General features: G+C 40.4%; 1 protein-coding gene across 2 annotated transcripts; it reads left to right on the plus strand.

The window, feature by feature from the left end:
* Window positions 1–6056: 6056 nt before the first annotated feature.
* GLIS3 (GLIS family zinc finger 3) lies at window positions 6057–188219 on the plus strand. Of its 2 annotated transcripts, XM_075410664.1 has the most exons (11): window positions 6057–6131; window positions 14345–14826; window positions 51066–51273; window positions 56883–58005; window positions 135210–135371; window positions 136812–136922; window positions 156457–156598; window positions 167008–167170; window positions 176787–176965; window positions 185799–185981; window positions 187182–188219. In XM_075410664.1, exons 2-11 carry the CDS (start codon window positions 14442–14444, stop codon window positions 187316–187318), a joined length of 2793 nt encoding a protein of 930 aa, XP_075266779.1. In that variant the 5' UTR covers window positions 6057–6131; window positions 14345–14441; the 3' UTR covers window positions 187319–188219. The 2 variants fall into 2 exon arrangements, with proteins under 2 accessions (XP_075266779.1, XP_075266780.1); XM_075410665.1 differs by lacking the exons at window positions 6057–6131; window positions 14345–14826 and adding an exon at window positions 45094–45136.
* Window positions 188220–233585: the final 45366 nt, after the last annotated feature.

Raw genomic sequence — 233585 nt, forward strand, 5'->3', positions numbered from 1 at the left:
GTAGTTCCACTTTATCGCAGCATTGTCTTCTAAGGTTTCTAGGTGGACTGTGAGAAAGTTCCTTCTTTGCTTCTTACTTCACCCTCCATTAGGGTCCTACCTATAATGCTATTTCTAGTAGTGTCCATTATCAGTAGATACTGGGGAATGGAATGGATATCATGCCAGCTCTTGATACTGAAATCTCTTATACTCTCTGAATGGAAATTAGGTGTGTTTGGCTTATTATAATTTGGTCCACCTCAAATTCAATTTGACTTCAAGTTCTGTTCAGGCATGAAAACTGAGGTTCCCATGCAAACGTGGTCCCTCTGTTTTCTTTTGTTAATGTACATGATGTCCACACCTTGTGGCCTGAACCCCGGAGTATGAAATATCTAGTGAAAAGTGTCAGTTAACTACTTATATCTGACTATGTTCGCTAAACTGCATGGCTGTTATTAAGACATCTCCCTGATCAAATTTTTATGAGAGTTGGAAAATTTATCCCACTCATCAGTCTGAGTTCGAGCTTCTTCAGGTGCACTGTGGAAACCTAGAACTCCCCTGCAATTAATTTTCATTTAATAATTTTAGTTTCTGACCTTAAACACTTACATGGTATCACCACATGCTGTTACACAAAGTGACTGCATTCTTCTGAAACAGTTCTGCACATATGTTCATACCATATATCACTGGTCTATATTCTAGTTAAATGAATCCTGTCTACCAGCACCAGTTCTGTCTGTATAAGGATAATGGAGAATCAAACTCTGTTTCTTTGAGGAGGTAAGCAGAATGCATATATTTTAAAATATTTATTTCACAAACAGCTTTCTCCTCATCTACCAGTTTACATTTAAAAATGTGAATAGAATGGTCTTTATACATCTCTTCACATCACAGCGCAGGGTGAGTTGCTGGAGCTGCAAGGAGAGGAAGTGATTTGTTGTAAGAATCTTTAGCTGTTAAGAGCTTCAGAAATCTTAGCAACATGCTCTTCATAGGGTTATTGTGAAAGGGAGGAGGAATATGTTGTCTTGTCTCCTGTGCAGCAAGTAAAACCCACTACAAAAGTATTATTTATGAAATCTGGATACAGAAATGGGAAATAGAATTATACAGAAAACAAAGCTCTGTGGCCTTACATGATGGTGACAGAGAACCCTCCTTGGCCTCACAGAAGGAGCAGGTAAACGCAGCCTGTGACTTGTGATGGAAAGACGGATAAAAAGGACCAGACCCCAGAACTCACACCCACAAAACCTGATTTGTTCCTCCAGACCTCTGATCGCCGGATCCCACCTGCTCTCCTGCAGCTTCATACTAAACAGAAAGAGGTATCACCCCTGAGATGCTTGACTATGGATGATGTGAAAGAGAGCACCCTTGCAGAGCTGCTCCTCACCAGGGAGTCTGTCTAAGCTGCGATGGGGGAGGTGCAAGACTTGCTTTTGCAGCTAAACCAGGAAAACCCAATGCTATATTTGAATATATTTGTGTCAGTACAAGATGCCTGTTATACAGTCTGTTATTCCAGATGCAATTCAGTGATTACTTTTTTTGTCATGTCACCTTAACTACTGAAACTATTGTTCTCAGGTACACGGTAACTATGAAAACAGAATAGATATGAAATGGAACATCTGAGGAAAAATAAAAGAATTAGACCAAAATGGTTAGTTAGCAACTTTTTTTTTTTTCAGTTGCCACAAAAACATCTTGAAAAGCTTCTGTGTATCTGTTTGTGTCTGAGAAATGCATGTTCAACTTAGGTTCGTTCTAGTCAGTATGTCTGAGGCATCAAGAGGCAAACCCTTCTAGTTCTGTTTGTTTTATCTAACCAAGTGTCATTGTATTCTAGCTGCTCTCTTGGATTCTCTTTATTTTCAAAGGTGATCTCATCCTCCAGTTAAACTGACTGCCACTGTTTCTAAGGTATTGGGGTCCAAAAAATTTGTTTTTGTTTTATAATCTTTCTACCTAGTTTTCTCTGCTAGCAACTCAGTACAACTGCTGCTGGTATACAGAAGAGAGAGGTGAGGAAAACAAAAACCAGCTGTATCCTCAGGTTGCCATGTTCCTTGTTCTCTATTCCCTGTGCTACAATGGCTTTCCTCTGGCCCCTGGAGGAAATCATTTGACTTTCCATAAATTATGCTTCACTTGCTCAAACAGTCATTCCCTTACTCAAAAAGCCCTCCAAAAATACCAGTAAAAAACCCATGTTCTCTCTCCCCACTGAATGAGCTCTTTTCAGACATCTTCCGCTGCTCACCATCTGCTTTCAGGGCTCACCCAGAAAGACGGTCTTCCTCTAGGACAAACGAGACAGGGATTCATAGAAGCAGGTGTCTTTCCCAGCATGCCGGGTAGTGACACTCTTTTGCACAACAAACGCAATGGCATAATGCAACCAGAATCAGGCTAGAAAGAGACTGGAGTGGAACTGTTGGAGACTCTGTTATTCCAGCAGCCTATGAGGGGCAGGGGGACAGAGAAAAAGAACAAGAGCACATTTTAAAAAAAGAATTCTCAAAATACTTTTTTTACCAAAAAAGTGTTTGGAAAAATGCTTCTGTGTTTGACAGTCCGTAAACTGAACGCTTAATCTAAAGGGTTACTGTACCCTCATACAGCACATAACTACATTTCCTCGAGAGAAAACTAAAAGATTTTACTGAACTAAGAACATTTAACTGACACTGAAATGACAAAAAACAATCTTTACCCTCAGGTCTTGGCTGGGTGACAAAGTTCAGAGATGTTGCTGTGGATTCTGACACAGTGAACCTTAATGTACCCTTTTCTGAGTCCACTACCTCCGTTAGATACATGCTTTTAGTTAGATGGAAGAAAATCTGCAACCGAGAAAAGCAAGTTGAATGTAACAAGGAGCAGTTTTCTGAAGGACTCAGGCATAGCTTTTTCATCATCAAGCTGGATGCTTTATGTGTGGAATGAGTACAGGATCATAGTAATGGGTATGACTATGCAGTGGTGTTACCCACTAAGAAAACTTAGGATATACTCACTTTTAATATACTTATTAGCCTTATCTGGTTTATTTAGCATAAACTTCACTTGCTTCTTCAGAATATCAAAAATTAAGGATGGTCTTTAGATTTGAGTTGTGGTGTCCAATGTTAACATCGGTAATATGAGAGTTGCATTTTCCTCTGCTCCCTGCCCAAGACACTTCTCAGTGAGCTTCAATCACAACAGCAGAACCTCTTATACTGTGTGTAAAGGCTTCCTTTGCCTTGTAGTCATTTCTCAAGGTGGTACACTGCTAGGATCCATCACTTTTTTCAGTTGAACTAAGGCAATTTGGTTCCCATACGTAAGAATGACTCAGTAAACAGATTTTTTTTAATGTCCATCAGATTTGGTTTCTGACAACATTGCTGTGTTTATTTAAACCAATTTGTTTAAAGAAAACTCATTGTTTATTTAGTTACTTTGGTAGATTTGAATTACAATGAGTATTTTGGCAATTTCATTTTTTTACTGAGCCTCTTCTGTTGGCTAAACCTGTATCACTCATTTGCCATGTGAGTCTACCACTATCATCACACTGTCTACCTTATCAGCCCAGGGATAATCCTTGAAATTTTTAGTGATGAGTTCCAGTTAAAATATAATTTCATAGAAAATTCTGGCATGTGGTACCAATAAAGAGACAGTAAACAAATGGAAATTTTAAGTCACTGAGGTCACAAGTAAATGCTGTGTTTTCACATGGTAAAGACCCCTTCTTCAGTTGTCAGTTCTTTTAATATGCCTTTTAAAGTGGGGCACAGCTTACAAATTCTTTTGTTTTAAATATGTTATATATAGTAATTTTATCTAGAAGTGACTCACTGCCTAAGCATCCATACACTTACAAACAAAAAGACTGGGAAGCAGAGTAACCTTACAAGAAAGTCTGAAGCCCCAACTTCTCCACTATGTTTTCTGGATATGTAAAGAACATACAATGCTGTCTTCTTCTCAACTTCACAGTCACATTAATTTGATGTACTATGAGTGAATGGCAAAGGAGCTTTAGCTCAGAAGAGCTTATTCAGCTAAGGAGATCAAGGCTGGCCTTGAGGAGCCCAGTGATCTGGGCACACCATGACATGTTCCCCCTCATCAACCCTTCACCTAAACGCTATCGCAGCGCAGCAGGGATACAGGCTCCCCTTCTCCTTTGAAGAAGCAACCAGGACAGCCACGGTGCCACTCGCATTCTTGGAGATCTGGGAGTCACATCTTTTCTAAGTGCTGGGCTGACCTTGCTTCGCACCAAGGGCCTGAGCCCACTGCACCCTTCCAGTGCCCACACATGCAGGTGGGCTCCCGCTCTTGGAGACTTCTCTGCTGGCACAGGGTGCCCTGCCAGGAGGTCTGCATGTTCACACAGATTCGAGTGATAGGGCAATTTGCTGCTCTCTGAGCCTGGCTTTTCAACTGCTTGTCTTCACCTCATTTACACTCTCAATTCCCCACTTACAGCAAAGCGGAAAAGAACCAGTGTGAACTGAAACAACCAGTATACTTCAATCACTGGGCCGTGGGCTACCTGCGCAGGAGACTGCTCCTGAGCTCTTGGTAGCACGTACCTCTGGGCTGCGACTGTTTCTGCAATAGGCTGATCGTCTGCCTGGGTGCCAGGTCTCCCTGGGCCTTTCTGGGTGAGAGGAGGGAGGCAGCAGATCTGCCTGAGTGTATTCCTTCCAAATTTTCTTAGCCCATTTCTAGTCCTCTGGTGCTTGCAAGCAGAATCCCCCCACACACACACCTTGTAATAGCGAAGGGCTCCTGCCCTCACACCGTGTTTCTAAGATACGCACAGGGAAGTGCCACCAGGCATCAAGCCCCTTCATCCTCTTTCCCTCACCCAGGGTACTGTGCCCCTTGTTTACATGCTCCTCTGCCCTACCATAGTTTCCCAAGCTTTTGGGCTTGTTTAGCCTGGAGAAGGCTGAGAGGGGACATTGGAAATGCTTATAAATATCTGAAGTGTGGGTGTCTGGAGCATGGGGCCAGACTCTTTTCAGTGGTGCCCAGTGACAGGACAAGGGGCAATGGGCACAAACTGAGGCACAGGAAGTTCCGTCTGAAGATGAGGAAGAACTTCTTCCCTCTGAGGGTGACGGAGCACTGGAACAGGCTGCCCAGGGAGGTTGTGGAGTCTCCTTCTCTGGAGATATTCAAGACCCGCCTGGACAAGGTCCTGTGCAGCCTGCTGTAGGTGACCCTGCTTCGGCAGGGGGTTGGACTAGATGACCCACAGAGGTCCCTTCCAACCCCAAACATTCTGTGATTCTGTGATTCCTGTACAGCCCACAAGCAGGTCCCATGCAGACCCCGGCACATCCCCTACGCAGTTCCTATAAAGCCGCTCGCAGCCCCAGGACTGCTCCTAAACATCCCCCATCCAGCCCCTCTGCAGCTCCCCCCGCCACCCCTGCAGGGTCTCCCGCGCAACCACCTCCGGAATCTGGGCAGCCCCCAGACCCCCATCCCCTACCGTCCCACACCCTCCGGCGCCTATGCGGGCCCTCCAGCTTCGCGCCCCGCCCCCCCCCCCCCCCCCCCCGGCATCTTCCAGCACCTACAGAGCCGCCCCATCAACACCCCCCCCCCCCCCCCCAGCCTCCAAGCCCCCCCAGCCGCAGGGAGCAAGGCAGCCCGAGGAAGCGGGCGGGGGAAGCGGGGAGGCGGCCCCGCTGCGGCGGGGGGGAACCCATCGCAGCCGCGGGGTCCGGCCGGCCGCGGCAAGGGTTAACGGCGGGGCCAGCGGCCACACGACAGCCGCGAGGCACGGGCCGGCCCGGCGCGGGGCTGCGCGGTGCCGGCGGCGGAAGGCGGGAGGTGAGCGCGGCCGGGGGCGTGCGGCGGCTCCGCGCCCCGTCCCGGCGGCCTGGGCGTCCGGGGGCGGGGGGGCAGCTGGGCCCCGCCGCTGCTCCGCTCCTGTCAGCTGCCCCGCGCCCCCCGCCGCCGGCCCGGGCGGGGGAGAGGGTGAGTCGGCGGCTCCCGGCCTCCGCGCCAGAGCGGGGACGGGGCGGGGGGGGAAGGAAAAGAGAAGAAAGCAAAACAAACCCTCTTGCGGCGAAGTTACTCCGCAGTTACTCACCTCGCCGACACAGCCCGCCGCGGAGGTGAGGGCGCAGCGCTGTCCGGAGGGACGGGACGGGCACCCGCCGGGGAGGTTTGTCATCCCGCCGGCGAGCGAGCGGAGACAGAGACCCGCAGGAGCAGGCTGCGGAGCGGGGAGCCCGCCGGCCCCCGCGGCGGAGGGAGCGGGGAGCGGCGCGGCGAGCGCGGGGCGGTGGACGGAGCGCGGAGGGAGCGGGGAGACCCGGGGGGGAGCCCGGGGCCGGCCGGAGGTGCCGGGCAGAGCGATGCTCGGCCCGCGGGGCTGCTCCGCGGTGTCTTGGCTGGGGCTTGCCGTCGTCCGGTCAGCGTCCCCGTGGGCAGAACAAGCGGACGCGTCGTGCCCAGGGAGGTGACAGCTCTGCCTCATCCGCGGACCCGCGTATTGCCGGCAACTCCAGCTTCTTAAACTTTAATAGACTTGAAATTCACGGCTTTCAGCCGTGCCCTCCGCTCCCGACACCCTGCTCGGGTTTTGGCCCTGGCTGGAGCTGCTGATGCTTCGGCTGCGAGGTCTGTGGGGTGAGCCGTGGCTGCGGTGAGGACAGCAGCAGGCATCTCCCGGGCCGTCTGCCCGGCAGCATGGGGTGGGTGCCGGCGCTGCCCCACAAGTGATGGTCACGGCGAGGGCACCGGGGCAGGGCAGGTGCCTGTGGCCCTGAGCCTCTGCCCCTCCGTTGCCACCAGCTCCCATGGGGACACTGTCGGTGGTGCCGAAGCTCGCACCGTTGCTGGCGCTGTGACGTTAGCAGTCGTGGCTGCAGTCTGGAAAGTCCAAAGTCATTACGGGCAGAGCTGGCAGAGGGGCACTGTGAGTAAAAGGTGCACAAGGGAGGGTTTGCAGGAGCCTTTGGTTGCCGGGTAAGGATGCGGCGGGTATTGACAGCGTGTCAGAAAGCATGGCTCCGACGCTGGTAGTCAGTGCTGCCAGATTCGTGTCGGGTTTTTCAAGCAGCTCGTCTGAAGTTCGTAGCTAGCCCTAACGGGAATGAGTTTGCTCCTGGAAAGCTCATGCTGTTCTGTGACAGCAACCGCTTGGAGTAGCACAGCGCTGATACTTGTGACAGAGAAAAAGCTTGGGAGATCTTAATTACCATAATAAAAACCTGGGAAGGTTTTTCTGGCAGAATGGTAAAAAATGCTTGGTCCCAACTACCATGGGATATACATCATCCTGTCCGCTGATAACAGCTGCCCTTTTGACGGCAGTTGCAGCGGTATCAGTGATTGTGCTCTGGTCTGTGTTTGTACAGTCCCTCGCACAAAGGCATTCCTTTCTGTGACTAATCTTCCTAGGAATCATAGTGATGCAAGTAATAGGTAATTAATATGTTTCATTACGCTAGCTCAGAGAAACTCGGTCATGTTTGGGAGCTGGTTGTCTCACAGTGCTGTAGAGGACCTCCCTTAACCTTCATTTGCCTTGCTCATTGATGTTGTATCAAAAAGGCATTCTGGCAATGTTTGAGAACCAGAAACTCTCAAATTTTGTGACCCTTTTCTAGTTTTCCTTGGCAGACCACCTGGGCCTAAGGAAAATGTGATATTATCAGAGTACTGCAGTTTGGAATGAAGCCCCCTGGTCAAGAAATGGATACAGATGACCAAAACAGTGGATGCTAATGCGAGGTATTTATTATTCTCAGTAGTGCATGACTTCTGAGGTGCTGGCTGGCATGGAGGGTGGGGAAGAGATTCTCAATGAGTTGAGTGGAAAGCTTATCTTGTAGTTTCACTTTTGAAGCCACATTTCCTTCCTTTATTGCAGCTGTGATTCTTAACGTACATGTTGTTCCAAGCTGAATTTCAAGCTCTCAGCTATTTTCCTAGTTAAATCTCTGTGTTGTTTGCCTTTCCAAGAAGAGTTTGTTACCATGCTTTGGTCTGTGAGCTACAGCCACATAACTGTACAAAAACTGTAATACCAGCACTTCCTATGTGTGCGTGTGCTGTTTAAAAAATGACTAGTTAAGTTGGTGGCTTACACTTATGTTGGGGTGTGTCCTTGTCTCAAGCAGTTCTGAGACACAAAAAAAACCTCGGGAGCCTCCAAGGCCCCATTTCTGTAGACACTGAGTGGTCAGTGAGGCTGAGGTGAGGCATCCCTAGAGCTTTTGGTGGCTGTCATTTCCCCTTCTCCATCCCAGTCCTCGAGTCCACCCAGATTGACTCATCAGGGGTGTGATGTCAGTGGAGGCAGTGGAGTATTTCACCGTGGTGCCACTGACAGGTGATGCTCCAAATACGGTGGCCATGCAAGGAAGGAAAGGCTGGCAGGGGAGAGCAGCCCAAGGGAGGGAGTTACAGTTCAAGTTTGCTTTCTGCAATGTGTGGTAGCTGTTGTAGAGTGAGATGTTTCCAGAGGAAGAATAGAAAGGAGGGACTGCTTGGTGCATTGTCTTTCAGCCTTCTCCTTTGGTTTGGGATAGTGCTTGCTACCCTATATGCGAAGTGCCAGTGTCTGATAAGTACTAGTGTGAAAGTATCTCCTGAACTGGATTTATTACAATTCCTTAAACTGATCTCTGCAGTGGAGTAATTCAGCTTTTATTGGAATTGAAATGTGTCTTGCCTCTTATTTCAGTGGATGAAGCAGTAAGCCAACTCTGATAACTTTTCAAAACTACACTGTTAAAGTAGACTATATGGCATACTGTGTTGCAGGGGCAGATTTGTGAATTCTTCTTTTGTTTTGCTTTCTGGAGGATTAGCGTTCGGATTTTCTAGGGCTTCAGCTTGAATTTAGATTTTACTACATGACTTTCTGAAAGTGAATTTGTGAATCATTGTTACAGATTTTGAGTAATTATGCTGTCATGCTGTTGTTGATAGATGCAGTCACAGAGCCTTGAGTAATGTCAGCTTAAAAAAAAGAGACTTTAGAAGCAGTGGACATAATTGCATTTCCTTTAACATCGGTGGGAGCATGAAAAGATCACTACAATATCTCACTGATGGACATAACAAAAGAATTTGTCAACACAGCCATTCAGTCTCAGGATAGTATTCTTTTCTGTGTTGTTTTTGTGTTTTAACTTGGTACATTTAGCTTCAACCCTACTCAGGATTTCTAAGCTAGTTTCTAAATAAGCTGTTGTACTTGATGCTGTATTCCTACAGTTTCCCAGATCACTTCAGTGAGAAATTTATTATATCTTTTTACTATTACAGATATCTATAATCAGGAGCTATTTATCGATCTGATGCAAATGTCAGTTAGACTTTTAGAATATAATTCATGTCCAATTGGCATTTAGGTAGTTATATACTCTTTAATGCACCTCCAGGTCATCCGTTGTTTTGGTTTGAATCAGTTTGGCCACTCTGACCTTGATATGAGAAAGTCCTGACGTCATGATGGAAGTTGACGCTGAAGAAATCTAATTAATGAAAAGCCACTTACGAACAAGTAAATACTGAAAATACCACAAAATAATAATTAAAAAAAAAATGGAAAAGTTACGCTCTCCAAGGTGCTTCAATATTTGAAAGACAGAAAGTGCTGATTTTCATGTTAATGTAATGTTATAAATATTCACAGTAGAATCAGGAAGGAGACTAGAGGAAGAAGTGTAAAGAAATTACTTAACTTGTTTCTGCTTTCATAAAAAAGTTTGTTTTGTTTGTACTTTCAGGTCGTTCGGTTCAAAATACAGCTTACTACCATAAGGAAAGAAATTACGGGCTCAGAGGCCTTTCTCCAAGTGTAAAAAAATCAGCCGTAGCCAATGATAAAGTTGAGACAACTATAGCATAGAACACTGTTACTTGTTGTGAGATGTAGTATTACCAGAGAAGAACAGCAAATGAGACCAGCCTATTAACAACACAAGTTGTGTATAGATCTGGATTTTATAGGGTTGGCAGTTGTGGGTAAGCTATGTAGAAATACTCTTCTGTGCTGTTGTGGAGTAAAGCTAATGCATTTGTTATGTATAATCTTTCCTTATTATATTAGTGCTTTTCTAATGTGGTTAAAATTGGAGACAAGAATTACAGGCAATAATGATTTTTAACTGTGGCAAATTTATAGGGACACCGTGTATAGCTTTGCCAGCAAAGTAACTCCCTTTGTTTGTACGTCCTTTCCTAACGATCTAGTCACCTGTGTTAGGGCAAGGTACATTCTGGTTTTAAAACAAACTCTGAGAATTTAAGAACATTCAGCTCTCCCTGTCCTTGGCTGAATTGCAGCGAGTGATTTATGCTTCAGCCAGGCATGGAAAAGAAATAATATTGCTTTTAATTACCATTCCCATAATATAAAAAATAACAATGAAAAATAGTATGTAGAATAAATCTTTTATGACCATTCAAGTGCAGTTAGGGCATATTTCTCATTAATGTCAGTAGGGATTTTGCTCTTGCCTTTGAATATAATATTCTTAGGCCTTTCATTATTGACGAGTTTTAACTGGAGAGTATGTGAATATCTATGTATATCTGTCTATGCAGACACTTGGATGGCTTTTACTCTAAGCTAGAAGTGTGCTATGAATGCAGTTTTGCAAAATAAAGAGAGATTTTTTTTTCATGTTTTTTGACGGTTTACACATGGAGAAAATTGAGACATTGCAGAATTGTGGTAAGCAAAGTGTTAAGTATGAAGGTTTTACATGAAATTGCAGGCGCAATCCAGGAGGTTCCTACAGAGCATCGATGATAACTTTCTGATGCAAGTGGTGGAGGAACCAACAAGGAAAGGCGCGCTGCTGGACCTTGTGTTAACAAACAAGGAGGGACTGGTGGAGGATGTGAAGGTCGGAGGTAGACTCGGCTGCAGTGACCATGAAATGGTGGAGTTCATGATCCTGCGTGGAGGAAGCAGGGCCATAAGCAGGATCAAAACGCTGGACCTCAGCAGGGCTGACTTTGCCCTCTTCAAGGAGCTACTGGGAGGAATCCCGTGGTCCAGGGCTCTCAAAGGCAGGGGGGTCCATGAGTGCTGGTCGCTCTTTAAATAACACTTCTTCCATGCACAGGAGCAATGCATCCCCCTGAGAAAGAAATCTAGCAAAGGAGGCAGGAGACCTGCATGGTTAAACAAGGAGCTTCTAGCAGAGATCAGGCAGAAGAGAAAGGTCCATGGAATGTGGAAAGAGGGGCAGGCCACTTGGGAAGAGTACAGAAACGTGGTGAGAGCATGCAGGGATGCGACGAGGAAGGCCAAGGCTCACCTGGAATTGAAGCTGGCAAGGGATGTCAAAAACAACAAGAAGGGCTTCTTCAACTCCATCAGCAGCAAAAGAAAGGCTAGGGACAATGTGTGGCCGCTGCTGAATGAGGCGGGTGTCCTGGTGACGGAGGATGCGGAGAAGGCAGAGCTACTGAATGCCTACTTTGCTTCAGTCTTCAGTGCTAAGACTGGCCCTCAGGAATCCCAGGCCCCGGAGGTAAGAGAAGAAGCCTATAAAGAGGACGACTTTCCCTTGGTCGAGGAGGACTGTGTGAGGGATCGCTTAAGTGATCTGGATGTCCACAAATCCATGGGCCCCGATGGAATGCACCCACAAGTGCTGAGGGGGCTGGCAGATGTCATTGCTGAGCCACTCTCCATCATCTTTGAGAGATCCTGGAGGACAGGAGAGGTGCCCGAGGACTGGAGAAAGGCCAATGTCACTCCAATCTTCAAAAAGGGCAAGAAGGAGGACCCAGGGAACTACAGGCCGGTCAGCCTCACCTCCATCCTGGGAAAGGTGATGGAGCAGCTTATCCTGGAGGCCATCATGAAGCAAGTGGAAGAAAAGAAGGTTATCAGGAGTAGTCAGCATGGATTCACCAAGGGGAAATCATGCCTGACCAATCTAATAGCTTTCTATGATGACATGACTGGCTGGGTAGACGAAGGGAGAGCCGTGGATGTTGTCTACCTGGACTTCAGCAAGGCTTTTGACACAGTCTCCCATGATATCCTCCTAGGGAAGCTGAGGAAGTGTGGGCTGGATGAGTGGTCGGTGAAGTGGATAGAGAACTGGCTGAATGGCAGAACTCAGAGGGTTGTCATCAGCGGCGCTGAGTCTAGTTGGAGGCTGGTAACAAGTGGTGTCCCCCAGGGGTCAGTACTGGGCCCAGTCTTGTTTAACTTCTTCATCAACGACCTGGATGAAGAGTTAGAATGTACCCTCAGCAAGTTTGCTGATGACACCAAACTGGGAGGTGTGGTAGATACACCAGAAGGCTGTGCTGCCATTCAGCGTGACCTGGATAGGCTGGAAAGCTGGACAGAGAGGAACCTGATGAGGTTCAACAAAGGCAAATGCAGGGTCCTGCACCTGGGGAGGAACAACCTCATGCACCAGTACAGGCTTGGGGTGGACCTGCTGGAGAGCAGCTCTGCGGAGAGGGACCTGGGAGTCCTGGTGGACGACAGGTTAACCATGAGCCAGCAGTGTGCCCTGGCTGCCAAGAAAGCCAATGGGATCCTGGGGTGCATCAAGAAGAGTGTGGCCAGCAGGACGAGGGAGGTTCTCCTTCCCCTCTACACTGCCCTGGTGAGGCCCCATCTGGAGTCCTGTGTCCAGTTCTGGGCTCCCCAGTTCAAGAAAGATGAGAAGCTACTGGAGAGAGTCCAGCGGAGGGCTACGAGGATGATGAGGGGACTGGAACATCTCCCATACGAGGAGAGGCTGAGGGAGCTGGGCTTGTTCAGCCTGAAGAAGAGAAGGCTGCGAGGGGACCTTATAAATGCTTACAAATATCTGAAGGGTGGGTGTCAGGAGGATGGGGCCAAGCTCTTTTCAGTGGTGCCCAGTGACAGGACAAGGGGCAATGGGCACAAACTGAGGCACAGGAAGTTCCGTCTGAAGATGAGGAAGAACTTCTTCCCTCTGAGGGTGACGGAGCACTGGAACAGGCTGCCCAGGGAGGTTGTGGAGTCTCCTTCTCTGGAGATATTCAAGACCTGCCTGGACAAGGTCCTGTGCAGCCTGCTGTAGGTGACCCTGCTTCAGCAGGAGGGTTGGACTAGATGACCCACAGAGGTCCCTTCCAACCCCTACTATTCTGTGATTCTGTGATTCTGTGAAATTCAATCAAGAATATACTGGTTATAATCTTTTTGGCTTCAGTTTGAAAACCTCATGTGCTGAAGGTAAAAGTTGCAGTTAAGACCTTAATGTACACATGAATGACAACCATAATTGAAGCCATACTTCAGTATTATTTCTGTCAACTTAGTTTGTCTGAAAAAGTTAGTTAGGCACTGAGTGTATGACTGAACAAACTACTTAAACATGTGCTTCGTGCTGAACCTAGTGGTGAAAGTTGGGCTTGTACTGTTCAGCTGAGCTAGGGCTGAAATTACGCCATCTGTGCGATATCTTAGCCCAGTGATCTACACTGACAAGTGCAGCTTTTGCCTACAAATCTTTTTTATGTCAGGAAATGTTTGGATCTGGTTGATTCTGCCTTGGGCTAGCTTGTGGCTGAGATGATCTCTCAAACCCCTTACTAGTCTTGTCTTCTACGATTTAAGTAACAGGAAAACATAAGCCATGAGAAGTCAGAGCTCAAAAGTTACTGGTATAGTTTGAAAGATGTCCCTGAAAATTTTCTGCTGTATGATTACCTTTAAATTATGGCATATCTGTTGGCTTACAGTAAGCATCCACTGTTGAAGGGATTGAATTTATGCGTATGAATACTTCTGAGCTGTGCTTTCTTGTGGTACTCTTCTATTGTGAGGTGCCACAGAGTTTGAAGGACCACAGAGGCATTTCTATGGTTTTGCTGTTCTGTCTTCATTTTGTTGTGTGCATATCTTGGGGATGTGAACTGGTATCTTTTTCCTGTCTGTATCTGAATAGTGCTGGCCTACTGTGTGTGCTTTTCAGCACCATTTTAATGAATAGGCTGAGGAGACAACAGGAAAAGGGGCAATAGCCATGTTCATCCTAATGACAACTCCCTATCAGAGTCTTTTCACTCCTGGCTGCCTTCTTGCACTTGGTCAGCATTCACTGAATTTCATGGCTGGTTTACCTAATGTGACGGCAACTGACCTTATTGCAAACTTCAGCTTTTGAAGAGGCAGATTTTCTCCCTGTTAGAGCTCTAAGTCATTGCTTGGCTTCGTTCTTTCTCTCTGACAGAGCACATAGTGCTTGTACTTTGTTTCTTGTACCCAGTAATGTCACAAAGTTTACAGTCATGTGTAATCCTCTTTCAGGTATTATTTACTACAATATAAATTATTTTTATTTATGTATTTTTTAAACAGGCATAATACACAATGGATTACTTACTGACTTTGGATTGATATCAGTCATAGCTGTGGGTCTGTAAAAACACACTCTGATTACATTAACTTCTTAAAAATGAATGCGAGGTCATACAGTATGAGCCATCGGACAACAGATATTCCTCATGGACCTAGGATGAGCAGTGGACAGCAGATCCCATCTATCAGAGTTCATGCAGAAACGCCCTGCCTGTCTTCAAGTAGCAGCACGCCAAGCCCAGCTATTGGAAACTTGTCTGCCAGCCCACACTTAAAGATGCCCCTTGGAGGAGGGGTAGCTCCTCAGAGCAACATCATTGACAGTACTCTTCACCTTCCTGCTCTCAGTCCCAGGAAACCAGTGGTTACAAATGGGAAGCCTTTATTACAAGTCCCACAGCCCCCAGGACTGCCAGCCCCACAGTCTTTAAAGCCAAAACCGCAAGAATTTGGAAATAGTTTCTCCCCATGCACAGGTGAAGGTAAGACTCCTTTTTCTGTTGCTATTGATAATAGCATTTCTTCTCCAATATCACGTACCCAAATGGTATTGGTTTTAGTAGATGGAATCCAGTCTCTTCTTTACTACTGTTTTATGCAAAGGAAGAGATACTGAACCAAAATGCTTTGCTGTTTTCCACAAAAGTAATTAATCATTTGATTATTCCCAGGGGCTTTGTGTTACACAGCAGTTGCTCAGAATCCCTGACTTGTCCTAAAAGTCTTTATAAACATTGTGGTTTGACTTTGCTTTGCTAACCTAACCTCTTGACTCAGCAAATCCAGATAGTCATTTTATGTTCTGTGGCACCAGAATTTTGTGAGTGCTGTCAGAAATACTCATTCTTGGATGCATGAACGCAGCTTTTCACTGGTGACTAACAGCTGCATACTGGTGAAAACAGCAGTGTAGTCATGCTTTTTAGAGTGCTTAGACTGGACAAGCTGTAAAGCACTTTGGAGGATGTCTTGACGGTATCTTTGCAATCCATTTTTTGGAACCACTGTTTATGCTGTACAAAATAATGATGCATAGTCGTCACGAAATTTGGAGGCTGGTCCTCTGTGATTTAGTGCTTGCGCATCAGAGATTTACCTATCTATGAGAAAGTCCTTGACTGTCTGCTCTTGGGTCTTTGAAGTCAACACAGAACTTTTAACTTTTCAGTACTTCTTGACTCTGGTCACGCTGGAGATGGGGATGCTCTTTTGGGGGAGTTTTGGTATCATACTTTTGAAACTGAATGTACATAGACATGAGAATTTAATGTACAGAAAAGAATTACATGGTTTAAAATACCAAGAAAATCTTGGTTTTGTATCTGAGTGAAAGTGCAGAAAAGGAGACAGAGATTTCCCATTTTATTCTAAGTGTGTTGCTTCTCTCCGTTTTCTGTTTTTCTTCGCTACTTCCCTTTGAAAACTTGGCAAGTCCATCATCCCTCTGCATCAAGGCTTGCAAGCTTGAAACCAGTATCACTTCAGAACAAGTTTAAAGTTAACTGCATGCTTGAGTGCTCTGCTGAGTCAGACCAGTGGTAATGCATGTACATATTCATTGGGTGACCTCTGAGATCACCTGTGTGGTGCTTGATGTGGTGGTGGTGGTGGTGGGTGTAATTCACAGCATATAGCTTTAAGCTTCTGCTACAGGAAAGAGAGGTGGGCTCGTCACATGATGCATAACAGCTGATCCACCTATAGTATCTTTCAGAGTAGAATCACAGGGTAAAGAGAGCGTCACCTGATTTACTGTCCTTGGTTTGGGGATTTTGGTCTGCTGTGCCTGCCCACTCTGTTTGTAGCTGCTGCCATTTCCATCTTTCTTGGCCGGATTAGCTCTCACGTATGTAAAGTAGTTTGTTATTTCGTGGGACAGTGAGCAGAGAATGCAGCTGCAGGCTGGCATTAGGGACACTTAGGTATAAGTAGTGCTGGTTAGTCAGGATACTGTGGACTTCAGACATGATGGACTTCAGATTCTGTATTTCTATGTATTTGGATTAGTAATTCCTCGTACTTTGAAGTTCTTGTTATTAGCAGGACCACTTACAGAACTGAAGATGATGTGCGCTGGGAATGTACCTACTACGGAAGAGCCAAGTCTCATTCACTTGATCATGTCCAGATGAGTTTCTATGACTGAACCTTGCTATGCTGTATAAAGCACAGCATGTATGTGAAGAAGACTGCAAACCTAGTGACACTATTCATGTAGTTTATGCTTGTGCAGCTCTTTCATATGTTGTCCATTTCTAGTGTGGGGGTACATGGAGGGAAATGTCTTTTGGTAGATACTTATTTGAGCCAGAAGACAACAGGTTTCCCTTTATAGTTGTCTCAGTATCAGTTATAGAGGTTTACACTATTCAAAGTTGTTTGTTGTGGTTTTTTTAGGTTTTGGGTTTTTTTTTTTTACTTTAAAACAGATGGGATAGTAAAAGCAGCAAGATACACAGCAAAATGACTTCTTGGTTGTTTTGGAATAGTTTCCCTGCATTCTTTCAATAATGGATAAAACAGCTTAAAAAACAACCCCAGGAGCTTGAGTTTGGGAATGGAGGAAAGAACAGAGTATTTTGGGGCAATCCAATTGTGTGCCCTGTTTTTTACAGGTTTGGGGTTTTTTTTGACAGGAGGTGGTGCTGAGTGCACAAAAAGAGCAGTAACAATCTACAGTAACCACAACATGCAGGGAGTCTTTACTTTGCATGAAGTCTCTCTTTATCTTGTATAAAGTTACAAAGCTTTGAAAGGAGATTATTTTTAGAAAGGATGCCACCTAAGTCACATTAAGAGAAAACATTACGCTTTTGTGCATGGTGAGAACCTGAAGCACATTGTGCTGTGTTACTGTATGGAGAATAAAAGCAAGTCTGAACATGCAGTGGTGCACATCTCTGACTTCAGTCACTTTACCTCCTGTGTGGTACTGATAGTATAAAATGCTTTGTAGTACTATGTTGTGCATATGAAAAAGAAAATAATATAATGGTGGATTTTTTTCAGTACAGAAAATTGTGCAAGTACAGTGTTTTGTGTTGGGTTTTTTGTGGTAGGAGTGTACACTTTTGTGAACCCATATTATATATTTTCACATAGAAATCAGATGCAAAATGCAGGCATAACAGTATACATACTTGGCACTGGAAATCTGCAGTCTCTCATTTTGTTTAATATGTGTATTTGACCACTTTTTGTCAGTAATCGATTTCTCACCTTTTAGATTTACTTGGTCATAGAAAGAGAGAAAGAGATCTTTGCTGACAGTATCTGCTGAGGTGAAAGTGAGCTAGAGAGATCTTAGGCAGGAATGAACAGAAGGAGGAAAAGGGTGAGAACAGTAAGGAAGACAGAAGACCATAACCTGGCCAGCACTGATCTTCTCTCATCAACACAGATCTTTTGACAGAAGTCTTACAATGCAAAATAGTACAATTTAAAAATCCAGCTTTCTAGTGAGTGTTCTATTAAGAAGGTAATATTTTTTTTTTAGAGTTTATAAATTTCACATAGTTCACACTTCGAACTGTGATCTAAATGTAGTGATGCCCAGAAGTTATTTATTCAAGGATTTATTACCAGTGACTTGCGGAAAAGATGAGACTCCACAATCCTCCGATTCTGAAGTAGGTATGTTTTATTCAGCACGGGGCGCACGGGGATTAGCACCACCAAAGACGTGCACGCAGATATCGCTAAGCCATCTATAACTTATATAGTTCTGTTTTTCATATTCATATACACCTATACATATGCATAACCTTTCCCGCTTCATATTACAATTAGTTCCAACAAGTTATTTCCATAAACTCCTCTCGACTGCGCTTGCGTGGTGACTCCTTGTGGTGGTTGTCGGGGGTCGTGGGGATGAAGATAGGTGACTCCTCTTCGTCACCGCTAGTAACCTTTTAACCGCGCAGGCTCAGTTATTGCTTGGCCTTTACCCAAACTACAGAACTGGCTATGGCTGGCTTTATGTGTAGACTTCTTGTTCTGTAACTCTTCTTTCCAGCCTTATCACTCAAACAGATACAAAATTCGCGGAGCTAAGGAATTTGTCAAGCAAAGGAATTTGCCGAGCTGAGCTAGACTAGCATTAAGCATTGTCTAAGCTTATTTATTTCTTTATTTCCCTTCATCACCAGCATATCTGCACTTTATACACATCTGAACAGTATTTTGTTTTCTAGAATACCTAGTAGCTATTCTTATTGCTTATTGTATTCCCTCCTCTGTGCAGACAATGGACTTGTGGGTGTGAACTGGACTACGTTCAGGCATATCCTGAGTGTTCTCATGTCCCATGTAGTAATAAAAATCCCAGTCTTTCTGAAAACACCACATATTTCCTGAAAGGACCACAATGTTCAACACCTGTACTGGTTTCTCTAACTTACAAAAACATGTTTTTGAAGTCCGTCGGAAGATACTGGTGATAAACATATCCCTGGTGGTGCAGGTAGTTCCGGAAGGTGGCAGTGGGGAGTAGTTCGGGGGGACTCTTTATATTTTTCCATCAGCATTATTCATAAGCACCACTGGGGTAGGGGTTCTGCTGGGGCAGTTGGATCCTTGGTCTGAATAGCTGTGATCGTACTTAACATGTTTGTGGCACTTCATTCGAAGTTTAGGAGTGGATTTTCCATTCCTCTAAGACAATATGTTGTAGTCTTAAGGCAGCTTGGATTTGGCTGATGGAGAATTTCCACTGCGACCAAAATTCCGTGCTGAGGTGCTGTTGGTGGAGGTGGTGCAGGTGCTGCGCCTCCAGCCACTGTGCTCGTAAGCTGGTGGAGAGGTCTGACATGGACATGGGGAGGGGAGAGGCAGCCTGTCAGCCTGCCTTTTGCTCTTCCTTATTGCGGTTGTGGTTTGAGCTGGTACGTCTGGCAAGACTTTCTAGAAATTGTGAGCAGCTCTCAGTCGTGACAACCGTAGCGATCTCCTTGTGTCCCCTGTTCTCCCTGGAAGCAGGTACACGTGTGGGTTATTTAAGCCTTGGAAACCAGTCTGGCCTTTTGTTCCACCGTGACTGCTCTACTAAAACCAGTGTAGTCAACAGGTGAGCATGTGAGTAGGACTGTGTGACAGTTGTGAAGGGTTGACGTGAAAATACTTGAGATGGGACTTGGAGAAGCAGAGCTGGACATTTGACAGTAAGAAATGCAGAAACTTGTGCAGATAGGCATGGACCCCTTTTGTTCTCCTTTCCAGGGCCACTGAAAAGACAGCTGTCAACTTCTATTTCTGTGGTTCCTGCAGTGCCAAGCTTTTTCCTTGACATGAGAAACCATTGTGTATTTTATTTACTATTTTCCTGCAAATGTGACTGTAAATTTTTTCTGGTAAAATGAGTTGGTTAACTCAAGTTCATGTGTAAGATGAGCATGTTTCCTGTTGGAGATCATTACGGCTCTTCCTTATCCTGGGAATAGCTGACAGGTATTAAATCTTGGGATTGAGATTCTTTTTTTTTTTCCCCCAGAGGCTCTGGAAGAACAAGCAGTTCCAATGCTGCTAAGCTGTGTGAGAACTGTGAACTTGGTCAGGGAGGATCGTTTGTCTCCAGTTGCCAAGAGAGCCTTGTTTCATTTCTGAACAATAACCGCACAAGTCTGTGAGGAGTGTTATATGCAGGAGTGTTAGTCAGTAAGCAGCTTGGGCCACACTTGAAATCTCTTTAACATACTTATTTTGCTCTCTAGTACTCTTGTTTTTATATGTCAGTTGGCACAGTCTGAAAAAAGATGTTCATCAGTATTCTGTGCAGTTCCTCATGCAGAAAGCTTGACTCAAGACTTACTTTCTTTTTCAGTTTTATATAATCAATTGTCAGCAGTTTTAAAGCCTGGTTATTGATGCTGTTTAGGTACAGCAAAGTGATTAAGTGATAATGATCTTAGTTTTATCCAGCATGACACATTTTCCAGCTTTGTATGTGCTTCAGTGTCCTTGAAATGCTTGAAAAACAACAGAAGATCCATCAAGGCAAGGAAGTCATTACTTGCAGCTCTGGCAATTGTTGGGCAAATCCATTCCAAAGACAGTAGGAATTGGTCTTGGTGGATCCTTTTGTCAGATCTAGGACCTTCCGAAAGGGCACAGCTGAGAACATGAGGCTCCCCGAGTTTAATTCTGCAACTAGTTTTGCTGGATGAGCAGTGATCCTGGTCAGGTTTGAGAAGGTTCACTGTGGTTCTTGGTATGCCTCTCATAGAATGTACAAGAGGTTTACTTCATTTTTACATAAAAGGTGGTGCACAGATTCCTGTTGCAAGGCATTCCTTTGGAGTGTTTATTTCAGGGGGTTTTGTTGTGGTTTTTTTTCCCCCCTGTCTGGCATGTTTCAGGCATGGTTCAACTCCTGAACGTAAAAGATGTTCAGGCAACTCTTGAACACAAATGATGGCAGGCAGTGATTTGCATCATTGACTTTGTACTTTTAGAGTCTTTATCTTAAGCATCCAGAATTTGATTTAGGGACAAAATGTTTAAGAAAATAAAAATAGCTGGTGATACCAAAATGCATGTTGGACTATGTGTTACAAAGGCCCCAGGCAACTTACAAAAATTCCCTGAAGAGTGTTAGACTTAATGCCAAAAATGATGTACTTTACACAAGAACTGTAAAATCCCTCAACAGTATTAGGCATATTGTCAACACTTACCCATTCTGTGTTAAGACTGTAATTTAACTTGTTATACCCAGTCTTATACCATTATGGTATAAGTCTTGTACCTTTATGGGCTTTGTGGGCCCGGACAGTGAGCTTTAAAATGAATTGCAGCTATCCAAAATACAGTATAGTGAAGGGGTAGATTGAAGTAAAGCTTATATTTTGTAATTTTCTTAGAACAAATATTTTTCTTTCAGACTGGGCCAAACCAGTTGAAGGTGATGGGGTGTGATTATCAATAGCTTTGTGGTGTTTTCACCATGATGACAGCTTGCTGTTGTCAGTAGCGTCCAAAGAGTATCTCCAGCTGGAAGGCGGCAAATAAAGCATTGGCAAGCTGGATGGGGGCGGCAACACCAAGCTCAGGACCCCATGGGCAGCCTCTACTGGAGATCTCAGTATACCTTTGAATGTCTTCCCCAACAAAGTTCCAAAAGGATAAAATCAAGGCAGATGTACCTTCCCGAGAGGGTGACTCTTCCAGCAATGTAGCATTTGCTCTGTTTTCCCCATTATCACTGATTAAAGGATGCTTATGAATATGCACTTCTGTAAAACTAAAGAAGGCTAATAAATTTTGTATCCTCCTTCAAGTTTGCAAAAAGGAAAATTTGATGCCTCAAGTCAAGCCATCATAAAAAAGCAAACCAAAACAGGCCAAACTATTTTATTTTCACTTTACTTTGTTTGAGAATATTCAGCTTAGTGCATGATTTTTCAGTTTTGTTTTATCACCAGGAGGTGGCACTCACAAAATCTGTTTTCGTACAGAGAGATGCATGTTTCAGCCACCTTTTTCTAGGGGAAATTTGTAATAAAAATCCAGTTGAAGTTTGAAAGTTGTGGAAGTTTGGTACCTGAAAATTCTTGAAAACTGCATTAAGGCTACTTCTTCCGCTGAGTGAAGTAAGATTTGAGTATTTTGGTGTGAATCTGGGAAAATCACTTAAATTTGCTGTGCTTTATTCTTTTCGTTGGCAAATTTTGGAGAAGTTATTTTTACATTTATACAGTGCTTTGAGATCTCCACCTGAAGTGCAATTTATTGATGTCAAACACGAAATTAATTTCAGGGCTGCATGTGCACCTACAGAGAGAACAGGTTGTGCCTTTGCGAGAAGGAACAGGAGCCTGGAAAAGGAGGGAAAAGCTGCCTGGTGCACAGTTAAGCATAAATATGTTTGAGTACTGAATTTTTCAGATGGATTTGGCTTTTTTACATATTACCATTGTGGTATTCTTGAACTATATTGCCTTTCCTAGAAGTGGTATAATGTGATCTTCACCATCCATTCGGTCCCCATTGCTGCAGACCGGTTTGATGATGGTGAACAGGAAGCATACCAACTGCTTGCTTTGTTTTAGCTGCTCTCTCCTACCCCTCACCCACGGAAAAAAATGAGAAGAGAAGCTGCTCTTCTGACGTCTATTCTGTACATAAAGTGCAAAAATGGTCTTTCATTTACTTTCAAGGTTCTCACACAGTTTTAAGTACATGGAATAGTCCTGCGAGGAGCAGGGAGTTGGACTCCGTGATCCTTATGGGTCCCTTCCAACTTGAGATATGCTGTGATTCTATGATTCTATAATTTTCCTGTGAATAAAAGTGGGAATTATCTGCACCAATGAGATTTTTTGCTTTTCTATTTTACTTACGGCTGGTCTTTCTGAAGCTGAATTTGATAATTAGTTCTGTTTCAGAGTTCAAGGAAGCTAGGGGAATTAGTACGACTTATTTTAAGGGACTATGCTTACATGTTTGACCTTTGGCTTAGCTTGGACAATAAACTGTCTTAAGATGTATCTGACTTGTTTCTAACTGGGTTATAGATAGCCTGCATGTGCTCCTTTGTCTGTAGTTCTGTACCACTTATCCCTTCCAAGGAAAATTTAGTCTCGGGCTGGTGAGGTGTTTGCAGGCATTGCATATTACCTTATACTTGAATTGGTGAAGCCTGTCCTTTACTGCTGGTTGTAAGAGTGTATATCATCTTTTCAGAAGACTTGAGATACCAGCTTGGTATGTGTTGGGTGCAGCAGATGGGGCACTGGGCAGGGAATGCAGAGATGCAAATATGAAAATGTGGCTCAGCTGATGTTGTTACCAAAACTTAGTATTCGCATCAGCACGGCAGAATTTTATTTTGGTCTCTGCTGTGGTACTTGCTGCTGGAGCTTCTTGAATTATTGTGTCCCATTTTAGCTCTATGTCACCCTGTTCTCACTCTGCAAATTTGTCTCTCTTACCTGTTTGACTTCATAGTGAAGAGTTTATTTATTTTATGTTTGCCCGTTGACAGACAGAACCGCTGCTGCAGTCTCTGGGTATTACTGCAACGCAAGTCACAATGACACTGATGAAAATATAATACATACTGATGGATGTGATACAAGTGTCTATAGTGAATAAGTAAATGAGGAGATCATTGTCTTATGAACAAACAAAAAAACGTTTTGATGTAGTGTTAACTATAAGCTACCAGAATAAATATACTGCCATGAAATGCTTGCTGTAGTGTTTTAAACTGTGTTAGTATGAACTGCAACAGCTAAGTGTGTTTTTTATCTTTTACCTCCCATAGTAAACTTGTTGGGTAAACAGAATTATGGCAAAATAGTCATTACTGCCTGCTGTGACTATCAGTGAAACTTTGATGGCAAAGTGGTACTACTTCAGTATTTCAGCAGAGAAACATCTTCAGTTCTGATGGCTCTAGGTGGGATTTTGTTCTGCTCATTTATCTGTGATAGTTGATGTTGCAAAAACAATAAACACTTTATTTTCATTGCCTTAGAATAAAAATCTACATTATTCAAAAGGGGGAAAAGTTTTGAGGCTGGGTGAACAGCTAGAGAAGTTTGTTATCTGCATTTAACCATCATATTTATGGGGCTAAGTCAAATATTGCTATTTTACACAGATGTGTGTGAAAGTCTGCAGGTGGCAAGCATGTCTTTCAGCTGTTGTGGTGGGTCCTTCTGGAGAGATTTAGTAGGTAGGACTAGGAGTGTTTGGGTGTTGCAGGGCCACATTTGCTGCTGAAGGTGACTAACTTTAATTGTTTCTAGAAGGTGGAAGTCAGCTCCATAGGCCCACCCTCCCAGAGTGGGAAGGGGGTATAAGAAATGTGTCTTACATCATGAAAGACAGGAGGGCCTGGTGCAGGAGCAGGGAATGAGCTTTTTCCTTCTCTGAGCCCTTTTCCTCAGTCTTGTGATACAGGATACAGCTGATATGCAGGCCCTTTTAGAAAAAAAACCCCAACCCAAAACGCACGTCCAGGCAGCATGTTCCAGTTTCAGCTCTAAATAGATGAAGTTGAACTTTTCCTTGTGATAAAAATCTCAGTTTATTTGGGGTTTTTTTTGGAAGCACAAGTGTAGAGTTCTGTAACATTTCACTTTAAAATTGGACATCTTCTTTAGGCCTCTATATGGGCAATTGAAGAGGGCTGGTGTGTGTGAGTAACGTACCATCAGTAAGTCACTGTAGCTCTGGATCTCTTGACAGGAGCAAATGTTTGTCATGAAAAAGCATACAAGCATGTGTAATACCAGTACTGATACTGGTTTAAGTGACTCACTGTATCTCTCTGGTATAGACCTGCCAACTTTTATCTTTCTATATAAGAGTGTTCAAATGATAATGAGAGGAGAGTCTGTCTGCAGTGGATTATTATGCTTTAATGAGCAGAGACCAGCATCTCTTCAGGTTTGCCAGTTTAACCATGAGTCTGATGTTTTCTCTGAGGACAGCACCGAGCTGAGAGGTCAGCAAAAGAGATGTGCTTTCCCCAGCTTTAGTTGTTACGACGAAGCAGTTGCTGGATAACATTTCCATTGTAAAAGCTCTGGAAAGAATTTTGGCGTGACAGGTTGCCCTGCAGGTGTTCACATGGCAGGCGGATAGTGTCCAAGGGGGCATCTCCAGGGCATAAGTCTCCTGTTGGTGCCTGGAGTGGGTGAACTTCAGCCAGTGAGAAGAACTGGTGTCCTGGCTGATCTGTAGTAGCGGGTGTGCAATGGTGAGGAAAAATTCTGTTTTCCTCACCATTCTTTCCCCTTGCAAATGCGTCCAAAAGCCTCATAAATTTAGTTCCCTGAAATTACACCAAATCTTGCTCCAGCCAAATTCATTCTTGGGCTCTTATAAGGGATTACTTTGTACATTGATGTAACTCTTATCTGCATGGTCAGAATTATTTTGCAGACCTTCCCGCTTCTTTGAGGGAGATCAACAGGGTAAAATGTTATTTTCATTCAGTCTTTTTTTGTGTTCAGGAAGGGCTGCTTTGACTGACTTTGCCTTAGCACTATTTATTTTTTAATGAAATGAAGCCTTATAAATTAAAGATTTTTATTGGAGATCAATATGAAGAAGAAAAAGTATTTAAACAATGATCAGTGGAGCAGTATAAGTACATAGTTTCCTATTTTCACTTCGTTGCAGTGTCTGCCTCTCTTTTTTCTTTAAAAAAAAAAAAAGAGAGAGAAGGTATTGAAGGTACTTGAACATTGCCATCTGGTCTGTATCTCATCTGCAGGGAAATAAGCTCCATCAGCCTAAAATCTGTCTCCCACTGAAGAAGCTATGTTTGGATCTCCAGCAGAGCGGTGGGATAATGCTCTTTCCCTACAGTCTGATGGGACTGCTATTGTTTCATCTGCAGGAGAATCCAGGCTCTTCTGCTTTTACAAAAAAATTTTGAGTGATTCCTACCTTGTATTGAGTAAAAGTCCTTCACAGAATTGAGACTTGAAAAATTAATTACTTAAATATTTAAAGGTAGATTAAAACTTGTAGGTTAAAAAAACCCCAGTAGATTAAAATTTGCAGTGTGGCTAAAAAAACCTGACAAGTATGAAGACTGGAAATGGCAAATGCCAATTGGAAGTTGCAAGCATTAAAGTCACTTTTCTCCCCAAATGTTCTTCGCTTTTCTTACTGGTCAAAGATCATACTAAAAATGTAAGTGATTGAATTTGGCAGATGTGATTTCTGAGTCTGTGGTCTGCAAGTGGTATAGCTCTGATGAATAGTCCCGAAAAGGTTTCAGGATCATGGTCTCTGTGCAATGTCTGATTCAGTTGCCCGGTTGTTAGTGGAGATAACAGCTGTTAATGCCTGTGACAGAGGATGCTGGTTGGCCATTATACAGTAGATATGCCAAGATTTAAGGTAAGTTTTCTGAATTAGCCATTATAAAAATAGGATAACAACTAGGGCTAACTTTGTAAAAAGACAAGAGTGAAAGTAGTCAGAGAAATCAAAATGTTTACTCATAAATCCCACAGGGTCTTACATGGAGTGCTTGCTGGCAATCAGTGCAGGGGCTTGGGTACGGTGGCAAGCCCTGCCTGGTCTTCTCCAGTCCTCTACAAAGTCTTTGTGTCTGTCTGCCCTGAGATATGACTGCCTGTCCACCCAGTGCCATCTCTTCAGCTCCATCCTGGCACCGTGCTGTACCCTGCAGTCTCTCCAGCTCTCTCTCCCTCCACTAGCCCTGCAGATCCCAAAAGACAGAAGGGTCTCTCTCCCCTGGGGTGACCATGGCCCTGACCCTTCTCACAGCAAGCACATGTGGCCAGGAGCGCACTGCTCAGGTCAGGCTGCCACAGCTTCATTGCATTTTCAGGAGCTGTGGGATTAAGACCTGCAAACTGCTCTAGGAGCTTCAAGGCAGAAGAAATGTTATCATGTCGTTTCCAAAAAGGGGTTCCATTCAAATGGAGAGTGAATTTTTAGGCCGGATCATGTTTTATTAACCTTATAATGTGTTCAGATTCTTTTGGTTATGAACACCAAGAGTGATGATTTTGTATGAGCAGCAATGAAATTGTACAGGTTCCTCTGTTTAGGTGGTATTCGGTGTCGACTGGACTGAAGACGGAGATACAGCAATTAAAATGTTCTCTCTCTGCTTTTCAGCATCTTTGAACCCTGGCGTTTTGTTAAAAACGTTTATTTCACCTGAATGGCTCTTTTCTTTATTTTGCCTCTTTCCTTTACTGTTACTTGAATGAGGAGTCTAAGGCTAAACAGTGTGCTTTTGAATAGTGTTGTATCCTGCCTTTTACACATAAAATTTAGCTTTACTTTACAGTTTAGGAATACAGTTTGTCTCAGTCTGTCTGTTTCTGAGACTTAAATGAGATTTGGCCACTGAAAAGGCTTTGTGTTTACCAAGAATTTTACAATGAATCATTTGGAAACATCCTAAATAAGTGTTTTAAGCACAGAAATTTAAAAAAAAAAAAAACCTCTGTATAGTTTAATAATTTTTACTTATAAAGGTAAAAAGAAAATAGGTACCCATACCAGAAAGGCACTTGAGAAAATCCAGAATAAATTTTAATATTTGCCTGAATTTATGATTCATGTTTTATTCAAGTATCAGTATAGTAGGACAGGCAGTCATCATCATTGCTGACATTATCAAGAGGAAGTTTACTCTGGCAGCTAAATATAGTTCTTAATTGCATAGCATACACTTTTCACATCCTTGTTCAGTCCTATTGAGATGTTTTCAATGGCTTATTTCAGAGGATAAGTCAAGAATTCAGCAGTAGTGCATTTGATGTAGGTTGAACTTACATTTGTTATATACTACTGTTTGAACATCTGTTAATAAATCTGCACTTGGCTTTCAAGTTCCAGCTAACCAAACTATAATTTGTCTGTCAATCAGCATTCCCAAATAAATGTTCTTCTGGAAAACTACTGACCCAGCATAGGTGTCAATTAATTAGTGAAAAGTATCTTATTACATAATGCATACAGTTTCTTGTGAATGTTTTGATGCTTTTGGCATTAAAAGAGGACTACTTGGATATTTATTTGCTTAAGTATGTAGCTAGAAAATGAGTTCGCTTTCAAGTAAGAGGGAATGTTTAAAAAAATCTTTTGTAATTTAAGAGAAATGCTGTTCATTTTGGGACCTCAAGGCCTGCTGGAAGACCACGTTTGATATCCTGTGTACCTTTCCTGCCTATCTCTTGAGCAGTGGGATGGTTAATGCTGCTGCCCGACTCTTCGTTGCTCATAGAGGTGCAAGGGTAGTGGGTTTTGCTGACTTAATCTATACTCTGATTCTTGCTAGCTTTCTTGCACCATCTAAAGTAGCTTTCTAATTTGACTTCTTGCTGCGTTGGCATCTTGCTGCGTTGGCATCTTCCCTATCTGGCATATACTTTTTCAACTACTTTCTTCATTGGTGTGAAATATGGTTACATGTCTTATTTGCAAGTGAAAAAACATTTATATTTGAATGCATCATGTGTGTTCATAAGAGAATAGGGAAATTTATGCCCTGAGTCATGAATATTTAACTCTGAAATTACTGGGGTTCACGCGGTGGGAATATTGTTTCTGGCATCTTGATCGGTTGTGGTGGAAGTGTTTGTTATTTACCTGCATTTGTTTTGGTGTGAAGGTGGGAGAAGGAGCAGAGAAGTTGTAATGAAAGATTTTTGGATCGTGGAATACATTTCAGAAATGCGCAGAGAAGGAGAAGAAATGAGGAAATTAATTTTACATAGATTTGTATATTCACATCCATTCATTCATTTGTGATCACACAGACTCTGGGCAGTATTCAAAACCCAGTGAAACTGTCAATTTTTGTTCAATCTGTTCATTTCTGTTGACTTGGGTGGGGATGGGAAGCATTTGTTTCATAAAATGGCTTTGTATAGTTCATAGTTAGATTGCTAACTCTGCTTAGAATCTTGTGTAAGACCAACACCATTAATTTTTTATGGTTTTTCCTGTGGCTGTTTTGAATTCCGTTCTCACAAATGAAAAACCGCTTTCTTGCTAAATATAGAAGCTGCTGAAGGCTTTGAAGCTGTAGCTGGCCTCCTGACAAGTCCTGTGCAGAAATTAAGTGGGTTTGATATCTCACTGGGATGTTTAACTTCCTGGGCGATTGAAAGGTAGAACAGCTTTGAGTCTGCCTCAGGAAATACTTGAAAAAAAATGAGACAGACCATGCGTCTAGTTAGCTTCTGGAAGACTTTTCACCCATGCCTGTTCCACATAGCCCCCTGACTAGTGGTTACCAAAGGCCACTGGTCCCCCACCAGCTGGGATGGTGGGTAAGTCCTGGTGTGCCCAGCATCACAATTCTGTCTCCTTTCCCTCCATGTCTACTCTGTCAGCAAGTCTTTCTAGAAACCAGCATGCTTGTGCAGGGTGTGCCTTGGAGCTTCATCCTGTACCTCAGATAACCCTGTCTTCTCACAGAATCACAGAATCACAGAATAGTAGGGGTTGGAAGGGACCTCTGTGGGTCATCTAGTCCAACCCCCCTGCCGAAGCAGGGTCACTTACAGTAGGCTGCACAGGATCTTGTCCAGGCGGGTCTTGAATATCTCCAGAGAAGGAGACTCCACAACCTCCCTGGGCAGCCTGTTCCAGTGCTCCGTCACCCTCAGAGGGACGAAGTTCTTCCTCATCTTCAGACGGAACTTCCTGTGCCTCAGTTTGTGCCCATTGCCCCTTGTCCTGTCACTGGGCACCACTGAAAAGAGCTTGGCCCCATCCTCCTGACACCCACCCTTCAGATATTTATAAGCATTTATTAGGTCCCCTCGCAGCCTTCTCTTCTTCAGGCTGAACAAGCCCAGTTCCCTCAACCTCTCCTCGTAGGGGAGATGCTCCAGTCCCCTCACCATCCTTGTAGCCCTCCGCTGGACTCTCTCCAGTAGCTCTTCATCTTTCTTGAACTGGGGAGCCCAGAACTGGACACAGTACTCCAGATGAGGCCTCACCAGGGCAGTGTAGAGGGGAAGGAGAACCTCCCTCGTCCTGCTGGCCACACTCTTCTTGATGCACCTCAGGATCCCATTGGCTTTCTTGGCAGCCAGGGCACACTGCTGGCTCATGGTTAACCTGTCGTCCACCAGGACACCCAGGTCCCTCTCAGCAGAGCTGCTCTCCAGCAGGTCCACCCCAAGCCTGTACTGGTGCATGAGGTTGTTCCTCCCCAGGTGCAGGACCCTGCATTTGCCCTTGTTGAACCTCATCAGGTTCCTCTCTGCCCAGCTTTCCAGCCTATCCAGGTCACGCTGAATGGCAGCACAGCCTTCTGGTGTATCTACCACACCTCCTAGTTTGGTGTCGTCAGCAAACTTGCTGAGGGTACATTCTAACTCTTCATCCAGGTCGTTGATGAAGAAGTTAAACAAGACTGGGCCCAGTACTGACCCCTGAGGGACACCACTTGTCACCAGCCTCCAACTAGACTCAGCGCCGCTGATGACAACCCTCTGAGTTCTGCCATTCAGCCAGTTCTCAGTCCACTTCACCGACCACTCATCCAGCCCACACTTCCTCAGCTTCCCTAGGAGGACATCATGGGAGACTGTGTCAAAAGCCTTGCTGAAGTCCAGGTAGACAACATCCACGGCTCTCCCTTCGTCTACCCAGCCAGTCATGTCATCGTAGAAAGCTATCAGATTGGTCAGGCATGATTTCCCCTTGGTGAATCCATGCTGACTACTCCTGATAACCTTCTTTTCTTCCACTTGCTTCATGATGGCCTCCAGGATAAGCTGCTCCATCACCTTACCCGGGATGGAGGTGAGGCTGACCGGCCTGTAGTTCCCTGGGTCCTCCTTCTTGCCCTTTTTGAAGATTGGAGTGACATTGGCCTTTCTCCAGTCCTCGGGCACCTCTCCTGTCCTCCAGGACCTCTCAAAGATGATGGAGAGTGGCTCAGCAATGACATCCGCCAGCTCCCTCAGCACTCGTGGGTGCATTCCATCGAGGCCCATGGATTTGTGGACATCCAGATCACTTAAGCGATCCCTCACACAGTCCTCCTCGACCAAGGGAAGGTCATCCTCTTTGTAGGCTGAAGCAGTTTGCGTTTTAGCCTTTGTGGACAAATCATAGAAGTTTTATTAAAAAACACTAGACTTTTGTAGACACTAATGGAAAACTATGTCTATACTGGATAATTCTGCAGAAGTGTTCACAGTGTAGGGAAAAACTTTATGTTAGATTTTAGAGGTTTAGACTGATTTATTTAGTTCATGCCAATTAAATTCCATAATATAGTATTCTTCATAGGAGAGTTTTTGTTGAAATTAACATGGTGAAAATAGTGTTGAAAGAAAGTTAATTTAGTTTGGGTTACAAACTGGCAAAGACGAGTCACTTACTAAGGAATAGTAGTAGCTTTGAAAGATAAGGGAGAAAGACTATATGGGATATTTTTTTGTCTAAGTGTTTTCTCTCTAAACTTTTCAAAAGCCTTGGATTATTTTATAACAGGAGAAACAAACTGTTAAAGAAATAATAACATGTCTAAGACTGGCAAAGAATCTGATTTTCCAACTGCAAACATTTTTAAATAGTACATTGAATTATTGAACGAAAAAACTTAGCATCAGTGTTTTCAGTTGTTCATACCTAATACTTGGTTGCAAAGGATGCAATCTGAAGTTCAGATGACTTCATTAGCAATTCAGTTATTTTACTCCTGATGCAGTATGGTAAGATTTAGGGTATGTTTGTTAGCCACTACTTTAGTCTATTTTTCTGGTGACTATTCTAATTGTTTACAGTATTTCTGCTTATTATCTGTTTACATAGTGATACATTCACACATCCTAAATTTATATGCTCATGAGTAATGCAACACAAATTCAAAATGCAAGAAGTAAGCCTACTTTATTCCTATGTACAAGTGAATCAAATAGTGTAGCTGTCTAACTTGTGACCAGAAAAATAACAGCCACTGATTACTGCTGGGTGTTTGTGATAATACTCTCGTCACCGAAGTGAAAAAACACATCAGCTGCTTTTTTGTATATCAGTAGGACATTATGCCAGATTTTCCGCCATATACTGGAATAAAACTCCCAAACAAAACCCACATTAAATGGCATATCTGTATTGTGTTCATGTCTGTTAGCTTTTGTGGAAAACTGCCATTTCTTTCCCTGGTCTCTAGTTTTGCTCCTTGCTCACTAGCAATTCCTCTGCTAGGTACTCTGATTCATTGCTAATACTGTGTCTGCTGAAATCTGCTGCTGTTACTGTGCAAAAAATGTACCACTGGAAATCACAAAAGTGTCTTAATGTCTGCACGGTGCCTGTGACCATACCTCTGAATTACCTGTCATATGCCTTCAGTATGTCTCTTTTTGTCTGAAATGTATCCAGTCTATGATTATGAATAAAAATTTTCCAGATGCTGCTGAGTGCTGTTCAAAATTTCACCACAAGATTCTTTGCATTAGGCTTGTAGTTGTATGTGGAGGGTGAATTCCTGTCAGGGATGAGTAGTAGCACCTCTAAATTAGTGCCCGTGGTGGGCGTGGTAACTCAGTAAAGACACAGGTTAGTTCTTGTCATTTCCCCAAGCTGGTTGCACATGTCAGAAGCTCCTTTGAGGAAGTGGTGCTTTGACAGATGCAGTGAAATCGAATGAGGTGGGAGGGCAGTGAGAAGTGTAACTCTTGCTCTTCATCTCTCAGTGAGTGTGTTCTTGCTTCCAGTCTTTCTCCCCCTGTCCTCACTGTGCTCTGGTTATTTCCCCATCATTGCGACCTTTTGGTTTTGGATTTTTCAAAGCACTGTTCAAATCTCCCCTCAGTCTCAGGTTCTTTAGAAAGTGATGAAGAGCTACTGTGACAGCACTCGCGATAAGCACCAATGTTCTGGTGTTAAAAATACGTACTTTACGTACAGCTACAGAAAGACAAAGATGCATAGCAGGTTCAGTTACAGTGTGGAACATCTGCCATGTAAATAATAATTGAAGTTGTCTTCTTGCACAAGAAGGTAATTTTTTTTTTCATGCAGATTTCTTTTATTACTTTTCCTCTTACTGCTGTTAAGACTGATACTGATTGAAATTCATTTGGGTGTTGGAGGTGAAAGTTTATGAAGGGATACCTGTGGGAGGAAGAGGGCGAACAAAGTGTACGTGCCCCATGTTTACTTAATCACAATATTATTCTTCCAGCTGGACAAAGGGAATGCGCGGCTAATTGCTCTGCTAGAAGCCAAAGGGAACACCAAGGACCAAATCTGTGTAAATGACGTTCAGGTTACTTGAGAAGTTTTGCAAATGTGTACTTCCTGAGGGAGAGACCTGGGAAGCACTATGCCTCAAAGTTCACAGGTTTCACCAGGATGATGCAGTTTTGCTTTACTTTCTTTTCCATACTTTGTTTTCTTTACTTTTACTTCACTGTTGTCTGCCTTTGTCTAGACCAAACCGTGCAGGGTCAGTCTTGTTGGACTGTTGGTTGTCCTATTGTTGGACTCTGAGAGGAGCATAGCTGTGTTAGTCTGCTACTGCCTGTTGTATCTTACCTTTGCTCCTCTGAAATACAAGTTGTGATTGTCTTATGGCCTTATACATGAAAGGGGAAGACAGACCACTGAAAGCAAAATTTCCAGACCAAGCTTACTGCACTCTGATCCTTCGTAGCCTTCAGAAAAGACAGATGACAGTCTCTGTATGGAAGCCAAGAGTCAAGGAAAGACAATGAAGCGGGCTATAATCTCTGCACTGCAAGAAAAAAAACAAAACCCTGCAGTTGGTTTATTCCTTTTAAACAGCATAAAGCACAACATACCATGCAGAAAAAAATCAGAGTGTTACCACGCACTGTATAATTGTTACTCTTACAGAGTATGGGCTCTAGAAGTACATAGAAAGTATTTGAATTTTTCTTGTGTTTTCACAAAAGCCTGTTAGGAAATGAAGTCTCAAAACACAGACTAGTGAGGATGAGCTTGAATTTGCTATAGCTGCTTGCAGATTTCATTGATGGGCTTTTTTAAAACCTTCAGCGATGGTCTCACTTTGATCCTGAGGTCCGAGTGTAGTGGAAGTGAATTAAATAACTTACTGGCGCTTTTTGAAAATCTCATTTGACATTTGCAGAAGTAGGGGTGAGGACTGAGTGCAGTACGGGTGCGAGACGAGTTCATACTCAAGTGCTGCTGAGAGTGGCTGTAGGCAGGGAGCTGAGCTGAGCAAGTTCCCTGCTGTTGCAGACAACACGTGTCTCTGGTGGTCACATTTAGTTGGTTTCTTGCACTATAGAGTGCAGCTGAGACACCCAGCTTGCATTGCTAGCTGCTAAACATGAGCAACTCTTGAAAAAAGAAATGGTATACATTAAAGCACTGTGCAAACATTAACTAATTATATAATTAGTTTGTATAATTTGATAGACAAAATGGTCCATTCTGCTATTGTTGGCACCATGCAAAACTGTGTAAAGGCACTGCACAGCCTTTTTGGTTTTTAAATATGTGATGATCAGTTGATTATGAGCTACCATGGAAAGAAGGTTTTGTGAATACCAGCTTTTCAGTTTTTAGGTAAAGAAGTTAGGAATAAACTCATCAAAACAAGGTTTGCAACTGTGGTAATTTTTTAGCAGGTTTCAGATTTTTGCTGTGACTGCAGGTGGCTTGACATACGTGCTTTCTCAGTCTAAACAATATTCTGAAGAACAGTGCTAACGGTTGCCTGAAAGAGCTAGAACCAAGGAAAAAGCTCTTTTTTCATTTAACTTAAGAAGCCTATTTTGTCCGCCAGTGACTTGTCCACAGTGGGCACCTGCAGATGTGCAGTGTGCTCTAGGGCTGCATGTCCCTGGGGAGTGTAGACCTGCTCTGTTCACACAAGTGGCTCACCATGCCGAGATGCCCCTCTGTTGTTTTGCCTCCTGACGGCAGGTAGGGTAAGAGCACGAGTAAGCTGGCAAATACCAAGTGACAATTCAAAATATACAGGACAGCATGCCTGGTGCTGAGGGTGGAGGGCAAGCAAAGTCTTCTCAGTACCCTTGCCAGTCCCTGGTAGCTTGACTGTGAAAAGAAAATGTGCGTGAGTTCATTTACAGACAGCTCTGTGGTTGAAAAATGTCGATAAACATCAAGTCATTAATACTATTTGAGGTATGCAATGCCTTCTGTCACTCCCTGTATATGTACTGAGTAACTCAGCAAAACCATCAAGAAGATGTGTGTGAAAATGTGTGTGTAGTTTTAGGAAAAAGACACATTTCTGACCTAATGTTTTACTGTGGGGAACAGTATGTGAAGTGTGATGTTTACCTGTTTTTTCTCTCAGTTCATGTTTGTAAAAAATGACTTTTGTTGAGAGGTGTTGATTTATAAACAGAATTGGGATGGTTTGAGAATACAAGAAAAATGTATGCCCATTCTTCATTAATAAAAGTTGTGTGCTAAGTGCTGTAGCAATTAGCCTAATTTTGTGCAGTCGTACATCAAACATTAGGACATGGATTCCATGCAAACAACAACAAAAAAATCACTATTAATCTTTCATTCTGCATGTCTTCTTACATTCAATTTTGGTGATTCTGGTTCAAAAAAGATTCTGAATTCCTCAGTCTCTAGGGAGACTTAAGAAACTTTCTAGTATGTTAAACCTGAAAGAACCAATCCATGTTGATTGGATTAAAAAAAAAAAAAAAGTTCTGCAAAACAAGAACAAATAGTCATGAGCAGATTCTTTCCACATGATTGCTCTTGTCGTGAATTCCTTCACTGTATACTAACCTATAAGTTCATTAATGGTCAAACTGAATGATTTGAATAGTTCTTTACCCACAGCTCACTAAAATGAGTCTTTAAATTAGATGCTGGAATCTTTTGCAAGGATTTGTTAAAACCAGACTTGAATATGATGATAATAATCTCATTTTTTCCTTTGTGACTACCTAGCATGTTCTAGCTAGACTAAGATTTCTTTCTTTTAAAAAATTCACAGACAAAGAAACTATTTTGTAAGAGTTGCAAACAAGAAACAATGGGCAAGGTTACAGTCCTAAAAAACATGCTCCCAATAAAGCATCTTTCATTGTTTCTGTAAAATAGAAAATTTGGGTGTGGCTATTGAAGTTTATTTAGTTGTTTAGGTTAATAAAATGTGTAGGTTTACTGTGATCGCAGCTATGATCCAGTCCCATAAGTACTCAAGGATTTACACACCTCTACTGATGTGAGATACCCTGTTCCAGAGGATTTACTTCACCGCATGTGGTCAAAGCTGTTGGGTTGTTCATCCATTTGGCCAATCACATTGTACCTTTTCAAACTAATATCAAAAGATTGCATGGTAGGTTCAATGAAGCACCCTACTTTAGCCCATTGATAACTTTAGAAATATGTATGTTTTTTTCCTGCCCCTCACTTGCAGCCTTTTGAAAAACATGGTGGCCATCTGCTTGAAAATTTTGTGGTGACCGTAACAGGATTAGAAGAGTAGAAAACAGAGAAAAACCAATAAGACATCCATGGTTATGAAACTAATGACTTTCTGGCCTGAAAATGCAAGCCTTGTGAAATCCTAAAACTACATTATTTGAACAGAAAACTGAATATTTAATACCTATCCAATGTTGAATTTTCCTTTTTCTCACAAATTTTCAAGTAAAATCACAATGGGAAAACATTCCTCTCTTCAAAATGGACTCTGATAATATTTTTAGAAGTAAATGAGAAGTCTGGAATGATGCCTGAAGTCCAGACATTCACTGTGCTTTCCCTCCCTACCCCGCTGAGACGCTTCTCCACATATTTGCCTTTCTCAGAGCAGTCTCCTGACATTTCTCTTCGTGTCTTCCATATCTAGTATGCTGGCTCTGGATGGATGGCATTAACTTTCTTCATAGCAGCCCATGTGGAGCTGTACTTTACATTTGTGACTAGACGGTGTTGATAATACACCAGTGTTTTGTCTCTTTGTGAGCAGTGCTTGCACAGTGTCAAGTCTTTCTCACCATCAAGTCTTTCTCACCACTACCCCACAAAAATCAGGCCAGTAAACCTGGTGGGGGTGGGCAAGAGGTTGGGAGGGGACACAGCCCAGACAACTAACCCGAACTCAGTGAAGGGTTATTCCGTACTGTATGATGTTATGCTCAGGAATAAAGAAAAGAAGGAAGGTGCAGGGACATTTGTGGTGATGACATTTGTCTTTCTGAGCAACTGCTACACATGCTGAGGCTCTGCTGCCCAGGAAGTGGCTGGACACCTGCCTGGTGGTGCGAAGTAGTGAATACATTTCTTATTTTGCTTTGCCTCTGCATGCAGCTTTTGCTTTTGTTATTAAACTGTCCTTATCTTGACCTAGGAGCTTTTCCATCTTATTTTCTTCCCCTGTGCTATTGAGAGGAGTGGAGTGAGAGACTGGCTGGGTGGGCATCTGTCAGCTGGCCCAGGTCAACCTACCACATCTAGGTGTTGAAAACTCTCCCAAACCCAGACTGCAAGCCCACACTCTTTCTTCATTAAGCCTGCCTGTGCAGACTTGATGCTTGAATGTTGATTGAAGAAGAGGAGCTAATCATAGAAGAGGAAGAATACTAAAACAGTTGTTCTGATTATTGTCTTTTCTTCAATTGTAAGCACTTTAACTCTTCTTTGTTGGCCTGGATGTTTTGGAAGTGGAATGGACTTTGTTTTGCACCTTTAGAATGCAGTGCACATCAGAAGTGCTTCAAAAGCAAACATGTTTTGTAAACATAAATTTTTACAAACTGTAGAATAGAGTGTGGCTTTCAGTAATAGTGAAATACAACCACAGCTGACTGTAAGAGGTGCTGATTTATATCCTATTCGTATTAACTTCAGGGAAGTGCAATTCCTGAATTGCAGGGAATCGAATCCTAGCAATTTAATGAAAATCACACCAGAGTACTGAACAAATACGCAACAAATTGTATAAAGAAGAATATGCGAACACCTGCGTGTGACACAAATTTGAAAAGTTACCTGAGCAGCTCATAAGGCCAGGTTCTGTTTCTAAAGATGACTTACGTTCCTGGGAATTTAACTTCACTGAAAGTCAATGGGATGAAGTCCTCAAAAACCGCATAAATGGTTGTGAACATTTTACTGCTACCTACATAGCACGTTCTTTCTGTCAAACTAGTGTAAAGGTGGGTGTTGCTTGATTTTTTTAGAGGTGTGGAGGAGAGATACACAGTTGGGATGACCAGCTTCTTAAAAAGATTTTAGTCTCTGTCAAGACATTTGTGTGGGTTTCTACCCTTTAGCAAAGGTACTTCAGCTCACCGGAGCACACATTTGCTTTTTTTATGCCTTTGTCCATGAACACTTCTTTCCACCCTTCAGACGGCCCTTGCAGACATGCACAAACACCACTGTGTTGGTACGCCAGTGTGGTTTCCTGTCTCTTCGCATCAGACCTTACTCAGTAGCCAACTTCGGATGCCAAACCCTGCCAACACAGCAGCCTCCTCTTCACAAAGTAATAGTTGTGGTTAAGATGTCGTCCTCTGTAAATCAATTTTGGCAAGGATGATGGCTGAGGGCAGGAGCTGGAATTGTCTTTATGGGGCCTAAGCCATTCAAGTAGCCTTAATCCTCCCTCTTACTATACCCTGGCTTTGTCAAAGGTAGATGGACTCACTTTAACAAGACTGAATGAGGTTTTTTTTTGTCTTTTCTTTTTCGTCACAACAACAAAAGACATGGGAAATTCTGATTAATTAGCACGCCTTGGGCTAGTGAAAGGATAAAATTGAAGGAAAAATGTGTATAGCTTTGAGAGAAGTGGAAGCATGTAGTGACAATACAGATTTTAAGTGCTTGTGGCGGTTTGTGTAATTTTCCCAGGGTTTGCCTCTCATTGACTTGAAGACATAAGAGTGGAAAGAGAAGTGGAGGGGTTTGTTCGGACCATGATGTAATAACATTTCAGCTTTTAAGGAATCTAAATAGGCTATAACATGAAGGATGCTGATAGTGGCCTCCTCTAAGAGGCGGTTTAAATAATAGCTGCTGTCATTTTATTATTGCAGTGCACCTTACTGACAATGTATTTCATAGAGCAAGATTGCGTATGAAGATAGTCGTAGGAATTCCCAGACAAGTTGTGGTAATCATGCAGGTGGACTTTTAAGGAGTAATTTCTCAGTCTGGAAAATGTTCTTCTAAAACTCCTCTGAGATAATCTTATATCCTGCATTGAGAAAATCCATATTCCCCATAAGTAAGTAAATCTTTATAGTAGCAAAAATGTTCGCTTAACAACAGAATTATCTTTTTATGAGGTGCGGTTGGTTTTTGGCCTCTGTATGTTTGCAACTGTTAGTTTCATTGATCTTTATGCTTCCTTAAGGACATGACTTTCTGATTTTCTGAACTTAAGGACTTTTGATAAAACAATCACAAATACTGAATCCAAGGTATGTTTGAGCTGATTGTGTTGTGAAGGTAGAACAACCAGAAATCAGTGTAACTTTTTTAAATGTTGAAAATTACATGTGTCAAAACCATTTTTTTTCTCTTGACAAAGTACTTTTGTTTCAGGCAAAAAAAATCTTTCCACTGTGTGTGGAATGAGATTTGCATAATGCTTTGAGCTACTGCTACTGTAGCAGTTCAGACTTCGATAGTGTCTGATAGGCATGCTTGAAATGTATGTATCAGTTAACAAGAATATCACTTGAAAAGACAATTGTATTTTTACTGAAAATTATTTTGAGGTGAGAAAATATATTGATACTTAGTGAAGCATGAAACTTTTAAATGAACCATGAAAGCAATAGTTAAACTAATTAACTGAGTATAAAGCCTCTTAGAATACAGAAGTTATGTGGGCTGTATGCTTGTTATTTCTGCCTGGTTAAACTGACAGCTAGGATAACATTCTCATATTATGTTTTAGGAGAAACAACATTAAACAGTATCTTGTTTTTAACGCAAGGAAAAAGAAAAAATTGTTTGTTTGCACTGCAGAGAAACTCAGGGACAGTGCCGCTTTAAAAATTACCCTTTAGCGTCCTAGATCAATGGACTTTATCTGGGAAACAAAAGCGTACTTAATGTGATTTCAAGTTACTTACATTCCTGGTTACATACTACGAGACCCAGTTGCTGCAGTTCTTCCCATGTTAACATTTGCCACCTGTTCTTAATTAGTATCACTATTCAGCAGGTTTATTCTTCTTTTCTCCCGGTAGTGCATTTCAGTCTCATAAAGGAGGAAAGATGCTCTTCTGAGAAGTACTAGTCAAATACCTTGGGTTATCTGTAAAGATTTAGAAAGAGAGCCTCACAGGAGATTACAGTTTAACATTGAACAAAGCCTTTATATCACATGCTTTTTTGCTGAGCAGATGTCTCTTGGTGTATCATGATATTGCAATGTGTTCTGGCACAGATGTGTTACAGTGCACAGACTGAGACCTGCCCATTGCTGAAGGCAGAAAGCAAGCTGCTTGCTCTTCTGTCCTCTGCTCAGGACTCCTGCACAGCTGGTGGCATGTTTTACTGGGGGGAATGTGTCAGATCATTGGAATCAAGGCACCCTAAACCTGCTGAGAGTCTGTCACCTTACTCTTGATGCTCTGCTGCACAGAGCTAGCATCCATGTGTCTAAGCGGGTAAAGGAGGCAAAAGATCTTCACTTTATCTGGGGCCTGAGGAAGGAAGGGGTCTGATTCTGTCTTCCCAACATTACCTACTACCCATGCAACCAGGCTGACATCAGAAGTGAGTGTGAGATGTGCACAAGGAAGGCTGCCTCCGTGTTAGACAGTAGTCTAATGAACACAGCAAGAAATCAGAAAAATTACTTTGTGAACAAGGGGTATTGCTATGCTGCCTTGCTTCAGTACATGGAATGATAAAGTCTTTTCAGTAATGGATCTGCATGTGCCCATGGTTACAGATAGCAAAGCTCCTACACGGTATTTTCTAAAAGACTGAGGATATTGAGAGAACGGGAATTATCTGATCTGAGTGTCTTTTAATTAAAATTGAGGAAAAAACTTCAGGAATTAGTGGAAAAAATGCAAAGTATGCATTTCTAGCATGAAGAAAAGCATAAATGTGCAGTGCAGGTTGAACAGTGCTAGAAATTGTTGTGGGAGATGAAGTGTTACGGAGTCCAGAGAATTATTTTTCTAAAGTGTTTACCTGTTGCCTCTCAGTAGTTGGCTGTTCTGCATTGCACTCAGGTGATATCAGCAAAGAAGTATTCCAACAACACTGCGGGAATCAATCGGCTTATTTGCAGCTAAGTGCAATGCTGTTTAATGGGCAAAGTGTTTCCCTATAGATTTCATTTGAGTCCTAACATTCATAATGTATGAGGAAGTTTTAACAATACTATTTTTTTGTTTGCCCCTCAAGTAATGCCACTTGCAAATCAGTTGAAATAACAGTCTGTGCTCTAACCCATACAGAGATGTATGCTCTGTGTTCCTTTAGGTCAGATTCAAACGATAATTTCCTGATGGCACTGGAACTGGAAGGTATTACAGAATCATAGAATAGTTGAGGTTGGAAGGGACTTTTAAATGTCATCTAGGCCAGCCCCCCTTCAGTGAGCAGGGACATCTTCAACTAGACCAGGTTGCTCAGAGCCCCGTCCAGCCTGACGTTGAATGCTTCCAGGGATGGGGCATCTACCACCTCTCTAGGCAACCTGTTCCAGTGTTTCACCACCCGCATCATAAATCGCTATTTCCAATACAATTCTCTTTTGTTCTGTCAAATATCTGTATATTTCCATTTTGATTATAACAATAATATTCTCTCTGTATTGTAATGGTATTTTAAGGAGCTGGCCAATACTGAAATTTATAACATGGTACTTGGTTTTTTTTCACATAATATTAGTGACCATTAGATTAATATACCAATAAAGTAATATATTACATTACTCGTAGAATTTCTCTTGATACATACCAGTTTTCTGAGAAGAATATGAGACTTGCATAATATATTACTATGTAACGTAATACTATAGAGAAATGGTAGCCTAAACCAAAGATGTAAATCTGTTTTCTGCAATAGAAGAACCCATACTAATAAGGACGAAAGCAGAAGTCATCTAATGTCACTGATAACAAATAAGGAGTTATCCATTGCAGCTAAAACATTTATATTTTAGTTCAGTTAAACATTCACTGGTCTGTGCAGTAGTTGACTGGTAACTTCTTACTTTTTATGCAAAATAATAAAACAAAGTAGCTCTCAAAATAGCTCTTTAATAAGTGGAAAGCCATTCTGATATAAAAAAAAAAATTATTCAATATTGATACGAGTTGTTATAAATATCTGCAGATCTAGCTGAAAATCTGTGGTTTACGGTGTGTGTTTTCTCCTGGAAGTTTTCTGAACCTGGCTGTTTCATAATATATTCTTAGTTTAGTCATTACAAGACCACTGTTTTCATTTGTTTAAATTTAGTGGTTAAAGTGTTCCAAAGAAGTAGGTGATCTCATTGCTGTCTGCTTTAAACCAGCCAAGTTAATCACCTGTGAGGTATTGTTTTCACCGGTCAGTTCTGGATAATTTTTTACCTTGGTTCCACTTGAAGGGAGACATTGTTTTTCATTGTGCTTTGTCAGGCTCTTTTGTCTCACAGTAGAGTTGCTGAAAGTACATGCTTGATTACTTCGTACAATGAATGGCAAATAACATTGGAAATTAGTGCAAGCTAATTTACCGAATGACTCTGATAGTGAAGAAACTGCCCTTCCAAGATTCAAAACAGGGAGAGCTTTTAAAGTGCATACAGAATATTTTCTCATAATACAATGTGGTCATATAATTCGGTTTAGTGTATTTCCTGCAGATTATTTTTCTTGATTGTGAAAATTAAGTCTCTGCAAACAGTTAAGAACATGGGAATTCCAATACTAGTTGGATTAATGGTCTGTCTAACTCGCTGTTCAGAGCGGACACTGCCAGAGGCTTTGGAGGAAATTTCGTACTAACAAGGCATTGCTAACTGTAATTGTTAAGAAAATCATGAGCTAAGATCATATCCATGAGGTTAAAACCAGTGAAGTTTTAGGATCTCAATTTCAGAATTTTCTCTCTAACTACAAAGCCTTGATTTTTTTAAATTTTCTTTTTTAAGAAAATAAAGGCCAAGAATCACTGTTTCACTTACACGTAGTGTCGTGTGGTGTGGTGTAGTTGACAAGCTACTATATTTCACAAGACTGCAATAAAATGAGGATTTGGCAACTTTTTGAGCCATAATTTAGTTTATTAGTTTAGTAATTTACTTGTACCCTGAAAAATTCCAGATTGCATGTCATACAAAGATTGCACATACCTAATGTTAGTTTGGATTAATTTTTGTGTCGTTCACCTACAAGCCTCAAGGTCTCCCAAAAAAGACTTGGTCTCAGAGGATGATACCAGTGTGAAGAAGCCCAGATTCCCAAACAGACAAAGACTTTGGCTGATCCTATGCTAACAGAGGCAAGTGGAAATCTCCTCCCTGTTCTGTCTCTTTGTTTTCCCCTTTGAAGCTCCAGTTTAACACACTTAAAGGAGGTTTCAAGGGGTCTGATATCCACTGCCCTGTGGCTGGCTGGCGTGTCTGTCTATGTATTTGGCATGCAATAGTGTCTCTTTGCTGGATGTAGAAACAATAGAAAAGTGGCCATTGTGTTTAAGAACAAAGGCACAAGTGCTAGCTCTCTAGTAGTCATTAGTAATACGACTAAAATTGGTGGAGGGGAAGCCTGAAAGGTTTGTGAGCCTCAAGGCGAGAGGGAATGGGGTATTTCCCATCTGGAAAGAAACCTTCCAAGCAAACCTTTGAGTTTGTTCAGTCGACAGCTACTACGAAGCCTCTCCAATCAGGGTGCCAACAACCCGACAGATACGGTAACACACAGTAGAGATGTACGTGGTAGCTGAGGACTGTAACATCCAGAAGATTCAACATATTGTGGAAAAAGACCAAATTTGGTTTGAAAAGGCGTTGGTGATTTATGTCTAATTTACATGAAGGATACATTGACACAGTCTTACTTATTGCTTTGGTGCCTGTCCTCCTGTCTTACAATATGCTTTTTTGCCTGTGTCCTTTTCTCCCCACTTTAGTGAATACAGAATTCACACAAACAGGACTGGAAGCCAGTTAGAAGGGAAACACTAAAACTGACCGTTTCCAAAGCTCTGAATTACTGTACGTCAACAGATAGAAAATCCCCTAGGGAAATTACCTTTTGTTCCTTTGTTGCAATGCTTTTATTTCTAGCTGTTATTCTAACAGTAACAACATGACAGATTTTCAGATAATTTTAATAGCTTTCTTTCATACTGATAATTTGCAGAATTTATTGATCTAAGAGATGATTGAATTTGATCTGGTGTTACGTATTTGGTATGTTGTGCGTATCAGAACACCAAACAATTAAAACTGGTTTTGCTTTTCTGCATTTTTGTTGTATTATCATTTATACATAGGAAACATAGTTTACAATTTCAAATGTTTGGTGAAGTATTTTCATTTTATGACCTGAGTTACTTGGCAGAATTAACAAGTTACTGCTGTTGACTTGGAGAGGCAGACAAAGAGATTGGTTGGGTTTCAATCAATATCTGGTAAAAGAAAATATGTTTACATGGAAATAATTTCATGTTGGACTCTGCCTCCAAAAAGTGAGAGTGATATAAACTAAAAGAATCTCATCTGGAATTCACTGTACCTAAATTGAAGCAGTTGTATGTTTCTGTATTATTTGAATGTTCTTCAGAAGACTGCAGTGAAATATTTTTGCATGCCAAGAATGAGTGAAGCTTAGCTATTAACCAACTATAGAGAATAAACAGGGAAAATAGGCAAGCTAATGAATGAGGAAGTGAATGGATTAAAATATTTCCATAAAATATTTTTACTGTTTATACTTGTTAACTATTACTGTTTATTATTGATAAAGAGCAGTTTTGATTTGTGTGTAATATGTTAATTTGGAATAAAGGACATGCTAATCGACCATAGCTCTTCCTGCGAGCCAGCTCAGGACTGATTCCACCTCCTCAACTATTGTTGCCTTTATTGGACTATCTTCTGATTTATTTCATAGTGTACAAGAAAAGAAATTGCTTCTCGTGTTCATTTAAGATATTAGGTCCATGTATTTTTCTAACAATCTACAGCCTCATTCAAAACCCACTGATGTCCTCCAGAGAGGTTCCCATTTATCTCAGCTGATGTGGATTCAGGACGCTAAGGAACTCCCGGTTGTCCTTTCACTGTCCTGAATTCTTCAGGTTTTGGGTCAATGATACAGCAAACCTGGACTGAGGGCTGCTCTTGCACTGTGGGTATATGATGCCAAATGCTGATGTGGGACATAGTAATTCTGCTAGTTCACATTTATTCAGTGCTTTTGAACACATTTTCTGACAGCTTGCTTTTTATCAGCAGGCTCATGGCAGGTCAGATGTCCATGCTGCACCCATTTAACTTTATGCTAGATCAGATGTGGTCTGTACTCCTGCAGCTAGCTCAAAGTCAGCAGAGCTTTCTATCTTGTGCTCTTAGCTCAACAGACATGTGATTGTGTGCTCATGCCTGTTTCAGATTAAATTAATGCTGCTCAGTGACCTGCAGGGCAAAGATGAGGTGTTAATGATGATCTTTTGGCACATTTACGCCTGTATGAAACAGTGGATAAAATGCTATGACTTTGCTTTTCATAGTAGTAGTCTTTTACTTTGCAGTGTCTTGCAATGGTGGGAGCTGCTAATAGATTCTTTCTTGATAATCTCTCTCCTGCCCTCTGGCCTTTTAAGTGGAAGAATCATCATTTTTCCCCATAACAGCAAGTATTTATCAGTGATAAAAAGAACAAAACCTTTTCCTTCCACTTCTGCATCAAAGAAATGCCCAGGCAAATATTTATCAGGACTGGAGTTTTGCATATGTTTGTCTGTCATCCCAGCAATACAATGTCTCCAAAATACTCCTTTTTGCATTTTTTCCTAGCAGTGACCAGGCCATCTTTGGCATTCATCCTTATCCTTACACAACAGATTTTCTTAGCTGTTCTTAGCATCGCGGAGGTGCTGTTTATGCAAGGATGATAAAAGCAGACCCTATAATTGAAAGGGAAACCAGCGTGTATTGAGAATGCAACATTCTGTATTTAATAGTACTGGTTTGACAGTATTGCCTTTTCTGGTTTTGCTTTGGGGATTTCTTTTTCCTGGCGTATAAGTTCCAAGCAGCTCAGGTTTACTCATGTATAAATAGCAATTTCACTGTATGGTTGCAGATTATTTGAACTGACACAGGGCCTGTCCCTAAATGAGAATCCTAGAAGTGCACAGCCCTTGATTTCCCGGATGCGATAAAACAGATGTTATTGTTACCATTGAAATTTGTTGAAAGTAGCTTATGAGTGAAGGGCATTTTGGTGTCATCCAGGGAAGAATCAGTATATATTTGGTACATTTGTGTGGTAGAACTGCTTTTCTCAGTGCTAAGTAATAGGTTTACATCATATTAAGGAGTTAATATATACAGGCTCTACAAGCATTACAGCTGTGTTTCAGTGTCAAAAGCAGTTGGATTTCTTATGTTATTATAGCACGCTTCCCTGTCTTTTATATAATGTGGTGCAGAAAGCCTTTAGTTCTGCTTACTAAAGACACCTTTCTAGGAAATAGCTGACTGAACATAAGTAACATACATAAACATATAGGCATATTGTGTAGTATTTATTATGTATTTTATACAATGTGATTGTGTCACGTAATTTTTTAACTTCACCCTACCCAGCCTTTAGTACTCCTACTAAAAGGAGTAGTGTTCATATTATTAATAGGCGCAACTTATGTTTTTGTGCTTTTTGCCTAATTTTTGCTGGCTAGTTCCATTTTAGCACTCTGTAACATTATAAAAACAACTGCTGACTAGGACACTGATTCAGCTTTAGTGAGTTCAAAATACAGGCTGCTTCACAGGAAAGAGTGTCTTCTCTTATTCTTTCCATTTAACTGGACAGTGTTAGTGAGAGCAGACAGTAATCCTGCAAAGCTTAAAAGCTTTTTTTCTAGTACCCACAGTGGAGTTCAATGCACTACAAGGAATTTTCCTTACATGTTTGTCCTCAGAGATTTCCAGTCCTTCTAGCTAAGTTTCAGGGTGGGTTATTAAATGTTCTCCTCTTCCCTTACCCTTGAGTTTTCAGCCAGATGCTATATTCTTCACTTACGTTTTGAAGCAGTAGTAATGAGTAAGTTGTTTTTTTTAAAGGTCTGCCATATTTCATCCCAAGAAGTACATTTTGGTGGTGGATCATGCAATCAACTTGTAACATCTGTACATGGATTACAAAGCACTTAGGATTCCAGCGGACAGAGAATCATGTATGTGCTCCTCACGTATATGTGAGATATTACTAATTAGTCATAGAATCATAGAATCACAGAATGGGAAGTGTTGGAAGGGACTTTTAAAGATCATCTAGTTCCAACCTCCCTGCCATGAGCAGGGACATCTTCCACTAGACCAGGTTGCTCAGAGCTCCATCCAACCTGGGCTTGAACACTGTCAGGGAGGGGGCAGCCACAGCTGCTCTGGGCAACCTGTTCCAGTGTTTCACCACCCTCATGGTGAAGAATTTCTTCCTAATATGTAATCTAAATCTGCCCTCTTTCAGTTTACAGCTGTTCCCCCTTTTCTTATCACTACTCATCCTTGTGAAAAGTCCCTCTCCATCCTTCCTGTAGGCCCCCTCCAGGTACTTTAAGACTGCTATAAGGTCACCCCGGAGCCTTGTCTTCTCCAGGCTGAACAGCCCCAACTGCCTCAGTCTGTCCTCACAGGAGAGGTGCTCCAGCCCTCTGATCATCTTCCTGGCCCTCCTCTGGACCCGGTCCAACACATGCATGTCCTTCTTATGTTGGGGGCTCCAGAGCTGGACGCAGTACTCCAGATGGGGTCTCATGAGGGCGGAGGAAAGGGGCAGAATCCCCTCCCTCAACCTGCTGGCCACACTTCTCTTGATGCAGCCCAGGATATGGTTGGCTTTCTGGGCTGCAAGTGCACACTGCTGGCTCACGTTGAGCTTCTCATCCACTGGTACCCCCAAGTCCTTCTCCTCAGGGCTGCTCTCGAGCCACTCTCCGCCCAGCCCGTACTTGTGTTTGGGGTTGACCTGACCCATGTGCAGGACCGTGCACTTGGCCTTGTTGAACTTCATGCTGTTCACGCAGGCCCACCTCTCCAGCCTGTCAGGGTCCCTCTGAATGGCATCCCTTCCCTCCAGCTTGTCAACCACACCACACAGCTTGGTGTGGTCGGCAAACTTTCTGAGGGTGTACTCAGTCCCACTGTCCATGTCACCGACAAAGATATTAAACAGCACCAGCCCCAGTACAGACCACTGAGGCACACCACTCATCACTCGTCTCCTCTTGGACATCGTCAAAGAGAAGAAGAAGAATGTGAAAAGAAGGCACAGACTTCTGAAACAGGAATAAACATACCTATTTGTTCTCATTTAAAAAAAAAGCTATAATTGGAAATTTCATTTGCAAATTTTTTAAGATATTCGTAGAATTATAGAATTGTTTGAGTTGGAGGAGACCTGCAAGATCATCAGGTCCAACCATTAACCTCACACTGTCAATTCCACTTCTAAACCATGTCCCTAAGCTCTGCATCCACACATCTTTCAAATACCTCCAGGGATGGTGACTCCACCACTTCCCTGGACAGCTTGTTCCAATGCCTGACCACTCTCTCAGTAAAGAAATTTTTTGTAATACCCAATCTAAACCTCCCCTGGTGCAACTTGAGGCCATTTCCTCTTGTCCTATTGCCTGTTGCTTGGGAGAACAGACCAACACCCACCTCGCTCCAGCCTCCTTTCAGTTAGTTATAGAGAGTGATAAGGTCTCCCCTCACCCTCCTCTTCTCTGGACTAAACAGCCCCAGTTACCTCAGCTGCTTCTCATAAGATTTGTTCTCTAGTCCCTTCACCAGCCTCATTATGTGAGTAGCACAAACAGTCAAAAGTAAGTTGTTTAAATTGAAGTGCTTTTTACTGTCTGTCCTGATGTTGCTATCCTGCTGTCATGGTTTAGCCTGGATGAATGCCAGGTGCCCACCAAAGCTGTTCTGTCACTCCCCCTCCTCTGCTGGACAGGGAAGAAAAAATATGATGAAAGGCTTTTGAGTTGAGATAAGGACAGGGAGAGATCGCTCGTCAATTACCGTCATGGGCAAAACAGATTGAACTTGAGGGAAAAAAGTTTTAATTGATCACCAATCAAATCAGAGTAGGAAAATGAGAAATAAAACTAAATCTTAAAAGCACCTTGCTCCCCGGTTCCAGCACCTGGAGCACCTCCTCCCCCTCCTTCTGCACTGACCTTGGTGTCTGCAGAGCTGTTTCTCTCACATCGTCTCACTCCTCTCCCCCAACTGCTGTCTCCACTATGGACTATAACTGTGTTATCCCAGAGGTGCTACCACTGTCGGTGATGGGCTCGGCCTTGCCCAGCGGCGGGTCCATCTTGGAGCCAGGTGGCACTGGCTCTTTCAGTCATGGAGGAAGCTTCTGGCAGCTTCTCACAGAAGCCTCCCCTGTACCCACCCCTGCTACCAAAAGCTTGCCATGCACACCCATACCAGCTGCTTTGGGGAGTAGTCTTGGTGCCCAAGCAAGCAGGCCTCGAAAGATCCCTGAAAGCCAGAGGGAAAGGATTTAACCCCTGGGGGGAAGCTGTGCTGCTGCTTTGTCTTCCCTCTCCCTATTGCTGCTTCAGCTGGGATAAGGGGCAGATGGTGCCCGTGAAGTCAGACCACTAAGAGGAGGACAGCGGAAGAACACAAGGAACTGGCAAGGACTAGCACGGCAGCCTTGAAGAGCCACAGTTGTGATTAAAGCAAGGTGCTAAGATAAGTACAAAATGAAGCAAAACTGCTGATAAAGACTACTTGAAGTATGAGTGAACTATCCTCATTAGTACGGTAAAAAACCCGCCCTCAAGTAGTGAAAGCCCGCTACCAAGAAGAGGCTCTTCTTCATGAACATGTGCAGCAGAAAGGGAGGATATTGTGACTTTCAGTAGAGAGGAGACATGTAAGGACCAGTGGGAAAGAGAGCGATGAAGTGTAGCTGTACAAGTACTGATAACTGCTTGCTCGAAGTGTATAAATGTTTACCTGGTGTTAGCCAAAGGGTGCCAGCTTTGTGGAGTTACCACCTAGCACCCATCGCTGCGCAGACAAGAAATAAACAAATATCTCGACTACGTGTGTTGATCAGCTGTTTGCACAGCAGGTAAGAGAACCCTGATTTTTGGGACAACAGTCTGAACGCAGGGAAGCAGCTAGAAACATGAATCATCTAATTATTAATTTCCAACTGTGGTGAGAATTTGCTAGCTATCCAACAAATTCCATATTCTGGCCTACATATCAACTTTTGCATCTTGATGTGTTTTAATGCAGGCGGTCTTGTAAACCACCATGTGTGACCTAAATCAGAACACAGAGTACACGGAGCATTTTGCAGATAGGTCCCACTTGACAGCTACCTCTGTAATCATCTCGTGCTACTGTGTTAACGTGCATCAGTTTGAGTCACGGAAGCAGTGATTAAGAGCACGTTGTGGCCTTTTAAAATCCAGAATGCTGCTCTGCTTGATCCAGCTCAAATTCAGCTGCCTAGACCTCTGAGGAATGCCAGGTTCCAGCTGTAGCTCTCTCCTGCTGGAGAAGCTATGCAGCCTGTGTGCTTCGCCACACCAAACCTATTGCAGGGGTTGCAATTTCCATGCATGCCTGCAGTCCCCTTGCTTGTTGGATGGCTAGTGGTAGGAGTGATGGAAGGGCTTGCAAGGGCTTGGAGTGGAGGGTTTGGCCTCGTTGGGTTCTCTCTTCCTTCCTTCTTCAGAGAAAGGTGCTGTTACGGCTTCACTGTCCCTCAGCTGAGGGCTGCTCTTTTAACCAGTCTTCCAGTGGTGTTTTTTTCAGATGTTTAACCACAATGCCTGGTCTTTGGTTTGTGTAATTCAGCAGATGTTTTAAACGTGCATAGTTTATTAATTCCCTTTTAGAAAATTGCTTTTTGTGTTTGGTGAAGTTTGCAAAATCCTTGTATTGGTCCGCTGTTTCGTACTCATCTAAAGATATACAGTTCCAGTTGCTTTTCCTGCTTTGTAAAGTGATGTGAGTTCTGTGGCCTCATCATGGGTTCATGGGAGATGAATACTAACCTGCCTTGTTTATTTTTAGGAGGTCTTGATTATGGACCCCAGTGCAAGTCCATTGGAAAAGGCAGCTGCGACAATGTAATAGTCACCAGCAGTCCCGTGACAGTTCAACAGCTGGGACCTCTTTCACCTCCTGCTAATCGGGTTTCAACAGCATGCAACCAGATCAGCCCTAGATTACAGAGGTCTATGGATGTTTCCAGCCTGAGCGTTTCTCCATCAGATACAAGGTCCTGAGTTACTTTTTTATGTTCAGTGCTTTAAAAAGAGGGTATCTTGATTTTTCTGTAATTTAAATGCAACCTTTCTGATTATTAAAATGGCCTAAATGATGCTCTGTTATGCCATGGGAATTTTAGTTCAATTCAATTAAACTCCTGTCAGCTATAATCATAGTGTTTGGATCATTCAAAACTTGCGTGAAATTTGGCCACACATTTTCTAAGTTTGATAGGGCTTTTTGTTAGATACAGATTTTTATAGTCACTTAACTATATTTTTGTACTAAGGTTGGGAAATGTTGCAGAGGATGAAAGCAGAAATAGTCCATGTTACATCTGCAGGGGCAGTGACCCATTTTAAGCTTACCACAGTGATCAGAGTGTTATGTTGGTGCCTGTCAAGTAACACTAATATCAGAAAAAAAAGTTAAATGCCCTGCTAAGGTTCCTCTCTCCTCATCAAAAACCTTTGCTTTCAAATTGTTCAATTGTTTACATAATTAAGTGAATCAGATCAATTGTTCCCAGTCTGCACTGAGCGAGCAGTTAACTTTATCTGTGTTAGACTTGCGTCCCTGAAAATTTGCCCATTTTCCTAGCTCTGGTGGGTCATTTAATAAAAACTGTGGCCTCTCCCTGCAAATGTTGCCTTTCTATATCACTAAACAATATATAAATATTTCTTAACTAATTTTTAAATGCTTAAATAACTTTTGAGATTAAGGCTAGGAGTATTGTTGACAAACATGAATGAAGGGAAAATAGTTATTTGACAACCTCTATGCAAACACAATAAGCACATCCCTGGGTAATAGTTAAACATACAGTAAGAAAACATTCTGGTGTGTTATTTCAGAAGCCACATTCCCACTCTTGAAGATGTGAGTCGTTCAACAGTTGCCTACTGAGTTGAAAAGTAACTGTTCTGATTTACAAAAGGCCACAAGAGTCTTTATTCTCAAAACAGTTTACATTTTAGTATATTACTTTATTACAAGCCAAGGAACAATCTTGAAATAATTAAAACTGGCATTATGTAACTGGAAGAAAACCTTGCTTTAGTCTATTCTAAGACAGTTTGTGACATTTCTGTTGCTTTGATTGTGAAGACTGAGTCCCCTGGTACAATTTAGAAAATTAACTATGCTTCGTATGTAAACATGTCAGGGAAAACCATTCAGTGCTACAGTGATGGCAAATGACAAATCCAGAGACATGCCTTTGAGACAGAACAAAACTGATGATATAAAAATATCATTAAGTAATTATTACTTACTTAATAAGTTTTGGGTGAGCCTGTGTGGTTTCAAACACTGTTGTTTTAATCTGAATGTGTGGTTGAGTGTACTGTGTCAGTACTGAGTTACACATTTTTGTTTTTATTTTAAAGAAACATTTACTAAGGGTGAACTGAAGTTGAAACTCTGGCAGAATCAAGGCTGTAGTGTCCCTAGAGTCTCTTTTAATGATTTATCAACAAAGATGTTATAAAATCAGTTTGTCACACAAAGAATGTCCATTTCAGCAATTTTGCCCAAAGTGAATATTTTGTAGGGCAAAACAAGTTTAAAGGCAGATTTTAATTCACAGATTATTGAAACACTTTTTTGTTGTTGTTGTTGTAATTGCTTCAGCAATAAACTGCATTTGCCTAAACTGGTTGGCTAAGCTGACTCCATAATCCTTCATGCGCTGAGTGCCTTTTCTGGATTGTATCTCTCAGGCGTCATGAACTGTGCTCTAGCAGTTCAATCCAAACCGGATTATTTGCTGAATTGACCCAAACCAAAACAACATGTCTTGATTTTTACTAATGGAAGAAAGAAAAAAGTTGGAAAAATTGGAGTTTTGCTGCAGTTGACATTAGATTTTGATATATAGACCATGAGGGATAAAACCTTCCCTATCTTTTTTGAGAGTTTCAGAGTCTTCGGTTATGCTTCTTGAAAACAGATGTAATACTGCTGTTTACTTTGATGCATATCAGAAAAGGACCTAGCAAAGGGCAAAGGAATCTTGGCTAGTAAAACAGAAGACCATGCAAAAAGAAAAGAAAACATAATTTTCACTATTCCATGTTTACGTTTAAGATTCTGGGTTATACTTGACACTGTGGCCTCTATACGCAGAGGGAGAATAGAAAGTAATTGCAGAAATCTCAAGCTGGTTTAGTTTACAATAAGCAGATGGGCCAATTAATACCATCTGAGAATCTGGCACAGTGGTATAGCTGGCCCTTCATTTTTGTATTAGGTATATTTATTTTCCCCCAGAAAACTACTTAATCACAGTGTTGGCTGGGTTTTAAAGACATTTTCTTTGCTTTGGGAGCTGGAATCTTTGTTACTTTTGAATTTAGAAGTGTAAGTGAGAACCCAGCTTTTTCAGATTAGCTGTCTCTTACTTATTGTATATTTGAAATTCTGATCCAAATTTCAATTTTTGTCCTGTTATAAGACTTCTAAAATGCAGTTTTTCTTCAGCTTCACTGATAGGTGTGTCCTTTTGTGTTAGGCAATAGTAGTTTTTTGATTGACACGGGTCCTACTATGCATCTGATTAAAATACTGGACATTATAAAAATCGACTTGTTTTATTGATGCAAGTTTTTTTTTAATTTGCTTATAAAAGAGAAAATAAAAGTTTAAATAATCAAGCAGGCACACTCCCTCCCCATCCCTTTCCCCTCCCCCCGCTTTATATTTTCCAGCTATAAATATATATAGCCTAGCACGGAAAAAACAAACCTTACTTACTTTTTGTGCTCTGTTGAAGACTGTGGATCAGTATTTGAGTTCACAGCATACTATCATGATTCGACTTCCATATAATGAACTGTGCTCTAACAAAGCCCATCGACACAGACCGAACAGCCTGAATCAATTTTTTTCACAAATAATTATCCCTTTAGATCTAAATCTAAACCTAATATAGCAATCCTATTTTTCTTATTTCTCTCAATGTAAATTGTAGTCAGGATGTTAACTGTGCTTTTCCTCAGTGCTCTGTTTTGAAAGTGCCATTTAAACCCTTATGGATTAACATAACATTACCCTGTACTGACATTCAATCTGAACAGGATGTCTCTTATTCTGACACAGCAATTCAACTATCCATTACAAAGCCCGTATCTTGAGCAAAGGAGCATTTACACTTCTATCCCATAGATGACCACAGCAAGACTGGGTGACACTTAAAGCTACATTTTTGCTGTTCGTGAGCTATCTCAGTGTGCAGACATAGCACCTGCAAACTGCTTCCTCTCTCCCTCAGCCTGTGCCAAGCATCCCATCTAGACACAAAGGGTTTGAGGGGGCAGCCACCGTGCCCTAAGCACCAGTTCCCCTCCTCCAGCTCTTCAGCAATGACTGGGCTGTGTTCTTGCAGCACGACCCAGCCCTTAAACAAAAGCCTCTGCAAACCAACTGTTCTCTCTTCATGTTGGTCTCAAGTACTGGAAAATGCTGTAATATTAGGTAGTAGGAAAAACCCCATCACTCAGGGAGTGCTTGTGTGGTGGGCAGAATAAGATAACAAAGACACTGTGATTTTTCAGCTTTATCCTTTGTGGCTGGAAGTGAATGTGGAAAGCTATGTACATTTCTCTTACCTAAATGTACAGTTTTCATATATTCATTCAACCTTGCTGATCTAATTGAAAGATAATCCACAGATCTCAAAGTGAAAAGTAGATTTACCAAGCAAAGTTATGGAAATTTTGTAAATATTGCCATATTCACTGGGAATATCGCCAGAGCCATTGTTTAGGGTCTGTTCTTGCTCTCTTGGGTTGACTGATGTTGTTGTAAATGGGATTCTGATCCCCAGTTTTAGCCTACCACCACTTCTTAAATTAAGTAGTTTCATGTATCTTCATGGAAGCTGCAGTCACTGCATCAGGGCTGTGGTGCAGACATAGGATGCAACTATGAGCCTTGACCGATCTGTCCCATGGATCCGTGTTTCCTAAGTAGTGTCTACAAGAAAATCTTGCAGAACTTGGAAGCAACTGCAATATTGCTTACCCTGAGTAGACATCAAAGCTTGTTTCCCAATCAAAAAAAAAGAAGCAAGTAAAATAGCTAGAAGTGTGTCCTCGGAGGTGCTTGCTGTAACTGTGTCTGCATCAAGAAAGAGATGATACTTGTTTTTATGAACTTTATTTATGGTGCATTCTTTCTCTTTTAGAAATTTGAAGTCTGTAGCAATATAAAACCATGGAGTAAAATAATTACCAATAACTGTAAGAATTTACCTTTGTAGATATGAATACATTATTGCTTGCCTACGTGACAGTTGCTTTGGATTATTGCATGTAAATATTTCGTATACAGTTTACTTAGAGATTTAGGAAACATTTTTCAACACCTGGTACCTATTAGCACTTATTAACTGTCTTTCTTTAAGTTAATTTGACCTCCTGAAGTCTTTGCATGATAGGAGGAACTATTGTGTATCTTGTTTTTATGTGAGAAGCTGAGAAGCAGTGATTGACTTGTCCACCTTAAAAAACAGATTTTAGATTTAGAAGAGAAACCAAATTTCCCATGTACTTCATCCACCACAGAAATTCTATGCTTCTTCAAAAGTCTATTGTGAAAATAGTAAACCCAGGAATTAAATCCAAAAACGTAGGATGCAGAGGCTTCTGTGTATGTGAGATCTCCAGGTTTATCTAGATACATACCTGGTTCTTCCTACTTCTAGAGCCCTTTAAAAATTGAAATTAATGTACTAATAGCACCACGGGCTGGCAGGAGATCGAAGTCTGCCAAGATGTGAACTGGAAAAATAAATACATAAATCCACTTGGCCTCTACCCAACAATTTGCAGCCATGAATCAGGGACCCTGATGTCCTTCGATTTCCTTTTTATATCTTTTATCGAAAACAATACAGTTAAGAGATTATGAGTTCTGTTTTTAAGCTACCCATAGCATATTTGCAGCATAAACAAGTTTCATAGTATTTCTGTGAAAAACCAATAATAACAGCAAGATTAGACTTTTGTGAAAGATTTTGATTGCTGACTTGGAGGCAGATACATCAACAAATCAAAACTAAATAAACCCCTTCAACCAGTTTTTCTACATTATTCATTTATTTTGTTTGTTTTGTAAAGTTAGATATTATCTGTATTTATAATCTTGAGCTATTTCTGTAGGGAATATGATTTGTATGCATTACAATTGGCAGAGTCATTCGGGTTAAATATTTGTTCTTTACTAATCAGTTTTCTTCCCATTCTTTGCCAGCAAAAATAATAGTCAAATCAACAGGAGTTTCATACAAGGCAGGAGCATAATGCTCTGGCTTCAGAAGCTCAAACCTATTTACACCACAGGTGATGAAAAAATTTGCATTGATTTCTGCACTGATTTACCAAGAACTTTTACAGCAACTTTTCTTCAAAATCTTGATGTTTTAAAGTTGGTTTCCTAAGTGATCTTGTTACATATGCATTGCCTGTGTATGCCTGCTGGTACATTAACTGAGTGCTGAAGTTGAGTACCTAAAATTAGGGAGAACTTTTCTCACATGTAGCCTTTCTTTAATTTTATGTGTGCGTGAGGATAGAAGAACTATTGCTTACTTACTTTATTGTGCCTTTATTCCAGGTCACTCTTGTCACGTGAGTCTCTGGCCTCTACAACGATAAGCTTGTCAGAAAGTCAGTCCACTCTGAGTGTTAAGCAAGAGTGGTCGCACGGGTACAGAACATTTTCTTCTGTTCCTCCTGACCAAGGTTTACAAAATGGCAGCGAGCTGGGGAACTTACTAAATTTTTCACCTGGAACATCTGTGTTAAGTAACTGTGTCTCTAACTTGTTGCCGTCCCACTTACATGGCATGGAAAATAAACATTCCCCTCACTCTAGTCCTCACCATTCCTCAGCCCGGTCTCAATCAGCCCGCTCCAAAAAGAGAGCACTCTCTCTATCTCCTCTCTCTGACGGCATTGGAATTGACTTCAATACAATCATCCGTACATCCCCAACCTCTCTGGTGGCCTACATCAACAGCTCCAGGACATCACCAACAAACGTCTCCCCACAGCCTGAGGTCTATGGACATTTTCTAGGAGTGAGAGGAAGCTGTATACCCCAAAATTGCTCTATTCCAGCTTCCCAGAAAGGCCTTCTCATGGCTAATGGCAACGTCACCTTCCCAGGGTGTGTGGAGAATGGGGCTGGTGAATATCAGCGGATGCAGCAGCTGGAGCAAGCCAGCTTGCAGATGGCCGCCACAAGTAACATGGTGATCCAGCAAGGCATGCTGCCTGCAGATAACCAGGCAGTGAGCCTCCTAAAAAATGAACGTCTGGATGACTTCTCAGGCCGTATGGTCAACATGCCTCCTCCATCCCTGCTGTCGCCACCTCCTCCACAAGGGCCACCCCCACCATACCATGCTCACCAGCACCGGCATCCACACAGCCTCCCCAGTCACATTCATCCTCTGCCTGTGCCTCCTGTCCCAAGGTCCCTGCTTGATGAAGATGGTGAGCTAGATGATTTCAATGGCAAGCACGGCTGTCGCTGGGTTGACTGCAGTGCGCTGTATGACCAGCAAGAGGAACTTGTGCGGCACATAGAGAAGATCCATATAGACCAGAGGAAAGGAGAGGACTTCACTTGCTTCTGGGCAGGGTGCCCAAGAAGGTACAAGCCATTTAATGCCCGTTATAAACTGCTGATTCACATGAGAGTCCACTCAGGAGAGAAGCCAAACAAATGCACAGTAAGTCTGAATTCTCTCTCTCTTACTGATACAAGTCTCTCTATTACTCATGAAAATACTGACAAGCTGTAATTCTGCCTTTGCTTTTCCTAGTTAATGATGTGCTTTTTAACTAGTCTGTTTGAATGAATGACTGCTCCATCTTTCCACATAGATAGAAAGGAAAGCTGTTCTTTAATTTGATAAGTACCAACAGATAGGATTATATGTAATTTTATTTTCTGAATTTATAAAATTTTACTGTAGGCTGAAAAAGTGACATGGTAGACCTTCATAAAGCAAAACTTAGGTAAGAACCTGCATGAAGGATACATGCAGCAAAAGTGCTGCAGAATAAGTGACACAGTTTATCCTGAAATATTCTGGCATTGTATTACTCCTTTTTGACTTGAGAAATTTTCAAAATCTTGCATAATATTACCATGAGAAACTGAGAAGAGTTGGATATTTTTTAAGGCAGTTGTTTGTTTCATTACTAACAGAAGCCAGACCCGCAGTCTAATTCCATGAATACAGTAGGAATAAAACACAACAATTTCTCTCTTCACAAATTCTAGCACTGAACATTAAACCCTCAAAGTCATGTTTTTCTTCCGGTTTTTCTTAGGGTCACTGCGAGTCAGACTCACACGTATGTAATCACATGGGATAACAATCTAATCAGTAAGCCCTAGAATCTCTTTATGTTTAGACTCCAGTGAACCATCTACAATCTCTGTAATTCAGATTCTTGACTAGCATTACATATAGTCTGTATTTTGGATGATGATTATCTTACCCTTACTAAGTGCTTATTTCATGTCAGCAGAAAGCAGCCTCACCAGTGCTGTTTCGAGTCCTCCACATAACCTAACAGAACAATGAATATGTAATTTCTAGGAATAGCTGCTGATTATTATTAACTTGAAAAAAAAACATATTTGTTTGTATGTTGTGAAATTCAAATTGATCCTAGGACTCTATTTCAATGTGTGCCTAGTTGAATAATTTTCTTACCATGATGTAGATGTTTACTTGTCCAGTAGATAAGAGGGAATTTTTTCCTTTCACTTTTTTTTACTTCTAAGGGCCACTATCCTTCAGGGAGAGCAGGTATCTTCCCAGATTTCTCTCCTGAATTTAAAGGACCAGGAAGGACACTGGAATACTCTTTATCCTTCCCTTTTGTCACACTAGAGCCTGAACTCCAGATACATTGTATCAGAGTTTACCATTAATTTCAGTTCCTCCGCAGGGATTTCTTGTTCAGTTTTGTGGTGAGAGAGAGAAGGAGAAAAAAAGAATTATTAGGAGTCAAGAAAGTAATTTTTCAAGGGAATAGCACATGAAAAAAAGAGATGGAGACAGGCATCAGGAGATGAATGAGGACGACAACAGTACAAAGAAAGAGGGCAGGAACAGTGAAAGACCACTGAAGAAGAGCAGTGCAAGTAGCCCGAGTTTTTCTAGTAGGAAAATTACGACAAGGGATCCCGTAAAACCGGGGAAAACACTGTGTTAGTAGCACTCTATACTCCCTGCCCTGCCTGTTTGGAAAGGATGTTTACAGTGACCTTCTCATGATTATGAGGCTTCTTTGAGTGTTGAAAGAATCATCATTCACTGATGATTAATATGTTAATGTTTAAGTCGGTAAAGTACTTCATATGGTAATGTTTTTGAGATTACTAAACCTAAACTAAAGCGTGTGCTAAGACATGCTGTGTCACAGAAAAATGAAAGGTGTCTATTTTAGCTTCTCGAAGAGTGATTGCTTTCAGAAACACTAAAAAGTGTGATTAATTTTACTGAACTTCAGTAAGTATTGCTGCATAGTGCCAAGACGTTTGCATATCAGAAGCAGCAGCCACATGTTCATCCTCCTTTCATGTTTAGAGGTGTAAGGAAATGTAGAAATATTCAGGGTGACATGATAACCCTCATAATGTGGGTGTAAATATGGAACATAGGCCCCCTTTCTTGGGACAAGCATGCAAAAGTGGCACTCTTTAGCAGGGTTGTGAAACAGCTTGCTGTTTTCTACCTTTACCGTTTCACAGATGGTGTGAATTGGGAAAAATGTATTTGGCTTTCTAATGCTGAGGGGGCATAGTCTGGATGTCTCTATACATTTAGTAGAATTATAGAATCATAGAATGGTAGGGTTTGGAAGGGACCTTAAAGATCATCTGGTTCCAACCCCCCTGCCATGAGCAGGGGCATCTTCTACCAGCCCAGGGTGCTCAGAGCTCCATCCAACCTGGGCTTGAACACTGCCAGGGAGGGGGCAGCCACAGCTGCTCTGGGCAACCTGCCCCAGTGTTTCACCACCCTCATGGTGAAGAATTTCTTCCTAGTGTGTAATCTAAATCTGCCCTCTTTCAGTTTACAGCCGTTCCCCCTTTTCTTATCACTACTCATCCTTGTGAAAAGTCCCTCTCCATCCTTCCTGTAGGCCCCCTCCAGGCACTTTAATACTGCTATAAGGTCACCCCGGAGCCTTGTCTTCTCCAGGCTGAACAGCCCCAACTGCCTCAGCCTGTCCTCACAGGAGAGCTACTCCAGCCCTCTGGTCGTCTTCATGGCCCTCCTCTGGACCCGCTTCAGTACTTCAGCCAGATTTCATACCTTTCTCACCAAACAGTGAAATTTACAATTGTATCAATACTATTTAAAGTTTTGAACTGAGATTCTAAGTGAGGTATTAGGGAGAACACTTTGGGCAAGGTGATCGTGAAGTATGATTTCTGTAATTAACAAAAAGATATGTGAAAGAAATTTGAAACTTTTCACCAAACCTGTATGAGTTTATGCCTTTAAGTGATAAATCAAAATAATCCATTCATAATCTTTATTTGTCCACCTGGGGTCCTTCTAGAATGTATCTTCTGATTCTGCGTGTTGGATGCCTCTTTTCTCTAAAATCAGTATAATGTAAAAGTCTACATCCACTGCAGTTTACATACTAATAAGAGGCAATCTAGTAGACCAAGCAGGGAAGGAAAAATGCCAAATACATATCTATTGTGTGGGCCAACCAGATTTACTACAGAGAATATAGTAGAAGTTATAGGTCTTTGGAAGGAACTACCTTCGTGTAACGTATCAAGACATCCTATAATCAGATGCAGCCAGTTACACTAGTCACCTTAGTGACATCACACACTAGTCATTGTGTGAGCATTGTATGTGTTGATGGTTCCTGACATTTCGCAAGGGACAATCTTCTCATTAAGCATATATTGCAGTGGGTCCTAGTCAGTATGTTTATCATGAAATACTTGTTTCTGCCCAGCTGAGTGCTGAAAGTATATTGTTCTATACTGCGTTGTATGTCCCAATGGATTGCTGTGATAGTTCAGCAAGCTTTGCAAAGTTTTAGTAATACAGGGTCAAGGTTACTTCTAGGTTGTATTACTGGAACGCTACTAGAGATAATGCGAAATCAGATGCACAACTAATTATAAGCTGAACTTCATAAAATTATTTTGTTCTTCTCTGTTAACGCTCTGTGATGATGAAATCATACATCTGAGAAGAGACTTGAAGAACAGCTAGGACTGCAGTACTTGATGTGCTTATAGTTAAAATCAGAGCGAAGTAGAATATTACTTTGACCTCAGCATTTCTTTTGCCACATCTGGACTAGTTCCTATTTATCTATGCAACAAAAATTTGAAGTGATAAACTATAGCTACAGGCAATGAGCAGCCTTCTTCGGTTCTTGAAGATAGAAGTGTTGTAGGGTGAGTATTAATCAAATAGTAGCCCATAAAAACATGTGACCATCATGATAATCAGATCCAAACTTAAAGTCCAGCATTCTTAAGGTCAGAAACTCACAGCATACTTGTCCCTCTGTACAAAGGTAACTAGGGTGGAGTGAAAAATAATTGCATATTGGTCCTGATACATATGGTTTGTGTTGTTGTTTTCCTGTGAATCAGGCTCTCTTTTTACAGCTTTAACTGAATTTTCTGCCAAAGCTGCATGTTCAGATTAAATCTTGGCAATTTGATCCAATATACTTTCTCTGTGTACTGAAAAATTGTGGTGTATTTTTCATTCCTGACCATTCTTAGAAGATTGGTTCTTGTTCTAAAAAATGCTCTTTAATTTTAAAAAGCATGAATTACATGGAGTCCTGCATTTCCTTTTATATGGGAAGCCAAAGTAGGTTACTGTGGTTGGCCTTGCTTTATTACAGGGAAATTCGTGAAGTTGAAGAGTACCTGCATGCAAGAGGCCTCACCTGAAGTTGACTTGTTTGGAATAGGAGTTCATTAAATAATTGTTAAAATGTGTTGGGCTCCCTTACAGTTCATGAAAGTATCCTTCAGATTCTATTCCAACTTACTGCATCTGGAATGCATTATTCTTTTCAGTGACCTGGTTTAAAGACTACAAAAAATTATTCATGACATGGTAATACATATTTAGTGTCTCTTCCGAAACTTCTTTATATGAAGTAGGTATGGCATGTTCAAATGTGTTGTATTTATTTATTAGTTTATGCATTAGCTGGTACTTTGTAGAAAAAAGTTAAAGTTGAATGAAAATTTGATGTTGAAATGCAAGCAGTCAGTATGCCAGTGGTTGAGATAAAATCTGTAATGTTTGCCAGCAGTTACCACACAATGGTATCTGAAGTTCCTTCAGATTTCCTCTGGTTTAGAAAAAAAGAGAATTCCCAGTAGCTGTGGAAACTCCACAGTAGCAATTGGCAAGTGCTGACCTTTTGCTCTTTGGCTGTACCTGTGAGCTTATTTTCTACTCGGTGTTCCTTCTTTTGTAGTGAATATTTTCATACTTTTAAAGTTCAGATGGAATAAGAGCTACTTTATTAACCTTATTGTCATGCTATGCAAACATTAAGCTTAATGTATTTATTCTGGTGTAAACAGCAACAGCATGTTGTTAGAGATAAATTTCGGGCTCTCTCTTTGCAGTTTCGTTCAGGTATACCAGGAGTGCTTCTGCTTGTGAAACTGAATTCAGTCTTTTCGCTTTCTGTAAGTTCTGAGCTATGCTTCAGCACAATGTTGTTGGTATTGTAAAGTATGGGATAGTAATACATATACTGCACTTCTTATCACATCTGCTTGATGTGATTTAAACCAATAAAATTGCTAGTATTTCTGTAAGATTTGAAGAAACATCCATTTAACATCTGCTAAATATCTGAAATTATCCAACACATTAGTCTATCAAGCATGTAAAACAGAAGGTATGATTAAAAAAAGAGTATACAACTTAAAACAGTTGTATAATGCTTTTCTGAGACACAAGTAAACATCTTTGAGTGAGCGTGAGTATTCAGATAGACGTGTGTGCGATATGTGAAGAACATGTGCTTGGAAGATGGTACTCAAGATGAAATTTTGATTAAAACCAGAAATGCGTTCTGTAACAATGACTGGGATTTTTTTTTCATCTTCAGGCTTTAGCAGTATGCCTTCATATGATGTGTTATGTGTGGCTTGTGCTGCATATTTTATGTATAGCACATGCTACTGTTTCTTCATGATAAAGAAAGACCATATAAAATCCTATATTGCACTGAAGTCTTGATAAAATGGAAACCATAAATATTTTTGAAATTGTTTTTGCTTACGTGCTTGCAGAAAAATTTTTCACTATGCTAAAGTAGCAATTGAGCAGCTAGTCTTAAATAATGTTAAAAGAACAGTAATTCACAGAATCACAGAATCACAGAATGGTAGGGGTTGGAAGGGACCTCTGTGGGTCATCTAGTCCAACCGTCCTGCCGAAGCAGGGTCACCTACAGCAGGCTGCACAGGACCTTGTCCAGGCGGGTCTTGGATATCTCCAGAGAAGGAGACTCCACCACCTCCCTGGGCAGCCTGTTCCAGTGCTCCGTCACCCTCAGAGGGAAGAAGTTCTTCCTCATCTTCAGACAGAACTTCCTGTGCCTCAGTTTGTGCCCATTGTCCCTTGTCCTGTCACTGGGCACCACTGAAAAGAGCTTGGCCCCATCTTCCTGACACCCACCCTTCAGATATTTGTAAGCATTTATTAGGTCCCCTCGCATCCTTCTCTTCTTCAGGCTGAACAAGCCCAGCTCCCTCAGCCTCTCCTCGTAGGGGAGATGTTCCAGTCCCCTCATCATCCTTGTAGCCCTCCGCTGGACTCTCTCCAGTAGCTCTTCATCTTTCTTGAACTGGGGAGCCCAGAACTGGACACAGTACTCCAGATGAGGCCTCACTAGGGCAGTGTAGAGGGGAAGGAGAACCTCCCTCGTCCTGCTGGCCACACTCTTCTTGATGCACCCCAGGATCCCATTGGCCTTCGTGGCAGCCAGGGCACACTGCTGGCTCATGGTTAACCTGTCGTCCACCAGGACACCCAGGACCCTCTCCACAGAGCTGCTCTCCAACAAGTCCACCCCAAGCCTGTACTGATGCATGGGGTTGTTCCTCCCCAGATGCAGGACCCTGCATTTGCCTTTGTTGAACCTCATCAGGTTCCTCTCTGCCCAATTTTCCAGCCTATCCAGGTCACGCTGAATGGCAGCACAGCCTTCTGGTGTATCTACCACTCCTCCCAGTTTGGTGTCATCAGAAAACTTGCTGAGTCAAGTTGCTGAAACTTAGAAAGGTTTATAGTTGCTTGTTGCCCATTTTTTTCACTAGTTCCGTAAGCTGACTGAAACTGAAATACCACGGAAAAGGAAGAGAAGTATGAGTAATTAGAGTGTATCATGGTGTGTAGACACAAAAAAGCTGAGTTTTAATTTGCAACCATAAAGCTAAGACTTCCGAAGTCTCACAAGTTTGTGCAGTTGTAGCAACCTACTAGTTTTGGTTATGATGTTTTAGCTGTGTAAAGGAAAAACAAATTATGGATTGTGGGTGTGCCTCCACAATCAGCTCAAACTCATGTGATCACATCAGATGGCATCTAGCCCAAGCTAATAAATCTTACCTCTCAGCAATGGTACTAATGCTTTATTGATATTTTTCTTTCAGCATGAAGTATATAACGCATCCGTCGTCCATAGTTCAGCATATAATGATACGTGCTTTTCCTGTGGCTGCTTAAGATGCACAACTTCCACTTGAGTTCAGTGAGCACCTGAAGGCTTATGGTATCCAAAGTACTGACCTTTAATATCAAAGCATCTCTTTCTGCATTCAAAAATGCAAAGCAAACTCCTTTCTACATGCAGATGTAGAACTAATGACAGTGAAAAATGATAGCCAGAGAACCATATTTTATATTACAGAATGAAATTTATGAAACCTCTAATTTTATTGTGCTGAGTTATTTTGTTTTCCTGTTAAGTATTTGAACCAGCCTTTCTTGCCTTTTGACTTACATATTTGGAAATTTTACACAGATTTTTATTGAACTTTTTTAAACAGGCATCTTTTTAGTTTCACTGTAATCCAGAACATGACTGTGAAGTATCCAAAAATAACAATGAACATTCCTAATTGCACAAATGCTTATGTTTGTGTGGAAAGGTTTCTAATTTATTACTTCTTTGTGCTTGTGTATAGGCACAAAAATTATATTTTATTTAGTTTTATTTCCCTGTGGCATGATTTTAATCGAACATTCTTGAGATTTTTTTCATTGCTTTACCAAACTATAAATAAATGGTAAACTAAAAAAATGAAGCACTCTTAAAAATTTCATCTACTTGAAATGTGAAATCCCAAATCAAACTTTGTATCTGCCAAAATTTCAGTTGCAGAAGATTTAGAGTTTAGTTTTGTTTTGGGCTTTGGGTGGGATTTTTTTTGTAATATTAGGGTTTAAAACTAGAAAATTATTTTAATTCAAAGCTGGGAGGCTAATGGAGCACATCTGTGTGAAGTATCTGGAAATTTGATTATAAGCCATAAAATATTTGAAGATAACTTCTGCTCTTTTCTGCAAATTTTACTTTGCATTTTTAGCATCCCTGTTTGGTTGAACCTGTATCAGGAACAGAGGGAGTAAATTGTGTAGCTTTCCATTTACTGATAGAAAAGCCTAATGATATCTGATGGGAAAACAGAAAATGCAAGTTATGATACAGTCACAGCAGAAACAGATAGAAACCATTCCCAGAAAACATGATTCTGTTTTAAAGAAAGGAAGAGAGAAGTAGAGGAAACTAATTAATGGATCATACTGTGCCTTGCAGTGTTACTTCTTCAAAAAGTTTTGAGCAAATCTAAACACACCGTTGGCTTTTATTGAGGTGATTGACACTGATTTCCTAAGGATTAGAGGTTTAATTAATGCTTCTGGCACTCTGTCGAGAGCTTCTCAGACATCTGAGTCTGATGGTTTGTATGTGAACATAGAGCTTAAAAGCAAATGTTGAGAATTAAGCATCATAGAACAGTCATTGGATTATTTGTACAGAGTAATTAAGAAATGGAAAAATGCCACACACCTTTTTGTGCACATATGATTGCACGAGTTGAAATACATTGCAAACCAAATGCAAATACGTTCTGAAGCATTTTGACATGCTAAGGTATTCTTTGACATTGTATTCAGCATTCAGATTTAGTTTAAGATATTTTTACTGACTTAACATTTAAAGGAACCAAGAGCAGGGTCTGGCCCTGTGAATTTTTAGAGGGTAGGTTGCACAGCAATAGTCTCATAGACTTTAGGGAGGTTCTTCCAGAAAGAATCCTGATGTCAGTGAGACACAACTCAGTGATTCTGTTGATTTCAATGGCATGTGCTGAACACAGGTTTATAGACATATTTACATAGAATCATAGAATCACTTCACTAGGAAAACACTTTGAGATCATTGAGTTCAACCGTTAACCTAACACTGCCAAGTCCGCCACTAAGCCATGTCCCTAAGCGCTGCATCTACACATCTTTTAAGTACCTCCAGGCATGGTGACACAATCACTTCCCCGGGCAGTCGGTTCCACTGCTTGACACCACTTTCAGTGGAGAAATTATTCCTAATATCCAATCCAAACCTCCCCTGGCACAACTTGAGGCCATTTCCTCTCATCCTATCACTTGCTACTTGGGAGAAGAGGCGATACCCACCTCGCTACAACCTCCTTTCAGGTAATTGCAGAGAGCAATAAGGTTTCCCCTCAGCTTCAGGTGCTGTAGCCCAAACACCGAGGAAGACAAGAATCAGTGTGATTTTCTCTGATCCCTGAAGCAATTCTGTTTCACTGCCATTGTAATCCCAGTTAGCTGAAGTGGCATTTAGCAGATGCTGAAAGCTTGTGTACTTTTAAAGATAAATATGTGCAGGGTAGGTTTCCAAAGGACTTGAACAGTATAGGGATTAAGCACTGTTCAGAACATGATTATAGTGAACTCTAGCTATAAGTGATTGACATAGACATCGGCTTCTTGGGCATGGGTATTGCCAATACAGCCAGTGCAGTGGAGTCTTCCATTACGGAAACACAGTTGCTGTTGGTCTTGCTCTGACAGGGCTTGAATAACTGCAGAACAAACCTTTCTGAACAAAGCTGCATGGAAACAGGGACCTCTTTTAAGAGGTAGCCACTGTGAAGGTGCAATCTGTGTCTGTGTAGAGTGCTCAACCGAGGAATGGAAATTCGGAAAGAGGAGCTAGTGAGGGTGCTGAGACTGTTTTGTCTAGAACTGCCATGGGACTCAGTTGGCTCTGTTCAATGCATCTGGGTTTCCTAAAAATTCATGTAGCCATAGGGGGGTTGTTTTTAGATGTCGCCTTTTCTACTCAGAGGGCCTGTTTCTCCTGTCTGTTGAAGACTGTTTTGATTTTGGTTTGATACTTTCTTACCATCATTTTTAAGGATACGTAGCAACTTTATTCCATGAGTACTCAGCTCTTGCAAATTAACACACATCATTACAAAGTTCAAGATCATAAGTGAATCATTTTAGAGACATACCACTGTGGTAAGAATTCTTTTTTGAGAGCTGTTTCTGCATGAAATGTTGAAGTGTAATGTTCCTGATCTGTCCATGAAGCAGTGTGCTTGATACAAAGAGTTGTTCTAAATAATTTCCTTCCCTCTCTTTTTTTCCTTCTTTGAATGCTTTCTATTGGTCATTAGCTGGCATAGGCTCAAGGAAAATATGACAGTGTGCCTTTGTGGGTACTCTTGGTACATTTCTATAAATGCATTCAAACAAAGTTAAATTGTTTTGGCTCTTTACTATATTCTTTACTGTTTAACATTTGCAGAATTGCCTCCAGGGTTAATCAGATGTAAACATCAAGCAATGCCACTGCTCTTCTTCAAGGTCTGTCATACTGCTGGTGGATGTATTTTCCTATTAACATTCAGATTTCTGTTTTAAGAAATTACAGCTCTGCAAACAAGCTTATCTGGGCCAACAGTAAAAAATCATTGATTATAATTAGGACTTGTCACATAGTGGAAAAAAACAAGGCTTCTTTTGTTCCATGAAAAGCCTGCTTTGCCTGCTTGCAAAAATGCATGGATTTCTTTCCAGTGGCTTTACATAATTAGTATGACAAAGTTTCAGTCCTGTGATCTTACGGTTTCCAAGTGATTCAGACACACTTGTCGAACCTTGTTTAAGGTATTTGATGGTAATCTGTTACAGAAATTGGTAGGTGGCATGAACATGAGGTCTGCTTTGTTTGTTTAAAGGAGTGGGCTATGCATAAACTGGATTAAGGAATATTTATGTTGAGAATGCTGAAATTATTGAAAGTCCTTTTTTAAAAATGAGCCAGTGTTGAGAAACAAGGCTGCTCAGCTCTAACTGACTCACAAGGACTTGGCTTTTGAATGTCTGGACGAATGTGGTCTGAATCCATTGTGTAAATTAACAATATGAGCTGCTAAGTTGTGACACTGATGTTATGTCTGCACCAGTGAAGCACAGAATCACAGAGTGTTCGGGGTTGGAAGGGACCTCTGTGGGTCATCTAGTCCAACCCCCCTGCAGAAGCAGGGTCACCTACAGCAGGCTGCACAGGACCTTGTCCAGGCAGGTCTTGAATATCTCCAGAGAAGGAGACTCCACCACCTCCCTGGGCAGCCTGTTCCAGTGCTTTATCACCCTCAGGGTGAAGAAGTTCTTCCTCATGTTCAGACGGAACTTCCTATGCTTCAGCAGGTCCTCAGCAGGTCCATTATCACATAACTTGTCAAGGAAAGAGACATACAAATTGAGCAAATACTGTAGAAATCATTATAATTGATAGCTGTGCAGGCAGAGTGATTGAAAATGTATGGCATATGACCAGTTAAATTCGGACTGTTAAACTCAGTTAAATGAATCTCTGTGAAGCCTGGGCTGGGAACGTGGCATTTCGGTGAATCAGTGGAAAATTTGGTTCCAAATTAAAAGCAAGCCATCTGCAAGATTGTTGATCTGCTTTAATTATGATCAGGTTCTCAAAAGTCTGCCTTGCGTATTTGTGAGAGCTGACATTTCCTCTGAAGACAGAGGTCTGCTACTTCTGCTTCTGGTTGTCAGGAGCTGCTGAAGGGGCCCTGAATGCAGTGCTAATCTGGAATACTGAGTCTGTATCATCGCACACTTTGGAAAATGATGATGGCCTCTTTGGATACTCATCTTTTCTCATCATTTAGCCACCCACAGTGAAAAGCTTTGTAGTTAATTTTTAAATTTCTTTTATGCTTGTACTGATAGGTACAAGATGCATAGTGGTCATATGTTGCAGATAGTCTTTGCAAGGCTTAGAAGACAGCAAAAATGAACTCATCATAGCAGGTTCTGTTTACTAACTTTAGTTCTTACACTTCTTTTATTGTACTGGTATCTGGATACTTTTATTTTTTTCCATTATGTAAGAAGAGATGGGTCACTGAACCCGTCACCATGGGTTTTTGCAGATAAACTGAGGCTAAAATGTTAGTATCCTTCTAGTTTGTGCTGTATTTTGCTGGTGTGACAGACCCTCTGTTACCATCAAGCAAAAGTGGTAGCTGGCCAGCAAGGAAACGGCGTACCTGGCCACCCTCTGAACCTGAGGGAGGCAGAGAAAACTAAAGTGAGACAAACAAGGAGAATTCTTGATTGCTTATAGGAAGGACTGTGTTCATCCAGTCTCTGGAGATTTCCATGACTTTGAAGTTTTGATGCAATTTTAGCTCAAAGATGTTAGGATTTTTTGAAAAGGAAAAAAAGATGCAAGTGAACTTCTTTGGTAAGGTTGAATAACTACGAGAAGCTATTGCGGTTAAAATGCAGTCTTCATAAAGAAAGGAGAGTGAGACAAAACTGTGTGCTATTTATATTCGCAGAAAATGAGAAAAGCTAACAGCTTATTTGTCTTTTAGGCCTTATCTTGAGATACTATTTTTTCCTTCAATAATATGTCACATAACTGGGAAGCATGAGGCATTTAATGGCTCAGAGCACTCAAGGCAAGGTTGCAGCAGGGTGAGGCATCTGCATGTTCCCTTTTAGATGTAATGAGGGAATCATGTCTCAAGTGTGGATACAGAGAGCATGTCCGTGTCTAGCACAGGGGTGTACAGGTGAAGGACATTTCTGTAACAGTCCATGCTTGTGGCAGAGACTGGAAACAGAGGCTGTGGTGTGTCTTCTTAAACAGCCTGCTGCCTGCATGGGGTGTTTCTTGCTGCTACTGCTTGTTTCTCTGGAGGATGGGGAGGAAGGCTGCATAGTAGGACTTTGACATGCTATCACAAGGAAGAGGAGAAAATCAGGCTAACAGGCTTTACGTCATGTGTGATGAGGGCAACATACCAGTTATTGTTTTATGCATACTTTCAATCTGCATTTTTTCTTCCAATTTTCAACTTTATAGACAGGATTCAGTCCATTTTGTATTAGTAGTGAATATTTCTCTTCAAAATCCTTGAGAAATTCTGTGCAGTGGGAGCTGTCCTCAACACTAATCGTCGATATGTGGTATTTGGATCTATTCTGGCATGTAGCCAGCAAGCTCAGAGTTTAGGCAGAGTTAGCTCACTTCTTACACTTCTTACACTTCTTACACAGGTAAGACCGTGTAGGTACAATCTGAGTGTTCCTGAGAGCCTCCTTCTGTGGACTAGTGACGTGAGCCATACAAACAACAAGGTCATTTTTTTTAAGTTCTGAAGAAAATCACAAACTGAGTTGTTCTGTTTTATCTCTAGAGTGACACTGAGGAAGATACAAAAAATGTTCAGTCAATTTTTTAGAATCTGACTCACTACTATCTATTGGTTTGGTATGTATACCCTGTAGTGCTATGTATTCTGCGAGTTTTCACTGTCATTGAAAGGCTTTTTTTTTTTTTAATAACTACTCTTTTTAATCCCTGTGTATGGTAAGAGTAAGCTGAATTAAATAGCTTGAACTCTTCCGATGTTTGAATAGTACTTAGGGTTCTTTGCATGGAGTCGTTCAGTATTTTGGCTTGCTTCATCAGATTTTCCAGAAACTGCGTGTTTTTCCTTCTGAAGTTGAAAGTTTACACAAAATGTAATTTCTCTTAGTGAACCGTGGACCTAATTTATTAACAGATAGACTTTTCTTTTTAAGTTGATTAAAATCTTTACAAAGAAAAATGTTTTGACTTGAGTCCCAGAAAAATAATTGTCTATCCTATAAATTTGCAGTATTTAAATTTTTCAAGGTCATGATCTGATAAAACATTGTGTCATTGCCATAACACCTTCCTCCCCAAATAGTCACCACTTCAAAAACAAATGCAGTTGAAGAAAAGAATTTAAACATGTTACTTAAATTTGCACAGCAAGCTCTGAAGTATTCGACCTGCGTAGAAAACACACATATGCTTTGGGAAAGCTAAAACAGTAAATGAAACACATATGTCCTGGGTAAGGGGCAGGCACAGTGAGTTGGTGTTGTATTTATTTATTTATTTGCTTTATTTATGTATGTTCTTTGAGTATTTTTATCTATATTAACCTGCGGTGTAAGATAAAATGCTCTGTTCTGAGGTTCTGTCTTCTGGTTCTGGTCAGGCAAAGCTGCTAGCAACATTTAGTCATCTAAGTTTCCCTGAGTGGTTGATATGAAGAGCTGATGAGCAGTTTCTCAAGTTAGGAAATAATACTGTTGTTTTCTTCATTTGCCTATATAATTACATACAACATTTCATAGTGTCAGAAGATGAGCTAATCTATGGATATGGGGTTAAATTTCAAATTATTGTATTACCAGAGCTTTCGATGTTACTGGCCACCTGCAAAGCCATAATAATTCATAATATCTGAACACTTAGTCTACTACTGCTTCTGAGGTCAGACATGTATTTTATTTTGCATTTGGAATAGACTGGTTATATGCATATGGTATACTACAGTTCAATAGATAGGTGGTAACTGGCAAAGTGTTAGTATCTTGATGGCTTGCAAGTATACCTGCTGGCAGCATATGAGAAGGAACTGTCAGTATCGTAAAACCTCCTGGGTGGTTTTCGATAAGCCTGATTTTTAAAATGTTTGACAATTTTTGTAGATTATCCCCATTTTTTGACAGGAAAATTCTGGAGCATCTTATAATTGCTAGAAAAAAACACCTGTTAAAAAGTGGTAGTTATTCTTAGCTAATCAAGACCTTGTAAAATTCTCTTGCATCTATTGAATTTATAGATTGGTTCCTGTGGTGCAAAAACTGAACCTTGCTATAAATCAACTGTTGATCATGGGTAAGAGCTTTGCAGCTGAGGTGAGAAATGAGATGGAAGAGTTAGGGAAGCAGCAGAGAGCTTTGTCACTGTCCTTGCACCAAAGATACCCAGGACGTTTCTGCTGTGTTTTTTGTAGGTCGATGAACACTTCCCAGTGGCATACCTGACTGTCCTTGAATGTGGCCCCCTGGGGAAAATGTCATTAGCACTTGGAACAACTTATTGGTGATCAGATGAATTTTATCATGCCATTATTTCATTATTCAAGAGAAGTTAATGAGATGTGTCCTGAATCTCGTTGGATGTAGTACAGGATGTAGCCCATGCCCCTGTCTCACAGGGGGTCCATCCCAGGAAATGTGAAGTTTAGCCTCTTGTGCTTTCCCCACAAGTGCATGTGTTAGAATCTGGAGCTAGTTATGTATCACATGCTTATTGTAAAGAAGCTGTTTAAAGCCTGTTTTGCTTAGTTTTGCTTCATAAGGTGTATGTAAACAGACATTCTCATTTTTGAGAACTGCAATTTCAGAAAGCTCTGTTTTTGTTTGTTATAAATATCTCTTCATAAAAAAAATCTCTTGTGTAAAACAGACTGGCTTCATTTGCTGCCTGTTAGAACAGCAAACAAAATATCTCAGTCTTGGCTACTTGACAAGTATATGGTCTTCTTGGTTAGTGGTAATAAAAATATGTTAGCCTTAGTGTGGCTGCCCTTTCGTTTAAGTGGTGATGTTTCAGAATACTCACGTGTTGAGGAGAATCACAAGTTTTTCTATCATCTGTTTGAGGAATTACACCATCTGGCATATGGATGGCAGAACATTAGATTGCTAGAGGTAAAAGTAACACAGGTTTAGGGCACTACAAATAGCCAAGTTGCTAGACACGGACTCTTTCACAGAAATAACAGATTTCTTTTGAGAAACTTGGATGATTCAGAAATACTTGAACAGAAATCAGGTCCCAAGTATCACCATACCTTCTAAGAATAACTAAAGCTGACTGTGCTAGAGCTGTAAACAAGACTTTCATCTTGCTAAACTTGTGTTGAAATTTCAACTGGCAACTGGATTTGTACATTTGAAATAAGGCCAAAATAACAGAACAGCATATACTGTCCTGTGATTTGACTTCTTCTAATAAAAATGGCTGTTATTGCTTAACAATGTCATTAGTTTTTTATACTAATCTCAGAGTATCTGCTTAACAACTCTTTGTTTAATTAACATATTAAACATATATTTTCCTTTTTTAGTATAAAACCTGCCATCACTTATATAAAAGCATTTTTAAACCTGGAAGCTTTTTCAGTGCTGCTGTACAAACCTGTCAAATGGTAGCCTTCTTTTAAAATCCGTTTTTCATTTAGTTGTAAGTAGAAGAAAATAACTGTGTTTCAAGGGCTGATAACCGCTCAATCACAGACTCACAGAATCACAGAATGGTAGGGGTTGGAAGGGACCTCTGTGGGTCCAAGTAGAGAACAAAACTGACTTCTCACTTTGGGAAGGAGACCATCAATGGCAATGACAGCAGCATGGATAAGTGGCTTTTCCTTACCTGCCAGTGTACAACAGTAACTACAAAATTCACCTGACAGTATTGGTTGCTGACTTTTTTGAAAAGCATGCCTGCATTGTGTTTTGTCTGTTGAAAGAAATGCAGTAAAGGCCTTAATTTGCAGTCAATTAATCTCCTACAATAATTTGTTTACCTGATTGTGTTGCCAGATGTACTATCCAGGTACAAGCCACTTTCTGTGATGGATAAAGAGACTTAGCTGATAAAGCAGTTTATTATGTTTCTCTGCTGTGAAGTACATTGATCTTGCTCACGGAAAATGTTAGTACTTTCTCCTTTGTTTGAACCGTACCTCTGTTTTTCCAGTAATTCTTTTCTGTGACTTAGATCTCATTAGGATTATGCCAAGGTCACTGAATGGCATGTCAGCTTAATTACAGTGGCTTTCAAGCTGAACAGTTCTGACTCACAAATAGGAATTCACAGTTAGGTAAATGAACAATCTGAAGTCTCTGAGCTGCATACCATGCGATGCTTAGCTCTTTGCAGTAAGATACTGAGTGAAGACAGTGTTCCTTGGCTCCAGTCAGCTGCAGCTGAAGTTCAAAAGCCTTTGACTTGCAACAGGACTGAGCCACCTGAAGGGCTGCAGTTTTTAATTGTTTGATTTTAAACAGTTTAGGAATGAACAGGCCTCTGTTATCCCAGTTGAAATGTTGTGTAACAGCGGTGGGAAGTGTGAGATGTCTGGTACCCTAAAGGAAAGGCATCTATTAACAACAGAGTGACTTGTCCATTGCAAACACTGGAGGATTAAATAGATCTAAGTGCTCCACAGGGGAAAAAAAAGGAAAAAAAAAAAAAAAAGATAATGGATAATGGGATAATGTCCAGCCATCAGGTTAAAAGTCCAGTTCTTAACGAAACGCATAAGCAGCCTGCACTCTTCTGGCCCAGAAGTTTCCATGTGTTGAAAACAACCTTATTATAATTATGTCAGGGCATGTATCATTGCATGTGTTGCTGCTCCAAAATCTTAGATCTTTCTGCAGCTGGAGGATTTGACCCACATAAGAATTGTGTTTGCAGTGAGAGGCAGCTCCCATTTTTAGCGGTCTCTGTTTCATTTTAAACTGTGTTTTATCAAACAGACATGCACATATCTTATACATCAGACTGCCATGTGCTTCTGTAATGCAGTTGGCTTTATTTTGCGCTTCAAAGGTCTTTTGCAGTGGTGCTTATCTACGCAAACATCAGATGGATCTAATAAAAAAAAGTCAGAATACAGAGGAAGACAGAATACAGGAAGAAACAGAATCTTTTTTCATGCATTCCCAAATAGATACATCAACAATATTTCTCATTTATGCTTATAGTCTTAGTGTTTATTCAGATTTGAGCAGAATAAACTCAGGTGGTTTTGAGTAGAGGAAGATGAGAAAAGTGCATTTTTGCAGTCGAAAGAAAAAAAACAAACAAGTGGAACTTTCATATTGTCCCTAAAGTTAAAACAACTGCAGTGTCTGGGAAATCTCTGTTGGCAATAGACATAGTCAGTTCTAGTGGTCAGACCTAGGCAACGGTCAAGGGTAGACATGGGTATTATGATCAGGTTAAGTTATGGTCCAGATCAAAGAAGCCAAGAAATGTACTGTTTCAAAAACCTTGTGAAGAGCATCTGGCATACAGTAGCTGAAACCATCAATCTGAGGAGCCATTGCTGCAAATTTGGATTTGGGCTGGAATGGAAACCTAAGCAGACCATGGGCAAATCATTAAAAAGCAGTAACTAGAACAGATAAGTAAAGACCAGTGATTCCTATCCAATGCAGATGAAGGCAGTTGCAGGGCAAGCGGGAATTAGGACTGAGCAGTGAATGAGTATCTCTACTGTATCCTAGGGACTGTATCCTACGAGCTGTGTCCTGGTTGTTCCAGGCCACTCTTGTCAGCTTCACAGGCTTGCTCTTCATCTCCTGGAATATTGACTTATGGGAGCACAACTGTGGCCAGCTGTATCTTGATTATTTTGTTTAGGTTGGATGATTCCTATTTAAAAAAGTGACCTTGCCATGTGGCATCATGTAATTGATTGTCTGGCTGGAGCAGATAAAATGCTGACAAAGAACTTCTTGAGAGGCTCCTAGGTTTACTGACAAAGCATAGCTTCCACCTTGGCCTCACTTTCTCAGTATGCCTGAGAATCGTGCTTTGCTGCAGTGGTTTGCAATCTGTTAAGTGCCTAGTCCAGGGAGAGAGAAGGAACTCTACAGGACATGTCCTTTACCTGTTTCTCAGGACTGTTTGCACAGGTTTGTGTATTCTCAGTGTCATGCATACAGTAACATGTTGGAGGTGCAAGAACAAATATAATAAAAATATTGAACCATTTTAATGGATAGAGAAAGAGAAGATGGGTAGGTTCAGGCTTTTTTAATATTCCATCTGTTTAATTAATTCTCAGTAATTAAACTCATGACTGTGGAATAGAAAAGAAAGTTTACAAAATAGAAGTATTGTGTCCTTTAACTTAAAATGCATGTGGCTGTTAACTCAGATTTTTAAAATACAGAAATTTTTCCAGTTAGTTTGAGGTGTGAATTCTGAGCTTCCCTCATGAAACCAGCAACAAAATGAACCACTAACATGCATTACTGTTTCTTTTATCAAGATACTATGACTTGATTTAATTTTCTGTGGAATTAGATTGGTAGATGAAAAGCTCACAATTACTTCAATACAAATTAAGTAGCTAAACTCCTAGTTAGCACATCATATATGAATGGTTATTACTGAGTGTATGTTGTTATGGTTGACTTGGCAATTGACAACAGCAGTGCTTACACATAGACTGATGATGGTAGACCCTAATCAGCTTGTACAGTTCATTGTGACCTGATGCTTCCTGGGACACTGATCAAAGTCCTGTGAATCTTTCTAATGCAAAGAGTTATTCATTATACTCCACAGCACATTCTTTGAAAGGATTGTCAGAAGATTTGGGATTTCTGTAATAAAACTGAAGCACGTGGAATAACCCCCAGTCAGAGGTGGTAACCTGATATCTCTGCATGATAGTTTTCTGCAGACTGGTGGCTGGTGTTCCACAGAGATTTGGAACATCTTCATTACTGTATGTAGCAGTCTGGATTTAAAACTTCTTTTCAAAACTTGATATCTCAGGAGTATCTTTCTGAGCAGTGCACTATGCAAAGGTGTTTTAAGAGGCAAGGAGAAGTATCTGACTGTGTTTGCAGGAAATTCATTGATGTTTTCCTGTTCAGTGTTTCTGACTGAGGGTTATGAAATACTAAAACAGAACAAACATTGGTTAAGACAAAAATCTGAGTTCTCTGAAATATTGTCATTACACCATTCAGTTGAGCGTGTTTAGCTCTATAATTTTCCATCTGCGTAAACAGAACAGTTTAGGACTTATTATGCAAATGAGTCAAAGAACAGGATGTATCATTTTCAGAATCTCTTTCAGAGTTTTAAAGTGCATGAATTGCCTGTACACTGAGTGGCAGCACCAGGTTATGTCACTTTCAGGGAGGGTTTACTGGACACCTCACATGACTGCAGAAGTTGAGTAAAATTAGATGAGTTTTTGGTGTACACCTTCCTCTCTGTCACTGTTAGAATTTTATATTCAGACTGAAAAGAATGGTGTCTCTCCTAGGAGACGAGGTAGGAAAGTCTGAGGTTTTATTCATATGGGCAAAAGCAATGACATTACAGCTGCATTGACATACTTGGTAGTTCAACCCTGCTGTCACAGCTGCTCCTTGGCAACAGACCATGCCTCAGAAGACAGCAGTCTTCCCCATGGAAAGACTTAGAAAAGAGGTCTGTGGTCCTCAGTAAACTCAGGGAAGTCTTGCGAGCGCAACTCCCTTGAATGAGATGTAAACAGTGCAAGATGTGCACGCAGGGGTCATAGTCTGTCTCTGCTACTGCTTAGTTCTCTGGGAGGGACTCTGTTCCCCAGTCTGTAGCAAGAGTCTGCTGTCTCCATTGATTTCTTCCGTGTACCTCACAACCAAAACAACAACAACAACAAAAATAGGTATGCTTTCTTTAAGGCTGAAAACTTACTTACATGCTTAAAAGAACTTGAAGACTATGTTAATAGTGCCATCTGGTGACGTTTCATGTAACCCTGTGCTATTTCTGAGGCAATGCTATATTTTAACATGTAGTTTTTTACCTGTGTATGTGAGGGTGTTTTCTGCCATATTAATAAAATAACTAATAGACTAGATCCTCAAGCATCTTTTACTCTTTAGTCTCATGAAGTGCTTTTGAAGCTGTTTTCTCAACTTGAAGGCAGTTCTTTAGACATGATGACAGGATGAAAGGTCTGCAATGTTGCCTTAGCTGGGGATTCCCTACTGTAGGAGGGTCTTACACAGTATCATATTGACAGATATTTTTTTTTTAAAAAAAAAAAGCTTCTTGTAACTATTGATTATGGTATTCTTGTCTTCTACTGATATCTGGTTAAGTGCTGTATCAGTTATGTGAGGAGAAAGCCAAGGTACACTTTACTCTAATGGGATACACCAGTGAAGATGTGTACGTTATCACACGCTCCCAAGAAGACCATACACAGCACTGGAAAATTTGCAATGCAAATTAAGTTGCAACATCAAATTAGAAACACATCAACTGAGAACCTGGGTGCTTTTAGCACATTTTTGCTAAGGTGCCTACTGTATATACCTGCCTGGTTTTAAAAGTCTCACTTAAAGCGGCAGCAGCTTTAAAATGAGTATCTGCAATTGTACTGCAGAGAGAAACCAGAAATGCCTGAACTCAGCAAAACAGAAGATGACTGTTGAATTGCATTCCTTAATGCTTAACATGTCTTTTTTTTTTTTTAAGGAGAACAGACTGAGTTACGTTTCCAGAATGCCTAGTGTTTAGCATACTCCAATGGTCTAAAAAATAAATACTTGACTATCTGAAGGCATAAGAGCATAACAACCTGAAAGTGTGGAGGGGGGTGGAAATTAAGCCCTGCGTTTATATGTCCCCAATATTTAAAATTCTTACTCACCTTGACTATGTAAGGAACAGTATAAACCTTTACCATGCCATGAACTGACCCATTCCTGTTAACGTTCAGTGAAATCTGGAAATGGTCCACAAACAAAGATTTTTAGTGAGATTAAGAGTTCAGCTGATGTGCAGGTGATATGTTCAGTAAGTTCTGAGTAAGTGCTGTCTCCATGATACAGTTGTGATTCACAGGTGTGAAGCAATACAGCAGATTCTGAAGCGAATGAGTAAAACTACAAGACCACAGGACAAAAGGGATGTATCTCTCTTTTTGGTGAGATGGACTTTATTTTAAGAGATTGTGTTAGTGGGACAGGGGTAAACTAAGAACAGTCTGTTACATAATCTGACCCAACCATCTAATGGGAACTTTTATAGTTTATGTAGTTAAACTTTGAACCAATAATTTATGGATAATTGAAATATCCCTTACAGAAAGAAGTTTAATCTTGAACACCTCAGCAAGGAGGAATCAGTAGTTATGCTGGTAACTCATTTGCACGGTTAATTAAAGTTAATGTTAAAAATGTGCCCTTTTCCTAATTTTTATTTGTATAGTTTCAGCTTTTGGACATTAGATTAATGCTTTTCTACTAAATCAATCAAATTAAGTACTAAATTAAATGTACTTTAAATAGCAAGTAAATACTTCCAAGAATTTAAGACCAAACTGTAAGCATTGTGTTACTAGTCCTGTATGATGTAGCTGAAGAAAAATATTTTTCAGTCTTGCTCAGAGATATAAAATAAATTTTCCTGAAGAAATTTAATTTTCAAGAAGTTAAAAACCTTCAATCAAATAAAATATGTGGGGTACAGTCTGTTATTAAAAAGAGTGTTTCAGTCGTTCAGGAGGGATAACAGTTTTCTGCAATCTGTCACTGCAGATGTTCATGTTTGATGTATTTACTTATAATAATGTTCCTCTGAAAATACTCTAACATCTGTCTAAGTGTCTTCTTTTGAAGCATAGTTCAACAAAGTTTTATGATTACCTAAAAGGTGAAGTGGCAAATCCATAATTTTAAAATGCTTTTAAAATTTTTTAAATGCTTTTTTAAAATTTAAAATGCGTTTGAAATAGATTTTAAATGTTCAAGAAAAACCTAAATGATCCCAAGGTGTACTTTTAAACTGTGTCAAAGATAACACAAGCTGTGTTAACAAGGGCTATTGGGTTTTTTTCCTTCAGTCATATAATTGACTGTTTAGCTTTTTGACGGCATGGAACCAAACTCTAAATGTTCCCTTTGAACCCATTGACTTCTATTACAGTTGCACAAGCTTGGGTGATGTACGGCTCTGATGTAACATTCTGAGTTCGGGTGGTTAAATTTACATTAAAGCTACCATACTATTTAAATCGGATGAGGTAAATGGTGGTGAAGCAGCGCATTGAAGGCAAGAATTTGGCCGCATGTTTACCAGGCAAACAAATTAAAATCATGTGATGTTTACATCCGGTATTTTTTGCATTTTTTTCTTGTTTGCTTTGTGATAGATTACATTCAGTTGCTTTAATCACATGGTTTCTGTGTAGGATGCATGATGACAATGTAGAGAGGTATACAAATCTTCAACTGATGTATACTCTATTGTCACATGATAGAACTTTATACAGACACAGTGGCCTTCCTTATTTCCTGACATGCTGGACAGAAGGTTTTCCTATCAAGACCTATTTTTAAGCATGATCACTAGATGTATATCTAACTGAAACTATAGTACATCATCATGATTATTCTTCTGTGCAATTTAACTGCCTGTGTTGTTGCAAAGTCCAGATATACTGAATAAATATAATTCACTGAAGGATGTGTTGCTTATTTGTTCTGCTCGCTGTCAGTAAATCGAAAATCTTGTATTGTTTTTGTATTTGCTGGAAAAAGAGTTTTCTCATAAGAGGCTGATATGGGGTATGTAGTTTAGTGAGACTTGCCACTAATTTAGGAATAAATGACTACAAAATCCTGACTTGAGAGGCTAAATACGTGGATTCTCATGGTCAAAACTCTAATAGCATGTTTGTTGTTCTTGTAGAAAGGTGGTGCTGTACCATGAGAGGAGATGGGATTTATCTGAAGGTGGACAAAGAGTCTTATTCTGTAAGCATCCTGTAAGTGATGTTAGTTCAGTTTCTGTAGAGATCTTGCCAGGGCAGGCTGCCCATAGGATGGCTGGATCAGCACAGGTCCTCATTGTCCATACTTGGCTTTATGGTTTCTTGATAATGTTACCTGTATCAGTCCTCTACTCTTTCTAAGGATATATGTTATATCCATTGAGCACCTTCCCTGAAATGTGTTGTAGCATTCGTTGTATTCTTCTCCACTGCTATTTCACTTGCCAACTAATCGATCTGCAGCTTCGACAGCATTTGCATCTGTAAGCACCACAAATGTTTTTGGTCCAGTAGTGTGATGGATATTTATGCATTTCAAACTCCTGTGCAACTGGTATCATGAAGCAGAGTGTAGGTGCATAGGTCTGTTCCTTTTGATGACCTCTTTGATTGTGAGAGCAGGACTCAAAGCCACCTTCTTTGTGTACCATTTGCAAGGCCAGTGACATTTTTCAGTGCCTACCTGCAAAGATGACAAAAATAACATCAGCAAACCCTGCTGTGGGAAATTGAGCTCTGACACTTTTAACATCTTTGCTGTGGCACACATCCAATGCTGTAAGTCAATATTAGGTAATAAATAACAAAAAATACACCATGAGGATTTCTACGTTTTTTAAAGTAGAGTTTATGCTTTCATTTTTGAAGTGAATGAATTTGGAAACCAAAGAGGGAAATTATTTATTTAAATGATTATTTAGATTAATTTCCCCTTTGATTTCCAACACCAGCACTGACCTTGGATGTCTTTTTAAAACATATTTTCTACTTAAATCATAAGGTAATGGACTATGTAAAGTTTATTCAGAAAGTGAGCTGAATAATTTCCTATACTCAAGAAATTACTGGTTGTGTATTGTGTTATTCAGAATGCCAGTTTAGACACAGGTGATGGTCCCATCATGCTTTAAAAATAGGAATTGCTTAACTGGATTTCAAATGGTGCTGTAAACTGTTTAAGCATTAATCTTTGCTTATGTCTGTTCACACATGCATGAAAGATGTTGGCTGGGTCAGAAAATTAACATTCAGAATACTAATATTTGAACGTTTATACCCGTGTGTATTACAAAAACATTCATGTAAAATACATAAACCTCAGTCATATTTTGGATACTGTAAAATGTTTGCACTGAGCACCAAAGTGTTTTGGGATTGCACATCTTCAGTTTGTTTCCTCATATGTGATGGAAAGTTCTGGCAGCACAAGGAAAGGAGAGTTTTAACATTACTGCATATTGAAGTATTCATTAAGAATAGATAAGATGACCACTTTCTGGCAACTTATCAGCAAACTAGGAAGCAAAATTACAAATGAATGGACAGTCTATTTTGCAGAGCACCTCAAGCTGCTAAATCAGTCTTTTAGCCATTGACTCCACAGAGCTGAGGTTTCAGCTTGGACCACTGTTTGGTATTTCTACCCTGTGCAGTCAGGAACGTTAACCTACCACGCACCCAGCCAGTTTTGCCACATCACTTCAGAAGTAAGATCATGCTAATAAACCCTGGTTCTCAAATTCAGGGGGCTGTGCTGCTTAGTACCTGCAACACTATCCCAGTGGTGCTGTTGAACTTGCTTTGCTGTCTTTGGGCCCCATGCTGGTCTCTGCACCAGCTGTGCTGTTCAGTTTGCTGCAGAAAGGTGTGCTCCTCATGGCTGCAGACTTCTTATTGCTGCAGATTACTTCTGGTCCTCAGAAGACAGATGTAGATTCCCAGAGAAAGCCAAACAGTTCTTCTGGTTGTGTGTAGAGCACCATGTAACACCCACAGGTACCTGAACTCCCAGGCACACTCCTGAAAGACAGAGACTGGGAAATAGGCTCCCAAAGAGCTGCCCTGTTTAAACATACTCCAATCTTGCGTTCTATTCCCAGCCAGCAAAGACTGTACTTACTATTTCCCATCAGTGCTCAACCTGCACTTCTTTGTTCACCTGAGTTACACTGTGCAATACGGATAAGTAGCTGTTTCGACCTGATGGACAAAGTGGTGTGATTTTTTAATTTCTGTGTGTACATGCATGCTGCCAGTCCCTCAGTTTTGAATTTTCCGACTGCACCTGCTGTCTCCCAAGAAGCTGAAGACACATTACTGTTATTCAGGCATGCTTCTTCTGCAGGATGTTTAACCAGGTCTGTGTATTGGAAATGCTAACATTTCTTCCACATCAGCAGTGAAAAATTTGCCTTTGATAGATTTGTCCATCAAATTTGGTGTTGTTACAGGTAAACTAGGAGATATTTTAGTTTTTTCCCATTTACAGAGCTTTCCAGACTCTCCTCGGCTGAAATTACTATTTTGTTTGTGTAAAAGCACTTTGCTCCTAACAGTGTTACCTCATTGAATGGGAAAGTAATGTTAATAGCACTAATCAATATATGTCAGAGACCTGCTGATACCGCACACAGTTGAACAAATAATAGGGAAAAAAAAATTAAACATTGTTTATACTGTCATTCCAAAAGCAGCTAACAATTTTCCAAGGCACTTTGTCCCTGACCCCTGTGTCGTGTGTGCTTTTGTATGGGAAGAGCATGAATACACTGCCTTTTTTTGTGTGCCCTGTTTAAAGGGCCAGCAGAGCTATAATCCCATAACAATACAGGCCTAGTGAGTGCAGAAAGAACACTTAAAAGTGTGGAGCAACAGATGTATTCTCTTTCTGGCTAAAAACACGGTAAGAGAATAGGATGCGCCGAGAGACAGTTCTCCCTTTGAAGTTTTCCAGGCCACATCTCTCTGTTCTTCCTACCCAGACCAGGATGCCGCAGTGTGCTGGTGTGCCCTGGGGTACAGCCTCAGCTGGTGTTTTTATGTTGGTGGTGCAGGAAGGACAAGTAATGCCTAATGGCTTGAGCTGCCTTGGCTTTTCAGTACCTAACTAGAGCCTCTGCTAAGAAGCTTTTCTATCGTAGGATTGTTCTTTTGCCTCCTGGAAATGGGAATAATTTGGGATCACTCAAGCTGGACACCAGAAATCAACAGTGGCTTTGGCAATATTGCATGATTTTCTGCACAGAAATACCTTTGTTCTAGCAGTACAAATAGCAATCACTGTGTTAATGTGGCATCTAGCATATTGTGTAGCCTGTCTAAACTACTGTTTTGTATGACCCTATCTTATAGTGAAGCACATCTCAACTGATTTTAGTTCAGTTTTCCTGCGTCCCATCTCATTCTTTGCTAGGTATGACCTCCTTTGTAGGACATTGCTCCTGCTCCCCAGCAGAAAAAAAACCCAGCTGCAGGTCAGACTGGTCTGTCTTGCATGACTGTAGATAATGCATACCAGCAACATTCATCCCTTTAATGTTTCTTTTGGGATTTTTAGAACTCTTTTGCTTGCATGAAAATAGAAGAAGGAGGAGCTGAAAAGGAGGAATGAACATGATTTACTCAACAACAAGACAAAGTTTTGTTACAGTAACTGAACTTTACTGACTTAAAGCCCTCTAGGAAACCAGTGTAGTCTTTTGGTTGATCAGATGGAACAGTTTTACAATCAAGTCTGATAGCAATGAATATACCAGAGAAGAGGTGACCCTCTTGGACTTTCCTCTGAAAGAAAGATAGTTCAAGCATGAGGAGACAATAAAATAAGCATGATAAAAATCATCAGTGATCAGAATATGGCCAATCTTGCGGAAAATACAGTCTTTTAGAGGCTTGGTTTCTGATTTTCCCTAAAGGGGTTTCTGTTTTCTGTAAGGATTTTTTTAGCATAAAATAAATTATTATTTTCCTCCTTGAGTGAGGAACAAGATGCTGGTACTTCACAATGTAACACCAACTAGTTGTCAGGAAATATTTCTTAAGTTACCTGTGCCATTAAAATAAACCTTTGTTGTTGAAGCTAAATGCCATATCTGTTCCTCAAGGCCAGGACTAAAGATATGAAAAAATGTGGTTCACCATGACAGTAAAATCAACAGCTCACAGAGTAGGAAAATATAGATTTGTAAAAAACTCAAAGGATGTCTCTTTTTTGTACTTTTTTTTCAAGACTGTTCAGTACAATGCTGCTGTGTTGATGAATGTACCCAAACAATTCATTCACTTCTACATTCCATCACTGTTTCCTTTGTAAATAGATGCTTCATGTAAGACATGAGTAAATGGCTGGGCATCACATTTTTCATCAGACGGTATCTCTTGTGTAACAATTTTTTTCCAGTTTTCTTAACTGTTTATTCAGTTGTAAGCCTCCACTGACTCTTGTGATTAGAGGTTTCCAGGAGTGTCAACAAAAGTAGTCTTTATTGCTTGGTAATGAGCTGTGTAACTCTCCTTTGAAGTTGAAAAGAAACAATCACAAAACGAATAATATTTATGGAATGTCAAAACTGGAAGATGAGTGCATGTTAATCACCTCAAAAGAAATTAGACTCACTCGTAATTGCATAATGAGAGATCACTTTATCTATATGATTTATTAAGTCTCACTTTCGTATTTGGAAAGCCTAGATCACTTCTCAGGGCTCTCCTTGAGTCCCACAGTCCTGTAGCTCCCATGATGCTCCAGCTGCCCTTGCTTTCAGCCAGGAATCTGAGCACCAGCAATTACAGGCTTCCACTTCCCCAGGCACCATAAAACATGGTTAGCGTCACTGGGAGGCAGACTGGATTTAGCAGGGACTAGTTAGCTGTCGGGCTCAGCAGTGGTAACCAGTCTGAGTGAGTGCACCAGGCTCCTGGTAAGTTAAAGTTGTGTCTTTCCATTGAAAGTGAAGCAGAATTTGTTCTGTTCTCAAGTGCACACACAGATGTACCAGCCTGTCAGCAGTAACTGAAACAAGTTTGCAAAATCAACTGCCTGTATGGAATGGACTGTAAAAGCCCAAAAGCCTGATTTCGCTTTCATTTTCTTGGGAGTGAGGGATTTCTGCACTAAATTTGGATTCTCAGCAGAGCCACTCAGCTGTTAGAAGAGGAAAGTTTGTCTATATACCTTTATTCTTGCTTAAAGTATACTTGAAACAATAAATAATAAAGAAAAGAGGGTTGCTTTTTTTAGTTTTCACTGAAGTCTAGATTATCAAAATTATATTACACTTTAAAGAGTGAAAGGAGGGTTTGTAAGGTACTAAATGTTAGTGGACTGAAACATTTGTGTCTCAGTGTGATTTGAAACTGAGACATAGGTTCTTCTACCATATTAGACTTTTCTTACTAGTTTATTTAAGTGTTAAACACTATTTCAAATTCTAATATATTCATAACGTATCAGGCAAACTTCAAATAAACTTAAAATAATACCTCTCAAAATATGTTCTGAATAGCAACGTCATGTGCAAATAGAAACAATACTGATATTCTTCCTAAGCTACAGAAATATGTGCACTTTGGCCTTTCTCCAAAGCAAGTAAAAAAATGTGGTGAGTGAATTTTGACAGTCCTTTTGGATCAGTGTTAGTAGATGAATCTTTTCTAGGAATAGCCTCAGTAGGTTGAATATGCTTTAAAACCTGCTTGTCGTTTTTATTTGCCCGTGTAACTTGCAATCTGTAGTTGTAGAGGAGAGGTTGAGGGAACTGGGCTTGTTCAGCCTGAAGAAGAGAAGGCTGCGAGGGGACCTTATAAATGCCTACAAATATCTGAAGGGTGGGTGTCAGGAGGATGGGGACAAGCTCTTTTCAGTGGTGCCCAGTGACAGGACAAGGGGCAATGGGCACAAACTGAGGCACAGGAAGTTCTGTCTGAACATGAGGAGGAACTTCTTCCCTCTGAGGGTGACGGAGCACTGGAACAGGCTGCCCAGGGAGGTTGTGGAGTCTCCTTCTCTGGAGATATTCAAGACCCGCCTGGACAAGGTCCTGTGCAGCCTGCTGTAGGTGACCCTGCTTCAGCAGGGGGGTTGGACTAGATGACCCACAGAGGTCCCTTCCAACCCCTACTATTCTGTGATTCTTTGATTCTGTTAGCAACCGGAGCTCTTGTATTACACAGCTGCCGGAGAAAGCCGCCGTGAGGATGTGGACTGTGTCATACAGCTCTTTGCATTTGTTCTTGCACTGTTGTGATTTCTGCTCTCCAGGGGTGGAATTTGTCTCTCCTCAGCAAGTTGTCTAGGCTCTCCAGTTCAATGGAGGGAGACAAGCAGGCAGACACAGACATTTCCGAAGGGGCAATTCACCTGATGCTAAACCAGTCATTGCTTGGGACATCTTGAGCTTTCTGCAGTGTCTCTGATAAATTTTTCCAGCAAATACGTGGGTAGAGGAGGTGCTGGCTGCCATAAACCGGTAGCTTTTTCAGGTCACCTGTTGCTATAGTTTTCTGGGAGCACGATACAAAAATAACTATCCCCAGGACACTGCTCCTACACTGCCCACAGGACTATTCAAACTCTTGTGACTACTTAATCTTACTATGGATGCTTCAGTGTTTTAGCAGAGAAATTGAACAACTAAAGGGAAAAGAGTCCTTAAAATGTGATTTCTTTATTCTAGATCCTGCTTCTAACAAAGTTCCCATCCAAGCTGGAATAAAAATACTCAGGCACAGATTTTCTCCGCATCTTTTCTTGTTCCTTGTTTACTGCTGGTGTGATGCAGCCATTATTAATTTGCTGCTGCTGCCAACTTCTGAAACTTGTTTTATACCAATTTAGCACAACAGATTGGAAGGCATGGACCAGCATTTATGCTTTCCTGCGGGCTGCCATCACTTGCAACAAGGGCTGATCTGGGGAACGCTGCAGCATAATGCAAGTCTTTACAGCTCGTCACAAAGCTCAGTTTTTTAATTCCGAATCGCTCTGTAGAGGGGGTCACAAAGGGAGCATGGAACCCATACTGACCAGTTGGTTTTGTACTTCTTAGTGATAACTTAATGGAGGCTTGTCTCACTAAAAGGCATGAGCTCCTGCAGAACTGGGTAAACATCCAGCTCTCCAAACTAAGGACTTGACAGGCCCATATCCATTCCAGTGCCGAAAAGGGATCAATAACTGCAGTGGGTCACAAAACACTTACTCTGGCTTATTTTACAGGAATGTTACTGACTTAAATTGTATTTCCTGTCTCAGAAATGTGGAAAGAGAAAAATTATCTTTAAATACTCATTAAGTTAAAATGCGAAATAGGAAGTGACATTAGATTCATTTGAAAATGGAAATTAACCTACAGTAATGAAGTCAACCTGTTGAGATTAAAATTTTGAAATAAAGAAAATTAAGATTTTTACACCCGAGACAGATCTTTTAAAAATAAATAAATGCTGAAACCAAATGGGGTTTTTAGAACATTAACTCATTTAGGAAAAAAAATCTTTTAAAATAGTTTTCAATTGTCCAATCAGTATTTCATAAGTAATTTTCCCATCTTGAAAAATTTCTCATGGTTTTGTTGCAAATTGTAATTTTTCATGTTATCTTGTTTAATGTTTGTCCCTTTTGCAAGTGTCTGTATGTGTTTGGGAGGAGTTATGGGTTCCCAAATGTTTAGTTCAGGTTTTTTCAGGGGCATTTCTGATAGGGTAACTGTAACAGAGTTTTTAATCACTGTAAAGAAGTAAAAGGTTTTCTCTACATGAAAACATCAAAAGCTTTTTTAAAGCTATGTGTAAGCTATTTTGTGCAATTCCTACTTCCCTTCTAAGCTGAGGGACATGATTATTGTTTTGAGCAGCTTCTGTAGTCTCCCATCATCCTGTACTTTTTCGTGTCCACCTGCATTTTTGATAGCTTGGGTGAAAGGACAGATTGTCATGGAAGGACCGATTTGGAGGAGGGTTTCTTGTAGAAGCAGATATTTTTACTTCAGGCAGAGACAGCTGAGAGCTCTGTAGTTGCTTGTAAGTGGGGGATCAGTGCAGTTACGTTCTTCTTGGTATCACTATGTGTAAGCATCATTTAATCTCTTACTGTTTGTGTGTGTAAACTAGCCAACATATGAAAGTTTTGGGGTTTTTATATGCTACTTGCCCTTTCTTTCTTTGTGTGGAAAAGGTTTGCCATTTTATTTATATATAAATTCTTCAATTCTAATGCAGTGATAATTAATACCTCATTCACAGGGCTGGGTTTGTTTTCTGCCTGTGTCTTGATTTCAGCTGGGATAGAGTTAATTTTCCTCCCACTAGCTGGCCCTGACCCAGTAAAAGAAACCCTGTCCCCCTGTTGGCGTCAGAGTCCTGAAAACCCTTGGTAAAGTGCTGCCTGTCTTTGGGCAGGTCCATAGGCATACAAATGCTTGACCTTGAAGTCCCAAGGACACCTGCATTTCTGGTTTAGGATGTGTGCAGGTATTTGGTGTTGACTGTGCAGGTATTTGGTGTTGACAAAGGTGGGTAACTCAGCCATGTTTTCATTCTTGACTCACAGTCAAGTCCAGAAAATAGATATTCTTCTGTCTGTTCCTTGAGGGCTCAACCAAGCTGGCATTTTTGGGGAATGCCAGTCATATCTTTGTATGAGTCTGACAGAAAATGGGATGGTTGCTGCTGCTTTGGCTCCCTTCTCTGCCCTGTGCATTGCATGCAACACGATAAGTCGAAAACTTAGCACTGAAATTGTTAAGGTATATATGTCCCTGGTTGGATTTAATACTAAGTGACTTGCTCAGTGTCCAGTAATATTTTATTTGCAAGGCTAGGATTGACAAGATTTTGACTTTTGAACTGTTCTCATGATATCTGATCTTGTTGTCTTGAACTGTTGGATTCAGCTAATGACTATTTCTGCTAAGGAAAGAAATGCTACGGAAGATCTGAGATGTGATTATTTTTGAAGGATTAAATGCAGTTGTGTGTCTTATATACAGTCTTTAGGGCAAAGGGTCATGTTATTGCAAGTAAAATGTATGAAAAATAATAGTCATTCAAAGACAGCACGATTCTTTATTGCCTAGGCAATTAGCGTAGGCTTATGTATTTCTCTCAGGCACACATACTCTTAGTACAAGAGTATGTGACTTTGAAACACTCAAAGAAAAACTCTTTGAACAGCGCAGTATTTTATTTCTTAAAGAGAGAGAAAAAGCTCTGGTCTGTATCCCTCTCAGTGCTCCAGACTAGATAACATGACCATGAGAGCAAGCTCATGTATGCTATTTCTTCAACAACAGAAGTGTTGCTTGTGGAGAATTGTAGCTGCAGATGATGTATCAGAAAACTTCCTGAGCTACATTGTCCACCATGGAGACCTCAATCAGTCTTTCCAGTGTTGAAGTGTTTCTGTGTGGTGGTGGTATTACGTGACCATCTGCCATCCAGTGATGGGATTGTAATGGCTTTTAACGACGGCATAGCTATGAAAAACCTCAAGAAACATGGCAAATAATGGGTGCCAGTATTCTGCAGTATTTCACTTAGAAGGAGAGAGTGATTTAGCACAGCCTTGTGTGGGAGTTTTAAACTATGTGCATAACCACATAACTCTCAGGAAGGACAGTCCGTGATTAAATTGGGGGCTGCAGTGTAGTGCTGCAAGCCCACATTGTAATCTTCTGCCTGGATTTTGCTGTCTTTTTGCAGAATACATAAGCAGTGATTTCTTTAGGAAGGCTTAATTTGGTCATCCAGCTACCCTGTGTTTAATCCCTTGAACACAGAAAAAATAGCAGTAACGAGATCTTTATTCCTTGTACTCTGTATCAGAAGGTAAAATGACAAGCTAATTAGAAGATTGTTTCCCTGAGTCTCAGGGTGAACAGTTACCCACGGATCTGCTAACAGAGTACCTGCTGTGTGAGGATTTGACCTACAAACAGCAGCACAGTCATATTCTGGCCTTACTGAGAAGGCCAGTATGAGAGGAGAGAGACTGTGCTGGAGCAACAGATAACAGTGGGCCAGGTGATAGCAACAGAGAAGGACGGAGGGAGTCCTTCCTAGCAAGACGCAAAGAAGATGCTGGAGACATCCTCTCCTGCAGCCGCCTGCTGTGCACAGGGATGCCGCAGGACGGGCTGAGGGCAGTGCGTATTAACACGGTAGTGAGCACAGGTGCTGGTGCACCGCTGCCTAAGCACAGCTCAGCAGTTTGATTGCTGCCCACCTGTGCCCTTTAGGGTAAATGGGAAATTATCCTTGTTCCCCATGAAGAACTGAGTACGATCCCAGAACATTTCTCGCAGCTGCACCTTGGGTTTTCCCATAAGGAAGGAGGGAGTGGTTGAAAGCAAGGCCTGGACAGCACAGAACTATTGATCTGAGGCCTGTATTCAGCTGTTCATGGGATAGGGTTTTATTTTTGTATTTTAGTTAGCTTTACAAATACATATGATCTGACTTAATTAATTTTGTATCATATGTGTGCTGAACCATAAGCCTTAGCAAGAAGTAAAAATCAGTAATTTACTACACACATGCAAGGAGTTGAACATTAGTTATTTAATAACAGAGATGTTTGTTAAGATCAAGATATATTGGTTAAAATTGGTTTAAAAGTCTGACTTGTAAGATGCTGTTGGAATTTAAATCCAAACCAAAACTTGGCTTCTCCTGCACATGTATAAATTGTGAGGACAGTGTATTAATTTTATCTCTTGCACCCTGTGTAGGATTCTGAAAAAGAATTCATAACTTTGTGTTATAACAGTATGTTCTAGAGGTTGAGTATTTCCTTATGTCTGTCAGGAGCATAACAAATTTTTGATCATCGTAACCCTGGTATATATATCTCTGGCCCATAAAGTAAATAGAGTAATGAAATTTGCAGGTTCAGACTTATTTGCCAGAACTGAAAAGAGCTCTGATGTAACATTAACATGCAGCAGCGCATTCCTTTTTTATATGGAATTTGTTTCCTCATCAGGATAGGACTGAAGATTTTTTACAGAGTTTTTTAGTGATGTTCTTTTCATGTAGGATGGAGCAGCGTCATGCAAACTTAGTGCATACTTACTTTTTCAGTCCGTGCTTGAGATTTGTATAGCACCTATTACTTAACCTATTTTGCAATCCAGTAAAGTCATCACTAGACTGCCAAGTGAGGGGAGCCTGGCATTTGCTTTTCCTTAGCTAAGTTTGCACAGGTGGAAAAAATGTTGTAAGTCTGGGCACAGCAGAGCAGCTGACGTCTTCTGAGCACTGGTCCTGGAAACTAGATTTGAGCAGAGAGATCTGGCTCAGGCTGTGGTTCTTACGTCCACATCTTTGCCAAGTATAGTCAGTGGTTAAGCTAGTGTTTTGGTCCACACCTATGTCGGGGTAAGGGCCTGTACTTAAGTCAGGGATGGGGGCTGGCTGACTGCTCTTTGATCCCTCCTGTTAACTTTCCAGGCCAGAACTGGCTTCTTAGTCATGTTCTCTGCCAGACATAACCTGTGGCAGGACAGTAGCTATGATTAGCCTACTCACAATTTGTGGCTGAAATGACAGAGCTTACACAGTTTAGCCAATATTATGTATGACCTGGAAATGTAGCTTAGAAGCCAAAAGTATGTATTTGTTAGACAAAGAATTCAGTACAAAACCCATTATGGTCTATATCAGACCATGATGGATTACGTGATTTTGCTGAACAGCTGCAACTAGAGCTTAGGTGAAACATTCAAAATTCAGTAAATTGAAATGGTTTTAAACTTTTAAACATGTCTTCTGGTATTCCCATTTACATGTATAATAATTCAATAGTAAATAGTTTCAAACTGAAAATGGAAAAATGCTGTGTGAGGCTATGGAAACAGCGTATATACAACTGGAAAAAAGATTTTTCCACGTAAGCATTTAGTCAAACCTGCTTATTCACATGAAGTTTCTGGTTTGGTGAGATGGCATTGTCTGGCGGGTTTTTTCTATAACATTTCTGACCAGCCTGGCTGAAGCACGAGCAATGTTCAAAACTTCCAGCCCAGACTGAGACCCAGCATGTAAGGCTGAAATACAAGAGAAAGAGTGTACTTGCTGAAATAGCTTTTTCTACTCTCCTGTCAGTGGTTGTTTTAAACTGAAATGCAACTGACTATAGCGAGGCCGTATTTTAGAGTCTGCTGCCTGAAGAAGTCACTCATCCACCCACCCACATGGTAGAAATTTTGCTCAGCCTAGACTTGAAGGCTATATTCAGATTCCTGCCGGGAAGTGTTGTTCAGAGAGGAGGCCGAGAGAGGCAGCCGTCCCGCTGCCTGCCCACCGCAGCTGGGGCAAGCCGGGCTGCTTCCTGAAGTGCCCCTGGGGCTTGTCATCGTTTCAGAGGACCCAGGCATGCCTTTGTCCTTCGCAGTCTCATTTGAGATTTCATTTAAGAAAAAAAAAAAAAGACAAAAACACCCAAAAAACAGAAATAGAAGCTGGGTATTTTGAACATCTGATTCACTTCGGGGAAACCAGCGCTCCTCTGCGTTGTGGCTGGGTTGCTGGAGAGGGACAGCAAGCCTGTAATCACAGGGACCACAGAGCCCAGGGCCCCTCCCGTGGCCGGCGCGTCGGGCTGGGGACGGCTGGTGCGGCCGTCGGGCACAGCAAGGCTTCCCCGGCGCTGCAGAGCGTGGTGTATGGCATATGGCACCTGCTTGAGGACTCCCTCTTTGTTCTGTACCTCTGCATTTGTGTATCGTGTTAAAACCTGCGGGCAAAATTTTGCAGGGTTGAATATGAGGTAACAGGTGCATTACTCTTTGCCAAGCTAACCTTACAGCCCATGTGGTAATGTAAGAAACACGTAAATATATATATCTACCTATATACATATATCTCAAAGTTTCACAAAATTACCAGGACAAATCCATAGGTGAGACTACATTACAGCGCAGATTTCAGGCAAGTAACGTGGCAGACTTTCTTTCAGCAGTACGAAGAACTCATGGGGTTTAGATAACGCAGTCAGGAACACACTGACGATTGCAAAAGCACAGTTAAACAGCCTGCAGATGTGTAGTACTGTTTGTAGGATTTCGATCCTTTGCTTGAACTGCTCTTTCCATGCCTGGGGTGTATAGGTAATTGTTACCGTAAGCAGTCTGTGCATTATGCTGTATCTGATGCTTTTGCTAGGCATTATTGCCTGTTCAAGATTTTGGTTATTTTTTTTCCCTTTGAGTGTGTGTTCATGTTAGTTGTGTTCAGTGTCTCTCCCTCCAGTAAAGAATGACAGAATTACAGATCAATGACTGCTTCAGTCATTCTTAAACATTTTCTCTTTTTTATGAACTTCCTTCTAGCGCTGTCAGTTTTCTAAGGTAACTTTATTTGCATTTGCTATAAGCTCTTTCTCTTGTATGCATTAGGCCTGGACTAGTCTGATAAGGTCATCTTGAAGATGTGCAGTTCTCTTCAATTGTTATTCCTTTGTCCATGGTCTACTATGATTCTGATTTCCACTGGCATTTTCGTTTAACCTTTGAGAAATCTTATATCTGAGCTTGGGCTCTCTTCTTAAATTAACATTGGTGCAAATAATTATTGAACTATCTAGAAATATACAGCCTACCTTCTTGGTCATTGAGTTACCCTTGTAATATATTTGAGGTTCTGCTGTTTAATATATGGGCCTCTTCATCCTTATGTATGTAATAATGACAGTTTATTTGAACCTCACAGTCAGATACAGATTTCCAACTCTTACACAGCAAATGAGTTCTCTCATGATGTGCCCATGCTTTGCAGAAGATCCTGTTTGGGTCTGTTGAATGTATGGATCCTTACTTCACTGAGTCATGATGTGCTGATTTCGGCTGTAAGCTGTTTGCCGTGAATGATAGGTCCTGCTGCTGCTCAGCAGTAGTCAACTGCAGGTTCAGTACCTTTTAACTTCTCATGGTGTGATTCACGATACATTGTCACATGTGATAAGTGCCTGATCAAGCCTCCTAATACCACAGTTACAGCCATACTCATGAAGTAGTCAGGAGCAAGACATTACTTCAGACATGGACTGCAGTGTACAAAATGGGGATTAAAACCTTGCAGTCAGTTGTGAACAGTGTCAGTGCTGGACTTCAGCTGCAGTCCATCTTCCTATGAGGCAGGACTTGCTGGAGGCACCTGCATTTGACCGGTGTGCACTGAAACTAAGGAAGATGAAAAATAATTTTGTTTTTACACTTTCGGTGCCTATGGTTTTAAAGCTTTAGCTAAACAAACAGACTCAAATCAAAAAACCCTGTATGTAAATTAATGCAGGTTTAAAACTATACATCATCACATTCACTTATGCTGAAACAATGACATCCATTCCAGTCTCTCAAACCATTGTCAGGGGCAATAGACATGGGCATATTTACCACAGAAATGTTAACTGGCCAATAAAACGACATTCTGCTGTCCACAGAAAGCTTTCTTTGACAGAGTGTCCTTGGCACATAGTGTTTGGTATTTCCAGTGGGTGTTCAGCATCTGAGTTTTTAATTTTAAAACTTCCTTCTTAAAAACAAAAAGAAATTTGCTGAAAATGTATGGGGTCCAAAAATAGGATAGGTATGCATTGACACCAAGGGAAAACAGGTTTAGAGAACTTGACTCATATACTTGGTCACTCCGTATTTACTCTGGCATTAAATGTTGAGGTAGGAAACAATCCTGATGGCATGAATAATGTGGTAGCAGACCAGACAGACAAGGGGGCAGTAGGGGTTATCACTACAGACATGTAAATACAGTTGAGCTGAGACTTCAGGCAAATACAGTGAGTAGCTCCATGGATGATGCCGACCGAGTCAGGCTGCATGATTCAAGTGATTCCTCCCTCCACAAATACCTCTGTCTGTGAGTCAGTGTGTGCAAATAAGGACTGCAGTCAGACAACTGAAGAAGTAATTTGGATTCTCTCAACTGAGCAGACATGTCCATGACATCATCCTTGTTCGCAAACATCTGCTCTATTATTAAAGACACAGCTTCATTCTAAAGAACAATTGTTTGTCATACTTGTTTTTTTTTCCCTAAGCGTAGCACCACTTATGAAAGGACACTTATGAGTTCATAGATGCTGTGACTGTTCTTTATGAAAGCTTTTGATGCTTGTGTGTGATACATGTTATAAGCGTTGGAAAAATGTAATCATAGAACTGTTGAAGGGTGAATGCCAAACAGGCTGAGTAATTCTCCAGAGGTACCCTGTCAGCAAACCCCGGTGATCTGTGTCAGAGAGAGGGATGTATCTTGAGTGGAGTTTCACAGTCATCTGTCATGTCTAGTCAGTAGTTTGCTTAGCAGTCTGATATGTTTATTCAGTTTTCAGATGAAGCTGGAAGACTGTGTGCATCTTGAAGGATTAGAATCAGAATACAAAGCTGTCTTGAAATATTTTTTTTAAATTGGTATTCAGTAAGAATAAATATAGGGGATTGCAATTAGGCAGGAATAATGAACCTTGTAGGGGCCCGGTAACATCTGGCTGTGTAACAGATTTTCACAGAAAAAAAAGGATATAATAAAGGTCCTCAAGCTGAATATCATTAAAGAATGCTGTTCTGCTGCAAATAAGGCCTGTAGGACACAGGGACTTAGAGGCAGAAATAAGATGTCTCTAAGATGTGGGATACCATCCTTAGCTTATTCTTGCTCCAGTGATAATTTGTCCAGTCTAACACAACAATTCAAGTAGATATGGACCAGTTGAAAATCCTCACCCCTGGAGTCGAGGAAGACCAGTGAGAATAAAAAAAAAACTAGACAACATGCAAGGGCTGTGTTAGCTTTAGTTAAGAACTGGTGGCCTGAAGAAAGTGGAAAGCAGGTATAAATTCTTTGAGTGTCTAAACTGTTAATGAAAAGGATCAATCCATTCTTCCTGTTCTGTCCCTCATGCATATAGAGACTTCTTTTCAAGAAGGGAGATTGTTAGGAAAACCTAGTATCAGTAAGAACAGTATTGCAGTGAATTTCTGGACTAGATTGCCAGCAGAAGCTATGCAATAGTAGATCTGGAGGCCTATGAAAAAAATTGCTAAATGCCAGTCAGCAGCACTTTCAGTGGAAGCTACAAGTTCATGTTCTCTGGTAGGGACATGAACTAAATGCTCACTGTAGACACCTTCCATAGTTCTTCTGCTGCCTGTTCTGTCATCCCCTGAAAAGGGTATGCTCCTTAAAGTAGCTTTTCCGGGCCAACTCTGGCTGAAGTATTCTAATGTGCCACTCATTATAGTCATACAGAGCTTGAACACGGCATGAAAGAAAATGCTTGTGAAATGCTGAACAGAGTTCTGAAAACGCGCCTTGGAGTGGAGAGAATGAGGCAGAGCATGTGACTTCTTCACAGTGAGAAAGGAGACTGGAAGAACACAGCTGGAAAGAATATTAAAATGTTGCAAGATCACATCCTGCAGTTATCCATACAAATAAATGTTTGGCATTACTCAGCAAGCAAAATTTAGCTGACAAAGTAAAAAACTCTTTTAGGCAAGTTGAACCTATAGAAGCTAACCTTAAATGAGTCATTAGTGTGACTATGAAGATAAAGATGTGATGAAATATTTTACCAATGAGCATTGTGACTTCCAAGAAATAGAGAGATTTTAAACCACAATCAGATAGCTTCGTAAAAGAAGTGTGTGTTTCTGTTCGTGATTGTCTGGGCTTCATACACAGGATGAAGATCTATAGACTGCAGGTAACGAAAATGGTTTAAAGATGTATGTAGCCTAAATACAGGAGAACAGATAGGTCTGATACATATAGAAAGTGAAGTTTCTGATGCATGTAAAACGTGAAGTTTCATGAATCTGAGAGCAGACTGAACTTCTGATCCTCACTCTGAACTTTTTTTTTTTTATTTCTGCTCTTCAGTAGAAGAAAAATTTCTTTATTCAGTTTCTGTCCATCGAGAGAAGGACCAGGGACGGCAGGGTCTGTTCTGAAGCACATGTGAAGTTCCTGTAGCTTATCTGGAAATTCGTGACTGCTTGTGTTAGAAGACCAAATTACTACTTCTGCCAAGGAAAAGGCAGTTATAAGGCATTCATTCAGACTGGTGGAGACACCCTGTCCAGTCAGTGCACTTTATTCCAACGTTGCTGTGCCACAGGTTGCCATTTGTCCCACCAGTGGTGAGGGGCAGGTCATGGGAGGGAGCTGGAGTTGCAAGAAGGGCTGAAGAGGTGAAGCAGGGTAGATAGGAGAGAACAGTGTGGTGATCACAGGCACATGAAATAACACCCAAATTGATTAGGAGATGAGGGAAAAAAAAAATCTGGGTGGAACATCTTGGGAATGAGGACACTTGTTTACAAAAGCATTCTACTGGACTGTCTGTATGGGCAATAAATTTTTGTGCTTTGCTGTTCACACCACATCCCATATTCCTGTGCTCAAACTGCATACTTGACTTTAGCACTGTAGCTATTCTGCTATAAATTATTATCCTGCATAAACTCTTACAAGGCCATGAGGAATTACTCCCTTTTCACATGAAATAATTTTCCTCAGATTTATAAGCTAAATACAAGCTACAGAATTTTAAATGAAATGATGATAAAATTGTACAAAATTATAATTCTAGGCTGAGATACGACAGCAGATACTTAGCACTAAGCTAAACTATAGAAATTTGTTGCATCATTCACTTTAGATCATAAATTATGCTCCTAATTTAAATACTTTTAAGCAGAGCATTACGTATTTGTAAGCCTTGCAGTTGCAAAACAAGTTAATTTTTTAACCGAAGAGACTAGACCTCACAACATCATTTTAGAAATGTTTTCTTTAGTTTTTCTCTTTTCTTTTTTTACAGTGAATAAAATGTTGATTTGTGTATTTGCAGCATGAAAAAAATTAAGCTGAAGAATACGGTTGATATTTTTAAATTTTAGAGACATTAAAAATATGGAACACAAGGGCACTCTCAGCGTAGGAGCTAGAAGAAAAAGCTATGCATTTCAGCTGATGGCACCGAAGCAGATTAGTGTTTGGACTAAAGCATGCTTAGCTATGCTTTTGGGTAGTGACTGGAGAGATTCTGGGGATGCTAACAGTATTGTGAATCCAAACCTGATGCCTACAGTACTTCAAACATGCATAAAATGTACATTCAGCAAAGTCTCCCCAGAAAAGAAATTCCTCAGCTGCTTGGAGCTTTTGTATGATTTATGTTTTTATTATTTCCTGAATCAGTTTTGTACTCTGAGTAGAAGGAGAGAGCTAGAGATAAAAGAAAAGATTGTCTCTATGCTGTGAATGGACACTAGAAAAGAATGCAATAAACCTATTAGTGTTAAAAAGCGTGTCAGCTTGCAAAGGTTCAAACATTTAACTGCAAGTACAAATGACAAAGTGAGATGCTTCTGGAAGTGGGTTGTAGTTCATACGCTAGCCTTTTCTTCTTTTTTTTGGTCCATCCAGATACTACAGTAAACATTCTTATTTTGTTATTTCTGCAGTTGTATTAAAATTCAGAGTAGTCTTACTACATGCTGTTAGAGGCAGAACAAATCATGGGAAAGAGTGCATTTTGGAATGTCATGTTCTTTTCTGTCTCTGCATTAGCAAGTAAATACAATAGTTCTGCAACAAAACAAAGGAAGTAAAGTGTGCTATTCTGTAAAGTCGTAATGAGCTCAGAGAGGACAATTCAGAATAACTTTTAAAAAAACCCCACAAACCAGTTGTATTGCAGTTGAAATAAATACTCAGTTTTTTGCATGAGCCCAGTATCACTGATTTAGAACAGCAGGGTGCTGGAACAAAACTCCTGAAATATTTAAAAGCTGAGGCTTGGTGGATACCAAGTGGAAAGCTGTTCTCACACATGGTATTTTGAGAATGACTAAATGCGGAGTCTGTTCTTGTAATCATTCCAGGGCTGATTCTGCTAAATCACAATGTCCAAATGTAGGATGTTTGTACCAAAGTTAGTCCTGTGTCACTGTGTTTTTCCATCCATGAAGACAGTACTCCATTCATGTGGACTGTTTGCACCCTAAATTGGGTTTATATTGAGCCTTTTTTTCCATGAGTGTTTCATAAATATGCCAAAAAGTAAAACCACAATGTTTCTCTTTCACTCTGTCTCAGTTATAATCTGAATTCTTCTAAAATGAAGAAGCATCCATGATGTAGGAACTCCTTATCCTATCATACTAATAACACAGGACATACACTGCAAGTCTGTGAAGCTTTTTTTACTGAGCATGACTTCAGAAGCTAGATGTGTTCAGCCTCTCAAGAAGTCTATATATCCTGATCAAAGAGTAAGAAAACTCTTCTCTTTTCCTCAAAGAACTCAGTACTTACATATGATACTGACATATAACAATAACACTTATCTTTATATCAAGTTTATCCAAAACATCCTAAAAAACAATTTTGGAGAATTTGCAGTAAAACCTTTACCATGAATTGATAAGGTCTCAATGATAAATTGCTTTTGCTAGCAGTTGTATACTTTGGACAGCACAGGGTTAACAAACCTGTTGATTTCATGTGCCATATGTTAGAAGAAAGAAAAACTGCAACTTAGAAAGTTGGTTTTAAAATTAGAAGAATCACAATAAGGAACGAATGACTGTTTCATGGCAGGCATACCTTAAAGAGCACTAATTTCTTCTGTTCAGGAGCGTCGGAGCTCTTTTTAAACAGTAATTGCAAGGGTGATATGGAATGTGCATAACAAAATGCTCATGAGCAGAGCATGTGAAAAAAAAGGTCCTGTAACGCCTTGGGTATTTATTTAGAGAAGCTGTTCAAAAATATGTTTTCATTCCAAGGAATAAATCAGAGGGGCATTGTTAGATTGTAATGCAAAGAAGAAAGAATTTTAAGGAGTAAGATCTTATTTGTTCAGCTCCAAAATGACTTGTATCTAGAACTTAGAAGTGTTGGAATTGGAGCCCTGGAAAGGGCCATGTGTGCTGACTGATTGAGAGGGTTCTTGTTGGTGTATTTTAAGGTTGTGGTTATTCACTACTCATACATATGCCCCTGCTAATGGCATCCAGAGTATCTAAGTATGATGCTTTCATAATATAGTAACATGAATGGCGCTTTAGCATTGATTCTTTGGAAGACCGCATACCAGTTTATTAGAAACTTGAGGATAATTTATCCTTAATTGTAGTAGGTTTTGTGTGTTTGTTTGATTGGTTTTTTAAGCTTCATAAATATGGCCAGGAATCTGAGCAAGACATTGAGAGTGGGACGTTTTTCTTGTCTTAATTATCCTATCTCCTTGAATTCCTGTTTTTCTGCTATTTTAATGATTTAGAGAACTGCACTCAAACAGTACTGTTGAACACCAAGTCACACCTAAAAACTGTAGGCAGCATGTCGAATTTGGTGTTTCTGTGATGGTACTTTATAAAAGGCATTGGATGTGACACCTCCCTGGGTGTGGAACTTAGAAATCCGTTATCAGGGGGCTGCAGAGTCTCCAGGTATGTCTTCTCTAAGACTTCCACCTCAGCATTGACCATTGGGAATAAACCATGACTCAGACAGGGTTTTTTTTGCCTCAGTTTTGTCATCTGAACTCAAGTCCTGCAGTGGACATAAATTGCCACTTTGGAGACACGAAGTTGGATAACAGATTTTCTGCAAATCCAAGTTAGAAAACAATTTAAACTAATCTAGTTCAGGAAGAAGTTGCTTTCAGATACTCAACCTGACAGAAGCATCTGCTGAAATCACTAAAAAATCTTTCCACAGGGTTTTTTCTGCCCTGCATAAACCAAAAGTTTCCTCCAGTCTTCCCTTCTTTACTTCCATTTACATTCTTCGCCTCCTCCTGTCACTGTTCTTTCTGTTTAGCTCATGCTTTCACTGAAACTTTTTCATTAAATGAAAATCATGACATTGACATCTTTGCAACAGTGCTATTTTTCATTCCATATGCCATACCCTTTCCTTTATTGCTTATTTTCTTTATTGCAAGTACTTGCAGGGACAATTAACTACCCTGTTCATACAGGATGTAGTATAATGCCAACCCATCTTTTACTTGATCAATAGGGAGTATATGCAGAAACACAGTGAACTTGCTTCAGCTGAACAGTGCGGAACTTGTTTTTTGGCTCAGCTAGGAGGCTGGCTAGAGTCCACAGAGTAATCACATAGCATTCATTGAAATTCACTGTCACCACTGTGGTATTTAATTAGCTGATTTTCTGGAAGCTGGTTACAGGGAAGTGAGAATAAAATTCTGAAAGAAAGCAAGCAAGAAACAGGAGAACAACAGAGCCAGACAGTCTGTACATATTCAGACAGAAGATAGGGTCAGTAGCACTTTTTCCATGATTTTCAATAGACTTGATTACAGAACATGAATTAAGAAATATTTCTTCTTGAACTGACACACACACACCTGCACAGATCTTTTACAGAACCCTTCTATTTTCTGATGCTAAGTACAAATCATGTTATGACCACAGGTCTAAATAACACAGATACTCTGTTCTGTTAAAACAATTGACCCTCATTTTTCAGTGATGGCTGAAGTGAACATCAAACTGCTGTTTAATAAGATGTCCCTTTTCATTTCCCTAGGCTTATGTGCATAATATATGCTAGAAGTCAAAAGCATATTGCGTTGGAGGTTTCTGGTTATAAACTTCAAGTATTTATCTTGCAAGACCACAAGAGGCCAAGATTATGTTCTCTTTTATAAGTGATATCTTGAAGAAAACTTTGCATAGTGGTATTCTTGAGGAATAGGGTAACCTGAACTCAGTTTAGCTCCATGCATTTAAAAATCACAGAGAGCTGCATACTCATAGATCTATGAAGTTCCCAGAAGATGAGAAAATGAAGGGTCTCTTTATTATTCACTGTTGTTCCCTGTAGAAGTCTGTGACATCTTATGTGTTTCCTAAATAGTTGTGTTTCGTTTAGTGTGCTTCTCAGCACATTTGTATATTTTATGAATTTCTGAGATGTTTAGTTGTGTGAATTCACGTTCAGTAAATTTTGCTGTGATTTGTATCTGATTCAAGTTATTTTGCTGGTTTTGACCTTAACTGAATTTTCCAATTTTTTTAGTCTATGTTTTGTGAATAACACTGTTTATTATTTTGAGCCTTTAGTTATTCACATGTATCATTTACGTTTGACTAATGGTAATTATCTAGGAATTTACATCTTCAACTCTGTGATGAAGTATGTGTAATTATTGATCAGATGCTGTGCCAAAGGGTCAAAGTCGTCATCATCAGAGTCGTTCTGATAATTAAAAAAATAGCAACTGTTAGTACGAATTCACCAAGATTTCTATGTTCTTACGTGTTAATGAGTTTGAATGAAACAAACAAATAGGCAATAATTTCTGAGAATGGAAGGGAAATTTCTCTAAGCAGTAAAACAGTGAAATAACTGAATGTAGTACTCACAGCAGAAAGCAGGGATATCAGCACCTTCATTCTGTTTGTTAGACTCCCCAAAAGCTGAGCTGTTTACAAAAGCATCCTTTGCTGCCAGTGTGTAGGCAGCAGCATCATAATGTGGAGCCAACAGATACAGGTTAGTCATGGGCATCCCCACGTTGTACACCATTTTTCCCTGGCAAAGGTGTGGTGGTGGTGGTGAGCTGTTTTGTCTCCTAATTCTCACAGCTGTCAAAAAGGAGACTTAAAACCTACAGAAAGCTGTGGGCTTGTTTGTTTCCTGAGGCTGCTAAGCTTCCACAGATGCTGTAAAACTTTCTTGAGATGTAAGCTCAATGTGTGAAGTTTTCAACAATGCCAAGGTTGTACTCATTCATGTGGAAAATACAAAGCATCCAGATCACGAAGCTTTTTGTTCCTAAAAACTATTGTTAATGTGGCTGCAAGCACCCTGTCTAGCCTGGGAGGAGATTTCCTGCCTTGCGGTAGGCTTTTTCTGCAACAGGTATGAAAATGGTGGTGTTATCAGCCTTATTCCATTCTGGTTTCTGATGATGGTCTTCCTTTTTATCAGCTGATGAATTGTTGTCCCTCCTCATTCTTGGGCATCTGCTCTTTGTCCTGTGAAGGCTCAGAGAGTTCACTTCAATTCTTTCTGTCATGAGAAAGGAGAAGTTGCAGTAATTAAAAAAGCAAGAACTAAATATAAAATCAAAAGTTTTAAAACTTTTTATAAGAAGTAAGTTAAAATAATTTAAAATAGGTTTCAGTAGCAGAAATACACTTTTGGGTTGTTGCTTTCATCATATTCAAGCTGAAGAACAACATTTGTTGTGTTTTAGCAAAATAAGAAACACATGTTCATACTTCTCTTCCAATCAGCCAAGAGAATTTTTAAAATCAAGACTAAAATTATGGGGTTTGATCCAGTCTGAACTAGTGGCTGATGTGGCCCTGGAACTAAGCACATCGTGTTATTTGACAGTGTCTTTGTTTTGGCTTTAATTGCAGGAGAATTTTATTTAGTGTTTGCTTTACCTTTCCCAGAAATACACCACCACTCTTTATAATTGGGAATTGTAGTAGAAATCCATCTCTGCTTGGAAAAAACCAGCAACCAAGTTTAACAAACCAAGTGAAATCCTACCATAGGCTATGCCAACATGGAAAAACAATAAGAGAGAAAATGTGGCCTCCAAAGTAGATTAGAAAGATCAATAAATTCTGTGTTGATATGAACTGTATTGGTACATATTTCTGTCCATGTTTCAGTGGACTTCCAAGAGGACACTGGAAAGGAGACCTTTTTCTGTGTTCTTGTTGCAGTTGGAACTGCTGCATTAAGTCTGAAAGGGTAACAGGGCATTGTAACATCGATCCTACTCTCTGAATTGCTTTACCTGTCACTCTAAGTTCTGATTATAAATTATTCTTCCTATTTTTTATTTCTAATTAACCTTCTTCACACAGGATATTTTGCAGCAATTAACAGGAGTGCTGTTTCTTTTTCCTCCCAGCAGTGCCGCATAAATTTAATTAGAGATTTCTCAGTTCACTTTTAAAGAAAAGTTTGCTTTTCTGGAGAAACTATCCAGCCAAATAAGGCTGAAAACTGAGACAGATTTTAAAAAACTCAGCCATCTGTTAATGACCTTAGTATCCACAGCCATAGACCATGGAAGAAGCTTTTTTCAGAAGCAAATTCTTAAAGTGTATCCATGAGGGATCAGTAAGGTAGTGTGGAACAAGGAAGACTGAGAAAATTATTTAGAGAAGCAAGACTACATGTTGTCCATTATCAGCACTACCTTGTTGAGATATAGCTCAATTTTGTCTGCAAAGTGCTATATTTTTTTCAGTATAGATTCATCCTTAAGGTAGTGATTTTATTAGCTGAAATATACCTGATGAACCATGCATAACCCTTTCCTGTTAGTGGGAGCCCCGCTTCAAGAAAATGCTCCGTTGCCTTCTAATTAGAGAGAAAACAGTGATTTGCAATCCAGCTGTACAGTCTAAATAGACATGATTAGAAAATTCTTCTGAGTCTTTATTCTCCCACTTCTTGCACAATGTAAATGGAGGAAAGCAAAATATTTGTAAGTTATTATAACCCAGTTTTTGAAATTTAATGTTGCTTGTTTTAGTCTTGATTTTCCAGCTGTCTTTTGACATTGAAAAGACTGGGAAAATACACACTTTATTCTGCAAGTAAAGAGACTGCAATTGATTTACCCTAGGGAAGGTGACATTGTTTCAGTAAACTACATTCTTTTGATATTGTGTTCTCGGGTTTGTTTACATCAGACATATTAAAATTGTGTAAACTGATATTCCAAGAACATTCACCTGCAGTTTGCACTGTAGCTTTCCATATGTGAAAAAATTCTGACTTGTTCTTTTAAGCCTTATAACAATCTTGCTCAAAATTCCATCTGAACTTTTTGACCTCTTCACTGCTGAAAAAAAATTTCTTTTCACAACGATGTGAATAATGCTGAATGATATTGTGAGAGTAGCATAAGCCAAATCTGTCTGCTAGTAATAAAAGAAATACCATTTTTCATTAAGTGTATCAGCTGCATCGACCGTAGCTATTAAATAAGAGTTTTCACTAGGATAGCATTCCTCTGAAATTCACTGTGTGTCAAAGGCAGCCCTTGTTAATGGTAAGAAGTGAATCAAAGACAACCTATCAGTTTCTGTTGAGTAGAACAGCAACATTGTTTATTATTTACATAATAAGAACAACTGAATTCCTAAATAATAAAGATTAACAAAAAAATCCGTGGTATTATTTTGGACTACATAAACACTAGAAATCAGTTTTTCCAAATCTGTTCTTGACTTGTAGTCAAACTCATACACTTTTATGCTTTCAAACAAACTGTAGAGAAGATTACGACATACATTCTCAAAAGAACTACAATTCTAATTAGAGACAATCACAATTACAACACGAGGCTTTCATTTTCATTAAATTATGTAATCTTTACAGCAAGCGTAGTCTCTTACTACCAATAAATGTTTGAAGACTGAATGTGGAAAACATTAACAGTTTTCTTTCTAGTTTTGGAATAGAAATAAGTACTACTTCTGAAATTACAAAGTTCCTGAGAGGTCAGTAATACTTGCATATTTTCTCCCTTTTCTACTGTCTTGTTATTAGAACACTTGTAGATGTGTGTCGTTTTCATTTCCAAGGAGTAAGCTGTTTGAAGAAAGTTTTATTCCTGGCTTCTGTGTACCTAAATATACCAACCTGCCAAAGCCTTAAAAGATACCAGTCAGGGAGTTTATGACCTCTTACCTGGTTGTGTTGACATACATGGATGAGCAATGAGCTTCTAGCGAAACTCAAGTGGAAGAGGAAGGTCTATGGAATGTGGAAAGAGGGACAGACCACTTGGGAGGAATACAGAAATATTGTCAGGGTATGCAGGCAGGCAGTGAGGAAGGCTGAGGCCCACCTGGAACTAAATCTGGCAAGGGATGTCAAAGACAACAAGAAGGGCTTCTTCAACTACATCAGTAGCAAACAGATGACTAGGGAAAATGTGAGGCCGCGGCTGAATGAGGTGGGTGCCCTGGTGATGGAGGATGTAGAGAAGGCAGAGTTACCAAACGCCTTCTTTGCTTCAGTCTTTACTGCTAAGGCCAGCCCTCAGGAATCCCAGTCCTGGAGGTAACAGAGGAAGCCTGGAGAAAGGAATACCTTCCCTTCGTTGAGGAGGATCAGGTTAGAGATCATTTAAGCAAACTGGACACCCACAAATCCGTGGGCCCGAGTGAGATGCACCCGTGAGTGCTGATGGAGCTGGCAGATGTCATTGCTAAGCAACTCTCCATCATCTTTCAAAGGTCCTGGAGAACAGAAGTGCCTGAGGACTGGAGAAAAGCCAGTGTCACTCCAGTCTTCATAAAGGGCAAGAAGGAGGACCCAGGGAACTACAGGCTGGCTGGCCTCACCTCCATCCCTGGAAAGGTGATGGAGCAGCTCATACTGCGTGTTATCTCTAAGCAAGTGGAGGAAAAGAAGGTTATCAGGAGTAGTCAGCATGGATTCACCAAGGGGAAATCATGCCTGACCAATCTGATAGCTTTCTACGATGGCATGACCGGCTGGGTAGATGAGGGGAGAGCAGTGGATGTTGTCTACCTCGACTTCAGCAAGGCTTTTGACACAGTCTCCCAGGACATCCTCCTAGGGAACTGTCAGCTGGATGAGTGGTCGGTGAGGTGGATTGAGAACCGTCTGAATGGCAGAACTCAGAGGGCTGTCATTGGTGGCGCAATGTCTAGCTCAAGGCCTGTAGCTAGTGATGTTCCCCAGGGGTCAGTGCTTGACCCAGTCTTGTTCAGCTTATGCATCAATGACCAGGATGAAGGGACAGGGTATACCCTCAGCAAGTTTGCTGATGACACAAAACTGGGAGGAGTGGTAGATACACTAGAAGGCTGTGCTGCTATTCAGTGAGACCTGGACAGGCTGGAGAGTTGGGCAGAGAGGAACCTGATGATTTTCAACAAGGGCAAGTGCAGGGTCCTGCACTGGGCGAGGAATAATCCCATGCATCAGCATAGTCTTGGGGATCACCTGCTGGAGAGCAGCTCTGTGGAGAGGAGCCTGGGAGTGCTGGTAGACAACAAGTTGACCATGAGCCAGCGGTGTGCCCTGGTTGCCAAGAAGGACAATGGTATGCTGGGGTGCATTAAGAAGAGTGTGGCCAGCAGGACGAGGGAAGTTATCCTCCCCCTCTGCTCTGCCCTAGTGAGGCCTCATCTGAAGTACTGTGTCCAATTCTGGGCTCCCCAGTTCAAGAAAGATGTGGAGCTACTGGAGAGAGTCCAGCGGAGGGCTACGAGGATGATGAGGGGACTGGAGCATCTCTCCTACGAGGAAAGGCTGAGGGAGCTGGGCTTGTTCAGCCTGAAGGAGAGAAGGCTGCGAGGGGACCTTATAAATGCTTATAAATATCTGCAGGGTGGGTGTCAGGAGGATGGGGCCAGACTCTTTTCAGTGGTGCCCAGTGACAGGACAAGGGGCAATGGGCACAAACTGAGGCACAGGAAGTTCTGTCTGAACATGAGGAAGAACTTCTTCGCTCTGAGGTTGACGGAGCACTGGAACAGGCTGCCCAGGGAGACTGTGGGGTCTCCTTCTCTGGAGATACTCAAGACCCGCCTGGACAAGGTCCTGTGCAGCCTGCTGTAGGTGACCCTGCTTCGGCAGGAGGATTGGACTAGATGACCCACAGAGGTCCCTTCCAACCCCGAACATTCTGTGATTCTACTATCCTGTGACCTCAGAATTTTGCATATTATGTTTGTCTTCAGCATTGCAATCCAGTGTTTGTAAATTCAACAGGCATGAATGATTTCATTTGTGGACAGGTCTTAGTTACAGATCTGAGGTAATATTTTTTTCTTTTTTCCTGCAAAGAGTGTTAAACCACAATAACAAAAACTGCACATTAAGGAAGCGTGCTTAGATATGGTGTAATCACATTCATAGAAATATAGTTGACACTTACATTGCTACAGTGTTCCAATATGCAACTGATGGTGACCTAAGGTTACATCAACCTACTACCTTTACAGAGCACGTATATACCAAGCTGATTACAATAATGGTTATCAAGTCCCCACTGATTGAGAAGAATAACTTGTTGATAGCAGAAATACAAAATCATAAATTTTCCTTATAAACTTGTGATATATCCCACTTAATAAGGAAATAAAGTGATACAAATGGAGGATTTAGAAGGGCATCTGCCTTCCATACATTTTATCAAATCACATGATTTAGTCTATCATCCAAGTCTCAGGCTATGGATGATAAAAAAATCAAAATGATGCCCCAGTTGTCATTTTCTTGAATATCATTATGTTTACATTGCATTATCATGTCAGCTCACCAGCATGATATTTAACTCAGTTAATGGTTAATAGCCCCCTTTAAAAACATTACAGAATACTTCTAATTTTACAAAATTGAGTAAGAAAACAAAATTACATTGTTCCAATATAAGTCCTGCGTATTTTTTGTGAGAAACCGTGATTTTGTCGTCCATCACAGGTGTTTAAAATAGATGCCAGGAACACCTAACTCTGATTCAAATTGTGGTTACACATTTGTTTCTCTTGTTCCAAGGAACCTACTTCGGGATCTTGTTTAGTTGTTTATTTCTGTTCTGAGCTTTACTGCAGATCACTACTGAATGATTTAATAATTCTGAAAATGCAGATTTGGATATACGTTCTGTTACACACCTAGATCTAAGTATAGAGCAGCTGGTAAGTGCATCCATATTTTTGTATTCATAGAACGTTCCTGTAGCACGTTATAGTCTCAGAGATATTTTGTAATATGGAATATTAGGTAGCATTTCTTACACATTTTTTCAGACTTGATTCTCAGTGTTCCTGCACTTGTATAGATATTTATATTTGGTTAAAATGAATGCAAAATGCTGCTTCTCTTACAGGTATTTTTTTTCTTACTCATTAATTTCTCACTGGTGTAATTCTCTGCATAACAGAGAGCAGCAGTGACTCACAACTCTTAACTAATCTCTGCATACTAATCCTAAGCTTTTTTACTGAGCCCTTTTCTCTAAATCTTTTTGACAGTATTCTGACTGGGTACACAAGCTGTGTTTTATTACTTAAAATTATTTATGTTCTTGTACGGACAGCATGAACACTTAGGAATATCCAGATAAAAGTTTGTTTTCCCTGAGCACTCATGTATGTCGCTGTGAAATCAGCTTTTCGTAAATCTTTGTGCTAAAGTATGTCGACTACCAGAATATTCAGATTGAATAGAGATGTGATTTAAACTTGACTACAAATACTACTGTAAAACCTAACTCTCAGTCTTTTTATGTAGCTGTACTGTGCTGTCTTTCACAGCTCTGCAGTTTTAGTCAGTTTCTGTCCATTCTGACATTTGTAAAGCATGGATTTCCTATAGTAGTCAGATCCACATACTAAGTAAGGGGATGGATTTGCAGGAATCTGTTAAGTTTAAAACTGAAAAATGTTCTATCCCAATATGAACAGAAAACGAGAGTGTTTTTACACTGCAGAATGTGAATTAGGTAATGGCCGCTTGACCTTGAGACTTAACTTCACAAGTCTGCTTCTGGGACGAATAGCTGGTCTGAAAAGCTACTATCAAGATACAATGTTTTCATTGCTGCTGTCCTCTGTGCCTTCAGGAGTCACGGGTCCCAGATTTCTGGTTAAAATTGTGACAGTAATCTGAACAATTCTAATTCCTTCCCATGGGATTCTGGAGCAGTTACATGTTCTGGGCAGATTAGGGGAGTTATGAGAAGATGACTGAAGGTTATGGCATGTAGGTGGTTTATTCTGCATCTTTTGCGTGATACATCTTTTCCTCTTCTTTCTCTCTGACACCTACTATCAGTCCCTGACATTTATTGATGGCATAAGGTAAAGGACACTTAGTATGGTAAGAATCTGCATTTAGTCTTTATTTTACAGAGAATAAAAACGGTATCAATTTCTGTCTTTTTGTTTTCCTCTCTGTGGGAATCCTTAAAAGAAAAAAATCCACTTTGCAGTTTAAGGAGCTGCTTTCCTGACTTGGAACCTTTGCAGAACAGTTCATGTGCACTTAGCCATTATTTTTGCATTGAACTTTGTCTGCTTTTGGCTGCTAATGGCCAATCATAAAAAATTCAGAATTTAGCTTCACTGATATAAACTAGGAATACTGGTTTTTGGATATATAACTGGACCCATTCAGACACATTGACTCTGTAAAATTTTGATGTACATTACACAAGAGCAACAGTTTGTCTGTCTGCCCGTGGATACTAGCCATTAAGTAAAACGAAAGGGTAATGAAATCTTTCCACTTTCTCCACACTTACCAACTCTTACTGTCCATGCTGTTCCATGAAATAAAATCATCAAGAACTAATGCAATTTTTTTTAAATGAGGAGTGTCTCCCTCTAGAACTGATTAGTAGTTAGGGACTGTGAAGACTCTCGTACCCATTTCTTTCTCTACTCTTACTTTCCCCCATTCTGACTGGTTCAGCCATGCCTGATTTTAAGAACAAAAGATGCTACTCAAAGAATGTGCATATTTTTAAAAGCTTTTGTTTGTGATGCTTGGCAAGTTGCAATATTTGGCAGTTCATACCGCTTGGTATTCATACCATTTGGTATTCATACCACTATGACCATTGCCATTGTTTATTTTTCTGCCAGTGAATGTAATAGACTTTTTGTAAGACCCTATCCAAAATATAAATTAAAAACAAGCTTAAAATAATTATGTTGCTTTTAAAGCATTTTTTTTTTTTAGTTGTGGCTACTCTCTAGGTCCAGGGGGGAGATACAGAGAAGACTAGAAGCAACTTAAGATTCACATCCAATCTTGGCTTCAAATACAAGGCTTTGTTAATATTGAATTTGGTTTCTTGCTGAAAGGAGGGAAAAAAATCTTCTTGTCACCAGAGATTAAATACTGCATGACATCATTAGGACTCAACAAAATCCTGCTATCCTGTGCAGCACTACTCTCCATTTCTTTATTCTTTGTCTCTTTTCGTTCTTTAGTTTTCCCTTCTTAAATGGGGACAGTGGTGCTTAAAGTCATTACATTGCTGATGAACTGTAAGTCACTCCGCCTTGTTTAAATAAGAGTAATTCACACAGATAAAAAACCCCCAAACCAGTCATTGTCTCGTAAGACTGGATCCTGTTTGCTGAGGTATATTGCATCTGTTTGTTTTCATTAACGAGGTACCTTTCCAAAGGCTTAGAAAAAGACAGCTTTACAAAAAGTACAGAGAAAAGATTATAGTATTTGAAGGCTTCTAGGGGCAGAACTGAACACCTCTTATTGTCACTGTATTTACAGAAGTTTTCTTGTACTGCAGGGTAGCATACAAGGCGGAAGATCCTGACACTGCAAAGGTTTGTTTATGGGATGAGCTTATGGGCAGTACAAGTCATCTTAACTGAACAAAGTAGGACCTCTCTGAGCACTGGGGATAAAGGCCTTTCCAGAACTGGTGCCTTGAATGGTTAGGAATGTGCTGAGAGAAAGTGTTCCTCTGAAACTTTTATTTTTGCAAGTTTATTCTCCTGCCAAATACTCTATCGCAACTGAGGACATGGTGCTAATTTCAAGTTACCCTGTTAAACAGAATATAATTGCAACGGTAAAGATCAGATTATTAATTATTTGTCACCAAAAGAATTTAGTGATATGGCTAATTGGAAGAGATTAACTCTGTTAGAAGACTGTATACTGTACCTTCAGTGAAATAAATTCTAGGTCTACACAGATCTTTCTGTGACAGATTTTACCCCACTGTAGTAAATGTGGACTGATACTAAGTACTTTGTGGCTAGTATTATATCGGATGAAGAAACTGCCACTGGCCTGATTCACATGTCACTTGAGTGGTCACGGATACACAGAAGATTACATAGTAATGATCTGCTGGATTGGGGTCAAAGTGCTCCACTGGCAGCTCTGTGTCTGAGCAACTTTCAAAAAATGTACTCTGGGTCAGCTGATAACTTCTTTCATACAGCTTTCTTTCTGAGTAAATTGCTTTCATTGTCTCTTTTTAATTAAAAAGAAAACAACACAAAACTTTATTATCATCATTTCAGGTCACATACTGCCTTTGAGTGTTCTTTCACTTTAGCTGTTTGAGGCTTTTTTTACTTGTTCTACAGAATGATTAGTAGTGTCGTTTGGTGACCCTGTGTCATTTAGCTGGTACTGTTTCCAGCTCTCGTGGGGTCAGAGGGCCAGACTGTGGCATACGGTCAGGACGCTTGGTGGGCTCTGATCAGTCATTTACTTTCTTCTAATGCAAAGGGCTGTTTAGTTTGACACTTGTGCTGCTGTCACAAGCAATGAGGGTCAGCAGTTGTGGTGACAAATTAGTTTTGACAAGCTTAATGACCCCAGTGAAGAAAAGTCTGCAGCCTTGATAACAACTGCAAAATAACTGGTTAGCTCAGCCAAACAGGGAACGTGTTAAAATCCAAAATCTGCTCTGGCAGGCCAATTACGCCATTCAGCAAAGGAGGTGGAAGATTGCCATCAGCTTCTGTAGTGATACAAAAGCATCAGCGGGCTGTATTTTAATCAATTCAGTTTTGTTTGGTGGGACATCAGGACACTGAAAGAAACAATCGAGCCTTTCAAGCAGTGTTTGTACTATAAATCGAAGCAGAAATCAAAGGGAGATCTTCATAAGAGCCCTTTAGACCTTTATTGACAATAGTAGCTTGCAGTGTTTCAGGTAAGTGTGTACATATGCGTATGTTGAATGAGCTGAATGCAAAAGACTTATTCAGGTTTTCCCCAGGTTTTCAGATGGCAGATCAAAGCAATCAAAGTCAAGTAATGTAGTGTAAGTGACAGAGTAACAGCTGGCACGCACTTAATGGAGAGTGTTTTCTGTTTGATCTATACATAGTTTTCTTAAAGAGAATATAATCACTATAGTGGTGTACCGTTACATCACGATCCTATAATGTATGTTGGTTGTGGAATTACAGTGTATGCTGTTAATAAGCATCAAAAGGTCACTGCTAGCAGAGCTAGCGAAGGTGAATGGATGTGGGGCCTTCTTATGCGCAAACACTAATGGAGGAAAAACAAAAACTCTAGCACCATCTTCTTGCCAGCAATACTGTCATTACCATCATCCTTCTTCATTGCTGGGCTGTGATTCCCCCTCTGACTAACTATGAAAATAGACATAAATAAATGAAACCCTCACTTTTTCTGTAAGTGGTCCGTTTTCTAGAGGAAATAAAAGTTACCAGTGCAGCACCCAGAAATTCCACTGAGCCCTCCTTGAGTCATCTCTGAGGTTTGAAACCCAGGTGATCTTCAAAGATAAACCACTCTGGGTTCAATGCTTTAGCGGTACTTAGGATGCGAAGGGAAGAATAGAATACAGATGTCACAGAGGTTTTTCATGGTGGTTTTGGTGTGACGGAAGTCAGTAAGTGCTTAGTCCGGCAGGATTGATCCTGAGATCGCCTATTAACTTCACGTTCTTGATTCTTCCATGTCTCTGAAACCATGCCAGTTTTCACCTCACTCATCATTCTCTCCTTCCCACACACTCTAGCATAGAAGTTGTTATCTGAAGATCACCAGGGCTCTGTACAAAGCTATCAATAACAAACGCCTATCAGATTTACCAGTCTGCCTTAAATTGTGATACAGATACCAGATTTGCTCACCCTGCATTTGGACATCTGTCCAGCCAGATGTTGACCTTTTCAAACGCAGTGTAAATATCAAGTTGTTTTGAAACAAACTCCAGATAGGTTAAGTGCAATACAGCACCATTCTGCTGTGGTTTTGACTAGTTTTGTGGCACACATCAACACGCACTTTTTAGCATTGCACTTGATGAGGAGGTGGACATAAGTCCAGGCTCAGAGTTAGTCTTCTGTTTCCGTTAGCTCATGTAAGCTTCATCTGCTGTTCATATTCAGTTAGTCTTTGTGTTGTGCAGTTCTCTGTATTTTTATTATCTGCCTTTGTCTTAGTGGTACAGAACATTGAAATAGAAAACAAAGTTTTTATTGTCAGTTAAAAAACCCAAGCACGATGGTTTTGGCCAACAGTGCAAAAACATCTCTAATATGTGTTGTAGCTTCTCTAAGACATCCTTTCACAGTGGAAAAAGATTCAGTTCAAGAACTATTGAATGCTGTAATGATTCACAGTGAATGAGGTAAATGTTAAGTTGCCAAGGGGAAATACATACTAAGAAGAATGCAATGTCCACCAAGGGGGGGAGAAAAAAAAACCCTTCACACACTGGTGGTACGTTCTAAGGATAGTTATTTACTGAGTCATCATTTTCTTTTTCTTTGGTGAAATTCAAAGCTTCTTATCCTTGCCCTCAGAAAGCTGTGCAGGTCATCCTCTACTTGTGCCTCTGAATCTGCAGGTATTCTGCGTTTTGTTCTCTTTGGCTATACCCATGATCAGTAAAAATGAGGTACAGTCATTAATTTGTTAGTATCTAAAATGTCCTCTAGGCATTCCACAACCTGTTGTGGTGTCAGACATACCACATCAATAAATAAAAGTCTTGTAACTCACCCATTGAACAAACACTTCACTTGAGGAATGGGTGTAGGTACTTATCTTGAGCAATATGCTATGCTTACCGATCTTCTTTTTCTTCCTGTCTCTGTTTTGTGCATCTCATTCTTCTGCCTGGTCTTGTCTGCTCTGGACTGGCTTCTCTCGTCCTAGCCTTGGATTTATTCCAAAATACTCTGCTTCTATAAAGTGTGCAAACCCCTCAAGGCTTTGCTTGAAAATGACATGTGTTGCATGTTAGGAACAAAATTATTAGATTCGTTGAGGCCTATGATTATTCCATTAACACATGAGATTTATTACTGAATTCCTCTGTTTCATCTTTCTTGCCTTTGCTCTATAATGATCATTTAAGGTTTATCCTAGCTTAAGCCCCAGTTGCATGGTGAGAACCATTCATGTGTAAGATGTGTAAGAGACTCGTCTACTTAGCACATTCAGGGGAAAGAAATGCATTGCTAGATGCATTGGGGGATCTGTTCTATAGAGCAGAGAAACATGTTTAGTCCCAAATTACTTAGTAATTCTCCTCTGCATTACTGCCATGCCACTTTTCTCAGGAGCCCCAGGGAGAGCAAAGGGTTCAGCACACGTTTAAGCTGTACCTGACATGAAAGAAGTGTGTGCTGGCTTTATTAAGCTATGTAGCTTTGTCTTTGGTATTTTAAAGGTTGGTTGTGGGATATAAATGTTGTATGAATGATTGACATTTTTAAAAAGCTGGAGAATAAAAAATAGTCAACATCACAGTATCTTTATTAGCATATTCCTCAACTGTTCCCGTAAAAAATTTTTCAGAGATAAGCAGCTTTTTCAGCTCACCCTGAGGAAACTCTTTTCCATTAATCCCTCATGGTCCCTGCACCACAGGCCTTTTGTCACAAGGATTTTGTTTGCGTAAGGTAGCATCTCAGTAGACAGGACCAAAAGCTCCTTTATGTGTGACTTAAAGAAGTGCAGCTTTTCAAGGGGATCCACATAGGTTTTGTTTTACCTTTCTTCTGGTTTCAGGAACTTGAACATTTTTGCACAGTCTGTATGGCAGGAGGAATGACAACCCTGTAGCATGTCAGAAAAGACTGTCTGTGGCTGTTGACGTTAGGTACAAGCTGTTAACTGCTGAGCTGTTTAGAAAAAAAAATACCGTGCCCCAACCATGGTTTTACAGCCAGCAGGTACGCACCAGCAGCTCTGCCAAGCTCTGTGCCTTGCCTGGTCCTTCAGCTCGTGTCCTATGTGCTCAGCCTTTGCTCTGAACCCCTAGTCCTTCTCCTAGTACCCAGGCACATTTATTGATTTAGCTGTTGTTCTGCCTGCTTCCAAACCAAGACACAGACGTAATTTTTGTTCTCCCACATTCTGCATCGCATTGCTATCTCAGGCATTAGCCCTAACTCACTAGTGACATCCTGAGTGCAGTGACTTCTATTTCTCCCAGCTACGGCCATGTCCTAACCCAGGCTCACAGTCATTAAGATTTCAGTTAACTCTGCTGCAGAGGAATAGTATATGGTAACCAACACATTACTTTTTCCAAACTCTTTCCTCTTCCACTGGTTTTCTCATCCCTAGCTAACTGATACCCATCAGTCAGATCCGTTGGTGATTTTGAAAATTATTTTTGTTCTGAGGCCACACACACTGAAGAACTGCATTGCCAGCACCATCAACAGCACCATTGCTCTTGTCACCATCTTCTCACAGTCGCGGCTTTCTTGCTTCACATCCATATGGCCTTCTGTCTTCCCCTTTTGAATCTGGAGAGCTTGCTGACCAGGTGGGTTCTGTAAGCTTTCCCAGCTCTCTGTTTAACTCACAGGCTTATAACATGTGGGAGTATTGTCTGAGTTGTCATGAATTTTGAGATTTAGTTCCAGATAGTCAAAAGCGTGTTTTTAGCTGAGGAAATCTAATGAAGCAAAAAAGCTTCTTTCTGCCATTATTCCTATGACACTTCCCAGCAGGGCAGAAGATTAAAGAATGCATACTCCAGATTCAAAAAGAATTTCTAATTTATGATCTTTCTCCATAAGATACAGAGCTTAATCCTTTCTTTAGAGGTTTTTTTTTTTTGCTTTTTTTGTTGTGTTTGTTTTTTTTTTAACTAAACAAACAGTACCTAATTGGAAAAAGCTGAGGCTGCTAAGCAGCCAAGAATAGAAAACATTTACTAGCTTGGAAGTGCTGTTATGAGTGTTGCTGGAAATTTGCATATGGTAAGAAAGAAGCATCCTCTGGCTGTTTGGTTTTGTGATGGGCTCCCACTGATTACAATGCAAGTACTTTTGCCTTGTTTTCCACAACTGTTCTTTTCTGCAGTCCATCCCTCTTAAACTGTGAGGTGAATATTCTCCTGTGCTTTGCCATGAAAGGAGAGCTGTCTAAGTTGCTCTGCTCAGAACAAGGGAAAGCTAGGATTTTAAATCCTGAGTTGTATTTTTGATTTCCCATGTGACAGGGCACCAGTGGGGAAGAAGAGGTAAGGCCACATTGCTAAACAGCTCAAAATGCATTTCACTCTAAACTTTTGGCTGCTTAGTTCAATTTACTTATTACAGATAAGAGTACGGAGGCAAGGTCCGGCTATGATTTTTACACCAAATCAGCAGAATCACACTGTTAATGCCCTAAAAGGTGCTTCAGAGCTGTTCAGCCAGCAATATTACGAGTTCAGGCACTATAATTATCATAGATTGTAGCCTAAGGATTAAGAAAGTATTTCTACATTTCTTGCATATCCAATATTTCCACTGACTTCAGTGGAAGTGGTGCATGTTCAAGGAATGCAGAATTGGGACATGGTTATTATGACAGAACTGTTATAGTATGGGCTGGCAGTAACACAGCCATGCTAAGGTTGTTTAAGAATTCCCTTTTACTATATTTTCATTTGCTTTTTTGCTGAATAGTAACTTTTGAGGAATTTTCTGTTCCATATTTTTTCAGTAGCTGTATAGATACTAATCTGAACACTTTTTAACAAAGCATTAATTAATCTGATTTAAAACTAGTGTGTTTATTTCTGATTTTTTTTCTTTAGAGGAAAACTATTTGGCAAGGGACATCCCACTTCAGTGTTTGTAAGAAATGTTGCTGTTTCTGAGCTAGTATTTTTGATTAATATTTATTTTTTGGGAAATGCAGCTAAGGGCTAGCAAAAGCAATAAACAGATTCATGTCAAAATCAGCAAACTGCCTCAGCTGAATTAGGAAGAAAAAACTGTGAAAAATCTAAACATGGTTTTTACACTTTCATTATAGAACTTTAATTTTTATTTTGAAATAGCATATTTGTTTTGAAAATTGTCAAATTTTACTTCAGAGTAGTTTTTAAAAGTTCTGAAATTCATAAAATGAACATTATGACCTTTTTTAAATTTCTCGTTACATAGTTTTGCAGTATGTGGGCTGGACTTTCAATACTACAGAGTTCTGGATACCTCAGACCATTCAAGTGAATGTGATACAACTGTAAACCCAAATTAACCACTTGAACTGTTAGATAATATTGCGTATTTACTGATTAACATGGCCATAAGTGTAACTTCCATATACTTTAGATGACTCCAAATAGTTAGAAATATTACAAAGTAACATACTCCAGGACAAGGGGCAATGGGCACAAACTGAAGCAGAGGAAGTTCCGTCTGAACATGAGGAAGAACTTCTTCCCTCTGAGGGTGACGGAGCCCTGGCCCAGGGAGGTTGTGGAGTCTCCTTCTCTGGAGATATTCAAGACCCACCTGGACAAGGTCCTGTGCAGCCTGTTGTAGGTGACCCTGCTTCGGCAGGAGGGTTGGACCAGATGACCCACAGAGGTCCCTTCCAACCCCGAACATTCAGTGATTCTGTGATTCTGTGATACTCTTGTTTGCTTTTTATGTATAATTCCCAGGATTAAAATTTCCTATTAAAAATCACTGAGATGGCATTATCATGGTAGAGAGCGAGTATTACAAAACAGAGGTAGAAAAAACTAGTATGTGTCATGTCTACTCCCCAAACAGATAGAAATCACAGAATCACAGAATCACAGAATCACAGAATGGTAGGGGTTGGAAGGGACCTCTGAGGGTCATCTAGTCCAACCCTCCTGCTGAAGCAGGGTCACCTACAGTAGGCTGTAGAGGACCTTGTCCAGGTGGGTCTTGAATATCTCCAGAGAAGGAGACTCCACAACCTCCCTGGGCAGCCTGTTCCAGGGCTCCGTCACCCTCAGAGGGAAGAAGTTCTTCCTCATGTTCAGACGGAACTTCCTGTGCTTCAGTTTGTGCCCATTGCCCCTTGTCCTGTTGCTGGGCACCACTGAAAAGAGCTTGGCCCCATCCTCCTGACACACACCCTTCAGATATTTGTAAGCATTTATTAGGTCCCCTCGCAGCCTTCTCTTCTTCAGGCTGAACAAGCCCACCTCCCTCAGCCTCTCCTTGTAGGAGAGATGCTCCAGTCCCCTCACCATCCTCGCAGCCCTCTGCTGGACTCTCTCCAGCAGCTCCACATCTTTCTTGAACTGGGGAGCCCAGAATTGGACACAGTACTCCAGATGAGGCCTCACTAGGGGAGAGTAGAGGGGAAGGAGAACCTCCCTTGACCTACTGGCCACACTCCTCCTAATGCACCCCAGAATGCCATTGGCCTTCTTGGCAGCCAGGGCACACTGCTGGCTCATGGTTAACCTGTCGTCCACCAGCACTCCCAGGACCCTCTCCACACAGCTGTTCTCCAGCAGGTCCACCCCAAGCCTGTACTGGTGCATGGGGTTGTTCCTCCCCAGGTGCAGGACCCTGCACTTGCCCTTGTTGAACCTCATCAGGTTCCTCTCTGCCCAACTTCCCAGCCTGTCCAGATCACGCTGAACGGCAGCACAGCCTGCTGGTGTATCCACCACTCCTCCCAGTTTGGTGTCATCAGCAAACTTGCTGAGGGTACATTCGAAGTTAATAGTACAGTTAGAGATCTTTTGCGTTTCCCTCTTGTCTCACATAGATGTTGGAGGGATTCATTGATATAATAATATTCAAAATGTTGCTTAAAAGGAAAATGCTGAGTACATTGAAAAAAGAAACTCTACATTTCATTTAATTATACATCAGAAGTTCCTGTGCTGAGATTGGTTACATGACACTCTCAATTTAAAAAGAGTACCTTTGACAATACAGGTGTAATTTCTTGTGGTTTATGATTCAGAAATCAATCTTTTTTGGAAAAAAAAAGTTGTGTGTGTGAACAGATTGTTTTAAAGGAAAGGTCTTTCCTCCAGCCCCCTACCTTCAACTGTGAAAAAGTACTATCTTCTATGAAATCCAATGTTACAACTGCATAATGATAGACTTTTCCTTAAAACAGCATTGTGGCTCTGACATTGCAGCCAAAATCCATTTTCTGTTTCATAGTGAAACACCTGAGTTACTCAATGAAGAAAATTAATTAAATACTCCAACAAAAGCAGAAGACATGCATCCAATGAAAAGGATGTATGTTTTCAAGTTTTCTTCATCCATCTGAAGAAACTAGCTGAAGAAGACTGGGAAGCACGTTCTTTGCAATTAATACTATGATAATATATTTCCTTTAAATTTAGAGAAGATATATTCTTTTTGTCAAAATACAGAACTGGAAATGAAAAAAAATCCTATTTATAGCCTTAATTTTTTCAAAGGTATGTGGCTTGATTCTGATTTTCTTTTTGTTTCTTCAGTATTTAGGTGAGATTGGTTGGTTCACAGATATGCTTTTATAAATTGTTAATAATATAGAGAAAAAAATAAAAAGAACTCCTCTGGAAGAGGTTTTTCCTGTCTTTTTGAATATTTCTTGGTTCTGCCAGAGTATAACACAAGCAGTCATTTCTACATTGTGAACTGATTGGACCATAAACACTTTACATAAACAAGCAACCAATTAAATTATGCCTTATGCTTTTGCTTTAATAAAACCTCTTTAACTAGGCCCTTTAATTGATGTCAGTGTCAATTTGTCAAAACTGGAGCCATTCAAACTTCTTTCCCCAGGATGACTTAAGCACATAATTTCTTTGGACACAAAGTTAGTGCACATGTTCTACTGTATTCCAGCATACTTTCTCTAGGCAAATGCTGTGCTCATAAAAAATCAAATGGATCTCTCACTGCCTATTTTGGCCTTGGCAGTAATCTATATGGCTTTTTTCAGTAAAAAATAATCTGTAAGAAAAATTAATTTTGGCTCTGTAAATAATAAATGGAGTTTACTAGGAGAGCCTGTGTCAAATAGCAGCTGGCCTTGTGTGCATGTGCTTGGGGCAGAAAGAACTTTATACCCAGGTCTGTAAAAAGCTGTGCTAAAAGTCTTACAGTGTCAGTGGTGAGCTATGTGCCATAGATGTGAGAGTTCACCACCCCTCTAGTCTAGAGGGTTGTCTCAGTGTTTTCCTGTCTCTAATAACATTGTGTCTGTGAAAAATGACATCCAAGTGATATATTTTCAAATAACTGTAAGAGGGAATACTTTGACAGCATTTGTAGAACAGCTTGCATGTTTGTTTGAATTTTTTAGTCCCAATTTGCATGCTTATAGATGGGATAGGACAGAACAGGACGGGACAGGACAGGATAGAACAGAAACGAATATTCCTATTTCTAGGTACAAGTATTTCTATTCTATTTATATAAAATAGTATGAGTCATGAATAATCTGAATTTGGACACAGATTTTGGCGAGGAAGAACTCTCTAAACTCATGCTTCTTTCCCATTTGGGCTATGATTTCAGAGGTTTGCTATCTTTTATTCCTTTTTTTCACCTAGTGTAATAGAGATCAAAGTTCAGTCCTCTGTGAAATCCACAAAGAGCGAAGTGCTCTAAAACAACAGAATCTTCCCAGTGAGAATGTGATTTACACGCCCTCATCTCCATGTTTGAAAGCCTATGGTCTCAATTTATAGCATGTCCCTGGCATGAGATGCTACAGAGATCCGACCTACAGAAATGAGATGTAGCTACGTGTTTGAATTTGTATTGGAGGGGAAGATAGCGTTCCTGCAGGTATTTTTTTAAGATACCTGCAAGGAAGTAACTGGGTTTTTACTTCATGAAAGGTGATAGAGGAAATTGTAAGAAACATGAAAATATAACAAAGAAGCCTTAATATTTTCTAGCTTTTAGTAGTCTTTATTATTGTAACTTGTATTTCTGCATGCATAGTGATCTAATGATGTAACTGTTACACTAATCCCTGTTTTCTTATGAAGGAATGTAGCAGAAGGACATAGGCACAACCTATCACTTAGTCATTAGACAAAATAATTAAGTGAAACAAAAGTGGTCTTAGTTCCCAGCAAATAATTGGGATAATTGTAGGTTAAAAGAGACTCCTAAATAATTCCACTCCAGACAGCTCGGCCTTGGGAGGGCAGATGTGCCAAGCTACAGAGATAAGGAGGCACCAAGAGGGCAACAAGACCAGAGCCAAACACCCTGAAGGACATGATATACGTGATCTTAGAACTGAGTTTGCACAGAAGCAAAGGTCAATCAGCGAACACCGTGATGAAGAGGATGTGCCTTCATCTTGGGACCCCCAAAGACCACCCAAAGATGCTAATAAGACATGGGTGAAAGATATTTACATATGCTCGTTAGTTCTCAGAAAACTAATGAATATGCTAAGTAGTTCTTAGAAATATAATTAATATTTACAAGTGTGATTGTATTTAACCTGAAATGACAGGGTGTCCGGCGTGCACGTTTGGAGGAGAGATCCCCCGTGTGCCCGGCACGGCAATAAGGAATACCTGCTTAACAGTATACATTGTACTGTTAGGTTCTTTTCTACCGGATCTTCGAATCAAAGGTTATTTAGTTCTTGCAAGTTTTCTACAAGGAAGAAGTACTCAAATATAGATGACTTTTCTGGGGTTTAGCAATAATAGTAGCTGCTTTAACAGTGAAGAATTTTAGAACCATGTCAGCTTTTAGTAGAGAAAGCTGTGTGAATACAGATGGTGACCTCAGTTACAAGAGGATCAAAGACAATCTTCTAGGAAACCCAAGAAGCAAGAGAGAGAAATGAGAAAAAAACAGAGGAAATCAGGAGTGCTGTATTCCAAAAGGAAGCAATGGAAGAATTCCCAAATTGTTCATTCTTCCTCTAATGGTTTCTATACCATATGGTTTTTGAATCAGTAGCAGCTGATGTGTTCAGTAATAGTTTCTTCTGAAGGGACTTGTCATAATATTTACCTTCTCTACAGCAACAGGAATAGCTTCCAAGGCTGAAATGGCCATGCTTACTAGAACTAATGAAAGCAAGAAACATTTCCATGGTGAATGAATCTCTTGACACTATTATTTCAGGGGTTAAATAACATTCAATGTACTGTGCTTCATTTCAGCTGAGATATTTGTGTCTTTAGGTCTGGAGTTACCTAGAAAGCAAGAGTATATGGTGTAGTGCAGATCTCTGTGTGAGAGGTATGAAGATCTCCAGAGTATGGAAACAAAAAGGAGAAATGAGCATGCTACGTTTATCAAGAACACATAAACAAAAAGAGCCATCTGTAAAGAGAGCTCTCACAGTAGAAGGGTATTGTGGGTGGGGACAGTTCCTTACTTGTTCTCCTCTTCCACCTTTACTACAATTTGGTGGCATCCTTCATGTACTATTCCTTCTTACCCTGTCAGAACCAACACCAGAGTGTTCTTTGTGAATACTCATCTCCTTGGAAAGGAGATTAAAATTAAATTTAACTGATAAACTGAAGTAATCTTTCTACATATGGAAATACTCAGCTAAGTGTGTACAGTGTGACTGATAAAGTGAGATTTTGTTCAAAGAGAATGCAAGAGACTAGCCTCCCTTGTGTGTGTATATATATATTTTACATATATTTGTATTTATATCTAAAAAGTGCCCATCAACATATTGATAAACATTCTTTGGAACCATTCTGCTGGAAGAGGTAAGAACATGAGTCAGCCTGTTAGTACCTCAGTACTTCTGTTTCCAACCAATTTAAAAAAAAAAAACAAACCAAAAAACAAAAAAACCCCCGACAAATCACAAGACTTTGCTGCCAACCTGCCTAGCTGGTGTTTAATACTGCTACTCCATCAGGGTTGGTGGGAGACCTGTTGTGAATGGCAATTCAATACAATTTCCCATATGCTAACCAATTCAATTTCCCATATGTTAACCATTGTGTAACTTTTTGCTCTGCCTTAGTATCTCCTTTTTTTCCCCATTGATTTTATTGCATTTTTCAGTTATAGAAGCAGTATGTAGCTCTTCTTACCTAAAATACACCCAAAGAGATGGATGTACTGGAAAACTGAAATCAGATCAGGATATAGTTTATTAATCTTGTTCTGTCCACACACACAGAGAAAATTAATTACGTGGTCCTTAGTCAAAAACTCTTAAAATATGATCTATATAGCCATAAGCACTGACTAGTCCCGTAAGTCTTACACCTGACTCATAATACGAACTTTCTTGTACATCCAGTGAGTATAATAAGCCGTTCAGCTTAAAGTAGGAAATACAAAGAAGATAAATAACAATTTACTTCAGGCTTTGTCATGGTCTGTAATTATCTTTTGTTTGCATTTATACTTATTTATGGAATGCTGGATTGTAAAATTCGAAAGGAATCTGCCAGAAATACCTGAAATGAGGATATTGCAGTGGAGGGAACCATCTTTTTTTAAGAGGGAAGAAAGAGAGTAATTGCCTATTGACTTCAATAAGCTTTGGACCAAATTGTCATTGAATGGTTGGGCAAACAAGGATTTACTATAATTGTATGCCACACCTATAAACATAGTCTGTCACTATTTACTGGAGCAAAGAATTCCAAGACATTGTATAATTTCATAAGCTTAATTATAAAAGCAGAAAATAAATCCCAGCCTTTGCATAGCTGTGAGGAAAATATAGCCTTATATAAGCACTGCACGTCTGCCAAAGCATTCAGTCACCATGTCACAAAATGTATTCTGCTCAGATAGAAATGGCTGCACTATAATGAAGTGCTGCTCCGAATGTTACCTTTTTTCCCCATTTAAACACTTCAAGGATTAAAAGCACAGCACTTTTTTTTACAGAAGATGATTCTGGGCTTTTACATCTTAGCTGTGACCTGATGTCAGCAGTTTGAATGATGTCTGACACTAATTATGTGTCATCCACAAGATTGCCAGGCAGGAGAGTCTGGGGGAATAAAAAGCTATTTAAAAGGTTTTCATATGAGGTCTTACTCTCAACTTTTTGAAAGCCCTTACATCTCCTGCAGAGCAGCACCCTGCTAATGCTGTTGAGGAAGGGAAGTGCTTTTTATAAGACTATTAGTGCTTGAAATGCATCGTTCTTGTTTGAAAGCCATATAAAGAACAGCTTTTACATCTGTTCATGTGATAAATGCAAAGCTGGTGAAAGATACTTTGTCCTTGTCATACCACCTGCCTTGGTGCTGACACAGAAGAACCTACCTGGTCAGCATATCAGAGCATTCAAAAGTAACTGATAGACGTAAACCATTGTTAAATAATTAATTTCCCCTTTATCTGCTAAAATATCTTTTAAAAATGCTACATGACTACTGTGCCATTCAAAAATTTGGTTTGGGGCCGTGTGTATATGCTACTACGGATTTATTTTTTCCTCTATAGTTTTTAGGGATACCATTCCCTTCATTTGCATATATGCATTCACATATCACAGCATTTTGTAAAATTCAGAAATGGCTTATATTTTCATTCAGAGAGCTTTCTCCAAAGTCTAGGATTTAGAATTTTTATTTGTCATGCTTCTGGTCAGCTTATGAATATTGCTAAATTAAGCAAGTCAAGCAGCTTGTCAAAGCAATCTCAGACAGTAACTTGCTGTTGTGAATGAGATCAGGTCAGTATCCAGACAGAATGTCTGCATGAGGCAGAGGCAACATTTTATACCGCCTTCGAGCGGACAGACTCATGCTAGTTTGGGTCTTTCAGCACATTATATCAAGTTGTCTCACTCTGTTTCCAGAGTCTCAGAAGGCTACATGAAACAACTTGGAGTCCTTCTATACCTTTGTAGAGTCCCATTTGTTTCATTTTCTTCTCCCATATCCATCAGCTCCTCAAGGGAGCATGTGTTATGAAGCTGTTACTTCTCCAGTCTGGGATGGAAGAAGGAAAAAGTAGAAAACTAGTACTGTGTTTCTGCATTTATTTTTTTTCTGAAAAACAAAAACCTAAATAAAATTGTCAATGATAAGCATAGAATATTTTAGCACAGACCTACTCTATTCATTAATAATTTATTAATAAATAGATCTTAAATGTGATTCAAATGTGGAATCATAAGCAGATAATGCTGTTTCCAAAGGAGGTCTTGCACTGAATTTTGTCCCAGTGCTGATGAGGATCGGTGTGGAATGGTATATAAAACACTGCTGGTGAGATGCCTGCAGTTCTCTTTTTGAAGAAGACAGTATATACACTATAATTGTTTTTTTCCAAGACTTTTCATGTTTGAACAACATGACATTTTTGAACCTCTGTGTGGAGGGAGATCTCTACAACTACCTGAAAGGTTGTAGCCTCCTTTCAGGTAGTAGAGGTGTTGGTCTCTTTTCCCAAGTAGCAAGCAATAGAATAAGAGGAAACAACCTCAAGTTGTGTCAGAGGAGGTTTAGATTGGGTATTAGGAAAAATTTCATCACTGAAAGGGTTATCAAGTACTGGAATGTGCTACTCAGGGAAGTGGTTGAGTCACCATCCCTGGAAGTATTTAAGAGACATGACGCTTAGGGACATGGTTTAGTGGTGTACTTGGCAGTGTTAGGTTAGTGGTTGGACTTGATGATCTTGAGGGTGTTTTCTGACCTAAATTATTCTAGGATTTTAAGTTTTTTGTATGAATTTCCATTAGTAGGGCACATATGACATAGAGTGCTTCACTTGTTCTCAAAATAGTGGTGCTAAGTAGGTAAACTTTCTAGGCACTAGTAGAGCCACAAATACTGAGGATATCACACAGCTACAGAAGATCTGATTGACTTTGTTGAATTATTGAGTTATAAAAAGATGCACTGTAAAACTGCCAAATGCAGAGCAATGCAAGCAGTAATGAGGACATATAGCTTATATTTATAGGATGAGAAATTCTGCCCAGTGAAAAATGGATCTGAGTGGAAATTTAGTATTACCAACTGTAGTGAAAACCCTCTGTAAAATGCTGTGACTTAAACAAGGCTGAAACAGTCCTTGAATGAGTGAGAAAGAAGGTTTGATTCAGAAAAGTCACATTACCTGAATGCCTAGCACACATAAGACTACTACTGAAGTACTGATCCTATGTTTCGCAACCCCGGGTGAATGTAGTAGTCAGAAGGGGAAATTTTTTGACAGAAATTATCAATAGAAAACCAAACCATGTTGTGTGAAGAGTGTTTAGAGTATGCATCTATGTGGTCACGTGCAGTCAGTCATGGATTAATGTGGATTAGCTGGCAAAGCAAGAGCTAGGTCTGAGCTTAACTGTACTTCAGTGAAGCTGCTGGTTTTCCTGCCTATGTGGATGTAGTGGGGAAGGTCCAGTCCCACACTGTTACGATGCCGTTTGTCCTTGGATCAGAAGTAGCAGCTGTTGTGCTGAATGAAGAAGAGGCATGGAAGGTTGATTATTTCCATATTTTTTCATGGAAGGTATGTGCCAGGGTAAATCTTCTCATCTTGTTGACCTTGTAAAGTCAGGGAGGAATTTCTCCCCTATGATACGTATCTTAGTTTCTGGGTGCACTTCTTTATTCTCTTTTTGCATCATCAGAGATTCACCATGGCTGAAGAGGTTGCTTAGCCAGATGAACTGGTGTTCTGCAACTGTATAGGAATATATTTGAAGCATCTGATTAGTATGTGCTGATGTGCACATAGGACTGGGTTGATTTCCTCCAACTGAGTTTGGCAGAGATCTGGACAGTTCTTCACCTTTTCATCAAACATAGGTCACAGCTAACTTTCTGAGACCATTTGGATGTATCTCATCCAACCATTTCCCTGTATCACAGCCTCTCAGTCTCTTCTGCTTCTTTCCTGAGGCTTGTACTCTGTATGACTGAAAAACAATATGTATTGTCACTGAAGTTTCTTGGTTTGTTATTAAGACTTTGTGTGGACATTGGCTAGCTCTTGATCCAAAGAAAGCCAGCTGTTGCAGTTCAGTGGTTATAGGAAAGTTGTTGTTTAGCAAAGACAAATTTAAAAAGAAAAAACTACCCCTCTCTCTGTAACCTTAGAGAGAGACCAGAATGGGAACATGTAATGAAATGTATTCGTTATAATAGCCCGTAAATATTTCACAGAATCACAGAATCACAGAATAGTAGGGGTTGGAAGGGACCTCTGTGGGTCATCTAGTCCAACCCTCCTGCCGAAGCAGGGTCACCTACAGCAGGCTGCACAGGACCTTGTCCAGGCGGGTCTTGAATATCTCCACAGAAGGACACTCCACAACCTCCCTGGGCAGCCTGTTCCAGTGCTCCGTCATTTCTCCACAGATGGCAACAGACTAGGGAAATGCTTATCCTTCACAGTTAAAAAATAAAAGATGATCCTCCCGCAAATGCAGTGATGCTGGAAGATATGTGAGGATCACTGTGTATAACTGATACAAATTAAAAAAAGATATTACAAGCTTAAACGTGGGAATAACAGGACAGGACAGCAACACAATATTGGAGGAAACATTATTGTAAAATCATATAGTGCTCAGGTGTCAATATTTCTAAGAGTATTTGGTTTTATTTGTTTTGGGTTTAGAATCAAAGTAGGTGTGAAAAAGCATTGTTTATAATGAGAAAGCAAATAATGATAAATTATTTTGGAAAAAGTTAAGTGACTTGATTAGAGAAGATACCTAGAATCAGAAGTTTTTTACATATCACATTAATATAGCAGAAAAAGACAACAGAAAATATACTGTTTAGATACTGAAGCAAAACAAATTCAGATAGGAAAAAATGAAGAATTTTGATACCACATAATATTAGGGGATAATTGAATTAAGAGGACATTGGGCTGTCTTTCACTGACTGTTAAAATCAAGACTACATGCTTTTATGTGAATGGATCAGATCTCAGACAAATGTTGTTTGCCAGAGCAAAGTCTTCAGTCTTTCTTACACTGGTGATCAACTGAGCTAATCAAAGCAGTTCCTTTTACAGTGAAAATATACTAATTTCTTAAAGCCACTGAATATCCGCTACTAAGTATTCACACAGGTATTACCATGCTTTTCCTACAGTGTATTTTGTAATGAATTTTGCTGTCTAATTCCAAACAGGTCTCAGAAGTGCATGGTGTATCCACCAGGGCTTTACATGCTGCACAGATTATTTTATGTAAGTCTCAGTCATTATATCATGATGAAGAGATAGAGTGTACCCTCAGCAAGTTTGCTGATGACACCAAACTGGGAGGAGTGGTAGATACACCAGAAGGCTGTGCTGCCGTTCAGTGAGACCTGGACAGGCTGGAAAGTTGGGCAGAGAGGAACCTGATGAGGTTCAACAAGGGCAAGTGCAGGCTCCTGCACCTGGGGAGGAACAACCCCATGCACCAGTACAGGCTTGGGGTGGACCTGCTGGAGAGCAGCTCTGTGGAGAGGGACCTGGGTGTCCTGGTGGACGACAGGTTAACCATGAGCCAGCAGTGTGCCCTGGCTGCCAAGAAGGCCAATGGCATTCTGGGGTGCATTAGGAGGAGTGTGGGCAGCAGGTCGAGGGAGGTTCTCCTTCCCCTCTACTCTCCCCTAGTGAGGCCTCATCTGGAGTACTGTGTCCAGTTCTGGGATCTCCAGTTCAAGAATGACGAGGAGCTGCTGGAGAGAGTCCAGCGGAGGGCTGCGAGGATGGTGAGGGGACTGGAACATCTCCCCTACGAGGAGAGGCTGAGGGAGGTGGGCTTGTTCAGCCTGAAGAAGAGAAGGCTGCGAGGGGACCTAATAAATGCTTACAAATATCTGAAGGGTGTGTGTCAGGAAGATGGGGCCAAGCTCTTTTCAGTGGTGCCCAGCAACAGGACAAGGGGCAATGGGCACAAACTGAAGCACAGGAAGTTCCGTCTGAACATGAGGAAGAACTTCTTCCCTCTGAGGGTGACGGAGCCCTGGAACAGGCTGCCCAGGGAGGTTGTGGAGTCTCCTTCTCTGGAGATATTCAAGACCCGCCTGGACAAGGTCCTGTGCAGCCTGCTGTAGGTGACCCTGCTTCGGCGGGGGGGTTGGACTAGATGACCCACAGAGGTCCCTTCCAACCCCTACCATTCTGTGATTCTGTGACTCTGTGATTCTGTAATTATACAGGGTGGTTGCCCGGTACACTGCACTTTATCTCTGTGTATGCAAGCATGAACAGCACACTCATGAGAATACGAGTGTTCTGAAGTCATAGCACTGCTTTTGCTTTTTATTGACATGCTTTACCTTTCACTGTAAATATAGTGTCTTGCTTTTGACAATTATCCTTACAAAAAGTTAAAGTAAACATGGATATGGACACTCCAATGAATATGTTGTAAGAAGAACTCCCAAATTTAGGAAGTGCAGAGAGGAAATTTTCAGTATGAGCTACTTAAGGGTTTCAAATTTGCATGAAATGGTAAAAATAAAAGCTCAGTAACTATGATTTCTGTACTGCAGTTTAGGATACCATGACACAATTCCACATGATACTTCCAAAACATTTGGTTCAGTCAAGAGTATGTTTAGGAGTGTCAAACAGCTTCACAATGCCAAATGGATGAAATGTACTTAAGTAACTAATTGCAATAAAGGTGTTATATCCTCCTTTTCTGCCACAGTTAATAACTTAGAAACTACAAAGAGTTCCATTTTGAAATACAACTACTACCATCGGCCTGACTTTACTCCTCCATAGGTAATCGTGTTCTCTGGAATACTGTGACTGAAATCTGGTTATCAGGAAAGAACGTGTATTCTGTGTTGTTGGAAGGAATATCTTCTCATTCCTTTTGTCTGAGGCATCAGAAATTCCCAAGGCTTCAATAAGTCTGTTTTTTAGAGTAACGTTAATTAACCGTTATGTAAAGATGGTGTTTCTGATAACATAGGCTTGTAGTTTCTGTGTTTTGGTAGAATGATCTTTTCTACAATGTACAACTATACATAGCCTTGTGAATATGACACATGATAGTTTAGGGCTGTGGAGGGGAGAGAGAACTTTAGACTATCTTCTCTGGTTCCAAGTTATGATAAGCAGTGCAGGAATCTTCAGAAGTCACAACGTTTTTAAGATAACATTCTCTAGTTCTGCTCAGCTAAATGTTTTTTTCCCCAGGTAAATTCAATGCTAATTTTGCAATCACATAAACAGTTATTTACACATGTTTAACTTTGTTTGCATGCTTGAAGATTCAAAGTTTAGTATCTTGTGAAATAAACAAAATGGAGGGCCTGCTTTTAGAACTTTTTCAGCGGTCTGATTTTTACTCTGTGAAATGGAAGGGTACCTGAGATACTACCATTTCTTGCATACTTATGTACAGCTTAGTTCTTGTGATTAGAAAGGATGGTTGTTCTTCTGTTAATTTAATAAGAAATAATAACTTTTCTGCATATCAATCACTGCGTTCCTTTGTTGTTGTAACATAGCTGCTCTTGAATTATTTTGCATTTTCAAGGCCATTTGCGTTATCAGTCTTTTAGCTCTCATGTTTTTTATGCTTTCTCCACTTTTTACTTTTTCCTAAAAATCTATGTTATTTTTATCCAGGCAAACGTAAGATATATCTGTCTACATTTTTTTAAATTTGTCCTGGAATATTTTCTAATAATAGCTTCCTAAAAATAAAAACATTTTTACGCTTGCAACAATGATTTGCTTGCGTACTAATCCTTCATAAACACACAGGCAACACTATATGTACAAGCATAAATTAGTGTTTAGTGATCAAAATTGGTAATCTGAAAAGCACTGTAGGTTTGCTTCGAATAAAGGGATGGGATATAATAAAAAGCTTCACTGGTTGAGAAATTTTCTGAAATTAATGTCTGTGAAAAATAAAATTGCAGTTAAGATATAGTGGGGGATGGTTCATCCCTTTTCTGAAGCTTTGATGTCTTAAGCCTAATTTTAATATTGATATTTTGTAGGTATGGTGTATTTTCTCCTATATATTGTGTTTTCCTGGCCAACATTCAGTCTATATTTTCTTCTGTTTCTAAAACCAAACAGAAGATGTTAGGGAGTGCTGCACAGAAATTCAGTTGCCTCAGTTTGTTTGGGCAGGCTGAAACTTTTTTTTCCTGTAGTTTCTCCCTACACTTTCTTCTTTGAAGCTGTAACTTGCTCTTACATTATTCCAAAAAACTGAAGTGCTTAAAATTAAGTGATGAAAATTTTATATCCTTTTTTTTCTGTTTTTTGAGGGTCTTCCAGATTTGCAAGAAAGGCAAGCTAATTATGATCAGAATTATGCCAGTGTTTTCCTACCTGTGCTTTTGTAAACATACATGCACTGAATAATATATTGTAAAATTTCTAACATCAGTGAAAAATGGCCCATTTCTTTTCAAGTGAGTAAAATAAATAGGAAGAGAAATGGTAGAAAATTTTGTGCTAGCATTAGAAACGTTTGACATCTCTGTTAATGCATTATTATTTTTGCAAGTATACAAGAACTACGAACTAGCATGTTACGCAGCAGATGCTTTAGATGTTGCACAGTGGAATATACATCAGTGGAAAATAGTAGGATTAATTGATCTTAACTGATAGAATTAAAAAAGCCTATACTTCTCACTAATATTCATAAATATTCAAGTATACTTGAAATCAAATGTACAAAAAAATGCTTGTATCAAATAGAACTGATGGGTTTTAGTTTCCCTGAGAACAAAGTATACTAAGGGAACATGATACATGAAGCACTGGTTTTCTGCTCGTATGGACACAGGTTTCTCTGCAGATGCCGTACTTGATTAGGTGTAGAAATACTGTGCCACACAATTATTGGTTGCTTGTATGGATTAAATCCTATTTTGATGGGCTTCCATTATCTTTAGTACCTCATACGTTTACTCATGGCAGAAAGGTAAAGAAATATTTCAACAAAATCATTTTAATTTTTGCATCATCATCAGCAAGGCAGAGCAGACTGACATTTGCCTGCATGATTTTGTTATTGTTCTGTAGGTTGGGTTGGCACTGAGAGATGCCTGTGTTCAGCTTAGTTGCTAACACCCAGACAAGTCCAGAGCTGAGATAAGGGTAGCTAGTGCAGGGCTTGGGAACCCCACAGTGACCATTTTGTTTTCTGGGTGCTATTGGGAGAGTCAGTTGAAGTTGTGTTTCCCAGACAGGCTGAGTGGTACTGTGCTCTGAGCTGACTTGTCTATTTGAGTCTCGATGTCCCATTTGTAAAATGGGAGCAGGACATAGTTTCCTAATTCAGCCATTACAGTCGAAACCTAATGTCTACCCTACAAGAGCATTTTTAGCAAGGGGTAGGCAAGAGGCTCAAATTAAATCATGTCAGCATCGCCAGGCAAAGAATAAGACCTGTTCCCATGTCATTGGGTACTGTTCCTCAGTGCAAGACACCAGGATTAAAAAACATAACCAACTTTGTGAATTATTGGTGAATGACGCCAAAGAGATTGACTGGATGGTATTCCAAGAGCCACTGCTGAAAGATGGAAAAAATGAATTATACAAACCGGACTTGCTATTTGTTAACAGAAACCAAGCCCTAGTAGCAGACATCATAGTGAGATATAACAGTAAATCAACATCTTTGACAGATGCAGCAGCAGAGAAAGTGAGAAAATATCAACATCTTAAAGATCAGGCTCAAGAGCTGACAAATGCCACGAGTATCAAACTTCTGGGATTCCTGCTTGGTGCACGTGGAAAGTGATATCAAGGCAATTACGAATTGTTAACTGATTTGGGTCTCTCAAGCTCTCAACAGGAAAAGGTCGCTCGTTGCCTGTCAAATTGGGCACTGTTTACCTCAGTGGGTACAGTACATATCTTTGCTAGTCAAGCTTGGACTATTTTAAGATTTTAGTTAATTATTATATTGTAATTTTTCTTATGATCTAATGAATTGTAAATAAACTGTTTATGTCTACTTTACCTAGTGTAGGCAGGACCCAGACCTCACTGTAGTGTCTGGGGCGACCACAGTGGTGGTATTTCATCGACACCCGGGGTGATGATACTATGTAGGGATAAAATCGGGCTCATGATCATGACATGTTACGTATCCTGCCAAAGACAATAATTACTGGTCTTTACTTAGGTGGGCAGGCCACCTTTATTCAACTGGAAAAGGAACATGTATAATTTTATATGTGTTCGATAAATAGCCATGTGCAGGAAGGTTAAATATATTCTTACGGTCTGTATGGTTCAGACCATGCAGCAACACCCACACTGAGAAGCCAGGCTTTCCTCAGCTCTGGAGTGGCATCCAGCTGTGGCAGGCTGGAGCTCTGTGCAAACCCTTTCACCCTCCTGCTCAGTTTTTGCTGCTGCAGTTTTCTGTGTGTGCTTTCCTGTCAAATAATTTCTTTCTCTTTTCTAGTTTGAGGGTTGCAAGAAAGCTTTTTCCAGACTAGAAAATCTCAAGATTCACTTAAGGAGCCATACGGGTGAAAAGCCGTATCTTTGTCAGCACCCTGGCTGCCAGAAAGCATTCAGCAACTCCAGCGACCGTGCCAAGCACCAGAGGACACACTTGGACACTGTAAGGAACCAGAAGTCCCATTGCAGTCCCCTGTACATCACAGTGTGTGCTCCTTTCCTCCAGCTTGGTGGCAGCAAGTAGCCCATAACCTTAGAGACAGGAGGGAGAAGTGTCTGATCAGGTTGTTAGAGCTGTTTCAGAAGTGAGTCCTAAGCATGGAGGTAGATGGGCCATGCTAGGTGATAAAAACGCCACAGCTCCATGGGCTTTTCTGTAGGTGGAGGCAGCAACTTTCTCCCACTTAGGTGACCTTTAGGGAACCTGAAGACACAAAAGCCATCTGCCATAATAACGGCTATTCTCTGACAAAAACTCTGTTAAAATTAAGGCTGGGGCATGTATCAAAAAGTCAAGAGAAGAAGAATAATTTTGTAAATCTGAAAATTTTTATGCCAGCAAATTGTTGCTTGTTGTCAGCTGAGATTCGTTTAAAGACTTTTATTTCATAACAAGATCATGTTTTGTCAGAAACAAGTAGTTGCCTAAGGGTAGAAGTTCAGAAAGAAAATGAGCACAATGCCATTTGAATTAAATGTCTTTCACAAAACTTAAATTATCCATTTTAAATAGTCAACAGTATGGCTAGTAAGTTAATCATTTGTACAAAGTGATTTTGGAAATGCTTTGTGAAAAGTTAACGACCCAATTGCGAAATAGCGAATTTCAGCAAACAGTTGGATCTAAGGTTCGTTTAATACTCTCTATGGTGGACCTACAAGTCTTCAGGGAAGACAGACAGGTTAGAACAGGCAGAAGAAGATATTTATGGAGATTTGTATTTACTTGGTGAGTTAAATTTATTGGACTTTCTTTTAAGAAAATTATAACAGTACTATAGGGCTGATATCTTTCCAAGATGACATGTGTTATTAGAAAATGTGACCTGAAGGAGTTTGTCTTGTACTTTGTATTAAAATGTGCATTTTTGTGTATAATGTTTTTGAAACTTCAGTATTCAATGCTTGCTTTGGTTTTTGCTTGCTCTCTTTGTAATGTAGTAAACTAACACTTTTTCATGTTCTCTTTTTCTGAAGCAGATTCTTCTATAATCCTAAACATTCTGTCTGGGCCTTTACTGCAGTTTCTTTACCTGATTCACTAAAGAATGTAATTTCTGATTAAGTTAAAGATTGCTCTGAGGGTGGAAGAATTGTGAGTATAATTAGCAATATTAATTGTATTGATTACAAAAAAAAAAAGTAACAATGAAAGGATGAAAGGTACCATAACGAAAGCTTTCCTTTTGTTTGTCTTCATTAGCCTTAGTTTCCTCCTTTCACTTTCTAGTAAATTACTGAGCATTCTGCTTATAGTAATGTACAACATATGTGTTCTGTGTAGTAATGTGGTTTGCAGCATCCCAAGGCTCAAAAGGGATTATCTTGAATTAAAATAATCCGTGATTTAACAGCTGCTTTATCCTTTTTTTTTTTGACTTAGAAACCTTACGCATGTCAGATTCCAGGATGCACCAAACGATACACAGATCCAAGTTCCCTAAGAAAGCATGTGAAAGCCCATTCTTCCAGAGATCAACAAGTCAGGAAAAAGGTAAATTTTCTACCATGTTGACTGGTGTAAAGCTTATGTGGAGACGTCAGTGTTCTAATATTAGATGTTTCAATGCATCTTCAAGTACCAGTGCTGATTTCAGACTGTTGATTAGAAGAACTGTTAATGGGAAATAATAGATACGGTTCTTATATAAATGATAATTTCATCTTTGACTTAATGAGACTGCCTGCTTTAATGCTTTTTATTTTCTGATGTGATGGTTAATCACTGAACATATATAATGAGGCAAATCAAAAATTATTTTTGAAAAGAGAAATTTTTGTTTCTAAAGTTCTGCCACTTGGTAAATGCGTAATAATACAAAATCCAGTTTATAAGGCCAACCTCAGATGGAAGGACGGATTTTGAGGGCAGACGGACAGTATGTGAGATTCAGCTCTAAATTGTATTTTCATATGCCAGACACTTCCAAATACCAAGACATTTCACAACGCCAGTTCCCTGTGGATGACAAGTCCATAAGTCAACAGTTGTTTATATGTATAAGCACATCTTTGAAGAGCTGAGTTGTGACCTAAGGGAATGACTTTTTTTTTCTGAGCATTTTTCATCACATCTCATCTAGTTTCAGCAGATTTATTAGATCGTTGAGGACAAAAAATCTAAGCTTTTTTTTTAAAGGAAACTGGTCCAGATAAAAGGGGAATGTGCATTAACTGATGTAGGCTTAGATAAACCTTTGAGATGTCAGCCCCATGTAAAACAAGTTATAGTTTAGAAGTTTTAAAACTAAGTTCACAGCCATTCATAGAAAGCAGCAAACATTGTACAGCATTGGAAGCACTAAGTGGCAGTCTTTAAAGCTGCCTTATACAAATTTGAGGATGAAGTTTTGATTCAGTGGTTTGTTGAAGCAGAACATGGCAGCAGAGACCTGCGTGTCAGCCTCTGAGGAACTGGCCTGTAGTATTCTTGAGGAATTTCCTTTAAACTTACGAGTGCCCACTCCTGTGTCAGAGAAGAAGTAACTGAGCATCTGTTTTCAGCTTAATAAGTAGTGCTTTGGTTCCCTCCCTCCTGTGCAGGCTGCCTACAGGCAGGACTGCCAAAGGACGTCTGTGAGCCCTGTCCTGCCTATTCCAGGAGGGCAACTCAACCACTCAGCCACTGTCTTGAACAAACATGTAAAGTAAATGCCAATCACAACATTGCATTCTGAGAACTTTCTGTGTGATGCCTCAACTAAAACTGGCGTAATGGACCTGAATACAGGTATTAAACTGCACTGTAACGATACTGTAATTGAAAGTGAAATAATGTATTATCTCCTCTCTGTCATTTTCTCAGATTGCAGTACTAGGTGGGATTTTCCTTCCTGCATTTCATTCACTCTTTCATTTTTCTCAATTTCCATTCCTTCTGTGTGCCAAACACTTTAGATCTGGCCCTTTTTACTGCTTGCTTGACTTTCTACAGGCAAATTCTAGACTTAAAATTGCTAATTTTTTCATCCCTGTTTCATAAGAATCACATGAGTTACGTTGATATATGGAAGGAGAAATAAACCAAACCTCCACAAAAAGAAAAGAAAAATTGTGGCGTCTGTCAAGCCAGATTCTTAAGATGGATAAAGGTTGCAACGTATAATGTTTACAAGGTACAGCATAGATACTGGACCTTTGAGAACTTACAATTGCTAACTAACATCATGTTTTGGTATTTGAAATATTTCCTGGCAGTAATAATAATAGAAAGTAAGAAACAATAAACCTTTTAATGCAGAATTAAGGTTGTTTATGGATTTAATTAAAAGTGAAAATTGGCTTAATGTCAAAAAAATCTTTACAAAAATGTGAATTCATCAAAAATAACCATAAAAATTCCAAGGTGATAAAGGCACAGCGGAGTAATAATTCCAGCCTTAGGGATCTATTCTGTTGAAAAGAATGAAACCCTTTGCTGTCACACCTCGTTAGTCATGGATTCATTTAATATATCATGCCTGACTGCTTTTAATCCTCCTTTTAACCTCCTCCTACACACCAAGTGACATTATTGTGGTGTCTTAAGTTGCTGGCTCTCCAACACTGTACCTGCAAATGTGTCTTTGATGTTGCATGGACTTAAAATAGCAAGATGCGGTACAGTCACAACAGCGGAATGAGCTACTTGCTGTGCCAAACATTACATCAAGTCTTCAGCCCAGATTTTACAGATCTGTCTTTGAAACAACTTTTCCCCTTTCCTTGGCCCTTTAAGATGGGGCCAGATTATGCAATGTGATATAGATAAATTTCTCTTTCTGAATAGTTTTAAGCAACTTTTGTTGTTTTATGTTTATGGCTTACCATGTAAGGCAAAAGTGACTTTTCTGCAAATCTTGTAAAGCAGCCACTGTTACTCTTCTCCTCCCAGTCCCCCACCTCCAGCCATCCACCAAATATATTTAACTGGGACTCTCTCCACATAGTGGGATGCAGTCCTGTAGACCAAGAAAATCCTGGCCCTAATATACTTAATGCAAGCAGTTTAGTGGATAGTACAGTAAACTTCCATTTACCTTTCAAAGGAAAGCAGAAGAGTGAAGAAAGTAAAAAATTCCTTATAAACATGAGGGCAAACATGTACACAAATACCACACAAACACCTGGGAACAGATGCTGAAAGTATCCTAACAAAACATTTTAGGTATAATCTCTATGTATCATATTATTCAGTCCATACTTTGAAAATATTTTGGTGGGATAAAAAGCATCCGATCTTATTCCTATCTTATTGGTATCCTATCTTAGTCCTACCTTATTTTAAAAAGTGAAAATTGCTGACTGTGTCTGGATTTCATCTTCCCTTGGGGAAGACGGATGGAGCTACTTCTAAACAGGGAAGTCAGTAACAGAAAACTAGACAGCATCCAAAAGGAGAGAATAAAGTGGTACGGAGAGGAATGCTAATGTACAGCATGCCCCTGGACTACAATTACTTTTAAAACCTGTCCTCTTCTTAGTCATCTCCTCCTTTCAACTTTGGAAGGATAACAAACTTAAAAGATGTTTTTTCTGTAAATTGAACAGTTACCATGTGGTGCTTGTTACTACAACATATAATGGAAGCTAAGAGCCATGTGGAATTCAAAGGGAACTGGATATTTCTCTGGGTAATGAGTCAGGGTTAAAAGCTAAACATGAGATTTTCAAGGGCTATCAGTGCTTCAAGATCATGCTTCTGGGCAGAAGTCAGCATCAAGCTAAATAGATTAGGGAGAAGCGTGGTTATTCTGTACCGCTTATTTGCAGTTTCTCACTCTTGTCTCATGAAAGGCCAACTGCTAGTGGACACAATGTATGTAACTTAAAGCAGTCTGGATGGATCTTGAGCCTGATCTGAAAGAATCCTTCTAAATTGATACTTTAAATAAAAGTCAGGCTGCCTAGCCTTGATTTATGTATTCTCCTGCTTTTTTCCTTCTCCCATTCCATTTTTATAATCCTTTTTTCTTTCCTTTCTTATTCTCTCTGCCACTTTTGTAGCTTTGGGACTTTAGGACATGCAACCTGAACATCTGTAGGTGGCTGAGGTGCATATGTCGTGGTAAGACCAGTCCCAGTACTTTCTTCTGCCCCAGATACTCCTATATTCTCTCATATTTCACCTGGTTTCTTTCCTTCATTTTTGCTATGTGCAGTGTTCAACTGAATCGTCAATTTAGAAAGTGTATTGGTACATACAGGCAAATGCCACTTAAAAATGCTGCGTGTTTGCTAATCTTTATCTGACTTGGACTTGATATTAATTTAGGATCTCGTGAACCATTTACCTTTTCCTTTTGCCTCACATCAATAATTACCTAACAATCCAGTTTTCAGCTGAGTCAATTCCTGAGCTAGCAGCTTTTATATGAAGAGAGGTTATAATAGCCTAAACTGATTGTTTCACAGAGTCAATGGTAAACATGCAAGATTTTTGAAAGGAAAGGACAGGGAGGAAAAATTAGTAGGTTGAAACTCCTGTTTCATTTCTTCTTTCAAATACCCGGTAAAAACAATATAGTTACTTGGCTTGCTTTGTGGAAGTTCAGAGAATCAGAAGAAAAGTCTAGAAAAACAGAAGGATGAGTGAGGCAGGTATTTGCTTCAGCTAATCTTGGTGTTATTTGCTCTTAGAAAACACTAACGCGACACCAAGCTGTGTGGTGTAGTTGACAAGCTGGAGGGAAGGGATGCCATTCAGAGGGACCCTGACAGGCTGGAGAGGTGGTCCTGCTTGAACCACATGAAGTTCAACAAGGCCAAGTGCACGGTCCTGCACATGGGTCAGGTCAACCCCAAACACAAGTACAGGCTGGGCGGAGAGTGGCTCGAGAGCAGCCCTGAGGAGAAGGACTTGGGGGTACCGGTGGATGAGAAGCTCAACGTGAGCCAACAATGTGCACTTGCAGCCCAGAAGGCGAACCATATCCTGGGCTGCATCAAGAGAAGTGTGGCCAGCAGGTTGAGGGAGGTGATTCTGCCCCTTTTCTCCACTCTTGTGAGACCCCACCTGCAGTACTGCATCCAGCTCTGGGGCCCCCAACATAAGAAGGACATGCATGTGTTGGAGCAGGTCCAGAGGAGGGCCAGGAAGATGATCAGAGGGCTGGAGTACCTCTCCTGTGAGGACAGGCTGAGGGAGTTGGGGCTGTTCAGCCTGGAGAAGACAAGGCTCTGGAGTGACCTTATAGCAGCCTTCCAGTACCTGGAGGGAGCCTACGGGAAGGATGGAGAGGGACTTTTCACAAGGATGTGTAGTGATAGGACAAGGGGGAATGGCTGTAAACTGAAAGAGGGCAGATTTAGATTAGATGTTAGGAAGAAATTCTTCACCATGAGGGTGGTGAAACACTGGAACAGGTTGCCCAGAGCAGCTGTGGCTGCCCCCTCCCCGGAAGTGTTCAAGGCCAGGTTGGATGGAGCTCTGAGCAACCTGGTCTGGTGGAAGATGTCCCTGCTCATGGCAGGGGGGCTGGAACCAGATGTTCTTTAAGGTCCCTTCCAATCCTTACCATTCTATGATTCTATGATTCTGTGATAAAATCTGAAAACCATTTATGGTTTTGATATTTTTTGTTCTGAGTAGAGACTGGCTCTGAAAATTGCCAGCCTATAATATTAGGTGCAGATGTTAATGGTAGTAGTATTGTCTACATGAAGTCAGGGTGAATCATTATGCGTATTAGATCCTTTAGTTCTTATTTGCAGAACAGCTTTAATACATAAGGCTACAGTTGAGAGCTTTGTTTTCGTATCTGCAACAGGGCTGAGTAATTTTGTTCCTTGAGTCATCCTGTGGGGTCTTTGACTAAGCAAAAAACAGGGCTCTACTTGACACAAGTAAGCTTATTTTCAGCTGATTACAATTGATGTTTTCAGTAAACAGCAAATTTATTTAACCTGTGAACTGACAATACTGTATTTGAAAATATGAATCCATAGCTTTTAGTTTGTGAGTCTTTTTATTGAAGCTAGAGAAATGAAATTATGCAACATATCATTAACAAAACCCAGAGCCTGCACAATTACATATCCAGTGATTTGAAACCAACATAGAAGGCAAATACTACGATTATGCTATTTATGAAGATCTATGTGTTGTGCAGGCTAGCATTCAGCCTTATACAAGTATAGGAATATTATCTTTTTCATACAAGCATAGTATGAAAAAAAATTGTTATTTCTGCAGGAGTCTTGCTGAAGAACTCTGTATTTCTAAATCTAAAGAAAATATTTTATTCACTTTTAAGTATTACAGTGCAAGTCCCGCTGTGAATGGAATGAACATTCCACTGGCTTTGTGTAGATCTTGTCATGAACATCTGCGATGTCTAATATCTATTCTAAAGGTTTTCTCTTTTTAAAAAGTGCATTTTCAAACACATAAGAGATAATAAAAGGTGTCCTGTCCCACTCAGCAGGAAAAAGGGAAGGTAACCTCTTTAATTCTCTGTACGGTACTGAAGAGTCATAACAATGACCAAGAGGCTTGATTAAAAACAAAGCTTTACTTGGAATGCAGTGGATGCAACATCATATCATTACTTTTAGTGCAGTGGGATTGGAAACGGATATTGACTTGGCAAAGGTTTCAACAACACAATGTCTGGTTTCACAAAACCACAGAATATAGCAGGTAAAGAAACTTACAACAACATTTTACCCTTATGTGCCCAGAAAGTCAGAGATAGAGAGGAAAATGAAAGGAGAGATGACAGAATAAGTACTAGAAAAGGTATCACTACCCTTGGATCCAGCAGTGGTCTTTGAGCTGGTGGTCATGTCCTTCGGTCACTGGCACACACCACAAGGGTCTGGCCCCCTCTCATTTTATACCCTTCAGGTACCTGTATCATAGCTTCCCGAAATTTGTCGAAAATGAGTCAGTGGGCATGGAGTGGGGGGTCTTGGTGGTCTCACAGTCCCCCCCACCATTAGGCTGGACGCTGCCTTGCACAAGTGTCTAACTTGCTTGCATGACATAGGTGGGTTGCACAAGGCGACACACTGCCTCTGCAGGGTTTCGCTCATCTTCCACACTCCCTGATCACAGAATCACAGAATCACAGAACTGTAGTGGTTGGAAGGGACCTTTGTGGGTCATCTAGTCCAGGGTCACCTACAGCACAGGACCACATCCAGGAGGGTCTTGAATATCTCCAGAGAAGGAGACCCCACAACCACTCTGGGCAATGTATTCCAGGGCTCTGTCACCCTCAGAGGGAAGAAGTTCTTCCTCATGTTCAGACGGAACTTCCTACACTTCAGTTTGTGCCCATTGCCCCTTGTCCTGTCACTGGGCACCACTGAAAAGAGTCTGGCCCCATCCTCCTGACACCCACCCTGCAGATATTTATAAGCATTTACAGGATTCCCTCTCAGTCTTCTCTTCTCCAGGCTGAACAAGCCCAGCTCCCTCAGCCTCTCATCGCAGGAGAGATGCTCCAGTCCCCTCACCATCCTCATAGCCCTCCGCTGGACTCTATCCAGGAGCTCCTCATCTCTCTTGAACTGGGGAGCCCAGAACTGGACGGAGTACTGCAGATGGGGCCTCACCAGGGCAGAGTCAAGGGGGAGAAGAACCTCCCTCGACCTGCTGGCCACTCTCTGTCAAGTAGGGCACACTGCTGGCTCATGGTTAACTTGTTGTCTACCAGCACTCCCAGGCCTCTCTCCACAGAGCTGCTTTCCAGCAGATGACCCCCTAGCTTGTACTGGTGCATGGGGCTATTCCTCCCCAGGTGCAGGACCCTGCACTTGCTGTTGTTGAACTTCATCAGGTTCCTCTGTGCCCAACTCTCCAGCCTGTCCAGGTCTCGCTGAATGGCAGCACAGATGAGGAAGTTCCCAAAGCACAATGCCTGATTTAGGAGTTTGCTTAATTTGTGCGTCTTTGTCTCAGTTTCTCAGGATGGATGTTTGTAACAGTTGCTCACTTTGGCTTGGGTCTGTACAAAAGGACGAAAGATTGCTTTGATTTTGTGCAGCTGTTTAGCTAGGAGAAGATCAATTCAGTAACATCTGCCTTCTCAACAATGCAGTGGCTATGCTTTGAGTTAGAATTTTACTTTTATCCATAATTATACCAGTGAACAACAGTGGTCTTGTATAATAGTTCTTTAATCCAGTGTGTGCCGCTAAAAAAAAAAAAATATTTAAAAAATGGTTTCCATTTAATTAAACAAAAGTGTAATAGACAAGAACACAACTGACTAGCTCCATGTTTGCGGAAAAAAAGAAAAGATAATTTGAGCAGTTCAGATAAACAAGATCAGCTAAATGGAATGTAGAAGTCTTAGTCTGGGCCTTGAACCAAAAGACAATTTATACCAAACAATAAGATCTTTCAGCTGATCAGTCTTTGATTCTTCAGCAGTTTTAACAATGTCCAGACCATGTCTTTCATCTTGTTGTGTAAATTACTTATGGATCAGATATATTATGCAGACAAGCTTTGAGATATTGAATACTTACCTGACAATTGCCTCTGAAAGCTGTCTGTCTCCTGGAAACCTGCATCATCTTAGCTCATTCACATGGGTCTGGAGGAAACCATGCATGGATTCAGCTGAGCGTAAGCTGATAGCTTAACACCTCAGCAGATGCGTAACATAGTAAGTGATTGTCCCAGGTCTCCACTGGACTTTTCAATGCTATGCAGAGGAGCATAGATCAGCTAGAGTGTGCAGTGTTTAGTTTTAATTATATTTTGCTTCTTATTCATTTATTTGATTTGTACTTAATCTAATAAAACAATTATGCTTGTGTCTATTTTCCTGGCTTTTTCCAGGACAGAAGTTTTATACTGTCTCTACTAGAAAGCAAATATCATGGAAGCATAGCTTTGGGAAGGGTGGTCCAAAGGACATTTCTGAAAGTTGTCTTCCCTTGGTGGAGGCTTTTTTGAATTATAGGTGGTACATCTACCAATTCAGTAAGGAATGAAGGGGGTGGTGAGACCTTGGGAGACATGTGCACAAACTTCCACCTTGGTTAATTTCTGACTAATAATATTCCTTTTTGACACAAATTGGTCACCTGTGAAATGATGGCTTAACACTCAGTTCTGGGGAGTTGTCAAAACATTCTCCCAGTGAAAGTGGACTTTTCCAAGATTTGTCACTGTGATATCTGGTTGGAAGGAGATCTTTTCATATATTGTTGTGCTGAGGAGGAAGAAAGGACAGGCAATCAGGGCCTGCTGCTGTTATTTGTGTATGATTTCTTTTATGTTGTGTTTATTGCTTTCAAAAATTGATCAGCTAGCAATGGCTGGAAGTTTTCAGAATACTTTTTCTGATTACGATAAAGAAAAAAGTTGCTGTGCTACACTGCTGGGATGAAGCAGGCTGTATTACAACTCAGTCATATGCAGTCCTACTTCAGACTGTTGTAGAGACTAGTAGAACAGAGCAGTCCTCTACTAGGTGTGGAGCATGTTAGAAATAATGAAATAAGGTTATGGTTCATATGGCCAAAGCAATTCTTGGAACTGCTTTGCAGAGTCGCTTGTGCTGACCTTGACTAGGGTTCCCATCCGCACTGAGGTGGCTTTACAGAGGCCACCTTGCACAGCTAGTAGTGATCCTACAGATGCTGCTCTTCTGCCACTGTGCAACCCTCATAGTAGCAAAAATGGGATGTAGAATCTCCACCTTTAGAGGCAGATCTCAATAACTGAATTATTCTGAAGCATGGTCATTTTATATCATTTTTCTAACAGTTCATCTCTTTTCTTTTAGAGCCCTTCTTTGTATAATGTATGTAAACTTGTCTATCTTACAATGAAAATAAGAGAAATGCGGAAAAAAAAGGTGACTAATGATGTGATATCCCCTTATTGAACAGTATTTCTCTGGAAATAAGACATACAAGTGTTTTCATTACAGATTAACATAGAGCTTTCTATAAAGTTTTGAGGAGATTTTCTGCGTTTGTATTTTGTGGGTAGTGCCAGAAAATACACTATTCCCTCAGCAAAATAATACAGAGCTCTTGCTTCTTACAGTGCTGCACACTTCTTGATTGTTCATTGTTTCCATTGTTTTACAGTAGAAGCAGGCTGTTTTATTGTGACTACATGTTGATTTTACCTCACAATTGATGAAGATATGATACTTTTCAAGATTTCGGAATAAACAAATTTTACAGCAGCATTTTGATTTAGTGGAGAACATGAACAGAAAACAACATCTGGTGATTTTTTTTAGCTAGTATCTTTGGTTTATTTAGTTTTGCAACACTTATTTCTAGTTTTTCCTTTTTATTTGCTTTCATTTCTCAGTATTTGAACTTGGCTTTTTTGTAAGTCAAGAAACACAATACTTAATGTGTTTCTTAGAGGAAATAAATTAAAGTCTTTTTTATTTTTTCTAACACAGAACATTTAATTGATGAGGAAAGAGGGAGCCAAGAAGGGTTAGAGCATTACATCATTGGTGTTTTAGCAGGTTATTCAGGCACCAAGCTAGTTACAAGTGACATTGTCCATTATGTGACTGTGTTAATCTGGAGAAACTGCTCTGTTTGTGAACACCTGCCTTGTGGGGAGCAAACAGCCAGATCCTACAGTGTTGAGCCCAGTCTGCTTCTGTGTCTTTCAGGTTTCACTTGCCCTTGTTCAAACTCTTAGTTCAGGTTTCACTGTTAAAACTGCAAAAGGAAGAGAATGGATTGAAAGGGAAGCAAATCTATTTTCTTGCTTTAAGGGCAGTTGAACATAAGGATATTTCCCCTCATTTGTTCTCTATGGAGTCCGTTTAAAAGATGTCACTAACGCAAAAAGAAATGCATTCAAGGGGCTAAGGGTCAGTGAGCAGTGCCCATGGCAACTAAGAAACTATTCGGCAGAAAAAATGCAGAAGAATAAGTGGTTTAATCCCCAACTGTAATCCCTTTACTTCCTGTTTTCAAAATGAAATATAAATCAGGCACCATGGAGTGCAGCAATTTTGCCTGAAAGGGATGTTGGCAAAAAGGAATTAGGAATGGGCAGCAGTGTTTAAGGAATTTAGTCATACAATTTGTTGGAAAACTTTTGAGACTATGAATGACCAGTTCTTTTAAGCGTGGTCAGTGAGAATCAGGAAAACAGACTCTGAGAGTGGTGGAGGACTGGCTGTGGCTGACCACCCCCCAGCTGCTGCAGCGCAGCGACACACGCTCTGGTGGGGTGCTCAAGGCGTGCCTCACAAGAAACCTCCGTCGTGGGGGATATGCTTTGCCAGCAGTACATGTAGAGCTCTGCTCTCCAGTGAGCAGGAAACGTCAAAACCACCCTATGGTTCTCATGGTGCTCTGGCAGCTGTGGCAGTTCTTATAGCCAGGAGTTTGTTGGTTTGCTCTGATGTTAACATTTGCTATTTTACATCATGATTCCTCCCTACACTTAATTTCTGCCCTGAGCTTGTACTACTCAAGCCGTGAGCTTTGGCAGCGTGACGTGTTGAAAAGTGCACCAGAAGCAGTAAGTGCTATTACCCTCATTGCATTTACATACATGCCAAAAAAAAATCCAGATTGTCTCAAAAATTCTATTAACGGCTGTCGGTGCATGCCCATAGCATTTTGCATTCTTCAGGTTCATTTTTGGTAGCAAACAATACCTTTTTCTGTATTTGTGTGTTTTCCCTGCCACAGCATATGCATGAAGGTGGGCCTGAGAGAGCAGGAATCCTTCTTTCTTTAGGGGCCTGGTTGACAGAGTCCCTTGGGAGGCAGTCCTGAAGGACAAATGATTGCAGGAGAGCTGAACATTGTTCAAGAACGTAATGTTAAAGGGGCAGGAGCAGGCCATCCCTATGTGCCAAAAAACGAACCGGCAGGGAAGACCAACCTGGCTGAATAGAGAGCTTTGGCTGGAACTCAGGAAAAGAAAGAGAATGTACGACCTATGGAGGAACAGACAGGCAACTCAGGAGGATTACAAAGATGTCATGAGGTTATGCAGGGAAAAAATTAGAAGGGCAAAAGCCCAACTAGAACTTAATTTGTCTACTGCAGTAAAAGACAGTATAAAATGTTTCTATAAATACATCCACAACAAAAGGAAGGCTAAGGAGAATCTCCATCCTTTATTGGATGCGGGGGGAAATATAGTGACAATGGATGAGGAAAAGGCTTAATGCCTTTGTTGCCTCAGTTTTTAACATTAAGACCAATTGTTTTCGGGGTACCCAGCCACCTGAGCTGGAACAGAGAGATGAGGAGCAGAATGAAGCTCCCATAATCTATGGGGAAATGGTTAGCAACCTGCTACACTGCTTAGACAGACAGAAGTCTATGGGAATGGGTGAGATCCACCCAATGGTACTGAAAGAGCTAGTGGAAGTGCTCTCCAAGCCACCTGCCATCATCTATCAGCGGTCCTGGCTAAATGGGGAGGTCCCAGTTGACTGAAAGTTAGCAAATGCAACATCCATCTACAAGAAGGGCTGGAAGAAGGATTTGGAGAACTACAGGCCCATCAGTCTGACCTCAGTGCCAGGAAAGGCTATGCAGCAAATCATCTTGAGTGCCATCACATGGCATGTGCAGGATAACCGGGTGATCAGGCCCAGTCAGTGTGGGTTCATGGAAGGCAGGCCCTGCTTGACCAACCTGATCTCATTCTATGACCAGGTGACCCACTTGGTGGATGAGGGAAAGGCTGTGGGTGTTGCCTACCTGGACTTTAGTAAAGCCTTTGACACCGTTTCCTGCAACATTCTTCTGGAGAAGCTGGCTGCTTGTGGCTTGGATGGGTGTACATTTCACTCGGTAAAAAACTGGCTGGGTGGCTGGTCCCAAAGAGTGCTGGTGAATGGAATTAAATCCACTTGGCAGCCGTGGTGTTCCCCAGGGCTCAGTTTTGGGGCCAGTTCTGTTTAATATCTTTATCAATGATCTGGATGAGGGGATTGAGTGGTCCTTCAGTAAGTTTGCAGATGACACCAAGTTGGGCAGGAGTGTTGATCTGCTTGAGGATAGGAAGGCTGTGCAGAGGGATCTGGACAGGCTGGATCGATGGGCTCAGCTCAATTGTGTGAGGTTCAACAAGACCAAGTGCTGGGTCCTGCAGTTGGGTCAGAACAATCCCATGGAACGCTGCAGGCTTGGGGAAGAGTGGCTGGAAAGCCCCATGGAAAAGGACCTGGGGGTGCTGGTCTACAGCCAGCTGAACATGAGCCAGCAGTGTGCCCAGGTGGCCAAGAAGGCCAACGGCATCCTGGCTCGGATCAGCAATGGTGTGGCCAGCAGGAGCAGGGAGGTTATCGTGCCCCTGTACTCGCCTCTGGTGAGGCTGTACCTCGAGTACTGCGTTCAGTTCTGGGCCCCTCACTACAAGAAGGACATTGAGTTGCTGAAGTGTGTCCAGAGAATGTCAATGAAGATGGTGAAGAGCCTAGAAAACAAGTCTTATGAGGAGTGGCTGAGGGAACTGGGGTAATTTAGCCTGGAGAAAAGGAGGCTGAGGGGAGACCTTATTATTGCTTTCTACAACTACCTGAAAGGAGTTTGTAGTGAGGCAGGTATCAGTCTCTTCTCCCAAGTGATAGGACAAGAGGAAAGGGCCTCAAGTTTTGCCAGGGGAGGTTACGATTGGATGTTAGGAAAAATTTCTTTACTGAAAGGATTATCAAGCATTGGAACAGGCTGCCCAGGGAAGTGGTTGAGTCACCATCCCTGGAGGTATTTAAAAATCTGTAAATGTGGCGCTTAGGGACCTGGTTTAGTGGGGGACTTGGCAGTGTTAGGGGAGGCTGTAGCAATTCTGAACGTTAACAGTGACAGCCCAGCCTGCACTTCACATCATCTAGCCAGGAAACACACTCAACAGACAGTTCATAGACAGTAGAGGAAGCTGTATGGGGATGTCCTAAGGAGTCTTTGCAAGAGTAAAAATCATATGCCTAAAGGCTAATAATTTGGATCTCTTACTAGTGAATTTGCCAAAGTTTTTTCAGTTCTAATCTTAGGCTCTAATCGAGGTAGTAGTTTCAACAGATGAGTATTTCCTCTTAGGAACTGGTACCTACATGAACTTAAGTTCCAATGGAGAGTAAAACAAAATGAAGTATTTAAACTGAAAGCCAGTGTTATATAAAGGATGCTGCAGAGTTTAAAAAAAAGAATGTGGAATTTGAAAATCTTTGTTTCTGTGTACTAACAAATGCTGTTATTACTTACAGATTTTCATGGCAGTTTTTGGTAACCTGTGACAGGGAGAAAAATGTTTGTGTTATGGAGTAAATGAAGCAGCAGGTGGATGAGTACTTGTTTATTTTCCACATTTTTCCACTCATGGAGTGCAAATTTGCCAGAGAGATGTATTTTCGGAAAGGGAAAGCAAATCATTCTGCAGTAGAAGTGGTTTCTTTGTCAGGCTGCGTTTACTTGTGAAAGTTGATGTTCAGTAATATCATATACCAGCTATACCTCCAAATCAGTTGGGCACAAAAGAGTGATTTTTTTCCTGCATTTTGAGTGGCGCAGCTCAGCTCTTAGATTGCTGTTCACACAAAAAATAGCTACAAGCCTCTTAGAACTGTGAGAAAAAGAGGATGAAGTAGGAAGGGTCATAGGTATAATGTAGGTAGCGTTTTTTTATAAAAGTCGCATGTTTTCAGATTTGATACAGTCCAATGTGGGGCAGAGAAAGAGGTAATGTGTGTGTGTGCGTGTGTGCACATGCGTGCATCTGTGTGGGTGCTTTCCCAAAATATGTGAAAATGTGGGCTTCTCCGAGACAGAGGATGTCACAACAAGGAGTGTCCTTGGGAGCCTTCTATGTTAAAACGCATTACTTCCAAATATGTAGAGCAAAATAACAATCAGTTTTCAACAGAACTATGACTGAACAAACTTTTTTGTGTATTTCAGAAAATGGCCACTTAAAATACATCTCACTCAAACTGCACTTCCTTTGTTTAACATTCTCAGTTTGATTTTTTTATTCAGTTTCCTTTCAGATCTATCCTAGCTGCAATTTTTCCCCTTGAAATCGTGTTCTTGATGTTCTATGTGATTTTAATGAGGAGATAACCCAAACTATTCCACATGTTAGAATAATACCAATCAAAAGAAAATGCTCATTCCATATACAATACAGGCAGAATTCATTTCAGTGTCATCAATCTTAATGTAACACTGTTCTCCTCTTGTAGTATTGCTTCAAAATCAGAATTTTTTTATGATGTGAAAATTGCCAAAATTAGCTGATTGCTTAGGCTCCAAGTCCTTTTGATTTTTAATATAAGAGGCTGAAAAACATTTTTGGTATGTTTTCCTGATTTATGCTGGGTCACAAAGATAGAAGCCATTTTTGTATTTGAACTCAAATGTTCATCGTAAAACTTTGACAAGAGCAAAAGTATTTCTTGTGTAGAACGTAACATCTCTACTGTGTGGATAGGCTAATTTATATTGATTTTTATTGTGTTTTCCTGGACAGGCATTTAATTGAAACAGAATGTAAGAGCAGATAAAAACAGCGTGCCCATGTATCTGAAAGCTGTGGTAGACAATTAGCAGAAGAATGAATGCTATGGCTCTCTAGAAATTCTGCTCAGATGACTCACTGGAAACAAAGGTTATTAAGGAATCTGTTCTGTCTGCATTGCTTCTTTGCCCCAAGATGTCTGTAGGCTCCAAAGGCAAGAAGCATAAACTTGTGTTGTCTTCTGTCAAAAAGGTTTAGTACTGTGCAAGAAAACACCTCACCTTAAAGCTAATGTGTGTGAGCAAAGGGATGATCTAGCAAGCAGACCTATAATATGATTAAACACTCTCACTTAGCGTGGCTTCATATTGAACTTGTAATTTTAGTGGTCACATCTGTGTACTATCAATGTCATGATGCTGACAGGATACAATTTAACTGTACAAGCAAATATTAAATTCTGGTTACTCATTTGGAAAAACTGGTACAATAAGTAGCTCTGTGTAGACAGGTCATGATTACCTCTCCCAATGCCAACTTAACTTATGGACAATAAAAATTAGTGGAAGATTACTGGCTTATTCTCTACTTGACAAATAGCATTTAGTAAACTTAATACATAGGCTATGTGAGTAACAGAAATTCCTCATTAGCTTTATAAGGAAAACAAAAACACATTTGTAAAGCTATTACAGTTACTGTAAAACAATTCCTCTCAATGAAACCTAACACTATTTAGGGGGGTTTTGCTGGTTTTAGACATGGCAGACACAGATCTAACCTACACCAAAATAACTACAACCAACGTCTCCCATACATATGGGAATACTCTACTAGGTACACAGCATCCATACAGTTCATTCAGCCTGCTTTCACAAAAGTAAGATTTAAAGTGCTATGATTTCATGACATTACTGGCATGTTTGAATGGCTGGAGGACTCTGGACTTTGCTGAAGTATAATAGAGTTAATCTGAGTACATACAGGCAGATTTTGAAGTTACTGAGATCCTATTTTATGTGTTTTGGAAACAAACTAATAAAGTTTCAGAAATCTTAAACTGCTTCTCTTCTGACTAAGTGTTATCATCAACACACATTTCCTTGGTGGTGTCTGATTTCTGTTCAACAGGAATAATGCTGAAGAAGCTAGCTAGGTTGTACAAGAACGTGCAGATCTCAGATAAAACACACATTGTTTGGAGAAATACAAAACAAATGATCTTTTCTTTTAAGGAGACATTTTCTCTGGAATTGCGTTACGCATCAAATCAACATTATGTATCTGTTCTTGGACTCAAATATAATGAAACTGAAAACTGAAGAATGTAGAATCTTACTCCCTTTTAATTGATTCCGCTTTTATCATTTAATCTTGGCTAATTATTTAATCATATCTAAAATGCACAAGAGCAGAATTTCTGTGTATTGTTCTGAAAGCTGATAAACATTAGTTGATTGTCATAGGAGTAAAACAATTGTAAATCATGACTGACAGTGATTTGCTTTGGTATTAGAAAAAACTGCTGCATTGTGATAATGGGAATGTCTCAGATTTCCAAATACAAAACTTCACAAGTCTACCATACAGCTGAGCTATTATAATTGAAAATCTATTGTTTAGAACAAATATTTCATACAGGGAAGTTATACATTTGCTGACAATTTCTTTTTAAACTTACATCTTGGTCAGGCATAAATTCAGGCTATATTACAGCACACAGAAGAAGTCTGTACTCATCATGGCAAAACTGTCAGTTGCTGATTTCATCATTGAAGAAGGTCATTTTCTAACCTTAGAGTTTTTAAAAATAGATGGGCAAGTTTTCAGTCCCAGTGTGATTGTACTGGTGCTTAGCCTAGTGCTCATGAGGGAAGCAAGGTGATCATGGGGTAGGCAAGGTATCACAGCCAGGATGCTGAGAGAGTTGTGCTGGGATATGGTTTGCACAAAAGTCAAAGAGGGCGTCAAGTGTCTTTTACTGCTAGTTGATAAGTCCACAGTCTAGGCTGGAAAAGAAGTGCATTGTCTTTAGAACAAAGCAAGAAACAGACTGCAGCAGTTAGATCTGGTCAATTATTGTTTCTCCCTTTAGCTTTTTCAGCTGAAGATAAAATTTTATGGATGCAATGAAAGGTTGGTATATTTGCTTGGTTTTAAAATCATGTATATTTTGTTGTCTGTTTTACGTTTCTTCACATACTGAAGAAGAATCATAGCTCAGATTTCCCTGCTCTTTATGAAATGCAAAACATTGGTTTCAGTTAAAACTTGTTAAGTTTTCTGTAAAATATGCAAAAATAACTGACTGAGAGTGATTTTTTACCCTTTATGTCTTTACCAGAAAGAAACAGTGCCTTGATCAGCCGTATTTGAACCAGAGCCTGGTTTTTGCAGTCTGTTTTTTTCCAAAAAGGTCACAGCATATGCCAGCCCTGTTAATGGTACACAGGAAAGATCTGGGAAAACATTGCACAGAGGATGAGCTTTAGATGGCAGAGGAAGGAGGAGCCAGCACCGAAAGCATGGTTACTGTGTCTCTCAAGAGAAAACAGTATTAGTGGGGAATGGTGTTTTCCAGAAGTTGTGTCTAGTTTGGTAAACAGCTGTGGTTTAATGGCTGGTTCTGTTACAGGAAGCATACCCATTTCTGCTCCTGCTCTGCTAAACAGTAGAGTAGAGAAGAGGTCCTCTACTGCTAGCGCCCTACCCTTTCCAGTGGTGCAACAGTAATTACTCTTAAAAAGCACGTTGCATACATACCCTGCAGTGAAAAAGAGTAAAGTTATTCCCAGCACCTGTTGTCTGGTGAAAGCTTATGGAAGGCCTGTGGTAATATTTTCAGTGGCAATTTGAATTAGCAGTGTGTGTTTGCAGTTGCACAAATCAGTGTAATACTTACCTCTTGCTCAGAATATGAAGACTCACCAAATTTTAAAGAGAAGGAATAATCTACAGCATGCACAGTTTGTGTATAGGTATCATAGGCTGTGTAACATCTCATATTACAGTCACCCTATTTCAGGTGTTTATGATGTGTAAGAACAGCTCTCCACTCTGCTGACATGGTTTTGTACTAATACATGTCATCAGAAGTCATTTGAATGATTAGCAGCATCTTGTGGCACAGTAATTTGTCCTTCTACAGTTGCGTTCAGAATCATTCGCTCTTACTGTTTTTTCTTCCGTTCTGGGTATAGGATGGACAGAAGTTTCTCTTGTTGTTGCTCTCCCTTAGGAGTTTGGTAGAGGTGCTAGATTATGTTCTAGTTAGTTACCTGCTCACCTTTCAAGGCACTAAGCAGACAGGAGAAGCCTCAATTGCATCTGTGAGGTTTGCTTCTTGGAATTCAGATGTATGAGTGCAGCAAATCCTACTGCACTAGGTCAGATTGCTGTCCATCATGCTGCATGAACTATCTGTTCATCAGCATGGGTGACAGGACAGAATATTTATCTGCCTCTCAGTCATTGCAGTTGGCCACATGCACGTAAGCACAGACCCTCCATTTTCATGCTTGTGAACGAATACACCAGCCTGTGAGCAGAGATAGCATTAAGGAACAGGCAAATTTTTGTTATATATAACAGTAACATCAGGCAGGGGTTGGGACAGGCATCAGTCCCCAGCCGCCTGTAGCAGCATCCATCTGCCAGGAACCTCAGGGTGCAGTTCTGCATTTTAGCTGGGACAGCCTTGTGTCAGGGTGCTGCAGTAGGCTTTCTCCCTTTTCCTTATATTTTGGTTTGGGTAATTTTTTTTAATGGTCTTTTTTTATTGTATTGTACTGTAGCCTCAGGGTGAGACCATCCAATTTCATCCAAAGGAAAACTTTTCTTGTGAATTTGTTTATTAATTGTTTGCAGAGTGAATTTTCTGCTGGATCAGCCAGCTAAACAGACTTACTGTTCAGGCATCAGGTGCCAGGCAAGTGGCCATGCATGCAGCTGGGATAAGTGGCAGTGATGGAGCGCTCACTTTCAGATCAGTTCAGCCATAATGTGAAACAAATGCAGTCCTGTTCACTTTAACAATGTGGTCTTTAGACAACTTTGGTCAATACAAAGTGGTACCACTTCCATCCTGACCATCTTGAATGATACCACTCCTGGCTGCTTGCTCCCAGTCCTGTGTTTCCACTGCCAGGAGTGTCTTGGCTTTCCTGGTCCTTCAGTGAGCCAGTTTGGGGCACTAAACCAGCAGGAAAATACTTGTATTTTTATAGTATCCCTCTGCTGATATAAGAGATGTCAGACATTTAATAAATCTCCTTTACCCATGAACCAGGACGCAGTTCTCTCTTCTGCGGTTCATGACAAGAGAACACACGTAAGTCCATCTGTCCAAGGTTCTATCTGTATACAAGCAGCCCTTGTCCTGAGTACAGTCTTGTTAAGCATCTGGAAGAGTTTCCTTCCTCAAATTTGAAAAAGGCCTGCTGTAATGGAAGGATATTAACCAGGACTGAAAATAAAAGAATTCTGCTTGTGGTCCATTTCTTCCTCTAACCCCCTCAACATTTCTTTATTGTAGTTTTTCAATGTCTTAAGGATTTTGGGGATTTATTTCCCTTTTTTTGTCTATGTTGTAATAACTTCTCCTTTTTTATCTCTTGTGTTTCAGTTGCGATCGAGTTCAGAGCTTGGCCAGGACATCCTGAATGACTGCCTTGCAATCCAGCCCCTCCAGCCAGCCCTGTCACCACATGATGCTGCAGATAATACCGTGGGACACTCTCCAGGGCCTGCTCACGATATTTACCCAGGTTTAGAAAAAGACAAATAAACAGCCTGCTATACTATTGCTCGCTTAAGTTTAGGGATGATCTTGTAGAGTAGGATGTACTCTAAATTCCATATCTACCTCATGAGAAGGATAGAATCAGGAAAGTAACATGAAAAGATAGGTTTTTAACAGATTTTTACATCTTTTTTGAAGGGGGGCCGGACAAATCGTATTTTATCCATGAAGACCTACTGCAACAAAGAGCAATATTTTTGCTCTATGGGCATTTGACTTCCTTGTAGACATCTTGAATTCTTTTAGCTTCATTTAACATCAAAGGAGTATTTTTCCTCTTCCTTATTCATGGATCACATATCAGTTTTCCAACAGATCTCCATTAATGAACTTAAATGCTACATTATGCGTTCTCATGAGTATAAATATGCCAATAAACACATTTGTGCTACGAATGTGATAATCCTATTGCATTAAGTGAAGTATCTGAGATTTTCATATTAAAAGACCTAACTCTGTCGTACCTGGCTAAATATACAACTGTTTTTCACATTTCAGCTAAATTTGAAACATTTGAGAAGTTATGAGTGATAATACATCGCAAAGCTCAAGACAGACTGGACAGGATGCTAACATTTTTTAATGCAGTTTTTTAGTAGCTGTAAAGACATCTGGTTTTAGCTTTCAGGCAGAATGCATTACATCTTCTAGCAGTTCAACTTTTAATGGAGAACCAGATGTAAGAAGCAAAAGAATTGGCTGAATGTTACATGCAGTGCTGAAAATGACATTATATCAAGTGGCCTCTTCAATAAGTGGTTTTATTGTACTGAGAGGCTTGTAAACCTATCAATTCTATGATTTTTTTTTGTCAAGGATATTGTGAGCTACACACTGCTTGGTGGTGAAGTAGACTTTTATGACAAAAATCAGGAAATTTAAAGCTGTGATTGACTGTATCCTAATTTATTAAATAGTTGGCATTCCTTGTATGCTGTTAGCTTTGAAATGCCTTACTCAGAGTAGAGGCTGAGTGCGGCATCTGTTGTTTCAAAGCTAAAAGAAATTTCAGATTTTAAATATCTGATTTTGGCCAGAGAACCTCTAGTGACATGGTGTTGATTACAGTTGCTTATTTTATATGGTACTTTGAGAGGGAGTTGGATAGTGAGGAATGTTGAGATTTAAAAATGATTTACTGGCACTACCCAGTGTACTGTGTAAAACTGAGAAAGAACAAAATGCTCAGCTTTTCCTATTCCTTTCAAGTTCCTAGATAGAGGAGGACAGTGTGTCGGATGAGCTGAGACCAGGTTTTCAGAAACTGAGGACATTCTCACAGGAGATTTCCACTGGAATCTGCTGAGCACTCAGCTCTTTTACTGGTCTAGCTTTCCAGACTATGACTAAGTGTCGAATTCTGGCTGCTGGGTCAATCCGAACCTAGGCTGACAACAAACTACTGCCCCATGACTTGTCAGGATCCTAAGCTGTCTAAAGCTATTGCCTCCAGCCAGCCCTTAGCTGGCAATTGTCTGCAGTCATGATGTCCTATAGACAGCCTCTGAGACTGTGGCATTACTTTTTGTAATTGTATTCATGCCTGGTGTTAGAATCATAGAATCATAGAAAGTTTTGGGTCGGAAGGGAGCCCTAGAGGTCATCTAGTCCAACCCCCCCGCAGCGAGCAGGGACACCGCTAACTAGATCAGGTTGCTCAGAGCCCTGTCCAACCTGGTCTTGAATGTTTCCAGGGATGGGGCCTCCACTACCTCTCTGGGCAACCCGTTCCAGTGTTTCACCACCCTCATTGTAAAGAATTTCTTCCTTATATCCAGCCTAAACCTACCCTGTTTTAGTTTAAAACCATTACCCCTCATCCTGTCACTGCTGTCTCTACTAAAAAGATTGTCCCCATCTTTCCTATAGGCTCCCTCTAAGTACTGAAAGGCTGCAATCAGGTCTCCCCACAGCCTTCTATTCTCCAGGCTGAACAAGCCCAACTCTCTCAACCTGTCCTCATAGGAGAGGTGCTCCAGCCCTTGGATCAGTTTTGTAGCCCTCCTTTGGACCCGCTCCAACAGTTCCATGTCCTTCTTGTGCTGTGGGCTCCAGAGCTGAACACAGTACTCCAGGTGAGGTCTCACCAGAGCAGAGTAGAGGGGCAGAATCACCTCTCTCGACCTGCTGGCCATGCTTCTCTTGATGCAGCCCAGGACACGGTTGGCCCTCTGGGCTGCCAGCGCACATTGCCGGCTTATGTCCAGCCTTTCGTCTGTCAGTACCCCCGAGTCCCTCTCAGCAGAGCTGCTCTCGATCCTTTCACCCCCCAGCCTGTATTGATACCGGGGATTACCCCGACCCAGCTGTAGGACCTTGCACTTGGCCTTGTTGAACCTCATGAGGTTCACACAGGCCCACCTCTCCAGCTTGTTCAGGTCCCTCTGGATGGCATCCCGTCCTCTGGTGTATCAACCGTACCACTCAGCTTGGTGTCATCTGCAAACTTGCTGAGGGTACACTCGATGTCGCTGTCCATGTCATTGATAAATATATTAAACAGCACCAGTCCCAGTACAGACCCCTGAGGGACTCCACTCGTCACTGGTCTCCATCCGGACATTGAGCCCTTGACCACTACCCTTTGGCTGCAACCATCCAACCAATTCCTTATCCACCGAACAGCCCACCCATCAAATCCATGGCTCTCCAATTTAGAGAGAAGGATGTTGTGGGGGACCGTGTCAAAGGCTTTACAAAAATCCAGATAGATACGTCCATTGGTTTTCCCTTGTCCACCCTTGTTGTTACACCATCATAGAAAGCCACTAGGTTGGTCAGGCAGGACTTGCCGTTGGTGAAGCCATGCAGGCTGTCTCGAATCACCTCCCTGGCCTCCATGTGCCTTAGCATATCTTCTAGGAGGATCTGTTCCATGATCTTCCCAGGCACAGAGGTGAGGCTGACAGGTCGGTAGTTCCCAGGGTCTTCCTTTCTACCCTTTTTGAAAAGGGCACAATGTTTCCCTTTTTCCAGTCACTGGGAACTTCCCCTGACTGCCATGACTTTTCAAATATCATGGAGATTGGCTTGGCAACTACAATCAAAAGTCTTTCAATACTTGGGGTTTACAACACTACTGGCTATGGACATTCTATGATAACAATAGTTTATTCTGGGTTTTTGTTAGCTAGGACTGCTTCCTATTGCACAGCAATTTTTATAGTATTAATAAACATATTTTTATCAGTATTAATTTCTCTATAGGTAATAAACTGCTTTCTCTTACATGTGTTCACAGCTGTCTATAACTTGGCAAATTTCTTGTCGTTTTATTGTATCAGGTATAGATGAATCCATGTCACTTCATTTTGACAGCCACCCAATCCAGCTGAAAAGAATTGTTTCATTAACTACTCATCAGAGCTACTACATAATAATATACTGTGTGAAGAAGTGAGATAACTCCAACTGGGAGGGAATTATTTTATTGAAATGACAACATGAAAATTATTCGTGCCCCAAGGAGAGAAAAGCAAAACATGCAAAAGCTTAAATGTCCTGCCTTAGACATTTCAAATTTCTCGATATCAACATTTTTTTCTAAATGTAAAGAAAAATTTTGAGACTTTTCTGAAAAACAAAATACGTAAGTTTTACTGGGAACTGTTAGAGACAGCATAGTGGCTGGCGCATGTCTGTGCTACTTTTCAAATAGAAACAGGAACAGATTTCCATTCTTCCAATGCTATTAAATCAAACTTTAAGGTTACTTCACTTATTGTTTATGCACATTTAAAGCAAAGGTAGGTTTTCTCCTTTCCGAAGAGATCTACAGAATAAATGTTTGAAAGCAAACTATTAGAAATATGGAAGAGATGACAAAAGTAGGAATTTAGATGCTAGTCCATTTCCACTTAACAAGGTACAACAATGCCTGTAATGACTACCATTTCTCTGTACTGTTAAAGTACAGAATCTGCAAAGACAGATAAATTTAAATGAAATACAACAATAATCTTTTTGATTATGTATCTATTATTTAAAGTTAAAATTGCATAAATTTTTTTTTAATCTTGTGGCTTTTGTGACTTTATAGAAGAAATCTGAACTCAGTAAAATCTTATTAATACAGTGAAGTAACATGACAGATCCTTTGCTTAAAACAAGCACAAAATTATGTTTACAGGTCTAACTTTAGGCAAGCATACATGCTTGTCTAGGGCAAGGCACAGTGATAGCTTGTAAAAAAGAAATTCAAAGTCTTTTTCTACTGCAGTGCAAAATTTTGGGTAGCATCTAGGTTTTAATTTTTAAAAATACATAGGCATTTGGGTTTATTCAGTTCGTAGAATAAAGACGTGAGCAATTAATTTGTAGTAAGAATATAGGAATGATGTTTTTCTACTATGAAGTCATATCAACTTACTTTGTGTAGTGCAATATAGAATCCCTAAGGCTGAAAGAATCATAAATAATGCAATACAAAAAACCCAAAATTTTTACTGTGCTGTTGGGTTAAAATGATGACATTTCATATTTCAGAATAAACTAGAATGTGTCATTCATTTGTAAATAGCTACTGGATATCACATTCTGCTCTGCATGAGGGAAGTTACAGAAGGTTGTGCAATTCTAAATGTATTTTAAATAATGGATACAAAAGAGAAGGTGATGTAGGGTAACCAGCAATTAAGATGATCTCTATGTCACCTTCTGGCTGAATTTAAGTATGGCATGCATATCCAGAAGTCCTACTAAATGTGATGTATTACCACGTAGGACCATACACACATTACAGGGGGCTGAAAAGTGTTAAAGGTATTATTTTACCTATTTTAAGGAGAATAGTTTATTTCCCTCCAGATTGTCCTTTCATTCACCAGTTTCACTTCTGAGCTTATAATTTCCATTTTGAGATAGCTTAATGGTTCTCCAAGAAGTGGTGTAATGGTGGAGTTCACACTGTGAAGAAGAGAACATTTACTGATTAAATGGTACAAACATTGTAAGCAACAAGGCAACTGCACCATTTGGAATTCCTTTCTTTGTGATGAGACAGAACTTCAGAAACTGCAGTCCACTGAAAGAGAAGAATCTGTCTTGAAAGGCACGGATGTGATGTAAAGATGCCATGGCAGGAACACCTTTAGATCCCAATCCAGACTGTGATTTATTGCTTTAGGGATGTAATTCTTTCTTAATCTCAGAAACTACAGGAGTTTCCAGGATGTCCACCTTTCTCAACAAATAATCAGTCCAGCTGCCCATCATTGCAAGTATCCAGCAATAAGACTAGAAAATGTTTATTATGTCCAGCTCAGAGAAGAGATCAAAGAATGTTTAAAAAGTAGAACTGTATGCCTTTTCTTATTTAGATTATAGGCTGCTTTGGGAATATCTTGGGTATCAGTTGGGAGGCTTTTAGGAAGCACCATTGTACCATTTTTATCAGAGGCCTATAGTTACCTATAAACTAACTCTGATATTTTTATTCTACTCAGCTAGTAATTCTTCAATGACTTTCTTAATTATCCTTTCTTATTTTCTAAGCTGTGGAGTAGAGGAAAAGATTCTTAGTAGATGGTGTGGTGTCTTAGGACAATTTTTACATGTGGAAGATCTTTACCAGAAAACCACTTTATGTTCTAAGCATTTAGATTTCTAAATATTTGAGATAAGGGATCCCAAAAGACAGAGATTGATTGAGCAGGTCTCCAAATAACAAGACTAGATTACAGTACAAAGTGCTTTCCTAGACTTGTTTTCTTCTTCTGTTCATGTATCTTGAATGGGTGTACTTTGTAAACTCACCAGCTTTCTTGGTGCCTCCAGTACTTGGATGCCTCCAATATCTCTGATCTGCCTGCAGAACATCAGAAGAAAGATACAGGGACCATCAATGCATATGGTCCATGTGACAGACCCACTTTGGAGACAGGCTTATTCTCTTCTCACTTCTGCTCTGCTTCTTAATGCATGATGGCTTCTGAAGTTCCGTGCACACTGGAGTCTTCAGATTTGCTGATGAGCTGGGCAGGATCAAGGCCACAAAGGCAGCATGTTTTCCATTTGCTGGGCTTACCACTTATGGCTCAACACAGCACGTGCCCACACATTCCTGGCCACAAAATCCTGCAGGGAAGTGTGGGTTCCCTAGGGGAGGTGAGAGGGGAGAATATGTGGAGGAGATGCTCCGAAGTGCAAAAAGCATTTCACGTTTTTCCTTCTGTGCACTAGTAAATTGCTTGTTCACAAGGACCGCATAAATATTCCTTATAGAAATGGAAGTTTAAATATAGTAATTAAAAAAACACCGCTCTTGCAAACGTATGTATGCAATTTTAGCTGGCTGAGCTACAGAATGAAACCTTCACACTGTCTTATTCTAAATAGAAAGAATTCTCAGACTTACTCCAAATTCGTGCTGGCAGTGGTAAGAAGAGAGGTGTTTGAGGGGCAGAAATAGATTGACAGAGTCCTGATTTGACAGAAAATCCAAGATAGTAAATTATACCATTGTGGGTAATTTGCAAAGGGGAGGGAGATTCTTCTGTGTGTAAAAAATGTTCAATGAAACTACAGGTTTCTGGCTCCATTAAAAAAAAAATGGGTTTTTCTAGGCTTTGGATTCTATAATTTTTTAAGTGCTACTTTTCTGGGTTTTTTTTTAAAGGAACCTTATTCAGTATCAGCTTTTTCTCTTCCAATCACCCAGTTTGTTCCTGTGCAGTGTGAGAATGCATGTGAATTTAACTTCTTATATAGAAACCTTTGCACAGATACTCTCATGGAAAATTCTTTTGAGTTGATAAATTGATTTGTGATGAGATTCCAGAAATGAAAACATGGCTCCTCCTTCTCTGTGGCTGAAACTTTGTGGGTGTAACCAATCCAAGGTTCACACTCCTGACTAAGAAGTTATATCCATCTTGTAATTCATGGTGTAGCTTGGGTTTTTTAAGGGACACAGAGGAACAGCAACAGCAACTCTTTGTTTTGTTTTTTTCAGAATATCTGACTCTTTTAAAAATTACTGTAAGTGTGTTAGTTTATCTTCTGTTGATGGAGAGAAAAGCTTTGGTGTAGGAAGCTTTTTTGTTAAGTAATACTTCATTCTGCGTCTTTCTGTGTGGACCTGCCTTGTGGTGGTATATTGGAGTCAGTGCACATACTGGTTGCCATGAGCATTTGTTCAGTTTCATACCATTCAAATCAGGTATTTAATGGGATCAGGCACTGAAAAGACATTCCTTTAGAAATTTCCTGCCAGCTCTTCAAGCAAACAACTTGCATTTAACAGCTAAACCACTAAAAAACCTTGCCACACGCACAGGTCCCAAGAAAAAGTGCTGAAGTTATCTAGCACTTTCTTAACTAGAGTAAGAAGTTTTCTGTCAGTCTCTTAAGACTAGCTCTACTAGGGAAATGACCTGTCACTGACAATATTTGTTGAATGCCATAAGTCTGTAGGCTGCCAATGGCTGCCAATGTTTCCCTTTGACTGGTGTTTACAAGATTCAGGTAGTAGCTTGGAACAATGCCATGTCTACACTAGGTAGTTTTAATAGTAACTTTTCCACTGGGCAGCAGCTGCCAGCATTGCAATTTCACTTCATTGGGTGCCCATGGAGGTACTTTTCTCAGCACGGTACCTCTATGCAGCAAGAGGCTGCACTAAGATGTGTTGCACTGCTTGTGGGTGTTACATGGTCTCCCACACCATCATTCGTGGTGCTGCTCTTGAAGGCTTCATTACAAGGCACTGAGGGAGCTCAGGTGCACTCTTCTGTCATGCTGTGATCATTTAACGTACCCTGTGCAGAGGAATATGTTTTTTTGCAGCTAATAGGTAGGCTTTTTCTTCCTGAAATATCCTACCTGCCCTCTAGTCGCTGCCATAGTTAGCTCTTACTTTACACTATGTACTGTCTCTTCATCAGAAACAGAAAAAAAAATACTAAGAAATTGCTGGGAAACCCATCCAAAAGGTACTACAGTAGCAGGCATTGCTGCAATGGTGAATATTGCAGTGGGCTTTAGGTTGCTCTTGTTCAGAGAAAGGACAGATGGTTGCCCAAGCCTGGCTGTAGACAACCTTTTCCCAGGGACAGTCACCAGGTCTGGGCAGTCCTGTGGCAACTTGTGCTACCACTGCAGCCTGGACCAGCTGGAAATGTGCAAACACAACTTAGAAAATACTTTCCTGAAATCCTTTTTATGGTTGTGGCAGAGAACGTCCATGACAGAGAAGAGCAACTTTTGCTACCTTATGCTGGAAACCCAGTCATAGTCCAGCCTTTTTACTCCTGATCAACCACAGCCTTGAAGAGATTTGTTTTAAACTCCAAGATCACAGTACTGGAAAAATAAGTCATAGTATTTTCTTACACATGTTAAAGTTTTTCTCCTGGAAAAATTCAAATTACTCGATTTTTGCAAGGAATAATTTAAATAGTCTCTATTTTTACTTAGATAATCAGTGTTTTCCTTTGCAATGTTTGCAAATGACAATATTTATTAAATATCATCTCTGCTTATTCTGTCAGAATGTGCATTTAGTTGTTTTTCAGTATTTTCTTCCACAATGCATGCAAGCATAAAACAATAAATTCGAAAGGTCATTCCTTTGTTTTCCCCTCTGCATTTGTCTTGATGCTACTCTAAGAGATGGTTGTGAGGAGGGTGGTTTTTGGGGTGCGTGAGCAAAGTGAAAAAACAACAGAAGCTACCTTCCCCTGTCTTACAGGGGGTTCTTCCTCAGCCCTTTCTTAGTGAGTTACTCTGCTGGCTTATGTGACGTCTCATCTCCCTGTGGTACCTGCATCCTCTATACCTCTCTTAAGGTCTGGGATGCCTGCTACTATCAGATGCCTGTTGTCACTTGGGTTGTGATTAGGAGGCTCTGGTCCATACAAGAATTAGCAAACAGTAGAGGCTAGTGCTGAGGACAGCCACAGCTGCATGTTTTTGTTGGTCTTCCTAGCCGTGTGGTATGGCAGCCTCCACTCCTCCAGCTTTGTCCACCAGTGTGTCTCATGCCAACTTTCCCTAAACTTCAACATTACCTCTGCGGCATCCGTATTAGATGTTTTTATTCACAAAGTGATTTCCTATCTAAACTCCTGAACCTTTCCTTAACTCTGCCTTGGCCTGGTGAATATGCAGCGTGTCACAAAGGCTGGCTTGTGAGGATGAATAGCGGCTTTGCAGAAGCAGGCTGAGGACTTGGGAGAAGAGGAGAACTTTTCACCCTTTTGGTCTTGGGTAGCAACATTCAGAATTGTCACCAGTGAAATAATTTTCTTGAAGACAGATCTATGGTGTGGTTACTCCTAAAGTAGTGTTTGTTCTGCTAGGACTGCAGTATCCATGCAGGTATTTTAGCCTAGAAAGACCTTTCACCAGTGACAATGCCCTTTGGAGAACTGTTTTAAATTCTAGGATTTTATCAACAAATCTGAATCATTAGCTCCAGCATATTCACTAACATAAGTTTTATAGCTAGAATTTTATTCTGTAAACTAGGCCTAAACAATACTTTTTTATAAAGAGACTGGAGGATATGACAATCGAACAGTGAGAGATCATTTTCATGTTTTAGACAGCCTATCTAATTTGTTCTCAGGGGTCTTAAAATATTTAAGACCATATATCTGGCTGCCATTCAACATCGACATAAAACTACCTGATACAGATGTCAGTAAAAATAACTGAGTAACTGGATTTTCAGAGGGATTGGTAATCAGTGTCTTATCTTCTGACTGCCTTAGTTAAAGAACTTCTGAAAATGAGGTTGCAGGATTTGAGCTCAACTAATTAGGACATTCGAAGGAAGTCCTGTGTTGCTTCTTGTTTAACCGTCCAGAACCTTTCCTTATTTGGAATGTATACAAGAGCAACATCACAGAAAATTATGAAACTGTTAGTGCTAGTTTAAAATTTTTGTATGCATCACTGGGGAGTCTGGGGGCAATAGTAGCAATATTTGAATTTGGATTGACCTGTTCAAGAAATTCGGGATTTTTACATCTGAGGGGAAAACATAGAAAGTATTTCACTGTTTACGAAACTGTGCTTTCTGTTCACTAGCTCAAAAAAAATATGTATCTTAGGAAGTATTTGCTACCTCTTCTGCAACAGGAAGCTATAGAGGATTTGCAGCGTTATTCAGACAAAATTCCCAAGCAAGGAGCACAGCTATGTTGTGCCTGGTTTTGTGAAAGTGTCAGTTGGGAGCAGCAAAGCTGATTTTGTTATTTTTTATGTGTTGTCTTTTCTTCCCTTGGGACAGAAAGCACCATGTCAGAAAAAACAGTTAGTTGCTAAGAACAGGCACTGGAGCCTTAGGGGAGGTGTTACCCGTTAGTATTTGGTCAGTTATCAATACTATCACCTGCCTGATGAGGGTTATTTCTCTCCTTTTGCTTTCAGTGGCCGTGTTCCCCAGCACACAGACAAGTCGAAGTGGAACAGCAGCTGGGGCAGTGTCCTTGTCCCACTCCAGCAGCCACCCCTCTCTTGGATGTGACCTACAGAGTAGTCCTCTCCATCCTCCCCCCCAGTTACCTCTTCTCTCAGCTGCGGACTCAGAGAGGTAAGACCAGCCCCTGCTTTTCCCATGCTGAGCCTGGGGCAGAACTGCCTTCAGAGCTGCCAGGATCGATTGAAACTGAATTGTCAATGTCCAGAAAGTTGCTGATGGCAGGCCCCAGCTAACAGTTGCTCTGGGTATGGGTTTACCAGGGAAAGGAGAGGTGAAAGGGACACTGTTATCCCAGCCTGGGCAGGGAAGCTTTCCATCCATCTCCATTTCAGGGAGTTCCTCCAATGCCATCAGGGAGTTCCTCCAATGCCATCTTCAGAGGAGCCCAGCCATACCTTACAGAATGAGGGCCCTGTTTGTTTGTGGTAGGAGAGTCATATTCTGTCAATATTGTCTCAATACTAAGTATTTCTGCAGGAACTTGGCATTTTTTTATCTTGGCATTTTATTAAGGACAATGGATAATGAAAGAATTTTTAATTCACTGGTTTGAGAGCTTGATTTATAGTCAGTATTTATTTTATGCTGGCTAGGTACAAATCCCTTGACTTTTGCTGTTTCAATGATTTTAGATATTTCAGTGATGTGAAAGCAGATTGCTTGGAAGTCATTCAATAGTCATGTTCAGACATTCCCTAAATTATTTTCAGCAGTATCTCCAATTCTTTATATAATGTATGGTATTGTAGATTTCCACTTAGTTCATAGAACCAGAAGCCTACCAGACTGCAAGACTGAAAAGGCCTAAGCAAATAACTTTTCAGTGGAAAAGTCAGGAAGATACAACATCACACAAAATACTGAATTCTTACAGTATGTATACAGATATGTAAACATTATTTTGTTAATCTCCCTGTTTTTCAGTGCTCTAAATGATAAATTGCTGTATTTCATTAATATATTTCAAAGTGTATAATTTCCTTGAGTGACAGAAATGCCAGTAATTTGGAGAGCACAAAGTGTCCAATTACAAACCTGAAAAGAACATTCACTATATTTCAGTTACTGATAGATGAGCATAATTTCTGTGGAGGAAAGCCATACTCTCTCTGCCTTGTATCAGAAAGATGGAAGAACATTATGGATCAGGACACTGACAACAGGGGAACATACTTTTTGGTTTCAGACTGCACGTGTGAATTCAGCCAGTTCTGGAGCCACTGGAAGTTGCTGAGGTCTTTGTACTCCAGTCTGAGATGAAACTTATTGTTTCCTGATCGTTGGACCTCATCTAGTGGTTCAGTCCTTCCTCCCCGCTCTTGGCCACACAGTCCTGACCTTTTCTTCTTGCCCTGGCTCTGGCCTTCTGTGCAAACTCTGGGGCTACCCGTGCTCACCTGCCTGACCCAGGGGCTCTTCCTCCCCAGTACAGTTTTCTTTCCAGTGTGTGAACTGCCCAGCATCCATATACAACAACTGCCAGAGCAGGAGGTGACAGACAGGACAGATGAATAGTTATTACAGGGATAAATTTCATGATCTTCTCATTAACCCATTTCTGAGCCAGTTACCAGTGTAGGACCATAGTAGACGCATTTAGAATATGACTTAACTCATAAAGTCTTTGAATGCATTACAGACCTCAGGATACTACAGTACTCTACAGAATAACAATGATAAAAAGCTAGTGTGATGTACTCCTTTCTCATACATTAACTGTATACGCTCTTACTAAAAATGCCTTAAGTGTTAATTCCCATATGTTTAGCTACTTTGGATTAAAAATAGAGGTGGCAGTATCTTCATTTAGGTAGTGTGACAAATGGCAATTTAAATTCAGAAAAGAAAAAAGTATTCCAAGCGGTATTGGTTTGATTACAGAACGTATAGTACAAATTAAGGCAAACGTTTTGGAGAAAAACTAATGCAGAATCTGCATCTTGACTCTAATACAATCCACTCAGGTAGGGGCCCTGTGAGTAGACTGTCATTTATACCACGTCATGGGTGTGATGATAGCTGTGAAAATGTGAACTGAACAAACGAACACTACAGTATGCAAAGTGCTAGAGACAGCGTCTTTGAAAGATGTGAATCACCCTATTTATGCCAGTCTTACTATTGAGAGGACTGCAGAATGCAGGGGTGCAAGCAGGGGATTTGTTCCCCCCATGCTGTGTGGTTCCTGGTGCGCTGTGCATGTCTGGGATCATTCCAGAGCTAGGACTGACTGACCAGCACTTGACCTTGTGATAGCCTGCATGTGTTGGACTGGAGCTGATCCAAGCTGGCCTGGCTGCTTTGGCAACTTTGAGGGCCAGTGGGGTGCCTCTTCCATTTTGGACAGCACTCAGGTTTGTGAGTGACAGAAGCAGAAGGAAATAAGCATTTTCCCTACATCTCCAGGTACCATGCGGTAGAGAAATAATTGGAGGGCTTCTTTTGCATCTTTCTCCACCTAGATGATGGGAGGAAGAGTGTGGACTTGATTAGCCTTATTAAGATGAGAAACTGAGCCAAATGTGGGACACATCATACACTGCTTTCATTCTGTGTACAAAACTCAGTGTACACAAAGTGCAAGCCAGATGGAAGAAGCAACTTCATTTATCAAAGGAGAGCACATGCACATTTATATTTTGTTTGTTCCAGCTCTTTGATACTAACTTTCAGGGGTCCCCCAATATGAAATACTGCAACTGTTCAATGAAGGTACCAAATGGTAATGGTACCCAAAAGCATACGTATAAAAGGGAATACGTACTTGGCTTACTTTTCACTTTCTTATAAAAGAAGACATGAACATTCAATGAAGCTGAAAAAATAATCCAATTAAAACCCAGAACACAAATTTTGGGTTTATATGGCATAGTTAATGTGCAGCTCAGTGCCCCAAAATTGGTGGTGTCAAATGCTTGAAATTATTTTTTTATTATTTTTTATTACTTATTGGATTACCCAACATATACATTTTGCTTTTTAAGGCTTGCTTTTGTGCAGGAATTAGCCTGTTAACCAGTGTGAGACCAGAACAGAATTTTTCATTTGGACTTGATGTTCCAGATGATTTTTCACCTTCCTGTGAACCAGAGATAGTGGTATGTCCCTGGAGCGTGACACATCCTGGCTTGACAGGAATTTCTGGAGACTGTGTAAAACTGGAAAGAAAGACTCAGGGCCGAACTGTTCAGTTTAGCATTACTATAATGCTACAATAAGTTCTACAACAGTGCTGCTTTTAGCTTATTTGAGTGTGTGGTTATATTCCTTTTATACTATTGCTGTAAAATAATAAGTAGCTTCAAACCAGACTTCCAGAAGCAAAAGCCACTGAGAAGTTCTAACCAAGAAGTCGAGGCACCCAGTCTTCACATATTACAAAGCCCCTTGTATGTGGCATACAAGGGGCTGCCTCGAAGGAAGTCTTTATTTAAAGACTTCAGCATTGTGGTTTTGAAATCAGCAACAATAATTTCTTTCCAGGCGTGGGACACTTCAGAGGACTGTCTGCTAAGACATGATCACTATTTTTGTTAGTGAGCAAATGACACATATAAATGACAGACACTAAAGAGTGGAGGTGGCAGCTAGTCTAACCCTGAACCTGAGCCATAGAATCATAGAATCATTTAGGTTGGAAAGAACCTTTAAGAATGAGTCCAACTTCTACCTTAACACTGCGAAGTCCACCACTAAACCATATCCCTAAGTGCCACATCTACACATCTTTTCAGTACCTCCAGGGATGGTGGCTCCACTACTTCCCTGGACAGCCTGTCCCAGTGCTTGATACCCTTCCGATGAAGAAATTTTTCCTAATATCCAATCTAAACCTCCCCTGGTGCAAATTGAGGCTGTTTCCTGTTGTCCTGTCACTTGTTACTTGGGAAAAGGGTCCAACACCCAACTCGCTACAACCTCTTTTTGGAGCCAACCTAGCAAAGCTTGGAATTTTTCTCCAGCCTGTTTCCACACTTTCTTTTTTGCAAAGGCACTCTTTATCTTTTATTTGCATTTGCAAAAAACTCAGTTCTCTAATACAATACAGCCACAGAAAATGGTGAGAGAGATTTTAAAGTTGTATGTCTCTGTCTTCGCGTAATCTGTATATTGAGTTGGCAGCTTACAGCTTCCTTCCTTAAATGCCACTTTAACTTCCACTTAAATTCTCCTTTCTTCTCACCAAAGAGCATGTGGTGCTGGTCAGAAGGGCTGTTCTTACTTCCCACTGTTCTATCTTTGGGCTAGTTGGACCACTGATTTGATCTGAAATAGCAGTTCCTATGTTACTAAAGCTTGAGCATGAAAAGGATTTTTAGACACTTACTAATGACTGAAAAGAATTATATAAATTTAAAGTCTATTGGCACATGCGATCTACACCCCCAAGACACTATGGGTATAGAACCTGCTGTGGGACCATTTCTGTGCAGGGTGTGAGGCAGAGCTTGACGAGTGCAAATTCAGTGGCTGAACAAAACTATGGACAAAATGTTGTCTAAATGGTGGAACATGCTTTACTTCTCAGTGCAAAATTGAGAAAAAGCAGAGAATGAAGAAATAGCTACATCCGACATAGTTACATGTTTCCTATCTCAAATAATTCCTGCTAGTAGCATTTGGTGCCATAGTGTAGCATGGATTAATGGTAGGTAAACTATGTCTTCTCCTCTCTCCTTATTTATATGCAGATGCAGTTTCCTTTCTTTTCAATATATTTTTAACAAGCATTTAATTGCAATGAAAATGTTTTCTTTGCTCTTCCCATGCAAAGAAAATACTCCCTTCTCTTACTATTATTGCTATTATAGTACAGTATGCTGTTATCATTATTTTTGTCATGCTTTTATTCCCCTGTAGAATTTGTTTGAAACTGGAGAATAATTGGAATTAACCTTTCTCCCAGGGAACAACTAGTTGGGAAAAGTGAAACACAGAATTTGATGTAATAGGAAATAATGACGTTTTGCTACATTGGCAAAAATCAACAGTTTTTCTACAACTCTGAATCTGTACAAACAGGAAAAGCGGAAACATACAAGCCTCTTAGGGATATAAAATTGGCAGAGCTGTTCTCCTGCAGCCCAAATGGTTATTTGGTATTTGGGTTCTGAACATCTTCCTTCTGTTAAAAAGAAAATTTGGTTGTGTTAGGCGTTTTTGGTGTAATCTGGTTTATTTACCAAAAGGCAGTAAAAAGTCATAAATCCTGTTTCCTAGAATAGATTAGCAGCTTTCAAAAATTTATCAAAGTTGATTCTCTTTGACCACAAAAAAGGGTTCAGAGTAAGTTTATTTTCACACTTTTTTTTTTTAAGTAAGTTTGTTCTTACACTTTTTTCTCGTGATTCAAGGGAAGCCTTATAACCACATTTGAAATGTGCTTTCTGATATCCTATGAACATGGCTGCACAGGAAGGAGACTTGGAGAGAAGAAAGACAGAAACATGAGGGGGAATTCATAGTACCATTAGTGCTAAAAACAAGAGTTCAGAAATTCTATCTCAGATGCCAAATCGATATGATTGGCTGCCAAATTAGAGATTTTTTAAATGACTGTACACAATTTTTGTCTGCATTTTGAAATTTGAACACTTGGTGTTACTTCTTCTTTCCACCATATGTATGTGTATGTACATGCGTGTGAATATATAGCCATTAAATTAGCCACTTCTTCCATATTTCCTCACAAAGAAGGTATGTAACTCCAGTTTTCCTTTGCTGTAGTGGTTCTTACTTCTAAGTCTCTCTTGCAATCAATCATTCCCCCATTCTGCCCCCAAAATGCCAGTCTCTCATCACTCCCATACTTCTGGGCTCCTGCCTTCTGCAGGGTGAGGTTTCAAGCATTGAGGGAGGAGGACAGAAGAGCTGAAGGATTTGAGATGCTGCCTTGTGTTCCTTCTGTTGCCCTTTTCCTAATCTCCTGAAAGAAAAACTCAAGGAAAACTCAGCCTCTTGTTGCAGCTCAGAGTTGCTGTTCTCTTTCAGAAAATGGGTAAGTGAAGCAGACAGTGAGTCAAAGGGGTTTCCTTTTAAGATGGGACTGAAATCCATAAAAGACCTGGAATTTTTCTTGTCATCAACACGCTGGCTTCAGTCTTGGACCAAATTTCCTGCTCTTCCTTCTCCCATTAGGAAGGGGAGCTGGCTGCTTAGCTACAGAGAGCTCTGTGAACTGGATGCAGGTGACAACTCTTGGAGACATCATTCAGTGAAGGTGGGAGAAGCCCACTGAGAGACTGCTGTATAAACACAATGTCAAATATTTCTAGGCCAGTCGTGTACTTCCATGAGCTTCCTGAGCCTGGGGGTGTGAAACTGAATGAAGGATTGCTCGTCTAAAAGAATAGCAGCCAGGATACTTCTTAGGTGATAAGTATTTCAAATTCCTATGGAAAAAGAGGAGCATCATCAAAAAGATGTAGGTCAGGCAGAGCTTTGTATGGTAATTCACTTCTTGCTTTCCTTGTTTCCAATCAACTTGAACAGTGACATCTTGATATCACATGTATTATACCTGTCTTCACTGTCGTGGATTACAGTGGCAGTTCTGCTTGGTGGGAGGTTTAACAAAAAAGGATTTCTCTGCCATTCAGTTCTCAGTATTTTTTCCACCTACAAAAATAACCCCTTCAGCCCTTTGATGCCCAGACAATTCAGCACAGCCGGTTTTTTAATCAAGGACTTTAATCAAGGATTCTCAAAGTCCTTGAGATTCTAGGTGAAGAGACACCTTGTATATATCCTTGCTACAGTGACACAAAAGGTGGTTTCCCCATCACACCAAAGACTCATTTACAGGTGGCCAACCATGCTGAAAGAAACTATTATCAATAGTTATAAATACTATATAAACACACTATTTATACTATGTAAATACAGTATTTATACTATATAAATATTCTATTACTATTAGCTTTCCTTTTCCCTTCCTTTTCCACACATTGCTTAGATTGTGCATGTAGTTTACAACTGGACCAGCTCCAGTCGACAAATGCTAGAGTAAAATTTTCTTTCCATGTAGCCGTGACTGGTACGTATGTGCCATTTTAGCTAATCTCATCAAAACAGGTAAGCTTTGATAACTTTGTTATCTGTTTTGCTTACTACCATCCAAAAGGACACTTTTTCCTAGCTACTGTTGGAAAGGGAGAGGCTACTTGATGGGTGCAGAAATGTTCCTGCTCTGATTTTGCATCCAGCAGGCATATGGAAGGGCACCTTTCTGCAAATGTGGCTGGTTCCTGATTGCATCGGCTCCAGGGCTTGGGCACAATTCTTGGTGGTGGTTTCCAAGTGGTTACAAGCTGGTCCTGATTGTTTCAGGAACAAAATTACATTTGCAGTTCCCCCAGTAACACACTGTGATTTGTTCAAGGACAAATCTGGACTAAGACAAGTCCAAGTTTCTCTTTTGTTAGGCAGAAGGGAAGTAAAAGTAGGTAACTATAGTCACCCATATGAGTAAGCCAGGAATTCATGAAGTGATTCATAAATCATTATAAAGACCACTGAAGTCTACTAAAAAGGAGTCCTGTCTGGCTACACAAAATAGCACATTATTTTGGGGAGGGTTTTTTCGATGTTAAATCAAATGTGAAATCTGTAAAACTTTGCTTTTCGCTTAGAGTTTTGATTTTTTCCCTGTTGTTGGCTGCTGGTTATAACCATGTTTTAGAGACTAATTTTCACAAATGAATTTTGAAAACATAGAGGATGATATCCCATGTTTTTTAAAATAGTAGTAGTAATAAAAAAAACTGTGCTTTGCTCTTAATCTCTGGCAGCAGATTACAGTGTTTCTGTGTGAGTGATATACAAAGAGCTAACTCCAGTCCTTAGTCAGGAGACATATAATCAAGTAGTTGTAGGAATTTTTAAAAACCTCTGATATTTTTATCACAGTATACCTACTGATTTGTCTTTTTTAAAAAATTATTCTCTAGCCTTGTTGTGAAACACATGAATGCTTTATTCTTTTCCTCCCTATTATTTCTTTAAGTCTACCTGGAACAATGAAATATTGGATACATTAAAGACTCAATGACTCAGTAGCGGCAACCTTATTTCCTCCATCTATGTAGCATATCTGAAGTAATGTATGTCTTTATTAAGTTAATCAGCACAAAGACCATCCAAACCCTATCTAATATGCCTAAAAATGCGATTCTCAAAGATAAACAAATAGGCAGTAAATTGTCCAAAGTTCATCTTGACACATGCTATACTCTAAATGTAAATTGTGGATCTACCAGAAATGTAGTAAGAGGTTTCAAATTAGGTCTAAATCACACAGGTAATGTGTGGCAGATACTGACTCTGAGCTGCAGCATCAAAGATCTCATGTGTCTTGGATTTAAATGCGGTTATAACCTGTACGATGATCCTGTCCAGAGGTGTTCTGTAGTGCTGCTACTGCAGTTGCGCCTTCTGTTGTATTCAGGGTGAGATTACACCTCCCTTACACTTCTGCAGGAAAAACATTCTTTATGGCTAGGTTAAAAAAAAGTCGTCTAGTGTATTGAGGTCCTGTCTCAGGAGAACACAGACCAGTTCCACACTTCAGGATCCTGTCAGACTGTGTTAAGTGCAAGCACCAGTCCCTCCCAGCAGCAGCTACTGAGCACACCCACCACAGAGAAGGGTAGGTGGGTGCTCTTGCTCGGCACAGGCTTGCAGTTTGCTTTTAGGAGTGGAGAGAGAGGCTGACCTATGACAAGAATGCCACATCATTTTTCACTCACCCTCTTGCAGAAATATCTGGACTCTTTTTTGTTGGCCTTCCAGTGCTCCTCTCACAGATGGGAGAGTGGCCCTGAGCCATTCCCGAGCCCAGGCTGAACTTTCATTTACAAATTAGATCCCAGTGGTCTAGTGGGTAGTTTGGTCTTTGGGGACACAGACCAGAGCTCTTCTGATCTGCAAAAATGACCGTAGCACCTATTTGTGATGTACTTTGAGGTATGCAATTTTAAGGAAAGGTAGAAAAAAGTTGAAGTTACAAAGTCTGTAAAACCCTCATGTAAAATCCTCAAAGTAGTGTATATCCTTGTAGTGTCAGTAGTGACAGAGCTGTGCAAATCATGCCACTGAAGTGATGAACCTCTGTGGCAGCTGTACCACCCAGTTCGGTGTGAATGTTTTTCCTCGTTTGCCAGGCTTCTAAGTTGATACTTTTGAGTCCAGATCAACATTTTGATGTGGTCACACTCTGCACAGCTGGAAGCAATTTCATTTGCCTTTATGTACATTATATTGACTTCAGATTGTTTCTTTTCAGATAGCTGTGTGTAACATACAAAGATTTCTAGACCTTGAAACCTGAACCTGGACCTGAACCTAACATCTAACTCCTCAGTGTCCAATGACCAGAACTGACTGCTCACTTCCAGTGGGGAAGGACAGCTATTTATTGACAGATACAGTTGATACAAAGCCTTGCAATGAGACAGCTAGCAATGCCTCAGAAATCAGGTCCCCCATAGGGTATCCTCATATTATGACTTAAACCCACACACAGAAGTTAGAAGGAGTTTTCCATTATAAGGGTACAATTTAGCCTTTTAATTTCCCATTTGTTAAGTCTAATGATATGTCATTTGAAAATACATCTTCTCTGTATCTGGGGTGCAAACTGTTCTTTTACAGTAATCTAAGAAAGTAGAAACAAACTCTAGCTCTTATCTGTTGGAGATTTTACAGTTTTATGTTTCTGAACTCCTAGATTTGTTGCTCCGGCTTCTCCTAACCACATGAGCCCCCACAGAATTTCAGTTCCACACCACATGATGCAGAGACGGACTCCACAGCCTCCCCACCTTCAACAGCCTACAGGAATGCCTCTAAAGACATACCAGCCAGCAGGAAACCCTTCTGTTCAACCAAATAGCCTCCACATCCAAGGTAAGAAGGAAGAATCTTCATTACTGATGTTAGTTGTTTGCCACTGCTGCTTGGCTTCAAATTAAGTGCTTCAAAGGTTGGTGCTGGTATTTTTAAGGCACCTTTCCTTTTGAAAGACCCTGGGATGACCCTGCCTTTAGACTTCCTTAAATTTCTTAGCTTAGCTAATTGTTGTTTATCTTACTATGGAGTAATGGGTTTCTCTTCAGATTAATTTTCAGAGCTGTTGTTGAAATAGAACTGCAAATAATTCTGTGATGGCCTCTGCTTTTAATTTTCGAATGTTATGTTTCTAATCCCTCCTGATTTTACACATAAAGTGTTACCAGGTTTTCAAGAGGTGGAATATTTTTTTCCTTGCATTTGTGAGGGATGGAGATCTCTACTCTTATTAGCATACACATCTCTTACAGCTGTGTTCCCACTTGCGCTGTGTAAACAGGTTCTACAAGACTTCTCTCTCCCTCTTTGTTCAATCAAATATAAATTTCTGTAGCCAAGAAGAAAATTAACAGCAGCTGAAAACAATGTTGGATTGTTTTGGGGTTTTTTGCTAGCTGGTATGGAGCCTGAATGGTAATTACCTTAACATTTCAGAAATGTGTTGACAGCAGTAGTGCTGTTTCCTGTCAACTGTTTAAATATATGGTTTGCCATATTTACATACACAAGGTACATAGCACACTAGACTTTTATGGGCTTTGGGATTCTGCTTTTTGATCAGGCTTCTTGAGAATTATCACAGTAGATACCATCACGGAAACATCTTAAAACAACTAAGGATTCTTTTATTTTCTTCCACTGATGGAAGCAGTCTCTCTAGGCAAAGGCATGAAATAGGGTGCTGAGGCATCTCTTAGAGTTCAGGAGTGTGAAGGGGAGAAAGTAAGATGCCTGTCCTGTTTTGTTCTTCTTATCATACTAGACTACATGTGAGCAGCTTTTCTTTTCCAGTACTGATCGGTGCATCCTGTACAGTGCCAATTAGTACTAGAAGAACATGAAATTTACTAATGGATGTAAACAGTTATTGTTGGCTTTCCCTATTTTCTGATTAAAGTCTCACTAATAATCGAGGGCAAACAGAGTGCAGGATGAAATTATTAGTATACTGTTCATTGTCATATAACATATGCAAAGACATGCCAGAGCAGGCCCCATAAATTCCTAGCATATGGGGCATGAAGGGATCAGGTTAGCACCTTCCTATTTCCACAGTACAGTACATTTTACTCAGTTCCTTTTTTTGCTAAATATTTGGCAAGAACTCATCTTCCAGAAAGGCGTCAGACATTAAGGTCTGTCTTCCTGCTTGCAACAAAAACTGTCTTTGAGTGCATAGATGGTTTTACCACCCTTTTGCTCTTATTGTCGTGGGAGCTTCAGTAGTTATAGAAGCCAGGATCACAACCAATTGCTCCAAAGTTGAACAGTTTCCAAAGAATCCTGCCTCCCAGGGGCTCACAGATCACCTCAGACTGGTTGCTGCTCCACAGAGGACTTGCACTGGCTGGTGTACCTAGCTCCATGTCTGCTTGCGCATCTTCTCTTTAGGGCACGCCAGAGTGATGCTACTGTGTTCTCCTCGCCCCCTCTTACAGTCCAAAGAGGAATTTTAAAGTACAAAAGACATGCATCATTAAAACCATTATAAGAAGAATGCTCAGTAGAGAGACCCTCATCTGGGCAAATGTCACATATGGACTGAGGCCCCATTCCACATCCAAATTTAAGACAAAGCTTAATACTACCTTCTGAGTGAATCAAAAAAATGGATAACTTGAAGGGCTTGTGGTTTCAGCCTAAGCTGAAAATAGACATTGCTGGCAGGAATTACATACATATAGGTAGCAAGTCGAAGTTGCGGTTGTAAAGATCTTTGCACTTTAAACTGGTAGGAGGATAATGTAGGTTGAACTTTAGGGTGAAGGTTTTTTTAGCATTGAAAGATGCAATACACTGCAATACAACAGCCACAGCAGGGTATTAAATGTTCTTTCAAGGATTAAGTAACCTATTGTGGCTATAAGAGATACTTTGTCAGAATGTCCTCCCTCCAATTTAAGCACAGCTGTCTCACTCCTTCGTGTTACACTGAAAATTTCGTTTGTCCTGTGTGCCTGAAAGGCTTGCCTAAACTCTCCCTTTCAAAAGCAAACGTTTCAAGAGTTCATGGTCGTGTTTTCCCAGCAGCAATACAAAGATTGCTATCTTCCTTGGTGACATCACAAGAACGTACTAAAATGCCAGTGTCTGTGGGAAGCACTGGTAGTTTCTGCCTCCTGCAGTTCATAACCTGTCTTTTCATGATTTAAAGTGCTGTAGTTGTAGCCACTTCAGCTCAGTCCGCTACCAAACAATGGTGACATTTTTGTCTCAATATGTAGTCTTAAGCTTGTCAACTCCATTTAAATTGGCTGTAGTGAAGAAGAAAGAGTTTCATTGCCCGAAAGCTTTTTGAAGAAAACAAGTTCTAAACAGGCTCCCTTACTGAAAGCCTGAGTATCTTAAAAGCTCATGGAGATCTCAGAGCACTATCCTTTAGAAAGAAATGATGTAGGAGATCCAAGACAAGCCTCTTATATCTAATAGCTACTCGTGTTGTGAAACTGCTTTTTCTTGCAAGAACATTGTCTAAAGTCCAGATTTCATTATTTATTCTGAATGATATTCAGCATCAGACACACAGTAATGTCAGAGAGGGCTTTTTATTGCCTTGGTTGATGTTATATAACAGGCTAAATATTCCCTTTCCTTCTTCTTGTGAAATTCACAATTTCTCTTGCTGCATCGGATGCTTGGCAGTGATGATGTTACACAACTCACTGAGCTGCAGAACTAAAGCTCTTCTTTTTCTTTCATTAGACTTCAGTATCTTTTATTAGATCACCATAGGCAGCAAATCTGAAACTATCCTGAATTGGAGACTGGAGTGACAACTTCCCAGCTTGATGCTGTTGTACACCATTGTACTATGTTGGTAGACAGAATAGAAGACTGTGCAGGTCCTGGAAATCTCCAACAGTTGGCCCAGGATGTGTATTGTACTGCTGAGTCTTTCCAGCCAAGAAAAACTACAGGGATCTCAACAGAGGCAGCTGAAGACACAGGCATCTGCAGCACACAGGCAGCTGCTCTGAGTATTCTAGTCTAAGGTATTCTTCTGAGACAAGTCTGAAGAGATGCGTGAGGTAGGAAAGAAAAGAACAGCAACAGAAACTCCTCCTTCACAGTGAGCAAGCTTCTTGTGCTTATAGTATAGAGTGAGGTAAAGCTCCTTTGGGCATGGACGTAGCTGACTTGATTTTGGATGCTTCTGATACTGCGCTAGGCATTTTTGCACTAGCAGTCTGACTGTCCTTTAAAATTGTGCCTGTAACTCATGTCATATGTGTTTGTGAGTTAAGCTGATGACCAATGCTGGCTAAGTAATGCAGTAAAAAAAAAAAAGTATTCAGTAAAAAAAAAAAGTTGCCATTTCTTTAAAAAAATTTCTTTAAAAAAAATGTTAGCTGCTATGAGTTAGCTATACTAGTGTGTGTACGCAGGCAGCTCTACTAGTAACAGTTATCTTTCAGTTACAAATGATCAGATTTAAATAAACAGAAAACATTTATAGTTTCGCACATTTGCAAGTAAGTCTGGCAGTACAATAAGTGACTTGTATCTCTGTCTTACTCTTTCTTTTCCTTTTGTTCTTCACACTCAGATGGTACCAGATGATTATGTGATGTTTGTGTAATTGACCTAATGGACCCTGTAGAAATATACTGCAGAGGAACACAATTGTGAAGTAGTTCAGGCCAAAGATAGCTGGAATTTTTACTTACCATAGCAGTAAAGACTACTCATGTATGATTTGTATTTCTTAATGGCAGTTATAATGATTTTCTTGAGAAAATATTCTGTCTTTGTGGTGCCAGGCAGAGAGCTGACTGAGGAGGAAATACGTGTCTGTCAGAAACTTTTCACCTTATGGAAATTATAACTGTGGCAGTCATTCATTACATATCTGTGATGAAATCATTCTCCACATCAGTGCAATGGGATCAGGACTCTGTCACAAACTTATGTGGACCATGATTTCAGCTGTGAATTTGAGGTGGGCTGTGTACCTGGGATTTTCAGATGCACAGCATCTCTCAGGATGAGACTCTGTATGTGATAAAGAACAAGAGCTTCTTGCTTTTAGAATGGATTCTGCAGCATACAGCTATTTTATCATATTTAAAATTATTTTACTTTCCTCAGGAAGTAATGCTATTATGCCAGAAAAAGAACTGTTTATTCTGTATCTTGACATCATGGATCTTGGCTATGGTGTACTGATTCAGAGAAACACAGTTGACATAACCTTGTGCGTGTGTGTGTGTTTTAAATAGTTTAATAAGAGAGCAACTGATACAATCCAGAGCTGTAGTCCTGAGAAGAAATGTTCAGTTGCTGGAACTTCAGTAGTGAACCTGTTTGCTTTTTTTATTTTTCCAGTACTGCATGAAAACACAGAAAACTGGTGCTACGGGTAGTTCACTAACAGATAGTTTCAAACGAGGGGCCAGCTATAGTCAAGGTCTAGGCACGGAATTGCATATGGTTTCATGTTATCCTACATTCAGCAGTAGTGTAGATTATCTTGAGCATGGAACCATGTGGATAAAGGAAAGAGCTCCTGATACCAAGTTAGGACATTTTGCTGTGTCATGTTTGGGCTCCAGTTCAAAGACCTCTACACTGTGACCTGATGCACTGCAGACATGGACAAAGACATTTAGAACAGTGCTAAATAACAGAGGGGAAGAGAATGATGTATGCTGTGTTCTGCTCTTTCCGGTTTATGGTTCTCCGTTTTGTAAGGTGGATATTTATTACACTGAATCATGAAAAGAACATGGGTCTCGGAAAGGTGAATTATTTTTGTGTGCTCTCTTTCCATCTTGAAAAATTATTTGGGGGTTGGTCAGTTAATGAAAGTGCTTTGCGCACTTCCCTGGTTCTTTCTGCCATATAGTGGTTAAGGTACGAATGGGTCAAAGTTTGTAAGACTTTGCTAGATCATATTCTTTTGCTTGAGCAGGGAATGAGCAAACACAGAGGATGTGACTCACAATAGCTCAACCCCAAGGTAAGTAGTTTTTCTGCCAGACTTCAGCTAGCAATAGTCAAAGTTATTGCCAGATTGTTCTGCATCGGGAACAGGCTGCTGTGAGAAAGGCACAAACAGAATAAGCACAGAGAAATGTGAAAGGACATTTCTGCATGTGTCTTGAAGGGTCTTGCCAGCTGGCTCAGACTACTACAGATTGAAATAATTGTTTCTGGTAACTAGTCTGACTCAACAGTAAACTTTCACAGTGTGTCCTATTGCTGGTTGACAGAAAAGTTGATTTTGAAAGCTCCTTTTAAAGGAGGAAAAAATTATCAACAGCTGTGTAGCTTTTAAGTCAAGTTTTGAATGGCTATTGTTTTTTCTTTCATTTTATTTTATTTTACAGTTGATTCTTAAATGTCAGGACTGAGCATTTAAGGATCCATGGGTTGTAAATTCCTAACATGCTTTGCAGTCTGACTCAGTTTTGTTGCAGTTAAACTTTAAAAGAAAAAAAAAGATTGAAACCGTCATCTTACAGCTAGGCCTGAAAAGTGCCTGCAGGTCCTGCAAAAGACAATGAAATCTATGAGCATTCAGCCTCTCCAGAGTGAGCACAGAATCTGCAAATTGTGCCTGCTGTGGAAAAGGACCCATGATTCTGCTTTTTCTTTCTTTTTTTCTTTTACTTTCGTGGTTTTTTTCTTTCTTTTCTTCTTTTAAATGAAGTCAAAAAACCTCTTTTTTAATGCAGATTTTCAGACTTGATACTGGCAATTGTTTCAGTGTTCTTTTCACGTTACTGTTTGCCTGATCTAAACTCTTGTTATGTATGTGTAAATTAGGCATTTATCTCATTGTGTACACAGAGGTGTCTTGCAAGACTACTAAATAAAATGCAAAGGCTGTGTTTCACTTACTGTTGTTACCTAGGCCTCCCCATAAGGTCTCTTCTTTCTGGGTGCAGTTCAGACTGTCTTTTGCTGTCCATAGTAACAGCCTATTCTGATGTTTTTAAATAGTGAGTTTTCTGTTTCAATTCAAGCACATCTTATGCATGCCAACATTTGTATGTTTCCTTACAGAGACCACAGAAATTAGTCTCAATTTAAATATAATCAGGATCACAAAACTCCTAAATCATCCATCCTTCCTCCCACTTGGCAGAAAATCAGTTATGTCACATAAAGTGATACAGCATGTTTTCCACTACATCTTTCTCCTTTCTCCGTCTCTATTCTTTATGAAATGCATTTTCTGTAGATAAACACTCAGTCTGGCTTTATCAAATAAGAGTCCTATGTCCACGCTTCCGTAGGAAAGTTAATGGAAATACACCTAGCTCCTAACCACAATCCAGAAAAATTTTGCCAAGTGTCTTGTGTTCATAACATGCTTCTAAGCATAGACTATCCCTGTGAAGGGATTTGAGGTTGGAAGGTTTGTTTGGGCTGGGGTGTGGAACTGCAGCAATTTTTGTTCTTAAAATACTTTTTATTCGTAAGTCAAAACTAGATGCCCCATGCAAGGCATTTCTAATTACTAGCAATGAATGAATAGGGCAATAGTTACATTCAGTTGTCATATAATATCCAAGATATTTATACATGTCCATCTCAAATATCCATAGGTTGTGAATCCATGTTTCATGCTTCCCGTGAAAGGATCTCTGTTTATGATCTCCTGTCCTCTGGGATATCTTCTTGATCCTTTCTGAACTGTTAAATGGTACTGAAAGGCCTTTTGTCGTATGCTGCCAACCCAAACATGCCATTACTTTTAGGGAGGGACATGAGCTTTTCATTCTGTCAACTAATCTGCTTACTGCTCATGGTTTGTTACTGCTTATGGGCATCAGTAGATCCCAGGCGTGAAAGCTGAATGTCTGGTACTAAATATGCTTTCCGAACTATACAGTATGGATGTACTGAGACTAATTCTTCAACACATGGAAGAATGAACTTGAGCTGGCTCTCTCTGTAACTATCCAGATTAGGATTCCTTGTTCCCTCCTAGTACTAAATGCTCTTTGAAGTCAAGTCTGTGAACATTTATAATCACTGAAAGCAACAAGGTTTCCTCCTATTCCATAATATCCAAAAGACAATAAACAGATGCTTGAGAGGGCAGTCATTGAAGTTCTTTAATTGTAAGCCAGCATCTGCAGTACGGAGTTTATATGCAGAAGATGCATTGAATGATGTTTTTTTTCCCCTTTATGCCTTTGTTTCCAATGATGCTGTTTTAATGGTTTAGAGAAAGGTTTGTTTTGTTTCTTTTTATTGACCTTTCTACACTAAAAGGAAATTCAGCTGGAAGGACTTTGTAACATGGATGTTGGTTAACTAGACTGGCTAGAGAAGACAGCCCTGCACGCCAGCTTTTTCTATTGACAGTGAAGTCTCCAGAATAAACTTGAGACACAGGAAATTCCTTAAGACGCTTTCTGAGGCAGGGGTTCATTTTTCTGACAGCGGCTTTTTGGTATGACTTGCCACAACATAGTCTTCATCAAGAGAATAACACATCAGCCCTTAAGCAATAAGCTGTTTGCTAATAAAATCTTCAGGGACTGTATCACTCCTGGGCCTATTTTTGGACAGTCAAGGCCTACAATTTCTGTGTAACACCTTGGACATAATGTACTGTCTTTTTCTTTATTCCTTTATGCACATAAAGAGAGTGGTGAGAACAAGGAGCCACTGCACTGGCAGAAAGGAGCTCGATTCACAGTTTTTCTTAAAAGAAAAATATGTATACATTGTAATACTGAATTTATAATGGTTTCATTTCTGACATATACTCTTAAGAACATATTATGGAAAACATAAATAAATGCATACCACAGTCTTTCAGCTATAAAAGCCATCCTTCAGACTGTGAGCAAAATCTCCAAAGCTTAGATTTAGTGGTGGTCTTTTAAGGTGGAGATAAGACCTTGCTTCCATGAGAAAAATGTTCAGGCCAGCCTACTGCAGAACATCTGTCTGTGCCTCTTAGATTGCATATGTGTACCTGTTTTACCAAGAAGCGTGGGTTTGGTTATATAAATATATATTTTGGCATGAACTTGAATGGGAATTTACTCAGTGCTTATATGCCTCTCTCAAATATCACTTAAGGAACAAAAAACAGCTTAAAGAACAAAACCCTGGTGGGGACGTTTTGTGTTATGTGACACAATGGTGTCAATTCTCTTCCATGTGAACTCATTGCTACTGACGAGTGGGTTTGACTCTCAACCAGTACTTAGAAACAGCAGCCCCATGGATCATCAGCTGGCAGCCCTTCCTAGTCTCATATCCCTGTCCCCGCTATCAGCCAGCTGTCTTGGCATCAGTGACAGACCCTCAGATTTTATTCAGATCCTACTTGGGTAATCTTCCTTTATTGTGAATTAAGCATTTTCTTAGATTTTTCAGGCAGCAGCCCAGTGTGAAATCTGGAGAGTACCAGTTCAGACAGCAGGAAATTTCCTGAAAAATTTCAGCTTCTAGCCAGTCAGTGCCTCTCACAAGTCATGCTGAAATTAGGATATCCATGAAACAGATTGTGTTCAGAATTAGTAGCAATGGGAAGAAGTCTTAGAGAGCTTCATATCAAAACTGCTTTATTGGTGGAGAATAATTGAAGTCCTGGTGCTACTGCAGTTGACATTTTTATTATTCTCATGGCCACGGTTCCACGTGTTAGCCCTTGTATCTCTGTCCAGGTATTTTACTGACCACTTTCCTCTCCTTGTTGTAGGTTTTTATGGGCAGCTTCAGACTTTCTGCCCTCCACACTGTACTGACACTCAGAAGAATGTACAACATGGTGTTTCTTGCAATACGGTTCCTCCTTTTGAAGACTGCTTAGTTCCGACATCTGTGGGCCAGGCAGGGCTTGGAATTTTCCATCGAACTTTTTCGGCTCATTCTGGTATTACAGGTAAATGACAGGGGGCTTTGTGGATGGTTGTGTACAGTTTGTGGACTTTGACAGATCTGCTTGAACTGTGTATGTGACTGGGATTCTGTCATGACAGACTTGACCCTTCACAAAGAGGAGACAGTTTTCAGACCTTTGTGGAGTGGTTGGTACTGGGACTCAGTCACCATGGGTCATAGTAACATCTGGCTGTGTGCAGACTGCACACTGTTGAGAGCTTCTCAAAGTTCTAACCTCTGGGGGTGAAACAGTCACTAGCTTATGTATTTGCTTTGAAATACAGTCCGTTGAGCCCTGTGTGATATTTACACAGCCACTCCACTCTGCTGTAAATATTGTAGCAGGGAACTGAGATGATTCAAACCACTGATTTTCCTTTATGCATGTTTGATTTTTCTCAGTCTTGAATTTTATTTATTCATATTACCATGACAAGAACTGCCTGGGTGCACAATTTTCTGTGCACACTTGACTTAGTCTCTGCCTCCTGAAAAGTACTTAAGGGGCTTGCATGATGTTCTGGAAGGGTGAGTTACCTCTGTTCAGAGGTTCAGCACAAGACAGTGGGCCTAATCTTAGGGCCTAAGCACAACTGATGCCCAAGTCTTTTATTGTCCTTCCACACAGGATGATTTCACTTAACATTTATTGTGCTTTGAAACCTGTTCTATGTCTTGGTTCTTCAGTGGTACATTAAAAAGCCAATGCACCTGTAACTTTAAAGACACATCTCACACTATGTAAAAATGCAATCCAAAAGATGGGAGTTTTTCTGCAAACAGTTACTCTTGTGCTTACTACTATTGCTTGTAGAACTTCGCCATTTCTGTGCCAGGGTCTGCTTTACAGCAAATGAGTTCTGCAATATTTTATTGCTTCTTATCATATGTTGGGTATGATGAAATTTGATAAGTGAGCATGAAGTTTATTTTAAAATTTATCACAGTTTTAGCACCCATTAAGTGGGCAAGTGTTAGTTGTGATGAAATCTGTTGTACTTTAGACTCAACTATGACAGAACTGAAATTCCTCCCTTGGTAAGCAGTAAGTTATGTAATTATTAATTTCATGCATATGTTGGTTTGTTTAGTTGGTTTGTCTGTCTGGTTTAATGCCATTTCCAGTTCTCTGCATAAGTATTAGGACATTCTCCATAATAGAGCTATCTTAGTTAATTAATTATTTTTGTATTTTTTCCAGTTTATGACTTTCCAGCAGGGTCCACAGGTATCTTTGGTGATTCAGCTCGCAGCATGTCAGAGGATAGCAGTTTCCTACAAGTAAATGCAGTGGATCGTTGTTCTAGCCAGCTTTCTTCTGTTTACACTGAAGGATAAAGTAATATAAATCTAGTTACAAGAACTTGATTCATTTCATCTTTTCTCTCCATGAAACTGCCATGTATGTATGGGGATATGGGTTGATATACATACATAATGGAGAGGAAAAAAACAATCACCAAGCATTCATCATGTAATCAAGCAGTCAACTGAGAAAGAATGTTTGGAGCATGCAAGCTTTGCCAAAACCTTAGGAATTGTTTCTTCTCATTTGTGGCACAGCAAATCTACCGTTTTCTTCTTTCTTCTTTTCAATTTCTCAAAGGGAATTCACAGACTGAATAAGAAAACTGCTTGTTGGCTGTAATCCTTTCAAGCTGAATGAGTGGACTTACTGAAGAACACAGCTTTAGAAAATTCCTTTTTAAAAAAAAAAAAGGAAAATAAGTAAAACCAGAGCATACTACAAACATTTCAAAGGCACACAGCTTTTTGCACAACCTGTTCGCATGTAAAGCTTCCAAAGTTGAACGCACACCATCATTAAAAAGGGAGAGAAATTAGACATACATCTTGGCACTACCCGTTGAAGGCATTGGTGCGGCTTCATTTTGGAGCCAAAGGTGATTGATACTGGATTTCTTGTAGGCCTTCATTTAGGTGTCTTTTCCTCCCCTCTGTATTTTAAATCATACAATATGGCCATTGCTATTTTTCCATATTACTTCTGACCCACTGCTTTATGCAATGAACAAGAAGGGTTAAATGCACTACATGAGAAGGTATGTGAACTTTGTCTGTATTTAGCACAGCTGCTAGGTAAGAATGTTTTAACTTTCTGTTGATTTTTAATTCTGTAGTAGAGCTTTATTGCTGTATGTGCTATAATACTCTGTAGGAAGGTTTAAAATACCCTGTAGAAAGGATTCTTCCTTAAATTCCACAGATGCTTTTAAAGGCAATCTGTACTGATTCCATTCAATTTTTGTTGCCCTAAGGTTTTTCATTTCCGTAACACATTTTCAGGAAGAAGAGCTACTCTTAAAGTTGCTATGTTCCTTCTGGTTATTTAGAGATGTAAAACTGAACGGGTTTGGTGGTTTTGATTCTTCTACTCAATGTCAGGCTCTGGTCCTCAAATTTAGTCCAGAATGCAAGCAACTGAGGTTTCCCTTCATGAAAGCTGCAAGGGTATGAGCTAAAAATAGTGTTTTGCAGTGATGTGTCATGACTATGATCCTTTAGACCTTGGGAGCAACTCTTACATTATGTAAGACTGAGTTTTCAGGTTATTAATCCTATTCATCGATTTTGTGGACTTCTTAGTGTATAGTGTGCATCTTAATATTCTCATGACCTGATTTAATAAGAAGGAAAAAAATTCAAAGTTCATTCTTACAGGCTAGACCATAACTATGCTTCTGAAATCACTTCTCTAGAACAATGAACTTCAAAAAATATTTATACAAACATATTTTTATCCTGAGAAGCTTTTGAGAGTTGTTCAGTGCAGTCTGGGTCAAATTCATAATTTAATTTGCCATTATGTTGCATAGATGAATTAGTATGTTTCTAAACACTGGCAATCTTCTGAATCTCATAATGGTGAAGTATATTCTTATACACAGGCATATGTGCTTATATATTTAATGGAGAGATTTTCATCCAACAAATGCAAAGAACATATGGATAAACCATGCACATAAATGGTGTACAATAAGAAGTAATATGGCCTAAATACAGATAATTCTGTACTAAATTCTTCCCCCTTTTATTCTGCTTCTCACATCACAAGTAAATGTGTCCCTCTGCTTCAGCTTGCAATAGTATGTCTAGTTGTTACTGTACGTGGTTTTCATTGGGTTAAATCAAATCAGGCTTCCCTACACAGCTATACATACACAGGCAAAAAGACAGTCCTTTTGCATTAATGTATGATCTTGCCCCTGCATTGACAGTGAGTTTCGCTTTTTAATAAGGCTTTAATTTTGTGCTGTCTTAAAGCCCATTCTGTGGTCTGTGTGCATGCATAACTTGGTTCAGCAGGAGTAATTATGCACAGTAAACACTTCAATTTCAAATGTGTAGGACTATGTTTCATTCCACCAAATCAGTAAGGGCAGGATCAGGCCTGGTATGTACATACGCATGTGTATGTACATACATACATACATAAATCCTTCAAGGTTCTTTTAACCACATGGTTGTCCAGAATGTCAGTTGCTGTGTACAAACCTGAAACATTGCTGCCGACTTCAGATCTGTACCACCTTGACTTTTAAATCATATGAAATTTTTTTTCTTGTATCTGAATGTACAAGCTGTCCAGTAGAGAAGGGGCTTATACATCATGAAAGATCCTGACCAAAGGGAAAGTGGGAATAAAAATTTAGAAAGGATATTCATAATTTAGGGGTTCATCAGTCACATTTAAAAAAGGAAACTTTTGCAAGTCATTCATTCATTCTTTTGTGTATATATATATATAAAATGTGTATATTTACAGCTTTCTGTGAGCCTTAATCTTAAAAAGTTGAAGATAAGAGTACAGTCAAATTAAGCACATGAGAGTGGGCTACCAGTCTTTGAAAAGGTATGCCTTTGTTTACATCTGTACCAGAGACAAAGAGGATTCTTCATGATTATTTCATTATTCTCTTTGGAGTCAGACTGACTTTAGGGGATCAGCTTATATCACTGAGGGCAATTGTATAGAAAAAAAAAAACATTTTCTCTCATGTATTTTAGATATTTAAATAAGGAATCATGTTTGTCGCAGGTTACAATGAAAAATGGTGCTTGTGAAAATACATAGCATAATGCTAATTACTGACATATGCAAATACTTATGCCTCAGTGATTTTTGTGTTGTTATTCTACTTGCTGGATTGTTAAATTTGTAAAGGGATTCATATCTAAGAGATGAAGTTATTTTAGACTATGGACATTAAACAAAATTCTAATGAAATTATTTACAATCATTCTTTTTTACAATTCTCTTGTTTTCAGACTCAAATGGTCTATTTATATCTGCATTAGAAATGGGTCTACACTGGAGTTTAAAGTATAGTTTCAAAGCACATGGGTACATGTGTGAGTGTATGAGAGTGCATGTGTGTATTTGGATCTCCCTTTCTATGTCTATATATACGTGTATATATACACACATACATACAGGCATTATGGTTTACTAATACCAGATGCTGAAGTATTGCAGTGCTAAGGCCATCTGTCACATTGTATTTTGTTTTCAACTTTCTTTGAAGAGGTGTGAATGAGTATAAAAATTTCGTTTTAACTGTTTATTCCCTGTTTTCCCTGTGTAATTTTATAGCAGATTTTTTTAAACAGCACTTTTTTGTTGTTTGTGTGAATTTTTTTTTGAACTATTTCCTAGGAACAGATAAATCAAAAGAAGAAGATCACAATTTAAAATGAGCTGAGAGGGGTTTTATTTAAGAAAAAAAAATAATCCCTTTATTCTGTACAGAAAGCAGCATCTTGTGTGATATTTTTTACACAAAGCACTTTGATGAGGAGAGAAAGTGGGAGTATGTTTTTCCTAAATCTTACAGAACATTTTACATATTTATACATGCTTATATATACACATATGAACTCCATTTGCCATACTGTATATCTGGCTGATATTCACTCTAAAGACGTATCTGTTGCATACCACGAAAAATAAATTTTCAAAAAAATTAGTTACACTTTTTTCTCTACTAGTATGTATAATTTTGTGATTTGTTACAGTTATTTTTTCATATAATCATAAGTTATTTTTATCCTGTTTCATAAAATTCTTTTTTATGTAAAAGGTAAAATTGAAAGGTGTATATGCATGGTACAAAACAGAACTGGAAAATTATAGCTCAGTGACATGACCAGTGGAATGTCTTGTTGTGAGATGCCTTTAAAGAAGACTGCTCCAGCCATTGTCCTTCACCGTAAAACTACTAGCATTTGTATGGATTAGTATAATTAGAAACAGAAATAGAAAAAAATATCTCAGAGTTTTCTTTTAAAAAACACTTGGGTCAGAGTTTTAAGTCTGGATTTAATTATTGTAATAGTAAGGCTAGAGATTTGTAGAGATAAATGAATGCCTCAGTGTGTGTTTACACCGTGGGTGGAGACCCAAATAAAAGAAGAACATTGAATTACATTTTTGTGCTGTGATAATTTTTATTGGTTTCTTTGTTTGTGTGGTTCTGCAGTACAACATGTAAAGGAATTTTGCTTTTCTGTCTTGTTATTTTCTCTAACATACTCAAGCAACGAAGAAGTTATTTCAGATCATTTAATGGAAGGAAAAGAGTGGTTTTATTGTGCATTATCTAAAATGCTAACCAAAGACAGAGACAGAAGTTGATGCATGCTAATATCCACATTGTCCAAAACGCATCCTAAGAATCCAGCATGCTTGGGAAATCAGAGGTTACCTTTCACAACACCCATAAATTAGACTAGAGATCTAAGGGCAAAATACAGACTAAATCAGCTAAGTGCAAAAAAATCCTGTTATATATTTGCAAAGAGACCTTTGAAAATAATGGTCCAAGCTGATTTTTAGCAGAACAAAAACTAGTAAGCCCAAATTCACTGGGTGGTATACATGTGAGCTTAGTAGAACTTTACTAAAAATGAACTTTGCCCATTGCGTTCTTATTTACATTGCAACTTAATTTAATGTGGGAAGCTTGCCTCATGGTTTAGCAAATACTGTTAGTGAATCCTGCAGGCTACCATGAAGAACTCAGAGTTGCTGAATGCAAATGTTTCAGAATTCAATTTTTCTTTTTGATGGAGAGCCCTTAGAATGAGAAGTATACAAGTTCCCTATGCAGTGGGGAGTAACGTGGCTTGAAATACATGAAAGCCGTGTGCTTTTCACTGGGTGCCTGAGCAAGGTCAGTTTTTCATAATGTCTTGCAAACCCTCCTGTAGCAAAATAGTGAAGTGTAGTGAAGAAATTATGTGATAGCTATATTCCTTCAGAGAACACAATTTCGTAACGAAAGTTGCCTGAACTTTTTATCTGTGAAGTGTTGGTGTTTGTTTTTTTCCTGTTTCAGAACAAAACTCTACTTTGAAACACCAGAATTTCTCACAAGATGGAAATTCAGGGGGAATGGTTATTATTTCATTGCTTGTATGTAGTTATATGACTTCTCCCATGCACCTGCGACAAAGCCACAGTGTATTCTTGAATTTTTACCAGCTCTGCCCTAATGCAAAATAGTTCAATAAAGCTCTGTTTGCTATACAGCTATCTCCTTCAATAACATGGGAAGAAAACAAACAGCATTCTTCCATTCTGAACATGAATCTATTCATATTTACTGCACTTAATTACAAGATACCTTGTATTTGAAGTTAGAGTGACATAATCCTCAGGAAAATGCTTCTTCATGTCCAGACTTGCTGTTTCCTACCTTGGATCACTTTATCGCCCCAAATATCATCAAATGCATTTTGAGTTACCTGATTTTTAAACTCCATCTGTAAACCACTGTAAATAAGCCTCCTCAAGAAGCAGCTTTGAAAAGCTTCTCCCGTAATGGACAGTCTTAAAATGGACAACTTCTGCATGACGGTGTGTACTCACTGAAATATTCAGCTACAGGAAATAGAATGGTAAAATTAGTATTACAAAATGAAAACCACTAGCTTTTTAAGGTTGTTCTCTCTCCTTCCAAAATGTTAATCTATATTTTAACTCTATCTTCCTTGAAACTATAATCTCATTTAAAAGCTAAGTATGAAAAATCATTCTACCACATCTTCCCATGCCATTTATAGATTTACAACCAAAGTAAATTTACCCAGCAGTCAGTATCATTAATGATTCACAAATGAGACAGGCTAGTTCAGTGAACTGTAACAAAGAACGCCTTTCTATGTGTCTAGTTATAAGTTCCAACATACCTTTGTTGGAACTAGAAAATGCAAATTTCATGCATGGTTGCAACTGGGTACACATGATAAAGCATTAGAAGTACATCCAGGTAGATGGAAGAAAATATAACTATTTCCTCAATATCATGCATTTTTCCTTTTTGACCAAAAATGTACTTGAACCTGCCAATCAGTGGGCACACTACAGGTTTGGCTACACATATAAATCATCCAACTTCAGCTATTGCAGGAATGGACACAGTGAGGCTGATTAAGCTCATGAAAACCAGGCTGGCCTGGCCTCCTCATTCCCTGAAAATTCTCTGAAAATTCCAGCATAAATCTCTTGGAAAAACACAAAACAATGCTGCTGCTAGAACTGTGGCTGACATACAATCACAATAACAAGACTGAAGGCATTGTGATTTCACTTGTTAACCCACTGCTTTGCATAGCACAGAGTTGTAATTATGCTGTCTCTGTCTTTGGTGGGAGGAAGACGAAGGATACTTTCCTTTGACAGAAGTTTAATTAGTAGTACCTGAGTGATGATCCTAAGCAAAAGTTAAAGCAGTAATACTGGACCAGCTTATCCATCAAGGAAGTGGGAATAGTGTTAGGTGGCACCATTATTGCACTAAACCTTTATTCATGATCAGTTTGACTTTTACCCAATGAGAAGTCAAAACATTTCTGCAAAATGGAGATCTTTTACCCTGGAAGCTTAACATCTGTGGAAGCTGCATTCTATCATACACTTTTTTTTCAACCCTTCGTTAGAAGCCAAAGAATGCTGGGTAAAAGTTGTCTAGTTTCAATGCCAGTTTTTTCTTTTGTGACTTTGTTAGGACAGTCCACAAAAGCATTACATATGGTAGCAATTTTGTGATCTAGATTATCTATTGAATAGAAAAGGTACTAAAATATTTAGTTTAGGGAACCTGCTGAAATAGAATCTGCACAATACCAGTAATTTCTATCATAATTACTTAAACCATAGCTGAACTAACATTTACAGTAAGGTGAGATTACCTGACTAATGGAAATGCTGCTTAAAGGTTGAACCAGAAAGAAAAGAGCAGCACTCAAATCCACTGTGGTACTCGTTGCCACAGTTTTTCTACTACTTGCAGTTGTGTTAACACAATTACTGAGGAGCCCTGTTTCACTGTAGAGCCTGGTAGATGCAGATTTCGTGCTGACGGGCTTTTCAGCTTGGTGGGCTTTCTTCGTGGAAACTACATGCTATATACATTGCTGAGCAAACCTACTTTGAGTAAACGTGGGGGCGGTTGTTTATTTTCAGCTAAAAGGGACTTAAGTAATAGTGGCTTTGTTGCATTTACTTTATACTTCCTTCTTTGATCCCTAAACCCAACATGACAGTCAATGAGGCTATGCTCAATAGCTCAAAATAGAAAAAAATTGAGCTTGCTAACCCCCACTGTTCCTCATTGTACTTTCACATCACTGTGTGACCTTCAACAGGACATTCAACACACAGGAACAAGCTGAAGCCAAACTGCTTGGTCGGATCAGTTCTCATGTCTTACTGATAAAGTCATTACTTTCACTGTATGAATTATGGCCTTATGCAATGTTATTGTTCAAGTTATCACACATGATGAAGGCTGTTAGCAGAGAAACAACATCTTAAGGGAAATTATGACTAAAATTGATCTTCGTGCTCCTTTGGACCAAGTGGTTGCTGGTGTTGGATCTGTTGCTCACAAAAACTGGAGCACTCTGATGGCAAAAGCTTTGCTGAAGCAACTGGAGACCAGTATGGCCTGGGGCTGACCACAGCCTGTGCCTCTCCCAAATATGCTTTCTGCACAGATCAATGGTTTTGGTGACTCTGTGCCGCCCGAGAATCCCACTATAGAAAGGATCCTCAGGAAGCTGATCAGCTGGGTTTTACACTGGACTTGGGAAGATCATGGTTACTGAGCAAAGCCAAAGCTGTTGGATGTAATTCTGACCACCTGTACCAGGCAAAAAACTGAAGGAGAAGTCTAGTATATAGTTTTTGCCCAAGGAATGCAACAGATTGCCTCAAATTAATTCCCACTGGACAGTCTAATATTTATTGTTATTATTGCTGTTTCTTTGTGTTTAATGGCTTTAGGATATTCTTTTATGCTAAAATCAATACCAAGAAAGGAGAGAAATAAGGCTTTTCATACAGTATGTTTTCTGTTGTTCAGCAAATCTTCCTGACAAAGCACACTGAACATTTTATTTATTTTGGGGCTGCACAGATCTGAATGAGGGTAAATTTACCCCTCTCTGCTTGCAGAAAAAAGGTAAGTAGGATAACCGATGTTGCCCTAAGTTGTATTTCCTGCTTGGGAATCATACTCAAGTCCAAATTTGAAATGAAATTTGCATTTAACCTAAAAGCATAAAGAAGTCACTAACATGTTCAGGTGCTTTTTGCCAATTTGCTCAAAACATACCACAACTAAATCACCTGAAGGCAGACATGGAATTTCTATCCAGTTACTTTATACAGTTTGAGCTAATTGTGAAATCAAGCTCAGAGTGCTGCTCAGAGGAAGGACACACAGGAATTGATAAAAGCTTTTTCCTTTCAAGGCTCTAGAGGCTCTTTCCTAAAACAAGAGGAAATTACATCATTAACCTTAATTTGGAGTTGTAGGTGTCAGTAACTTATTATAAGACTGTCGATTATATAGTTTCAGTCCAGGTCAAATCATTGCAAACATCAGCAAAACCGGAAACTACAACTTACTGGAAGATGTATGTTGTTTATAATCTGGAAGACGTTTTAGTGGTGCCTTGTTGCCTTCTAAATTTGTCTTACCTTGATTTTATGCTCACAGCACTTGAGAGCTGTGTTCCAGTTCCATGTAAACCCTTGAGCAGATTCTCAAAGGCACTGTTACCATATGTACCTGTTAATATCAAGTTGCCATGGTCACAAAGCACTACCATACTGGCACAGCAGAGTTGTACATCCTCTCTTCCCTGACATAACTGACTGCACAAACTATACTGCAAAGGAGAATTTTGCATTCACTGGTTTCCTGTTCTTTTATTCCTCTCTATTCTTTGTCTCATGTTTTTTGAGAGAGAACTTATACCAGGTAGGCAGTCTTCCTTGGTATTGCCATGGCAGTTACTGAATACCCTGAGATTCACTGTCAAGCTCACTGTGCATGGGAAGTAGGGAAAATCTCACCCCGAACTCAGGAATAACATCTGCCATCCTCTCCTCCTTTTTTTTTTTTTTGAGTGGGGGATAATAGAAAAGTCTATAAAAGAGTGACATAGAAATGCTAACTTTAATTCAGGCCCCATTTGCAATGAGGTGAACAAGGAGTGATTCTGCTAAAATCTTTCAAGAGGGAGCAAATCATGAGCAATAATATCAAATCAGGCCTAGTAAATACCACAGTAAAAGCTCATCTAAATTTCATATACTTGGGTTTGGGTGGAAAGGAGAGAAAAAGTGAGTGATCTACTTTTTTGCCTCTCAAGGCTGCTCCCTGCTAGAATATGTGTGGGTCTGCAAAATGTTGGAATTAATCCTATAGCCTTACCTCATCCTGCAGGCATTTAACAAAGGCAGTATTCTTGAATGCTGAGTTCCAACTAATTATTAGCAGTGAGAGAGAGAAAAACGGGGACAAAGAGCACCTGACATGATGCCATGTTAATAATTCACCCAGACGTCTAGGATAACATAATCTTTCTGTGCAACAACATTTCATGACCTCCTGAAAAAAGCTTTTATTTCTCAGTTAAGGAGATGAAGCACTTGATGTAAAAAGGCAGCTGAGAAGTGTGTTAGAAGTGTGTCACCTGCTTGTACATTATTCAACCTGTGTAAGTGCGTAAAGCCCTGTTGCTGCAGGGTTGTATTTTACATGCAAGAATCAGGAAGTTCTTTGCTTCGCTGAGTCTCATTACAGCCTCCAGTAATTAATCCTGGAAATTGTACCTGGGAATTCCAAACGTGCATCTTTGCACAGTGACAAAATGTAATGGGGTGCAAGGGTAGTCCAAAAACAACAGGGTGAAAAAGGCTTCCAGACCACACTTCTCCCAGAGGTCACATTCTTAATCAATTCTTTGCACAGCATAAACGTGATGGCCCCCAAAAATACATGCGTGCCAACACTTGAAAAAATATTGAAACAGAAAATTTCAGAAAACAGAATCAAGTTGTGCTCCAGACCTGTTACAAAGCAAAGATGACTCCCATTTGTGAGTCTGCATTTACTAGGTGAGGATACGTTGGAAAGACACATTGCCTAGATTATCTTCTGGACTCAGTGTCTTTATACAAGGTCATCATCATCATGCAGCTCTAGAAATAACAAAGCCATCTTTTATAAGCTACTCATGTTACTGCAAGGTTAGAAGCAGAGGAAAACTCAGGGATGTCGGTGAGCATATCAACTACTCTTCAGTGAAGGTAACTAAGTTCTGTTATGGAATAACATGTTGAAACACTAAGATCTGCTGTCTAAAATGCAGGATTTGAGTGAAACAACCTTGAGGCTTTATCTCCTCCATCTGGCTGCAGCAAGAGAGCACTGAAAAAAGTAGCAGCAGGTTCTCCCTAGGCTTTGCATTTGCTGAGGAGGGATCCAGGCTCCAGACCTGCCTGTTCCCTTGGGGTCATAGGTTTCAACAATATTCTTGGTCATGTCAGGAAAAGTCTCTTCATGCCTTTTTGAACTCCAGTAACTCTTACTCGTTGTTCTGTAAATCTTAAAATCATCCACAACAAAGACAACAAAAGCCCCCTATGAACTGATATTGGCCACTGACTGACTTCAATACTGCGATGAAAAAAAAAAAGTGAAATTAACAACAGGCACGTTTCCAGCAGCAGATCAACTGCAAGCATTGGTTTGTTCTACCATTCAAGGGATTTTATTACTTTACACAAAAAAAAGATGTACACATCAATAAAACAGGGGATAAGACCCCTGTCTCTTTCAGAGCAACAGCCCTGGTAACACATGTGGCAGTTACACAAGATGTGAAAAAATATAAAAATCCTTAAAAAAATCCAATGTTATGCCAACCCACATAACCTTGCTAAGTCATAAGATTCCAAGAAGCCGTGCCATCACTTCTGAAATTGTTGATGCACCTCATCTAATTGGTATGTGATCTTTCTAAATTTGCTGACTCTCTCAGTCCTGAATACTGCTTAACAATGCTGATTTTGTTTGCTGGCTTCCTCTCTTTATGTGTGATGGTCCTGGTTTTGAGCTAAGTTACCCTAATTTTGAGGTGGTACCACTCTAGCTGTTTCCATGGAATCAACTCTATGCTTACAGTAGACTGCTTGTGTTTCACAGAAACATGCTGTATTGATGTTCAAAATGTTGCACTGATAAAAAGATTTCCATATTTGGAAAATTAATATGGTACCTTTGTGTACTGATAGCCTGAAGGATCAGTTTTCTTTTTCCCCAGAAGTGAAAACAGATTGGAGGAGTACAAGGAACTGTACGGTCAAACTTTAGGAGAGATCTTAATATATGCTCAAAGGAGTTTTCTTCCTTTCCTTGTTAAGCTGGTACTGATCATGTATGTACTTGCTTAATGAGAGAAGTTATCATCTTAAAGGCCAAAACTAGTCTAAATATTTTTACAGTAGAAAGAGCGTTCTTTTGAGTCCTGTGCTGGAAAGTGTGTGCACATCCACTCTCTTGGAGTGCTGACTCTAAGGAACCAACACTCTACACTAAAAATATTTAGATGAATTTTGGTCTGTAAGATGGCTGGTAGCAGTTATACTTTATATATTCTCTGTGGTGTTACAGGTAATAAGGTAGAGAGGGTATAAAGAAACTTCAAACTATCTCCAAGCAGGTGCATGGAAATTTGTGACGCATGTCATGTTCTTTACGTTCCAAAAGCAAACATGCCACAGGAACATGTGGCAGTGTAAGGTGACCCTAAAGTGAATGGACTAAGAAATTTATTTTTAGCAGTCCTAAAAAGTGAGATGCAGTTGGGATAAGTCTGGGCTGCAATGATCACGCATTGGTGGAGTTCACAATCCTGAGGGATACGGGAGAGGTGAGAAGTAAAGTCAGGACCTTGAATTTTATGAAAGCAAACTGCCAGCTCTTCAAGGAGTTAGTCAGTAGGACTCCCTGGGAAACGATCCTCAGGGACAAAGATGCAGAACAGAGCTGGCAGATCTTTAAGGACGCTTTCCACAGAGCACAAGAGCTTATAGTCCCCAGCTGTAAGAAGTCAGGCAAGCAAGGCAAGAGTCTGCCATGGCTGAGTTGAGACCTGCTGGGCAAACTAAAGAGCAAGAGGGCACTGCACCGGCAGTGGAAGCAGGGACAGATATCTTGCGAAGTGTATAGGGACACTGCCCGGTTGCGTGGGGAGGGGGTCAGGAAGGCCAAGGCACAGATGGAGCTGAATTTGGCAAGGGGTGCAAAGAATGACAAGAAGGGCTGCTACAGGTATGTCAACCAGAAAATGAAGGTTAAAGAAAGTGTACCCCCGCTTATGAACAAGAATGGTGACCTAGTATCAACAGGCAAGGAGGAGGCTGAGGTACTCCACAACTTTTTTGCCTCAGTCTTCACTGGCACCCTCTCTCCTCACCCCTCCCGAGTCCATGGACCACAAGATGGGGACCAAGGCAGTAAAGGCCCTCCCACTGTAAAAGAAGATCAGGTTCATGACTCCCTGAGGAACCTGAACATACATCAATCTATGGGACCTGATGAGATGCATCCCAGAGTCCTGAGTGAACTGGCTGATGTAGTTGCCAAGACGCTCCATCATATTTGAAAATTCATGGCAGTCAGGTGAAGTCCCGGGTAGCTGGAAGAAGGGAAACATTGCACTTATTTTTTAAAAGGGTAGAAAGGAGGACCCTGGGAACTACCAACCTGTCAGCCTCACTTCTGTGGCTGGGAAGATCATGGAACAGATCCTCTTAGAAGGTATGCTAAAGCACATGGAGAGCAGGGAGGTGGTTCAAGATAGCCAGCATTGCTTTACCAAGGTCAAGTCCTGCCTGACCAGTCTAGTGGCTTTCTATGAAGGAGTGACTACCTCAGTGGACAAGGGAAGAGCTACTTATGTCATCTATCTGGACTTCTGTAAGGCCTTTGACACGGTCCCCCACAACATCCTTTTCTCTATACTGGAGAGATATAGGTTTGATGGATGGACTGTTCAGTGGATAAGGAATTGGTTGGATAGTCACATCCAGAGAGCAGTTGTCAAGGGCTCGATGTCCAGATGGAGTTTGGTGACATAGTGTCCCTGAGGGGTCCATACTCGGACCAGTGCTGTTTAATATTTTCATCAATGACATAGTGAGATCAAGTGTACCCTCAGCAAGTTTTCAGATGATACCAAGCTGAGTGGTGCAGCTGACACACCAGAAGGACGGGATGCCATCCAAAGAGACCTGGAAAAGCTGGAGAAGTGGGCCTGTGTGAACATCATGAGCTTCAACAAGGCCAGGTGCAAGGTCCTGCACCTCGGTCGGGGAAAGCCCCAGTATCAATACAGGCTGGGGGATGAAAGGATCAAGAGCAGCCCTGCTGAGAAGGACTTGGGGGTACTGATGGATGAAAAGCTGGAAATGAGCCAACAATGTGCACTCGCAGCCCAGAAAGGCAACTGAACCCTGGGCTGCATCAAAAGAAGAGTGGTCAGCAGGTCGAGGGAGGGGATTCTGCCCCTCTGCTCTGGTGAGACCCCACCTGGAGTCCTGTGTCCAGCTCTTGAGCCCACAGCACAAGAAGGACATGGACCTGTTGGAGTGGGTCCTGAAGAGGGCCACAAAAATGATCCAAGGGCTGGAACACCTCTCCTATGAGGAAAGGCTGAGAGAGTTGGGGCTGTTCAGCCTGGAGAAGGCTACAGGGAGACCTTATTGCAGCCTTTCATTACTTAAAGAAGGCCTATAGGAAACATGGGGACAATCTTTTTAGCAAGGCCTGTTGTGACAGGACAAGGAGTAATGGTTTTAAAGTCAGGGAGGGTAGATTTAGGCTGGGTATACGGAAGACATTTTTTATGATGAGGGTGGTGAAACACTGGAACGAGTTGCCCAGAGAAGTAGTGGAGGCCCCATCCCTGGAAACATTCAAGGTCAGGTTGGACGGGTCTCTGCACAACCTGATGTAGTTCACAGAATCACAGAATGTTCGGGGTTGGAAGGGACCTCTGTGGGTCATCTAGTCCAACCCCCCTGCTGAAGCAGGGTCACCTACAGCAGGCTGCACAGAACTGCATCCAGGTGGGTCTTGAATATCTCCAGAGAAGGAGACTCCACAACCTCCCTGGGCAGCCTGTTCCAGGGCTCCGTCACCCTCAGAGGGAAGAAGTTCTTCCTCATGTTCAGACAGAACTTCCTGTGCCTCAGTTTGTACCCATTGCCCCTTGTCCTGTCACTGGGCACTACTGAAAAGAGCTTGGCCCCATCCTCCTGACACCCACACTTCAGATATTTATAAGCATTTATTAGGACCCCTCGCAGCCTTCTCTTCTTCAGGCTGAACAAGCCCAGCTCCCTCAGCCTCTCCTCGTAGGGGAGATGCTCCAGTCCCCTCATCATCCTCGTAGCCCGCCACTGGACTCCCTCAAGCAGATACACATCTTTCTTGAACTGGGGAGCCCAGAACTGGACAGAGTACTCCAGATGAGGCCTCACTAGGGCAGTGTAGAGGGGAAGGAGAACCTCCCTCGTCCTGCTGGCCACATTCCTCCTAATGCATCCCAGGAACCCATTAGCTTTCTTGGCAGCCAGGGCACACTGCTGGCTCATGGTCAACTTGCCATCCACCAGCACTCCCAGGTCCCTCTCCACAGAGCTGCTCTCCAGGAGGTCCGCCCCAAGCCTGTACTGATGCATGGGGTTGTTCCTGCCCAGGTGTAAGACCCTGCACTTGCCCTTGTTGAACCTCATCAGGTTCCTCTCTGCCTAACTTTCCAGCCTGTCCAGGTCGCGCTGAATGGCAGCACAGCCTTCCGGTGTATCTACCACACCTCTCAGTTTGGTGTCATCAGCAAACTTGCTGAGGGTACACTCTAACTCTTCATCCAGGTCACTGATTAAGAAGTTAAACAAGACTGGGCCCAGTACTGACTCTTGGGGTACACCACTAGTTACCAGCCTCCAACTAGACTCAGCACCGCTGATGACAACCCTCTGAGTTCTGCCATTCAGCCAGTTCTCAGTCCACCGCACCGACCACTCATCCAGCCCACACTTCCTCAGCTTCCCTAGGAGGATGTTATGGGAGACAGTGTCGAAAGCCTTGCTGAAGTCCAGGTAGACAACATCCATGGCTCTCCCCTCATCCACCCAGCCAGTCATGCCATCGTAGAAAGCTATCAGCTTGGTCAAGCATGATTTCCCCTTGGTGAATCCATGCTGACTACTCCTGATAATCTTCTTTTCCTCCACTTGCTTGATGATGACCTCCAGGATGAGCTGCTCCATCACCTTTCCCGGGATGGAGGTGAGGCCAGCCAGCCTGTAGTTCCCTGGGTCCTCCTTCTTGCCCTTTCTGAAGACTGGAGTGACATTGGCCTTTCTCCAGTCCTCGGGCACCTCTCCTGTCCTCCAGGACCGCTCAAAGATGATGGAGAATGGCTCAGCAATGACATCTGCCAGCTCCCTCAGCACTCGTGGGTGCATTCCATTGGGGCCCATGGATTTGTGGGCCTCCAGATTGCTCACGCGATCCCTCATGCAGTCCTCCTTGACCAAGGGAAAGTCATCCTCTCTGTGGGCTTCTTCTCTTACCTCCAGAGCCTGGGATTCCTGAAGGCCTGCCTTGGCACCGAAGACTGAAGCAAAGAAGGCATTCAGTAGTTCTGCCTTCTCCGCATCCTCCATCACCAGGACACCCGCCTCATTCAGCAGCGGCCCCACATTGTCCCTAGCCTTTCTTTTGCTGCTGATGTAGTTGAAGAAGCCCTTCTTGTTGTTTTTGACATCCCTTGCCAGCTTCAATTCCAGGTGGGCCTTGGCAAAGTTGAAGATGTCCCTACTCACTGAAGGGGGGTTGGGCTGGATGACCTCTAAAGATCCCTTCCAACCCAAAGCATTCTATGATTCTATGGTAAAATGGACTCATTTCCACAGTGAAACTACAGTGAAGTCTGGACTAATGTGATTATGTGTTCCTAAATTCAGCTGAGAAAGGGAGAGCATAGTAAAACTGTTATCAATCTTTTCTTAAGGACGTCTCTTACTGGTCTTTTTTTTTTTTTTTAAATTATATCCTTAGATAGGGTTTCCTTACCTTATGTTTCTTCTTATATGTTACACCAACGGAAAACAGCCTCTGAAGTAAGCACCAGAAGAAAGCTTCACGACTCATCTACTTCATGGCTAATCATTAATCCCATTTTTGTGATCTCTGTATGATAATAATGCTATGTCTAAGTAGTTCTCTTGGAAATCTTGAAAGAAACTATTTACACTGGGCATCTTTAATCTTTGTCTACTATCCATTAACTGTAAACTAAAAGGATTTGAAAATGCAGATGTCAAATCTGATGAGTTCTCATTGTGCCAAAGTCTCTGTAACAGACTTTTAGAAAGAACCATGGATGCTAATGGATATTCAAGTCATGCATCCTTGAGCAGAATGTAACACAATTATTTTTTCTAAGAGCTGTTTAGATTTAATTCCAGGCATATTTTTGTACAGTTTGTATTGTAAAGCAGTGCAAACTCGCTGTATGTATTTGTAGGACGCCTGCAACTGGAAGAGAATGCAAAGATAAAAATCTCCAACGTGACAAGTAGTGGGAAAATTATAATTTTTTCCTGCAATTTCTGGCTGGTTGGAGTCATGATCAGCTGTAGTAAAACTGGGTCCAGATTTCACAGTTCTTTCATTATGCATTCTGACCCCACTCCAAAACTTCCAAGAAATGCTGCATTTTTGTTTTATCCTATTATCTCAAAACAATAAAGACTATTATTTTTCTTCTCTGTTGTAGTCTTTTAACAATTGTAACTGTTTATAAGCATATTTTTGCAAATGACCAAGCTCACTTAATATATTTTTCTCAACCATGAAAGATACCATTCAAGTTGTAATGAAAGATTTTTATTTTTCACTGGCAAAAGCCTTACAGAAACTTATGAAGTACTTTGCTACCATTGGTCTGCAAGTGTATCTCATGCTGACTAAGCCCCAACACTAAATCTTACCCTAAACTTGATCTAGTTTAATTGCAATGGTCTTTCCCTAATCATAGTTGCTTTCTACTCTGTTTCCTACAATATTTAAAATTTTTTAGTGTTTAGTCATTTAAACAACTTGAATGTAATTACATCAGTTCATTATTTTTCTTAACTGATTTTTCTTGGTGCAAAACCCAAAATCTTAATTTCTTCCCATATTTACAGTTTCCAGAGAAGAATAATACTACTGAAATCACAGAGAGTTTGTATAATAATGGATCTTTGGATCAAACTTTTATACTCTGCTCTTCCACTCTTCTCTTAAACCTTTTAAAATCTGCTTTTTGTGATCTGTCCTTATTATACTAGATGGCGCAATTTCCTTCTGAGAAGAGGAAAACATTTTTTTATTTGAGAAAGAAAAGAAAGAGATTTAAAAAGCAACACACTCCTCCACTTTTGATGAAACAGCACAAAGAAAAAAAGAAAAACAAACCAAACAAAAAATGATCAATGCTGAGATTTCAAATCCCTAAACAATCTAGTACTGGAATACATCTAAATATTAAATAAAAATTCTCTCCAGTCTTGATTTGCAGAATGATTTACCTCATGCCAGAAGATTACATCATATCAATAGTGACTCAAGAAGCTATTTACTAATCCACATACTGGCATTTTTTGGTGGTGGTTGACTTTAAAAAAGAAGACAAACATGAGAAAGCAATAAAACTTCGTCTTTTCATGTAACACGTATTTATTGATAGTTTTTTCAAAGTGTTTTTCTGGTATGATTTTATGCCTTGCAGAGTGGCAACACCCTGTGGTTTGATCTGTGGTTAAGATGCCAAAACACACTGGTATAGATCACAGCTTAGTGTGTGAAGAGCTTTAGAAGGAATGTAGCTGCCTTCAAGATGTATGGGCTGGAGGTGTTTCTACTATTTTGTTGTAAGTGGAGAATGTTTAGGTTTCCCTTTAAAAATAGAATAAACCATCAGCTTACTTGGTATAGCCCTGCTCTAATATCATTGTGACTACAATGGGCCCAAACAACCTTTCAGACATTCTGCTTCCTGCTAATGTGTTCTTCCAGCTGCTGTAGAGAGCACCCCTGGACAACTCCTTCAGAGCAGAGTCCAGGGTGCACGTACTTGCTGCCACTAAAACTCTGTGCTTGACCCACTTGACAGCCCCAGGGTATCAAGTGAGCAGTGGCAGGCAGACATCATGTCTCAAAGTCTTCCCTGGACTATCCCTGAAATTAACAACTAGTGGCAGATAGGTTTTGTCAGGACCCGCAAGTCAGACCATATTCAAATTGCGTCAGTATTCAGAATTATTAACTACAAATTTATATCCTAAAAATAGAGTGTTATTAAAATATGGAATAAAACCTTTACTGGATTTCAGAAGTTCCTTAGGCTTCAGGACACTCTCAAAAGAAGCCAGAGTAGATCCAGTGCAATCAGCAACAGATGTCAAACTGGGGACTTTTCTGGTTGGGTAAACTGGAAGTGGGCAGCGGTGACAGGACTGGTACAACTTCTTCTGCCTGGAAAAGCAAACCATGTGGCTAGCACTCTCTGATAAAGGTGCCAAGACCCATTTTTACTGTAAATTATAACTCAGCATGCTGTGATGCTCCTTCTCCTTCCATGAAATAAAACTGGATCACAGTTCTCAGGCAAGCAGACAACTTCCTTCCACTGAACAACTTAACAAGCTTGACTCCTGGTTGTGAGCTGGTGACTCCAGCTGAGAAGTGTTCATCCTTAATCTCACTCTCCGGAAGCTCACATTTATCGCAGTCTTCCTCCACTGTATCAATGGGGGAAACTTCTTTTAACTTCTTAACATTACTTTTCTCTTTCTTCTCTCAGTGGAACATCTCCTGGAGGCACATTTGTGTATCAAAGACCAATGAATCACATTCTCAGGGTGTTGAAGAGATTACTGAAAGTTTTGGCTGTGAAGTTGTAAAATCTTGCTTAGCAAGTTTTTAATGGGTAAGCTTGCACTATCTACCACAACAAGGAAGTCTGGAAAGACCTTAATCAAGTAAGCGACAGACAGATTTTTCAAGTGAGAGTAAATGCCCAGTGTAAAAAAACCCAGTACCCTAACACCCTGTGATCCTTCTGTAAAAGAATTTAAACATCCAGAACAAACTAGTGCATTGTTTCAAGTCACAAGGAAGTAAACCTGAAAGTTAAAATCTGGGAAAGCCAAAGGTGAAGATCAAGATCATGATTAGGGAAGCGCTGAGAAGTTTTGACAATAAAAAGAACAGGAAAATCACTCATTTATCCTAAGTATAGGACCAGGACAACTCTTTAAAGCAGAATAAAGGAAGTAGCTAAGGTGAAGAGCATGCTAGATTTTTGACCCAAAACATCTTCATCCTAGCAAAATTAATAACAGAGAGCATTGAATAGCAAAAATCTCTCACCATAGACATTTGGGTTTGAAGAAAGCATTTGATAGCCTTTATGAAATTTCTGAATATGATATCCCTAGAGCAACTTGAAATGTTATTACATGCTAGCAAAACCAATTAACAATGTCAAGGCTTTGCATATAGGTGCAGCAAGTACTTTTAAAGTAAACACAATGAGCTTCAGTGTAGCGTTTGGTATCAAACTTCCAGTCTCTCACTTCTCACTTTTGCCATAGGATTTGCTATGAAAAACTTGCTCAGACAGAGTTAACATAAACAGTGCTTGGCACAATAACAGCAAATTAGGAAAGATATTTTGACTTTCCTGATTAACAATTTTTTAACATACAGACTCCATCAGCTAGTAAGCAAATAAAAAAGGACACTGCAGTGCTGCAAACAGAACTAGTAATTGTTTAGGAAAAAAAAGCAAATCTGATGAAAAGTCCAGCAGATGCTAACTGAAACACTACTTAAAACCAGGAAATACAATTGCCATACCTAAACAGTAAGCTGTCAGTCGAAGAAGACATTTGGGAGGGAACAACAGCACAAGTTGGAAAGGTACCAGCTGCACTGACTATCTTAGATTGCAACTTAATGAATGAACTACTAATCTTCAATTCTAAAAGCATTTGTGCCTTCAAAGTCAACTCAAGAAGCAGATAGGTGCCTAAATGCTTTTGAAAGCAAATGCTTCAGAAAATTACTTACAAACACATTAAGAAAAAGCATGATTTGTCAGAGTTCAACAACACTTCATATTCAAAGTTATCTGGAAAGGAGGGAAGGATATCTGATGCAAGTGAAAACGTGTAGTTGCATGCTTGCTGGGCATTAGCAGTCTGCTGAAGGAATTCCAGTACTGTATAGCACTTAATGAGTGGAATTATATGGCACTTCAGGTAAAGGACATGCAAAAGATAGATGGCAGAATCCATACTGACAGCATTAAAAATCTTCTCACCCTTCCCCTTTATTTAAAAATTAAGAAGAAACTTTCAAATGAAAGTTATGGATTCTTAATGCATAAAATTAACAGATTGCACAAGTACTTCAGAGAACCTTATAAACTTCTCTACAGATACAATAGGAAAAAAACCCCCCAAGACCTAGAGGGTTTTTCTGTAAGAGTCAGCAAAGATTGTGAATGGGAAGTGGGACTATGACTACTCATAGTGTTGTGCTATCATAATTTCTAGTACCATTGCTTGCTTCTGACAAGAGATTTTATCTGTTTTGTATGTCAAAAGGTTTGGCTTTGGTACACTTACTTGCTCTTTATGTAATCCACCCATTTATAGCGATAAAAGTCTACTGAGTTCATTACTTTTAAAAAGTAAACTTACACTGTTGCTTAATCTGGCTTCCACATCTGTCCAAAGAAAACCCTCCATGTCTTTTTCTGCTCTAGTTATTTGCATAGAATTGCATCAATGAATTTAGAGACTGCTTTTAGCCTAATTCCTTGCACTCACAGTTATGCTGTTTCCCCAGGTTAAAAAAAAAATTATATGTACGAAAGAGAAAGTTGAATAATTTTAAGCCAGCAGTTTGAAATGGAGAGTCAACTAGGAATGTTATAACATCCTTATTAAACAGAACAAGTAAATAGAAGCATCTAAACTAGTCCTGGTCTCACAGGATTGTTCTTTCTGCAGAGCAGTTTCAATTGCAGTATTGCTCTTCTGCAAAGCATGGCAAGATATTGCAAAACACTTTCTTAATCAGGGAGAGTAATTTTATCATAGCAGGTATTTTTCTGTGTTACTACCATAGTTTTCACAGTATCACAGAATCACAGAATGTTCGGGGTTGGAAGGGACCTCTGTGGGTCATCTAGTCCTACCCCCCTGCAGAAGCAGGGTCACCTACAGCAGGCTGCACAGGACCGCGTCCAGGCGGGTCTTGAGTATCTCCAGAGAAGGAGACTCCACAGACCCTTTGGAGCCTCCTTTCTTTCTTTCCACTTTTTTTTCCTTTTCCAACACAGAATCGTTTTTTACTCTGGGGACTGCACAGAGAATTACATGCTAGTATACCACATTTCTGAAAGGATGTAAATGTTAGTCAACCCTTGTAACAGTCTTCTAAGTAGACTGAAGAAAGAAATGAATACTGAATCACCTACAAGCATTCCACAGATGACAAGGGATGGTAAAGCCCTAGACCGGAGCATCCTCTTGCCTCAAATTGTCAACTTCAGTATTGTTGCACTCCAGATTTAATGAATAATAAAGTAAGTAGACTGGTAACAGTAATAGCGCATCAGTGTGTTACTTTTGACTTTTCTACATTTTAAAAAATTAAAGACAAGTAAAGGCAAGCTCCCTGCCAGTCAGGAAACAAAAAAACACCCAACAAAAAAAGCACAAACACCCACACCCCCCAACCCGAAACCAAGATTACCTGTGTGTTTGTAAATTAAGAGTATTTTGTAAATTAGGATTTTTTTTTAAATGTCTACACATGTCAATTATATGTTACCTCGAGTGTCTCCTAGGTCAGAGATCAAATTTGTTGTTCCAGATCAGCTGTCTCAGAGGTGATTCTGAAGAGTAATATGAAGTTGTCCCTTAGCTAAAAGAAATTTCTTTTGAAATAGTTGCCATTCTTCACTGAATTTGAATATAAAAGGAGGTGAGAAGGGAATATTTCATTGAAAATTACTCTAAAGAACATTGTGCAGCTAGACTTGGAGAAAGACCGTTTTTTGGTATTTCATTATATTTCTGATTCTGAGAAATGTTTTTCCACAACACGTATGTGAAAGAATTCAGTTTAAGCTTTGTTAGGTCTAACAGAAGAAGCCAGACAGCATAATCCAAGTTTGACAGATGTATTTGTTAATTCATGCAACACAGCTTTGGTTTTGCTGGATACTGACACTATGATAAACTCAGCCTGATTCTGCAGCCTGCAGACATGTATATCTGCTCCTTGTCTGTAGAAGTTCCTCAGGTACAAAATGAGGCAGGCTACGACCTGAGCTGAGTGCAGACACACAAGTAGCTTGTGGCACTCTCCCTATCCCCAACTTTCACAACTCAAAGTTGCTAAAAATTGTATTTATAAACAGTGACCTTCCATACCTGAGCTGAGCAAGGCCTGCTTACAAAAGATTAGAGTAGCAGAGTCTTCAGGTATCTGACTGCTGCCGCTGTTCCTCAAGAGGAAAATTGTTTGACAAGTGTATAAGGAGTATTGACACCACTTGAGCTTCTTCCTTAGTGTTGCCAAGTAACTATTCCGAGATCCGTGAGATAAAACCAGGCAAGAAACTGCTGGCAAAAAAAAATTTTTCTGGGTGCAGTTTTAGAATATTCTAGTGGTCTACTTTCAGGGTTACTGTGGAAAACAGTTAAGCTTACAAAGATGCCATTGTCCATCAACAGATTCAAAGAAGGTAACAGCAAACTTTAGACCATTAAAGGCATTAAAAGTACATTGATTATTGTTTTCCTCTTCCAGAGCAACAGACTGTATTGCTGCCTTTTGTAGAGACAGATACACAGATATATAGAAAGAGCTATATGCATTGTAAGAGCGGAATTATGAGCAGGAAAAAATCAGAGCAGATGAAAAAAATGATGGGAAAGTCTTAGGGTATTTTTAAACACATTCAGTGTATTTCATGACAGCTGCCTAGTCACAGAGACTGTATTTGCTGAACCCTTTCTTGCTTATGTCTCTGGTGACACACTTATTTCATACTAAGAGAAATTAAATTAGATTCAGGCAAGCTCTAAATTTTTATTTAAATTATCTTTCATTACCTTTCCAACAAATTGGATTATCTGTTGGAAAAGGTATTGAAATTAGTCTCAAAAGAGAGATGGAACAGTGTCAGTGCTGGTATTTCACTCACTACTGTATCTTGTCTCCGTTCTATTACTCTTGGTCTATGACACGGGTTTGATACTTACTCTAATGGAAGTGAGGTGATCACTAAATAGATTTATAATGGGAAGCAGTGACAAAGTTTAGAGCAGCCAGTAGGTCACCTCAGACTTTTAGACATGACAGACTAATGCCAGGACATTTATTACCCTCTGAACAATGGTCTGTCAGGATCACTGAATATTCAACATGGTTTATCTAACTGACATGCTAATATACATCTTTTAATTACACTGTCTGACTATTTCAGCCTTTTAGAAATAATTTTCTGTACAATAGACTCTTGGGGTAGGGAGTTGCTATTATTCACTGGCAGAAACAGGGAGAGAAAAGCACTTCAGCGATTGAAGCTGCTGGTTTTGCTCTTGCCACTCAGGACTTACCTCTCACTGACTCCATTGTCTGGCTCAGAACAGGAAGTAGGTCCTGAAGTGCCTGGCAAAGTGAGGTAAACTGATTTCAGTTTGTGTCCAAAAGACTTTGAAGTTGATGGAGAGTATATTTGACCTGATATTTCAGCATCAATTTGTCCAGGATAACATGCACCTCTTTTAGTGACCCAAGCCTGTAGATAATGTGAGTTATGTTCATGTTATACTGCATCTTTTATCCCCAGCAGTATGCATTTTAACCAATGCTAAAGAAATAGTTACTAGAAGTGCTTAATTAGGAAAATTCATACCTGCTTTCTTCATTGTTGCTGCTTTTGTGGGAGGCTATAATGTAGGCAGGTCTGAAAAGTCTGATTTCTCCACTGTCTAAACAGTCCAGAATTCAGAGGAAAACAAGATTTGTACCTAATGCAAGTATTTCCTCTTTATCGTGTATCTGCTTTTTACAAATGTCTGCAAGGAACACATAGCTGTTATTGCTGCTGCATTCACTAATAGTTTAATTTAAATACCACACAACGGAAGTTAGAACTCACTCACAGAAAAAAAAAAAAGGTGCATAAAAAAGTGACTCTCAGACTAAGTTGTCTACCAAAACAAACACTGTGGTCTTATGTATTTGAAATAAGTCTTCACAGTGCATTGCATAGTTATCACAGACTGAGCAATAGGGCTGTAAGAGGGTACACGAACACTTCCAAATGCCAAGTCCTGAAAAAAGCTGTGAAATGTCATCATTCAGTTCATCTCAGTAGACAAAGAAAATCCAGACCTTTGATGACCCCTGGTGAATAAACTGAGCACTGCATTGAAAGGATATCTGAAGATGTACTTGGAAGAATAGTCCAGTCAATTCTCACTATAAACAAAAAACAAAGAAAATTTATACCCGTAAAAAGCAGAAAGAAAAGGACAAAGCTCTTTTATGGCATGCCAAAGAAAACAGCTCTTCTGCAGCTGGACTAGCACCACACCTGAGAGATGTACAAGATATTGCGCTGTCTTAAGCAGATCTCAAGCTAAAGAACCGCATTCCTGCATCCCTACTGAGAAAGCTTATTAGATGAAACTGATTTTACTGTACAAATAACTCATTTCTTTCATGACCCACAGAAGGGGAAGCTTTAAACGGTACAGCAATCACAAGGAGCTCTGTGAATCCAGACACTTCCTGCGCTGTCAGACATTGCGTTGGGCACTGAGGAGGCTCCCACTGTCCCTGTCCACCCCAGCACTTTCCACGTATGCTTTGTTCTAAGCCTGTGTTAAACTCTCCCTTTTGGAGTAGCGTGTTAGTGATGGGAATTCCTTCATCAAACAGACTCTGTGACCATAAACAAGGATGTGCATTGCTCTGCAGAATAGTTAAGTGAAATGCAGAGTTACAGAATTATTTATCTCTGACTTTTTCCTTAAATATACCAATTCCTACAATGACTAAAATAGCACATACAATATAAACTCCTCTTTAAAAGACAGCATCATATAGGTTGTTGCCTCACAAACAGCTCTGCATAGGCTGTAGTAAACAAAGGCATAGCCATTTGGAATTTTTTACACTACGAATGAAAAGTCAGTCAAATTTTCTTAAGGAAGAAGCTGAAATGTGAGAAGTAATCACATGCAATTGTAATTCTATCATGGAAATACACATAAAGTAGAAAGTGTTTAACCTAGACCTACCCATAAAAATCAAAATTATGTCTGTCTTATATCTAAGATAAATAATTTATTACATGTAAGCAATATATTTCATTTCTGACAAGTCCCAAACTCAAGCATTTGATGTACAATACAGACAAGACATAGACATTTCTCAACCATTTCTGGTGTTTTGGCAAGGAAATCTAGCACATGTATAGAAGACACAAGATTAACTGCTAACTTAAAGCTGAAGTGAAGGACTATTTTTGCGCCAGAATAAAAGGGGAAGTACTAAAGCACCAGAGTTTAGGTGTAACAATTCTATTTACCACTTGTGTAATTTATCAATAACATTCAAACCAGTAAAGGGACTGAATAATTTCTTAATGTGTCAATAACATCTTTGCAGAAAATTCTGAGTTTTCACATGGGTTTAAATTCCTCCTCTCTTCTCCATCATCTTAGACTCCAGTCTAACAAAGCCAGACAAATTTATTTGTGATCAGGACTATCAGAAATCTTAAAGAAATCTGAGGAACAAGCCATGGGATGAATTAATTTGTCTAGGAAGGCAGGAACTGGGAAATGTGAAGGATCGCTTGCAGCTCCAGCAGATGTTGCAAAAAGCATGGAAGATGCTGCTACCTCCTGCCCAGCAGCTCTTTTCAGGAGAAGGTATGCAGGCAGAGCTGCGGAAGAGAACATCCCTGAAATGGCAGGGCAAAAGTGTATTCCTTTCCAGCTCTGCTGAACTGTGGAAAGGAGTGTTGGGCATGAGTTTCCCACATTTCTTGAGGAAGCTAGACTTGCCTTGCAACATTCTTCTAGATGGGCACCAATTCAAGGATGACAGGGCCTTTCAGTACTTAAAGGGGGCTATAAGAAAGATGGGGACAGACATTTTAGCAGGGCCTGTTGCAATGCGACAAGGGGTAATGACTTTAAACTAAAAGAGGGTAGATTCAGACTGGATAGAAGGAAGAACTTTTTTACAAGGAGGCTGGTGGGGCACTGGCACAGATTACCCAGAGGAGTTGTGGATGCCCCCTCCCTGGAAGTGTTCAAGGCCAGGTTGGACGGGACTTTGAGCAGTCTGGTCTAGTGGAAGGTGTCCCTGCCCATGGCAGGGGGGTTGGAGCTAGATGATCTGTAAGGTCCCTTCCAACCCAAACGATTCTATAATTCTATGATTCTGCATACAGCACTTGTTGTTATTGTCTGGGGCTGTGACTTGACACTTTACATTATAGTTACACATGATCCAACCCTATGTGTTAAACTGTTGCAAGAAACTCTTCCTGATATTCTGAAAAGCAGATCGATAACATAATATGGGTGATGAAGATACCTTTTCGCATTATATTTAAGGTTTTTTTTGAACTTAAATCAGTTACATTCCGTGTCTTAAAGCACTGACCTACTAGCCACGGTTCTAACATAGCTAAAGGGTGAAAACAAGGGCCTTGGGAAAGTACCTCTTCAGTCATAACTCTATAACTGCATTATCGTCTGGGCAGTGGTTTAGGATACAGATGCACCGCTGAGAATATGTTGTCCAAATAATTAATTCACATGGATAGGCATTGGGTCACCTGAGGGTCACAGCAAAATTAGTGAAGACACACATCTTTGCAGTTTTTCTGTACCAATAGAAAAAGGGTAAAAGAATTCCAGATACATACATAAGAAAAGGCAGAGGGATCCCAATCAGATCTCATTGCTGGCCTCGCCAAAAAAACTCACCGCAATTAAATTAGGTAAGCATGCCAGCTCAATGCTATGAAATAAGGTCCTAAAGACTGAGTAGTCTTCAACAATAAAAACTTACATATTTTTCAGATTTGTGTCTGTCCACACATAAATTTTCTTTCACGCACCAAATAGAGTGTGATTTGATATTTATATGCAGTTTGATATTTATAAACAACAAACTCTGTTTTCAGTTACTCTGAGAAACAATTTGATGTTTCTAGCAACAAGAATTGATATTATCTGATTAGTCAATAAGGCAGCCATTACCTTGACTAGATGCTAGGCCTCGCTTACAGCTAGAAAGAGTTCTTCTGTTGCAATTTGACAGTAAGTTTACTGAATTAAGCAAGTCTAAGATACAAGCTATTTGTATGACTTGTGTAGATCAGTTTTAGTTTTTGCCTTTATAGCCTATTGTGAAAAGAACAATAGTATTCTCTCAATTTACTTTATAGTGAGTTCTATTTGTTGAAGAAAAGTAAAATGTAATATTTCAATCATATAGACAATTCCTTTCTGAAACTTCTGGAGAATCGAAAGTGGAAATCCCGTTATTTCTGCAAATGGAAATCTACTTATCTACAATTGTCATCCTTCAGGGCAGCGTAATTTGTGCTGACACTTATAAGGATGTGTAGGTGTAAGAAGTTTTTTGTCTGATCTCACCAACTGAAAGGGACACTGTCAGACTACAAACCATATTTTTAAAAATCCTATGTAAAAACCTCCATAATAAAAATACTTTTTATTTGCTTCAGTTTTGCTGGTTATCTCTTCTTCTTTCTCATTAAATCCGAAAAATAAAAGCAGACCAGGCAGCCTCATTTTTCTGTATATTCATTTTAACATGCTGTCTCACTTGTGGTAATACAATATTGTGGCATTTGAGCTGAACTCCCCTGCAGGAATATGTTTACTTTCAACACACTCTACTGTTGCAAATTGTTTTTCAAACATTTTAAAACTTTAAATAAAATTATAATTTAAATACAAATTATAATTAATCACCAAATGTTAATGCATTTTTGTTGCAAGTATCATTGAATATCCTTTAAACTAGCAAAGTGAGAAAGACTCTTTTTCACTATAGTGACATATTTTATCCTACTTATTTACCTTGTTTCCCTCATTATTTATTTCAGTTTCCCCTGTTGATTGCATGGAACTTGTACAGAGTACTCAAAAAGAGTTGGAAAAAGTTATTGCAAAACTACAAGAATTAGTGGTGTGTTTTAGTAGTTGCTTGTATTTCAGTACTTCAAAACCACTGAAGTACGCCAAAGTACTTCATGGGTTTTTTCCCCTTTTTTTCCCCTCTTTTTAAAAGTAGATCTCTCTCATGCCATTCTTAATGTATCTGCATTTTTTTTACATGCTACCTAAGTGACAAGAAGTTTTTGATACGAAAGACAACCAATGCAACTTAACATATTTTGAGATACCATGATAAGGTGATGATAAATTTTTTATTTGTCAGCTGTAACATTCTGCTTGCAGCTGTAGGACAAAATGGAAAGTCATCTGTAAGTCATTCCAAAGTGATGAGTACACTTGTATGTGCCAAGCAATATGGTTTCCTATTACAAGGCCATTGCTCATGCAGAAGGCACCGTAACGCTCACCCACAATATTCTTGGAATACAGATAATGAATGGTCATGTAGCTCTCTGCGACATTGTTATTATACACCCTCAGGGAGAGATTGTCAAATATGTGTTTTCATGTGATGCATGTCAAATTCTAAATCAGTACCTCTATACATTATCCAAATGCTTTTCAGAAATCAACTTTGAAATTCGAAGGTTTTTTTTTTTTTTTGAAGCAAGAACATTCCAGAGATGCAGAGCACTGTTCCAGGTAGATGTTTACTATTTAGAAAAATATCTGGGTTCAAGCTGAAGCCTGCATAAATCTTTCAGTGTGCATAACAATACTTTTAAAAGGTTTGCTTTTTCCCTGTCAGTTGTATCATTCAGGTTTTCTTTCCTGAATTTTAAACCTCTAAATATTGTAGCCTGTAAGTCTAGTCTGAGAACTCACTACAGGCTACACACTACAGAATGACTCATGTCCTATAGGTATAATCTACCACTGTAACTGATGTACATTGTATTTAACAGTATAAATTTGCATAAATTTTAACTGTAAAAGGATCATGCTGTGATAATAGGATGGGAGGATCTGAAGACTGAAGGTACATCTGATGGGTGGGGCTAAACCTATTGTTTGAATTAGTGGGAAATTCTGCCCCCTGTCAAAACTTTATTAACTTTCAGGAACAAAAAACAGCCAAAAAAAAAACCAAAACCAAAAAACCAAACCACAACAGAAAACAACCCACTCACCCCAATCCCAGATTTCAGATTTTGATAAAAAATTTAGATTTCTCTGGGAAAAGAGACCCTTCCCTTCCCTTCCCTTCCCTTCCCTTCCCTTCCCTTCCCTTCCCTTCCCTTCCCTTCCCTTCCCTTCCCTTCCCTTCCCTTCCCTTCCCTTCCCTTCCCTTCCCTTCCCTTCCCTTCCCTTCCCTTCCCTTCCCTTCCCTTCCCTTCCCTTCCCTCCTTCTCTCTTTTTTGTCAAAACTCTTTTTTTCATCAGTTTTTTGTTGGAATTCCCTCATCCCACATTTCTAGCATAAAGCTTTTATGAAATTTTTTTAAAATCATCCTGATCATTAACTGCTATCAAGCTACTGTTGTGCTGTGTGCTACCTGGAGTTCTATCACCTTTAGCATTAAATCTTTATTGCAAAAGACACTCGTTAAGTTTAAATGAGCTAAAACAAATTGGCTGCCTCAATGTAAAGTCCCGCACGAGACATGACACAGGCTGCTTTTATCACAGTTCAGGCATTAGGTTAAAAATACCTTGTTCAAGTGTGATTTATGTTTAGATGGTCAACTTGTTGTGCTTCTTTTTAACACAAAATGCACCCTTTTTCTCAGTGAAGAAAGTCTTACTCATCAAAGACTGCACTACTAAATATATAAGTTTTATATATATATATATACAATAGATCAATTGATGATTTACTGTTATGAAGTGACAGACTGTAATCTGAAAGCTGAAGTATTTCCATTTTCACTCTTAACAGCTTTCCTAGGAAGCAAGATGAAGGAAGTGGAATCCTCTCGATGGCATCTACTGACAGAACAGGAGGCAATGGGCACACAGTGAAATGCACAAAATTCCGTCTAAGCATAAGATGAAATTTTTTGCTGTTAGAGTGGTCTTAGACTGGGAAATTGTTGAATAAACTGTCTATACATTTAGTCATCATCTCTAGCCTTCAGTGTCATGAAGAAAATGGCAAGCAGAAGGTAATCTTCTTCCCTCTATTATCTCACTAGGTACACAGCTGTGAAGAGTTATGCTGCCAAAATAAGCCAGGAACCAAATATTGGGCCCTTTACACTTCTAACAACAGCTTTGATGAAGTTATCACTGATTACAGATTATCCATTATAAAGTATGAGGTAAAAATGCACTAAAACGTGGCATGAAGCCAAAATATGGTTTTTGGATGGCATGCTGGCTGTAAGCCAATATTGCTGAACGAATGCATCTAATAAATCTAGGAATTTTTTACTTTAGACAAGTTGAAAAATATTTTTGCCTTAAATTCAGGAACTCTTGTGCAATAACATAATTAGGTACTATTTTCAAGTTTAAAATAGCCAGTGATCTTCTCTGTATGAAGATTCAAAATTAATTTCCTTCAAGTGAATTTTATGAAGCTTCACAAGAGAAAAAAAAACCTTCAAAAATGCCCAGAATGTGTTTGAAGAGATATGTTTTTTAAAAATGGCAGCCCACCCTATATAGTTAAAAGATCAGGATAAAGCATGAAAGATTAAGCGGCAGATGAGATAATAGACAAGATAATTACAGAGCATTAAAGCCTCAGATGTATTTTTAAGACATTCAAGCTCTATTTAGAAAAGCCCTTTGCTAACTTTTGTGAGTCTAAAAAGAATTATCTGCACATATTGAACAATAATGTGACTAATGGAGTGAAAGCTTCATCATTCTCCATTCTAAACCAGTCCATACAACAACTGGCCACAGAACATTTCTCCAGCATGAGTAGCAGACAGCAAGACTAGAGGGGTCGTAGTGCAGCAAAACCTCTATGTATCACAAAAAGAGATTTGTTGTGCTCTGTGCTCAGTGTGGTAAGTGACAAGGGAGTCTTGAATTCTCTCAATGACCTAACATACACAAGGAATTTAACCACACATTTCCTTTGCAGGTTGCTTACCAGCTGCTGTGGTGCAGGAGAGGTAATGCTAATTCACGGTGACAGCTGAGGATATGAAAGCCAGGTAGACAGTTCTCTGAAATGGAGCTACACCAGTCTGATCAGAATAAGGAGAAAAGGAAATATAAACCTGTGTTGGTGGGTTTGGAGGCAAGCAAAGCACGTGGCCTAGCAAAGAGACAGAGAACTGGTTTCTGTATTGGCTTGGTTTCGAGTCTGCCAAGCTGTCTTGTGATTCTCCTGATTTTGTTTCACCTTTCTGAGACAATGAATAAAGAAAAAACTGCTGCCTATTGTCAAAGCCATCTGCACACCTTCTGGTGCTATTACCCTACTGCAATTATCACCTCTTTTCAAGAAACTTCTAAGCTCTTCCGTTTAGGAATGCTACTCTATTATTTGTATTTTTACGGAAAAAGGTAAGAAAATCATCACTTTCCTCCTATAGTTTTCCTCTCCTTACATAAAAAAAAAAAAAAGTATACTTAATTTAGAACTTAAAAAAAACAAAAACTAGATATATATGGACATATTTTAGATATATACATTACATAAACATATATTAGTAGATATATATGTGTGTATGCATATACATTACACAAAGCTAGAATGCTTGTGCTTGACTAACCACAACACATTTGCAAAGTGTGGACAGCAGCACAACAAACAAGATGTTCTGTTTCCCTTCTGTTATTTCATGCTTGAAATAATATCAAAATAAAAATAATCACTTTTAACTGCATTTTTAAAACCATGAATGGCAAAGGACAATTCTACAAAGGTTTTTGAAGATGTCTTTAATTTTATCATTAGATTTGCAATGGAGATTAGCCTTAGATGTTTACCAAATGTTCTTTCTGGCCATAAAGAAGTAGGTGAAAACATTTATTTGTATGTATAAATAACAGACAACACAGGCTACTACTATGGGCAGATTAAAGGAAGGAGCTGAATTTCTGAGGGTGAACAAGTAAAAAGTGAAGGGTAAGACCGCAAGGAGCCATAAAACTGAAAATCAGTATTTTATGGTTGGTGAATTTCCAGAGGGTGGCAGGGCCCAGGTAGGTGATTAAAACTGTGAGTTAGTAAAAGTGTGTTTGCATTAGCATGCTGAAGAGATATTAGTGGAAACAACATTTGCTTTGCTTAGAGAGAAGAGAGTGTTGACATAATTACAGTTGAAAATGAGGGCGGCTCTGAGCCCCGAAAGACATTTCTTACCTGTGTGGATAGATAAGAAAGTCCCTACCTCAGACATTATTGAGCAAGCATGTGCAAGAGTTAGTTGTAACAATAATTTGGGGATCTAGACAAAAGACTATGTTGAAGATGGTGCCACATTATAGACCCAAATAGCAGTCAGTATGATTTGTTCTACAGTAATTAAAATGGGTGTAAAGAAGGCCTTGTCTTCTGAAAGGCTGCAAAAACAGTAAAAAGAAATCAATTAGAATTACCATGGCAACAACCAACAATCTTATGTGTAAAAACGGAAAAAAATGAAGCAAGGAAACAAAACAGAAAATCAAATGACAATTTAAGCAATGAGTATACACTTTAGAGTGTGTACACACTTCATAGTGTGATTCTCTGTCACCTATTTCAAATATGATTTCTGATTAAACAAACTATTTTCGTGTTGTTGGTAGTTTAAAGATTCTCAAGAAACCGAGGCCTGGCAAAGCAGAGTATAAAATAAAACCATAAATCTTTTGGGGGGGTGAGAGGAGAGAACATAAAAAATGGATTTTTACAAACCTATTCAGAAATAGCTTCTACATCCTCATTTTCTTAACATATCATACAATAACCTGTAGCAGGTAAACTTACTTAAGAGTTTTAGTCTTCATTATTTCTCTGCACCAAATTCCCATCAACTTCAGGAACTGTTCAACAGATGTAATGGTGTACCTTTCCAAGCCTTTCTGAAGTTGTTAAATGAAATCGCTGTGGACAATAGACTGCTGTCCTCATTTTCATTACAGTCCCTAGCAATGGGTCCACACTTTCTTTTGGAGCACTATCATCGAGGGCTCAGTGGACCTACAGTAACTTAAGCTATATCACACTATGACCTAATAGCAGAGCATAAGCCAACAGCAAAATTCAAGTTCTTAACTCTCTTACTAAGACAGAAGAGGAAATAGTAACATTGCACAAAAGAGGAAGGGGATAAAGAACTGGGAGACATATAAGAGGCAGAAACTGAACGGGAAAGAAACATGAGGGCATTAATTACATCAGATTTTTCTAAAATCAGGGTGTCTCAGAAAACATTTGCTATCCTTTATTCACATAACAGAAAATTTTTAGAGATCTGCAGGAAAGCTTTCTGTTTTGATCAAAAACAGTGACACAGTTTGGTAAGCACTGGTGAAAAATATTAATAGAACAGACAAAAATCCTATTTTGTTGAGCAGTAGTGTTAGCAGACTTTACACAGATGACTCCTCTGGTGAGGAGTCAATTTTTTTTTTATGTCTAGCTCCATGTTGTTAAATCATTTTGCATAATCTGCCTGTCCAACATCAAGTTCTGTCTTCCTTTCTAGCACCTGCATTTAATCTCTTGTTGCTTGAGTTGGATCCATTCTGAAATTATTCTGAACATCAGCCTTGCTTCTGTGAAACTGCTTAAAAAAATGGAAAAAAACCAATGATGCCTTATCACTCTGAAAATGAAGGCTTTAACTCAACTAATGAATTGAATGCATTCATTGCACAGTGACACAACTTCATTACAGGGTGGTTTCAACATGATTGTGTTGAATCACCTCACAAAGAGTGGACAAAATTGTTTTGCTTTTGGGAGCTGCCATACATATCTCCCAAAGCTTTACACTTACAGCATGTGTAATCTGTGTCCTAGAAAGGAGATGAAACCACATGGGCATAATGAATTGCAACAAAGAAGTACTAAATGTTAATTTTATATTGTCATAACACTTCTGGCCTTGGACCATAATAAGTTCCTTTTGCACTGATCTCTCAGTAAGTTGTATTCCAGCACAATGATGAACTAATGCACATAAAGCTACTCAGCAAACAAACATCAGCCTTGGTGAATGGGAGTGCTATGTCCCTGAGCCACAGAAACAGAAGGTCTCTCCCAAACTTTGCTTTCAGCAGCAGCACAGTTGGACCATCAGCATGCTAACCCGACAACGGTTGTGACACCTCTCTGGTAAAAGTGCTGGCACGTGTATCTCTTCAGTTTAAAATTAGCTCTTGTTCAGGTGCCACTGAAAACTAAAAACAGGCAGTGGCAGTGGCCTGGTTCATGCAAGGGCTGTGCATAGCTAGTCATCCTGCAGTGCTGCCCTGGCAGGGCTGTGTCCCTGTGACACTGCTATCACGAGGGTGAGACAGACAGAAACAACCTCCGAGATCCTGCGTGCTCATCCAGCAACAGCCTCACTCTTCCACTGTTGCCCTTCTCCTCCTCTGTCCCTCTTCCACAATGGGAGCAGCCAGGGCCTTGTCCTCCCATCCTTGGGATGACAACATTCAGCTGTGCTGGTGGTGGTGCCAGTCTTCTGCCAGCTCTGTCAGGTGGCATTCCCTCTGCTCACCAGTTCAGGTCACCAGCAGCATTTTCAGTGAAAATGAAGGAAGAGCCCCTTCCTCCCTCCAGTAGGTTTCCACTCAGCATAGAGTCCCCACTGGATTACTGATTGTCTGCTGTAACCTGCTCTCTTAAACAGTATTAGTGAGTGTTACCTTTAACCTGTTTCCCTGGATTCACTCACAATTGGTCTAAATCTGCAAAGGCTGGATTAGTCCCCTAAATCTAGCCTCCTGTTATTTTATTTCTATTAATCCCTTGTTTTCCCCAAACCTCTTCTCACCTCTGGTGGGCAGCACCATTTTTTTTCTACCTCTGAAAATGCTGCAACTTTTCAGTAAATGCAAACTACAGATATCGCCAACTAGAGATGTGCTGCTCTGTCATTTCTCAGATATTGGCTGAAGGCGCTCCTGTAGTAAGATCTCCTGCTGCTAGTGAAGGCACTGGCCCTCCACCTATAGGACAATTTGCAGTTTTGATCTTTATATATAGATCCAGTCTGAGAACATTGTTTCTGAATGGAACTGGGCATTCCTAGTGGAAAACACACTCACAGCTCCAGATTATTTTTTACACTCTGTCAGCACTATTGTTTTTCCAACTAATACTTACACCACCATATTTAACACTAGGATAGTCTCATTTCTTCCTCTGCAGCTCTTCATTGTAGCAAGTGAGGTTCTAATTCTTGCAAGTTGTGATCAGTATGTCACTCCTAACTGCCTCTTTTAGCTGAATAGCCATCTACTACATATTTTATGGGACTGACCAGTGCAGACTTTATCACTAATGCTGGATGAACTAATTTTCACCTTTGTAAGTGTGAACCAGACTCTGAAAAAAAAGACTGAATTCATGAAAGGGAATGCACAGCAAACAAAAATCAGCAAGGCAAGCTTGTTTTCACTTAGAAGTTAACTTCTTCAAAGTGAGTGATTTAGGCCAAATTCTTCAAAATTCTTGTAAAATCTGGTGACATGATAAGTGTGTCCTGTAGAATTTTAAATAATAGTTTCTTGTTTTTTTAAGAATCAGGTATGTGTGTGCATTTGATATCAATACCAGTATCCCTCTTCCCTACCCTGCCCCAGAAAAAGCAGAATAAAATTGCATAAGTGCATTTCCTATCCACCCAGTCAGCAGAAATCAGGTCAACCCTACTTAGGGCTACATTAGCATTCAGATCAAGCTCGATTAGCTCTCATTCTCACCCAAATATCTTATTACAGCCGTCAGTCTGGGCTCTTCACGGCACAACAGATTTCCTCATCCTTTCTACATTTGGCCACTTGAAAGGTGTGCTTTCAGTTCTTCTGACTTGCACTACAGCTGCCAGAAGGTGAGGTCCATGTCTCCTGACGTCATGGACCAAGTTTTACTCGGAAGTTGTGAGTCATCCACATCCAAATCCTAATTCCACCCAAGCAGAGTCTTAGTCACCTCAGTGGGTTTGAGTATGCACTAGGCATCACCTCAGAAAAAAAACCCTGACAGATCAAGTGCAGTAATCATAGAATCATAGAATGGTTAGGGTTGGAAGGGACCTTAAATATCATTTAATTCCAAGTCCCCTGCCATGTTGCACTGGAAACACGCGTGACAAGTTTTGCAGTTTCTGGAAAAATCCTCTGAATGACACATTGTATTCTAGGTTACAAAGATAAATATTTGAGCACCTGCAATGGAGAAAAATGTGCCTCGATCAAAAGTGAACAGATACACTTATGCTATTTCAGGACAGAGCATGGTTAAAATCAAATCCATAGGTCATTTTAAATGTACTAAGGTATTGCTTTTGGTATATCTCCTCCTATCAGAAAGTCATCGTATAAGAAGTTCTGAATCTACAGAATATACTGAGACATCCTAAGACAGAAAATATACCCTAATGTGGGCCTCTAGCTTTAAAGCTTAGGAATACCTTCTCAGTGTTTCTGGGAACACCATTTCCACTGGGAAAGGAGACTACATGCCATTTCTGAGTAATTCCTCCACCATTTAAAAAGCAGGCAAACAGAAATGTCAGTAGGTGGAGCTGCCTTTCCCACAGCCGACACAGAAGTTTCTCTGCAGAAGGAAGTTGCACTTGCAGGCGCTCAGTCAGCTTTTCCAGGTCCCTGGCAGATGGTCCTCGAACAAAACATGAACATGCAAGAATGCGGCTTTTACATCATGTTACCAAAGTGCACAAGGCAGGAGAAGACAGAACACAGAATTGACAGTGTTTGTCAGCACAAGCTGTTTGTTTCTTCTTCTTTACTTTTTTTTTTTTTCCCAGTCGTGAGGAACGGTATCATTTTAAAGTGATACATTTAGCTCCAGAGCATCTTGTATGCAACAGTACAGCACCCTCTTATTCATGCTTGGACTGAAGGTGGTGCTAATGTAAATATATCTATTTTCATCATCTTCAGTGCTGAGATACATGAAGTACATCTTTGCAGATGACAATCAGGCTGACAGTTTTTTCTTTCCTTATTGTTCTGAATTGAAATAAATATGCAGATCATCTATTTATTACTAAAGAGTACTTCAGCTTCGTCTCTCAACTTGAAGTTGTAGAGCATATATAAGAGGGCTGTGATCAATCTATTCTCTATATTTTAAAAGGGAGATTCATGAAGCTGATTAACTGAAAGAACGCATCTTGTACACTTCAGTTTGTTTAGCCGGTTCTTTAATTTACGTGGATAGCCTGTAAGTAATACTTCTTTTCAGTTCCAGATGTTGCTTGGCTATTGGTTAAATGGATCCCTGTGAACTGAGTATCTTGCAGTCCTTGCAACTACTAATCCAAACATTGGCAGCAATTTAGAGCAAAAACACAGGGGATATTTTTCTGCATCTCTCTCTGTTTCTTCTTCTGCCAGGAAGAAGCCAGACCTGGCACCACAGCTCACCAGCTGACATGAAGATCTTTCGGGCACATGGCCCAATCAGCTCTGTTACTCTGTGATAATACAAAGGCACAGGCCTTATTTAAGACTCAGTCAAATAGCACCTCTATTATTCAAGATCTATATTAAGAGAATAAAGATTGAAAGAGGGGATCAGCACTGAGGGAGATTTCAGATAAAAAATTTTTAACTTAATAATTCAAAAAACATTTGTTGCAAGGACCATTGCAACATTGTTGTATAAAATAACATTTTCATTCCCATTCAGATTTGTTATTTTAACAATTGGAAAAGCAGATGGGGAAGTGTGTGGAGCTGTTCATTCATTCTTGTTCAATAGCCAAGTCTCCTTTGTAGAACTGCTGCCTTGCCAAAAGTAAATTTTAAATGTGTAAATGAAATGCTTCAGTTTTATAATGATAAATATCTAAAACAAGAGTGATACTCCTTAATACCATGATTGATTTGCCTTCGTTTTGAGAAAGTTTTAAGTATCGTAGCAAAGTAAGATCAAAATCAGGTCCCTTCCAACCCCTACCATTCTATGATTCTATGATTCTATGATACCATCTTACTGGAAAACTTTGGAGAAATTGTATGTTGAGATCACTTGTTTTTGAGCAGCAAGGACAGGCAGAAGGCCATTGTCCCATGAAGTTTCCACTTCAGTTGGCCAGGTTAACTGTATTAACATAGAAGCTTAATTTCTTAACTTACTGTTATCTATTTATATCCCACTTCATACAAAAGCTCTACTACTATTACTACTTCTTCTTAAGGTAAAGGGAACACAGTTTCCAGCTCTGCTGAATGCTTTTACTCTGAATCTATCCATTGGGGTTTCCTACCTTTTTTTTCACATTGTCATGAGTGGAGATCATGACACAAAATGGAAAAAAAAAAAAAGAGACTGGGCAGACAGAAAAAATAATGTTTACCCTTAATGAAATATCTTTTAGCTTGAAGTCCTAGGAAGCATTGTGTGTTCCAACCTTAGCCATACTTGAATTTTTTTTTTTTTTTTTACCCTCCAGCTCATTCATTAACTTGTCAGGAAACTACTGGAAACTACAGATAAAAATGTGCATTGCCTCCACTCAGTGTGAGCATGATCTGTGAAAGGTTTGAATGATTTCAGGTGGTATGTGTGATACACTAATTTTCATAAAGGCCTAAGCAGATTTAATCTAACCCTTTTGTATAGTTAAGGAATAATTTGTATTAATGACAAAGCTACTAGTTAATTTCTCAAAACAGATTTAGTCTGTAGTTTGGTATATATACATCCTCCAAAATGTTAAGGAAATTCCTTACAGTCCTATTATCTACAAATATGTTCTAAGATGGCTTCTTTATTTACTGCACAGTGTCTTTGGTAACATGATGACCTAGTTTCAGCTGGGACAGAGTTAATTTCCCTCCCAGTAGCTGCTGTGTTTTGGATTTAGTACCAGAAAAATGTTGATAACACTGAATTTTTTAGTTGTTCCTCTGAAATCAAGGACTTCTTCCAGTGTCTCGTGTTCAGCTAACAAGCAGCTGTGCAGGAGCTGGGAGGGAGCACAGCCAGGCAGCCAGTCCAGGCTGGCCAGTGGAAATTAAACTAGGTTCGAAGGGGGAAGGGGATATTGCCCACCTCGCTAGGGATGAGCATAGGCTTGGCGTGCCAAGGCCAGGGGTGAGATTGACAGCCCAGCTCAAGTGTGTTTACACCAATGCACGTAGCATGGGCAATAAACAGGAGGAGCTGGAAGCCATTATACAGCAGGACTGCTACGACTTGGTCGCCATCACAGAAACGTGGTGGGACAACTCGCATGACTGGCATGCTGTCATAGATGGCTACAGACTCTTTAGGAAAGACAGACCAACAAGGAGAGGTGGGGGAGTTGCTCTATATGTGAGGGAGCAAGTAGAATGCACTGAGCTTGGCCTGGGGGCAAATGAGGAACAAGTTGAAAGCTTGTGGGTTAGAATTAAGGGACAGGCTCAAAAGGGTGACATTACAGTGGGTGTGTACTACAGGCCACCTGAGCAGGAGGAGGAGGTTGATGAGGCCTTCTACAGGCAGCTGCAAGCAGCCTCACAGTCACAGGCCCTGGTTCTCATGGGGGACTTCAACCACCCTGACATCAGCTGGGAAGACCATACAGCTAGGCAGGCACAATCCAGGAGGTTCCTACAGAGCATCGATGATAACTTTCTGATGCAAGTGGTGGAGAAACCAATAAGGAAAGGTGCGCTGCTGGACCTTGTGTTAACAAACAAGGAGGGACTGGTTGAGGATGTGAAGGTTGGAGGTAGACTCAGCTGCAGTGACCATCAAATGGTCGAGTTCAGGATCCTGCGTGGAGGAAGCAGGGCCATAAGCAGGATCAAAACCCTGGACCTCAGGAGGGCTGACTTTGCCCTCTTCAAGGAGCTACTGGGAGGAATCCCGTGGGCCAGGGCTCTCAAAGGCAGGGGGGTCCATGAGTGCTAGTCGCTCTTTAAACAACACTTCTTCCATGCACAGGAGCAATGCATCCCCCTGAGAAAGAAATTTAGCAAAGGAGGCAGGAGACCTGCATGGTGAAACAAGGAGCTTCTAGCAGAGATCAGGCAGAAGAGAAAGGTACTTGGAATGTGGAAAGAGGGACAGGCCACTTGGGAAGAGTACAGAAACGTGGTGAGAGCATGCAGGGATGCGATGAGGAAGACCAAGGCTCACCTGGAATTGAAGCTGGCAAGGGATGTCAAAAACAACAAGAAGGGCTTCTTCAACTACATCAGCAGCAAAAGGAAGACTAGGGACAATGTGTGGCCGCTGCTGAATGAGGCGGGTGTCCTGGTGACGGAGGATGCGGAGAAGGCAGAGCTACTGAATGCCTTCTTTGCTTCAGTCTTCAGTGCTAAGACTGGCCCTCAGGAATCCCAGGCCCCGGAGGTAAGAGAAGAAGCCTACAAAGAGGACGACTTTCCCTTGGTCGAGGAGGACTGTGTGAGGGATCGCTTAAGTGATCTGGATGTCCACAAATCCATGGGCCCCGATGGAATGCACCCACGAGTGCTGAGGGAGCTGGCGGATGTCATTGCTGAGCCACTCTCCATCATCTTTGAGAGGTCCTGGAGGACAGGAGAGGTGCCCGAGGACTGGAGAAAGGCCAATGTCACTCCAATCTTCAAAAAGGGCAAGAAGGAGGACCCAGGGAACTACAGGCCGGTCAGCCTCATCTCCATCCCGGGAAAGGTGATGGAGCAGCTTATCCTGGAGGCCATCATGAAGCAAGTGGAAGAAAAGAAGGTTATCAGGAGTAGTCAGCATGGATTCACCAAGGGGAAATCATGCTTGTCCAATCTGATAGCTTTCTACGATGACATGACTGGCTGGGTAGACGAAGGGAGAGCCGTGGATGTTGTCTACCTTGTCTTCAGCAAGGCTTTCGACACAGTCTCCCATGATATCCTCCTAGGGAAGCTGAGGAAGTGTGGGCTGGATGAGTGGTCGGTGCAGTGGATTGAGAACTGGCTGAATGGCAGAACTCAGAGGGTTGTCGTCAGCGGTGCTGAGTCTAGTTGGAGGCTGGTAACAAGTGGTGTCCCCCAGGGGTCAGTACTGGGCCCCGTCTTGTTTAACTTCTTCATCAACAACCTGGATGAAGAGTTAGAATGTAACCTCAGCAGGTTTGCTGACGACACCAAACTGGGAGGTGTGGTAGATACACCAGAAGGCTGTGCTGCCATTCAGCATGACCTGGATAGGCTGGAAAGTTGGGCAGAGAGGAACCTGATGAGGTTCAACAAAGGGAAATGCAGGGTCCTGCACCTGGGGAGGAACAACCCCATGCACCAGTACAGGCTTGGGGTGGACTTGTTGGAGAGCAGCTCTGCGGAGGGGGACCTGGTAATGCTGGTGGACGACAGGTTAACCATGAGCCAGCACTGTGCCCTGGCTGCCAAGAAGGCCAATGGGATCCTGGGGTGCATCAAGAAGAGTGTGGCCAGCAGGACGAGGGAGGTTCTCCTTCCCCTCTACACTGCCCTTGTGAGGCCTCATCTGGAGTACTGTGTCCAGTTCTGGGCTCCCCAGTTCAAGAAAGACGAAGAGCTACTGGAGAGAGTCCAGCGGAGGGCTACGAGGATTGTGAGGGGACTGGAACATCTTCCCTACGAGGAGAGGCTGAGGGAGCTGGGCTTGTTCAGCCTGAAGAAGAGAAGGCTGCGAGGGGACCTTATAAATGCCTACAAATATCTGAAGGGTGGGTGTCAGGAGGACGTGGCCAAGCTCTTTTCAGTGGTGCCCAGTGACAGGACAAGGGGCAATGGGCACAAACTGAGGCACAGGAAGTTCCGTCTGAACATGAGGAAGAACTTCTTCCCTCTGAGGGTGACGGAGCACTGGAACAGCCTGCCCAGGGAGGTTGTGGAGTCTCCTTCTCTGGAGATATTCAAGACCCCCCCTGGACAAGGTCCTGTGCAGCCTGCTGTAGGTGACCCTGCTTCGGCAGGGGGGTTGGACTAGATGACCCACAGAGGTCCCTTCCAACCCCTACTATTCTGTGATTCTGTGATTCTGTGTAATATTCTATGCCATGCACGTCACACCCAGTTTACGAATGGGGGTTTGCTGGGGACAGGAATCTCTCTGCTCCTCTTGTTTCAAATCCTCTTTTCTCTGGGAGTTCGAAATTTTGGGGGAGTTTTGTGATTTTGGGGTTCTGCAATCACTGCTCAGGGACTGGATGTGAATAGGTCATCAAGTGCTGAGAAAAACTGTGTTGTATATAGTTTGTTTTGCATATTCATTATTTTCATTGTTATTATCATCATTATTAGTAGCATCAGTATTATTATTAGTAGTATTTCCTTCGTTGCCTTACTAAACCGTCTTTATCTCAACCCACGAGTTTCCCCTTTTGTCCATTTCTCCTCCTCATCCCACTGCAGGTGAAGGGGAGGGGTGAGCGAGCCGTTGTCAGGTCCTAATTGCCAATTGCCACATTAAGCTATGACACTTAACAATTAGAAAAATGTAAAATGTTTAAATAGCCTCATCACTCCTTTTCAAAGAGGTGAGAATAAAGCATGATAAACAGAAATGTCAGAACAGACTTGACATAAACAGCCAGATTCCAAGGACAGTCAGATTTAACTACTCCTTGTTCTACACACTATACTTTAGAAATTCTACCTGTCTCAGTATATTAAACTCACAAGAGACTATCACTTTGCCTTTAGGTCCTTTGTAACAAAGCTCAGAAGTATTATAATGTCTTACATGCAAAACTAATCCACATGAATTTTGTTGGGTTTTAAATATCAGTTGTCCAGATACCTGCTGAGGATTTAGGCACTGTGTAATACTCCTTATCTTTTTTCAGACATGCCTGTATCTAGTGTGGGTTATTGTAACAGGCAACTCTTCCCCATATTTATTCTTCTCTGGGGATTGTTGCATGAAGTAGAAATAACAGCTCTAACAGTATGCTGTGCTGTGAACACTTTTGATAAATATGATACTGTGCGTTTAGAGTAGAATTGTAGATCAGTATAAGTACTTCAAGGATAATTCTACAACCAGTTACAGATGTCAAGCAATGAAAGGAGTTGTACTAGATATACTTAATGACTGAAACTAAATTACAGTGTAATTTAGCTTTTTTACACAGGAGGCAAGGATCTTGCTCTGTCACAAATAAGCCAGCAATCCCATAAGAAGGTGAAGGTGCTATTAGGCCAAACAAGAAGGTCAGTAAAGGCTAAAGGAGATATTCCTTCACTTAAAATGGTGAAATTCCCAGCGACTGGAAAAGGGGAAATGCAACACCCATGATCAAAAATTGAAAAAAGGAACACCCAGGGAACTACAGGCCAGTCAGTCTCACCTCTGTGCCTCACAAGATCATGGAGCAGATCCTCCTGGAAACTATGCTAAGGTACATGGAAGACAGGGAGGTGACTGGTGACAGCCAGCATGGCTTCACTAAGGGCAGATTGTGCCTGACAAATTTGGTGGCCTTCTACAATGGGGTTATTGCATTGGTGGATAAGGGAAAAGTGACTGACATCATCTACCTGGACTTGTGCAAAGCACCTGATACTGTCCCACACAACATTCTTGTCTCTAAAATAGAGAGAAATGGATTTGGTGGGTGGACCACACAGCAGATAAGGAATTGGCTGAATGGTCGCACTCAGAGAGTTGTGGTCAATGGGTTGATGTACAGGCAGAGACCAGTGAAGCGTGGAGTCCCTCAGGAGTCCATATTGGGACATATATTATATAACATCTTTGTCAGGGACATGGACACTGGACACAGACATGGACACTGAGTGCACCTGAAGCAAGTTTTCAGATGACTCCAAGCTGAGTGATGTGGTTGATACTCTACAGGTAAGCGATGCCATCCAGAGGCACCTTGACAGGCTAGAGAGATGGGCTAGTGGCAATGTCATGAAGTTCAACAAAGCCAAGTGTAAGGTCCTGCACGTGGGTCAGGGCAATCCCAAACATGAATATAAGATGGGCAATGAGTGGATGAAGAGCAGCCCTGTGGAGAAGGATTTGGGGGTACTGATGGATGAAAAGCTGGACATGAGCCAACGATGTATGCTCGCAGCCCTGAAAGTCAACGGTATCCTGGGCTGCATCAAAAGCAGCATGGCCAGCAGGTTGAGGGAAGGGATTCTGCCGCTCTACTCTGCTCTGGTGAGACCCCACCTGGAGTCTTTCATCTAGCTCTGGAGCCCTCAGCACAGGAAAGACAGGAAATGAAATAATGTCTCTGCTAATTATTTCATTATTAATTTCACATCTGTGTCCAAACGGTTTCCTAGCACAATAAATTCAATATTAACTGCAACACAGAAGTAATTGGAAAAGATCAGACTCAGGCTGCAGGGACGAGCCAAGAGCACTGGGGCTTGAGGACTCCTGTTTGACTGACCCCACAGGAAGCAGCTGGAGCCACTTGAAGGATGGGCTTTGGCTGTCCCTTGGAAGATTCTCAGCTCCTTCTGCACACCCAGGGCCAGTGTGGACAGATCACAAAGGCTGTAAATTATAGCATTGTCTGACCCCTGCTCCCTGTTCTCCCAGGGCTCCACCAGAGTCCCTTGCTATAAAAAATGGAAAGACCCGCGAGAAACCTTGTTTACTTAACTCTGATATGCTGAGTTTTGATGGTTGTACAAAGACCTCTTCTACCTCTCTCCATCCTTCTTCACTCCTTCACTCATTTTATGTTGCTACCTCCTCTATTGCCACAGCAGGAGAAAAATAAACATGCCTAATTTAAAATTTAAGGGAAACAAGTATCTAACTGAATTTGTGTATCAGAAGGATAATAAAATGACAGTATTCTGTTATCTGATTTTGCTTTGTCTACCTCTCCTCTAACCTTTTGGCCATGATTTAGCTTTTTTTAGATCTTTGTCCCCAAGGGACTCCTTTAAGTGCTGTGAAAGAACTGTGATTGAGTATTACCGTAGTAACAGTAATAATCATAGTAGTAGGTTTTGTTCCAGTGACTCCAAATATTCATTTCTTGGGAGCTAATGGCATTTAAACTATGTAGGAGTGAACAGTGGGCTCCAAAGCACCCTATCGGTCCTCAAGTCAGGCTCAGCTGATGAGACATTCCCCTTACACACTACAGCTGGTAATGGATGACATAAATCAAGTACTAAGGTAACCACTTAAACCTTAGTGAGTCCTAGCAGGTCTTCCTCCAACATAAATCTATATAGTCTTATGGTATGTAGAAAATATTTTGTAAGTTTTTTCTGTTCTGAATTATTTTAACTATTTCAATGCTGTCCTTAGGCCTACATAGCTTCATTTGCCTCACCCCTCAGTCAAATTACGTAATCCTCTTTGAAGAGAAATGGTTCAATGCTTCTTAGTTCCACCTTGGCTTGAAGCTAAAGTTCTTTTTTTACTATTAAAATGCACAAGGTTTGCACCTGGACAAGCTCCAGCTTTTTCCAGGGTAGCCTAGCTCTTTACGTCCATTTGTTAATTTGTTTATTTTTGCACTAATGACAAACCCTGACATGTGCATTTTGGAATGCAGCTGGTGATGCTCAGCAGTTTCCTCTTCTCCCTCCAAATGTCCATGCATTTCCATTACTCTCTGCAGGGCTGAAGTCAACTGGACAAACACTTTTTCTATGCATTTCTTTAAAGTGGTGGCTGTTTTGTCATTAAGTCATGTAAGCTAGTGCAGTGCAGCTGAAAATTCAGACTGCAAAAAAGCATGCAGGTTACATATATGAACTGAACTGAAAACTACCACAAATCCAGTTGCTGCACTGCATCAGCGGCCTTTGAGCTTTGATGTCCTGATATTGCTCTGCCAGCTTAAAAGCAAAGCATTGCTTGCCCTGAGCCAGAGAATTTTCATACGGACACTT

Source organism: Opisthocomus hoazin, chromosome Z (assembly GCF_030867145.1).
Source record: "Opisthocomus hoazin isolate bOpiHoa1 chromosome Z, bOpiHoa1.hap1, whole genome shotgun sequence".
Lineage (NCBI taxonomy): Eukaryota > Metazoa > Chordata > Aves > Opisthocomiformes > Opisthocomidae > Opisthocomus > Opisthocomus hoazin.

Coding starts and splice junctions, on each gene's coding strand:
- GLIS3 (XM_075410664.1), top strand. CDS start 14,442: ATGAATGCGAGGTCATACAGTATGAGCCATCGGACAACAGATATTCCT. Junction 51,274..56,882: donor GTTTCTCCATCAGATACAAG/GTCCTGAGTTAC, acceptor CCTTTATTCCAG/GTCACTCTTGTCACGTGAGT. Junction 58,006..135,209: donor AGAAGCCAAACAAATGCACA/GTAAGTCTGAAT, acceptor TCTCTTTTCTAG/TTTGAGGGTTGCAAGAAAGC.